The 241,743-nt window shown below is 43.1% G+C and overlaps 9 protein-coding genes, 1 long non-coding RNA gene and 1 pseudogene across 19 annotated transcripts; 8 read left to right on the forward strand and 3 right to left on the reverse strand.

Moving 5' to 3' along the window:
• The first annotated feature begins 25,690 nt into the window (after positions 1–25,690).
• On the forward strand, positions 25,691–28,392 carry LOC133132387 (uncharacterized). The gene is made up of 3 exons (XR_009709126.1): positions 25,691–25,775; positions 27,554–27,655; positions 28,280–28,392. It is a non-coding gene; the product is annotated as an uncharacterized LOC133132387 (long non-coding RNA).
• Positions 28,393–31,789: 3,397 nt separating this feature from the next.
• On the forward strand, positions 31,790–34,150 carry znhit3 (zinc finger, HIT-type containing 3). Its single transcript, XM_061249813.1, has 5 exons — positions 31,790–31,939; positions 32,200–32,231; positions 32,851–32,922; positions 33,003–33,083; positions 33,844–34,150. The coding sequence occupies exons 1-5, from the start codon at positions 31,872–31,874 to the stop codon at positions 34,035–34,037; spliced, it is 447 nt and encodes a 148-aa protein (XP_061105797.1). The 5' UTR covers positions 31,790–31,871; the 3' UTR covers positions 34,038–34,150.
• Positions 34,151–34,912: 762 nt separating this feature from the next.
• Positions 34,913–53,843, reverse strand: LOC133133704 (unconventional myosin-XIX). 3 transcript variants are annotated; one of them, XM_061249862.1, is made up of 26 exons: positions 53,537–53,843; positions 51,512–51,659; positions 51,181–51,329; positions 50,699–50,812; positions 50,485–50,617; positions 50,322–50,391; positions 50,085–50,187; positions 49,809–49,905; positions 49,516–49,592; positions 49,307–49,397; positions 48,350–48,518; positions 47,767–47,840; positions 47,540–47,661; positions 47,295–47,408; positions 45,832–46,008; positions 44,918–45,043; positions 44,634–44,741; positions 44,065–44,135; positions 43,778–43,857; positions 39,560–39,720; positions 38,788–38,917; positions 38,338–38,423; positions 37,917–38,234; positions 37,072–37,112; positions 36,618–36,730; positions 36,219–36,362 (listed from the first exon to the last, which is right to left on the reverse strand). In XM_061249862.1, exons 1-26 carry the CDS (start codon positions 53,657–53,659, stop codon positions 36,352–36,354), a joined length of 3,006 nt encoding a protein of 1,001 aa, XP_061105846.1. In that variant the 5' UTR covers positions 53,660–53,843; the 3' UTR covers positions 36,219–36,351. The 3 variants fall into 3 exon arrangements, with proteins under 3 accessions (XP_061105845.1, XP_061105847.1, XP_061105846.1); XM_061249861.1 differs by lacking the exon at positions 36,618–36,730 and having other exon boundaries at positions 34,913–36,362; XM_061249863.1 differs by lacking the exons at positions 36,618–36,730; positions 37,072–37,112 and having other exon boundaries at positions 34,913–36,362.
• A 111-nt stretch (positions 53,844–53,954) lies between these two features.
• pigw (phosphatidylinositol glycan anchor biosynthesis, class W) lies at positions 53,955–56,201 on the forward strand. The gene is made up of 2 exons (XM_061249849.1): positions 53,955–54,212; positions 54,446–56,201. Exon 2 carries the CDS (start codon positions 54,484–54,486, stop codon positions 55,975–55,977), a length of 1,494 nt encoding a protein of 497 aa, XP_061105833.1. The 5' UTR covers positions 53,955–54,212; positions 54,446–54,483; the 3' UTR covers positions 55,978–56,201.
• A 165-nt stretch (positions 56,202–56,366) lies between these two features.
• On the forward strand, positions 56,367–68,791 carry ggnbp2 (gametogenetin binding protein 2). Of its 7 annotated transcripts, none has more exons than XM_061249991.1 (14): positions 56,367–56,503; positions 57,919–58,051; positions 59,253–59,333; positions 60,196–60,449; positions 61,403–61,501; positions 61,993–62,106; positions 62,356–62,565; positions 62,914–63,088; positions 64,275–64,463; positions 65,135–65,282; positions 65,823–65,948; positions 66,290–66,444; positions 66,973–67,215; positions 68,108–68,791. In XM_061249991.1, exons 2-14 carry the CDS (start codon positions 57,959–57,961, stop codon positions 68,312–68,314), a joined length of 2,094 nt encoding a protein of 697 aa, XP_061105975.1. In that variant the 5' UTR covers positions 56,367–56,503; positions 57,919–57,958; the 3' UTR covers positions 68,315–68,791. The 7 variants fall into 7 exon arrangements, with proteins under 7 accessions (XP_061105975.1, XP_061105976.1, XP_061105974.1 ...); XM_061249992.1 differs by lacking the exon at positions 56,367–56,503 and adding an exon at positions 56,518–56,565; XM_061249990.1 differs by lacking the exon at positions 56,367–56,503 and adding an exon at positions 56,577–56,756.
• Positions 68,792–69,805: 1,014 nt separating this feature from the next.
• dhrs11a (dehydrogenase/reductase 11a) lies at positions 69,806–102,451 on the forward strand. Its single transcript, XM_061248573.1, has 7 exons — positions 69,806–70,082; positions 91,164–91,373; positions 97,428–97,522; positions 99,255–99,384; positions 100,689–100,781; positions 100,900–100,965; positions 101,459–102,451. The coding sequence occupies exons 1-7, from the start codon at positions 69,951–69,953 to the stop codon at positions 101,498–101,500; spliced, it is 768 nt and encodes a 255-aa protein (XP_061104557.1). The 5' UTR covers positions 69,806–69,950; the 3' UTR covers positions 101,501–102,451.
• A 1,918-nt stretch (positions 102,452–104,369) lies between these two features.
• On the reverse strand, positions 104,370–120,550 carry si:ch211-283g2.1 (sodium- and chloride-dependent GABA transporter ine). The gene is made up of 13 exons (XM_061249405.1): positions 120,424–120,550; positions 115,778–115,912; positions 115,434–115,638; positions 114,889–115,021; positions 114,552–114,686; positions 111,459–111,562; positions 110,976–111,100; positions 107,654–107,766; positions 106,375–106,515; positions 105,591–105,690; positions 105,399–105,499; positions 105,005–105,172; positions 104,370–104,524 (listed from the first exon to the last, which is right to left on the reverse strand). The coding sequence occupies exons 1-13, from the start codon at positions 120,548–120,550 to the stop codon at positions 104,375–104,377; spliced, it is 1,737 nt and encodes a 578-aa protein (XP_061105389.1). The 3' UTR covers positions 104,370–104,374.
• An 18,772-nt stretch (positions 120,551–139,322) lies between these two features.
• Positions 139,323–156,211, reverse strand: LOC133133299 (sodium- and chloride-dependent GABA transporter ine-like). The gene is made up of 13 exons (XM_061249406.1): positions 156,085–156,211; positions 151,504–151,638; positions 151,178–151,382; positions 150,270–150,402; positions 149,938–150,072; positions 149,143–149,246; positions 148,717–148,841; positions 142,954–143,066; positions 141,396–141,536; positions 140,453–140,552; positions 140,261–140,361; positions 139,720–139,887; positions 139,323–139,367 (listed from the first exon to the last, which is right to left on the reverse strand). The coding sequence occupies exons 1-13, from the start codon at positions 156,209–156,211 to the stop codon at positions 139,323–139,325; spliced, it is 1,632 nt and encodes a 543-aa protein (XP_061105390.1).
• An 8,838-nt stretch (positions 156,212–165,049) lies between these two features.
• flot2a (flotillin 2a) lies at positions 165,050–189,300 on the forward strand. Of its 2 annotated transcripts, none has more exons than XM_061247917.1 (11): positions 165,050–165,234; positions 172,705–172,786; positions 176,287–176,377; positions 180,245–180,368; positions 180,691–180,809; positions 181,380–181,493; positions 182,176–182,295; positions 182,586–182,800; positions 183,456–183,639; positions 184,266–184,415; positions 185,473–189,300. In XM_061247917.1, the coding sequence occupies exons 1-11, from the start codon at positions 165,186–165,188 to the stop codon at positions 185,509–185,511; spliced, it is 1,287 nt and encodes a 428-aa protein (XP_061103901.1). In that variant the 5' UTR covers positions 165,050–165,185; the 3' UTR covers positions 185,512–189,300. The 2 variants fall into 2 exon arrangements, with proteins under 2 accessions (XP_061103901.1, XP_061103900.1); XM_061247916.1 differs by lacking the exon at positions 176,287–176,377 and adding an exon at positions 176,950–177,040.
• A 5,083-nt stretch (positions 189,301–194,383) lies between these two features.
• On the forward strand, positions 194,384–199,072 carry LOC133133300 (uncharacterized). The gene is made up of 10 exons (XM_061249408.1): positions 194,384–194,895; positions 195,094–195,690; positions 195,804–195,884; positions 196,045–196,176; positions 196,594–196,717; positions 196,888–197,033; positions 197,305–197,404; positions 197,547–197,626; positions 198,703–198,757; positions 198,879–199,072. The coding sequence occupies exons 1-9, from the start codon at positions 194,384–194,386 to the stop codon at positions 198,749–198,751; spliced, it is 1,821 nt and encodes a 606-aa protein (XP_061105392.1). The 3' UTR covers positions 198,752–198,757; positions 198,879–199,072.
• A 3,471-nt stretch (positions 199,073–202,543) lies between these two features.
• LOC133133301 (flotillin-2a-like) lies at positions 202,544–206,801 on the forward strand (annotated as a pseudogene).
• Positions 206,802–241,743: the final 34,942 nt, after the last annotated feature.

The following is a 241,743-nucleotide window of genomic DNA, read 5'->3' on the forward strand; positions in this document are numbered from 1 at the left end:
ACACTCTAATGAGCAGTACAGGCAGATAGAGTAGGGGCTCTCACAATAGAAACTTGGAATAGCGTATGCTGGCTGGTTACATACATTATTTAATCAGGAAAATCAAGAAATAAGTTGAATGGGTTAAAACTAATATATTAGTAATATGAATGTTTAAAGAGAGACTGCTACTACTTTGAAACACAGGAAGCAGGTTAATAGCTAATCACATTAGCGGCCAAAGTCTAGTCATGTTGTGTGTTTTTAAATATTTGTTTTACTCAAAGTTTCCAAACTTTCCATACATTTTGGACAACTCCATATTTGCAATACCTCAGCACAACTACACATATAAGACAGGAGGGTGCTGATACCATTGGAAGATTCTCTAGCAACCTCTCCACTCATCATGGATGTGCTTACTGTGGCCGCTCTCCTCAGCCTCCTCTCTGTGAGCGCAGCTAAACCGCTAGGGTGCGAATATCTCGTTCAACCCTTGCCCCTGAACAAAACTCAGGTAAGTCATTGGCTGCATCCAAAATCGCATACTATCTTACTAGTCAAAATTATTATGTCCAAAATCATAGCTGTATGGAAACATGTGTTAAAGCTACCCGGATGACACACTACATTAGGTGAAATATCAAAGTGTACAAATACTGGACACTATTCTGTTACAGGTATGCCACGGTACATTGCACTAGGTCATGAAATCAATGGATATATTTAGATTTTAAATCATTATTTTGCTTTCATTACACAAAGTCACATCAACTAGATGCTGTCATCAACGCGTACTGTGTTTAAAATGTCAGGAAATCCATCTTACTGGTATAATAAAGCTGTCTTATGTACGCCCAATGATAGTACACAAGTATAGAGTGTAGTGTGTAATATTTGATTTTGAACACAGCCATTGTGTTTTGACATGAGACACAACGTGTTTGATGAAGACACATAGAGTCAAGAAATGTGTTTAGAATTTTAGATGAACAAAATAATCTTGCATTAACCATCTATGTGTCATTCAAAATAAGGCGTATTTGGGCATATAATACTGAGACAAATCGAGGATATTTTATACAAACCCATAGGGATATGATACATGTGTAATACAAACTAAGGCACAGCTCATAATTAGTAGAATCAGGTGTACCAAATTAGGGTTGAAATTAAAACCTGCAGGACAGTAGATCTCCATGAATAGGGAACAGGGAACCACTGACATATATAATACAAATTTGGGCTGTCTGGAGGCTCATGCTGCTAAATCAAATGTGACACTGCCTGTGAGCACAATAGAAAAGGTATCGGTCAGCAGATGAATCCTGAGATGTAGCCCTCCAGTCATATGGACTGCAGAGTAGAGGGAAGTGGTGACTGGAATTTCCAGTTCTGGAAGAGGAGCAAGCTAGACTGTGCTTTCCCGAGTTGACTCGAGATGGAATAGACCAGAAAAACAGCACAAATTCTTGGGGAAAAAAGACATAGAGGATACAAAATGGCTGTAAAACTTGGTAAAGTTATTTTTCAAGCAATATCATATTGATGCCTTCCCTGGCTTTATGTTCTTCTAGATATCAGGGAAATGGATCTTCATTGAAGGAACAGCAGATCACAAGAAATACAATGACTTACTGAAAACAGTGAACAGCTCCTTGATGGATATTGTGCTGTCATCGGATAATGGGACTTCAGTCATGAAACAGAAAAACATGATGTAAGCAGCTTTAGATCATTCACACAACTTTGGAGAAGGCAACCATCCTCATTACTTTTTACCATTACTAAAGTGGCTCATTTTCAATTGCAGGAATGGAAAGTGTCTTTATTCTGTTACTACTATAGCGTTTTCAAACAACACCTTGCATTTTTCACGTAAGTAATTATTTTGTTTTACTCTTTCTTGTAGCAGGTGGTAATTGGGCCTGCATTTAAGATGTATATGAACTCCTTGGCATACACTCATGCCAGCACAATTTCAATATATTTGGAAACTGAAGTTAAGTCAACAATGTTATCCAGTCATTTACTATAATACATATCATTCTGACTATAAAGCACATATAAAAAGCTTTTGAAAGACTTGAAACACTTAATGACTTTTAACTTTGCCCCCCTTGTGGTAATATAACCTCAAAACGGCCATGCCAGATTGATAAAAAAAAGTCTCTCCACTAGACAGAACAGCAGTTCAGTAAATTTTTATCAGCCTCTTATTTGCAAAGCAGGGCAATAAAACTCCAGCCTCCCCCTCGCCACGCTCAACCCTCACCTTGCCACAGACAATAAAAGGCATATTCTAACAATCCTTGATACCATTTCTTTACATTTACATTACATTTTCCAATATAAGAACAAAAATATACAATTCAGAAGTTGCATGAATAAACACATTGTTTTTATTGCTTCTTCGCTCACTTTTATTGCACGTCCGGCCAACATATTTCCAATTTGGAAATACATACACAGGTTGCCAAATGTATCACAGTAATGACTGAGCACATTTGTTTTATAATAGTATGCAGTTGAAAATCCTGCATAGTATGACTTTAAGTAGGCAAGCAATGTAGCAGTATATTTTAATTAAATGATGACATACATTAGAGATGCATTTTACATGGCTCTGTAAAACCTCATTCTCTTCCTCAGATGAAAATGGCACTGGGACTTGCACTGTCCTGCCTACCTGTCCTGACTGCCTTGTCCTGAGTGTCATCAGTGTGGATGCTGAGGACATCATTAAGTCACTCTATATCTTTGGTATGTCAATGCTGGAGGCACCCTGTGAACTTTGAGGTTCACTTTGAAGTCTCTATGTTATAATGTGATGGGAATGCTAACATAATACATAATGAATACACATTGCTGTATTTAGCACAATGAAATGAGAAGGAATTGGATTCTGGTGGGTGTTCCTTATAAAAGAACACCCATAAAAGAAATGGGATTTTTCAGAACAATTCAGAAGTAGTTCTGAATCAGTGTATCGAGTATCGAGTTAAAGGTGAAGTTTCCCAAACATTCACTTTTTACTCATATTCCATAGTCTCTTGCTACCTCTATAGACATTCATCCTGATATTACAAGGCTCTGTCCAAAAATGGTTTTACAGGGAGAACAAAGAAGTTAAGTCAGGCTGATTTGGAGATGTATCAGAAACAAGTGGAGTGCCTGGGGCTTCCAGAGCCAAGCTTCAAATATGATCAAAAGCAAGGTCAGTGACTGCTTCATCTCATGTGATTCTATCCAGCCACGTAATGACTAGATCAGACATTTGCTTAACAAGCACACAGACCATATACAGTAGGCCTGTGAATGCTACCACTGTGTTACTGTGTTGTACTTACAGTAGTTCATAGGATCTAGGTCACATAATGATCACCATCGTCTTCTTCTGTCTCTTCCTGTTTCTTTTCAGAGCCATAACTTGCCATTCTTCTTTTGTGATCATTGTATGTTTCTATTTTCCAGTTTACTTGATTTTCATTATTTTTTATTATTATAAAACAATATGATGAAATTAAATGGCCTTCTAAATTATACTTTATGTAATTGTATACACTGTTAGAAATGTATACTCGGAACTGTACTGTCCTCTCAGGTCTACTTTTGCACTTGTTCTTGTGATTGATTTGCACTTTGTTGTACGTCGCTCTGGATAAGAGCGTCTGCTAAATGCCACGTAATGTAATGTAATGTAATATACTATTTATTTATTTATTTATTTATTTATTTATTTATTTATTTATTTATTTATTTATTTATTTATTTATTTATTTATTTATTTATTTATTTATTTATTTATTTATTTATTTATTTATCAAAGTTTGCACATGACATAGCCAGTCAAAACAAAGTACTCTCACAGGCCCACAGATACATTTGTGTCTGAAACAGGAGGCAGAAGATCAACCTTTAACAAAATATACATTTCAGTTAACATAGTTACAGGTAACAAGAAAACAAACTGATATATTGGTTTGATGACCATCTATTCTCATTTGCAGATATCTGTCCTGATGAAGAGAAACCTGCAGAGGAGGTCAAAGCCACAAACAGTGAAAGTGCTTGATGAAAGTGTTATTGATATTTGGAAAAAAATTTTTACTTTTTCCATAGCATTCTGTTGTTTCTGTTACTTCATCATACATGATAAAGAAAGCATTGACATAAAGATCCATGACAAAGGGAGAAAAATGTTCAAAAGCAGCACACACACAAATGATTCTGCAATCTGCAACAAACTGTTAATGACAAGAACTCACATGGATACTTTGACTTTTTCTTCTTTTTTAAACATAAAACATAAAAATGTGCATATATAGATTTTTAAAGTATTTAAGTACATGAACACGCAAACACATATAACCTATGCACACAGACACACACACACACACACACACACAGCTCCATTATACAGATATTTTACAGACAATACTTTGAATTTTGTTTGGCTCATGAGTAACTTCAGTTATTGGGACACATTTTTTACGATACTTTAGAATATTTGTATTAATCAAGTCAGAACCATGGACCAATGTGGATGGTCATATAATCAAATCAACAAGTCAACAAATCAACTAACGATAGTTGGGATGTTTACATAACTAAAGCTTAGGCCTATGCTACTCATGTTTCAGTATCAGAGGAAAAGCACAACACTATACATTCACTAAATGTATTGTTCACTGTGTTCTTATGCCTAATTCACTGAACGCATAAACGAAAAAAAATACTATAAAAAAATATGAATTCATGTATGAAAATCAGTTTCTTAGCTTTTGTAATATCTTTCAACTTGTCAGAAAATAACACCAACACCAAATGAATTAGCCTGTCACAAGTCATTTCATTGAATAGTTTATACATTTAGCCTTTTTTCAGTATAATAGACACAGGGTATAAATTTAGCATGATCACATATTGTACAAAAATATTTAAATAACCATGACAGAGATGAGTTTCCTTATTTAAGGATATATAAACACACACCACTCTTAAACCAAATGTAGTTGTAGTTGTTATTTTCCCGGTGCATGGTTAAAATATTAGGACCTGACTACGGACGTACTGATATAAGACACGGAGAGACACGGGCCCTCTGCGGCTGCTCCCAAACCAGGGGCCCCAGTGCCACTACCTTGTACTGTGACAGTTTATGTTCTTGGCTATTACATTAGATACGTATTACATACGCTAATTCAGAAACATTTCTGTAGATTAGTGAAACGTAGCCTAGCCTGTAGAGCACTGACTGCATGCTCATTGCGAGCCGCGACGTCGGCGGTTCGCATCCAACCGTCCAACTGTCTTCCCCTCTCTCTCGCTCCCATTTTTCTTGTCTATACTATATACTGTCCAATAAAGCTGAAAAAGGCCTAAAAAAATATCTAAAAAAAAAAACGGCGGCGAGGAAAGAACGTGTTTAAATCATATTAAAATGCAGATCTGCAGCGTGTGCAGTGAACAGACACCAAAGTACAAATGTCCGGTCTGCAAAATAAGATAGTGAGTATTAGTAATGCTTTAATATATCCATTTTGTGCGCTTATGTACAGTGCCTAGATCTGGTAATGTAATTTTTGAAGTCGATCCCGGTATGTACGACCGGGCCCAGGCGCAAGGTATTGCTTATGACTAAATGTATGGCGTTCTGTTTAGCAGTCAAGCTGCCTCGGCAGTTAAAACGTGTAAAGCCACAGTGGAACCAGTGGCACCTTTTAGCTACTTAAGTTGCGATAGGTTGCTCATTGTTTTCTTTATTTCAGCTGCTCGGTCAGTTGCTACAAGAACCACAAAGGTATATACTTTTCCTAAGCGAATGTTAGCCACCGATATTCAAGCAATGTGTTGCGATTGCTTCACATTCAGTTGCGATCTTTTAGGACGTACGGCTTTACTGAAGATCCTCATGTTATAAGAAAATTTCAGTTTTCCAATGTTGTACATAGTGTCATAAACAACCTAGCATAAATTTGGCTTCAAAACTGACAGTTGTACACCAAGATGAGATACACAATTTAAGTGCCATCGCTGTCAAGGTATTCCGACTCAAAATCAACCTCAAAGCAGGTAGGTTTACACGTTTGCTGGTTTAGAATTCATTTTTCTACTTGGATGCATATATACGCACCAGCTGACATTCGGTGGAAAATGTCGGCGGCGGTACTGGAGCGGACAGCTTACCCGCTTGGATCCGGATTGCGGCCCGACTCTGAGCCTCCTGTTTCCTGCGCCGGTGCGTCCGCCAGCTGTGCTGGATGAAGAAGGCTCTCCGTGAGCGCATCCTGTGCCTCTGGCTCTCCAGGAGCTCCAGCTGAGAGGTAGAGTAATGGAAAGGCAGTTACAGGAGATTACCTTCCTGTAGGTTTTTTTGCCCCTGGGGGCAGCATGCAGCTTAGTGGCTAAGGTGCACGACTGGGACCCAGAGGGTTGGTGATTCAAGCCCGGGTGTAACCATGATAAGATCTGTGCAGTTGTTGGGCTCATGAGCAAGGCCATTAACCCCACATTCCCTGCTTAGTCAACTGTAAGTTGCTTTGGATAAAAGCAGCAGCTATGTAACTAAAGCAAAGCTTCAACCCTAATTTGGATTGTTGATGAATGAAACTTGAAACATGATTTTAAGACACTAATCTTTGATATATACCAATTTGGTGGTTCCCAACCCTGTTACTGGTAATCTACCATTCTGTAGGTTTTTACTGCAACCCTCAAAAACATACCTCATTCAACAGGTATCTAGATATCTAGAAGAACATAAAGCCAGGGAAGGCATCAATATGATATTGCCCCCCCCCCCCCCCACCACAACAAACCCGTCCTGGTGTTTTCACTGGAGGCACATGATAATTAACATGAAAGTCCTAATCAAGTCCTTATCCAGAACAAATCTGGATGGCGTCCTCAGGGCCGTAGACCTCCCAGTTTACCAAATATTGAAGGCTATGACCCCGACGGCGAACGTCCATGATCCTACGGACCATGTAGGCTTCTCCTCCATTGATGAGCCGGGGGGGGGGGTGGGGGGGGTTCAGGGGTGGGCCAGAGGAGGTGGGTAATAGCTGGTTTGGTTTTGGAAGGTGGGGTGAATCCGGTGCATGGTGGGAGGGAGTCTGAACCAATTAACATGCAGAAAGCCTTCGAAAAGGGTGCAGTGAATTGGGGACCTCTATCGGTGACAATGTCGGAAGGAATACCGTGTAGACAAATGGGTGAGTAAACTAGCTGTTTCCTTGGCCGACGGGGGTTTGGTGAGGCGAACAAAGTGCACGGCTTTAGAAAATCTATCAACTATGGGGAGTATGGTGGTAAAAGTGTTGGAAGGAGGTAACCCAGTGACAAAATCTAGTGCTATGTGTGACCAGAGACAGTGATGGATAGGGAGAGGTTGTAATACACTTGATGGGGGAGAGTGAGACGGTTTACCTCAAGCACAGACCGAGCAGGCAGCGATAAAGTCCAACACGTCTTTCTTCAAGCCCGACCACCAGAATTTCCTCTGGATGAAGGTGGTTGGGCATGAGACCCTGGGACGGCAGGAGAGGAGAGAAGAGTGTCCCCATTGTATGACCTTTGATCTGGCGCCCAGAGGCACGTAAAGACGATTGTTCGGGCAGTTACTGGGACTCGCCCTGCCATTCTGGGCATTGTGAACAATGTCCTCGATCTCTAGCCGAACAGCATTAACAAAGTAGTTGGAAGGTAGTGTCGTGAGCCACGGACCCCTTGCCGAGCTCAGACCTCACGTTCCCACGAGCAGTACCTCACCATGAGGTGTCTCGGGGACGAACTCAAGTACTCTGAACGTCCTGGAGCCCTGGTAAGTTCTACTGAACTTCCAGCCCAGTCTCGAAGTGAAGGGTGTGATGCAATTCTGGTATATGATGTCCTGTATTCAATGTATTCCTCTAAAAGAATCTTTATCACATATGACTATAGTAAGATATGCTTTATTATAATCAATCAAAAGAATAGAGTTATACAGATTACAGGATATATATCATCTTTCAGTTTGCTGATCACATGCAAGTTACATATACCCCTTTAGCTCTTTCTAATTTACCTTTCCACCATGATGTTAAAATTCAAGGTACACCCCTCAAATACCCATCATCCTCTTTGGCCTTTACCTTATCTTATGGCTCCCCCTTCACGGAGATAAAAGCTACTGAACTTCCATTAATACAATGGGTACGAACACCCCTAAAGTCTACTACTTATTTATATCGTATATAGTATCTTACTGAAAAATAAAAGACATAAAAATGAAAGGAAACTTATAACTTTTAAATCACCTAATAATGCTACCTTCTATAGTATCTTACTGAAAACGAAAATACATAAAAATGAAAGGAAACTTATAACGTTGAGCTTCTATGTACTACTTTTCCTACTTTTACAAGTAATATAGATTATAAGTACCACCCATGCCCTAAATATAGCCATCTCGTTTTCTGCGGGATTTGATCCCTCCTCCTTGCTGTTGATGAGCTCTTTGAACAGCTGCATTGGTTTGGGAATCTGGGGCAGGATCACTCCTTATATATCCTTAGCTCGTATAAAAGTGTACCTTTTTTTTTTTTTTTTGATAAGAAATGTCCCCAATATACCGAGTAGGAAGACATTTATCTCTTATGCAACTTTTTAATGACCATATTCATTACTTCTGTTTGTCTCACTGTCATTTTCTCATACCTCAAAGGAAATTTCCCCAATACTTTATCTCATGTGCCCCTCCGGTTGGGAGTTTCCACCATCTCAATATACGAGTGGAAAAACACTAGCTCTTATGTAATTTTTCAATGAACCTATTCATCACTGGTATTTGTCTCCCTGTCATAATCTCTCCTTGGACTCTCTCCAAACTTTGACTTCATACAAGCCAGAAGTTAGTGCCCTCCACCATCTCAACACACTCTCCAGGTGCCCCTCTCCGCGGCGCCTTAAGGGATCTACAAAGGACATCCAGCCAATAGCTGAGTGTAAATCATCCCCCAACTCCTCCACAGTCAGTCCTTTGAATCTATCCAATAAATTATCAGGTTATAATCAGGAAGGCCCTTAAAGCCTCTTAATATTCTTTCGGTATTGACATCCCTTCCGTTTTCCTTATCTTTTTGCTTTAGCCAGGCATTGTGCCCCTCCCCTGTAGGGTTGGGGCATTCCCCGACTGCTCGCTCAGCATGTTGAATCTCCTCCAAGATTATGCTGGAACTCATTCTATGCATGGCCTCAGTCAGAACTTTAACCTTGCTCCTTAGTACTCTATATCTAAGTCCCCCGACTTCAGACTCCTCTTCTGACAAGTAGGGCTGCTCATTATCTCTGAACCACATATTTTTCCTCTTACGGGCGTTCTTGCTACCACCTCGATGGCGTGTGTGAGGGGTTAACAATGCATTCCTTCCTAACCCATCTTCTGTCAATCTCTCATCAGGCGGGCCTAGGGCAGGGTCCTCGACAGTAGTATGGTGTCAGGAGTTTTGTCTCGGCTAGAGGGTTTTTTGTCTATGTTTTTGTGGTCTGTCCACACCAGAAATGGGACTTGAGCTCCCTCCAGCCAGTGTCTCCACTACTCTAGGGCCAACTTCACCACCAGGAGTTCCCGGTTGCCGATGTCGTAGTTTTCTTCTGTGGGAGACAGGCAGCGGGAGAAGAATGCACAGGGATGAATCTTGTTGTCTTTGATGGGGCATTGTGACAGGAGATCCCCTACCCCAATGTTAGATGTGTCCACCTCGACTAAACAACAGCCTGGTCCAGGTGGATGAGGATAGGGGCTGTAGTGAAGAGGTCCTTGAGTGAGAGGAATGCCTGGTTGGCCTTATCGTTTACAGAGGAAGACACTCTTGCTGGAGCTGAGGGCAGAGGCGATAGTGCTGTAGTTATGGATGAATTGGCGGTAAAAGTTTGCGAACCCCAAGAAGCGTTGTAGATCCTTGCGACTAGTAGGATGTGGCCACTCGACCACGGCAGTGACCTTACGGATGTTGCCCGCCGATATTATGTAACCAAGGAATTATGTGGTGGAACAGTGAAAGACACACTTCCCAGGCTTGACAAACAGACGATTCTCCAAAAGATGTTTAAGGACCTTGCGAACACGTGTGATGTGTTCCTCCCTGGTCTTAGAATGGATTAGAATGTCATCTAAGCAGACAAGAACAAATTTGTTTATCATGTCTCCCAGCACATCATTGATTAAAAATGGCTGGAGCATTAGTGAGCCTGAACGGCATCACCAGATATTCACAATGGCCAGTAGGGGGTGTTAAACGCCATTTTCCACTCATCCCCCTCACGGATATGCACCAGGTGGTAGGCATTGCATAAATCCAGTTTTGTGAAGATGGTAGCCTCCTGCAGTAATTCAAATGCTGAGGCCATGAGGGGGGAGAGGGTAACGATTCTTGACGGTGATGTCGTTGAAGGCTCAGTAGTCAATACATGGACGCAGGGTCTTTCTTGCCCACAAAGAAGAAGCCTGCTCCAGCAGGAGAAGATGAGGGACAAATGATCCCTGCAGCCAGGGACTCACCGTGGTATTTCTCCATTGTCCCGGTCTCGGGATGGGACAGGGAGAAGGAGGGGGTGGTTCCCGGAAGGAGGTTACTGGCACAGTCGTAGGGCCAGTGAGGAGGTAGGGAGGTAGCTCAGGACTTACAGAAGACCTCTTTCAGGTCCATGTACTTGGAAGGGATCTCTTTCAGATCCGGCACTTTCTTGGGATTACTTCTCTGAACAGGGGTGTGGGCTTGGCGAAAGCAATGAGCTAAACAGAATGGGCTCCAGCCCAAAATCTCATGCCTTTCCCAGTCCATTTCCAGGTTGTGCTTGACCAGCTATGGGTGACCCAGGATGATAGGGGAATGTGGAGAATCTATGATATGGAGCACCAGCTGCTCTTGATGGTTTCCAGAGGTTAGCAGTTTTAAGGGAATGCCTGTGTGGGTGATGTTAGCAAGTCTCTGTCCGCTGAGTGAATTGGCCACCAGGGAGTGTAGCATCTTGGTAAGTGGGACACCCCACCTGGCAGCCACACCGGCATCCAGAAAACCAGCTTCAGCTCTGGAATCGACCAGGGCGGATATCTTCCTCGTCTTTCCCTCCTAGGAGATGGTAGCGGGAAGACAGGTGCGGTGTTTGGGGAACACTTCAATTGGAGTCACGCCCACTAGTGCTCCCTCGCTGACTAGTGGGCGCTAGCTTTTCTCAGGCATGCGGAGACGAAGCGTCCAATCCATCGCCGGTCTCTCATCCTTCTCTCCCTCTCCTCCCTGGTCAGTCATGCATGATCCACCCTCATAGTCTCCGCCTCTGTGTTCTGGACTGGTCTGCTGGGTCCACGGTGGTCAGAACGTACTGTTATGTACAGTACTGAGGACCCAAAAGCAGACCAGAGGATATTCCAAAAACGTTGTCTTTTATTCAGTCCCAGTTCACAGTCAAGAGATCAAGTGACAACAGCCAAAACAAAAAGCAAAGAAACATTGAAAAACAAGCAGGAGACGATATCCAGGAAATCAGAAAACAGAGGTACAAAAGGGCTAAGGCAAAAATCAAAGTTGAAGTCGTAGCAAATAATCAAAGAACAAATAATCAGAAGGGCAGACAAAACAAGAGGGCAAAGCAAACTTGACAACAAGGCAAAGGGTTGTCATAATGAATCTCAATAAAACAGGCGTACAGGCATCTCGGCTCTGAATTATGATCAACGTTCTGACATGAAACACTGTGGAGACTAAGGTTTAAATACATGAGGGACGGTGACAACCTAAGCGGGGCTCGGGAGAAGGTGGGCTAAACAAATAGACAATAGGTGGGAAACATAAGAGGGTAATAATACAATAACAAGGTGTAAGACGGAAATTATTAATAATTAAATAATTATTATCTGGCATTATCACTCAGGGCTGGTCAGCTTGCTGGCTTCCTCTGGTATTGGGGAATATGTGGTTGTAAAGTAATTTAACCCAGGAGCATGCACCATTAACCCCCACTATCTCCGCACCCATACGGGCAGGAGCCTGTGGGGGAAGACTCAGGCCTCCAGCCGTAAAACTCGTTACGACGGGGCAACATTCTTTACGGCACAGAGAGGTTTGGAGGAAATACTTCCTGCTAGGCCCTGGCCTTCTCCTGAACCCCCCTTTATTACTCTCTCCCTATTTACTCAGTCACTAAATGATGTGTACTGCACTGGATGTTTCATGACAAAGTCAGTTTAGATAATATTCATGTTTGGTATTATTCTGATTGTTTCAGTGCGACTGGTGCAATGGTTTTATTTCTGCAACAGCAAACCCTGGACATCATAACCAACCAGGAGCCAGGGAAAAACTGTGTGGAGCTCTGCCCCAGTGAAAGCCATGTGCGTTTCCTGGGGAGGCGTGGCTCCAAATTACAGATGGGTGACCCATTTTTAGGGTTAACATCAAAGGCCAGATTTTGGATTTAAGGACAGTAAACTAAGCAATCTGGGAGAATGCAATCAGCCTCCCGTGCACTCCGTGCACGTAATTTCTACGTACAGGGTGTCTGTAGCCAGACTCCCGTATGTAGCTTTAATTACCAGGTATGACTTTTAAGACTCCATAATTTGGTTTCCGTTGTAATGTCTTTTGATTTGGAACTAGTATGTAATTATGTATGTAACCTGCCTGGTAAAATAAATTGTTAAAACTTGATCTGTTTGGTTTTCCTTACTGACACTTAATGTTATACAGGGAATGCTTGGTTTACCCCTTCAAACTGGTCTAGGGAGGATGATTATTTCCACTTACTGTATCACGGCGTATAGCACCCGTAGACCTATGTTGGTAAATCCCTCGCCTCCGCATGGTAGTTCATTCATGTCGAGCACAGCCGTAGCTATGTTGGTCTGCTTGGGTCCCTAGGCTGTAAACAGATATACCCGAGAGTAGCTATTCCTGCGACCTCTGTAATGACTACAGATAGCTAGTCAGTTTGTGAGACGTGCACATAACGCGCGATGTGACATGCGGTGGTACCAGCAGAGGATTGTTCAGAGAGTAAATCTCAGTACAGGATTCCTATAGCGATCAAGTCAAAATTATCAATAAGAAATCCACTAATGTGGATAACTAATCTAAATTATTTTTCTAAAATGGAGTCAGATAAACGAAGGTGAATCTATTGGCCCTATTGTGGAGATTCTTGGTCAGTAAAGAGCGGAAGGCAGATTGGTACTCCTGTCTTTGTATCATGGTTTATTTATTGGCTGATCTAGACTCTCCGCATAGGGGCCACTAATTTTTAACCCTATTAGTATTCTTTCAGCAACACCAGAAGCACGAGCACGCTGATACCTTCAGCCCTCGCTAAATTCTGTCGTTGGGTTAGTGTGGGGTTTTACAAAGGGGAGATGAAAATGCGGATTGAATGCACATAGACCCACATGTAAGACATACGGTTCTGGATTAGAGAGTGGACATTTGCATAGAGTCGGAGACATAGTGATAGTAAGAACCAGGTGCGAACACGAGCATAGGAAGGCATAGCTAGAGAACAGCATGAAGATGATGTTAGTGAGTTAGTTACGTGATTAAATCTAATCTACCGAAATTAAGTGACTGTTAGTTTCTAAGTGTATTAATATGATTAGTACTGTACAATATCTAAATTAGTAGTTGTTAGTAAGAATAGTGCTTTACAAGATTAACTAGCGAAAGAAGCCATGGATCCTATTGTTTAGGATACAATTCATGCTAATTCAGGCTAATGCCCCTTACAATCATTATTAAAATAGGATTGATTGCCCAGCTGGTGGCGCTATAGCATGTAATCAAATACTCAATATTACAATAGTCATAAGGTCATGCACCTCATTCATTCAACCTCTTTTACATGAGAACACTGCTACAAAACCGAGAGTTCACACATACATTTCTTGACACTTTACTTTTCCGATATTACATACCCCAACTTGTACTAGCACTCCAACAACTCCAACAGAAACATATGACAAAGCTACATCGCACATAGAAATACTTAAATTTTCACAAGCAGAGAAATACAGAAGAAATCCTCAAAAACATGCAAATACCATTTACTACACAATATCAACACATTATATTTTCACTACTTGCAAGTTTTACATTAAACAACAGTTTATCTTCTGAACAGTGTGCTAACATACATACTCTATTTACACACATTTTTTGTGGAATAAAAGGAAGTTCTTCCTTTATATTTATCTTTGACATATTAATGAGTGTCATTTATGTCAAAGAACAGAACACCTGTCAAGTAATATATCACTTTTCAGATAGAAATTTGTTAGACGCTGTCTGGGATTACCTTGATATCCAGAAGCAAGCAGCCAGAGGGAATCTGCCAAATCTGCAGAAGAACTGTGACAAATTCTCCAATAGGTACAACATACCAGATGATTTTCTTATTAAACTGCAGGACAGTGTACCTAAGAATTGATCCTGTTTAACTTCCTGATTGTTTCCCACACCTGATTGCTATTCCCTCTCATTACCTTATTTAAGCCCCTCAGTTTGTATGTCTTGTCGCCAGATTGTTATGTGTTTGTACCACACCTTCCAGCATTTCCGGATTGATACCTGTTTCGACCTGTTTCGACCTCCATTTATCGTGCTTATCTGATTTTGAACCGAACTGACCGACCTTTTATTCAGAAGAAATTCCTGTCTTGGTCTCACATCTGGATCCCCTGTTCTGAGTGCGTGATACCATCTACATGTACTTGGTCTCCTGTCCCAAGAGCGGTGCCTGGAGACAGTGATGCTTCTTTTTATATGGCATTGCATCCTGTTCCTGAAAATGTTCTGTTCATATTTCACTTTCTGTGAATGTTATATGACCTGAGATGGGCAGTTGTCGCTAATTTCTTTTTATTTCAGTCAATATGCGTGTAATTTATTGTACCACATGAAGTCTACTAGTTTCCAAAAAGGTGAAATAAATGGTTAATACATTGATGGGAAATCAATGTTTTGGTCTGTTTGAAAACAAATCATAGGATATGGCATATTCTAACAATAAAGCCCTCCAATTTGCCTGTGATTCATACATGTATTTTTGCATATGTGAAAACTGGATCCTGATGGGTGGAGTTTTTTTTTTTTAACAAACAACTATTAGAATGAATAGGATGCATAGAAAGCTAAGCTGGTTCTGCTTTAATATGCTTTGCAACATCCAACTTAACGTCAGTGTAATAAGATTCCTCAGTCAACCTGTGTGCAAATGGGTATCTTGTGTATGTGTGCTTTTTTAGTTTTCTTTGTCATTATGTTCTCTTCAGTGGAAACCAAAAGCTAATGCATGAGATATACAGCAAAAAATGTGATATTTGTAGTTAATAGTTTCTTAGGATTCATATAATTTCAGATTAATTATTTTCACGTGTGCTGCTTTTGAATGTTTTTCCTGTCCCTTTGTCATCAATCCTTATTTCATTGCTGCTTTATTGTGTGTGATGGAAATAGCATAAATGACAATGAGCCATGAGAAAATGTAATGTTTATTTCCAAATATTTCACTGCACTAATCACTTTAACTAAGAGCTTTCTCTTCAGCTGGACAAATATCTGTAAATGAGAATAAAAATTGTTATCAAAACAGTAAAATCCTTTGTTTCCCTGTTCATAGAGCTGTGTAAACTGAAATACTCATTATCTAACATGATGATCTTGCCTCCACTGGTTTAGACACAGATATGTCTATAGACCTGAAAGAGTACTGTGTTTTGATTGCCTATGTCATACTGATGATCTTTTTCACAATGCATACTGCTTATGTTTTAGATGTATCTGTGTATGGATATTTACAATGACTCGCAGTTGAAGTACACTATGACTACCTTAACATATAATTTGTATCAATGTATGACCATGTATATGATAACATAAAGCTTAGTATATAAGGCTATTTAATGTCAACATATTGTCTCAAAATAATAAATAGAAATCCGAATCAAACTGTCTTCTTTGAAAACAGTAGGGTACAACGATCACAAAAAAGTTAAGGCTCAGAACAGAAACAGGAAGGGACATAAAAAGAAGATGCTGACTATGATGTGGCCTAACTCCTATGAAATGAAATGCCTGCAAATGCAATTTACACAGTTTAAGATGACGGTCCTTAAAACTCACAAGTCTAATATATAACATGTAAGTTGTAATACAAGTAGAAATACATGAGATGAAGCAGTCACTGACCTTGCTTTTGATCATATTTGAAGATTGGCTGTGGAAACCCCAGGCACTCCACTTGTTTGTGATATATATCCAAATCAGCCTGACTTAACTGCTTTGTTCTCCCTGTAAAACCAAACCATTGGTAGACAGAGTCATGTAATATCAGGATGATTGCTTGCAGAGCTGGCAAGAGACTGTGGAATATGTGACAGAATAACTGACCTAGTTAAGAAATATGGATAGTAACTTTGCCTTATATCTACATGTACACTGATTCAGAACCCCCTTTGAATTGTTCTGATTTACAAATATGACATTTTAATCAAGGATCATGCATCAGCATGTGTCAAATATGGCAGTGTGTGTCCATAATGTATTATGTTACCATTCATATCACATTATGGCAGAAAGGGTAAGTTGATTGGCTGCCTCCAGAGTAGACATACCAAAGATATAGAGTGACTTGATGATTTCCTCGCAAACCACACTGGCCAAGCTCACGACGAGACAGTCAGGACTGGCGTGCAGGACCACAGAGCAAGTCCGAAGACCACTTTCATCTGAGAAAGAGAATGTGCTTTTACGGACCCAATGCCAATGTGTCTGCTTTGACCACACAAGGGCCGAAGCACCGAAAAATTATTGGGAGAACCCTAATAAATTTTAGTCATTTAATCCTTCCATCTAAGAAAGTTAATTAGATTGGCCTATGTATTAGGAATAACTTATTTTGACTAAAATAAGGTTAAACCTTAAAATTTAGAACTTGACTTCACAGCCACAGCTACCTTCATCTTCTCTGGAGAAACTAGAAAATCCTCCTCAATTTGTAATTCAATGTGTAAGGTGTCACAGGCCCAACTGCCATTTGCTACAAAAAAGAGGGACACAAAAATATTACTTACGTATCATATGACCGGTGTTGTTTGAAAAAGTCACATTCTGAACAGCATAATGACACTTTCCATTCCTGCAATTGAAAAGGAGCCATGTTAGTAATGGTAAAACTGAGTCAGGATGGTTGCCTGTGCATGATCTGAAGCCACTCACATCATGTTTCTTTCTTTTATGACAGCAGTGCTTTCATCTGATGACAGCACAGTATCTATCAAGGAGCTGTCCACTGTTTTCAGTATGTCAATGAATTTCTGGTGATCTGCTGTTCCTTCAATGACGATCCATTTCCCTGATACCTGAAAACAAAGATCAAGCCAGTTTAGGTGCTATTTTGCAGGCCTCTTCCATCCCGAGCCAACTAAGGAAAGCACAGTCCAGTTTTCCTCTACTCCCTCAGAATCTCCGGATTGATCTGACTCCACTAGTCAGTCCCTCATGCATTTGTATTCTATATGTATATGTATTACATGCTCATATTTGTATTATATATCCGTATGTGCTTCAGTTTATAATTTGCTATTTGGCTGTTATTTATTTAGCATGAAATACCCCCATTTCTGTATTATTACATTAAATTACATTACATTATTGGCATTTGGCAGACGCTCTTATCCAGAGTGATGTACAACAAAGTGCATACCCATAACCAGGGATAAGTTCGCTGAGTTGTTTTTTTTTTAACAAAGAAACAAACAAACAACAGAGCAAAAGTGACCAAAGTTAACTATCCAAACACTGCTTACCTAGCCAACTAAAAATACCGATACACAAAGCAAGTCACAGAGACAACAATTAAGGTTCACAGGGAGGTAGGGAGGGATGGGGAGAGGTGCTGCTTGAAGAGGTGTGTCTTCAGCTTGCGCTTGAAGGTGGGGAGAGATTCTGCAGTTCTGACCTCAACGGGGAGTTCGTTCCACCACCGTGGAGCCAGAACAGACAGTCGTCGTGAGCGTGAGGTGGAGGTTCGGAGAGGGGGAGGTGCCAAGCGGCCTGTGGAGGCTGAACGAAGAGGTCTGGCAGGGGTGTAGGGTCTGATGATTTTTTGTAGATAAGCTGGGGAAGACCCCTTAACTGCTTGGAAGGCTAGCACCAATGTTTTGAATTTGATGCGAGCCATGACAGGCAGCCAGTGGAGGGAAGTAAGCAGGGGGGTGACGTGTGAGTATTTGGGAAGGTTGAAGACCAGACGAGCTGCTGCATTCTGGATAAGTTGGAGGGGTCTGATGGCGGACGCTGGGAGGCCAGCCAAGAGGGAATTGCAGTAGTCCAGGCGGGACAGAACCATAGCTTGGACCAGGAGCTGGGTCGAGTATATGGCCACACTTGCCTTCTTTCCAATTACACATAAATTGTTAATACAATTGATTTTTCAACACATTCCTAGACTCAGTGGGCCTCAATTATCAATATTTTCGGAAATATGTGTGCAAATGTATGTGATCTGAAACGAACTAACAACGTTCTCCAGATTCATGAAAGACACATAGACACAGCTCTTTTTCATATCCATGTGTGTATGTTGATAAATACCAAGTAATCGTAAATCAAAGGCGCTTGCACAAAATTTGTGATGAGCATAAATTGACGCCCCTAAAACATCCATCCATCCATCCATTATCTTAACCCACTCATCCTGAACAGGGTCGCAAGTTGGGCTGGAGCCTATCCCAGCATACATTGGGCAAAAGGCAGGAATACACCCTGGACAGGTCACCAGTCCATCACAGGGCACACTTACCATTCACTCACACACTCATACCTATGGGCAATTTAGACTCTCCAATCAGCCTAACCTGCATGTCTTTGGACTGTGGGAGGAAACCGGAGTACCGGGAGGAAACCCACACAGACACGGGGAGAACATGCAAACTCCGCACAGAGAGGCCCCAGCTGACGAGGATTTGAACCCAGGTCCTCCTTGCTGTGAGGCGGCAGTGCTACCATCCGTGCCACCCCCCTAAAACATCATATATGGAATTTTGTTTTTTCAAAGAGATAGTCGAAAAAAGAAAAAAGCTTCTCTGAAGCAGAGATTTAGGTTAATGGAAGTACAACAAGCCGAGTTTGTTCAGGTCCTACGAAAAAACTGGCATCCAAAAACTTTGATAAATCCCACATTATTCGTGGAAGTGCATTTCCAGTGGATCTATGGTGAATTTCGTTTGGCTCACATTCGATAAATGAGACTCAATGTGTTTTCTTCACTATGATTTATCAAAAGGCAATGACTTACCTGAGTTTTGTTCAGGGGCAAGGGTTGAATGAGATCTTCACACCCCAGGGGTTTAGCTGCGCTCACAGAGAGGAGGCTGAGGAGAGCGGCCACAGTAAGCACATCCATGATGAGTGGAGAGGTTGCTAGAGAATCTTCCAATGGTATCAGCACCCTCCTGTCTTATATATGCAGTTGTGCTGACGTATTGCAAATAGAGTTTTCCTAGGTTTTGCAACATTTTAGAAAATGGGAATGGTTTGGAAACCCTTCCAGCAAACAGACTTTGATAGCTAATGTGATTAATTATTAACCTGCGTACTGTGTATCTAAATATGGTTGTCTGTAAAAACACAAACATGACATTGCGATTTGCCTTAAGACACTAATTATTATCCTGTAACCAACAACATTGGATAAAAGTAAAAATCTATGCAAAAAAATCTATGCCTACAAACATAACTATTTACTGTAATCCCAGAATCCTGATGTGTCCGATCTGAACACCTTGTCCTGTAACAGCTTATGTTCTGGGCTATTGTCAATTGCATCTCACATACGCTAATTCAGAAACATTTCAGTAGATTAGTGAAACATAGCCTAGCCTATGTGGTGCTGCATATGTGACTTATATCGTTTTCCAATGTTCACATTGAAAAACAAATATTTCCCACTGTACAACTTTAAGAAAAGTATTGGTAATAATTATGTCATGCGGAAACTGTTGAATAAATGCATCCATGCATGTTTACATAGGCTACTGAAATAATGGTAGCTTATTTACTCATGCTGTTTTTTTGTACAAACAAACTTATAAACCTGCTTCCTTGTAAATGGCACGGATGGTGCAGTGGGTAGCACTGCAGAAATGAAGGCGTGGGATAAACAACAGGAGGTTTAACAGAGGTTAAACTACACGTGCCCAACGTGTGCAGCGGTGGAGTCTGTGTAATTTTGGGGGAGCAGTGTTGTATTTACACTCCCAGCACTACGGGGGATGAAAAGATGCAGCAAGGAGCAGGGACCACTGATTGGCTAGGAGGCCTGGGACAGGTGGTTCTCTGGCTGGACTGGCATCCTGATCATCAGACTGACGATTGTCGGACTGTTTAAGACTCGAACAGTCCAAAAGAGAACCGGACTATGGTGATCAATATGATGATGTGAACTTAGCAGGATTGCCTAATATGTTTGCTGAAGAGTAGAGTCCACTATAAAAATTAACCCTTTTCAATTAAAATAGTGTAGAGTAATCATTAGGAGAGTTGTCATGATAAAAAGGAGGGAATGTGGGAAATTTTTTATTGGCTCACGAAATATAGCTCATATGGCATTAACTGTGTCATTTGTGCAAAGCATTAATATGTGCCCACTTCTACTTATGTGCAGAGAGAAGCTGTCTACCAGTGGAAATTTCCACTGAACTGTAGCAACGCAAGCAAATATGTGTCATAGGGCATGAATACCAGGAAGATAAGAGAATCAGAAACATTTGTTTCAAATATCATCACGAGCTTGCAGAAAAACAGGAGCCCACCTAACCACGAAGGAGGGTTCCACACTGGCACCCAGAGCTTAGAATTGTTTCTCTTGGTGCATGTGTTGGCTGCTGACTGGAGGGAGACAGGGACTGCCCAACTCTCCCCAGCAACAGAATGTGTATATAAGCTGGAACGAAGTATCAAGCATTGTTCTCCGCTTTGGAAGCGCTGGACCCGATATGCATATTGTATAAAGCTGTTGAACTCTCACTTGTGCAGAGCTGTTATTGTGTTGCAGATTTGTATCCAAACACCTATAAAACACCTTACACATTGAATTACAAATTGAGGAGGATTTTCTAGTTTCTCCAGAGAAGATGAAGGTAGCTGTGGCTGTGAAGTCAAGTTCTAAATTTGAAAGATGAACCTTATTTTAGTCAAAAGAAGTTATTCCTAATAATAAAGTTTTTGACAGAGTGGTGCTTCGGCCCTTGTGTGGTCAAAGCAGACACATTGGCATTGGGTCTGTAAGCACATTCTGTTTCTCAGATGAAAGTGGTCTTTGGACTTCCACTGCGGTCCTGCACGCCGGTCCTGACTGTCTCGTCGCGAGCTTAACCAGTGTGCTTGCTGAGGATATCATCAAGTCTACTCTGGAGGCAGCCAATTAACTTACCCTTTCTGCCATAATGTGATATGAATGGTAACATAATACATTATGAACACACACTGCCATATTTGACACATGCTGATGCATGATCCTTGATTAAAATTACATATTTGTAAATCAAAACAATGTTACTCTTACAGGTCCATAGACATATCTGTGTCTAAACCAGTGGAGGCAAGATCATCATTTAAGATAATGAGTATTTCAGTTTACACAGCTCTATGTACAGGGAAACTGTTTTTATAACAATCTTTATTCTCATTTACAGACATTTGTCCAGATGGAGAGAAAGCTCTTAGTTAAAGTGATTAGTGCGGTGACATATTTGGAAATAAACCTTACATTTTCTCATGGCTCATTGTCATTTATGTTATTTCATCACACACAATAAAGCAGCAATGAAATAAGGATTGATGACAAAGGGACAGGAAAAACATTCAATTTCACCTTTTTGGAAACTACTAGACTTCACGTGGTACAATAAATGACATGCACGCATATATTGACTATTCTTAAAAAAACTTTGCGACAGCTGCCCAATCCAGGTCATTTAACAGTCACAGAAAGTGGAATATGAACAGGACATTTTCTCAGCAACAGGATGCAATGCCATATAAAAAGAAGCATTACTGTCTCCAGGCACCGCTCTTGGGACAGGAGACCAAGTACATGTAGATGGAGCATCACCACATTAAACGGGCTAAAGTATGGTCCTCCCTTCAGTCCATGATTCTGCTGTACAAACATAAACAAAGTACAGTTACAATTTCTAATTATCAATCTTTTAATTACCTTTTAAAAACCTCTTAGTTAAAATGAACAGTATTTTTGGGAGAACATCTTATTGCATTTTACTTTTACTTTTAAAACCAGTTATTTCATAATGAAATACAATTTGGATGAATGTTTAAATAAAGATGATCCACATGAATCCCAGAATAACAATTTGATAATAATATGCTGAGAACAACTATACTTACTACTTACATGTTTACCATGTAAAATGTTTCTCTATTATTCTCTGCTTGAGGCAAAGCTTATGACAGTGATATTCAAGAAGCATTACATTTATCTGACAATTACCTTTTTCATATGTTCACTCAGTGAGCACTTTATTAGGTAGACCTGTATACCAGTTTGTTAATATAAATATTTAATCAGCCAATCATGTGGCAGCAACTAAATGCATAAAAGCATGCAGACAGGTCAAGTGGTTCAGCTGTTTTTCAGACCAACAGTCAGAATGGGGAAGAAATCAAGTGACGTTGGCCATGGAATGATTATTGGTGCCAGACAGGGTGGTTTGAGTATCTCACGAACTGCTGATCGCCTTGGATTTTCACACATAACAATCTCTACTGCATAATGGTGCAAAAAAAAAAAGAAATTCAGTGAACTGCTGTTATGCGGGCAAAAACGTGTTGTTCAAGGTACAATAGGTTAAAACATTGGAGCAAGACCATTGTAAATTCCTATCATTGAAAAAGACTCACTGACACATTGACTCACCCTCTGCCAAGCTCATTGGTTGAAAATTGGTTCTAATTGCCCCAGCCAATGACGATCAATGTCAGCGCATTCGCAGACAAGGGGCAGGGATAAAGTGTTGCAGTGTTTGTTTCTGAAATTCCCTTCTTGTTTACCTTACCTATCGTACCTTTAATGAGAGAGGTCAGAGGAGAAGGGCCAGACTGGTCAAAGCTGACAGGTTTGCAACCATTCCATGTTTTACACCTTTTTATTAATGCCCTTGCAGTGCTAAGCTAACTGTTTATGTATTTAATTGTACCCATTACATGACTTGTGATGGTCAATTACCATCTGTAATTTTATCAATAATTTTTGCATCTGTTGTTTTCAGAACAAATTAGATTACTAAGTTTAAAAAAAACATTGAAACATTTTCCATGTTATTTATAATCCAAACAGTAGCATGTAATACAAACTAAGGCACAAGCACAATACACTGCACTCCATAAGTATTTGGACAGTTGTACAATATCTGGTTCTGTACTCCAGAACTGAGATGGGTGCGTGGGGGGTTGGACCCAAAATGCACGACTCAGAAACAGGGGTGTAATAAAGTCCCGTCAGGGCTTTATTCAGGGAGTGTCCAGTGAGCGTAGTCAAAAAACAAGCAATGTTCATACACGTAAAATCCAGCCAAAACCAAAGTACAGTACCGAGGGAGAAGGCAGTCTCGTAATCGGTACACCAGGCAAAAAGTCTGGTAGCCAGGAAAGCTGTCAGCGGGGCAGAAGTACAGGCGGACGGTAGGCAGGCTCAGGGTCGATGACGGCGCAAGAGTCAAGACCGAAGTCTGCTCCGCGGGGCAAAGGCATAAAGACAGCAGGCAAAGTCGTGGTACAGGCAGGCAATGGTCAACAAAACAGAAGTCAATAATCTTTGGTCAATAAACAGGCTTGGATCGTAATGGGTAGCCAATGGCTTGACAAAACCGCTAAAGCGGTGCACTGACGAACAGGAGGCAACAATTTCGCAAAGACATTACATAAAACTGAGCTTTATATGCAGGTGTAGACAGGTGTAGACAATTAGCTTGAGAGCAGCATGAGAAAGGAAATCAGGTGTGGAGGATTGACAAGTGAACGAGGTAATTAGTAATTGTTAGTAATAAACCTATCCTGCCCTAGCGTTGGTAAATTGGCAAATGACATGCACAAGAAACGTAAGGTAACATGAACACACGGTTAGAATGTTAGTATTACCCAATCCTGATCTAAAGTTAGTAGATTAGTAAGAAGACAAGAGAACGGGAGAGAGAGAAAGCAGGAATGCAAGGTTTGCAGAAAGCCACAAAAAAGTGTATGCTAAACAATGAACAGAACCACATAACATGAAACAAACATAAATCATGACATAACAAGTTCGCGAAATTATGACAATAAACTATATAACATGACATGGCAAGACTAAGAAATAAATGGTAACAAGAACTAAACATGAAACATAACATGACAAAAAATGTAAAAACGTGGACTAACATAATACGTGACATGACAATAACATAACCAAGACAATAACTAAACATAAAACATGACGTGACAAACATGAAACGTGACGAGAACTTTGGATTTGAAATGAAATGCAGAAAATGAGGTGATCTGTCTCGGAATAATATCCCTGTTTTTACATAATTCCCCAATTTTAGGAGACCAAAAGTAATTGGACAGTTTGCTTCTCTTCTTTCGGTAGTCTTGGCTATTGGCTTTTGATAACGTAGAAGGACACCGCTTCACAATGGTTTCCAGAAAACCAGGATCTCCACGGGGGCAGTGACGTAGTCAACTTCAGCCAGGGGAATGCCCCTGACCGTGTTGGTCTGGAGAGCCATCGTCATCGAGAAGTGGGAATCTTCAACCAGCTGACCAAGGTAGGGCACATGAAGTCTAGAAGAACCCGTAGTTGCTGCTCTGCTCCCTTCCAGGAAACCAGTTCTGGAAGAGATGCAAGTTAGACTTGCTGTTGAGTTGACTCGGGAAGAAATAGGCCTGCAAAATAGCACAACTCTTGGAGAAAATATTGAAATAAATAATTCATAATGACGATAAAGCTTGGTAAAGTTATTTAGAAAATTATTCTTTCATGCCTTCCCACTCCTGATGTTTGTTTTCAGATATCAGGGAAATAGATCCTCATTGAAGCAACAACAGATCAGTGGAAATATTCTGACATATTGTGAACTTGATGGCTATTGCGCCGTTATCACATAAGGACACTGTCATGAAACAGATAAACATGATGTATGCTTTATTCACACAACTTTGGAGAAGGCAACCATCCTCACTCAGTTTAATTATAACTAATCTTTTTAATTGCAGGATTGCATATTTGAGATGCACATGAACACCTTCACACACATGAACAGGCTACTCATGAGTAGCCTACATACATGAGTGGAAACTCATGCCAGCACAATTTCATAATATTTGTAAGCTGAAGTTATGATGTTGTCATGTAAGAGTGTCATGTCTTTAAAACTGCTTCAATTCTTAGGTACACTGTCCTGCAGTTTTATCATGCAGACACAGGTTGCCAAATGTATCACAGTAATGACTGAGCACATTTGTTTTATAATAGTATGTAGTTGAAAATCCTGCATAGTATGACTTTAAGTAGGCAAGCAATGTAGCATATTTTAATTAAATGATGACATACATTAGAGATGCATTTTACATGGCTCTGTAAAACCTCATTCTCTTCCTCAGATGAAAATGGCACTGGGACTTGCACTGTCCTGCCTACCTGTCCTGACTGCCTTGTCCTGAGTGTCATCAGTGTGGATGCTGAGGACATCATTAAGTCACTCTATATCTTTGGTATGTCAATGCTGGAGGCACCCTGTGAACTTTGAGGTTCACTTTGAAGTCTCTATATTATAATGTGATGGGAATGCTAACATAATACATAATAAATACACATTGCTGTATTTAGCACAATGAAATGAGAAGGAATTGGATTCTGATGGGTGTTCCTTATAAAAGAACACCCATAAAAGAAATGGGATTTTTGTAAATCAGAACAATTCAGTAGTAGTTCTGAATCAGTGTATCGGTAGAGTTAAAGGTGAAGTTTCCCAAACATTCACTTTTTTACTCATATTCCATAGTCTCTTGCTACCTCTATAGCAGTGGAGGCTGGTGACTTCCAGAATTGAGGAGGCCATTTTTTTCCGCTTGCTCACTTCACTCGCGATGGAATGTTCCCTGTTCTCTTATCTGTCTTTGTGCTGGCCAAAGGCATACTATTTGGAGTGTAAGCTACAGTCAGAAAGTTCTGGCTGATGAAATTCATTGTGCAGAGCTTAGCCTTGTGCCTTCCTGAAGAAATGACATTGCTGTAAGTCTATGAGCCTGCCTGATAATTAAGCTGAGAAATGACATTTGGATGTAATATAAATGCCAAGTGAACATGTGTAAAAGGCAGGAATTTTAATTATGTAGTTAAAAACAATTTTGTTTAGCTTACATTTTTCATTCTTCTACAGCTTCAACAGGTAATCACCAATTTAATCAAGTTTAGCATATAAAAAAGATAAGATAACACTTTCTTTATCATATGTAGTTTTATTCAATATTTTTAATATAAAATATGTAAAAATATGGTTCCAGTTGGCTTTATCTAACGTTAACGTTATCCACTAGAGGGCAGCACTCTATTCGTATTTAGAGTGAATTTCCTCACAGAGCAACAATTCGGTAATTTGATATGGAAGATTATTAAATTGACTTGTAATAAAACGAAATGGACTACATTAAAAATAAAACTGTTCAATAAATCCCAAATGGTGTCTAACATGACCTATTGAATGTCATTCTCACTCCCTAGTATCTGGAATCTGCATATCTCCAGCCCAAGAGCTCAAATTGCGCTAGAATCTCGCCGACTTCCGAGGTAGTTTTAAGCAAAAGTGTTTGGCCAAATGAGCTATAAACTCCAGGGATGATAGCCAGGGGTGTTCGCTAAATTTCCTGAAAAGCACAAGTTGATAGGACACTCGTAGCCACTATGGCGAATGTTTGTTTGACTGAAGTGACTAGCGAATTCTCAAAATGGCTTCTGTGTTGAATAGGAAAGGAAAGGATAGTTGATTCCAAATGAACCAGTAGCATGTGATTGGACGAACAAAATGTCAATCTTTCAGCCCTGGACACAATGCATGGTGAGGCCAGGCCTCCGTTGCCCACCCATTTTCAGTGATCTGGCCAATCGCATATTGGCATGAAAAAAAATGCATTACATTGACTTCTATGAGAATCTCATTTCCTAGGGGAGGCCTGGCCTGGCCTGGCCTCCCTTAATACAAACTGATAGGGAAATCTGGCCTGTTGCTTTACAATTGCAATATTGGGTTTTAGCCATGGGAAAATTTAGATTTATGAACAAAACTAAAATAATATGAATATAAAAAATAAAAAATATGTTTTTTGTTGAAATAAATAAATAAAATAAATATATTTATTGTTTTTTTAAAATCTCTCTCTTCTCTCAAATTATTGGGGAGGCCAGGCCTCCTCCACCTCTATGGAGGAGCCTCCACTGCTCTATAGACATTCATCCTGATATTACAAGGCTCTGTCCAAAAATGGTTTTACAGGGAGAACAAAGAAGTTAAGTCAGGCTGATTTGGAGATGTATCAGAAACAAGTGGAGTGCCTGGGGCTTCCAGAGCCAAGCTTCAAATATGATCAAAAGCAAGGTCAGTGACTGCTTCATCTCATGTGATTCTATCCAGCCACGTAATGACTAGATCAGACATTTGCTTAACAAGCACACAGACCATATACAGTAGGCCTGTGAATGCTACCACTGTGTTACTCAGGTTATGTCTTGTACTTACAGTAGTTCATAGGATCCAGGTCACATAATGATCACCATCATCCTCTTCTGTCTCTCCCTGTTTCTTTTCAGAGCCATAACTTGCCATTCTTCTTTTGTGATCATTGTATGTTTCTATTTTCCAGTTTACTTGATTTTCATTATTTTTTATTATTATAAAACAATATGATGAAATTAAATGGCCTTCTAAATTATACTTTATGTAATTGTATACACTGTTAGAAATGTATACTATTTATTTATTTATTTATTTATTTATTTATTTATTTATTTATTTATTTATTTATTTATTAATTACCAAAGTTTGCACATGACATAGCCAGTCAAAACAAAATACTCTCACAGGCCCACAGATACATTTGTGTCTGAAACAAGAGGCAGAAGATCAACCTTTAACAAAATATACATTTCAGTTAACATAGTTACAGGTAACAAGAAAACAAACTGATATATTGGTTTGATGACCATCTATTCTCATTTGCAGATATCTGTCCTGATGAAGAGAAACCTGCAGAGGAGGTCAAAGCCACAAACAGTGAAAGTGCTTGATGAAAGTGTTATTGCTATTTGGAAATAAATTTTACATTTTCCATAGCATTCTGTTGTTTCTGTTACTTCATCATACATGATAAAGAAAGCATTGACATAAAGATCCATGACAAAGGGAGAAAAATGTTCAAAAGCAGCACACACACAAATGATTCTGCAATCAGCAACAAACTGTTAATGACAAGCACTCACATGGATACTTTGACTTTTTCTTCTTTTTTAAACATAAAACATAAAAATGTGCATATATAGATTTTTAAAGTATTTTAATTAAAAAAGGCAGCTAGTTTGGCTGGGCCCCGGTGCAAGATTTTTGTATAGGTCCTTCCTCTGACAAAAGCACAGGCGTACATGAACACGCAAACACATATAACCTATGCACACAGACACACACACACACACACACACACACACAGCTCCATTATACAGATATTTTACAGACAATACTTTGAATTTTGTTTGGCTCATGAGTAACTTTAGTTATTGGGACACATTTTTTACGATACTTTAGAATATTTGTATTAATCAAGTCAGAACCATGGACCAATGTGGATGGTCATATAATCAAATCAACAAGTCAACAAATCAACTAACGATAGTTGGGATGTTTACATAACTAAAGCTTAGGCCTATGCTACTCATGTTTCAGTATCAGAGGAAAAGCACAACACAATACATTCACTAAATGTATTGTTCACTGTGTTCTTATGCCTAATTCACTGAACGCATAAACGCAAAAAATACTATAAAATATGAATTCATGTATGAAAATCAGTTACTTTCTTAGCTTTTGTAATATCTTTCAACTTGTCAGAAAATAGCACCAACACCAAATGAATTAGCCTGCCACAAGTTTATAGTTTATACATTTAGCCTTTTTTCAGTATAATAGACACAGGGTATAAATTTAGCATGATCACATATTGTACAAACATATTTAAATAACCATGACAGAGATGAGTTTCCTTATTTAAGGATATATAAACACACACCACTCTTAAACCAAATGTAGTTGTAGTTGTTATTTTCCCGGTGCATGGTTAAAATATTAGGACCTGACTACGGACGTACTGATATAAGACACGGAGAGACACGGGCCCTCTGCGGCTGCTCCCAAACCAGGGGCCCCAGTGCCACTACCTTGTACTGTGACAGTTTATGTTCTTGGCTATTACATTAGATACGTATTACATACGCTAATTCAGAAACATTTCTGTAGATTAGTGAAACGTAGCCTAGCCTATGTGGCACTTCATACAGTCAGGTCCAGAATTATAGGCACCCTTAATGAGAATTAGCAAAAAAGACTGGAGAAAACAAATAATACCATTACTCAGATATATTGTAATTTAACAATATTTTACTTTATTAATTATTCAATGGAATCAAACAAAATTCCACATTTTTCAAATTATAAATTTCTTTCCAGCCTCCCCTGGCAAGGATAACGGCACTGAGCCCATTTCTATAATGTTTAATAAGGTTGGAGAACACATTTGGAGGGATCTTGGACCATTCCTCCATGCAGAACCTTTCAAGATCCTTCATATCCTTAGGTTTGTGCTTATGGACTGCCCTCTTCAATTCAGACCACATGTTTTTGATAGTGTTTAAGTCCGGAGACTGAGATGGCCATTGCAAAACATTGATTTTGTTTTCACGGAACCATTTCTGTGTTGATTTTGCAGTATGTTTGGGGTCATTGTCTTGTTGGAAGGTCCACCTACAGCCAAGTCTCAGCTGCCTGGCAGAGGCAACCAGGTTTTTGGCTGAAATGTCTTGGTACTTGGTGGAATCCATTATGCCATTGATCTTAACAAGAGCCCCTGGACCACTGGCAGCAAAACAGCCCCAAAGCATCAATGATCCACCATCATATTTAATGGTAATTATGAGGTGCTTTTCCTTGTATGCATCCCTTTTTTGATGCCAAACATGCCGACAGTGTACATGGCCAAAAAGTTCAATTTTGGCCTCATCTGACATAGTTCCAATGACATTTTGCAAACTTCAGATGCTTGAATTTGTTGGTTGCTCTCAGTAAGGGCTTTCTTTGTGCAACCCTTCCAAAGAGCTTGTTGGTATGGAGGTGGCGTCTTATGGTTGATTTTGTGACTTGCAAATGTCAGACACAACTAAAGTCTGCAGTTCTTGAACTGTGGTCCTTGGGTTCTTCTTTGCCTCCCTCACCATCTTCTTCACTGTGCGTGGGGGCAACATGCACTTGCATCCTCTTCCTGGTAAGTTTGCAACTGTTCCAGATATTTGAAACTTTTTGATTATTGCCCTAACAGTGGTTAGTGGTATGTTTAACCATTTATGTATTTTTTTGTACCCATTACCTGACTTGTGTAGGTCAACAACCATCTGTCTCTTTTGATTTGACAGTTTTTTTACTTTCCCCATGGTGATGGATGACAAAGGGATTTTACATGTGTGTTACCTCATTTTTATACCCTAGGGCAGTGGTGTCAAACTGAATCCCCAAGGGGTCGCAGTATCTGCTGGTTTTTGAGGTTTCCTTTCAATCAGCAGTCAATTAAGGCCTCCAGAACAAGGAGTGTCGATTCTTTAGCCAATCAATGACTTAAATGCACCACAGGTTCTGAGAACAACCCAAAAACCAGCAGACACGGTGGCCCTCCAGGACTGGAGTTTGACACCTGTGCCCTAGGGAAACAAGAAGTGATGGAAGGCCACAATACAGTTCCTTAAGACTGAGATTAACTTAAATTAATCTCAATCAATGCAGATTTAACTTTGTTTGGCTTTATTTAAAATAATATTTAAGGGCGCCAATCATTTAGACATTTTGTTTTCAGAAAAAAATTGTATTACTCAATAAAAAATAAAAAAAAATTAGAATAATTGTATTAGGATAAAAGTACATAGTTTTCCCAAATGTTTGGACATAAAATACAGCTAATTATTTGTGTTGTTTATTTTATACAGCCTTTTTTGCTCATTTTCATCAAGGGTGCCAATAATTCTGGACCTGACTGTATGTGACTCCTGTGTTCACATTGAAAAACAAATGTTTCCCATTGGTAACAAATGTATTGGTAATAATTATGTCCTGCAGAAACTGTTGAATAAATGCATTTATGAATGTTTTCATAGGCTACTGAAATAATGGTAGCTGCCGGGCTTATTTAGTCATGCTGTTTTTATGTACAAACAAATTTATAAACCGGCTACCTTGTAAACTGCCAAATTTGTTTGTAGGAGCTACACAAACGAACTGACATTTCACAATCTGGGTATGATGATATGAGTGATAATAATGACTCACACAGATTGCTAAATATTTTGCATAATAGGGGGAATTCAAGTTCCCTGCCATTTCAGCGTTCTGGATTTGGACAGTGCCAGATTTTGTGGGTTAGGTTTTCATAGTATTTTTGTAGCTATTGGGTGAGCTTTCCCTTTAAGCGATTGCAACCTACTTCCTGATATGTTGACGTCACTCAAGCAACACGACGCGCGTGTGAGACGGCGAGGAAAGAGCGTGTTTAAATCATATTAAAATGCAGATCTGCAGCGTGTGCAGTGAACAGACACCAAAGTACAAATGTCCGGTCTGCAAAATAAGATAGTGAGTATTAGTAATGCTTTAATATATCCATTTTGTGCGCTTATGTACAGTGCCTAGATCTGGTAATGTAATTTTTGAAGTCGATCCCGGTATGTACGACCGGGCCCAGGCCCGAGGTATTGCTTATGACTAAATGTATGGCGTTCTGTTTAGCAGTCAAGCTGCCTCGGCAGTTAAAACGTGTAAAGCCACCGTGGAACCACTGGCACCTTTTAGCTACTTAAGTTGCGATAGGTTGCTCATTGTTTTCTTCATTTCAGCTGCTCGGTCAGTTGCTACAAGAACCACAAAGGTATGTACTTTTCCTAAGCGAATGTTAGCCACCGATATTCAAGCAATGTGTTGCGATTGCTTCACATTCAGTTGCGATCTTTTAGGACGTACGGCTTTACTGAAGATCCGCATGTTATAAGAAAAATTCTGTTTTCCAATGTTGTACATAGTGTCATATACGAATACTTTTTGTATTATTTATTTATTTTTAAGTATTTTGCCGATAATGGATTCAATATCTCTTTTCTAAGGGAGACCTGGCCAAAATGGCAGCCAGGTTACATAGTAAACGCATAAAACATACAGTATTGTAGACGTTAGTAAATTAAGTGCAATAAAAGTGATGTCACCAACTACATCAGGAAAATATCTTGTACAAGACGGTAATCATTCTGTTTGACCTGATTTAGAGGAATAAAGTGGAGCTTTGACTGGAGATTCCAGGACCAGTGTGCAGTTTTTAAAAATGTTAAAATTATTTTTTATTACCAGAAACTGTTCTGATTCTGGGTATTGAAAGAATAATACAGGACTGAGCTTAAACTGTAGGCATTAGTGGATATTTGGAGGGTGGTCAAAATTGATTTGTAAATAAAAAATCTTATCTTCTTGTGGTTAATGTAACATTTTTAAAATAGATGAGTGCCTGCCTGTGAAACAGACGGCGTCTCCTGCATTGGCGCCAGATTTTAAGGCTACACATCACTGTGGTAAGGTCTGCTACACTGGTTAATACATTTATTTATCAAACTGAAACTTGATGTTTAAAAATGTAACTGTTATTCAACAGATGGAAACTGGTCTGTTGAGGATCTCTTGGATGAAGACGATCAGTCTGACAGAGTGCCATTACAGAGGCTAAAAGAATTGGGTATGATTTATTACATTATCCATCCATCCATTATCTTAAACCGCTTATCCTGAACAGGGTCACAGGGGGCTGGAGCCTATCCCAGCATACATTGGGCAAAAGGCAGGAATACACCCTGGACAGGTCGCCAGTCCATCGCAGGGCGCACACACACCATTCACTCACACACTCATGCCCACGGGCAATTTAGACTCTCCAATCAGCCTAACCTGCATGTCTTTGGACTGTGGGAGGAAACCCACGCAGACACGGGGAGAACATGCAAACTCCGCACAGAGAGGCCGACGGGGATTCGAACCCAGGACCTCCTTGCTGTGAGGCGGCAGTGCTACCCACTGCACCATCCGTGCCGCCCATTTATTACATTATTCACAATGGAAATCTGGAATGTGGCACTGGTATATAATGCAACATCCATCATATTACGGATCATAATCTCCCTAGGACAGTGGTTCCCAAGCTCGGTCCATGCTTTTCATGTTTAGAGGAATTATTTACCGTCTTAAACCATATTATATCATAAATTGTTTTGCATGCCGTGAAGACTAAAATTCTGATTCATATTCACACAGGGAAGCCCAAGTTCATGAGCCACTGCCCTAGTGCTTTCAATTTGTGGATGTGACATAGAAGTTTGTGTATTACTGGTATTTATCCGTACTGTTAAATTAAAATGATTGAATTAAATCATTCACAAAACATGAATGACAGTAAATTGTTTTGATGACAATACTGAACCCTCCTCTTTCGTTATCCTCAGGTGAATCAAAGGAATTGAAGGCACTGCTGTGCAATCCGCACCTCAGACAACTGCTTCTCACTGTAGACCAAGCTGACAATAAAGCGGACATCATGAAAGTTGCCATGCAGGAACCCCTGTTTGTGGAATTTGCCGACCAGTGCCTGAAAATTGTTGAGCCAATTACGGAAGAGAACATTTGTCCAATGATTTAGCCATCCATAAATCCATGCATCATACATTGGCCAGGTTGTACTGTAATACAGGTATATTGTTGTAAATATTATTTTATGGTTTGATTAAAATTTTGTAAACCTTTGGCATTAAATGAGGATTGTTTCATTCTGTATTTATGTGTTCTGACATTAATGCTGTTGCACCTAAAGGGCTTTTTCCACCATTAAAGTGACTGTAAAGGTATTACCTGTGAATGGACGCAAACTACATTGAATGGTGTTATGGTATGATGAAATTTGAGAAATCTAATCCATTGCAAATATCAACATTTATCAGTCTGAACATTTCCCTCTATTCTTATGTGGGTATTCAATTTGGAGTTCAATTCATTGCCGGACTGTGAGCTATTGGGTACTTGATGACATCAAGTATTCCCTGACTTAATGGCAAATAAATATTTTAGTCTCATTGCTCATCTGCTCCCATAGTTTTATGAGATTTGTATATAAGATTTTTTAAAGAAGAGACTTGTACTGGTGGTGCAGCAGATAACACTTGCCTCACAACAACAAAGTGCACAACAAAATATGACTAAGTCTATAAGATGGAAATATAAAGAATAAGACTGATTTATTCTTTGGGTTTTGCAGTGTGGACAACTAAACCTCTTCACCATGTCTGCAAGCTTTATATATTGAGCTGCAGCTGCATGATTCACTTTGGAGGAGCAGGCGGTTTGTGTTAAACATGTATACCTAATAAAGTGGCCACTAAGTGCATGTAAAACTGGTGCACTACTGTCAGTCACAACAGGTGGAGGTACCATTCAGTACCTTGCCAAAACAGACGGTTTGTCTTGATCTGTACATAATGGTTCATCTTTCTCCAGAGTACACAAATATATAATGAACACGACAGTAAAAAATATATTTATTGCAGGCTATAGAATCCCTTTGACCAATACTGAGCTGCATTTTTAGTTTGTACATTTATGCATACAACGGTCAAGGAAAAAGCAGATAATGGTGCTTACCTGTATGAGGTACTGGAATTAATCAGATCTAGAATCATATAAATCATAAATCCCTGCTTTGTACCCTGTTTAGTGAGTTCATACAGTGATGTAGTACATATTCATGCAATTCTCAAGGCAGTTGGCATCTTGTAACATGGCCCCACATGCAATATATGCCACATTCAATTTGGCAATAGTGTTCAGACATCAGAAGAATCAAATATTTTGATTTCTCCATAGATCAAATGTTATAGTACATGGGCCACTTCAAAAGTATAGCTGGACCACAGAACACTCAGCATTAATTTACCAGAGCCTGTTATTCCCTGCATCTGGTTTACAGATAATGTTTGTGCATAAATAAACATAATTACATTTAAACATACTGATGTAGTGTAATACTTGTACACTATTTGGTTTTCATATCTCTACTAAAATAATCACATCCTCATCATTTAGGAACATACAACAAAGCTATAGAATTAAACATGTACTGGGTACAATTTAAAAACAAAAACAACATTTACATACATAAATAAGATGGATCATACATTCTCCAGTTAAGACCTGATTGGTGAAGGCACTAAGTGTTTCTGAGTGAAATCAGCCCAAGACCAGAAGTATATACAGATTTATATAAAATCAAAACCAAAAAGCAGCTTAAAACTTTCCCATGGTTGGTTATGGATAAAATGTACTGTGATTTAAAGTGACTGTAGAGGTAAATCAAGGTAATATCAACCATCATGAAAAATAGAGAAATGCAATGAAATATTTATATCAGTCAATGGACATTTGTCAAGAGATCTGTAGTGTGAGCCATGTGGCAACGGAGTAGTACAGTGGATAACACCGTTGCCTCACAAAAACGTCCTGGGTTTGAAAACTTATCAGGACCTTTCAGTGTGGAGTCAGTATTTTGTTATTTTTCAGCTCTTCCCTCCCTCTACCAACCTTATCCCGCTCCCAGTCTCCCTCCTTCTCTAATATAATTTACTTGTGGGTAGTACATTTTGGGAGGAGTTGAGGAGGGAGGTGGGGCAGTCCAGACCACACCCACACAATCCTAACATTGTTCTCAATACAGAATTGAAATGTGTGCTTAGTTATTTACATTACTTTGAATAGATATTTGGTGAATGTGTAGTGGATACCTCACTATGTGATAATGTATGGTTATTTCAACTATTTCCAGCCCCTTTACAGTCACTTCTAGTGTTGAAAATGAACATCAGATGACGTCCTCCAGCAGAATCTGGTTGAAGCCAGTAACTCCATCTCCTTTCCTTCCTGGACAAATGTCAGCATAGAGGAGTGGAGATCTCTGGAGGTGCAGTTTAATGGACTCCTAAATGTAAAGAGGGGATAAAATAAAAATCAACCGGAAATGTTTTTGCAGCATTCAAGTAGATAAGAAATGTAAAATGTAAAACGCAACTACAAGCAATCATATTGTTATGTATATACAGTGGCTTCATGAAGTATTCAGGCCTCTTCACTTGATTGATTTAATTTGAAATTGATAAAATTGCCATTTTTGCCAAGTCTACTCTTCAAGGACCTCTCTGTATTTGGCTGCATCCATCCTTCCCTCAATTCTGACCTGCTGCTGAGAAGCACCACGATAGCGCAATGCTGCCACCATCATTCTTCAGGGGTGGTATTAGCCAGGTGATGAGCAGCACCTGGTGTTCACCAGACATAGTGCTGGGAGTTCTGCCAAAAGAGTTGAATTTTTATCTCATCAGACCAGAGAATATTTTTCCTGATGCTCTCAGTCGGGCTGTCATATGCCTTTTCTTAACACTCAAGATTTAGAATTAGTTTTATACCCTTGCCCTGACCAATGCCGCACCACAGTTTTATTGCAAAAGTCTACAAAGAATTCCTTGGACTTCATGGCTGGGTTTTAGTCCTGACATGCAGTGTGAATTGTGGAACCTTATATACACAGGTGTGTGCCTTTCTAAACTATGTCCAATCAATTCAATTTGCCACAGGTGGACTCCAATCATGTTCTAGACATATCAACGATAATTAAAGCAAAAAGGACGCACCTGACCAAAGTTTGGAGTGGCACAGCAAAGAGTCTGAATACCTAAATAAATGGGAGATTTCAGTTTATTTTTTATTTTTAATATATTCAATTTAAAATTAAATCTACAAAACGGAATACTTTCTGAAGCCACAGTCAGTAGAAATGCAATCAAATTATCAGCTTTTACAATTTCACTGCTAGGGATGCACCGATTTTAAGGTTTTTAATCCCCACCCATAACTGCCAATGCCAATTAAATAATTTTAGTACAAATTCAGACAGAAGAGCTAATGCTTTTCAGACACGCTTACACAAATAATCAAGTGATATCATGAATGTAAGAGCTAATGTAATCACAACACACTCAGTAATAAATGAAACAATCCTGTAATTCAAGGATTTTTCAAAGGTAATTAAAAACTTTTTTTTGTTCTTGTCCTGGTTATGTAGTGTCATCTCATTAAATTTGTTGCATTGAACGGTCTAATGGTGCTTCCTCCACAAGACATATGTGCACCACATGTTTTACAAACTTCCGTTTTGTGTTTCTTCTCCAACAGCTGAAAAATTCCACACTGCGGACATTTGAGGCTTTTGGCTGACGTGCACATCACAGCACTATCCAGAACTTTTTTTAGGTGGACAAAGGAGCGCCCACTCTTGGGAACGAAATAGTCAATTTAAACTCTTAAACCGTAAAACATTTAAACACTCCAATTAAAAGCATTTTAAAGCGATTCCGATTCTCTACCGATACATCGGCACATCCCCATTTACTGCAACCCATGAATCTTTCACTCCACCTGTGGAGTTGTTTTGAAAAAGTCCAATTCTGAACCTGTGACATCATGGGGTGAGGGTTACCTGGGGTTGAGCACGAATGGAGGCCACACCCTGCTCAAACTGGTTGGTCTCCACCTTGTAGTCCCCGCTCCTGAAGGACAGCTTTAGGCAGGCCATGAGGGACACCACCTTTTGGAAGCTGCTTGCGGTCATGGCGACGGTGATACTGGGAGCGGACGCCAGTGCCAGGCCGAGGGGCCACGCCCATACCGTCACAGGGTCCTGGCCTGTGGAGAGCTGCACTGCCCCGCTTTCCCAAACTGTGGGGTCGTAGACGGGTGCCTGGGTCACGTCCACAACATCATCCAGCTCCGTTTCGGCCAACACCTCCATGGCGGCCTACAAGCAGAACGGGGCATGACAGGATGCCAACGACAAGCCTCAGAACCAGTGTATGTGTGTGTTAATGTGTGTATACATGCGGACACACAGGTTTACTCACTCTCCACTGTCTCCAAGTCTTCTGGATGAGGGTGGCAGCCTTATGCCATTGCAAGACCACTCTTCTGATCAACCAAGCTCTGACAGCTTTAGGGAGCACAGAAACCAGACAAGCGAATTGTGTATTTGATGCAGATTACACAATCAATATAATACCAGTATTAATGACATTATGTTCCATTTTAAAATACGTCTCACCATATTCTAGAATTCATGCAGACATAACAACCTAGCATAAATTTGGCTTCAAAACTGACAGTCGTACACCAAGATGAGATACACAATTTAAGTGCCATCGCTGTCGAGGTATTCCGACTCAAAATAAACCTCAAAGCAGGTAGGTTTACACGTTTGCTGGTTTAGAATTCATTTTTCTACTTGGATGTGTATATACGCACCAGCTGACATTCGGTGGAAAATGTCGGCGGCGGTACTGGAGCGGACAGCTTACCCGCTTGGATCCGGATTGCGGCCCGACTCTGAGCCTCCTGTTTCCTGCGCCGGTGCGTCCGCCAGCTGTGCTGGATGAAGAAGGCTCTCCGTGAGCGCATCCTGTGCCTCTGGCTCTCCAGGAGCTCCAGCTGAGAGGTAGAGTAACGGAAAGGCAGTTACAGCGGTTCCTAAACGTGTTACCGGAGATTACCTTCCTGTAGGTTTTTTTGCCCCTGGGGGCAGCATGCAGTTTAGTGGCTAAGGTGCACGACTGGGACCCAGAGGGTTGGTGATTCAAGCCCGGGTGTAACCATGATAAGATCTGTGCAGTTGTTGGGCTCATGAGCAAGGCCATTAACCCCACATTCCCTGCTTAGTCTAATCAACTGTAAGTTGCTTGGGATAAAAGCGGCAGCTAAGTAACTAAAGCAAAATGTAATGTTTTCACTTCCACCCTAATTTGGATTGTTGATGAATGAAACTTGAAACATGATTAAGACACTAGTCTTTGATAGATTCCAATTTGGTGGTTCCCAACCCTGTTACTGGTAATCTACCATTCTGTAGGTTTTTACTGCAACCCTCAAAAACATACCTCATTCAACAGCTAGAGATCTCATTGAGCGGCAATGAAAACCTACAGGATTGTAGATCTCCAGGAACAGGGTTGGGCACCACCAAAGCAGAACACATGAAAGACTAAGCATCTTAAACATATTTCAAGTTCCATTAATAATCAACCCACAAAAAAGTGTGTAAAAGTAAACACTTGAAACAAAAGGCTTACGAACCATGTGATGCGTTAGGAACACTTTGGTTTTCCCGCAGTGCACCAAAGAGCTGCAGCTCTCAGTCTCAGAAACTTTGGGGGGATCCGGGGAACGACTTTGCAGGACCACATTGAGAACATCGGCAACCATGGGGCTCAAGATACTTTCATCCATCTCTGGTCCTGAAACAGGGAGAAGGGGAGAGACCTTGAACAACTATATACTACAGATAACTAAAGCATGCCACAAGGGACACTACAATGAACTCACCCACAGTGTATAAAATCATAACATGGGTTAGTCTGCACTCTATATTGACAAAAAGGGCCAAATGAATCATATCAAGCCTATTATTGCAACAGTGTGAATGGGAATTATTATTATTATTATTATTATTAGGTTCTATTGGCATTCTGAGTGCTTGTGCGATATTGAGCTTCAAAGATACCAAAGTGAGCAGGCTCCAAGCAGATACAATCTTTTAAATGTAGCATTTTTTTCATACACTTAAAACTTATTTGTGTGTAAAACTTCACAGATACAAGTACAAAATTGTTTCTCCTAAATATTTTTTCCATTGAGTTCAACAGGAAGATTGATTTTTGAACAGGAAGAAACAATGATTTTTGTATCAATTGCATCAATATCTGCCAGCAACACAGTGGTTTGAATCTCAATTGATACCTTGGACCCTTAATGATCCATTAAAATGCAAAGAGTTTTCGTATTTCTTGCAAGACAATGTGAAAAGAAGATATCCAAACTGATGATGTTGATAGGTCACAGATATCAGGAAGTCATGGCATGCAAAGGCTATGCAACAAAACTACTAAACATGAATACTTTCATTTACATAACATTGCTGTGTCCCAAATATTATGGTGCCCTGAAATGGGGGGGGGACTATGTATAAACACTGCTGTAATTTCTACGTGGTGAAACCAAAATGTATAAATTATTAAGATGATGTGCACTTTAACCACATGTGATTTTTTAAATTATCTCCATTGTGGAGTGTAGAGGCAAATAAATAAATTATGGGTCTTTGTCCCAAACATTATGGTGGCCAATGTAAATTTAGTGCGCTGTAAACAATACATTTATGACATGAACTAAAATGGTCCGCTATAGTGAGGTCAAGTCCGTAAAGCCCGACAGGAGACAAAACTCAGACAACCTGACATGCAAACTTCTTTCTGTTAAGATAGCCGCGGGGTGGCACGTGAAGCAGGGGCTGAACCACTGAACTCTGGAACCCCCAAGTAAAAGTCCCATAAAAGATATACAGTAGCTAGGCTTTGCATTCAAACATCAGGATTGTTTTTATTTATTTATTTTTAAATTTGCCATTTAATGGAGCAACTGCACTTCACGGGTGCGGAAATTGTGAAATCTCAAGCATGCTTTTACCTGCCAGTTCTGGTTTAAAACACCTTTTTTTGCATATACATGTTATTTGCAGTCCCCCTTTTAAGTTATTTCCTCAAAGCCACAGAGAAATTTGGTAGGGTGGAGTAGAGGGTGAAACTTTAGCTGGAGGAGTGACAGGAGAGAAGGAAAACAGAAGGGTCATCAGCAAGGAAATGAGAAGAGTGTGTTGACATTAACCCTTTAACCTTCAGACATTTTTTTGGAATGTTGTTTTTATTTTTATTTTTATTATTATAAGAACTCCATTGCTTCCATCATTATGCTACCATTATAATATGAACCTTCTAATGCTGATGTAATTGAAAGCAATGGGGTTTGAAAACACGGACTTAAACATTCCAAAAAATAGGCTACCCATTCATTGGCATTAATGTTGACAAACACCAATAACAGACTCCAACGGCAATCAACAGCCAACCATCAAGACTAGATACTGAAAGCTCTCTTATACCTGCACTAAGGAAGCACACTTTATTAACCAGAAATACTGTATCTGCATATCTGTGAAGCCACTTCCCACAAACATTATGGTTCCCTGAAATGGGGCTATGTAAACAAATTGCTGTGATTTCTACATGAAACCAAAATCTATACAATACCCTAATAAAAGCCAAATAACCACATGTGAATTGTTACATCTAGAATTATGGAATAGAGAACCAAATAAAAAATAAAAAATAGGTCTTTGTACTCAGCGTTATAGAGCTCACTGTATATATTAAACAATGCATGTTCTTAAAATACGGAAACTGTCAGAATCACAAGCTCTACGGCTTACTGGAAATATTACCAGAGATATAGCATGAGGAATTCTGGAAAGCATAACTTCTGGCTTGCCTCTCCAGCCTGAAGTACACTGTGTTCCAAATTATTATGCAAATTATATTTTTCTCTGATTTTCCTAAATAGTCGATGCAAATGACAGTCAGCATAATTTTCAAGTCATCAACTGTTAGGGTATAATTTGAATGTTATTGAACAAACCTCCCAATGATAACAGTATATTTTTTCAAAAATAAACTTGAAATGCACTGTTCCAAATTATTACGAGTTTGGTGATGAGTTTCAAAACATTTTATAGGTTGTAAAGAACTGAAAATGGTCATTTGTTGAATTTGCAGCATTAGGAGGTCATATTTACTGAAATCAAAAGCTATTTCAATCAAAAACATCTTAACAGGTCAAGTTACATTTTAACATAGGATTTGATAGCAGCTTCACAATTCTTGCATCCATTGAACTTGTGAGTTTTTGGAGAGTTTCTGCTTGAATTTCTTTGCAGGATGTCAGAATAGCCTCCCAGAGCTGCTGTTTGGATGTGAACTGCCTCCCACCCTCAAAGATCTTTTGCTTGAGGATGCTCCAAAGGTTCTCAATAGGGTTGAGGTCAGGGGAGGATGGAGGAGTTTCTCTCCTTTTATGCCCATAGCAGCCAATGATGCAGAGGTATTCCTTGCAGCATGAGATGGTGCATTGCCATGCATGAAGATGATTTTGTTACGGAAAGCACGGTTCTTCTTTTTGTACCATGGAAGAAAGTGGTCAGTCGGAAACTCCACATACTTTTCAGAGGTCATTTTCACACCTTCAGGGACCCCAAAGGCGCCGACCAGCTCTCTCCCCATGATTCCGGCCCAAAACATGACTCCACCACCTCCTTGCTGACGTCGCAGCCTTGTTGGGACATGGTGGCCATCCACCAACCATCCACTACTTCATCCATCTGGACCATCCAGGGTTGCACGGCACTCATCAGTGAACAAGACTGTTTGAAAATTAGTCTTCATGTATTTCTGGGCCCACTACAGCCGTTTCTGCTTGTGAGCATTGGTTAGGGGTGGCCGAATAGAAGGTTTATGCATGACTGCAAGCCTCTGGAGGATCCTACACCTTGATGTTTGCGGGACTCCAGAGGCACCAGCAGCTTCAAATACCCGTTTGCTGCTTTGTAACGGCATTTTAGCAGCTGCTCTCTTAATCCGATGTTTTTGTCTGGCAGAAACCTTCCTCATTGTGACTTTATCTGCACAAACCCGTGTGTGCTCTGAATCAGCCACAAATCTCTTAACAGTACGATGATCACGCTTAAGTTTTCGTGAAATATCTACGGTTTTCAAACAATTGAACTATTTCACGCTTTCCAGCAGCAGAGAGATCCTTTTTCTCCCATATTGCTTGAAAATGGTGGTCTGCTTAATAATGTGGAACGTCCTTCTTAAGTAGTTTTTCCTTTAATTGGGCTCACCTGGCAAACGAATTATCACAGGTGTCTGAGATTGATTTCAGTGATCCAAAGAGCCCTGAGACACAATACCATCCATGAGTTTAATTGAAAAACAAAAAATGTAATCTTTATGACACTTAAATACAATTTGCATAATAATTTGGAACGCGGTGTATACACCTAACCATGCATAAGCACATTTCTATGGTACTAACAAATCCTTTTCAAACAGAGTTAGTGGCTTGGAAAGCACTGCTCAATTTTCAAACGCTGATGCTAAGAATGAACAGTATAACATACCAGAATAACAGTTTCCCAGAAACCCTCAATGGGTTGTAGAAATGGGTCCTTCATGATGTCAACATTGTGTTACACTCCATTATAAAATTACAGTCGTGTTATACCACTTGCAGTGCTATGGTGAAAAAGCTTGACAAGCCAGAATAAACATAAACCCCCACCACAGCGCCTCTCCAGGCAATGAGCAGTTAAACAGATGTAGAGAGACCTCCCTTGTAGAAGAACACTATTTATGGCAATTACTCTCAGTTATAAAAATGTCAGCACAAATAAATCAGACCTACCATTTCCATTTATTGACGGCCTCCACATTCTGGAGTTCACAATCAGTCCATAACGTTGCAAAAAGCTTGGATAAGGAATTCTGTATATGGACAAGGCAATGAATTCAATGTCAGTTCAAAATGACAGACGAGTGACACATGCAATCCAAAATAGAGGAGCCATTTCATTACTTCAACTAGCTCATACAGCAAACTATAATATATACAGTGCTAATCAATAGTGAACATTAGCCATTTGGAGGAATTCAGAAGCCTTGAAGTGGTGTGCACTGACGTGCATTATGTACCTGATGGGGAAACCAGCTGCACTTATGTTGATCGTCTCCACGATGCCACAAGCCTGTAGCTGCACAATAACCTGGTGAGACACAGCATGCTCTGAAGTCAAAGGGCCATTGCGAAACTAGGAAATGATGTGCTTTTTACAATGATAACTAAATGCTGATTGTAACCTTTATGGAATGTATGCTTAACCAAGAAGACATGGACCAGGTCACATATTCTAAAACAGAAAACTCCTGCTTCTCCTCCAAGCTCATAGACACTGTGGCACACCTTATTTTAATGTCTGAACCATATCCAATCTATTTATTTTGAATTGTATTTATTTTTCAACATTTTATGTTCAGAAGGCATTTGTCTGCTTTCTCCTCTGGCTTGGATAACACACTGTGATTATCTGACGCACTTTTCAGTTGTTCCTGTCAAGGGCATCAGCTAAAGGGCATAACAATGGGAAACACTGTGCACAGCAGTGATTATGACACCAGCGAGGTGCGCTACCATTTAGTGGATATGAAATAGGCTCTCAAGAGACATTAAATACGGAACAGCACTTTGAACAGCAGTCACCAACCTCCTCTTTTTTAAAGGTCAACGGTTGGCACTCTGGGTTGGGTTTGATGCATCTGGTGTAGTGTGGAGTCGTGCTGTGCAAGATCTTCATTAAACTCTCTAGAGAATTCTGCAAAAAAAAACCCAAAAACTCTTTGTTAAATTTAGAACACAAAGAGAAACATAAAGGGAAAGGTTATTTAACTAATTCAATTAATTTACTTTATTAACAAATAACCGCATTCAAAAATAACATTACTGAAGGAGAGTGGCCCTATCTCAAAAGCAGTTGTTTTTTCCTCCAACCTTGAATTTGGAGACCACGTGTCCTCGACTGTTATTCACTTCGATGTCGTGGTCAACAAAGAGACTCTGAAGCAGAGGATCTTGGGATTTCTGGAGCATGTGAATGAGCTCTAGAGGCACAGGGTCCTGCAAAAAATATGCAACACATCCCACACCAGCAAGGAGTCTGCACATACACACAGTGACCACTTTCTTAGGCAGACCTGCACACCTGCTTGTTAATGCAAATGTCTGCAACAGCAATTCAACTGCATAAAAACAAGCAGACATGGTCAAGAAGTTCAGTTGTTGCTCAGACTAAGCATCCGAATAGGGAAGAAATGTGATCGAAGGGACTTGAATGATGGAATGCTGTGGAATGATTGTTGGTGCTAAATGGGGTGGTTTGAGTATCTCAGAAACCGCTGATCTCCTGGGATTCTCGTGCAGAACAGACTCTAGAGTTTACAGGGAATAGTGCAAAAAACTGAAAACACCCAGTGAGCAGCAGTTCTGAGGGTGAAAGGTCAGAGGAGGTCAGTGGAGAATGGCCAGACTGGTTCAAGCTGACAGGATGGTGACAGTAACCCAAATAACCATGCATTACAACAGTAGTACGCAGAAAACTAAGCATATCTGAACACAGCACATCAAACCTTTAAGTAGATGGGCTACAGCAGCAGAAGACCAAGAAGTGTAAAATAAATGAATAAATAAAGAAATAAAGTAAGTCTAATAAATATCTAATGTGGTCACTGAGTGTAAGTGTAGAGTACAGTAGGAAGGGTTGTATATGTCCAGCAGTACTGTTAATAGGGGAATTTGTACAATTAGAAAGACCGACAACACTGAAAAATAAAGAAAAGTAAATTGATAAAATGACACCGGAAGAGAGAAGGAAAGAATAGGAGACGAGCAGCCACCGGTTGCCTCACCTTGTTCTTTTCCATCATGCCCGTGATCTGGTAGCAAACCTTTCCCGCGTAGTGAGACACCGTGAAGTGAGGACGCTTGCTGAACCGGTCCCAGCTGATGCAGGCGTTGTTGGACAGCTCTTTCTCCAGCCGAGCTTTGAACTGCTTGGCATCTGAGGCGCGCTTGAGGCGGCACTCCTGAAAACAAACACGAGACCGAGATTTCAGAAGGAAAAATTCACCCAAATGTCAAGAATATATTTTTACCTGCAGACATGTTTCATATAAAGACCCAAAGCATCAGATGCATCCATAACCATTTTTAATTATCTTGAGACTATACAGCCCTTTCAATGCACTACAATGCCAAATAAGAATTGCAGCATTGTAAAGAGGTTTGATTTATAGGCATACTCTGCAGGATTTTCAACTTGAAAATATAATAAAACAAACATGCAGTCATTACTATGATGCAGTGACAACCAGTGTCTGTGTTCACTTCTGCCCAATACCGTGCTTGTCAACCTGTATTCATTATTCAAAAAATGGTTTGAGCTGCTGCCGGGTTAGTGAAAGAAAGGGTTGGTGGCTAAACAAATGGCTGGTCAGTATTCAGTAGCTGCCATTATTAGCCAACTCAACAGTTATGTTTGGTAAGGGGAGCTGGCTGGACATGATGGCCTAAGAATTTGCTGTGAGTAATAGTTTACAAAGTAAGAACTTATGGCTGGATCCCAAAGTAATAGCTACCATCCTGCGTAATGTAGTAGTTTTTCCTGATACAAGTGCAATTCAACTACTATAGGGTGAATGTGCATGCTTTTGTAAGCCTACTGCACCGATTTACTGGAGGGGCAGATGTGGTGGCAGAGCCATTTGCTGCAATAGACATAAAGCCAAAATATATCAAGCAAAAAATCATTCATCATTCATCAATCATTACATATAAAGAGATGATAAACTTGATGCTTTTGTGAGTATGCCTGCTCATCTTACATAATTTTGCTGTCTGTCAGATTGAAACGAGCTTCAGAGCTGTATTTCTGAAAGATGTGATCTGCAATACGGTGTTACAAAGCTACCGACAGCTAGCCAGAATAAAATATCTAGTTGTCTTATAGGGGGTTGAGCTTTGTCATCTTGGGGGTGTAGGTGGGGTTGTAAACACAGGAGGGAAGCAAGAAGAGATATCCTGCATAGTATGCCTTTAAATGAATCAAGTCATATTTAGTAAAGAATGCTACCACTGTAAACATATTCCAATATAAATATACCGATTGAACGTAATGTATGTTGTAGATATAATCTTAATAGATTGGATTCAAATAACTGCTAAAAGGCATACTAAAAATAAAATACAAAGTTTAGCCATGTGCAATAAGAAGCTAGATGAGCATAAATAAAGTAGTAGAGTTTTATGGACATGAATATTTTTGTTCGCTTTTTGATCTCAGTCTGTGTAAACCAGAATTAAATGAGCTCACCTCATTCAGCAGAGAAAAGATACAAGTAGGACTTCCCTCTATCAAATCTAAGCAGCCCTGATTGTCTTGGTATTTGATGAAGGACCACTCAAGTCCCTCAGAGACATACTCCTCCTGCAGAAAAGACACACTGGGTTACAGGACAAGCAGTCTCTCCAAACCTCCACAGGAGACACAGCCATCTCATTCTGGTTTGGTCATGACCTTTATCGTCATCATCTTCACACAACACAAAAACACATTACCTGCTGTGCTTTCAGATAATGGGCAACAAAGTGCTGCTGTAGCTTCTCATTGGCATAGTTGATACACAGTTGCTCCAGGTTGTTCAAGGCAAAGCACTCAAATCCATAGACATCCAGGACACCTTTCCAGAACATTCAAAAGATGGCTTTAGCTTTTCATATAGAGGGAAAATGATCAAACAGAATAAGATTGTGTACAATGCGTAATGAGTAGAGGAATTATGTACCTATAAAATTGCACCAACTGGATGGGTCTGCACAGACGCTGCCGTTGATAAATGCTACCAGCGAGTCAAACACACTATACAGAGAGGGAGAAAAAGTAAGAAGATAAACACTACATGCTGCGGATACCCTTTCCAAGGCTTGTACAGACAAGCCAAATATGTGATTGACGGACCATTGCCAATGCCAGTATTATGGCCAAATAGCAGAAAACCACCCTCATTTGCAGACAGGAACTTCAGTGTCAACATGGACAAATATTTTCCAACATGAGTGCCAATGACTCAGGGAATTAAACCAAACCAGTCATTACACAAAATTACATACAGCGCAAAACAAACAGATGTTCTGAGATTTTGTGAATGAGAAGCACGATGACGAATGAATGGAATGAAAAGCCAACCAATCACAACTATAGGCATTTCACAGCCATTTTATGATGGAGAAATTTTAACACCAAAATGGAAAGCCTACTTTGAGCTTCGGTCATAAATACTTCTGAAGCCTGGCCGGACCTGGCACGGCAGAAGCCTCAACAAATTCCAAGATTTCCTCTCGATGGAAAGTGGTATGTGGAGCACTCACTGGGCATAGATGACTTTGGCCAGGCAGTCCCTCCTCACAGTGCACTCGGCTAGAGAGCAAGGCTTGAAAACGACACTCTGCTTTCCTGCCGTCAGAGCCCTTAATCTAAGACAGGCTAGCAGCTGCTCCTGTGGAATCTGCAGCAGCTCAGCCGTGTTCTGCAGGAAGTCTGAAAAGGCCAAAAGCCACAGGCAATTACCGCTGCTGGCTCCATCCAATCAGAATGCTGTTCTCAGCACCAGTGGTTCATTTAATGTAGGCTAGCTCTGGGTAACATTAGATATATAGGAAACAACACGTTGGATAGTGATTGCACTATTAGGCTAAGTAAGTTAGAATGTTGGATGTAATACAATTATGAGCAGTAGTTACATATAATTATAGCCTATATTTTTCAATATGCCTACTTAGTACTTTTGCGTGCAACATTTATCCAATGATGCATTGCTTTAATTGTTTTTATATATACGGCATAGTGGAAAGCTACGTCCAGTTTGCCCAATAGTTAGAATTTCTGTGTCAATAACAAAACACTGAGTGCTCTGTGAACCTTAAGAACGCCATAAGTGAACCAACAGCTACAGATTAAAAAAACATAGATATTCTTTGATAATTATAATACTGCAGCCAAAATCTTTTTTTCAATTGTCCAACCAATTTGTGCATTTTGTCATTGGTGGTGAAAGCACATTTAAGTAAACTGGGCTTACGATTCAGCTTCAGGAAAAAAGATTCTGTTATCGGTTAGCAATTTTTGGTAAACGTGTACAACTCAGTTTCAGTTAACCGGTTAACCGTTGAAACATTTAACCCTTCTGACCCTTAGCTCGCACTCCAAAAAGGAAAGATGCAAAAACCTAAGAGGAATGAAATGTATACATGACACACTATTAGAATGCTCGCATTCATCAGTGTGGAAGCAATGCAGACACATGCCATAGCTAGCAGGAGGTCTACCTTTGGATTGCTCCTGGAGGTCACAAGGTTGTGATTCATCCATCGGGGGGGAGAAACTCACGTTTCCGAGGTGAAGGAGGCCTGCTAATATCTGGTAGCAATTCAAGCAGAGGAGGGAGAGACAGCAGTTTTTAGAGGAGGATTTCCTAAACATACTCATAGCTGCGAGAACCATGACAGACACCATGGTAAAACCTCATTTAACTTACTTGGAATATCTGTCCCTGCTTCGCCTTAGTAATGCCCATGTGTGTCATTGCATCTGTGGTTTCCTGAAAGCAGTCTTCTACAAAGGACATAAGTTTTAAAACTTTTAATTCCGGCTAAAGCCCCTGAAAAAAACCCATTTGCACTGTGTGCAGTAGAGAGATTAAATGGTCAAATTCAGGGTTTTACAGACATGCTCCATGATGCCAGGGTTAGTAAACAAAGTGACAAGAATTATGAAAACATTTAATTATCTTTTCACTGATAAAAACTAATGAACACAACGGTGGTTCACCCTCTAGTGTTTTGTCGGCATTCGGCAACCAGGTGAACCCTTGGTCACGTGACATCCTCCACTTATGCCTCTGCTCCTCTGTAGCACCCTTCATCATCTAAAAACAGACACATTCAATCAGACACAAGACTGCAGACAAAAACAGACATTCAATCAAACACAAGACTGCAGACAACAGTTCAGCCAAAACGTCAGGCAGCATTCAGGTGACCTAGCACAGAGGTAACACTTAAAAGCCAGATTCCTAAATTGATAAAACAAATAGTCTCAACTTGCCTGGTAAAATATGTGAAAATTTCTCTCATTAGCAGCTTGGAAAGCAACTCTGGTCTTCTCCAATAGGTATGTTTGAATAGAAGCCCCCACTAATATCTGCGATCTAAAAGATAAACACAAAGTGGGGGTCAAACAAGGCGCAAGTCAAGTGCCCACCATTGTTACAAACCAGTATCTGTAATAAGGTGGCAAAAGCATCACAAGTAAGCACATAGTGTATAAAGCGACTACACTGACCTGTTCAGCTGAAGCTGAATGTATTTCCCAAACCGGCTGCTGTTGTTGTTCCTTAAAGTGCAGGCGTTTCCTGGGAGAAAGCTCAGGTAAACCAACCAGACTCAAAAATAAACTGACCAACTATCATCGGTAGTTCAACCGACCCTAGGCCCTCACTACTCACCAAAGGCCTCCATTAACGGGTTCGAGTCAAGAACTCGCTTCTCTATCCTCTCCACGGTATCTTGACATTTTGGGGAAGACGACGAGGCAGCGACCGTGGCGTAGTACTTCATGAGGCAGCGAGACGTCCATGTCTGGGTGGGAATAAAGTGGGGATTATGCGTTTCCTTATATTTCCTGAAGTCATGCTGAAAGTGCAATACCATTTACCTTACCTTTCCTGCTCCACTTTCCCCACTGACAACCAGCGACTGGTCGTTCGGTTCCACTTGACCCTGTACGTTCCGGTAAGCTTCCTCAGCTGCTATGAATATGTGTGGTTTGAATTCCTGAACAATTAGCACAAACGCAGGATTATTTTAAGGCGGCAGGCATTAAACTAAGGTGTCAAACTCCAGTGCGGGAGGGCACCAGTGTCTGTTGGTTTTCGGTGTTTCAACTCAAAGTGATTAATTTAAGTCATTTATTGGATGAAGTCCACGCAACTTGTTCTCAATGCCTTAATTGGCTGCTGATTGAAAGGAACTATGGCCCTCCAGGACTGGAGTCTGGCACTAAACAGCCAAACCCAAACAATCCCCTAGAAATAAGCAATAAAAATAAGGGCCTAAATCTCTGAGAGCCCATGTACACTGCATGTACCTGCAGTGTTTCAAATTGCCTCGGGTGCAGTTGGTTTTCAGAGTCAGCTGGATACCTGTGGTTGTGGAGCGCAGTGGTACTCTCGCATTACATCCAGAGTGTACAGGTGTGGAATGGGCTGGAAAGGGTTGAGAGCCACCAGGGTGCAGCCAGCCTGTGTGTAAAACACCTTTGCTCGGTATCTTGCCTGCAGGCACCTCAGGACTGCAGAGCGAGAGAACAGGAAACGACATTACAGAAATACTCATAGAACAGAAATACATTCAACAACAAAGAAGCAACATGAGCCTTCCCATTTGTCAAGTGATGCAGCTGGGCAGAACAGGCCTGCTTGGCTGAGCCTTAATATGGCAGTTTCCACAGCAGCACAGTTATGGAAATATTACCTGTAGTGGGGGTCACGGGATTGACTTTGGTTAGGTCATCGTAGGTGTGGAGTGCGTCTTCGTCAATCAGGAAGGCTCGCAGTTCTCCGTCAAGTGAGTCATTGAGGGACTGGTGATGGGTCTGGGCCTTCCCTTTGAATCCATTGCCCTACAAAACACGCCACAGACTCAGTCCATTCACTGTAACTAAGTTGCAAGAAGTATAATGAAGGAGTCCTTTACCTTTTGAAAGCATAAGAAAAGCTACATGAATTGGGAGTGCTTATCTCTTCTTTAATGCACTATTATGACAACATGCTACGCTATGGCTTATCATTGTTTATACCTGTATACATTTCTGTATTTGGTCTCAGTCCCTTGTGCTGGGTACGGCAACAGGTTCTACCTGACTCTGGGGAAAAGCGTTATGGCCAAGCAGACACAGCTGACCTTGGATCAAGAATATCTGGCTCCTAACTCGAATGAATTCAATTCACATGATATGGGAATTATTCTTAAGAAATGACTCCTGCAAATGAATACCTAAAAACAAACTAACAAAAACAAAACAAAACATAGTTGGGGGAAACTTCTGTCAAAAACGAATACGTTTTTGAAGAGTGTCAGTGATAAATATACGCAATTAGTTTGAGTGTATTACAACAGTTGGGGAACGCAGTTTTTTTGAAGTGGAAAGAAATGCGGAAACATTCCCCAGCCCCGGGTGTGGCCTTCCTTCAGATGCATAGCAAGAGCCAGGAGAGGCGCTACATAGTGTCAGCTGCCTATACAATACCATTTAACATGACAGAAAGAAAATGCTTGGTCCATCGTTTCATACATTGCCTTTAACAATCATTCAGTGCATAGATCAAATCAAAAACACAAATATAGAACATGAATATTCAATTTTATTCAACAGAGCAAAATATTTTTTGCAAAATATAGGCTACTGTGAGAACCAGAAAGAATGGGTTTTAATGGGCAGCATACAAAGCTACTGCATCTCTTCTTTTTCAATACATAATTTCAGAATGTAATAACTGACGTATGCACAAATACAGGATTACCATTTATAATCCAACAACTCTGGCGGTGCACAGCTGTCTGTAATGACTGATGGTACAGAAACACTGATAACCTTAATTTCAATGTAAAGAAAACGTTATGCACAGCAGCAGCATTTAAAATCGGATTAGTATGAATGATCGCTCTCCAGATTATAATATCAATTCGGGCGACGAGTAGGCTACCTATGACGAAAGGCTTTGGTGGACAATTAACGGGTGTAGCAGATTAATCGGAAGGAAGTGTCCTTGTTTTGGTGATCATCTTAATCCCACACGTCCTCGACATGCGTGACAGCCACGAGAATTAAAACGCTATCTGCAGCAGGACAGACGCAAATGTTATATTATTATTAACGTACGAATTAATGTTAACGCGCTTGTTAAATGGCAACACGAACAACACTCATCAATTTCCACATTTTATCTCCAATTTAGACCACATACTTAGTCTGCTAGCAAAGATGTCTAATTTAAACAACTTCAACTGTCTCGCAACCATTTATCAAAAAAGTCGCTGTAGTAGTTAGTTATTGTTAAAATTATTGGTTAAACAGCATAATTTCGCTGGCTGGTTAGAGCTCATGACATACGTTAATTGAACATAAATTGGATGGAAACCTACTTTCCACATTATCCACGCACTAATTCAGTTATTCATAGCGGTTACTTAGCTACTACCGTTAGCTAGCAAAAAAAGAAAATTTATATTCTTAATTAAGTTAACGTAGCGAACGTACTTTTAACGCTAGCTAGATAACTGACTTTAGCTAGTTATTTTAGCTGGCTAGTTATTTTCACCGCCAATAATCCGGTATTTTTTTTTGATTTTACGTTAGCTAAAGGCCCCAGCAAACATTCACATTTAACTGAAAAATGTTAAGTTCGTTTATGTAAGGTACTAGTACATAAATTCACTTTGGAGACACGTGCGCAAAAACACACAAACATACTTGTTAATTCACGACCCAGTAAATACCTTCCGTAGATGTATTGTACGTTGACCCTTTTCAAAATTCAAAGAACTGGCACAGATCCCGTCATTTGATGATAATGTAACGTTACCGTTGTTTTCCCAAAGTTTCTTCTTAACACTTGCCATCTATCTAGCTACTAGACTAGCTAGAGCTAACTTTTGAAAAGTGGTACAGATAAATTCAACTTTATAAAAATGTCATCTAGGTGATTTGACCATTTCCATGTTTTACTTTCCAGCTAACGAGATAATCGCACACTCCTTTTCTTCGCTAACGTGAAATTCCAGTGGCGCAAGTCGCAAGGGCAAAACACCCAAACCCTCCCCGCCTACATTTATCCCGGCCATGGAAATTTGTGTGGATCGTAAAAACGGGATACGTACCACGAGTTGCAGACCACGCCCAGTGTGTGACATTCTACTCAGGAACGCCTAACTTGTGGACACGGAAGTACGAGAACATTTTGGCGAGTAGAATTTTTTTAAATCACGAATGGATAACGAACAATATATATCAAATCGTCAAAATTTAAGGACAGCTTCAAGGTAGCTCAAAAGACATAACCAGACAGACAACGTTTAAGTCGGTTACAAATTTCCCTTCTCCAGCGTGCCAAAATGAATGGCTGAATTAAAACAGAAGAAGGAATTTTTCCCTCCATAGAACGCAGTTCGCAAGGTAGGTTTATATATTGTTTTCTATGTTCTTGCTTCTTACTGTTTTGTGACAACGTGATTTGCGCACGATTGCATGTATTTTCATATTTTAATTGTGTATTTGTAAACAGTTGAAAATTCATTTAAGGTAGATTTGTTATCAAAACCAAAGAGGCTACATTGGAAAGCACTTATCTGACAATATACATTATATTGAAAATACATTCATTTATACTGTACTTTGTTTCTTTTCAGGCCATCATTATTTGGAGACCAATATAAATAAAACCAAAATGTCTCACAAAGAACTAAAGGAGGCGTTTGTCAGCAACCTGAATGGGACAAGCCTTGGTGAGGTCTCGCTGGGTTCTGTCCTTGCACCTCTATGTTTGATAAGCCGAGGACTGATTCTGGTTCTTTATTTCCTTGGTAAGGGTGTGCTTCCATTTACTTGGAAGATCCATCTTCTTTTTGACTTCACCATTTTGATACTGCCACTTGTCCTGTCTTGTACAATACTTAGTCACTCCCTCCATGTGGTAATTCTGAGCCTGGCAGCCATAAACACAATTTTACTGTTCAGTGTTTACCACAGAAAAAAGCACAGCACAGGCGCACACTTAAAGGATGTGTTTCAGAACTTTTTGCAGATGCACCTGGAAACCAAATGCATCCCCTTTGTAACTCTCTTCCGAGTGCTTGTCAATGTAAAGACCTCCATTAGCATTCTTGCTGTGGACTTCAGTGTGTTTCCAAGACGTTATGCAAAAGCTGAAACCTATGGTACCGGGGTTATGGACTTTGGTGTTGGAGCCTACATCTTGGCTAACGCACTAGTTTGTCCCGAAGCACGAAGAAAGGAATCATCTGTGTCCAAGATCAGCTATGTGACTAAGCAGCTGTTGTCTGTTTGGCCCCTAGTTTTACTTGGAATGGTAAGACTGATCAGTCTCAAATTAACAGGCTACCATGAGCATGTAACAGAATATGGGGTGCACTGGAATTTCTTTTTTACTCTGGCTATAGTCAGAGTGGTTTCTTCTGTATTTATGGCCTTGTTTCCTGTCAATTGGTCATGGGTTTTGGCTCTTATTATCAGTGGGCTTTACCAGACCACTCTTGAGATGACTGAACTCAAGTCGTTCATTATACATAATGGTGACAGAACGGGAGGATTTTTAAATGCCAACAAAGAAGGGGTGTTTTCAGTCATAGGCTACATAGCCATTTACATGGCTGGGGTCCAGGTGGGACTTTATGTTATGCAATCAAGAACACTGGTTAAAGACTGGATCAAAGCAATATGTAATCTATTGTTGGGGAGTTTTGGATTGTTTGCAATCTTGTATGTTTGCCAGAATTTTATAGAACCAGTTTCTCGCAGGATGGCAAACCTTTCCTTTTGTGTTTGGACTGTTGCCCAGTCTCTATTTTTCTTATCTTGCTTAGGCATTGCTGATGTTGTATTGGTCTTTTCCAAATCACTAGTCAACTGTACCCTGATATCTTCATCATGGAATCCTATTCAAAATGCCAAGCCTGAAACCTTATCAGCAGAGAAAATGAAAAACAAAATGGAGGGCTTCTGTCTCATCCAGGCTGTAAACAGAAATCAGCTATTGTTTTTTCTCTTGGCAAATATTTTGACTGGTTTGACTAATGTCATAGTTGACACGGTCAGTTGTGATGATTTACACTCTGTATGTGTGCTCTTGTGTTACATGTTTATGAATTGTTTTATCCTATTCATCTTGCATCTCAAAGAAATAACAGCAAAGTTCTGGTAATTCAGTACATGTTTACTAGATCAGAACATGAACAGAAGGCACGCTCAATTAGTTGCATGTTATTTAAACATCAAAATATTGGGAACCAGAAATAAAACAACAGTATCTAGCAATATTTAACAAGGTTCTGAAATGTTATTTTGGGGGATAAATATAATTTCGGTTGTACCATAAATGTTCCATGAAACTAAATATTGATAATAAATCATTTACTCAGAAAAAAAGTGTTGGGCTCTGTATTTGTACTTGAAGCACATTGTTATGTGGGGTACTAATAATATATATTGCTACTTCGTGTATACCACCTACAATATAGTTGTGTACATTTACTGAACACTCGCACATTGTACTGCTAAATAACAAATGTACTGTGCGTCCCTTCCAACAACGTCATCTGTTCCCCTTCACGAGCCCGGAACTACTTTTTGGTGTAGTCCCTCGGGTCAAAGGTTGCTGTGATCTAGTCGCCACATACGCCTGATTACGCTTGTTTGTTTTTGTATAAAATCGCACCTTTCAAAACCAGGTAAGTGTTTTTGAAACACGGACATGTCTTCGCATACCTGTACCACAAGTGCTCTAAGCAATGTGTGTGCAACTACTACTTCTAACGATTTCACGAAAGTTAAACTTGAAATAGCTAAATGTCTGATTATGACTCGTTAGCATTGATACGGGTCTGGAGATTCACGATCAGCTTGCTAACGTAGCCGTTTGTCACGTCCGTTTTTATTCGAATTTCTTATCAGACCACCCCATCTTACGAAGCTAAAATTACAGTGAGGCGGTGTTTTTCCATTTGTTTAATTTTGTGGTCACTGAAAATTGCCGTGATTCGTTGCTAGCTATTTTGCTAATCTGCGATGGTAACATTAGCCTGTTTGCGAGCGATGTTAGCTACTTAGGTAGCCATCGATGAGGTTAACGATAGCTGCTTGAGAGCTGTAATAGTTGTGTCGCGATAAGGTGGAGTGAAGCCCAGCAACATTTTTGAAATGTATGTGGCTAGTAGCTAGCTAGCAGGTTGACAAGTAGAGACTGCATAATTAATTGAGCTAATATTAGCTGTTTTACAGTTGTCTATTGTCGAGGTTGGTAAGCGATTAAGGGACGAAGAGCTGAGTTGCCGAGAAGACGTTTATAATATACTGCAAGCTAACGTTGCCCTAAATTCTAGCTGACGTTAACTAAGCTTGTTCACGTTACACGACAGCTAGCGTTAGCCAACCTTAGGCTAAGGTAAATTAGATGTCTAACTGACATTTGCTAGCTAGCTACGTAGCTAACGTAGTCCAGTGAACTTGGACATTAAAACTATAGTTTGTATATTTAACTAGCTTGCATACATAGATTTAAATTCGCTATTCCATCAAGAGGAAAACGAGTAATGTATCGGTTTTACCTAGGTACCAGTCCAAGTTCAATCGATGTCCAACTAATTTTAACGATCATTTATATGGCTGGTTATTTTTCTGGTGTCGTGCCTTTATGATCTTGATGTTGCAAGCTGATGTTGTAGCCATACAAGTTCATATAACTGCCAGAATGGACAGTTGGTCTAATAGTTCGTGTTAGTTATAGTTAACAAAATCCCAACTACTTTGTTTAACTTAGCTTACGTTAGCAAACGTCCATGTCATATAGCTAGCCATGTAAATATCTAAGTTATATGCTGTTGTATTGAGTATTGTCAGTAACGTTAATTTGCAAACGGAAGAACATGATTACTGGGAAATAACGTTAGCTAGTTAACGACACAAGTTACGTTTAGCTCCGAACTAGATGGTTGGTTAAGTTCTCCTGCGTTAAAGGAGGGGGGCATGCATAGCGTGTTGTTAAATTCGCAACATCAAAACTGGATCCAGTGATCCGTGATTAAAATGTTTCTGGTGGAACTGCGAATGTTATTGAAGTTACTCAGACTGTCCCCTCCGTATGCAGGCAGTACTACTAGCTAGCTACACAGAAGCTGGAAGAAGACATGGCGCGTCTGGTTGCTGTTTGCAGGGACGGGGAAGAAGATTTCCCTTTCCTCGCAAGGCAGATCCCCCTCTACATCGATGACACACTCACGGTAGGTCTTTGAATGGTGCTGCGAATACAGAGGGACGGTTGGTCGTTCTTTTCGGTTTTATTTTACAGTAATTCGTTTGGAAGTTACAATCAGGAAACTCAGGACAAATAAACTGGGAGGCCGAGTGCGAGAAAACTAGGCCTCTTTGGATATCTATGTTGTTAGCTAACTTGGCTTCCTAGGTAGCTAACGTTAGCTCTATTAGAGGCCGTTGTAATGTGTATTAAAATATACCCTAGAGGTAACTGCTTCAGACGGAAACAGGGGTGGTGTAACTGGATACATTAACATTGCCATTGCCAACTAGTTCTAAGTAGTCGATCATATTATATTTCTGTGTGCCGTGTAACTTATCTTGAGTACTAAGACTTTTGGTTTGTGCGTTGCTGGGTAGCTAACAGTTCGATTCTGTCGTCAGTTGTCTTGGCTAGGTAGCTAGCTAGTTAGTTTCCAGGCGACAGCTTGGTAGATACTGCCAGCCGGGCCCTGTTTTACATTATTTAGCATTATTCTGACCACCATTTAGCTGATAACTTGTCACTTTACTTATGTTTCAACGATTGTGTCATTTTAACCATTAACTAGCTACATGTTTTGGTGAGTCAAGTGATTTACGCAATACTGCTAGCTAACGTTAGCTAACTAACGCTAGCTAATTTATTTGCATGCTTAATCTATATTTTAACTTAGGAAATTACATTTACTTGTTTGCAGTTATGCCTGTATCATGGTTTACGTGACGTAGCAGGGCTAACTTGTATGTTACTAGCGAAGTTACTTTAACATGTAGCTGCTACAGACGGACTACCTTTTTCACGCTAACGTTAAAACCTATATTTCGGTTCCAAACATTTGCAGCAATTGCACAGAGCACATATGACTTAGAATTAAAATAGATTTAATTTAGATTGCTTTGTGTTAATAGCATGTTTGCAGTAAAGACATTTATCTGTGCCAAGTTGTTGTATTACATGCTTTTGTCTTTTGTTAGTTGTAGTTTTCATATTTCCCTTTCCTTTTGTGAATTTGTAGATAAACGATAAAAATGAAATATTTGACTGTTCCGTATACCAGTATTAATGTTTTAAACAGGGGAGATGTAATTGCTTTTATTTTGTTTACTTTAAATACTAAGAAAGGTATAATTGAGCAAAACACAGGCTTTTTGAATATCTGTGAAATTTGTTTTTGTCTCATTCAGATGGTGATGGAGTTTTCTGACAATATCCTGCACCTTGAAAACCATCAGATTAACAGTTCACAGATGAAACAGTTCATACAGGTATGTCTTGTGTTCATGTAAGGCTGTATTACTGAGTGGTAGGCAAATTGGTAAGCAGGTTACAGGGCTTCTTTCTTGTGCGCTTGTCTTTGTGTTAGACCTAGACTTGTGTTTTACTTCTGTAATAGTGGGGACAATGGCGCTTTTCAACTGGGAAGAGGACCCAGAGAAAGGAGTGCTGTTAGTGAGGTTAAAATGGTAAAGTTTAGTTCCGAGCTGCCTAAGGCAATTCCTGGAGCTCTACTGTAGGTTTTCGCTGTAACCCTAACAAAGCACTCCTCATTCATCGGCTAGAGATCTCGTTGAGCTGCTAATTGGTAGAATCAGACGTACCAAATTAGGGTTGAGTTGAAAACCTACTGCTTTCTGCATGGTAGATCTCCAGGAACAGGGTTTGGCAGCCCTGGTTTAATTAATCTGACCAAATGTTAGCCATTACATCGGAGACTATGATGTGCATAAGCATTATTTTATTAATGTAGATTAAAAAATACATAATTTTGCAAAGTGAGATGATTTTATTTTGTGTAAAATGTTGATGAATCAATGCAAGTGGTCTGTCAAAATACGATATGACTGCATGCTAGGTCAGAAATCAATACATTACAGATTCCTTGAGTATTACAGCTCCTTAGAGATTCCTTATGTCACTGGGTCTACTGGAATCCGCCTGTCATATGAAATGACATGCATCTGACGTGCGGATATACGCAGCAGTGTCTTGGTGTTGCAAAGGCTGTCAGAAGGCTTTCCTCATACATGAAAATTGATTGCGTCTGTGGATTTGAGGGTGCTTAGACACTGGTTAGACAGGAGTCAGCCGCGGTCCTAAACCCCGTTTCGGGCTGATTCCGCTTGGCAGAATCACGGCATGCTGAAGCAGCAGGACCTGAACATCGCCACCATGGTGACGTCGCGGGAGGTGTTCAGCGCCCTCTCCCAGCTGGTGCCGTGCGTGGGCTGCCGGCGCAGTGTGGAGCGGCTCTTCTCCCAGCTGGTGGAGTCGGGGAACCCCGCTCTGGAGCCCCTCACCGTGGGGTCCACGGGAGTGCTGTCCGTCACCCGGGCCTGCATGGCGGACGCCAAGAAGCTCTACATGCTCTTCTACGTGCATGGGTGAGGGACGCACAGCGCACTGGCGAGCCACATACACTGTGCTGTTTTATTTGTATTATAGGTCGCAGCCTATAGCCTCGGGCCTAAGGTACATAACTGGGATCTGCACAGCTGTTGAGCCCTTGAGCAAGGCCCTTAACCTTGCACTGCTCCAGGGGGTATTGTCCCCTGCTTAAGTCTAATCAACTAAGTCACTTTGGATAAAAACCATCAGCTGAATAACAAATTATATACTGTGCTCTCCATAATGTTTGAGACAGACATTTATTTATTTGCCTCTGTACTCCACAATTTGAGATTTGTAACAAAAAAAACAAAAAGAAATCACAACAATCTCTATAGGAATTGGGGGTGGGGCTAGATTTAGTTGTAAATTATGCTGATAAATTAATTAAATATTGCAATTTTCATTAACAAGCTGGTATACAGGTCTACCTAATAAAGTGCCCACCGTGTGTGTGTGTGTGTGTGTGTGTGTGTGTGTGTGTGTGTGTGTGTGTGTGTGTGTGTGTGTGTGTGTGTGTGTGTGTGTGTGTGATATTGCAGAGGTTTCAAGTGGAAAGGAGTTGATCACATGGGGAACTTAGTAATAAAGTAGACGTGTTGGTTCAAAGATCAAAATGGGCAATTCCATTGTAACAGACGTTGCAACTGCCGGATATTTACATGATAAAGTTCTATATAGCTACGTAAGAGACTGATATAAGATTCTATAACCATCAGGAGAAAATAACCCTGTTGGTCTCTTATGTTGCTTGATTGGACTTGCAGATATAATGCATTTGTAACGTCGGCCACCATTGCCCAAATACGGGCTCCAGGCAATGTAGTGATGACGGGAGTCATTCAGCAATGATTCCCAAATGCATCTCGCAGCTTTGGTTTGACCAAAGATGAATCCTTGAGGACAAGTGTCTTCAGTCAGCTAACGTGTTTGCTCTTGTATTTTTTAGGTCAAAGTTGAATGACATGATTGATGCCATTCCGAAAAGCAAAAAGAACAAGCGTTGCCAGTTGCACTCATTAGATACACACAAACCCAAGCCTTTGGGGTGAGTTGGTATTGCCCGAATCAATGCTATTTGAGAACTATAATGCATTTGATATGTTCTTGAGTCCTGTCAGTAGTGATATCTTTGTGAATTTCATTTAAATTTTCATTTAAAAAAATCCATACTGTTGGGTGTTTCTTTGTGAACCATAGTGAGGAAAGCACAGAAAAAGGTTTAGTTGTAGATAAAGACTGTGGAGGAGACGAGGAAGAAGTCAGATGTAGAATCGTTTTTCACTTTGGACCATTTCAGGCAAACAGCAGGTTGGTGCAAAGTGAGGCTTTACTGTAGTTCATTTTAAAAATGTTAACTGTACCTGCACTCTTGACAGTTTGCTGTGTTATATTCAGAATAACAAAGCATTTGAATCATATCAATGAGGGTTGTATTGTATTTTTTCTTGTGTTAAGCCACTGTACTACGGTGCATTAATTGGACAGACGGAGCCGTCGTACTTTCACTAGTGTTGATGGTGAAGCTTTGTCTTGCAGCAGCTGTTGGATGGATGTGTGGGAGCTCATGTCTCAGGACTGCAGGGACGAGGTTGTTCTGATTGACAGTGCCTGTCTTTTGGAAACTCTTGAAACGTACTTGCGCAAGCATCGGTAAGACATTGACCATATTTTATTTTTCATTTGCCTCCAGGATTCACTCCTGATTAGCCTAGTCAACTGTAAGTTGCTCAGGATAAAAGCGTCAGCTAAACGATACAATTATTATTAACAATGACATTTGAAATTGCTTGTGGTAATTCTCTTGTGGGTAATTGGCATTCTCTTGTGGGAGAGGTTTCCCAGCTCTCTTTGCGGTTCACGTTTTAACATTGAAACGTCAAACCCCCCTCCCCCCCCCAGGTTTTGCACTGACTGCAAGAACAAGGTACTGAGAGCTTACAACATTCTGGTGGGCGAGTTAGACTGCAGCAAGGAGAAGGGCTACTGCGCGGCTCTGTACGAGGGCCTGCGCTGCTGCCCCCAGGAGCGCCACATCCACGTGTGCTGCGAGACCGACTTCATCGCCCATCTGCTGGGCCGGGCGGAGCCCGAGTTTGCTGGAGGGTATGAGTACGTACCTTGCTAGAACGGGCTATCTAGCGCTTTCTTATTGCATTTTTGTACAATTCATTACAATTGTATATTTACATTGATTTATTTTGTATGATTTTCTGTCTATATATATATATATATATATATATATATATATATATGTGTGTGTGTGTATATGTGTATATATATATATATGTATCTTTAAAACGAAATGCATGTGGCTCGTTGCTGTTGGCTTTTGGCATGCTACATTGCATCCTTTGCATCCACGGCATGGCTATGTCTGAGGTTGGCACAATCCCCATTGCATTTAAAGAAAGTACAAGTTAGTTTTAGGTCGGCTTCAAGTTTTATTTTCTCCCCCAGACGCAGAGAAAGGCACGCCAAAACCATCGACATCGCCCAAGAGGAAGTGCTTACCTGCCTGGGAATCCACCTGTACGAGCGCCTGCACAGAATATGGCAGAAACTGCGAGCTGAGGAGCAGACCTGGCAGATGCTGTTCTATCTCGGCGTTGATGCGTTGCGCAAAAGCTTTGAGGTAAACTTACTGTTATTTAACGACCATGTGCAAATACTTAAAGAAATTAAAATTTATTTTATAAGCATTGAGCAAGTGTATAAATCGGTAAAAGGATGGGTTGATTGACTTACACCAAGTGCACGTATGGGGAAATTGCACAGGTCTTTAAATTAATATTGTGTGTGTGTAAATGTACACAGCTATATCCACATAATACATTGAAGTAAATGTGTCAAAAAAAGGATAATGTGTTCATGATTTTGAATAAGCCTTTCATACGCAGTTCACAAAAAAGTATTTAAATGCCTAGTGGTTTACGAGGCACATCAGTGTCCGCTTATAGTGTAGTGGCTAAGACCCCCCCGGTGTAGCCATGATAAAATCTGCAGAGCTGTCGGGCCCTTGAGCTAAGCCCTTAACCCCACATTGTTCCCTGGGTGCTGCACGGTGGCTGCCCACTGCTCCTAAGTAACTAGGATGGGTTAAATGACAAATTACCCCATGGGGTTCAATATATAGTCACTCACTAACTTATTTTTTAGTCTTCTACTGCTGCAGCCTATCCACTTGCAGTTATGATGCATTGTGTGTTCAGAGATGCTCTTCTGCATACCACTGTTTTAGTGTGTGGTTATTTGCTGTCACCTTCCTGTCAGCTTTGACCAGTCTGGCCATTCTCCTCTGACGTCTGTCATTAGCAAGGCATTTCTGTCTGCAGCAGTTTTTTGCACCATTCTTTGCGAACTCTAGACAGTAGTGCGTGTGAAAATCCCAGGAGATCAGCAGTTTCTGATATACTGTAACCTCCCTGTCTCATTCCACAGTCAAAGCCACTTAGAGTCCCCCCCCCCCCCCCATTCTGATGGTTGATGTAATTAATTGAAGCTCCTGAGTGCATCTACATGATTTTGTGCATTGCAATGCTGCCACACAATTGGCTGATTAAATAATCGCATGAATAAATGTTGTGTAATAAAGTAAAAATGTTCCTAATAAAGTGCTCGCTGAGTGTATATAATGGTAAATGGACTGCATTTATATAGCGCTTTTATCCAAAGCGCTTTGCAATTCATGCCTCTCATTCACCCGTTCACACATCAACGGCGACTGGCTGCCATGCAAGGTACCAGTCATCATATCTTCTGTATATCTCCTAATACGCGTGCCCACACGTGTTGAAGTCCAGTGCCTTGCCTTGTGCTAGATGGCCATAGAGAAGGTGCAGGGGATCAGCCGTCTGGAACAGCTGTGCGAGGAGCTGTCTGAGGAGGAGCGGGTCCGGGAGCTGAAGCAGGAGAAGAAGCGTCTGAAGCGCAAGAACCGACGCAAGAACAAGTGCGGCTTCGACGTGCCCGGGCAGGAGGCGGAGGACAAGGAAAAGAGCCTTGACGAGGTAATCTCTGTGAGCTACAGGCATCAGCGCCACTGATGCATGCCTGTGTGGGGCTGTCATGCAACACCCTTTTACAGTGGAGAAAATCTCCACGCATTTCAATACAATGTACCTTAGCCGCTACGGGCAGCCTGTAGCGTAGCAGCTAAGGTACATGGCTGGGACCCGGAAAGTTGGTGGTGAAGCCGTGATAAAATCTACACCGCTTTTGAGCCATTGAGCAAGGCCCTTAACCTCAGATTGCTCCCTGGCGCCGCACGATGGCTGCCCACTGCTCCTCAGTAACTAGGATGGGTTAAATGCAAAGGAGAGATTAACCCGCGGGCTTCAATAAAGTAGATGATCATCTTGTTTATTGTTTTTTTGTTTTGTGTCAGCCACTAGATTTGCTTTCCAAAGACTGGCTTGTCTGTGTGTGGGTGTAGGCACGCAAATCACTGCAGGTAAACAAGTCACTCAGAAGGCCTTGGAATGAACTATTGCAATGGCTCCTATTCCCAACTGAACAGGTTTTCCTCAGGAGTGTCATTGTGTGCCAACACCTCATAGTCCAAGGACTGAGATGTGAATGTGGGCTGGAATCGTACTTGAGTTGTATGTATGCTGGTGGTAGGATGCGTACAAATCAACACTTTGACCGCGTTGAACCGTGCGGCCATCTTGTGTGTCAGGGTTCTTTGGAGTCCGTGGAGGACGGGTGCAAGGCCTGCGGCACTCCAGAGGAGTTAAACGGCCGAGTGGAAGTCATCGTCACCAACGAGAGCACCACCTGCAGCTGTCCTGACAGTGCAATACTGGGATCGCCAAATGTCAAGAAAGGTACAAGCGCTCGTACAGTGGCGACAACACGGAACTGTCCCGCAAAGAGATGGCTGGTGGTGTGTGCTGTGGAGAACGGAAGGCTTTGGAGGTTCATGGTTTTAACCCTTTAAGGTGTGAGATCGAGAATGTGGTCAGAATGTTCTTGACTGTACATTTTAATGCTGAGGTAACTATCACTACTGCGAACTGAAATTGAGTTGGAGTGAACACTGACTTAAAATTTTCACATGCAAAAAAAAAAAGAAAAAAAAAAAAAAATCTCTTCAAAGGGTTAACGCTGGGGTATTGCAACACAGCAGGTTGAACCAGCAGACGCGATCGAACGAAAGTTGGCTTCAGTCCAAAACCTTTTTAAGCATTTTCCGTTGTCACGTGCTGCGTTTTTGTGGTAAATTGAGAAATTACAACATGGGGGCGGATTCTTGACGCTCATAACATTTGCGCCCGTAACTGCTCGTTGTAGCAGAAATTGTAATGCACAATTTCGGAAATGTACAGTGGACAACACTGTTGTCCTCCTCTTGCGTCACCCTCCAGGCCTGTCAGCCCATAGCAATGGCAGCGACTGTGGCTACTCCTCCAGCATGGAAGGCAGTGAGACTGGTTCCCGGGAGGGCTCCGACGTGGCTTGCACTGAAGGCATCTGCAACCACGACGAAACGGGTTTGTCCAGCCTTAAACCTGATTCACACCTCATTGCGGTGAGGGTTCTATCGTCTATGGTAGCGAGCTGTCAAACTGACAGTTTGTTTGTTTACCTTAAAAAAAAAAAACAACGGCTTTCGGTGTTCCGTCTGGCCGACCCTGTCCAATATACACTGCGTGACAAAGTATGACGTTGTCCGTGACGACGAAATTCCACGGGTGCCCAAAGAGTGGTGCGGCGCTTGTCACAGGGATTACGCAACGAAGTATGAACGGGTTCCAACCCATCGTTTCCATTCTGCCAATGGAGAGCGCCTCTTTAGGAAATGCCTGACCTGGGTGTGTGTTCCCGCCTTTAGGGGAATACGCCTGCAGCCATCGCTGCGGCGGGGAGAAGGAGGAGGATGGAGTCGACAGCTGCGTGGAGTGCTGGGCCAACGCCGAGGAGAACACCAAGGGGAAGAATAAGAAGAAGAAGAAGAAAAACAAAGGTTTAGCGTGCGGCGAGGAGCAGGTGAATGCGACCGACGTGCTTTTCTCCACTAGCGTCCAGACCTCTCCAGGGTATTCATAATACTGAATTAATAAGGCTGTTCCCAATTTAGCGCAGTCATACACGTGTGCCTGTATCTTGCAGATAAGTGCTGGAGGTCGTTCTCTTGATTGTCAGGCTTTATTGCTGTCACCTGTCCCCACTGTACAGAGTTTGGCGAAAGGGCTTTCATGTATCCTGCTTATTCTGCCAGGAATGATTTGAAACTTTTTTACCTGTTCTCTCTTGGTGTCTTTAAATCTATGGTTAAGGATCTATAGGCGGTCTCATTGCCATGTCCAGGTTATGGCTACATTTGTTGCTGTGTGCTATATTTATAGTAGCTTAGTTTGTTGAATTGAGATGTCTGTCTGAAACTAATTGATTTGTTGCTGCCTGTCTCATCCAGGTCGCTCTTGAATTTCTTTTACATTTATTATAATTTTTTTTCCAAGCCTATCCTTAAATACCGATGAAACTTAAATAATAAATGTCCTCCGGACTCCTCAGAATCAGAAAGCCGAGGGCTGCGTTGCCGGGGGAAACCGAACGGGGGCTGCTGGGAAGGTGCACGGCGCGGCGGGCGCTTGCAGAGCCACAGCGACGTGTTCACAGCCGTGCTGCGAGACCCTCGCTCGCATCGCGCTGCCCTGGGCCGAGCATCGGAGAACCACGCACTGTTCCGCCGGGCCGCTCCCAGCCGGCCCCTGCACACACCGGGACTGCTGCACAAAGAGCCTCGTGGATCTCCTCGTAAGTACCTGTGCTGTAGACTGCTGTGGTTCCCAAAGGGATGGCCTGTAGCCTAGCGGTTAAGGTACATGACTGGGACATGCACGGTCGGCGGTTCGATCCCCGGTGTAGCCACCATAAGATCCGCTCAGCCGTTGGGCCCTTGAGCAAGGCCCTTAACCCTGCAATGCTCCAGGGGAGGATTGTCTCCTGCTTAGTCTAATCAACTGTTCATCACTCTGGATAAGAGCGTCTGCCAAATGCCAATAATGTAATGTATTGTAATGTAAATGGACTGCATTTTATCTAGGGCTTTTTTCCAAATTGCTTTACAATTAACGGCTCTCGTTCACCCATTCGCACACGCACTCGCACACCAACGGCGATAAGCTATCATGCAAAGGCACTGGCTAATGGGAGCAATTTGGGGGTTGGGTGCCTTGCTCAGAGACACTTTGACACATCCGGCAACTTTCCGACTGCATGACGACCACTCTTGCCTCCTGAGCTAATTTTCGAGTCTCAGCCATAAGGTCGCAGGTTCATTTCCAAGGATTGGACCACTTTGTCCTTGGAGAGGCATCCAACGTCAGGACTAAGTTTGCCATTTAAGTGGATATATTATAAAATGGAGCTGCTGTGTTCAGGAGAAAATGTGAAATACCCAAGAGGTTTATGCAGCCAGCCCACAATATTAAAAAGAGCGGTCGAATGATGAGGGTGGGGAATGCCTGAAGTTCCTTTTGTTTCCCCATGTTCTTCAGGAACGGTAATTATAGGAGCAAGGAAAGCATCAGCTTGTGTAATTTGCATAATATTACAGTCGTTCTTTGCTCTGTGTTTATTTTCGAGGGGAGAATTTAAGACCCATCTGTTGAGTTTGGCTCAGCCTTCTGTTTTTTTCGCCCAACAGCATGAATCTGAAGTCACTTCGGACGAGGAGAACTGTCTGACACAAGACGAAATCCAGTCCTTCGTGGAAAACAACAAGTCTTTCTACAACAACCGGGATCAGTACCGACAGCACCTGAAAGATAGATTCACCAAGTACTGCCGCTCAAACGAGCAGGAGAAACCAATCTGCAGCGGGGAGTGGCTGCCCACCGCCAGCGTCAAGTAGTGATCCACACACCAGACGAGCCCCACTCCTCCTGTCTTTTTAGGGAAATGCTCTAAACGACCACTGCGCCGCCTTTCAACATTTCTGAAGTACTTTTGGTGTCTTGTTGAATGATTTTTTTGTCAGAAGTGAATGTGATTTTTCTTTTGTACTGACCCCCAGCCTCTGACCACCCCGTTGTTTCTTTCTGTCATTGCTCGTAGGGATGCTGGTGGAATCACCGCTGATTTGATTGCTCAAGCTTTGCAGGCCGTGACATTAGAGTAGATGTGGTAGTCTCTCTTATGTTTCTCTTCCATTCTACATTTATTGTTTCTCTGACTTCATTTTAGTGGCAAATGTTGTACCAATAAATGTGTACAGAAATGAAATTATCTGAATATAAAGATTTTACAGAAGACGTCCATTTATAAAGAGGTTTGGATGTCAATGTTGAGTGCAATGTGCAAAATTTACTAAATAAAGAATATTTATTAATATGCATCAGAAATCGTTTCTTTTGTGTGCGTGCAGTGAAATGCAATGGCTTGGAGCGTTGGTTGGAATTTTTTTTATTTTTATTTTTTAACACTGACCTGCCATGTATAAAGGCAGTAAAGTATGCTGATTTAATGCCAAAATGTAGTTTGTGTTTTATTCCTCTAATTCATAAAAGGTGCGTAGGGGCAGCCCTGTGATTGTAACAATGATGCGTGCATCTCAAGGAATATATTGGAAGGACTTCTAGTTATCTCGAACGTTTACTTTAATGTATTTCGCACAAGATAATTGTCTGCAACAGCTTGATTTGACGAAAAATGCAAGCGAATGGTTAACCAAGGCACCTGTTGTACGGGGCCCGAGTTCCATGTCGCCACTAGGTGGCGAAAGTGTACCGAGAATAGTCAAGTAGGTACTCCATGCCTTGATAGACCAATAGATTGGTTATTATTGCCCGTAATTTCTTTTAATTCATGTTTTGGAAATGTATGGAAAGTATAAATACTGGGAGTATGTGCTTTAATTGTCCCAATTCCTAATCGCGTGGGTAGACTTTTGAAATGTAATAAGCCACTAACTGAAAGAATTCCTTAAACGAAAGTGACACCATATTTTAAAATAAATGTTTGTTAACGTTTTAAACAAATTATACAATATTGAGGTAATTTCAAAATGTGAAATGACTTAGTTATTTTAAGAAATGTCCCAATATAATAGTCAATTTCCGGTAAGAACAGTAAATATGAACAATTCGTGTTATTTAACCTTGGGTGTAGGCCTGCACGGGCCATTTTAAAACGTGACATTTAATAATAGCTATAAGCAAATCTATTTAAAATCCGCAATATATCTATCATTAGGCTAAAGTTAGGGAATTTCTTTATGTTTCGACTAAAAGAAGCGGGAGGCGATGTCAACCAAAGACATTGCGTATTCTTTGCCATTTAATATTTAATCCAGAGTGCAGGGATTGGAGCTTCCTCATCAATGCCTTTTCCTGGATGCTGAGAGAGCAGGATTGGGGAGGGCTGGACAGTACTAGTGCCCGCCCTATTGCACGAGTGATTGGTTTTTATTTTTATCATAGAGATAGAGATCCGCGAAATTCTCTTCATTCGACGGTTTCTTTAAGTTAATTTTGTTGTATTCTGTAGAAATGGAGCGCTGGAAAGGTAGAGTAGCTCTCGTGACTGGAGCCTCGGTGGGGATTGGAGCCGCTGTAGCACGGGCTCTTGTCCAACACGGCATGAAGGTGGTCGGCTGTGCCAGGAATGTTGACAAAATAGAGGTGAGTATTTTTTTTTTTTAATGGTCAACTATCTTAATTGTGCGAAATGTTGCAGCCACTCATAAATTAGTTGGGCCTATGTAGTTTTTAATTCAGCTAGCTCTTATGTACGATACCTTACTAGCGTACCCGTTTACAAGCAAAGTAGCAGTTTAGCTACGTTACGTTAACTAAACGATCCTAAATCGTGAACTTGTGCATGTAGTTCGCTACATGAAAAATACAGTTTGACACGCACCCTGAAAATGGGAAACACGTTAGTCTCATTATTCAAATGTATGAACTCTAGAGGTGATCGCTGGTACCAAGCTAACGATTAAAGGAGCTCCGTGATTAATTTGTAAATTGCATAACTAGCTGTAGCCTATCTTTTAATTCAGAATACAAATCCGTCAATTGTATTTGCCAATCAGAAAGCTGAAACAGGCACTGATTAAGATTTCCTTGTTGGTATTTTATCGGGATGCAGTCGATTGGGACAGGAGGCGTTCTTGGCACAGCTTCGTAGCCTGCTAAACGGGGGAAAAGAGTTCCCATAAGCTATTGCATAAGCTATTGTAGCTGAACTATTTTTGAACAGCGCAAACGAAAATACTAATTTGTACATGATAATACTCTTAACTCGTGAGCTATATGTTACTTAATTCCAGAGATTGCACACTAGAATCGATATCTACTGCGGGGATAGTTGTAATATCAGGCAACCTGATAAATCCTTTGCGAATTACGTCATGATTGCCTTTAAAGCCAGTTTTTTTCTTAACGTCATTGACGAGCTCTCTCTGTGCCAAAATAGCTGTTGCAGATTCTAGTGTGGAGCAATTCAATTATTAAAAATGCACACTAATACAGCTCTCTCTCTCTCTCTCTCTCTCTCTCTCTCTCTCTCTCTCTCTCTCTCTCTCTCTCTCTCTCTCTCTCTCTCTCTCTCTCTCTCTCTCTCTCTCTCTCTCTCTCTCTCTCTCTCTCTCTCTCTCTCTCTCTCTCTCTCTCTCTCTCTCTCTCTCTCTCTCTCTCTCTCTCTCTCTCTCTCTCTCTCTCTCTCTCTCTCTCTCTCTCTCTCTCTCTCTCTCTCTCTCTCTCTCTCTCTCTCTCAGACACACACAAATGTCCAGGCATCATTTAGTTTTTTTAAACAAGGTAAAGAATGAAGTGTCATGAGCAATGTGGATTTTGTAAGGCATCAGTTCTCCTGCTGTAAGTTGCCAATCACGGAGTTTAGTCAAATATTAACCCAGCAAATTCAGTGCCAGAACCCCTGCCCTTGAAAAGGTAGATCCTACTGTTTTATGGCATGTATGCCATTGGGAGTGTGATGTGAAAAGTTCAACTTAAACTGTGGGCCACTAAGCCAAAAAGCTATACCTCCGTCATAAAACATTTTGTGTGTTCATTGGGTAAGTGCCTAGCCTTGGTCTGTGACCACTTCAATAAATGACAGCTGTTGTGCTGGTGTTTAGTAGATTTTGTGTTGTCGCTGTGTGTTTTTGGCACAGAGTGATTTATTTTATGGCCGGTGGTGCAGGGCAGGTCACCCCTCAACAGTGGAGTCCTTATGTAGGACCTTATTCATATGGGTTGTCAAGGAAATATGAATATAACAAGTTATCTGTACTTATTTGAAGTTTATATGGGTGTATTAGTCTTTTAGAGCGAGGGGTGCAGGTCTCTAATGCGTGAGCTCCAGGTTTCCCTGAATTATGCCATTGATTAGATTAGATTACCCACCCACATAAAAAATTACTCATATTTTCTGTAAAGGTAATTTGGGTCAGATTTATTATTGCACCAAACAGTCCATATTGTGTTGTGATTTAAAGTGTCATGGCACGCTTATTAGGAATACATCAGGCCAAATGAGACTCTCTAAGTTCAGGAATGAAATAAGGGATTTGAATTTCACCTGGATGGTGACCTTAACAGTTACAAGGGCGACACGTCCCAGCTTTCAAGAAAATCTGCGGCGAAAGCCTTTCACACAATGCACTTTTGCCCACTTGGAGGTGAAGGCTCTTTCAAGGGGCCACTGGCAAATTGCTGGCCAGGGGGAAGTGAAGAGCATAGGATCCTGCGAGTCCGAGCCTCCCCTCTTGTGGGCTTTTGTCTCTTGTGCGGCTTGTGAGAGCTGTCTGTGTGTCAGCCAGTTTGCACCCACAAAGGTGCCATTGTGCCCCCTCCGTTTGAGATCGCAGCGCCACTGTAATCGAGCATGAAATAAAGGCCCTGAAAGAGAACTGTGTCTTCCTTTTGTAGGTGTCCGGTGGCGTCCGATTGTTTCACAAGGGTTCCCGTTGTTTTCTGGGGCTGTTGTACGAACGGCACGTGTTCGGTACACAGCTGTAGTGTAGTGTACACAGCTGCTCTCCTGGGGGAGGAGAGGAGATGTGGGCAAATTAATAGCGTAGCCTATATTGATAATAAGTTCCTACTACCCACTCCCCAATTCATATGGGTTATTTTTGGTTACATACAGCTTGTATCTAGTCAAGATGACGAATAGTCTCGGCAATACAAACTATAATTTTATTGAGTAAAAGTAACACTTTGAAGCAGGGTACATTTTTAGACTTTTACCATTTTTTTGCATTTTAATGAAAAAAAAATACAACCAAATGTAAATTTAGAACTTCTAGATTAGATTAGATAGATGCATAAAACACTATAGTACACTGTTCCCATGTGTGCATTCTGGTATCTGTTAAAGCACTGATCCAGAATATGGACAGGTTTCTCCTGAAATCTTTGCACCAAGATTGCACCAATGAGGGAATAGTGCAGGGAATTACAAACTGGAAGAAAAAGGGGGGAAACCAAGAAGGTATGTAGCGTAGTGGTTAAGGTACATAACTGGGACCTGCAAGGCCGGTGGTTCGATCCCTGGTGTAGCCACAATAAGATCCGCACAGCGGTTGGGCCCTTGAGCAAGGCCCTTAACCCTGCATTGCTTCAGGGGAGGATTGTCTCCTTCTTAGTCTAATCGACTGTACGTCGCTCTGGATAATAGCGTCGTCCAAATGCCAATAATGTAATGGAATGTAAATGTAAAACGGACATGGCTCCGACCTCATTCGAGGGTCACAATGGTCTCAGCTGAGACTCATGGTGAGGTACATGTATGAATGAACTCATTTCCATTCATACATGTACCTCATTTCATTCATTCATTTTCACTTGCTTTATCTCTAGCAGAAAAAATACATTAATATAAAACATGTTTTTTATATTTTGTCTGAACATAATGAATGAAAATAGCATTATTCAAATCGTTCCATTTAATTAATCCCAGGCATTCCTTGTAAGTATTCAATTTCCCTGTCTATGAAATTTCCTGGACTTCTCATGACTACCGTCACAGTAATGCAACATTTGTGATGTAGAGCGGCTTCTGAGAAATTGCTGCCAAGTCTTTTGGTTTTATTTTTTACAATCACAAAGGACTGACTAAAAAAAACTTAACTGAAGTGTCTTTATATGGCATTATTTTTAGTTGCACTTTAGTTGCACTTGCACATTTTAAACTGCGTGACAAAGACGAAGTGAATTCAACTGGACATTTAATTTTATCTGCATATCAGAGTCAGGGTGAATAGCATTGAGGAGGAAAAGAGACTGGCAGCCATTTATGTCTGAGCTTCTGCATAGGGGCTTCAACAAAAAAAGTGCAATGGTGACGAACGTGTGGTCGCCATGGTGTGGCTACAGGAATGGGGGTGCCTCAGATCTGTGGGGCCAGACATGGGCTCAGTGCAACTCTTGGTTATTTTTTTCAATGGGGGTGTTCCTGCAGTTGCTGTTGAGATTTGCTATAGTTGCTATGTATGCGGGAAACTCAGTCTAAGCTAGTTGAATCTAAGTATTGCTTTGTTCATCATTGGTAAAATCCAGACTAATCAAACTGATTCTAAACAGGGTTTGTTTAACACTAAGATGTGAGATCACAAATACACTCAGTGACCAATTTAATCCACCAATCATGTGGCAGCAACTAAATGCATAAAAGCATGCAGATATGGTCAAGAGGTTCAGCTGTTTTTCAGACCAAATATCAGAATGGGGAATAAATGTGAACTAAGTGACTTTGACCATGGATTGGTGGTTGTTCTGAGATACTCACACCAGACAGGGTGGTTTGTGTATCTCAGAAACTGCTGATCTCCTGGGAGTTTCATGCACAATGGTCTCTAGAGTTTTCAGAGAAACAAAAAACATCCAGTGAGCAGCAGTTCTGTGGGCAAAAATGCACACAGAGAGGTCAGAGGAGAAGGCCAGACTGGTTGAAGCTGACAGTAACGCAAATAACCACACATTACAACAGTGGTATGCAGAAGAGCATCTGAGAACACACAACGTGGATAGGCTACGGCAGCAGAAGACCAACATGTCTAAAATAATATGTTAAATACCTAATAAAGTGCTCACTGAGTCTATGTGATTGAAATCTTCTTAACTGAACAGTCTAATTCTGAGGTAACAAGCACAACTGGTAATTAAAAGCAGTGACTTACACACTGACTTACCATTAAAAATAAATAAATAAAAATTAACCTGCTCTTCAAAGGGTTAACACCTGCTGCACTGCCCCACATGTATGAGTGTGCAATACTCTTTCCTAATAGACTATCCTATGTGAGCTGTTTAGTAAATTCAGCCCAGCTTAGAGTGACTTCTCTAATTTATAAAGCCACACCTGTTAAGGACTGATCACCAGCTTGAAATAGACATACCATCACCTTCAGTGCTGTGTAAGGTTCTTAAATGGCCTCTTTGATATTTTGATATTTTTGCCCTTGTAAAAGGATGAGTAAACAGATTACAAACAGGATCTGTTTTTGTCAATGTAAGAAGGCAAGGAAACCATGTGGGCAAGTTACACAAGTTTTTTGAGCAGGACTGTTGAAAGGTTAATGATTCATTTATATGCCTACAATGCAATTTGTATGCAGCAATGGGTGGTTTTAATGGCGCGGTAAAATCCTGATTGATGTTGAGCGGCGACACTGAATGGCAGGAAATGAAATCTGGTGCCACTGAAGGTCAGGTCTCCTGGGAAGATTTTATTGTGTATTGTTGACACTAGTATGACAAATGCAAACTACAGGTGTGTTCTTCACTGTCCGAATTACATTTCTAAGGACCATCAGATGGAGAGAAGGGCCCCAATACAGAAACCCAAGTTCGCCATGCGTGCATTCAGGGGCCAGTTTAAGATTAGGGAAAGTGTACATCTCGAAGCCCCCTAAAATGCCTGTGGCTCCGAACCCCCTATACACTCACAAGCACTTTATTAGGAACATTTTTACTTCACTACACCTATTCATTCATGCAATTATCTAATCGGCCAATTGTGTGGCAGCAGTGCAATACATACAGTCATGTATCACCTTGGCTAGTGGCTAAGGCACTTGACTGGGACCTAGGAGGTTGGTGGTTTAAGCCCCAGTGTAGCCACGATAAGATCAATGCAGCTATTGGCCCTTGAGCAAGGCCCTTAACCCCGCATTATTTCAAGGGGGATTGTCCTCTGCTTAGTCAAATCAACTGTAAGTCACTTGGGATAAAAGTATCAGCTACATTATTATTATTATTTTATTATTATTATCGTGTAGATAAGGGTCAGGTGCTTCAGTTAATGTTCACATCAACCATCAGAATGTGATCTAAGTGACTTTGACCGTGGAATGATTGTTGGTGGCAGACAGGGTGGTTTGAGTATCTCAGAAACTGCTGATCTCCTGGGATTTTCACACACATTAGTCTCTAGAGGTATTTATTAAACTGATTTTACTAATTATGATAAAAGCATGAAATGTGTTTTCCTGTTGCAAGAAATATTGCAACCTGGTTACCAATAGAACTGTACACTACAAGTGGTTCAGCTATAAGAATTGGACATACTCCAAATGCTACACAGCTGTCAACATTGTTGGGTAAAATACCCAGCAATGGCCGTTGATATTCTGTTGGACTGTTCATCAGTTCATCAATATTGCTTTTGGTGTGTCTGGCTGTTCCAAAGAAAGTTCTGTAAAGTTTCACTGTAACTGTTAAATGCCTGTTCCAGTTACACAAGTCATCAGTTCATGCTTGCATGTTGCAATGACTGCCATAAGTGCTGGTTATTTCTTCTTCTGTTTCACTGACAACAAACAAGAAGAAATATTATGAAAGCACAGTATTTCACAGAATTTCTATTCATGTTACTTGAGGGTGTGGTGCCTGTTGGCTATATCTGTTCATCTTCCACAGTGAAACAAATATGTAAAGAATGCTTGTAAAACCACATGTTGTTGTTTTGCTTGGGTGCACGCTATATATTATTCTGTTTGGCAGTTACCATGTGCCACTGGTATACAAAACATGCTTTTTAAAAAGCTAGTTTAATTTTGTTTTATTGTCTTATTGAAATAATTGCCCAGTTAACGGTTAGGTCAAGAGCCTGGCTAGAAGTTGCTGGGTGCTCTGTACTCCAGCTGCACATGCGGCTTTGGAAGGCTTGCTTTGGGAGATAGGAATGAGATCTGGGAGTGCCCACGTTAAGATCAGACCGTTCGTAGAAAATGTACGAGTGGTACATGGCACAATGCTGGGATATGGGAAGGCTCAGGGTTTGAGCTGTGGATGAAGCACAGAGTCCATACAGCCATGTTCCTCTGACCTTGATGGGGAAGGGTCGGGTGGGGCCATCACCCTTGTTGCTGGTTTCCAGCTGTGACGGACAGGCCCATGTGCCACCTCTTGAGGTTGATTATCTCTTCTTCTGCTCAGTACCAACACAACAGCCCCCCCACCACCACTGCCATGAAATTGATGGATGTGATGGTAGGTGAATCGACATTAACTGAGTGAGGCAGTAATCTGATATGTAGTTCCTTAACTTTTAAAAATGGCTGATGCCCATTCTCAAACCTGATATGTCGTAACTCTACCAAGAGTTTCTACACCCCATTGAACATAGTTCTCTGAAGTGCTTTTTTGGCTTATGGGAATCTGTTTCTTTCGCGGTCATTGGGAGTGGTGGTTTGCCCATTCTCTTGCATTAACGGCTTACCCCAGCTCTTTAGCCATGGAACTTCAAAAATTGAGCTTGTAAATGCGACCTCTAAGCTTGTACCTGTGATATCTTGAAGCATATATATTTTTTGTGAATTGCAAGCAACAATTTAGTTTAAGGCAGTCTTGTATCACCTTTGTAAACCAAGCCCCTGTCTTCTTGAAAGGCTGTGCTGCACATTGCAGGGATAAAATTCTTGACGGATGGGCAGCTCGATGGCGTGGAGTGAATCCCTTTTGCCATTCTGAGGGAAGCCTACCAGCTTTCCCCCCTGGAGACCCCCTCCGCAGGCCTGCAAGCTGTAAATAAAACTTTGGAATCGCTCGGCCGAAGCCACATCTTGATTTAAAACCTTTGCAGGTTCTATTCACTAAAATGTGACGTTCTGAAACACCGTTAATGTGGGCTTTTCAATTGGTCTGTAGTGGGTATGCAGAACAACAGTTGAACCATTTTGAAGCTGCAAATCTCATACGGAATGGTCTCTTGTGGTCAGCCGGAATATGGCAGTTGAAAAATCATAGTGCTGCAGGGGCCTTGCCGTGTGGATGGTTTACAACCATAGGAGAAAACTACTCCCTTCTGACTGTCTCTCAGGGGTCACTCAAAAAATGCCAATGAGGTTTAAGTGATGATCGGTAGATCATCTTGACTGAATGTGGAGATCTGTCAGCCCTGGGATCATAGTTCAGCTGTGCCCGGTACAAACATGTCAGGGGCAGATTTACGGCTCATCGCGATGCTCAAAAAGTCTTCAATCATGTATAAATAGTGCCGTGGGGGGCGGTTCGTTTGGCTTTCCCCTCTATTCCTGTGGGCTCTGGATGGAGCCAGTCACTAATGAATTCCGTTGGTCGCTGCCACTCATTGTGTCCATGTGAGACTAAAAGCTCCGGTTGGTGCCAATCGAGTGACTGGCTATCTCATTCTTCAATGGGTCTGGGCTGACAGCCAGTTGCAGCTTGTTTATGGTGAGTAGTCTAAGCAATGGCTCTGAAGTGGGTCAGGCCTGAGAAGTGACCTCAGCGATGCTGTCAGCCTACAAACCCCCCCCCCCCCCCCCCCCCCCCCACGCCCAATCTCCCCCCATGATTTACTCAATGAATAGGCCTATACATTACTGTTAGACTGATCTGCAAATGTGGCTGTTCAATTACACTACTTTTGTGAGTAGGGTCAAGTGAAGATGGTTTGGATGTGATTCCGTTTGCTGACTCAAATGTTCCTCCCCTATTATTTGTAAGCCATTTGTAAACCAGAGTTTGTAAGGTCATTGACATTTCAGACCCATCCTGGTGAATTCGCATCAAACAAGAGTTGTTTCAGGAGAACCAGAGATGCACTGTGTAATTTAGCCAGTGTTTGGCAATTATGCTGTTGACAAAGAGTACTGCTTAGCCAGGCTAGTGAAATAATGAAGTTGTTTGCTGTGGCACCATACTGCTGTGTCTTAAGGCTCTACTCGCAGTGAAAGCTCTGAAATGGAAGGTCATGCAGAGTACCGTGGGATTGCCTCTGAAAGATGTTGCTGGAGATCTCCCAGGTAATCATAGTAAGCAGAATATCATGTAGGGTCACGTCCTGATTGCAGTGTCGACTGTCATTTTCCGACACTCAGTTTGTTACCCCTATCTTTAAGAAATGCTGATTACCAAAGTGACTGTTATGGTAATTTAAGTGAAATACTTTCTCAGCTAATTTCTTTACCCATAACTTTTTTTTGTCACACACATTTCCACAGTGTCCTTCACAGTTTGCTGACAGGTTTCCATTTTATAGTTTGTATCTCTCATGTTCAGCATTTAGCATGATGCTATTTCAGCACTCAATGTTCACCTTAACAAAAGTTAAGTGTATATTTTGGGGAAAAAGAAGAAAAAAGTTGTTTTACAATTCAAATCAGGACCCATATACATAGGTTTATGGGAAGATTTCCCAACTGACTTCACAATCAGACTTTAATGTACTCTCAGTTTGTTTAAAGCCCATAAGTTCCAGTATTGAAGATTAAGTCTATTCAGATAACAAATGTAAATATGATCATTGGATAATTGGTCTTGTGTACAGTGGTGGCTGTATGGCAGGCCTCTATGGTTAATTTATTTCATTGCCGGAATCTTCTGCATGCCCCAGCAGCCATAGTCTCAGCCAAATGCTTTCCTACATCACCTGTACCATGATGTCATAAATACCAGCATCTCCACAGTTTTGGATGAACTTAGATTTAGAACCACTTTGCAGGGTCCAATATTTTATTCCTTGGGTGCGAATGGATCCATGACTTCTTTTTGATGGTGGCCTATGATGGTTTATGATGGTTGTAGATTTCATAATGACAGGTAAGGTTAATATTGCTTGGGAGGACACTGTCGCTTGCCAGCTGAGTACTGCTCTGGATTTGTGTGTATGACAGGGGTTAGGAGCAACCCCAGGCAGGAAGCTGCCCAGTCATATCCAGATTTTCTAAAATTGATATGAAAAGGTCAGTGTTTTCACTGATCGGCTTGGACAGCTTGTGTGTGCCCTCACCCACCTCCCTGTCTTACCTGGGGCTGTCATTACTGCTAAATTATTTTCTGACATAAAAATTATGGATTTCCTGCAGGTTGCCAGTACAATGCATTTTTTAAAATTAAATTCTTCATGTGCCTGGACCAGAAGCACTGATTATTTTTACTTTTTGGTCTTCTGCTGCTTTTTTGTTTTTTTGTTTTTCGCACCATTATTCTCTGAGAGAGAGAGAATAGAGAGAGTGTTGTGTGTAAAAATCCCAGGAGATCAACATTTTCTGCAATTCTCAAACCATCTGGCATCAACAATCATACTATGGTCAAAGTCACTTCCCCATTCTGACATTTGGTCTGAAAAACACTGCTTGACCCTGTCTGCATGCTTTTATGCATGTAGTTGCTGCCACATGATTGGTTGATTGAATATGTGCATTAGCAAGCTGGTGTACTGGTGTACCTAATAAAGTGGTACTGAGTACTGGTACTGAGTGTACGTAATTGTAATGTAATGTAATAGAGATTAGGTTTCTGGAATGATTTCTCCAAATTCTAAGTCAGCATTCTCTGTTCTAGAATTATTAACTCTGTTCCATTAAGAACTATTACTGTACATAATTTGTAATCTTACACCATAAAGGGTAAAACAACCTACAGTAAGCAGCACTTCCGCTGAGGAGAGTGAAGATTGACTCAAGCTTTTTAGGCTGTGGGCAGTGTTGGATGCCACACAGACCACGCAGAGTATCTAACGAGCGGACTAATGCCTTCAGGAAGGTTGTGCTGCATCCGGGGTGTTTCATCGTGGGATGTGACTCAATATGCTTGATGCTGCTGCTTCAGAGGGGGTGTAAGAGCTGAGCCCACAGAGCAGTGGGAGAGGAACTAACGGAGGGACCTGCATCATCAAACCATGGACAAAAAAACAAAAACCGGACGTAGACACAGCCCTCCCACCCACAACTTTTGGAAAACATCAAATGGCCCACCCCATTATTAGCATGTTTCATTGGGTTACACTGTTAGTGCCCCGCCCCCCCAACCCACAAAGAAAATAAATTAGCTTCAAGAAAATTTCCTGTTTGTTGTCTCTCTCCCCAAGCAGCCAAAGTTGAAATAAGATCTACCTCCAGGCAACAAGATACGTTTGAGCTCTAATGGGCTCCAAATCACAATGTATCTAGTGTCCTGGAGCAACTCCTAATGCTGGGAACATATTTTTTTTAAAAATACTGTATATATATATATATATATATATATATATAAATGAATGTTTCTAAAGGGTTTACGTGGTAATCCAGGATAATTCCTGCCACAGTCCCTTGCCACAGAAGAAATGGTATAATCCATTAGCTGTAAGAACATTTGGGTAATGGGAATATGTTGTCATCCCTATTATTGAAAATGGCAGGCGTGCTATTTTAACAACAACCGCGGCTGTGCTACCATGCCACTTGGAAACAGATGTCACGTCTGCGACTTTCGAAAGCTGGGGCGGTCGCGCGGGGATTCTGAGCGGAGAGGCGCGTTACTGTACATGTAACCGCCGCTGCTAATGCGTGTGCCTCCCGCTGTTTCCTGCCCGTTGTGTGCGTCTGGCACAACCTTATATTTCACGAGGCCGGACTTGTGTGACTCGGGGGGGAGGCGGGGCACCTGTCGTGTCCCAGCATTCCCGGCGGCCCCTGGGTGCCGACCCTGTGTCGGGCGCTTTGAACGGCGCTGAAATGGATGGGATGCCTCTCCAACACCGCAGCAGTCAGGCATTTAAATAACGTGTTGCGCCAAGTGCAGGTCATTCTGGTCCATTTGGACTGGCTTCAACCCCCCTCCCTGCTATGGGAAACTGGAAGAGCCTGCCTTTGAGAACAGGCCTCTACCACCACCCCCCTGTTCCCAGTCGTAGCGTGTTTTGAGGTTTGCGCCGCACGTGACCGGTGCCGTGCTGCCGGTGGCCCACGGAGAGCCGGGAAGCCCAGATGAGCGTTCCCCGCTTCCCGCTGCTCCGCGGTCGGAGGCCGTCTGTCCTCGGAGCTTTGTTCTGTCCCGAGAGGCAGCGCCAGGCCACGGGGGTCCTAATTATGACATTCCTCCTGCTTGAGATTCACGATAGGAACAGACAGTGTACATGCTACCTATGTGACGTGCTCCTGTTCATTGTTCAGATTTCTTTCTTGTCTTAGCGTGGCCTTGTGTGTTTTTTGTTTTGTTTTGTTTTTGTTGCCCTGGCAAGACTAAAAGACGTGACACGCAAGTTCCTCTCTTGTACCCGTGTATGTAATTATCGATACACCTGTTAACATCCCATTTCCTCTTTCTAAACTTTCTTCATTTAGTTCTTTTAGGTAGAGGCAGTTCACTGTTTTACAGTGACACCAGGTAAGAGCATGTGGCATTATGTTTGACCATTACATATCCAAGAGTTTTTAATGAGATGATGGCCAAATAATAGGAATCACGGTTTGTTTCAGTTCTGAGCTTCATGTTAGGCAGTTGATGTTTTTAAATAAAATACATTTTCTTGGATTGCATGCCACTAGCTAAATTAAATTTTTAGGCTCTCTCAATGTTATTTTTAAAAATAAGCCTCATTTAGGCGGCACGGATGGTGCAGTGGGTAACACTGCCACCTCACAGCAAGGAGGTCCTGGGTTCAAATCCCCGTCGGCCGGGGCCTCTCTGTGCGGAGTTTGCATGTTCTCCCTGTGTCTGCGAGGGTTTCCTCCCACAGTCCAAAGACATGCAGGTTAGGCTGATTGGAGAGTTTAAATTGCCCGTGGGCATGAGTGTGTGAGTGAATGGTGTGTGTGCCCTGTGATGGACTGGCGACCTGTCCAGGGTGTATTCCTGCCTTTCGCTCAATGTATGCTGGGATAGGCTCCAGCCCCCTGTGACCCTGTTCAGGATAAGCAGGTTAGGATAATGAATGGATGAATGAATGAATGAAGCCGCATTTACTAAATGACACAAGCCAAATATTGGCATTGTTTTATTTGGAGAATGGGGAATTTGGGCCAATATTGACTATAAAATAAGATAACTGTAAGATTTCAAAATTGTACACATACGGACAACATCCAGACACATTTTGTAATAAGTATACAATAATTACCATAATTGGATATTTAACTCTTTTAAGAATAGGGTTTTTGTAATGTTTTTTTTTCTTCAAAATTCTTAGTCAATGTTCAGTTGCTTTCAGTTACCAGTTGTGATTGTTTCAGCCACATTACAATGCTCAGCTCAGAACTCTCTAATTACATATTTGTAATCATAACACATAATAGGGTTAAATATCTGCAGTATAGACTCATTCTAAATCAGGTGATATAAATATGTGTGTATGTGTGTGTTTGTGTGTGTGTGATTCTGCTCATAGCCGCAGTGGTGCTACATACACCAGAAAGTCCAAGTAAAAGATTGAGCAACAAAGCCTGTTTTACCGCATTGCTTGCGTTATGATAATAGAAGAAAACATGTACACACAGTGGCTTTCACCAAGTCCCTGTCTGTGTCCACCCATTTCTGACCTGTTTTACAGGCAGTGCAAACAAGTGCTAGAGAGACATTATTTGAATTTGTTGTTAATTTAGCCGAACATGAGCTGTGCAATTAACTTTTTTGGAACTGTGTTTCCCTGCAGTTGCATTCATATTATCCGTTGCTTGAGAAATGAGCCGCTTTGGGACAAAGGTTTGTTAGCCTTTTACTCAATGTGTTGGTGACAAAGAAGACCGGAGTCCTGTGTTTATAGTATACCTTGGAACAAGATCCTGCTTTACTGGTTTCCCGGCTATTGAGCATATCTTCCCAGATTTCATTGTCCTCACTATCATCCTCAGTGTAATAAAACATTTTTACCCAACACATGATTTTTCTAACAACTTAAAACTTTTTGCCTTTTGATATGTACATTTTCAGATTAATAACATACACACAGTATGTTGAACCAGTGAGCATGTCGTGCTAGAGCAACACAACTGCATTTTCCAACAACAGTGACCCATGGGAGGTTAATTACACATAAAGGCTGGAGAGACCCCAGATTCCGGTGTAGTGAAGTTTGTAGAGTTTTCCGTGGATGTCGGTAGATGGTTTTACCATCAGGTCATATCTGTTTACTGGGACCTGATCCCTGTCTGGGGGCTGGGGAGAGAATCCTAGGTGCCCCCCATCCTCCATTGTATACATTTATTTACCCATTGGCTGGTTGCCTTGAATAAACTCATCCATTTTACCTTCAGACAGCTCAAGTTTGATAGGCCACTAATCAGTCTAGTCAAGGCATGCATCTCCTTTGTGACCAAGAGTTAATATTTCACAATATTCAGCAAGCAGGCCCAAAGGCAGGGCATGGGAGATAAGTTAATTGGTATCCCTTTGAAAGATAAAAAGAACTTCCACTGATTACTCACCAGCCAGTCGCCATTGGTGTGTCAGCGTCTGTATGAGCAGGTGAATGAGAAGCTTCAATTGTACAGCGCTTTGAAGGTGCGATATAAATGCCTAACATTTACCATTTGAAGGTAAAGAATGCCTATTAAAATTTTGGTAACACTTTACTTGACCCCCTCGCCCTGAGGTTTAGATGGCACAACACGACTGCATAACAGATGATGTCAGTTGATGTCAAATGACTTAAGACTGTCATACTTTTATCGGTAAATGTTATGACAGATGTTACTGAACTGATTTGCACATTTTGGTCCCATTTCGTTTTTTTAACCATGTTTTTAAAAAGTGTTTTTACTCTGTATCCATTGTTGAAGAGGCTATAACATAGCTGTCACAACACCAGGGTAGAGCACAATTATATGGATAAATATTAGGATTGGATTAACTGTTTGCCTCATTATTCTTCCTTCTAATATAGCATTTGTACTCTGTGAAAAGGAATCTATTTGCTTGTTTAATTGATCACTTAAAGACATACACGAAGAACTAGAAACTACTGCATACATTAAAAACTAATGAGAATAACACAATAAAACAGAAAATTCCCCATTGTCAACATTCCCATCGTGGTCCTCTATTGGCAACATGACCGGGCATGCTCAGTATGCATAGTATTTGATGGAAAGAATACATTGGGCTTGGATAACATACAGTTGTCCTGTATGGTGGATACAATAAGTTTCTTGTTTGGAGAGTGAAATTTTATTTAGCCACTTGTCTGTGGTGAAACTGGGCTAATGTTACTGTAACCCTGTGGCCAATGAGAACAGAGAAGGGTTAAGGTCCTGCTCTGTCCTCAATCCCTTTACCTCCTTATTCAAACTTTCACTCATACATGCTCTCCGTTTGGTCCTTCACCTTGTTCCCTTCTTGTCTTTCTTTACCTCGCTATACCTAATTCTTTCCTATTCACCTAATTACCTCCCATTCTTCCTCTCTCCCTCTCTTTCTCTCTTTCTTTTTTCTTTCCCTCTCAGCTCAGCACTACTGCTCTGGTAATGAGGATAGAAATCCGATGTGACAAGCTGAATTGCGTTGCGCGTTACAGGTGCTTAAGAGAGAAAGGGCAGAACCGAAATAGACCGCTCTCATGAAGGGCCTTTTTAACTGTACTGTTGGATCCTGCGTTGTGTAGCCTGCTTTCAGAAGGCAAGACCAAAACTGTGACCATATTATTGGCCCCCAATTTAGTTCCTCAGTTGTCCTAGATCTGGAGTTTAAGGATAGCATTTCATGAACAGGGTTCCTTAAGATACCCCGCCCATTATTAAATAGCTTAATGTCTTTAGTTTGAGAAAGGGGAACAAAAATGACCATTGATGACATTAATACATCTTTCAATATTCTTGCTTTAGTGGCCAGGGCAGGGTCATATGCAGGGCTGCCTAGCTTACGTAAGAGGCCAGGCTGGATTAGTGTGATCTCTCTCTCTCTCTCTCTCTCTCTCTCTCTCTCTCTCTCTCTCTCTCTCTCTCTCTCTCTCTCTCTCTCTCTCTCTCTCTCTCTCTCTCTCTCTCTCTCTCTCCTCTCTCTCTCTCTCTCTCTCTCTCTCTCTCTCTCTCTCTCTCTCTCTCTCTCTCTCTCTCTCTCTCTCTCTCTCTCTCTCTCTCTCTCTCTCCTCTCCCTCCCCCTTACTGCCACTGGCTGTAAAGATGGAGTGTGTGGCGTAGCCTGCAAGCTGGCCCACTGATTAAGACCCAGACCCAGTCCAAAGTAGAATTTTACTTATATTAGTGCAAAGAAAGTGCGTGTGTGCGTGCCTGCGAGCATGTGTGTGTGCGTGACAGAGAAAGAGTGTGTCCTGTTGAACTGTGACCGATGCCTTCACAGTGGCGCCCCTGTGGGAACGCAAACAGACAGGCCTCGGAGCAAGGGTTCCAGATCGCACGCTGTGTGATTGACGCTCCTCCCCAGCCAAAATTCTGCCCCATAGCCCCCACCCAACCCCAACCCCAACCCTCCATGTCCCCAAAGAAAAAGAAAAAAAGCGGACCAATAACGCTTGGCACCGGGGACCAAGCCAGCCCCCTCCCTCGTTTGAATCTGGTTCACTTTGGAGCCGCCACTCGGGTGGCTGGCAGAACGGCGGGTTCACAGAGGAAGCCGCCATTGTTCAGACTGCGGGACAGAGACCAGCCTGTGCAGTAATGCAGGGGCCAGATGGAGCTCTCGGCCTCTACACGCTGGGTTTTACCATTCACGGCTTTCCAGATTTCAGAATGGGGAATTACACATCGTCCTCTACAATGTAGTGTTTTTAAGCCACTCTACCTTCTGAAACTGGCTGCTTTAATATAATATCTGTACATGCAATTCAGCTGGATCTTGAGTTTTTTTACGTTTTTTTTTCTTTTTTTCTCTTCCGTGTTTCTTGAATGTTGAATGACGTGCATTAAGCTTGTGTTGAGACTCACGCAGTGCAAACAAGTTTAAGTTGCGCTTAAAGCCTGTGTTAAATTGTGTAGATTCAGAGATTAAATGTCCAACAGGCTGGCCGACCTCTTAAATCCCAGATCTTTAATTCAGGTAATGCCCCAGCAGAAGATAATCTCACTAAACTGCTTGGGGGAGATCGTAGCTGTCCCTGATCCAGAAACCCTTGGGTTCTGCCATTCACACTTTTTCTTTAAGGGAATGCTCTCCTTTAAGGGATCACTCATCTTTAAAGACAAACTGAAATCAAAGTTACAATTTTCCTCAATTCTTCATAACCTTATGAACACGTTTGAAAGTATGTTTTTGAATTGTAATACTTGTGTATTTTCTCACCATCCTGAGGGATCCCTCACCTTTTTGGGATTATTCTCCTTTAAGGGGTCTTTCTCCTTTCAGAAATACACTCAGTGAGCACTTCATTAGGCATTTATTAGACTTACTTTTACTGCTGTAGCCTATCCACTTAGAGTTATGATGCATTGTGTGTTCAGAGATGCTTTTCTGCATACTAGCTTTGACCAGTCTGGCCATTCTCCTCTGACGTCTCTCATGAACAAGTTCTGTCTGCAGAACTGCTGCTCACTGGATTTTTTGTTTTTTGCACCTTTCTTTGCAAACTCTAGTGACTAGTGTGAGTGAAAATCCCAGGAGATCAGCAGTTTGAGATCTTTTCCCCCCATTCTGACAGTTGATGTGAACATTAACTGAAGCTCCTGACCCATATCTACATGATTGTATGCATTGCATACATTTGGCTGATTAGATAATTGCATGAATAAGTAAATGTATTAAAGTGTTCGGTGAGTGTATATCTCCTTTAAGGGATTGTTCTTCTTTAAGGGAACGCTCTTGCAGGCACTTGGAGTCAGTCTGCTGTTCTCTGGGTTGTTTTACCTCCCAGCCCTGTGCACCATGTTTGTTGTCTAATGGTGCTGCAGGCCCAAGAACCATTCAAAGGACTGTCTGCGCAGTTCTGGTTCAAGATTATTTTTGCTCTTCACATAACCGCTCACCTCATTTATGTCTGTGTGTGCAGAGGGACTTGAGGCATTGGGATGTCCCAGACATAACTGCCCATTTGTGAGTGGCCAAAGAAGTAAAGAGTGCTACATAGTCCTTGCCCCTCTAGTTTTCTGTCTGAGTGCTTCCCAGACCTAGACATCATGTGACCACTTTGTCTGTGCCCAGGGACATGTCAGATCCCATCAGGTCCAGCAGAGGAGATTCGGAGTGCTGATGCAGTCCTGTCTGAGGCCACAATGCTGAACTCTCTCCTCTCTACGTTCCAGCCATAAGCAAAAAACAGCAAAAGGGCTTTTTGGTTACTGCTGTCCAGACAGTGTTGGTAGTGAAGGACCTACCACCTTTTGAACTTCTGACTTGTGCATTGTTGGTTCGGTTCACATAGCAACTTACCCATACCTTGACTCCTGCCGTATTTGTAATCAAAATCCATGGAAAACTCCAGGCTAACACACTTCCCTCATTAGTATGTGAAATTCATTCCAAGGTGTATTATCTGATATTTGTCATATATTAGCTAGGATTCTTCCCGTTGTTTCCCAATGTTTTATTTTCCTACGTTGCCCAGAACTGCGTTCGTCAGCACGCTTTGCAATAAGGGGCGCAGCGTACACAACCTGCTATAACATTACATTAGCATTACATAACATTAATGTTAACATTAGCTAGCTAGCTGCTAGTACTTAACTAAAAGACTAAAAGCAAAGTGGCCATATTCCTAATTCCCTACAAAGCCATGCTGGACTATTGAAGCTGCTAATACAGCAGAGATTGGTTTATCCTCTTGATGAATGATTGATTTATCTTCGTAGGAGTATTGCAGAAAGTTGATTGGCGGAGATTCAAGGCAAAACCCCTGACCTGTCCTTAATTGGCTGAAATGAATATCTGATACAGTTGGTGCTGCAGAAAGATGAAGACAAACTCACCTATAAAACTCTGTTGTGTCTGATGTGGGAAATAGGAGCTGGTTTGCATTGTACATCTCCAAAAAGTAAATTCTAACAAAGTCAAAGTGTTTTAGGCTGGACTTTTCCTTTAAGTGAATACATAAGATGCACTTACCCAGGTGATTCTCACAGTTTGGCATCTACAGAGCGAAGGCTTACATGAAGCTAATGTTATTACAGTGTCTCTGTCTGCCTCTCAATTTCAAATTAGCGGTGGTCAGGTTGAGAACTGGAGGTACGCTTGACTAAGACTGCGGAGAACCTCTGGAGCCGGCTGTTTGATCCAGGTACTAGGAGGCTAGTATATCTCTAATTCGATAATGCGCACTTAAAGGCGGTGTGCTGTGCTGTGAAAGGGAAGTCTACATGTCTGATCATGTCACCCAAGTACTGCTTTCCCTCGCTCCTAATTCTGCACATTTCTCAGTCAGTTTCAGCTTGTCAGCTTCAGCACATTCAGAAACGTCGGCAAATGATCCAATGCAAAGAATACTCAAGTCACGTTTAGTAATTTTACGTCACTGAGAAATGGTCTACCATGTGGCCATTGACTGGAGATTGTGGTGGTTTGAGATCTGCCTCTAGACTAATCCTTAAAGATGTACAGTAGAGGCCAATTCTTCAGAACTTCTGTACAGTCAGTTTAATAGTGTACAACACAATGTTTTTGCTTCGTCAGTGGAAGAAATATACAGGTAATCTAATATGTATAATCTCTCCTGTGAAGGAACTGGTGTCTCGCTTGATACCAGACAGACCAGAGATGAAAAAGGTGTAATTTAGCTTTGATTGCAGTGAGCATTCGTCATCAGATTTGACCTGGTCTGACCCCACGCCACAGCAGGCCGAATGTAGTGAGAGAATACACTTTTCAACGACATTCCTGCATTTTACTCCAACATTTCTAACCCCACAAATCCCTTACTTGCTATCTTGATTTCTTATTTTTTTTTGAGAATGGAAAATGGACGGAGGATGGGTTACTTTGTTTGTAGTACAAGCCTTGTTCACACAACACGTTCTATTTCTGGTATGTAGTGCTCAAATTACATTCAGGTATGTTATCCCTTTACAAGCTGTTCTTTTTTGATTTCAGCAACTTTACATAAACAGCAGGCATACGTGCAACAGTACCGGTCACAAAGCCTGCATATCCTTTTCCCTTTTAAGAAATATAAATGTAATAACAAACCACTCTCAATTCTGCATCTTCAATTAATTACAATTTTTACTTCAAAAGTTTGATTTGTTGTGTTTTTATTACATAATTTATATTTTTGACCTATAGGTTGACTTGATGGGGGAGTAGTGCAATTTTGTTACTGTGAACCTGACTAATTAACACGTGCAAGTACTTAATACATATATTGTAATTATCTCTCAAGTATATATGCTTAATATACAATGTAAAACATTAACTGAGTAAATATAATAATAGTCTTAGTAATGGATAGATAAGTATTGGGACATAGTTATAAATTATAAGAGAACTTTGAAGAGAAATGTATTGGTTTTTAAAAAGGTGCACCATATTGAAATAGAAAATGTCAGCACTTGCTTGTTTTCATACTTTTGTTAAGGTATAGGTTGTGTAGGGTTTTACGCTGGCTTTGAGAACCAGAATTCACAGTACACTTCTTGGAGTTATCACTGAATTATAATACTGCAGAGAGTCCTAATGTCTGGAAGATAGGGCTGAGCACATTGTGCTGTGAGTCACCTTCACCTACGTGACTAAGTGTCTGTGCCTCTCTGTTCTGACCTGTGTGCTGAGGAGAGCTGATACAAGCTGCACTATGGCCTTTGGCTCTTTTGTTTTTGAGACTCCCCCGCCTAGTTTATAGGCTGATTTGTGATAGCACTTTGCCTAATTAAACACGGCCTTCTCATCAAGGCTGCCATAAAAAGTGATGTTGCCCAAGCCCATGGTCGAGTGTTTGTCCAGCACAGCTCAAGACCTGTTTGTTTCTCATGGTTGGCATGATTATATGGGGGAGGCATGTGCGTTTTGAAACGGATCAATGTTCCTGTATCAGTATTGGGCATATGCGTTCCTAGTAATAAAGATCTATCAGAATAAATTGGCCATCTGTAGACATCTGTTGCTAAATGGAAAGCTTATGATTTGGCTCCAGCCATTCATTTGAATGTTGCAGTCCTGCTCCCATTGTGGTTACGGCTGAAATAGCCAGCACCTCTTTCTCTGCTAATTACTCGGCAGTAAAAGCCAATTAATCTTGTGCAACTGGTTCTAATTAGATGATGCAGGAGTGGCTGCCAGATGAGCTTAAAAACAAGCTGAAACGAAAGTTGGAGCTTTGTGATATGACATATACGAGAGTGAAACTGATCTTTCTGGGGAATGTTTTGAATGGGACGCAATTTCAGTAATGTCAAATGAGGATGCGTGCCACTGTGGAAAGGATACAGATTGGAGGGGAACGGAAAATTGACTAATATTTGATCAACATGACGTCAAATCTCTTAATCTCGTTTTCAAGGAAGTGGATAGAAAAAAGCTTTGGTATGAAAATACACAAATATTACAATTTAATATTTTAAAATATATCTACTTTAAGAATTGTTCGTATGAAGAATTGAGGAAAAATAATTGTTATTTCTGTTGTCTGTAACTGTTTTTCCCCCTGCTGTGTTTCAGAAGCTTGCGGCCGAATGCCAGAGTGCTGGATACAGCGGCACCCTGATCCCGTACAAGTGCGACCTGTCCAACGAGGAGGAGATCCTCTCCATGTTCTCGGCCATCAGGACGCTGCACCAGGGCGTGGACGTGTGCATCAACAACGCCGGCCTGGCCCACGCCGAGTCCCTGCTGGCCGGCCGGACAGACGGCTGGAGGAACATGATTGAAGTGAGCTCCTCCCCCCCTCTCAGCCCCAGCACAAAGACCACCTTGCAACACATGATCCATCCCCCAGCACAAACTCCACCCCCACCACACAAGCTCCACCCCCCAGCACAAACCCCTCTCCCACCACACAAGCTCCACCCCCCAGCACAAACCCCTCTCCCACCACACAAGCTCCACCCCACAGCACAAACCCCTCTCCCACCACACAAGCTCCACCCCACAGCACAAACCCCTCTCCCACCACACAAGCTCCACCCCCCAGCACAAACCCCTCTCCCACCACACAAGCTCCACCCCCCAGCACAAACCCCTCTCCCACCACACAAGCTCCACCCCACAGCACAAACCCCTCTCCCACCACACAAGCTCCACCCCCCAGCACAAACTTCTCTCCCACCACACAAGCTCCACCCCACAGCACAAACCCCTCTCCCACCACACAAGCTCCACCCCCCAGCACAAACTCCTCTCCCACCACACAAGCTCCACCCCAGCACAAACTCCACCCCCACCACACAAGCTCCACCCCAGCACAAACTCCACCCCCGCCACACAAGCTCCACCCCCAGCACAAACTCCACCCCGACCACACAAGCTCCACCCCCAGCACAAACTCCACCCCCACCACACAAGCTCCACCCCCAGCACAAACCCCACCCCCACCACACAAGCTCCACCCCACCACACAAGCTCCACCCCCAGCACAAACTCCACCCCACCACACAAGCTCCACCCCAGCACAAACTCCACCCCCACCACACTAGCTCCACCCCCAGCACAAACTCCACCCCACCACACAAGCTCCACCCCAGCACAAACCCCACCCCCACCACACTAGCTCCACCCCCAGCACAAACTCCACCCCCACCATGCAAGCTCCACCCCCAGCACAAACTCCACCCCCACCAGACAAGCTCCACTCCACCAGACAAGCTCCACCCCACCAGACAAGCTCCACCCCACCACACAAGCTCCACCCCCCAGCACAAACTCCACCCCCACCACACAAGCTTCACTCTCAGCACAAACCCCTCTCCCACCACACAAGCCCCACCCCCAGCACAAACCCCACCCCTCCACACAAGCTCCACCCCCAGCACAAACTCCACCCCCACCACTTAAACTCCACCCTGCAACACAATCCCCACCCCCAGAACAAACACCACCCCCACTGTACAAGCTCTACTCCCCAGAACAAACTCCACCCCCCAGAACAAACTCCACCCCACAGCACAAACTCCACCCCAGAGTGAGAAAGGCGCACCCATCCCACGCTTTTCAACGCTTTTCAACTTGACTGTAGTGTTAAAAAGATGATAGCCTTTGCAGATGAAGCAATGTTTTCCTCTTCAATTTCCCATCCGTCCCCCATGATCTCTCAGACGTGCAAATCAAAATCAGATATGCACCCGAAAATCCTCCAGACTGGCTGTCTGCATGCTAGTGTCTGATATTTTAGGCAGTATCTAGGACATTGGTGCAGGTCGGACAAGATAAAGGAATTACAGTAGAAGGTATTAAAAGGACCAATATCTTCAGCCTCTTAGTTTAGGCAGCTGGAAACCGACACAGGAGCACCACCCAGTTTTACTGCTGTTGGCAAATCTTCCCCTCCTGCAGTCGAATAATATCGCCATTTCCGCATGGCCTCCAGGAGTAACACGTATGTAAGGATACTTCATCCTCAAAAGCCCCCAAAACCTGCTGAGAGACAATGTAAAGTCAATGGTACAATTGCGGTCAAAGTCAATCATTTTTCACACAAGAAAATGTAGTCGATATCCGTATTTTTTTTGTCGTCTAATGCCGCTCCATATGCTGATTTTATTGTGTTATTGAAGTTATTGTGTTATTAGGACAGTACAGCAATGTGGAGGAGCCGCTTCAGCTTCCCTACTGCACAGTCTCTGGCTCAATTATACAACATGGCGGCGCCGGTAAACTTGACTTCCTGGTCTTCAAACGGCTTTCCACAGGCCCATGGATAGTCAGTGGGTGACAGAACAGGCACTTGTTCCATATTTTTCTACAGTCTATGGGCCGGACTCACTCATGCGATAACCCCGCCTGCATGTTCTGTAGCACGGCAAGGGCAGAGGATGAGGATTAGAGCACCCCCCGCCCAACGGCCTTTGGCTCTCCCCCACCCCCCCGCTTTCCCATCTGCCACTGCTCCGGTGAGCGTGGGCGTCAGAGTGCTCCTCGCACCCGGTGTCCACCGTAAAGCCCTGCCCCCCCGGGGAGCTGCGGAACCTGCCGTCCTCCCCCAGCTGCGACACCCACTGGACACCGCCGCCCTTTAAGCGGCTCGACTTCACGGGCCGTGACTGTTATTGTTCTTCACACGTTGTTCACACGTCGACACTGCTCCAGGCAGAGGAGCGGATGTCTGAACACAATGGTGGCGAGAGAGCAAAAGGAACGGACGGTCCCGACTGGCCAAGGTCAGGAAGCCTTCAGAAGAAGGGCTGCCGATGGAAGGAAGCTGGGATATCTCAGTGTAAAATCTTACAGCGACTTCACACTGCAAAACAAACGCCTGTCTTCAGGGCTTTGGTCTTCCAGATGTCAGTATCTTTCTTTTTTCTCTCGAATATTAGCTTGTTTTAAGTTACTGTTTGCTTGACAAGTGAAGTTTTCTTACCACATTTCTCAAAATAAGTCAAACTATCTCACCTCATTGGCAGTATTTTTTGTCTTGTTTAGCAGAAATACTCCGGTACACATTTTACTTAAAATACTTGAATAATATCATCTTTCTCATTTTTGTTGTGGGAGCCAAATTATTTTTGTGACTGGTTGCCTTGACTGATTGACTGGTTTTCCTAGAAAATATCCCCTAATTTAAAGCTATTTAACTGAATCTGAATCAGAATCTGGAGAATGTTTGAATCTGCTTTTATCATTTTACTATTTAATTTTCTTCCTCATTTTAGGGCAGTTTTATTTCTTTTACCTCGTCCAGTATATTTGAGTAACACTCCTCACCCAGAACAGATGCTTCAAAAGAACTCGGTATTGGCAAGTAACACCATTATAAATCAGATCAGAGAAGCTAAGGTACTGAGGTGCATGAATGTGAAGTTTTTCTTTCTTTCTGTGAGATGGATGGATCCAGTGAGTGCCACAGGTGCACGATTCCACACACAACATGCATACACATATGAACCCAGCTACACACTAACCTGCTTCAGCAAAGTGTAATGTTCTTGGTGATTAAAAAAGAATCCCTCCCCACCTATCCCATGGCTTGCCTTAGCAACCCAACCTCTAGCTCATTATAAAAGCGCATATGGAGAGATGCAGAGCTAATTAGGAGGTTAGTGCTCCATATATACACTCAGTGAGCACTTTATTAGGTATTCATTAGACTTTTAGATTTAAGTCTTCTACTGCTGTAGCATATCCACTTTTGATGTGCTGTGTGTTCAGAGATGCTCTGCTGCATACCACTGTTGTAATGTGTGGCTATTTCCGTTACTGTCACCCTCCTGTCAGGTTCGACCAGTCTGGCCAGTCTCCTCTGACAGAACTGCTGCTCACTGGATGTTTTTTGTTTTTCGCACCATTCTCAGCAAACTCTAGAGACTGTTGTGCGTGGAAATGCTAAGACATCTGCAGTTTTGGAGATACTCAATCCACCCTGTCTGGCACCAACAATCATTCCAAGTACCAATGTCACATTTATTCCCCATTCTGACATTTGGTCTGAAAACCAGCTACAGCTCTTGACCACATCTACATGCTTTTATACATTTAGCTGCTGCCACATGATTAGCTGATTAAATATTTGCATTAACAAGCTGGTGTACGTAATAAAGTGAAAACTGAGTGTATACGGTGTCAAACCTTCTGGAAACTTGGCACCAGTCCCACATTCCTACTTTTTCTAAAATCCACAGAAATATTTAAATGAAAAGTTTGAATTTTTTGTACATTTTCAAAATTACAAATATGTAGTGTACGGACTGTGAGAAATAGCACCTGTAAAGACCTGTCCCGAGAGTTGGAGGGCTGATTCAGAATCAGCTTTCCTTTGTCCAAATTCTAACCTTATTCATTATGAGCTAAAAGGCTAAACTGATCCCAGATCAGCATGTCTACTCTGACACACTGTGAATATGAGCCCTGGTGCAGCCCTGGGGAATGAGCTCCTACTTGCCTACCTTGGAGAGAGGGAGTGAGACACACACACACACAGAGCAAGCTGCTTCATTGGCTATGAGAGGGGGCCTGGCTCCTCACAGAAGAGCACTTGTACGGCCTTCCTTGTTTGTCGTCCAGAGGCTGTGTGTGATTCATTGAGCTTGTGCCATTCAGGTCCTCAAATGAGCCGTTGATGGGCTCAAAAGCACATCACCTTGGCGCTGCGTTGCTTCTGCCCATCCATCTGTTGCCATGGCGTCCAAGACAAATGTGTACCGGAGTATTTTTAGCAGGCCTAATCTGCATACTGACCTTGTTTTTCCTCTTGTTACGCTAGTTTGGCATTAACCCGGCGTCTCGTGATTGTTCGTCGCACCTCCGGGGCAGTAGTGGTGGAGGTGACGGTCTGTGATTTGTAGCTCCGTGTTTTCCCTCTTGCTCCATTGTTATTAATGGCTGTAGCAGATTAAAATGAGGGAAGCGGGAGTTCACCAAGGCTTACCTCTCGCACCCTGCGCTGCGGCTGTATTTTTGTAGTTCTTAAGTTTTTTTCTGAAGCACTTCCTGTATTAGCCTTCCTGGTTGAGCGTATTGATACGTTCCTGTTATTGTGTTTTTTTCCTCTCTCATTGTTGGCCTGTCCTTTGGCATTGTTATGCACTCGGGTGTCAGTTCACATCCTGGGACACAGACAGCTGTGAACGGCTGAGGCGCAGGGTAGCGATCCTGGGCAGCTTGTAGTCTAGTGGCTAAGTTACATGCCTGGGACCCGGAAGGTTGGTGGTTCAAGCCCCGCTGTAGCCACACTAAAATCTGCACAGTTGTTGTCTCGAGCAGGGACCTTAACCCCACATTACTCCAGGTGGGATTATCCCCTGCTTAGTCTAATTAACTGTAAATCACTCTGGATGAATCACAGCTAAATAACAAATTATAGTTATAAATGGGCGCCTACAATGTTGGGCACAGCCCTACCAAAACCGGGAGGCTCTTACCGCAGACAAAAAGGACTGCTAGAAAGCCTAATACACTCACATTTTACAGCTTTTACAGCTCATCTAGTCTCAGACAAAGGGGGTTTGATTCTGTTTTGCAGAATAAAAATCTTCTTCTGGGATGAAACGATAGTATTCATTATTTGTGTGTAATTGTATTTATGCATATTTTTGTTTCTTCTGCTGCATAAGCCTGTTGAAATGTCTTTGTTGTTGCTGTTGGAACTAGCCGACAAGGGCTCTTTAATTACACAACATACTCTTGAGCAAAGAAATAGGCTGATCCATTCAGAAAGAAGAAAACCCCTTTTAGGACAAGGTGCATGTATTGAGGATTTCTCTTTGTCAGGTATCTGTAGTGTACGCCGTCGTCTGTTACGAGGATGCACGTTGAAATTAAGTGTCTGTCGTACCAGATCTCAGCTCCACAGCGATCGGCCCATCTACTGGGAGGCGGAGGGTGCCAGGGCTCATTAGCCTGGAAGCTTAGGAAAAGGCAGCCATGGCGGCTCCAGGAAAGCGCCGCATGGGAGAGTGGTTTCAGAGCCCAGCAGGGGAGGAGGACACCCTCTAATGGGGTTGGGGAATTGTTTCTCTTGCTGTTGAACATGCAGCACCGCACACACCCAAGGGCAAATGCTGTTCCAAGGCTGTGAGTGGCAAGCACTCACTGAATTCAGTTTTGGTCTTTGAAAAGCAATATAATATATTCATACTCGGGTTTTCCTTCTCTTTTCTTTTTTTAAATTCGGCTTCTATGGGAAACAGCAGGCTTGGAAACTACAGTACAATGATAAATGGATTATGGGTCAACGGTTACTCTGGGTTACTTTTCATTATTTTTTGAGGTGTCATGTTTAGCTGGGCCGTGACTATGTGAGGCCTGTCGACCTTTGTGCCTTTGTCTCCACAGGTGAATGTCCTGGCGTTGTCTATCTGTACGCGCGAGGCCTACCAGTCGATGAAGGAGCGGCATGTAGACGACGGACATATTATCAACATAAACAGGTACGGTGCCATTCTCACACAGTGCCACTGTTTTTAGTGAGGTTTCCATCCAACAGGTTTTTATCGCAAAACAGTTATTACACTGTGGTGGAAAAGCTGCCACTCTTTATTATGTAATTATGTAATTCCCTATAACAAGGAATGTCAGTGTGTAATTCCTAGTTGTAACCATAATCTTGGAGCGTCTTCCGAATATTCACATAACAGTACCTGATGGAAACACACTGTGATTCACATTTTCTTTTGCCGACTTTTTGGAAAGTTGCTTGATATTTGCGAAACATTTGGATGGAAACTTTTGAGAGCTTGTCCAAGTCCATGGAGACTACACCATCAGACTGACATCCTATATCCAATTATCTGTTTATTTTGTGTCTTCCCTCCATTTTGAAAGGAGGGAAGACACTGATTGGATGGCCGGAAAAGCATGGCAAGACAAAAGTTTGTACCAGAAATACACTCATCTACAACTGATTAGGCCTGCTCCTATGCAAGACAGACAGATTACAGCAGGGCTGTCCATTCCTGTTCCTGGAGATCTACCATCTTGTAGGTTTTCATTTCAACCCTAATTTGGTACACCTGATTATACGAATTAGCAGCTGAATGACATCTCTTGATGTTGAATGATGGGTGCTTTGTTAGGGTTGGAGTGCAAAACCTACAGGACGGATTACAGTGAATCAGGAACACAATCAGGCATTTGTGTCTGATTGATGCACATCACTCCCAATCCATCGTTCAGCTGCTAAGCTTCAACGTGTTAACTGTGTGTGGTCCTGAATATTAAATATGTGTATGAATAAAAGTCTTTGTTTCAGTCTTTCCAATGTGCCACGGGCATATCAGATGGGAGTATGTAATTTGTCTAAATTGTGTTTGCTCTCCTCTCATTTCTGACCTGACAACCATGTTACTTGTATTCAGCATGGATGTTCAAATGTTGATTTAGTTACGACATATTCTGAAGCCCAATAAATGTAAATGGATGAAGCCCATGTCAGAAAACATCTGTGAATATTTATTTTCCATCTCCATGTCTCAGCAGGTGCTTGTCATTAAAAACTGTTTAGAAATGTCTGTGGTCAGGAACAGTCATGTTTTCTGGAAATTCACGTATTCCTCCCCTCTCTGAACATGGGTCAAATACGTAATTGTTTTGGATTCAGCTTGTCTGTCTGGTGCATGATGAAATACTTTGAGAAAGTGCAGAACCTGCCTTCTTGTCCTCATGGTTGGCTCAACTTTACCAGGCAAGAGCAATCGAGCACAGAAAAGTATTTGAATCCAAAACAATTACATTAGGGGTGTTATAAAAAATCTTAAATTGCAGAATTGTATCATAAAATATTAGCAATTCACATCATGGACCCAAGTTTTGAATCACAATTCATTCAGGTAGGAGTATCATGGCGAGTTTCGGCTATAAACAGTTTGTGAATGCATGTTACAAATAAAGACCACTGTTATTACAGCATTGTGTTATTTATTATTTTCCCACTTTAATAGTATCGCAATACCAATGGTATTGTGAGCTTCGTATTGGGGTACGAATTGTATCGTGAGTTGAGCCTGTTGCTACATTCCTCAATTATGTATCTGGCCCAGGTCTGTCTCTGAACGAGATGGGACTGAGATGGAAATGGCAGGGCTCATTTGGTACACAGTCTCAGCACGGGTGCAGAGTTTCCCCCGAGGGTCTGATCACCTCCGCCCCACTCTCCTTCTGCAGCATGGGTGGACACAGGGTGGTGCCCAGCGCTGACGAGCACTTCTACTGTGCCACCAAATACGCCGTGACCGCATTGACCGAGGGACTTCGGCACGAGCTGCGGGAAGCCAAGAGCCACATACGCGCTACGGTAAGAGCTTTTACACCAATCTTTTTACGCCAAGTCACACACACCATAGTAAGTGCTTCTACACACCAACCTGAGCCACATACACCACAGTAAGAGCTCCTACACACCAAGCTGAGTCACACACACCACAGTAAGAGCTTCTACACCAACCTGAGTCACACACCACAGTAAGAGCTTCTACACACCAACCTGAGTCACACACCACAGTAAGAGCTTCTACACCAACCTGAGTCACACACACCACAGTAAGAGCTTCTACACCAACCTGAGTCACACACCACAGTAAGAGCTTCTACACCAACCTGAGTCACACACAACACAGTAAGAGCTTCTACACCAACCTGAGTCACACACACCACAGTAAGAGCTTCTACACCAACCTGAGTCATATACACACCACAGTAAGAGCTTCTACACCAACCTGAGTCACATACACACCACAGTAAGAGCTTCTACACCAACCTGAGTAACACACCACAGTAAGAACTTCTACACCAACCTGAGTCACATACACACCACAGTAAGAGCTTCTATACCAACCTGAGTCACGTACACACCACAGTAAGAGCTTCTACACCAACCTGAGTCTCACACACACCACAGTAAGACCTTATACACCAACCTGAGTCTCACACACACCATAGTAAGAGCTTCTACACCAACCTGAGTCACATACACCACAGTAAGAGCTTCTACACCAACCTGAGTCTCACACACACCACAGTAAGAGTTTATACACCAACCTGGGTCACACACACCACAGTAAGAGCTTCTACGCCAACCTGAGTCACATACACACCACAGTAAGAGCTTCTACGCCAACCTGAGTCACATACACACCACAGTAAGAGCTTCTACACCAACCTGAGTCACATACACACCACAGTAAGAGCTTCTAGACACCATCCTGAGTCACACACAACACAGTAAGAGCTTCTACACCAATCTGAGTCACACAACACAGTAAGAGCTTCTCCACCAACCTGAGTCACACACAACACAGTAAGAGCTTCTACACCAACCTGAGTCACACACACCACAGTAAGAGCTTCTGCACACCAACCTGAGTCACACGCACCACAGTAAGAGCTTCTACACCCAACCTGAGTCACACACACACACACCACAGTAAGAGCTTTCACACACCTCCATTCCCTGAAACTCTGTTTACATCCCAATGGATAGAGGGTGGGATCCAAAATTGTCTAAAGTGTTATTTATTTTCGACTTTGCTTTCATGTTAATGGGTATAAATTGGTATCTTTCAAGAAGAACGGTATTTTCACACTTTACTTTTCCCACAGAGTATATCCCCAGGAATAGTGGAAACTGAGTTTGCATTCCGGCATCATAACAGTGACCCAGAGAAGGCAGCTGCTACGTATGAGAGTATAAAGGTGAGGGCGGGGGCTGATTGGATCGGACATTGACTTCACATAATGAGGCTTTGGACTTCCTAAGCTATTGGCACATTTTGTATACCAAAATACAGTGTGTATATTTTTTCCCCTTCAGTGTTTGAAAGCAGAAGACATAGCCAGTGCTGTCACGTATGTCCTTAGTGCCCCTCCACATGTTCAGGTAAGCCATGCACCTGGGTTTCACACAGTCTTCTTTTAGGCTCTTATTCGTAGCCAAAGTCATTTCTGTCTAAGTCTCTTATATTGACCAATGATTTTGTTACCTGGGTCCAGGGAGATATTTGTGTAACCTTTCATCACATTTCTTCAGTAGTATGAAAGCTCAGCCCATCTCTAAAGATGATAAGCTTTGCTTTTGTATGTCCTTGTATTTGCTAGAACATGTATTCCTCTCATTTTGGCAGTTCCTTTCCTTTGAGCTGAAAGTGCAGTGTGTTACTTTTGTGACAGACTGGTGCGTACCAGTTAAAGTGTACTTTCAGACAGGAAATGGTGACCCAATCCTTTTCTTACGAACATCCACTGGAGGAAAGGAATATTCCAAATGAAATTCCATTCAAAGACAAGTATTTTTCAAAGAAATCGGCCCCAGAGCAGTCTTTGAAAAATGTTGTTCTTCTGTTTTTTAAAACATCTTTTTCCCTCGTGCCCAGATTGGAGACGTGCAGATGAGGCCAGTAGAGCAGGTGTCATAGCAACCGAGCAGGAAGCAGCTGGTGCCGCAGATAGAGCCAGCAGCCTTGGTGACTCCCTAGCGACCTCTGCTGGGCAAAACTAGTTTTAACCTGGATCAGAAGGATCAGATTTGGAGTTTGGGTGGTACAAAAAAGCCTCATTCAGCACAGTTGGGAGTCTGTGGTTGGTCTCTTGTATGACGTTGGGGTCACTTATTTGAACTACAGAGTAATTTGGAGTGCTGCAGGAATAGATCATGACAGATTATTGGTGGGCTTCTTTTTTTTTTTTTTTCTTAAGCCTTTCTTTAAAAAGTTAAATAAATGCCTGCGTAAGGAGTACGAAACTGGTGTGCAGCACTCCTGAGCTATGCGGTCACATGCACACCCATTATTACAGTGGGAAAGTTTGCCATCGGTTGCACATATATTTTGTTCTTTTTTGTTTCGCTTGTTTTCTTGTCGTATTACATACATGTTTAAAAATATAAATAAAAGTAAACATTGCTGTTAATGATTACTATTATTTTATTATTTTTTATAAATATATTAGCTCTTTATATTTAGATCTTTGATTGTAGTTTGATGTGGTTTTATACCATAACCATAGGGAAAGGATCCATTTTCATTCCAAAGTCTGTTTTTGTGCAGGGCGTTCAATTAGTCTTTCATGACCATGCACTGGTCTCACACATCCCATGGAATTCCTCTGTCAGTCTGTTAGCCATGGTTTAGGCGAAGGTTTGAGAGCATTTCTGAACTCCCTTTGCCTTCTTATGGTCCACGCCCCCCTCCACTCCATACCAACCATATAACAGAAATCAGTTTGCACTTTGGAACCTGCTGAAAAACCACTAATGTCTTTAGACAATGTTTCTAACTGAGAAGTGGGCACGTGTATAATTAAAAGTACTACTCATGAGTGTGTACTGTAATCATAGGTATTCTCAATAAAAGTACATTTTATTGCTGCTTTGCCGCAGGCAGTTTCTTGCTTTCGGAGTCCTTCCTTAATGTCCAAGCTGTCAAGGAGAAGAACGGCGCTTTATGAACAGCGTACGTACTCTCCAAAGGCAAGCAGCCGTTAGCTTTGTGTGGAGTGTACTATCTCAGGTTGAAGACTGCATTGCGTACAATTCATCTGGCCCATCTCTGGATGGACAGATTCTTACACTGGGCACAAGGCCCAGTCCAGTGTGTATACATATCTTTGCTGCCACCAGTTACCCAATCAGCTAATTAGCCATAGGCACCATGACCAATTCACTTGTAAATGAGACCACAATAAAAGACATTTATCACCTGCTATTTCTATCACAGAATGTGAAAAAATTTCAGATTATGTAAATGATTGTGGTAATTAGATAGTTTATAGCAGAAGTTGGTTTGAAATCCAGAAACAGATATGGCCCACCTTGCCCATCTCTGTTCTATGTGATTCCACCTCTAAGCCTGTCAACCATTGATAATAAAAGGACACATTTCTTATGAGCATATGACCCAACATGTGAGGACGACTTTAAATAGCACCCATATTGTTCTCAGTATCACTGGCTAAGGGACTGCAACACGTGATGATAAAACACTTTACGACAAAACCTTACTGGCAATGCTTGCAGCTCCATGCTTCAAGAGTGGTAGGTCATGTTTCATAATAAATAAGATTGGGCATCTCCTTTTAATTATGTTTGCACACGCAACAATGGTGGTAAAGAATCCAGGCAGTTAGCTATACTCGGACAGACAACCCACTGCATGTACATACAAAGTATAACTGCTATATTATGAACATATCTGTATTGTATAACTGCACGGCCGTATTGTGTAAAGGTTTCTTTGAAATGACCAATAACAAAACAAATAACAAATATCACTCATTCCTCATTTTATAAAAGGGTCATTTGATCCAAACCGAACTCAAAGATTAGTATTTGAATTGTATTTAAAATATGAAATGTATTTCATATTTATTAACAGGATAAGTCCCTTGTTTCGAGGCAGTCCTATGTAGTTACATTTGAATAGGCAGGACAATTAACCACATGGGTGGTTTCAGGGTTTGGCTGCATCTGAAGTACAGACCAGTCCATATGAACCAGGTTAACCCCATATTATGTTAAGAGGCTGACAGGCTTCAGTCCGTTACAGTTGCACACCGTAGACCGGGGTTCGATTCCCAGTCCTGTCAAAGCCGAGTTTGGCTTGTACTTGTGGAACAGCCGAGAGAGCGATTCGGCAGGGGTTAGTAGGATTGCAGCGCACAATAGTGATACGGATTGAAGAACATGTCGTTCTCAAGATCGCTAGATACATCTGGGCCGCCGAGGAATGGGGTCGTTAACGGTGTATCCTCAGATAACATCGATAATTGGAATAGATAGGGTACAATTACTACCAAATTGGGAAGACACAAAATAACTAAATAAGTAAATGCAATAGAAATATTTTGACACTTTGTGTCTCTCCTCCTTATCTCCTCTCAAATTACTAGCCAAATTACTATCCAAAAATAGGAAAAATCTGTGCAAAACATGTAATTTTAAGGTACAGTAAGTGAAAGTTACTGCACGGGGAGGTGCCAACACAAAAATCCACAAAGAAACCTGAGACAAAAATAACAATGGTTGTATATTTTCTTACATTTTATACAGTTACAAAGGTTACAAATAGCCCCACACAACACACAGTTGGTACATGACTTTTGAAAACAAACATTATTGCATATCTACTATTTAATTCCACCAAATGAGAACCACACAGTATCAAGATGGAAAAAAAGTTTAACCAGTTTTTAAACACAATGGGGTCAAATTGATACCAAATATAATATGGTAAAAGTGGTGTCCATAGAAGAGGTTCTTGTGTAGACACAGATTCCATCAAGGTGTGATGATTTCAGAGATAGGTCTGAACTGGACACTTCTCTGATAGTGGCACAGTGGTCACAACTGTATTGTCCAAGTATATGTTGTTCATCCCTTCAAAATTATCAGGGTGTTTTGAAGTCTTATCAAGTGCAAATGGGGAGATGGATTTATGTAGTTTCTGCAAAGTGAAAAGAAAATCAGCACACTTATTACCAGCATATGCAAGAAAAAGCAAGTGTCAAAAAATGTATTCCTCCCCCCACCAATCACATGGTAAATGGTTGGGATTTATATAGAGCCTTTATCCAAAGCGCTGTACAATTGATGCTTCTCATTCACCCATTCATACACACACTCACACACTGACACACTGACAGCGATTGGCTGCCATGCAAGGTACCAACCAGCTCGTCAGGAGCATTTAGGGGTTAGGTGTCTTGCTCAGGGACACTTCGACACAGCCCGGGTGGGGGATCGAACCGGCAACCCTCCGACTGCCAGACGACTGCTCTTACTGCCTGAGCCATGCATTAATATGCACATGATTATCTATTTTCCTTGCCTACTTAATGGTAATACATGCAGTCTTCATCAGGCATGAAGACTGAATAAACCACTGCAGATTTAAGGTCCAGGTTTTTGGAAAAGAGAAAGGTACCTCTGTGAAGGAACCAGGCAGGACCCACAGCGTGTGAATGGCCGCAAGAGGGATCCAGATGATGGATGCCATGGCAATAAACCAACCAATCCCTTGAGCCCATGTAGGGTAGACATAGCTCCCATAGGTGGCTGGTCTGAACTGAATGACGGAGAACACTAGGATTACCTGTGGATGACAGACCAAGCCCACGATTAACACCCTGCTGTCTGCCAGTCCCACTGTGCTCCAAAAAGAGTGTGCTCCCTGCTCAACCTGGGTCAAATGCATAATTGTTTTAGATTCAAACATATTTCCGTGCTCAACTGATCATGCCTGCTGCAACTGAGCCAACCAAGAAGACTAGAAGGCAGGGCTTCCACTCGTTTTGAGTAATACTAGGCTACGAGCTCACCAAGACTAATACAGGAGAGATCACCATCCAGCACGCTGTGAAGAAGATGCTTGGCTTCTTTCCTGTCATCTCCTCAATGTTTTGAGAGAGTCGTTTTACTCCTGCAGGGGGTAAAAACCCTGGCTGGTCATAGGTCATCCGGAAATGTGACATCTCTCTTGTCAGTTCTGTGGGGTTGTGCTCTTTACTTACCATATATCCAACAAATAGCCACCACTTCAAAAAAGGCAAGAAACAATATGGACACGATGGCTGTGTAGTGATCCATAAGCTGGAACACGTAGATCCCCACCTGGTCACAGAAAGTACAGCTAACCAACAGTATTCAATGTACACGATATGTAAACAAAGAGAACAGGTGCCTGCCATGTACTGAAAAGTTTTACGCAGTCTCAGAAATAAAGTGGCAGTGGAGCTACATTTTTGTTCTTCAAATTTCCCCAAATGTACCCTGGTTGTACAGCAATGTTCTCTTTGGGTACATTTTGCGAGCAAACAATGTACAGGTTAGTTATACATTGCTGGCTAGGCGTACAATGTTATGCACTTATAGATTACCGCCCCAGTGACAAGCATTTGTACCTTTCTGATGTTTTCCACAAACTATAATAGATTTCAAACTCCAGTTCAATATGCCCATGTTCTCTATAAGTAAATGTAGGGTGTTCAAGATAGCAGTAGGTGGAATATTTGCCACATCAGTAGAAGGAAATGAGACCACTCTCAAAACTGCTGTGTCAAAACACACAAGGCATTCTTTATCACACCTCCATATCTAGTAAAAGATACAACACATGTTGTGTTCCTTTCAACACACTCTGTTAAAAAAGTCTCCATTTGTAAGACATAAATCATATATTTGCAACACAAAAGTAGTAACTCGAAAGTGTGTTCAATATCAAGACATCTTTTTTGAGAGTGTTTGATTTAATTCAACTTCAATTACTTATTTGATCACTCTGGCTCTGTTTCTTACCTGCATCACATGAGGGATTCCAAGGAGCAAAGCTGCACAGCAGACAGCCAGGACGACAAATTCTTTGTGCTTCAGATACCTTAGGATAGCACCTCCAGAGGCATCCATGAAACTGGTCACCATCACCTCCACCATGGCAAACTGCAGGATGGTGTAAGGACTGAAAACTATGCATCCTTCCATGTATAGCCGCCAGTCATGTTCCTAAAGGGGAACTGCACCCTACATTGCTGATGGGAAATTGATCTGATATTAGATCCGATAATAAAAAATATGGCTCAATATGGTTCAATAAATGGTGAGTCCAACCTACAATGCAGTCCGCAAGTATTTGGACAGTGACATTTTTTTTTTTTTTCGCTCTGTATTCCAGCAAATAAACAATAACTATATATGGTTAAAGTACAGACTTTCATCCTACATCTCAAAGCTGAAAGTTTGCAGTTTTATTTACCTGTTTGAAGCACAGAGCGAGAACAACAAAAACTGTCCAAATACTTGCTGTATCTTTTTGCTCACACATTTAGCATCAATGGGGCAGCCACAATCAATCTAGTAGAAATGCATTGCTGAGTACATCATTTTTCTGAAGGGCACAACTAATAAGAACATACAAAAATGAGACAATGGCATTGTTTAACCTGTCAGCAGTTGAGGGATCAATAAAACACAAAAACAGTTGAGGGATCAATAAAACACAAAAACAGTTGAGGGATCAATAAAACACAAACACATAGCAGACACAAACACAAACACATTGGATTTGAAATGAAACAATAGACCCCCCCCCTCCTTTTTAGGGGACCAAAAGTAATTGGATGGTTGGCTTATCAGCTGCATCTGAATATTCAGGTGTATTCAATCGCTTCCTTAGAGCATGGATAAGAGCTTTCTTAAACCTGCACTGAGGAAGCAATTGAATACACTTGATTATTCAGAAGCAGCTGAGAAGCCAACCGTCCAATTACTCTTTTCCCCTAAAATGGAGTGGGGGGGGGGGCTATTGTTGCCTTGTGATGCTTCTTCTAACACCGCAACCACAAGCCTTGCACAGGCAGAGCAGGAGCAGAGGAGAGGAGACCCAATCATACACTTGCACAGAGAGCAAGCCCTGGGCACTCAAAGCAATGAATACTGCTATCTCCCAGTTGTGCACTGCCTCGGAGGGGCTGCCAGCCACAGTAAGCACTGGCACGGATTGGATTCAAGACCGTGGTGCTCGCTCATGTGCCTTGTGATTCTTGACCACCATCAAAGTCAGGCATAGGATGAAAGCTACCTGACTATCCAGACCCAGACAGAGGAGCATGAAGAAGAAGAGAAACGCCCAGAGGGGAGCCACCGGCATTGTCGCAAGGGCTTGTGGGTAAACCACAAACACGAGGCCTGGACCTGCACAAGAAATAAATTGTTCAGTGTAGATGCAAATTGCCTAAAATGTAAAAAACAAAAAGAATATAATGAATTAAAGGTTATTCAAAATGATGATAATAGTGATAGTATGATAGTAGTGTTATAAAGTAGTGTTAATTAGTTCAGGACAATACATTCATGGAATAACCTGCAGTACTATAGTATGTCAAAAAGAAATTGTTGCGGAATAATTATCAAACATTTATTGTATGTTTATACACTATACACTAAATGCAGTGTTTCCATAATTTGTGACAGTACTGTATCAGAGTTACATACAGTCCACTCCAAAGGTTTTGGAACAGCAAGGCCAATTCCTTTGTTTTTGTAATACACGGAATACATTTGTGGTTGAGATAAAAATATGAACAACGAGACAACAGAATTCAGCTTTCTTTGCAAGATTAGTTTGGACGTATTTCCCTGTAAGTGAGCAGACAGAATATTTTTGTGGACTTCTGAATTCATCCTACTGCTACCATCATGACTTACATCATCAGTAAAGATTAGTGAGCCCACTCCAGAAGCCGCCATGCAAGCCCAAGCTATGACACTTCCTCCACTGTGCTTCACAGATGAGTTTGTATGTTTTGAATCGTGAGCAGATCCATCACTTTGGTAGAAGTTAATGGTGGTCTCATCAGTCGATAACACTTTTTCGTAGCTCATTTCTGTACTTCCTTCCGAATTTTAATCTTGCCTTCCGATTACTACTGATAAGTGGTTTGCATCTTGTGGTATAGTCTCTATATTTCTGCTCTCAAAGTCTTCTTTAAATGGTTTGATTGAGATACCTTCTCCCCTGCACTGTTGAGGTTGTTTGTGATGTCACTAACTGATGTTTTGGCATTTTTCTTCACAGCTCTCACAATGTTTCTGTCATCAACTGTTGTTGTTTTCCTCAGTCGACCTGTTCAATGTCTGTTGCTCAGTACGCCAGTTCTTTCTTTTTCAGATCATTCCAAGTTGTAGTACAAGCAAGGCGCAAGAACCCAGGTTTTAGTTCCATTAAGAGAATCAAAACAGATTTTTTACTAACAGCAGTTTGTCTACTGACATGCTTACTAAATGAATGTATGTTCTCATAAAGAGGCCTGTTATTCAGCAGTTTCATGGTACAAAGGTTGTTGGGAAGGTGGCTGAATATAGAGCAGAGGGCATTGGGGAAGTAAACCTCTCCAAATCAGTGACGCACACACTATCACACAAAATCACAAAGTATATGTTGTAATATGTATATTGTAATGTAACTTTTTGTTTTCCAAGAATATTACTCTGGAGAGAACTACTGTTTACTGTATGTGGCTTATATGTTTATTCACGTTTGTATTTTTCAAAAATCAGTTCAGGACAGTGGCAGACTTAAATCCCATAAAAAACACCTGTGGTTTGCACTGAAGAGAGGGTCTATAAGCACAAACCCAAGGCTATCAGTGATCTTGAAAAGGTCAACATAGAACAAGAATCCCTCCAAATGTGTTCTCTAACCTTATCGCAAATTAAAGGAAAAGACTCACAGCTATCTTCTTTGCCAGGGGTGGTTGCACAATGTATTGAACCAGAGGTGCCAATAATGGGAAAAATGTAAGACTGGCTGATTTCATTGAATCATGAATAAAGCACACTACTTAAAATGGAATGTTGGAAAATTAAGTTTTTCAATAATGGTATTATTTTACTAATTTTAAAATACTGTACAGTATTTTGTGCATATTTATCAAGGGAGCCAATAATTCTGGGCATGACTGTATTGACATGATTTCCAATTTTCGCTTAACCTTTGTGTTGGTTTTCAGTGTTCATGTGAGTCTGTATACAAATGTTACATTAATGTGAAAACATACGCTCGACATGTGACAACATAACTTACCGTAAATCCTCAAATTGTGTCCGGGATTCTATTTGAAGCCGGGCCTCGGATAATAGCCGGGGACGTGGTCGATTCGGACAAATAAAGGCCGGCCCCCAAATACAAGCCGGGGTAATATTGCCTACCAGTAGGGCTATCAGTCCATGAGCACTAGAAGACATTGTTTCAATTTAACTCAATGAAATAAATGAGCTCTTCTTAATATTTTATATTGTTGGTTGGTTTAATACTGTTGCCAATGAAAAGTCGTTGTCCTACACCATGGGTCTCCAACACGTTGCTCTCAAGCTACCAGTCGCTTGCCACCCCCTTCTGAGTAGCTTGCCAAAAGCAGAAGCAGTATACATTTAAACACAATTGTTGCCGCGAGGCATTCCAGCCTACGAATTTAAGAAAAAGTAAATCAGGCAAAATTAAAAATTAACTCAATTTAGGCTACTTGGCTACGCAATAAGGTTTCCATGTATTTACAGCACAGCGCACGTTCAATGAATGAATGAAAGCGGCTGCCTTGACTCGCAATAAACAGACGAGTGGAAATCCCAACACTCTTTCAACTACATAAAACTTAACAGTGAACCATCAAATACCCCCCAGATTTCAGTGCCCATCAGTCCCAACATTTAGCAATAGAATCAAACAGTCCAAAAGTAAATTAAATCCCAACCAAAGCGAAAATCTTTTGATAGCCTACCGGTATGCTGCTCCAAACGAAACGCAGGTCTCACAATAAAACGCACTTTAGGAAAAAAAGATGTTATCTACACTAATTTGTTATTGTTCATGAAGGCGTGTCTGGCAAGTTGTTATTTTATGAAGACGCATCGGTTTTGGCTTTCATTAATGGTTTAGCTACTCAAGTTGCGTTTCTGAACGGTTACAGGAAGTGTTGAACAGTGTTGGCCCACTTTAAGAGTAGCCTTTTACTTTATTTCTAAGAATAAAATTCTACAACAGAAGCCTAATAAGAAATAAAGGCCTGCCTCAAATACAAGCCTGCCCCAAATAAAGGCCTGTGCTTTGTGCAGCCTAAGTAAATAAAAGACCCCAGCCACAATTTGAGGATTTACGGTAATGTAAAATAACATGTGTAACACCGAAAATGAACATGCATGCTCCACATGAGACAACGCAAAAAAATGACTACGTGATACAACATGGTACACATTTGGTACACGTGTGAACCACATGTAATCACATGGAAATGTATTTTCTGTAAGGGCTATTCAGTCATCTCTGTAACCCACTTGGAAATGAACAGTGTCACTGACTGTCATTTCCTGTTGGAAGTTTGAATAAATCACAGGCAGTAACTTACCATCCACAGCAATGTCACTAACTGGAATGCTCTGTAGGTATGACATATAGCCAAATGCTGAGAAGACGACGAAGCCAGCCAAGATGCTGGTCAGTGAATTGACAATGCAGATGGTCAGAGTATCTCTGCAAGAGTAAGAGCAGAATCAATTGAGGAATTACCATGACGATTCTGTTCACCATGTAAAGGGTGTAAAGATGTAAAGTTGTTTACAAAAATGAGACAATGGCATTGTTTAATCTGTCAGCAGTTGAGGGATCAATAAAACAAATTTTAAGGACCATGGAGATATTTAGCAGGAAAGGTATTTACAGTGATTCATTTCAAGCTTTGCAGGGTATAAGAATCATACTCCAACGGTATTAGTACACCTCATCCCACACACACATTTGTGGATCATTGGCACTATGTATTGCAGTTATCTCCAATGGGAAAACCCTCTGGGCAAGACAGATTAAGAGAGTAAACATGTAATAAGCTCACTTTAGGATATTATTGTTGAAGGCATTGTAGCTGGACATGGCCACCAGCGAGCCAAAGCCAATGCTAAGGGAGTTGAAGATCTGAGCTGCAGCATTGACCCATACCTGAATGTTGAAGGCAGAGATACAAAATGTCCAGAAAATCGCTTAATTCATCTGATGTTTCTTTGCTAAGTGGATGCTTATCCAGGGTGACTTATCCAGCTTTCACTAAGGACCAGTGGTTCTTAACTCAAAAGTACCATGGAGGGCTATGTGTATGCTAACATTTGCTCCTGCCTCAGAGCTTGATTATATAATTGGGGGCCAAGCAGCGAAGCTGCATAGGCACACAGTATGTTTCTACCTTTTCTTATTACTATTCATCATCATCCTTTTCTTCTGGCTAGTATGTCTATGGCAGCCCCGAGAAAGTTTGGTACACTGATTGGAGTCCCCTCACCATGTCAGGTTCTGTGTTTTTCATTGTCTAGGTTTTGTCTAAGTTGTTAGCGTTTCCGTGTATTATTACCCTCTGTGCTTTCTGTAGTCTGTCTGTCTGTCATTCATTCCCATTCATTTGTTTCACCTGTTTTCACTTCCTTGTTATCATGCACACCTGATTGCTATTTCCCCTCATCATCCCTGTATATAAACCTGTCTGTTTTGTTAAGTCTCTGCCAGATTGTTATGTGTTCATTCCATACTCTCCAGCATTTATTTCTGACCGGTTTTGTTTTCGACCTCCGTCTCTGAATTTGGATCAAGCTGAGTTCAACGCACTGAGTGACGTCAATTTCCGCCATATTGGATATTATAAACTTGAGGCTCACAAGTCGTTCCGACCATAGATTGTATAAAAATGGTTCTGATTGGCCAGACACCTCCTTCTGAGTTTGTGCAACACATTGGAGCCAGAACTCATAATATCCATACACCGTTTACCTGTTCCACAGTATGTGGAACAAATTTTACAATAACAGCAGTATCTTCCCAGGCTTTTATCTTCCCTGACATTCCACTGCTTACCCCGATTTTACTCTGCAGTGTGTAGTTATACACCACATTTTACACATTTGTTTTTATTCCAGTCCTATGTGGCGCATAGTCTACGCAGTTTATGTAGCCTATATAAAAGTAGGCTTAGTTACAAATTATGTTTAGGTGTTAGTTTGGCACATTATTTTGGCACATCTCTTCATGTTTATCCACCAGAACAATCAGCTTTATTCTGTATCCAACAGGATGCTAGGATACATACCCAAGAGAATTTAGTATATTGAGTAAATCTAAGGAAGTTATACTCACCTTATACAATACTCTTGTTAGACCACATTTGGAGTACTGTGTGCAGTTCTGGGGACCGCACTATAAGACATATATAGAGATGCTAGAAAAGGTTCAGAGAAGGGCAACCAGATTGATTGCATGTATAAAATATAAGAGTAATGAGGATAGACTTAATATGTTAATCTCTTCATGCTTAGAAAAAGGAGACTTTTATTGTTGAGGCTTTTAAATTCATTAAAGGGATTAACAAAGTGAACTATATATGGTTCTTCAAGGTGAATTTGTTTAGCAGAACGAGAGGGCACAAATTCCACACAGATATTAGGAAGGTTCCGAACTTCTTCCATTTATGGATGATGGAGGCCACTGTGCTCATTGGGACCTTCAAAGCAGCAGAAATTTTTCTGTACCCTTCCCCAGATTTGTGCCTTGAGACAATCCTGTCTCAGAGGTCTACAGACAATTCCTTTGACTTCATGCTTGGCTTGTGCTCTGTCAACTGTGGGACCTTATATAGACAGGTGTGTGCCTTTCCAAATCATGTCCAATCAACTGAATTTACCACAGGTGGACTCCAATTAAGCTGTAGAAACATCTCAAGGTTGATCAGTGGAAACAGGATGCACCTGAGCTCAATTTTGAGCTTCATGGCAAAGGCTGTGAATACTTATGTACATGTGATTTCTTAGTTTTTTATTTTTAATAAATTTGCAAAAAAAAAAAAAAAAACTTCTTTCATGTTGTCATTATGGGGTGTTGTGTGTAGAATTTTGAGGAAAAAAATGAATTTATTCCATTTTGGTATAAGGCTGTAACATAACAAAATGTGGGAAAAGTGAAGCGCTGTGAATACTTTCGGGATTCACTGTATATTATGTTATGTTATGTTATAGTGTGTGGAACTTGAGAAAGAGTCTACAACAGGAAGGCTATATCTTGCCAGGCTTTAGTCTTCCCCACCTCTGATAATTAATTCACTGTTTACACGACAGAATAAAATGTGTTTTTGGCTTCTAATTCCATTAACAGAAGTTCAATCTCTGCTTCAGAGAAGCTTTTTTTCTTGAATCTATCTCTTTAATTAGCTCACATTCCAAGCTCCTCATATGGTATTTTAGGGACGTCAGTTTATGCAAATCACAAATTCTGAAGTATGATTACTTGGTATTTATCAACATAAACACGTGGATATGAAAGAATGCTGTATCTACGCGTTTGATAAATCTGGCGGAATTTCTTAGCTCGGTTCAGATCACACAAATTTGCACAGATTTCCGTAAATAATGATAAATGAGGCCCAAAGTATATAATGTGAAATGTATTATTTATGTTGTCTATATTCTTTGCTGCAATGGAGTTACATGCATATGGCTCAATGAGTAATTAGAATAAATTAAGGCAGCTTTAATTGTTTGCATTAGAAACTGGCATACACACAGCCCTCCGTGGCAATGAGTTTGAGGACCTCACTCTGGTCCTGGAGAGCTGCAGGGAGTGCTGGGCGCAGGGCACTTTAAGATCAGCAACCAATTCAGATCCAAGAAACCAGGTGTGGTGTGTTATCTGATCAATTAAAGCAGTTACTTACTAGATTAAGTGCTGATTAACAACAAAAGTCAGCAGACCCTGCAGCTCTCCAGGATGAGAAGTGAGGAACACTGCTTTAGACCCTATGCATACATACAGCTGGATGCACTGAGATCAATTTTGCTTAAACACCTTGTTCTAGCATGGGAATTCAGCATAGGTCTGGCAACAAGTGTACCTTACTAAACCTCGATACTACTGTACACAACACTCTGCTCCGCCCTTCTAATGCACCCACCTCCACCAACTTCAGTTTCTCCCAGTCAGGGATTATGAAGTATTGAACCCCAGTCATGGCTCCAGGCAGCTGCATGTTGTTAATCAGCAAGGCCACCAAGATGACGTATGGGAAGAGAGCTGTGAAATAAACAGCCTATACACGCACATGCACATGCATGCATGCACACAAGCATGGTAAAGAGACTGGTACCAAGATTACTTGTCCAAAGGTTTTGAAAAGGAAATTACTGAATATACTTCATTATATTCTACTGCACAGGTTACACATTATTTGCAGGGAACAAAAGAGTGCAACATTAGTCACTGACATATGGGCCGTGACATTTTCAGATCACCTTCCCAGTCGATTTGACTCCCTTGAAGACGCAGAGGTAGGCGAGGATCCAGGCCACCAGTAGCAGAAGACAGAGCTCCCAGCGCAAGGTCCCAGCCACCTCCACTCCACTTGTCTGGTCCAGCACTTTGTAGCTGCAAAACATTACCAGACCACTTCTCATCAGATCAGAATCCATCCAACTTTCTTTCTCCCCACCATAATGTGACAGCATGAGATAACCACTGTGTATACCACAGGTGTGCTATTTTGTGAATAAATGAAACCAAAGACGCTGTTGTGCTCAACACTAAAAGGCCTTTTACTTAGTGAATGGTAAAAGGCTGATTGTTAACTTTAAAATCTTCTTCAGCACAGTTTGGACTTTTGAGATTTTGAGGTTCGGTATATTGAGATTAGAGTTTCAATTGGACACTAGCATGAGCCCAGTGCACCCACATTTTCACATCGTGACTTCAGCTCCCTCTTCTCACAAGGAGTCTTGTGCTGTATGCCCAGTGCTTGTGTTATGGTCAGGGCCTGCAGGTACATTGCAGCACCACATACCTGAAGAACTGCTGGCTGGCAGTGCTGGAGTAGGAGCTGTTGGTTATGTGGTCAGTGCAGTTGGGCCTGTTCCAGGTGTTGTTGCAATTTTCCCAGGGCAACAGGCTCTGGAATGAGCTGAACAGGTAATACAGGGCCCAAGTGATGATGACATTGTAGTAAGTGCACATTATGAAGGAAATTGCCATCATGGCCAGGCCAACCCCTGAGGAGAAATCACAATGGCTCACAATACAATACTACAAACAAAAGTGGATTTCAACTACTTTTTCTGTTTTGAATTGTTTAGTTGATGTTAACAGGTAAACAACATTTGAAACTGTTTGCATGTAATGGTGAACTACCTTTTAGTAGAGGGCAAGCTTTAGCTAGTGCCTGAACAGGCCCTCTTCTGAGATACTGTCCCAGTGCCAGCTCCATATGCAGTAGTGGAATTCCCAAGACCAGCAACATGAGGAGGTATGGAACTAGGAATGCACCTAAGATAACAGAAGTGTTATATATAAATACAGATGGCACTCCACACTAAATTTACAGTTCATGGCTCTTCAAATGTCATACATTCACAGAGGAAGATGCACATCCATTGTATTGGCGCATGCCAGTAAAAAGATCTAAAACCAGAACATAAGACCAAGAGATATTAGATATTATGCTACGAAGAGATTTATACAAGTTCACCTGTGAGAATGCTCATAGGTAAAAACGAAATACACAAATAAATACTAGGTTACTTGGAATGCAATGGCAATGTGCGGGTATTCATTCCTTATTGTGGATTCTTCTCATATGATTCTTCATGACTGGCCACATCACTACATATTTATTACACAATTTATATTTTGGTCAAAGAAAAATTGATCCTAAGAAATAATTCCCAAATAATTTTTGCCCATCTTATAAGATAACAAGTTATAAGATGACAAGTCTGAACAATTAACTCAGTCATTAGTGGTGGATTGGACTTAATAAAGTGGGCACAACTTCTACAGTAAGCTACCTACCGAAATATCTGATGTCCTAATTTATATATTAATGCAAATTTCACTGAAAGATTGATTGTGTGGCGAATTGTCAAGGCCAAAGTACAGTACTTTAAGAGCATGTCCATGCACTACAATTATTGGACTTTCTTGTCAAACGTGATTCATTGTCAATGTTATTAAAACTTGAAAAACAGGAAAAAACTGGTTTGTTAAATTCATTTTGTTGCCGAAAAAACGGACGAGGTGCAGGAATGTAGGATGCGTTAGAGACTGAGGACGGCCATGATTATCTCATAACAACAGTGCACGTCATGGTCTGGGATATATTAGACAGTAAAGGAAACATTGGTTCTCGTAGTTCATGTGTTGAAATTAGGGTTGCTACACGTTCTGGTTTCCCCGGGATTATTCTCTTTTTTGAGCGACTACCCCGGAAAATGACTATTCATTCCCGGGACACGAATTATCCCGAGTTCCAAATAAAACCGGATTCTTCTACTGCTATTCTGTTTTTTCCTCTTTACGTGTAGACATCCAATCCCGTGTCTGTAAACAGGTAAAAATGAGTAAAACACAGCGACGATTGGCCATATGCCTATACTTCTTTTTAATTGGTGGTAGAAATACGAAAGTTTACCTTATCACCCAGCAACTGCTGCACGGGCTGTCACTCAGGCGCGTGCATTCACTTCAACGACGTCACCGTGGGGAAGTTCAGATAGCTGATAGCCTAGAGGTAATCGCCTAATACTTCCGAATTTTTATTTATTTATCTTGTCGGTTTTATAAAATGGGGGGAGAGACGGACGAGGAGGACGAGAGAACAAAATCAGACAAGCAACCAGCAGCAAAGAAAACACTAAAAAAAGCAATATACAACATACAACTCAGACTGGGCAAAAAGAGAGCACTTTTCGGAATGGATAAGGCCAACCCAACTGTTAACAGTAGTATATTTGCAAATATGGTTTAACGGCCCGCTTCGCGCGTCAAATGTCCCGGTTTTTCGCAAATGTGGCAACCCGAGTTGAAATGGGCAGGTGTAAAGACCTGAATGACTTTGACAAGGATCAAATGTTATAGCCAGATGACTGGGTCTAAGTGTTCTTGCTGCGAATGGGGCTGAGTAGCAGCAGACTGGTCAGAGTGCCCATGCTATTCCCTGTCCATCGTTGAACGTGGTGGTAGGGTGCCTGGTCTGATGAGTCCCGTTTTCTTTTACATCAAGTGGGCATCTGGATATGTGTATCAGGTACACCCCTTAATGGCAACAGTATTCCCTGATGGCAGTGGCCTCTTTTTGCAGGATATGTGCCCTGCCACACCGCAGAAATTTGTCATGAATGGTTTGAGTTCAAGGTATTCCCCTGGTCTCCAAATTCCCCAGATCTCAATCCGATCAAGCATCTTTGGGATGTGCTGAAGCAAAAAGTCTGATCTATGGCGGCGGCTCCTTGCAACTTGCAAAACTTACAGGATCTGCTGCTAACAACTTACTGCCAGATACCACAGAGCACATTCAGAGATTTTGTAGATTCCATGCCTCGGTGGGTCAGAGCTGTTTTGGTGGCAGAGGACCAACAGCATATTAGGCGGGTGGTCATAATGTTTTATGTTTCAGTGTATACTTATGGGGCTGAACATGGGGTGGAAGATGCAACCTCCACATTGTTGAATATGGAAGTAAAAAATATGCATGCCAGACCACTCTTTATAGATGTGTCATCTGCTTTTAATAATAAAGCCTCATATTTTAGCTAGTAAACTCATTCAGAACTTTTAAAGTGACTGTAAATCTGTGAATGGCTGCAAACTATATTGAATGACATTATTATGGTATGTTTTAAGCATCAGCAAAATTTGAGAAATCTAATAAATTGTAATATCACATATCAATCTAAACATTTCCATCTATTCCTATGCAGGGATTAAATGGGTGGATTCAATTTATTATCAGACAGATTATCAGAATAGCTCAGAGTCCATGATGACATCAATAATTCCCTGACCTATAGGCCAATATATGTTTTAGTCTCATTACTTATCTCCTCCCATAGTTTCATGAGATTTGAGTATAGAGATTTGTTGGCCAACAATAATATCCAGGGTCCAAATCCCAGTTGAGGGGCCTTTCTAAGTGGAGTTTGCATCTTGCCATCTTAATCCCTCTACTGACTTTACCCCTCTCGAAGTCTACCTCCTTCTTCAATAATTTACTTTTGGGTAGTACATTTGTGGGGGGAGGTAGGGCGGGGAGTCAGTCCAGGCTGTACAATCCTAACATTGTTTCAACACAGAAGTTTGGTCTAACTTGAAATTTGTGTTATTATACTTATTTACACTACTTTGAATAGATATTTGGTGGATGTGTATTGGTTACATCCCGATGTGATAATTTATGGTTATTTCAGAATTTTCCACTTTACAGTCACTTTAACAGTGTCAATGACAAAGCCATATAAATACAGCGATAACACAGATTCATTATGGTTAATTTCTGTGCAGTTTATGGTTGCTCAAATTGAGCTGATCGGGAGATAAACAAGTCAAGGGTGTGCTTAGTCATTGCTCCTACTTTACATTATCACAAAACCACGACAATTCTTCACGCATGCGGTCCAGTCAAGGTTAAGTAACCTAAGCTAGCTGCTCTCAGAAATCCTATTCAAACTGTTTATATCTTTGATTATTTTTCATTCTTTTCTCTAGTTCTTATAAGTTATATTATTAATCTTGTATAGTTTTCATTTCAGTTTGCATGTTTTGCAACTTAATTTTTTTAATTAAGCTTTAAATTTAAACTTAAAAAAGTTACCAGCTCAGTGGCCATTGGTTTAGTGATTAGCCAGCTAGCCAGCTCCAGGCTAACTATACCTGATTTGTTGCTAGTAAGTGGAGTTGGCTTGTTGGGTATACAATCATTTTACAGAAAGCTAACACGATTAATTTTATTTAGCAAGCTAGGTAAATCTTTCAGCGTGGATAGGTGGTTCATTAAAAAACAGGCACCCTCACCAATGAGGCTGTCTTTTAATTTGGTTTGATTACACCATACTTTATCCTAGCTAACTATCAATTGCATTCTAGGATTTCTACATTCCCTTACACACACACACACAAACACACACACACACACACACACACAAATAGTAAATGGTAAAAAATATATTAAAATTAAAAATAATAATAAAAATGTGTCATTGCATCTGCTAATCATTGGGCCTAGACATTATTCTATTTTAGGCAGAACTATCATAGTTCATCATACAAATGTTAATCATACAGGCACTGCTGCCTGTTCATTCTAATCTGTTGTAGCCTCTCTGAAGATCCAAACCAAAATTTTCTCATAAATTTACATACTAATGCTCATCATAAAATCTAAATCTAAATATTACAGTGTCATTTTTTGTTCATTTTTTTTTCACAGGGTAATGGTCCCGGACCCCCTTACAAAAATTAAAATTGTGTCCCTTTTGTCCCCCCATTATCAAAATGTAACTACGCCCTTGTTTACATACCCTATATAGGAAAAGCTACATTTTTGTTGTTGTCCACCCAAATAATCCAAATGCCCACCCAAAGATGACATCCTAGTAGCATCTCTGTTTTATACTCTTAGCATCAAGAACAAGGCTTCAAATGGCATTGTCAGCCAGTGTGTGGACGTAAATGGAGTCAAACAGAGAAGTTTGTCTAATCTGTGTGAAAGAGTAGTCCTGCAGAAAGCTCAGGTCATCATCTCAAACTCTAGCAATCCGTTGCATTCAGTTAATTCCTTCTTGTTCACATTAGGTTAAAGTGCAATCAATACAAACACTCATTTAGTCAAACTGCAATCTAATTAACAGAGATCTTTGAGACCTTTGGGGAACACTTCATCTCTCTGCATGCCTGCCTTTGTGTTATCTTCTGTGTCATGGGTTTATAGACAAGGATAGTGTTGAAATGAAAACTGACAAAAAGTGCCGGTATAAATAAAAAAGATTAAATTATTGTCTTACCTCCACCACTCCTGTAGCACAGATATGGGAATCTCCACACATTTCCCAGACCAACAACATTGCCAATTGCAGCCAAAGTAAACTCTATCTGCCTGCTCCAAGTTGGCCTGTTCACTTCTTGCTCCATGTTTTAGATGTTCTGTGTCAAGCCCTGAGCACACAATGGAGGTGGCTTCTCTAGTGACGTAAAAGTAAATCTGTTAATCTTTTCTACGGCCAATAATGATTAGCAGAGATGAGGATAATGAGGCCCACAAAAGAGGCAATGCTTATATTGCAAAAGGCCAAAGTTCAAATCCATATTCCTTTAAGATAAAAAAAAAGTTGAGAAAAGAGATGGCATTTCTTGTAGAATGCTGTTGCAGTTGATGAGCAGGAAACAAATTCTGTTTGTTTTAGCTGATAACCCTATTCTTTTTGGATACGAATATAATTATTGAAAACACTGAAAGCTTGGTTGAATGATTGCTGCCATTCAGGAATGAGTGGCCCGCGTTGGAGTTTGTGTGTCGGTGACGAGAAGACGGCTGAGTTGTATGAACCGGGAGGTAATTTTTGCTCATGCTAAAAATACCTTTGAATTGCATACCATATCTCCCTCAAGGTTACAAACCAATAATGTGCTTTAAAAAATAATAATAATAATAGTTTGGCAGTAGAGCAAATGACTGACATATTAATGTTGTAAGAGGCGGGTGAATAAAAAAAAGTTGCTTCTATTATCTGTATATTCCTCTGTTTGTAATTGTGCTTTGCAAAGGTTTCTGACAAACAATTTGTTTTTGACGATCTATGACATTGGCCTGCTTTGAACTAGGTTTGATCTATCACATTCAATGTTGTGATTACCTTACTGTACGTCAGCTGAAGGTAGCTAGAAAGCACAAGTGATGCACAAAAAAGTAAAAAGGAGGAACTGTTAAACTCGGCAAAACTACCAAAGGTTTTTTTTAACTAGCAACTGCATTTGGCAATGTGGGGACTGCCTTGAGTCTCAATTTCACCCTACTAGTGACTGCCGCTACAGCCAAATGCTCGTTCTCAGCACTAAAAACTTATCAAGAACTGCATTTGGAGCAGAATGGGACAACAGATACTAAGTGGGTTATCAATACTTTCAATTGAAAATGACAGAGCCAGGAATTTGGACCTGTAGAGCTTGGTGGATGATTTTGCGGGGCGCTGGATGTCTTTTTAAATGAGTGCACTGGATATCTTATTAAATGAGAGAACTGGATTTTTTGCTTTTGACCGTTAAGCCATTATTAGTCAAAAAGAGTTATGTAATATTGTGATGTTGTCTCCTGTCTGTTAGTAACATTACTGCTGTAGTGGCCAAAATGTCTACTGAGGTCTTAAACTTTCTTTCATATGTTCTGCATTCATTAACCGCTTCAATACAGGAAAAACGAGTCTACGCGTGTATGCAGTTTACGACGGTTTAAACTATTTGTTGCTCCTGTCTTTATTGCAGAACGGACTGCCCAGGGAAAGTTACAATGCACATCTTTTACTGACCTACGGAAGCCTAAATAACTAAAAGGCAAACAATAAACAGTCTACTGCCTGAAAGTCTATAATTCTAATTCAATTATTATAATCTATGCACTGTAATCTGTATAATATTAATAATATTAACAGGTAAGTAAATTAAATATGTACATACATTTGCAAAAATAAAACAACTATTCGAATACATTTAAATTTAATCCACAACAGGGAAAATGGCACTAACAACTGCTATCTGTTCAGAGGTGGTTCTGAATGGCTGGTACATGTGCGCTGCATGTGTATGTGTGGGTAATGCTATTGAAGGGGGGCCTGGAGTATAATTTGCACCGGGGCCTGATGGGTCCTCTATGGTCCTTCTAATAAAGACATCTGTTCTGGGTTGCGATTGGTTTTTCTGTCATCGTGCCTGAATTGGACCCAGCAATCCTGATGACCACCCATGAAGCTCTCTGGTTCCAGGGTCTGAAATTGGCCCAACACGAGTCTGACATTCAAGTCATCGGCCAGACCATCCAGTCTCTGTCTGACCAAATGTCAAAATGTTCAAAAGTCACCTATGTGATTACATTGTTGGCTGTAAAGGAAGATGAGTGGGGAACAGGCTTTTGGGACTCTGGGGATCCTGAATGTGAAGACTTCCATTCACCCAAATGAAGAAAGTCTTTGACCAGTCAGCTGTGGGTGGATTCCTGGGTGGATTCCCGGTTGTGAGCATGACGGACCTTGAGCCAGTCTTCACCCCTCACTCAGGTGAACAGCCCCTGGTCACTCCGTCAGCACTAGAACCGATGCAAGTCAACCACACCTGTTTGTCTACACGGGAGAGACAAAGAAGAAATTCTGAGCAACTGTGTCTTTACTGCGCTGGACCTGTCACGTTTCAGGTCTGTTTTGCCATGTTTTATGTTTATTCATTTTGTCTTAGTCTCGTAATTGTCTTATCATGTATTATGTTAGTCTAGGTTCATCATGTTGTTTAGTTTGTTTCTTGTTACAATTTATTTTCTCGTCATGTCTAGTTATGTTTCGTTACGATTATATTACCTTGTTATGTTGAGTGGTTATTGTCTTAGTTTCGTTTTGTGTTATGTTTTATGTTTATTGTTACGTAGACTGGTTACTGTTTAAACATACACTTTTACATGTCTTGCCGCAAATCTTGTGTTCCGCCTTTCTCTCTCTCTCTTTCTGTCATTCACACCCTAATTGTTTCTATTTGTCGATTTACTAAAACTACTAACGCTAGATCAGGATTGGGTAGAACTAACAAACTAATCATGTGTTCATGTTACCTTACGTTTCTCGTGCATGTCATTTACTAATTTACTAATGCTAGGGCAGGATAGGTTTATTACTAACGATTACTAATTACCTTGTTAGAATTGTCATCCATCGCACCTGTTTTCTATTTCCTTGCTGCACTCAAACTAATTGTCTACACCTGTCTACACCTGCATTTATATCCCAGTCGCGCTACTGTTTGTTGCGAAATTGTCTGCCTCTTGTTTTCAACGCAACTCTTGAGCATTATTACTGATTGATTCACGTTACGATCCAAGCCTGTTTTACCGACCATTGTTTATTGATTTCTGTTTCATTGACCATCGTTTGTTTTTTGACCACGTCTTCGCCTACCGTTTTTGTACCTTTGCCTCGCTAATTGTTTCATGGTTTCGACTTCCGCATCGCCCTCGACTATGACTCTGCCTGCCGTCCGCCTGTACTTCTGCCCCGCTGACAGCTCTCCTGCTACCGGACCTTCCTGCACGTCTACCGACTACGAGTTTGCCTCTTCCCTCGGCACTGTGCTTTTTGTTTGTTTATTGTTTGTTTGGCTGGATCTACGTGTATGGACTTTGCTTGTTTTGACTACGCTCCTGGGATTCGTCCCGAATAAAGCCCTGACGGGACTTTATCTAACCATTGTTTCTGAGTCGTGCATTTTGGGTCCAACCCCCACGCACCCATCTCAGGACCAGGACATTACTTTGCTGACTGTCCACTAAAAGGAAACGCCCATCAGTAAGTGACGAGGTTCTGACGGCCACCTCCTTAGATTCAACCTCCTCTACCTCTTGCTCAATCCTGCATGCTGTGGTGTCCTGGAAGGGAGCCCAGCAGCAGGTACAGTTTCTAATCAACTCTGGAGCTGATGCCAACTTCATGTGCCCTACCTTGATCAGCTAGTTGAAGAATCCCACTTCTCGTCTGGCGATGGCTCCCAGGAGACTGCACCTGAAACTATGGCCATGGAAAAATACAGTGGTGAGTCTCTAGCTTCCATTCTGAATCGCTCCTTGTCTTCCTCCACCGGAAAAGAAGGACAAGTCCCTTCGACCCTGCATCGATTATCAAGGCCTTAACGACATCAAGGTCAAGAACCGCTACCCACTGTCACTCATCTCCTCTGTATTCTCCACTCTCCAGAAAAGCAAGGTTTACCAACTGGTGCGAATCAGAGAAGGGGACAAGTGGAAGACAGCATTCAACACCCCCAGCGGTCACTAGAAATACCTGGTCATGCCATTTGGGGTGACCAATGCTCCCACCGTCTTCCAGTCCATGGTGAAGGACAATCTGCAGGATAGTCTCCAAATTTGTTCTCAATGACATCTTCTTTCCTTCCCTTGCGGAACAAGCTCACCACATTTGACAAGTTTAAATGTTCATCAAAGCAGTTCTCCAGTCTACTGTTCAATTTCTGGGTTTTGAGGTCTCCAGGGGGCAGCTGAAATGGATTCAGCGTTCCATGAACTTAAGAGACGTTTCACTTCTGCCCCCGTGCTTACTCTGCCTGACCCTGAAAAACAGTTCCCCTTGGAGAGAAACTACAAACTACATCAGCAACTGAGAGCTCCTAGCTGTGAAACTGGCATTTGAGAAATAGCATCACTGGCTCAAGGGCTCCTCCATTCCATTCACTATCTGGACTGACCATCAGAATTTGGAGTAACTACACTATGCTAAGAGACTTAACCCTTGCCAAGCCCACTGGTCATTATTGTTCAACCACTATATTTTCACCCTCACCTACCATCCACTCACCTGCCAATCCCAAATAAGGTCCAGTCTCCATCCTTCCTCATACTAGAAATCATCAGTACAGATGAAACAACCCCCTCCCAATGACATTCCTCTCAATCGTCTCTTTGTTCCTGACTCTGTTCAACCCCAAGTACTTACTTGGGCTCATGCTTCTCCTCTTGCCTGTCACCTGGGACTCTCTGGAACTTTGGCCCTCCTGTCTCAACGTTTCTGATGGACCACTATGAAGCAAGACACCGCCAAAGTTTGTTGCTGCCTGTCCTGCTTTTGCTCGAGGGAAGACTAGCAACCAACGTCCTCACAGCCTGCTGCAACCCCTCTCCATTCTGCGCCATCCTTGGTCGCACATGGCTCGGGACTTTGTCACCAACCTTCCTGTCTCGCAAGGCATTACTGTAATTCTATGCATTGTAGACCGCTTCTTCAAGTTTGTCCACTTTGTGGCCCTTCCCAAGCTTCGCTCGTCCAAGGAAACAGCAGAACTCCTATTCCTGCAAAAACTATTTTTTTTGCCTCCACAGTCTCCCTCTGTAAGTTACGTCTGACAGGAGACCCCAGTTTTCCAGCTGATTCTGGACAGCATTCTATTCCCCAATTGAAGCCAAGGCCCTTCGATGCCTAGTTGAGAACTCCCCTACCTCCTGGTCAACACGCTCCCTTGGGCTGAATACGCCCACAGCTCCCTTCCAGTCTCCTCCACTGGTCTGTCTCCATTTGCACGCTGTCTCGGCTACCAAGCACTGCTTTTCTGTTGAGGTTCCTGCCACCCAGCTCCTGGCCCATTGCAGTCACCAGGCTTGGAGGAGAGCTCATGCCACTCTACTTCGTCACAAGACAGAGTTGAAGAGACATTTATTTATTTATTTGTTTGTTTATTTATTTACCAGGAACAGTGCACATTAATCCACATTTCAGTTTCCACGTCAATGTAAATGTGCCTTAGCTTATGAGCTCATTTACATCTGTAGTTCCTGGGCAGGTTGTTACAAATTAGTGGCCTAATGTTATCAATACAATGCTTTAGCAAGCAGTACAATTCAACACAATACAATACAATAAAATACAATACAATACATAAATACATTACAAAAGTAACAGATGTACTGTACATACAAACAATGAGAATATGTAGAGGCAGTGCCAGAGATGAGGTAGTATGATTATTCATGATTGCAAGTTTGGTTTGCTTTAAGCCATCTCATCAGTTTATGTTTAAAGGTTAAGTAATTAGTGCTCTCTCTTAATTCAACTATTCCAGTAGTGCGTGGCTCTGACTGAGAAGACTGTTTGTCCACAGTGAGAATAATTTGAAGAACACTCTTCCAGCTTGTCAAAATTTCCCCAAGGGCACAGCAACAACTTATCCAGGAATTCACAAATCATCCCACAAGAACATTCAAAGAACTAAAGGGCTCTCTAGCCTCAGTTAAGTGTGTGTGTTAAGTATTGTGTTTATGACAACACAATAACAAATGCATTTGGAAAAAAATGCAATTCAAGGGAGAGTAGCACTGCTCTGTATGTAAACAAGGACCTGGATGCACACACCTTTCGGGACAAAGTTCTATGGACAGACAAGGCACAAGTGGAACCTTCTGTATGATGCAGGTCACATTGTGTCTGGTGTAAAGCAAAAACAGGTAACCCAGGTTCTATCAATGAAGGTCAACACGCCACCATATGGGTCTAGCCTCACCAAGGTTGAGCTGTTAGGAGACAAAATAACTCCGCGGTGTGAGTCCGCTGGCTTATTCTCTATTTTGCCGACTGGCACCATGCAGTTCCCCAAGTGACCACACCGTGTGGCATGTTAACCTTCATTCATAGAACCTGGGTTACCTACATAACCCTTCATTTTATTTTATATTGTTCAACACGCCACCATATGGGTCAAGTTCCAAATTAGTTAGGAGGGAAACCCAAGGGAGTCCAGGACTACCATTTCTCAGGAAACAAATAAGTCCCACCCTGATTTGAGGCTGAAATCCTTCAAATGAAGGGTAAAATACCAAACATAGCCATTGAGCAAGAAAATGTTAATGAGGACTAATAAAGGGGGCTCTGCTACTTACATAGATGATCCAACATTCAGCTGCTGCACAAACTACCTCTAAGGAAGCACCACTGAACTGGGGCTGCACAATATAGCTTATTGTGTTTTTTTTGCGCAATAAGAATCTCTTGCAGGTAACGGACGGTTTTGTTCATTCTTTTCATCTGGAATGATACTTGATACGGTAAAACATCTCCAAACTTCAGCGAAATGCTTCCGGGGGAGAAAAAACTTCACTATTCAATGTTGGTTAACTTACCTATTAGTTTTGAAAAACACATTGCTTACATTTCCGCTGTTTATTCTTGTAGTCATGTTTTTATCTACCAAAAGGAAACAGCATGATCCTATTACTGTCATATCAACATTGGAAAGAAACAAGTGACGTTTTTTTCCACCCAGAAGCATTTCACTTTGCCTCAGTAAATGTGTGCTACAACATCAGGTATGATTAAATAAAAAAAGACTGGAGAGAGTTGTTCCTGCACTCACAAAAAGATGGCTATATCACCCTACTCTGACATCTTCTTGAAGGCCCTGGGCCCACTAAATTATGACTGGCCGGCAATCTGGGCCCAGTGAGAGAAGCTGCTTGCCATTCTCCAAGGGGCTCGCCCTGTGCCAGGCAAACCACTGCTACTATAGCCGCATGTGGAGCAGCCCCAAAGGGACAACCTAGGTGGCTGCTGTCAACAGCCCAAGCAGCCACCAGTCAAACTTCACTTGGTCTGACTTAGAGCCTGTAGTCTAATACCAGGGTTCTTAGCACCCAAGGAGACTGGGTAAACTGGCACCAATTAACAGGTATAGAGGTGAGAAACGTAGAGCCGGATATGTGTCAGGGGCCTGAAGGGACCGGGGCCGGTGCACCACATCACCAATAGCATTGACTGGTTCACTTAGATAAGAGAGAGGTGTAATATGATGCGACTGCAGAAGCAGAGTAGACGACAACAACAGTGCACACTAATGGTATAGTAATACGTGGGGACTGATGCACACATTTCTTAGCTTTCAGCTTTATATGTAGCACAACAAGCTCAGTGCATAGCACAAATGTAGCCTGTACCAGGTATACACGGTGGAATGATGGAACTAGTAAACAGCCTAGGCTGTCTCGCTGGGAATACAACACACACCCACACATGTTGTCACACCGCTATTATATGGTGTTCGGAGAATGGGCGAAATCACACACACAAATGTTTATTAGCTAGGCAAGCCTTGCTACCATTGCAGAGGCATATAGCCTTTACTCAGCCGATTAGCAGCTGTCCTACAATGCTTGATGGGGTGACTCAGAACATTATCTGCTTCTGCCATTGCTTCCGGCAGGATAGCAAAAAGTGGGACCAACCTAAGGAGCTGTTGCGAACCCATAGGCTTGAGGGGGCAACTGTGAACTCCATGCTGCCCGAGTAATTGCCGCCTTGACAGAAGGTTCCAGAAAAATGGAATCAGAGATTTGGGAGGCATCATCCCCAAAGTCATGCTCTGAAGTCTCATCCAGGTCTGACCACTGGGGACCTCGTCTGTCATCAAAAGCACCTGAAGCCGCCACTGACAGCTCATCAGGGTGGCGATAAAAGCGTGCGTTTAGCTGCTGCTGCATCTGTGCATGCTGACATAAGTGTGAATGCTTCCGGCTGCCAGGCCTTTGCATGGGCTTGTGCCCACTTCCCAATTCACCATCAGGCTGCTACGTTGCTTGGGCTGATATGATCATCATTGGCTCAGGAAAAGCTGTCTGGCAATTGGAGGCATTTTTATGGGGGCACTTGAAGACTAACAAAAGCCAACCTCAGAGTGGGCTCACTGATCTTTATTGATAATGGAACTCATGATGGTAGCAACAGGATGAATTCTGAAGTCTACAAAAACATTCCATCTGCCAACTTACGGAGAAATGTGTGCAAACTAATTGGGAGGAACATCATCATGCAGCAAGACAATGACCCAAAACACACTGCCAACACAACAAAGGGAGCAGTGTAAAGTGCAAGGTGTAAGGTTTTAGACTGGCCAAGTCAATAACCAGACTTTAACCCAATTGAGCATGCATTCCACCACCTGAAGAGGAGATTTAAGGGACCCCAATGCATAAATGTTATTTACTTTCATTTACTTAAATACTCTCTGTTCCAATACTTTTGCTCACCCAAAAATTGGGCGGTCTAATACCAAAGGTGCTATGTTCTAAGAAGTCTAACACATCTAGGCATAAATACCACAAAATAAAAGATGAAATTCTGAACTCTGAAATGTATTCAGTGTATTGCAAAAGCAAACGAATTGGCTTTGCAGTACCAATACTTTTGGAGGGGACTGTAATTTAAAACCCTTCTCCTGACATTAAAATGTACTTATGGCAATTCTCGCCCCTACCTCAGGGAGCTGCTCACACCCCTAAACCCCACTCACTGCCTCAGTGACACCCCCGGGACCAAGTTCCATTCAATGGGGAATACACTCAGTGAGCACTTTTTTAGGTATTTACTGTACTTATTTTTTTCACTAATTAAATCTTCTGCTGCTGTAGCCTGTCTACTTAGAAGTTTTGACGCATTGTGTGTGTCCCCATTCTGACATTTGCTCTGAAAAGCACATTAACCTCTTGACCATGTCTGCATGCTTTTATACATTTAGTTGCTGCCACATGATTGGGTGATATTTGAATTAACAAGCTGGTGTACAGGTCTACCTAATAAAGTGATCACTGAGTGGATATTCCATCTGTGTAATATACTCCCTGACCACATGTGGGCACCCCAGCCACTGAGCTGTTTTAAAACAGGCCTAAAAAGATACCTTTATAGGAAAGCCTTGAGATTTCATTTTACATGAAAGGTGCATATTAAATTCAATGTATTATTATTATTATTATAATTATTATTATTATTATTCCAATGACATCTGGCAAACGGCAGATGCTTGGTTTTGTTTATTGTGCTCAGGAAGGGCTGTCTTTGTGCCACCATTTTCTTGGAACGGAGGTGCCATTTTATGGTTCTTTTTGAGAACCCAAGATGCAAGCAATCTCTGCAATTCTTGAACCATGATCATTGGGTTTCTTATGGCCTCCCTCACCATCTTCATCACCATCAATGTGCACTTGTATGGTGGCATATCAATGTAAAAAATTGCAAGAAAAAAAACAAATCTACTCACACAGAATTTGAGGAACCATGTGTGTAGCCCAAAACTCAAGCACTACAAAAGCCCAACTTTGTTTTTCAAGTGTAAGAAAAAAAGAATGCAGCAAACTTAGAATCAGTGCCCATTTTTTAATGTATTTATTAGACTTAATTTTTAGGCATACTGCTGCTGTAGCCCATCCAGTCCAAGGCTTACCATGCGTTCAGAGATACTCCTCTGCATGCCACTGTTATAACACATGGTTATTTGACCATTCTCGCCTGACCTGTCTCATTATCAAGGCATTTTCGCCCACATAACTGCTGCTCACTTTCTGGCCTTTGCACCATTCTGAACTGTTGAGCTCAGCAGTTTCTGAGATGCTCTACCCACCCCGTATGGCACCGAAATCATCCAACAGTCAAAGTCACTTTTTTTCAGTTTCAGTTTCAGCATTCCTGTTGTCCTGATAGGTCTGTGGCCAGCAAGTACTATTCCAATAAAAAAATAGTATTTGCTAGCAGTTGCATATTATGTAGAACCATCAGGCAACCGTCCTATTGGAATTGAAAATGAATAAGATTACCTTCTGATGAGCTCCTTACACACTTAGTGTCTATACAATGATTACATGTTTTACAGCCCAATATAAACACATGCAAAGCTTGCATGAATTGTAACAGACCAATCCAACAGTTTTTATACTTATGAGTGAGAGTGGCACTCATAACCCACCCAATTCCATATACTGTCTATTTTATTCTGCACAAAGTTCAGTCTAGCGTACATATTGACCTGAGGATAAAGCATTTTCATTAGTTTCAGGAAAGAAGCCAGAAAATGTTGTAAAAGCCAAAATGAATACCACCAAACCTAGTAGACCTTGGCATACATCATGAGCTTACATAGAGAGAAATTAATCTGTGCAAAATTTCTGGGCAGAGCTTGTGTGACCCATGAACAGAAGATAATATACTGTAAATCCTCAAATTGTGGCCAGGGTCATTTATTTACTTAGGCTGCACAAAGCACAGGCCTTTATTTGGGGCAGGCTTGTATTTGGGGGCCGGCCTTTATTTGTCCGAATCGACCACGCCCCCGGCTATTATCCGAGGCCCGGTTTCAAATAGAATCCTGGACACAATTTGAGGATTTACTGTAGTGCATTATATTTTTATTAACACTGCACACACTCTCCAAAAGCAAACAATTGTTAGCTTTGTGTTGAGCGTTCTTTATGAATCTCAGGTTGAAGATTGCATTGTGTTCAATTCATCCTGGATGGACAGATTCTTACACTAGGCACAGAAGGCGCAACTCCAGTCCTGGTGGGCCGGTGTGTATGCACGATTTTGCTGACACCAGTTACCCTGGCTCAATATTACAAGACGAGAACAGTTATCAGCTGCTGTTTATATCACAGAATGTGGCTAAAAATGTAAATGTAAATGATTGTGCTAATTAAATAGCTATGTGCAGAAGTTGGTCTGAAATCCAGAAACAGATACGGCCCACCTAGCCCATCTCTGTTCTATGTGATTCCACCTCTAAGCCTGTGAACCATTGATAATAAAAGGACACATTTCTTATGAGCATATGACCCAACACGTGAGGACGACTTTAAATAGCACCCATATTGTTCTCAGTATCGCTGGCTAAGGGACTGCAACACGTGTGTCACGTTTCAGGTCTGTCTCGCCATGTTTTGAGCCAACTCTTGAGCATTATTTTCTGAGAGATTCACGTTTAGATCCAAGCCTGTTTACCGACTATTGTTTATTGATTTCTGTTTCGTTGACCATCGTTTGTTTTTGACCACGTCCTCGCCTACCGTCTTTGTACTTTTGCCTCGCTGATTGTTTTATGGTTTCGACTTCCGCATCGCCCTCGACTACGACTCTGCCTGCCGTCCGCCTGTACATCTGCCCCGCTGACAGCTCTCCTGCTACCGGACCTTCCTGCACGTCTACCGACTACGAGTTTGCCTCTCGAGTTTGCCTCCCTGACGGGACTTTATCTAACCATTGTTTCTGAGTCGTGCATTTTGGGTCCAACCCCCACGCACCCGTCTCAGAACAATTTCGCCAAGATGGACCCTGCTGACTCAACCGCCATGTTCTACGCACTCCAGGAACAAGGCGCCATTGTCCAGCAACACTCCCAAGGAATCTCCGAACTTCGTCTGGAGATTCGGGAGCTGTGTGCGGAGATGAGGAGACTCGCCATCGCGCTTCAGCCACACCCACTGGAGGAACCTGCCAAGCCGCCTGCACCCCCACCTTCCAACCCCATGGGAACCTGGCAATTCCGGGAGCCACAACAATCCCCCCAGGAGAGGTTCGGTGGAGAACCGGAGAGATGCAAGGCGTTCCTGCTCCAGTGCGACTTTGTGTTCCGGCAGCAACCTCAGACCTACAACAGCGATGACCGCCGGATCGGCTACGTGATGGGATTACTTAAGGGGAGAGCCTTGGACTAGGCGACAGCTGTGTGGTCCGGGGGTTCATTCCCTCCCCGGTACCCGGAGTTCGCCGAGGAGATCCGCAAGGTCTTCCAGCACGCATCCAGCGACCAAGAGTCTTCCCAGTGCCTGATCGTCCTTCGCCAAGGCAGGAAGACTGCGGCGGACCATTCCATTGGCTTCCGCACCCTCGCGGCAGCCACCAACTGGAATGATGCGGCTCTGGCAAACCTGTTCCTGGCCAGCCTGAGTGAGGCACTCCAGGACGAGTTGGCGCGTCTTGAACCCATCACTCAGTTCGACCCACTCGTCCGTGCCACCATCCGTTTGGACAACCGTGCCAGACAACGCCAGACTGAGAGACAGGCCCCACCCTGCCAGCCGTACCCCAGGCGAGGGTCAAGTCCCCGACCAGAGGAGAAGCAAGCAGATGGACTGGAACCCATGGACCTTTCCCGTGCTGGTATGAAGATCTCAACTGAGGAACGGACACGTCGGAGAGCAACCGGTTCCTGCTTCTATTGTGGGACGCTGGGACACACCCAAGTTCGGTGCACCCTCCGGTCCAAGAGATCTGCCTCATCTGTTGAGGTAAGAGTGCTCAACAGATATGAGGGGTCTACCAGGAACGACCATCGCCCCACGCTTACTGCCATGTTGATGCTTCCTGACAGAGCAATCCAGATTAACGCGTTGGTGGATTCCGGAGCGGATGCGAACCTCATAGAAGAGGTGATGGTCATGGAACTGAACATTCCCACCCTCCCACTACCCCACCCCGAGAATGCTCGGTCATTGGACGGAAAGACGTTCTGCTGCATGACCCACATCACCAAACCCATCAGCTGATCATTTCTGGGAACCACCATGAGATGATTCAGTTCCGTGTCATCCGGTCCCCTAACGACCAGCTCATTTTGGGATTACCCTGGCTCCAGAGACACAACCCCACCATTGACTGGAGTTCATGCCAGATTCAAGCCTGGAGTCATGAGTGTCACCAATCCTGTCTTCGATCCGCTCCTGCACCAGCAGAGGGTGCACCCAACCCACCACAAACCCCCAAGCCCTCCCTGGAGAAGGTGCCCACCCCTTACCATGACCTTGGCACGGTCTTCTCCAAGACACAGGCACAGACGCTTCCCCCTCATTGACCTTACGACTGCGCCATCGAGCTGCTACCCGGTTCCACACTCCCCTCAAGCCGTCTATACAATGTCTCCAGACCCGAAAGGGAGTCCATGGAGAAATACATCTGGGACTGCCTAGCCAATGGACTGATTCGCCCATCCTCCTCACCTGTGGGCGCCGGATTCTTCTTCGTACAAAAGAAGGATGGCTCCTTGCGTTTCTGCATTGACTACAGAGAGCTAAACAACATCTACGGTAAAGAACAAATACCCTCTGCCCTTGATGGACTCCGCCTTTCATCCCCTACATGATGCCACCATCTTCACCAAGTTGGACCTATGCAATGCCTACCACCTGGTTCGTATCCGAGAGGGTGATGAGTGGAAGACCGCCTTCAATACCTCCCTCGGACACTTTGAGTACCTAGTCATGCCATTCGGCCTCACCAATGCACCTGCCATTTTCCAGGCACTAGTGAATGATGTTCTTCGGGACTTACTGGGCCGCTATGTATTTGTTTACCTGGACGACATCCTTATCTACTCCACCAATGCCAAGGAACATGAAACACACGTCAGGCAAGTTCTCCAGAGACTGTTGGAGAACAAACTGTTCATTAAAGCGGAGAAGTGTGTCTTCCACACAGACACGGTCGAGTTCCTGGGCTTCATCCTGGAGAAGGGACAGATCAGGGCGGATCCCAAGAAAATTCAGGCGGTCACTGACTGGCCTACGCCTTCCACTCGGAAACAACTTCAACGCTTCTTGGGATTCGCTAACTTTTACCGCAGATTCATTAGATCCTACAGTCAAGTGGTCTCCCCCCTCACCAAGCTCACATCTACGGCCATGCCTTTCCGTTGGGGTCCCGAAGCGGAGGGGGCATTCGTCAAGATTAAGAGACTCTTCTCCTCCGCTCCTATCCTGGTGCACCCCGATCCCACTCGCCAGTTTGTGGTGGAGACTGACGCTTCCAACACTGGGGTGGGAGCCGTGCTTTCGCAAGTTTCTTCCTCTGACAATCGGCTGCACCCTTGCGCCTTCCTCTCCAAGAAGCTCTCACCAGCAGAGAGGAATTACGACGTGGGGAACCGAGAACTTCTAGCAGTCAAATTGGCTCTGGAGGAGTGGAGGCACTGGCTGGAGGGATCTGAGAAGCCTTTTATCGTCTGGACCGACCATAAGAACTTGGCATACCTCCAGACGGCCAAGAGACTGAACTGTTCTTCGGAAGGTTCAACTTTACCCTCACGTACCGCCCGGGGTCTAAGAATGTCAAACCAGATGCCCTGTCCCGACAATTCGACACCTGTTCTGAGCGTGAGGCGCCTGAGAACATCCTCCCGGGTTCCTGCATCGTTGCTTCCGTAACCTGGAAGATTGAGGCGGTGATCCAGAGGGCTCTACGGGAGGAACCCGATCCCTGGTCCAACCCGGGAACACGTCTCTACGTCCCATCTGCTGCCCGGACACCGGTGATTCAATGGGCTCACTCGTCCCTCTTGTCTTGCCATCCCGGCTTTACCCGCACCTTGGCAGTGCTTAAACGAAAGTTTTGGTGGAGCTCCATGATCCCTGACACCAGGCGCTTCATCAAGGCTTGCACTACCTGCGCCAGAAGCAAGGCCTCCCACCAGGCCCCTGCTGGTCTACTCCAACCGCTGCCCGTACCCGGCCGACCCTGGAGCCACATTGGGGTGGACTTTGTTACCGGACCGGACTTGTTACCTTCCAAAGGTAACACCACCATCCTCACCGTGGTGGATCGTTTTAGCAAGGCAGCCCACTTCATCCCCCTACCTGGATTACCCACCTCCCAAGAGACCGCGGACGTACTGATAAAGGAAGTGTTCCGCATCCACGGAATCCCCTCAGACATTGTATCCGACTGGGGTCCACAATTCATTTCCCAAGCGTGGAAAGCTTTCTGCCTGGCCCTCGGTGCCACGGCCAGCCTCTCATCCGGCTCTCACCCCCAGTCCAATGGGCAAACCGAGAGGGCCAACCAAGATTTGGGAGCCGCACTCCATTGCATCTCAAACCAGAATCTGGCTTCATGGAGCAAGATGCTCACCTGGGTGGAGTATGCGCACAACACCCTGCCCTGCGCCGCTACCGGAAAATCTCCCTTCGAGATCTCTCTTGGCTACCAACCTCCACTGTTTCCTGACCAGGAAGCCGAGATCGCCGTTCCCTCCCTCGCCATCCACATGAAGCGCTGCGCTAAAATCTGGAGGGATGCCAAGGCCGCGCTTTTACGCACGGCAGACCATAATCGGCGCTTCGCTGATCGACACCGCACACCAGCTCCTGCCTACAAACCAGGTGACTCCGTTTGGCTGTCCACTAAGGACATTCCCCTCCAAGCCACCTCTCACAAACTGCAACCCCACTTCATTGGTCCCTTTAAGGTCCACAGCATTATTAACCCATCCTCTGTTAAACTGTCACTTCCTGCTTCACTTAAAATTCACCCCACATTCCACGTTTCATGTATCAAGCCTATATCCTCTCACCCCATTTGTCCCCCCGATCCCCCACCCCCTCCCCCCCGCATCATTGATAACCACCCTGCTTTCACTGTGAAAAAGCTTTTGAACATTCGTAAGAGGGGCCGTGGTGTGCAATATCTGGTTGACTGGGAGGGCTATGGTCCTGAGGAGCGTTCCTGGGTAGCTCCCAGTCTCATCCTAGATAAAACTTTGATCAAGGACTTCCATCGTGACCACCCTGACAAATTCAAAGGACCGCCAGGAGTCGGACGTTAAGGTTGGCATTTTTATAGCGCCTTTATCCAAAGCGCTGTACAATTGATGCTTCTCATTCACCCATCCATACACACACTCACACACCGACGGCGATAGGCTGCCATGCAAGACACCGACCAGCTCGTCAGGAGCATTTGAGGGTTAGGTGTCTTGCTCAGGGACACTTTGACACAGCCCGGGCGGGGGATCGAACCGGCAACCCTCCGACTGCCAGACGACTGTTCTTACTGCCTGAGCCATGTCGCTAAGGGGGGGGTCCTGTCACGTTTCAGGTCTGTCTCGCCATGTTTTATGTTTATTCATTTTGTCTTAGTCACGTATTGTCTTATCATGTATTATGTATTAAGTCTAGGTTCGTCATGTTGTTTAGTTTATTTCTTGTTACGATTTATTTTCTCGTCATGTCTAGTTATGTTTCGTTACGATTATATTACCTTGTTATGTTGAATGGTTATCGTCTTAGTTTCGTTTTGTGTTATGTTTTGATTTATGTTTATTGTTACGTAGACTGGTTACTGTTTAAACATACACTTTTACATGTCTTTCCGCAAACCTTGCGTTCCGCCTTTTCTCTCTCTCTCTTTCTGTCATTCACTCCCTAATTGTTTCCATTTGTCTATTTACTAAAACTACTAACGCTAGATCAGGATTGGGTAGAAACTAACAAACTAATCATGTGTTCATGTTACCTTACGTTTCTCGTGCATGTCATTTACTAATTTACTAATGCTAGGGCAGGATAGGTTTATTACTAACGATTACTAATCACCTTGTTAAACTTGTCATCCATCGCACCTGTTTTCCATTTCCTTGCTACGCTCTAACTAATTGTCTACACCTGTCTACACCTGCATTTATAACCCAGTCGCGCTACTGTTCACTGCGAAATTATCTGCCTCTAGTTTACTACGCAACTCTTGAGCATTATTTTCTGATTGATTCACGTTTAGATCCAAGCCTGTTTACTGACTATTGTTTATTGATTTCTGTTTCGTTGACTATCGTTTGTTTTTGACCACGTCCTCGCCTACCGTCTTTGTACTTTTGCCTCGCTGATTGTTTTATGGTTTCGACTTCCGCATCGCCCTCGACTACGACTCTGCCTGCCGTCCGCCTGTACATCTGCCCCGCTGACAGCTCTCCTGCTACCGGACCTTCCTGCACGTCTACCGACTACGAGTTTGCCTCTTCCCTCGGCACCGTGCTTTTTTTTTGTTTGTTTAATATTTGTTTGGCTGGATCTACGTGTATGGACATTGCTTGTTTTGACTACTCTCCTGGGATTCGTCCCGAATAAAGCCCTGACGGGACTTTATCTAACCATTGTTTCTGAGTCGTGCATTTTGGGTCCAACCCCCAAGCACCCGTCTCAACGTGATGATAAAACACTTTATGACAAAACCTTACTGCCGATGCTTGCAGCTCCATGCTCCAAGAGTGGTAGGTCATGTTTCAGAATAAATAAGAAGTTTCAGATAAATAAGAATAATTATGTTTGCACACGCAAAAAGGGTGGTAAAGAATTCAGGCATGTAGCTATACACACACACACACACACACACAAACACACTATGTATGTACATACAGTAGGTTAACTGCTGTTATGATCTGTACTGTATAACTGCATGGACGTATTGTGTAAAAATTAGGTTTCTTTGAAATGAAAAGGGGTCAGACAGGGATATCTATTAAAAAGAGTTTCCTATGCTCATAGGCCGAGTAAAGAAATTATTTTTTATGCAAATAACTCATATATTATCTCCCAACAATATCAACAATATACTGAGATAATGGCTGCCATTTATCCCTGCTAGATCACATTTAACAATGAAAGTGTTATTCATTTGTGATAAAGGAGTGATATTATATCAAAGTTCTTCACACGGATGATTATTGATATTTGTTTTGATTTGACTCAATTGTTTTCCATCTTTATCTTATTATATTCAAAGAAACCATATATGCAAGACATAAAGCAAATATGGATTATGAACAACAAATTGAAACACAAAATAAATACCAAATGGTATACACTGGTTCAGTCACTTAATCCTCATTTTGTAAAAGTTTGAAACGGGTCATTTGACCCAAACCGAACTCAAAGATAAGTATTTGAAATGTATTTATTAGCAGGATAAGCCCCTTGTTTTGAGGCAGTCCTATGATACCAGGTAGTTACATTTCAATAGGCAGGACAATTAATTGCACAGAAGGAACACGGGTGGTTTCAGGGTTTGGCTGCATCTGCAGTACAGACCAGTCCATATGAACCAGGTTAACCCCATATTATGTTAAGATTTTATGACTGCTTTTATGTTCAAATTGACCCCAAGAGTTGAAATAACTGCAAACGTATTGCAATAGAATTATTTCAACACTATGTCCCTCCTCCTTATCATCTCCCAAATGACTATAATGCCTTTTACGCAAAATGTGTGCAAAGCATCTCATTTTAAGCCTAAGGTACAGGAAGTAAAAGTTTGCCATCTGCAAGTGTCAGCACAAGAATCCACAAATAAATCTGAAAGGGTTGTATATTTTCTTACATTGTATACAGTTACAAATAGCCCCACACAACACATATAAAGTTGGTACATGACTTGTAAAAACAAACAAACAGTATAGCATGTCTACTATTTAATCCCACCAAAGTAGAAAATGAGAAAATCATACAGTATCCAGATGAAAAAAAGTTCAACTGGTTTTTAAACAAATTGATTGGTCAAATTGACACCAAACATAAAAGGTTAAAGTTGGGTCCATAGAAGAGGTTCTTGTGTAGACACAGATTCCATCAAGGTGTGATGATTTCAGAGACGGGTCTGAACTGGACACTTCTCTGATAGTGGCACAGTGGTCACAACTGCAATGTCCAAGTACATCTTGCTCATTCCTTCAAAATGATCAGGGTGTTCTGAAGTCTTAGCAAGTGCAAATGGGGAGACCGATTTATGTAGTTTCTGGAAAGTGAAAATAAAATAAGCAAGCTCATTACCAGCATATGGAAGAGCAGGAGCAAAATGTTCCCCTCCCCCCACCAATCACATTGCACTGATGTGCACATGATGATCTATTTTCCTTGCCTACTTAATAGTAATGCATCAGGGATGAAGACTGAATAAACCACTGCAGAATCAAGGTGCCTTACTATACCCACACATGGTCCAGGTTTTTGGAAAAGAGAAAAGTACCTCTGCGAAGGAACCAGGCAGGACCCACAGCGTGTGAATGGCCGCAAGAGGGATCCAGATGATGGATGCCATGGCGATAAACCAACCAATCCCTTGAGCCCATGTAGGATAGACATAGCTCCCATAGGTGGCTGGTGTGAACTGAATGACGGAGAACACAAGGATTACCTGTGGATGACAGACAAAGCTGACGATTAACACCCTGCTGTCCCACTGTGCTCCAAAAAGAGGGTGCTCCCTGCTCAACCTGGGTCAAATGTATAACTGTTTTCAATTCAAATACATTTCCTGGTGCAACTAAGCCAACCAAGAAGACCCCACCAGTTTGCACTTTTTGGCTGTGTTGAAAATTGCGTACTATCCGCACTTGAACACAACTATCACGTAAAAAATGAGTATGCAGTGTGTTTACACTGCATAGTTTGTTTTGAGTATACTAGCCTATGTTACAAATTGCATACAACCCATATAGAGAAGTATTTGAATCTAAAACAATTACGTATTTGACCCTGCACTCAGCACAGCTAGAATACGAGCTCACCAAGACTAATACAGGAGAGATCACCATCCAGCACACAGTGAAGAAGATGCTTGGCTTCTTTCCTGTCATCTCCTCGATGTTTTGAGAGAGTCGTTTTACTCCTGCAGAGGGAAAAAGCCCTGGCTGGTCATAGGTTATCAGGAAATGTGACATCTCGGTCGTCAGTTCTGTGGGGTTGTGCTCTGTACTTACCATATATCCAACAAATAGCCACCACTTCAAAAAAGGCAAGAAACAAGATGGACACGATGGCTATGTAGTGATCCATTAGCTGGAACACGTAGATCCCCACCTGGTCACAGAAAGTATAGCTAACCAACAGTATTCAATGTAAACAAAATGTAACTGGTGCCTGCCATGTATTGAAAAGCAGCTGGGAAGATTCTAAAATAAGTTTTACACTCTCAAAAATGAAGTGACAGTGGAGCTACATTTTTGTTCTTCAAATGTCCCAAATGTACCCTGGAAGTACAGGAATGTTCTATTTGGGTACAAGTGAGCACATCTTTCAAGCAAAGAAGAAACAGATTAGTTATACATTGCTGGCTAGAGTCCAAGAATCTTCTCTTTGGGTACAAATGAGCACATATTTCAAGCAAAGAAGATACAGATTAGTTATACATTGCTGGCAAGGTGTACAATTGTATGCACTTATAGGGTACCACCCCCCAGCCACAAGCATTTGTATCCTTTCAAGCTAAATTTCAGTTTCCCTGGGGTTCATTTTTTCATACTTTCTGATGTTTTTGATAAACTATAATAGATTTCAAACTCCAGTTTGATATGCCCAGGTTACTGTAAGGTATTAAAGATGGCAGTAGCTTGAATATTTGCAACATCAGTAGAAGGAAAGAAGGCCATTCTCAAAATGGACTCAAAATGATTAATTCTTTATCACACCTCCATATCTAGTTAAGGACCATACATTTTGTGCTACATTCAACATGCTCTGTTAATAAAGTCTCCCTTTGTAAAACATGTATGTTTATAACACAGGAGTAGTTTTTTGAGAGTGTTTTCATTTTTAATTAAAGTTATGCTTACTTCAATTAATTATTTGATTGCTTTGACTCTCAGAGCAGTCAAATAATTATTCTGACAAATATCAGCCATTCAAGGCAGTTGAGTCTCTTACCTGCATCACGTGAGGGATTCCAAGGAGCAAAGCTGCACAGCAGACAACCAGGACAACAAATTCTTTGTGCTTCAGATATCTTAGGATAGCACCCCCAGAGGCATCCAGGAGACTGGTCACCATCACCTCCACCATGGCGAACTGCAGGACGGTGTAAGCTGCATCATTCATTCACAGCTTCATCATTCCATGCATAGCTGTCAGTCAGGCTCCTAACGGGGAGCTGCACACTAAATTACTGATGGGAAATTGATCTGATATTAGATCCGATAATAAAAATATGGCTCAATATGGTTCAATAAATGGTGAGTCCAACCTACAATGCAGTTTGCAAGTACTTGGACAGTGACACATGTTTTCGTTCTGTACTCCAGCAAACGTTCTTATACCTGCACTAATGAAGACAATGAATACACCTGATTATTCAGAAGCAGCCGAGAAGCCAACCGTCCAATTACTTTTGGTCTAAATGGGGGAGGGCTATTTAAAAAAAGGGATGTGATTTCTACACGCATCACCCGATATGGATGAAAATTAAAGGAGATATTTAAAGACATTATTGCATTTTAACCTCACATTTGTTTCATTTCAAATCCAATGTGCTGGACGACAGAGCCAAAAGAAAAGAAACATGCTCATTTATGGTGAGAACATGCTAATCTCTGAAATCTGTACAGTATTTGTGATTTTTATTTCTCCGATTCCACCCAAATTTGGAATGTCCAATTCGGTGAACAGTATATATGAAGCCAAATGCTTCTTTTAACACCGCACCCACAAGCTTTGCATGGGCAGAGTGGGGGCAGAAGAGATCCAATCATACCCTTGCACAGACAGCAAACCCCAGGCACTCAAAGCAATGAGTACTGCTATTATCAGGTGCCAGGACTGAAAAACTGAAACCTAGAACAAATGTCTTTATTAAATGACAAGCAGATCAAGCAGGCAGGGGTCAAATGCTGGCAAACAGGTGTAATAGAGATAACCAAGTTTGATGTCACAGGCAAAAGTCCAAATACAGAAAGGCTGTCCAAACAGGCAATGGTACAGAGCACAATGCAAAAGTCAAAATCTAATAAGGTAACCAAAGTATGATAAGAGGAAATCCAAAACAGAACAGAAGGCAGATCCAAAAAGCAGAAGTCGGGGCACACAAAGGGGGTGAAACACAAGGCAGGCCAGCAGAAATACATTGAAAATTATGGCCAAGACACATAACAATCTGGCAAAGATTCAGGGCAAACAGGCAGGTATAAATGCACTGACAAATTGACAGAAATGATGAACAGGCAAAAGTGCAGGGAAACAGGTAACAAGACACAGGTGAGTGAATGACTACGGAAAATGAACAAGAACAAGAGACAGGCAGGAAACAGAAAACGCCAGGACAAGGGAGCACAGAATGTGACAGCTATCCCCGAGTTGCGCACTGCCCCTGAGGGGCTGCCAGCCACAGTAAGCACTGGCACGGATTGGATTCAATCCAAGACCGTGGTGCTCACTCATGCGCCTTGTCATGTTTGACAACCATCAAAGTCAGGGATAGGATGAAAGCTACCTGACTATCCAGACCCAGACAGAGGAGCATGACGAAGAAGAGAACCGCCCAGAGTGGAGCCACCGGCATTGTCGCAAGGGCTTGTGGGTAAACCACAAACACAAGGCCTGGACCTGCACAAGAAATAATCGTTCAATGTTGATGCAAATTGCCATTATCTGGTGATACCATTGTCTATGTAAATTTAAATAACTGACCCAACAACCCCCACTGACCCCATAACTGACAACATGTGCACAACTTCCCCTTAGTCACCAATACACAACTTTTAGTGCAAAAAACAAATAAACATCAAATTTCCACCCAATATACTGTACTGTGCAAACGTTTTAGGCAGGTGTGAAAGTAAGAATGCTTTCAAAAATAGAAATGTGAATAGTTTTTTATCAATTTATCAATTTTATCATTTTTATCAATTAACAAAATGCAAAGTGAGTGAAGTGATTAGGTGTGTGATTAACCAATTATACCAAATAGGAGCTAATTATCATCAATTTACATTACATTACATTACATTAATGGCAATTGGCAGACGCTCTTATCCAGAGCGACCTACAACAAAGTGCATACCCATAACCAGGGATAAGTGCGCTGAAAGACCCTAGAGGGAAGTACAATTTCAACTGCTACCTGCAGAACAAAGATAAGGACCAGGGCCTATTTGAATTATTATAATTATTATTATTATCCATCCATCCATTATCTGAACCCGCTTATCCTGATCAGGGTCGCAGGGGGCTGGAGCCTATCCCAGCATTCATTGGGCGAAAGGCAGGAATACACCCTGGACAGGTCGCCAGTCCATCGCAGGGCACACGCACCATTCACTCACACACTCATGCCTACGGGCAATTTAGACTCTCCAATCGGCCTAACCTGCATGTCTTTGGACTGTTGGAGGAAACCGGAGTACCCGGAGGAAACCCACGCAGACACGGGGAGAACATGCAAACTCCGCACAGAGAGGCCCCGGCCGACGGGGATTCGAACCCAGGACCTCCTTGCTGTGAGGCGGCAGTGCTACCCACTGCACCATCCGTGCCGCCCATTATTATTATTATTATTATTATTATTATTATTATTATTATTATTATTTTAAACAAACAAACAACAAACAAAGCAAAAGTATGACCAAACCCCTTAACTAGCCAAACACTGCTTACCTAGCCAAACTAAAAATAAAAAAAAAGTAAATCACAGAAAGACAACAATTAAGGTTCACAGGGAGGTAGGGAGAGACAGGGAGAGGTGCTGCTTGAAGAGGTGCGTCTTCAGTTTGCGCTTGAAGGTGGGAAGAGATTCTACAGTTCTGACCTCAACGGGATCGACTATAGACTATGTGCAGAGATAACAGGGCCAAGGGAACAAGTGTAAAGAGAAAAAAGAAGTGGGCCTAGGACTGAGCCCTGGGGAACTCCTGTGGCAAGGGGCCGAGGTGTCGAGACCGTACCAGCCCAGGCAACCTGGAAGGAGCGACCAGAGAGGTAGGACTCAATCCAGTCCAGGGCTGTACCACAGATCCCCGTTGCTGACAGGGCGGACAGGAGGATGGAGTGATCCACAGTGTCGAAGGCAGCAGAGAGATCTAGAAGAATGAGGACAGAGGAGAGGGAGGCTACTTTTGCGGCATGGAGTGATTAGCTACGGAGAGGAGCATAGTCTCTGTCGAGTGGCCAGATCTGAAGCCAGACTGATGGGGGTCTACCAGGTTGTTGTTAGAAAAGAAAGAAGAAAGATGACTAGAAGCGGCTCGTTCTATGGTTTTAGATAGAAAAGGAGAAGAGATACCGGATGATGGATGATGGAGGGATCCAGAGTAGGCTTTTTTAGCAGCGGGGTGATGTGGGCCCTCTTGGAGGACGCTGGAAAACAGTCAGAAGACAGAGAGGTGACAAATGGGAGCATGTCAGGTGTGATAGTCTGGAGAAGAGGGGATAGGGTCAAGGGCACATGTTGTAGGGCGGTGGGAGAGCAGGAGTTGAGAAACATCAGAGTCTGTAAGGGGGGAGAAAGTGGAAAAGGAAGGGGTGGTCCTAGAGGGGGGGAGGGATCCAGAGTAGGGATCCAGAGTATGGCTTTTTTAGCAGCGGGGTGATGTGGGCCCTCTTGGAGGATGCTGGAAAACAGCCAGAAGACAGGGAGGAGTTAACAAGGGAGGTGACGAATGGGAGCATGTCAGGTGTGATAGTCTGGAGAAGAGAAGAGGGGATAGGGTCAAGGGCACAGGTTGTAGGGCGGTGGGAGAGCAGGAGTTGAGAAACATCAGAGTCTGTAAGGGGGGAGAAAGTGGAAAAGGAAGGGGTGAGCCTAGAGGGGGGGAAGGGCACAGAGAGGGGGGTGGTGGTTGTAAAGGATTTGTGGATGTCTGTGACCTTCTCATTGAAAAAATCTGCAAAGTCATCAGCAGCGAAGGGAGCAGCGGTAGAGGTGGCGGTGCGTTGAGGAGAGAGGAGAAAATGGAGAACAGTTTCCGGGGGTTAGAAGTGGAGTTCTGAATTTGTGTTTGATAGTATTTTACTTTGGCCGCAGTGACAGCGGAAGAGAATGCCACCAGGAGAGACTGGTAAGTTGTGAGGTCTGAAGGGTCTCTGGATTTTCCCCACTTCCCCTCCGCTGCGCGGAGGCTGGCCCTGGAGGTACGGAGGGTGTCAGATATCCAAGGACTGGGAGGGGATGTGCGAGGTGGCTTTGAGACAAGGGGACAGAGACAGTCAAAGGCGGAGAAGAGAGATGAAAGGAGGGTGGCAGATGCAGAGTCAGTGGGGAGTTTGGAGAGGGTTTTGAGAGGGGGGAGTGAGGCGGAGACAGTGGTGGCAAAGGAAGAGGGTGAGAGGGAGCGGAGGTTACGGCGGGCTGAGGAAGTGTGGGTGGGAGGAGGGGGAGGAAGAGGGAGGGAGAATGAGATGAAGTGGAGATCAGATGTATGCAGAGGGGTAACCGTGAAATCGGAGCATGAGCAGTTCCTCACAAAGACAAGGTCTAGGACATTGCCTGCCTTGTGGGTTGGAGGAGAGTGTTGCAGGGAGAGGTCAAAGGAGTGGAGTAGTGGTAGGAAGGCAGCAGCCTGGGAGGCTTCAAGGTGGATGTTGAAGTCTCTGAGGAGAATCAGTGGGGTGCCATCCTCAGGCAAGGAGCTAAGAAGGGTGTCTAGCTCATCAAGGAAGCTTCCCAGGGGCCCTGGAGGACGATAGCTAACTGTAATAAAAAGGTTAGTAGGGTAGGATACTGCAACAGAATGGAATTCAAAAGTGGATATGGACAGGTCAGAGAGGGGAAGAACAGAGAATTTGAAACACAATCATTAACTGAAACAGAAACAGCTGGGTAGGAAGGTTAAAACTGGAAACAGCCAAACTCTGCTTCCAAAGTGGCGTTGCTGAAGACAGTTTAATGTCAGAAGTCATACACCATGGCAAGACTGAGCACAGCAATAAGACACAAGGTAGTTATACTGCATCAGCAAGGTCTCTCCCAGGCAGAAATTTCAAGGCAGACAGGGGTTTTCCAGATATGTTGATATGCTGCTCTGTTGAAGAAGCACAAAGAAACTGGAAATGTTGAGGACCGTAGACGCAGTGGTCGGCCAAGGAAACTTAGTGCAGCAGATGAAAGACATATCATGCTTACTTCCCTTCGCAATCGGAAGATGTCCAGCAGTGCCATCAGTTCAGAATTGGCAGAAACCAGTGGGACCCAGGTACGCCCATCTACTGTGCGGAGAAGTCTGGTCAGAAGTGGTCTTCATGGAAGAATTGTGGCCAAAAAGGCATACCTCACCGACATGGAAACAAGGCCAAACGACTCAACTATGCACGAAAACATAGGAACTGGGGTGTAGAAAAATGGCAGCAGGTTCTCTGGACTGATGAGTCCATTTGAAATATTTGGCTGTAGCAGATGAATGAGTGTCTGCAGGCAACAGTGAAGCATGGTGGAGGTTCCTTGCAAGTTTGGAGCTCGGGATTTGTTCAGAATTAATGGTCTCCTCAATGCTGAGAAGTACAGGCAGATGCTTATCCATCATGCAATACCATCAGGGGGGCATCTAATTGGCCCCAAATTTATTCTGCAGCAGGACAACGACCCCAAACATACAGCCAATGTTATTAAGTACCTTGAAGAATTGATGCTGTTTTGAAGGCAAAGAGTGGTCACACCAAATATTAATTTGATTTAGATTTTTCTTATGTTCATTCACTTCTTCTGTTCATACATTTTGTTAATTGATACAAATAAACTATTCACATTTCTTTTTTGAAAGCATTTTTATTTTACAGCATTTTTTTTACACCTGCCTAAAACTTTTGCACAGTACTGTATGCTCTGTGATTATGAAAGGCTACATAAATGCAAGTACAGGGGAATAAAAAAATTGTGCTTTTTTCACTTGCCTGTGAAAAGAGGCAAGTGTCATTAAACAAGTCATTTTAATGCATGTAATTCATCAACTTTTTGTGCTGTTAATTACAAACATACCTTGTTAAGTAATACATACCTTGTAATTACATTCTGCTACTGTATTATATGTCATTTGTAACCTCAATCAGTCCTGTTCTGAAGGTGAATGTTATTGGTACTGAGATCAGAGTACGGAAGGAAATGAAGTGACTGTACTGGGAGTGCCTCCTTTCTCATTTTCCAGATTAGATCTGATCTGCCACTTCCTTCTATTATTAGACTGCTTCACAATAAATTGGATAACCTTCACGACAATGTTTTTTTTATATTTTTCCTCAATGACGTCTTATCAATTAATTGTTCATTTAATTTCCTGAATAGCACAGTCAGAAATGCATTCTAGTGTTTCCGGTTAAGTTATTTATATAAGTTCTACGACATTTGTGTATGGAATGGATGTGTCCTTGCTTGAATGTCTTCAGTAATATTCTTCATTTCTATCTGTAATTGTATTTTGTAATGTCATTTTTGCAAATTGTTTTTTTAATTACTTGTATGCCAGCTACTTCATCAGACGTTCCCCCAGGGAAAAATAAAGTTATTCTATTCTCCCTAATAGAAAAAACCCATGAATTCCACATGTGGAAAATTCCATGTGATTCCCTGTGAAAAGAACCACATGCCATGGTCACATTTCCCATGGTAAAACCACATGAGTTGGGAAGAAAATCTGACACTTTTTCCAGTGAAATAATAACTTGAAAAATCCACTAGAATCTACATTGGCTTTTCTGCTTCCCATGTTTGCTTTTTGGAGTAGACACAGTATGGAATCAGCAAGGCATTACAGATTTTTTAAATGTATTGGAGAAAATTTGGAAGCATGATTTGGAAACTCATATTGGAAATAGCGTCAATCTGTCAATTCTGGGTAAAGCTAAGATGTCAGCTTAATGAAGGTAGCTAATCGTAACTCTGTATAGAGACATAATGAACTTGTAAAGAAAAACCCGCTCACTGTCACAAATTGTGGATTACATTTTGTGGAGGACACTAGTTAGCTCTGCAATTGGTAGGATGAAACTACCATACCATTACCGCATGTTTCTAGCCTAGGTTGACCCGTTGCTGTGAACAACATAAATTCATGCAAAATAACATGTGCAACACATATTCATAACATGTTCATTACTACATGTGATACAACATGGTACACATTTGGTACACATGTAAACCACATGTAATCACATGGAAATGTCTTTTTTGTAAGGGCTATTCAGTATTCACAAATTGATCTATGTAACTCACTTGGAAATCAACAGTCTCACGGATTGAAGCTTGAATGAATCACAGGCAGTAACTTACCATCCACAGCAATGTCACTGACTGGAATGCTCTGTAGGTATGACATATAGCCAAATGCCGCGAAGATGACGAAACCAGCCAAGATGCTGGTCAGTGAATTGACAATGCAGATGGTTAGAGTATCTCTGCAAGAGTAAGAGCAGAATCAATTGAGGAATTACTATGACGATTCTGTTCACCATGTAAAGGGTGTAAAGATGTAAAGTTGTGGTGTTACCAGTACAAATATTAAGGAACATGGAGATATACAGGAGGAAAGATAATTATAGTGATTAATTTCAAGCTTTGCAGGGCATAAGAATCATACTCCAAAGGTATTAGTACACCTCATACCACACACACATTTGTGGATCATTGGCACTATGTATTGCAGTTATCTCCAATGAGACAAGACAGATTAAGAGAGTAAACATGTAATACGCTCACTTTAGGATATTATTGTTGAAGGCATTGTAGCTGGACATGGCCACCAGCGAGCCATAGCCAATGCTAAGGGAGTTGAAGATCTGAGCTGCAGCATTGACCCATACCTGAATGTTGAAGACAGAGAGACAAAATGTCCAGAAACTCCCTTCATTCATCTGATGTTTCTTTGTTAAGTGGATGCTTATCGAGGGTGATTTATCCAGCTTTTATGTTGTGATCTGTATTTTCCGTTTTCTAGTATAAGTCCCTAGCATTTCGTATTTTGTTACCCTCTGTGACCACCGTAGTCTGTTTTCTGTTTCATTCATTCTCATTCATTTGTTCCTCCTGTGTCTCACTTCCTGGTTGTCGTGCACACCTTATTCTCGTTTCCCCTTGTTATCTGTCTATTTAAACCTGTCTGTTTAATTTGTTCAGTACCAGATTGTAACGTGCTCCTGCCGTTTTCGCTGTCCAATCTGTCCGTGTTCTGACCCATTTTGTTTTCGACCACCGCCTTTTGGATTCTCCTTCTGTTGGTGTTTGACCTGCAGTGCTTGGACTTTGCTTGGATTATTGGTTTGTGATTTCGGATTTCTTTTGTTTTTCTGCCTGTTTGGACTGCCTTCTGGTTATGGACCTTCTGTCTGTGACCATCACTATGTTTTGGATTTCCTTTGCTGTATCTGTTTGCTTTGTTACCGAACCCTTGCATTTACAAACTTTCTAGTCTACTACACACCTGTTTGCCAGCAATCAACCTGCCTGCTTGACCTGGTGACAAAACACTCTGCTCAGCTCTTCTAATGCACGCACCTCCACCGACTTCAGTTTCTCCCAGTCAGGGATTATGAAGTAATGCACCCCAGTCATGGCTCCAGGCAGCTGCATGTTGTTAATCAGCAAGGCCACCAAGATGACGTATGGGAAGAGAGCTGTGAAATAAACAGCCTATACATGCACATGCACATGCATGCATGCACACAAGCATGGTAAAGAGCCTGGTACCAAGACATCTTGTCTAAAGGTTTTGAAAAGGAAATGACTGAATAGACCTAAATAAAATTTCAATGCACAGGTTATTTGCAGTGAACAAAAATAATGCAACATCAGTCACTGACATATGGGCCCTGACATTTTCAGATCACCTTCCCAGTCGATTTGACTCCCTTGAAGATGCAGAGGTAGGTGAGGATCCAGGCCACCACAAGCAGAAGACAGAGCTCCCAGCGCAAGGTCCCTGCCTCCTCCACTCCACTTGTCTGGTCCAGCACTTTGTAGCTGCAAAACATTGCCAGACCACTTCTCATCAGAGCAGAATCCATGGCCCAATACAGCTTTCTTTCTGCCCCCCATGATATGACAGCATAAGATAATCACTGTGTCCATGACGATGTAATATACCACAGGTGTGCTATTTTGTAAATCAATGAAACCCAAGACTGTACTGATTGTGCTCAACACTAAAAGGCCTTTTACTTAGGCTGATTGTTTAATGTAAAATCTTCTTTTTTTTTGGTATATTGAGGTTTGGTATATTGAGATTTCGACAGCACTGCCGCCTCACAGCAAGGAGGTCTTGGGTTCGAATCCTGGTCCGGGACCTCTCTGTGTGGATTTTGCATGTTCTCCCTGTGTTCGCATGGGTTTCCTCCGAGTACAGTTTCTTCCCACAGTCCAAAGACATGCAGGTTAGGCTGATTGGAGAGTCTAAATTGCTTGTGGATATGTGTGTGTGAGTGACTGGTGTGTGTGTGCCCTGCGATGGACTGGCGACCTGTCCAGGATTGTATTCTGGCCTTTCGTCCATGTATGCTGGGATAGGCTCCAGCCCCCCTGCGACCCTGTTCAGGATAAGTGGGTTAAAGATAATGGATGGATGGATGGATATTGAGATTTCAGTTTCAATTGGACACTCCCTTGGTTAGCATTAGCCCAGTGCACCCACATTTTCACACCGTGACTTCAGCCCCCTCTTCTCACAAGGAGTCTTGTGCTGTATGCCCAGTGCTTGTGTTATGGTCAGGGCCTGCAGGTACATTGCAGCACCACATACCTGAAGAACTGCTGGCTAGCACTGCTGGAGAAGGATCTGTTGGTTATGTGGTCAGTGCAGTTGGGCCTGTTCCAGGTGTTGTTGCAATTTTCCCAGGGCAACGGGCTCTGGAATGAGCTGAACAGGTAATACAGGGCCCAAGCAATGATGACATTGTAGTAAGTCGACAATATGAAAGTAATTGCCATCATGGCCAGGCCAACCCCTGAGGAGAAATCACAATGGCTCACGATACAATACATTCATTTTTCTGTCTTGAATTGTTTAGTTGATGTTAACAGGTAAATCTAAACATTTAAAACTGCTTGCATGTAACGGTGAACTACCTTTTAGTAGAGGGCAAGCTTTAGCTAGTGCCTGAACTGGCCCCCTTCTGAGATACTGTCCCAGTGACAGCTCCATATGCAGCAGTGGAATTCCCAAGACCAGCAACATGAGGAGGTATGGAACTAGGAAAGCACCTTAGATGAACAGAAGTGTTGAAGGCATATAAATACAGACCGCACTGCCCACTGAATTCACAGTTCATAGCTCTTCAAATATCATAGTTTCACAGAGGAAGATGTACATCCATTGTATAGGTGCATGCCAATAAAATCTAAAAACAGAAAGGAAGACCAAGGGGCAAATCCATCAAAATGTAGGCCAAAGAAAAAAAATATATAGTAGAAAATATTTAACTGGTGTACATTATTAGACCTAAATTATAGATTTAGGCTTCTCATGTTTTAGTGGGTCCCACAAATAAGTGCCACCAAAATGTCATCACAAACAATGACATATACAACATATATTTGTTTTCTTTTGGATTACAGTAAGTTGATTACTTTACCATAATTCCATCTGTCAAGAGAAACTTTCCAGTAAATGGCCCCAAAGATTGGTCTAGTCCAACATGAGTCACAAAAAACATCAATTTATTTTATTGCGTAGCCTTCCATAATTTTTTTGTGCCTTTTATAATTCTCTTACTAGAGGTTATGAATAACTTATCCATCACAAAAAAACCCCAGGTCAACTATTTGTGCTGACGGGTGTCTCGGTGGCGCAGCCTGTAGAGCACTGACCGCATGCTCATTGTGAGCCGCGACGTCGGCGGTTCGAATGTCTTTCCCTCTCTCGCTCCCATTCTTCCTGTCTCTCTATACTATATACTGTCCAATAAAGTTGAAAAAGGCCGAAAAAATATCTTTAAAAAAAAACTATTTGTGCTGACAGGGCTGGGGTTGAAAAATGTTATGTCAGTCACATGCAATGTCAGTCATGTTTTGTAACGTCAGTCACACAATTTATTTGAAGTTATTAAAAAGAATCAGAATTTAATTAAATCTCTATATACAAACACAAATTGTATTTTACCTAAATCAATAGATATGATCTCATCTTGACATTAGTTGAAATGGTTCCAATAGTGACATAGATAACTTAGATACATTTCTGTCATATTCATACTGCTTGTTGCCTGCTATTCATAATTATTATGTGTTCTACTCCAACATACATAATTTTTAGTTCTAAGTATTTTGTCATTAAAGGATTAACATGGTGGTTGGTTTTTATATGCACAAGAGGGTATTGAAGGAACACAATGAAAGTATTAAACATGTCCATTCTTTTATTTGACTAAAGTTAGGTTCACTTAGAGTCCCTTTTAAGGAGTATTAGACTATTTCTGTTTATTCATTTAGCTAGCGTCAGCTAGCTAGCTAATTTCCTTCCATAAGGTGACTTAATCGATAACGTTAGCTAGCTAGTTTGCTTCATAAGGTTGTTATAGTTGTGCTTTTATCTTAAATTAACTTACCATTATACCATCATTTTCTATTACACAATTTACATTTTGTAGGATGCGTTAGAGACTGAGGATAGCCTTACTGGCAGTTATTTTGTTCAATGTCCAGTGCCTTCAGAATGTACATTAGCATCATGCTTACAAAGACACTGGGATTTTGCCTGATGAAAAGTGATGCTTTTTAGTTTCGGTGCACCCATAAAAGTCTGAATGATTTCAGACCAGTCACATTGACAGCTTTGGTCATTAAATGTTTTGAGAAGTTAGTGAAGCAAGAGCTGTTGCAAAGAACCCATTTTGGGCCTAGTACAATATAATATATACACTGATGAGCCCAATTATTATGACCACTCACAGATGTGGTGAATAACATTGATTATCTCATAACAACTGTGCATGTCAAGGTCTGGGATATATTGGACAGTAAGGGAACCATTGGTTCTCGTATTCGATGTGTTGGATCCTGGAGAGCCACACTGCACAAAGGTCTGAGTTCAAGGTGTTGCCCTGGCCTCCAAATTCCACAGATCTGAATTCAACCCATCCATGTGCTGGAACAAGTCTGTTCCACGGCAGCTCCACCTCACAACTTACTGGACGGAAATTATCTGCTGCTAACGTCTTGGTGCTAGATACCACAGAGCACCTTCAGAGGTCTTGTAGAGTCGATGCATTGGTGGGTCAGAGCTGTTTTGGCTGCACAAGGAGGATCAACAGCATATTAGGCAGGTGGTCATAATGTTTTGGCTCATCAGTGTACACTTATGGGGCTAAACAAGGGGTGGAAGATCCAACCTAAAGCACCTGGAAGGAAAGAATATCCATGCCACACTTTTCATAGACTTCTCATCTGCTTTTAATACTATTGGGCGGCCTGTAGCGTAGTGGTTAAGGTAAATGACTAGGACAGGCAAGGTCGGTGGTTCTAATTCCAGTGCAGCCACAATAAGATCCGCACAGCCGTTGGCCCCTTGAGCAAGGCCCTTAACCCTGCATTGCCCCAGGGGAGGATTGTCTCCTGCTGAGTCTAATAAACTGTACATCACTCTGGATAAGAGCGTCAGCCAAATGCCAATAATGTAATGTAATACTATTCAGCCTTATATTTTAGCTCGTAAACGCATTCAAAAAGTATAAAGTGACTGTAAATCTGTGAATGGCTGCAAACTACATTGAATGACGTTATAATTCAATGGATTAAACATCAGCAAAATTAGAGAAATCAAATGCATTGTAATATCACATATCAGTCTAAACATTTCCATCTATTCCTATGTTGGGATTAAATGGGTGGAGTTTTATCAGACTAAGCTATTGGGTCAGGGTCCTTGATGACATCAAGAATTCCCTGAACTATAGGCCATTAAATGTTTTAGTCTCATTACATATCTCCTCTCATGAGATTTGAGTATAGAGATTTGTCGCCAGACAACAATTTCCATGGTTCAAATCCCAGCTGAGGGGCCTTTCTGAATGGAGTTTGCATCTTGCCATTTCTCAGATCTTAATCCGGTTACCAACCTTACCCCTCTCGCAGTCTACCTCCTTCACCAATAATTTACAATTGGGTAATACATTTCAGGATGAGTTGTGGAGGGACATGGGGTGGTAAGAAAGTTCAGACCATACAATCCTAACATTGTTTCAACACATAAGTTAAGTCTGACTTGAAATGTGTTATTACTTTGAATAGATATTTGGTGGATGTGTATTGGATGCATCCCTCTGTGATCATTTATGTTTATTTCAAAATTTTCCTACCTAGTCACTTTAACATTGTAAGATTAATGTGTTAAAAACTAAGGACACCGTTTGGGATGCAGGGCAGAGGAACCAAGTGCAGACTCAGGGGTAACGAAAATGGCAGGTTTAATTGTGAAGGTAAATAAAGGGGCAAAAGTTAAAAACCAAGTCAAAACAGAAAACCAGAAATAAAAAATACAAAAACCAGAACAGAACATAAACTGACATAAAACAGAGGCTAGAATGGGACAGAGACAAACCTTACACCGGGGGAAACAGCACTGACGAACTAGCAACAAGAGAACAAAAGAGGCAGGGTTAAATGGACTAACAAATTAACTAAACAATAAACAGGTGTGGGAGCTGGGGAACAGAAAATGAGGAACGGGTGAGAGGAATTGATAAATGACGGGAAGGAAGTCAAAATAGGGAGTGAAGGGTAGAGACATGTAATAAAGAGAGAGAAAGGGAAAAGAAGGACTAAAGCGAGAATACCAAGAACATGGAAAATGGAAAAATAACAGGAAATGGGGCACGGACTTGACAGAGACAGTCATTGATTTTAGCACCCAACCACAAACTCCTCAACCCACCTATATCCAAGGACAGTCAGTGGAATGTGTGGGCAGTTACAAATACCTGGCCACAATCACTGACTATAAGTTTCATTCTGTTGTAAATGCAGTGGCACAGCAGCACCTTTAACGTTTATCCCTTGTGTTGTCTTAAGGGTCAAAAATGACCCACGACTATGTTTAACAGCAGAGAAATTTGAAACTTGAAATTTGATGACAAAGTTTGTGATTAGTGACAGGTTGTTTCTTAATGCAAAATAGATTTAAAAAATAGAAATTCAATTAAGCTGCTTTATTTTAGGGGTTTAGTGAAGTGTTATTTTTTTACCCTTAAGAAGAGTATAAGGACAAGGGAAGTATACAGAATATTAAGACTACACAAGGGTTAAGGAAGCTAAGATCTTTCAATATTGATAGCGGTCTCATGGAAATGTTTTTAAATTCATACTTTGAGTCAGTTTTATGGTTCTCTATGATTTGTTGTTTTTAATACTCTTAGCATCAAAAGCAAGAAGGCTTCAAATGGCATTTTCAGCCAGTGTGTGAAGGTAAGTCAGACTGTCTAATCTGTGAGAGTCCTGTAGAAAGCTCAGGTCATCATCTCAAATTCTAGCCATCCATGCTTCTCATTTACATTAGGTTAAAGTGCAATCGATACAAGCACTCATTCAGTCCAACTGCAATCTAATTAACAGAGATCTTTGAGACCTTTGGGAAACACTCCATCTCTCTACAGAAATGTTCAATTTTCTGCGTGTCTGTCTTTGTGTTGCTTGTATGCTGTGTCATGGTCTTACCTCCACCACTCCTGTAGCACAGATATGGGAATCTCCACACATTTCCTAGGCCAACAACATTGCCAATCGCAGCCAAAGTAAAGTCTACCTGCCTGCTCCAAGTTGGCCTGTTCACTTCTTGCTCCATGTTTAAGGTGTTATGTGTATCAAGCCCTGAGCCCTGGGCTTCTCTAGTGACTTAAAGTAAAGGTAAATCTGTTAATCTTTTCTACGGCCAATAACGATTAACAGAGATGAGGATAATGAGGCCAACAAAAGAGGCAATGCTCATATTGCAAAAGGCCAAAGTTCAAATTGATAAGATAAAAAAGATACAAAATATATAAGATGGAAATAGAGATTACATTCTGTTATCATATTTCAGTAGATGATCAGGAAACAGGTTTTTAGCTGATAATCCTTTTCTTTATGGATATCAATATTATTTATTGTTATCAGCTGTTATAACTATGCCAAACACTTCTACTTTTTAAGCCATACAATGACACTAACCGCTAAAGTTTCTATATCAGTTTTCTAAGTCCCCAGGGTTTCGCCTTTTGTTTTTGCCCTACCAAGTATTGAGTTCTGTATTATAAATCCTTTTTTTGATTGGTCTTATGTAATATTGTAATATTTTGAGATACTGGATTTTTTTCATGAGCTGTAAGCCATAATCATCAAGATTAAAACAAAAAAAGGCTTGAAATATTTCACTTTGTGTAATGAATTTAGAATATATGAAAGTTTTTTTTTATTAAATTACAGAAAAACTTTTTCACGATACTCTAATTGTTTGAGATGCAAAAGCTGACCATCCATTTCATGGGGGCTTGGTCTGAATTGAAGCCTGTATGCCAGGGTGCTGAGCACCCAAGGAGGCACACTGGCACCAATGAATATGCGTAGAGGTGTGACATGCAAAGCCGGATGCTGACAACAGTCAGTGATGGCCTTTGCATTAGGAAGGCTGCACTGTGACAGAGCCACCATGCCGACCTCAGCAAAGGAGACCCTGATCAGCCTTGCCCAAACCCAGTCAGGGTCCAAAGGCAGAGGCGTACCGGGGGCCTGAAGGTGTACCACATCGTGGCCCCAGCCACGCCTCATCGAAGTCCAGGCTGTAGGCACAGCCAGTGCCCACTGCTCTGAGAGCATCAGCTCTATTGTCTTGCAAGACTGCTCCAAAGTGTTGCCTCACTGGAAGCAGTGGAGGACAAATACACCAGCAAGAGGGAGTTGTTTCCTCTTCTTTCATCAATATTATAGTGAGCATCGTAGCATTATGTTTGCGTTGGTTGGCACTTCCATTGAAAACAGCACATTTTGAACCTCAATATCTCACTGCAATTTCGCAGGTACTACAATGGCAACGGGCTCACCAACTACCGATTTTGGCATTGATACATTCTGCCATTTCTGTGTTATGGATGCCCGGTAAAAAATATGCATAAAACATCACATTTCTTTTGCACAAAAATAACTCAATTTAAATAAAACAGATCGCAGGGGGGCTGGAGCCAATCCCAGCATACATTGGGCGAAAGGCAGGAATACACCCTGGACAGGTCGCCAGTCCATCACAGGGCACACACATTCACATTCACATTCACTCACACACTCATACCTACGGGCAATTTAGACTCTCCAATCAGCCTAACCTGCATGTCTTTGGACTGTGGGAGGAAACTGGAGTACCCGGAGGAAACCCACGCAGACACGGGGAGAACATGCAAACTCCCCAGAGAGGCCCCGGCCAACGGGGATATGAACCCAGGACCTCCTTGCTATGAGGCAGCAGTGCTACCCACTGCACCATCCGTGCCGCCTAGGATACACATGCTAACACAAATTAGGCTAATTGAACATTCAATTATTAAATGGACATGAGAATCGGTTTCGTGAGCAGGCAGTAAATGACACCGATAGTAGGTTAGTACTGTCCACTTTAGACGGTCTCACAGACCGTAGCTCTAAGTTAACGCAATTTAGCTGTAATGTTAGCTAGTTATATTGGGTGTGATCTGGGGAGACTACGATTATATTTTCAGCAGGACCTTCCTGGCCAACTGATGTTTTATTAGAATAGATAACTAGCTATACTGTGATATGGCCAGCACCAATGGTGAAGCTTAACATAGTCTAATAAATGTCCCATTTCATTATTAGTTTCTGTTATCCAAATTGTGTTGGTAGCTAACACTATGATAAATTGGTCGGTCTTGTTCAACTAGGCAAACTAGTCTAGCAAATACCAATCTGCTTCATTAATTTTTCCTACAAGTGTAGCTAGCTAGTAAGTAACGGTTAGACCTAACAGCAGTCATTTTACATTCTAAGTTAGCTAACTAGCTTCCCCAATTGCTAGCTGCCAGCAAAACGGTCGACTAGTCACGTGTACCTGGCCAGCTACTCTATAAAACATAATTTGATCTTTTAAAATATATATTCAATGCCATCTGTAATTATAAAATCAGTAGCCTAATAATATTGTCCGCTGCCAACTGCATTGTCACATGTGCTAGCTTCATGTATCATTTAATTTATGTGCTCTCTTGAGAGAGAAGAAAGCACTTGCTGCCACTCTCTTCGCTGACAGCTCTTTTCTCTGCAAATGCGATGCAAGTTAACTTAGTCACCTAATCACAATCAGCGGTTTGTTGCATCTTCTGAAGGCTATGTCACCTATTAGCTAGCTAGTTAATACATTCAGTTCTGTCAGTGCTTACCCGGTTAGCAAACTACCCTCAACAGTAAAATAGTTGTAACAGTTACAACGATTGAGCCAAACGTAGACCACAGTTCAGTAAAGCACTCCTCACCGGAGTTGTTTATTGGTAGGACACAAAAGTAGAGCTGGAGGTCAGAACCCCCAGGCTGGCAGGCAGGGCTGGCAAGAACCAAAACTAGCAGGGAACAGAAAGGCAAGCAGGCAGCTAAGGCTAGCAGGAGACATGGCTGTGTATGGCAACAAACTGTACCACTCATAAGAACAGCCAGGAACCAGCTCCCAACTTGAAGAAACTGCACAGTCGGGCAGGGAAGGAAGAATAAATAGTGAAAAGGACAGGTGTAGGGAATCTAACTAATAGCTAACTGTGTGGAAGTGAATGGTCTCCATGTGCCAGTGCTAATTGTATGATTGATGGACTGTGGTGAGCACTGTAAGGCAACAGAAATCTGTGCTAATGGAATAACTGAGGTGATGTCAAAGCAGGTGAAACTGATCAGGAAGTGAGGCGGGGTAATGAGGCGAGTGGAGTTACTGTGTGGGATGGAAAACCAGGACCGGAAGAAAAACACGATCTGCACCCAACCAGTGTTATAAAAACCCCTTTGTTTGTCTAGTTCAGGGGTGTCAAACTCCAGTCCTGGAGGGCCGCAGTGTCTACAGGTGTTTGTGCTTTCCTTTCAATCAGCAGCCAATTAAGGCCTTGAGAACAAGGTGTGTGTGCCAATGAAATAAATGTATCTCTCGTGCTGAAACACCAAAAACAAGCAGACACTGCGGCCCTCCAGAACTGAGGTTTGACACCCGTGGTCTAGTTTGTTGCCAGATTGTTATGTGTCCCAACCATACTCTCCAGCGTTATATTCTGATTGATACGTGTTATGATCTGTTTTGTTTTCGACTTCCGCATTTAGCTTTTCCCATCTGTCTAGTTTTGAACCGCTGTTTATTGACCTGCATGGTCGGGCAGGGAATTTTAATTTTGACATTAAAATTCCTACATAAAAATTTTTTTTAAGGCGCATAATAAATTCTATGTATTATTATTATTGCTATTATTATTATTATTATTATTATTATTCCAATGACTAATATTAGAATTCCTATGATGAATAAAAATAAACTGCAGACGCTTGGTTTTGTTTATTGTGCTCAGTAAGGATTGTCTTCAAAATATTCAAAATAGTTTGTTGGTATGGAGATGCCATTTTATGGTTCTTTTTGACCACAAAATGCAACCAATCTCTGCAATTCTTAAACTGTGATCCTTGGGTTTCTTATGGCCTCCCTCACCATCTTCATCACTATCCATGAGGACTATGTGCACTTTTATGGTGGAAAATCGATGACAAAAATCACAAGACAAAATCAAATCTATTCACACAGAATTTGAGGAACCATGTGGGCAGCTCAAAACTCCATGCATGAAAATTGTACACTAGGAAAGCTCATTTTTTGGTACAATATTTTAGCTTTTGTACCACTCTGAACTGTTGTGCATGAAAATGACAGGAGGTAAGCAGTTTCTGAGATACTGTGTTGTTAGACACCTGTCTGGTACCAACAATCATCCAACAGTCAAAGTTACTTAGATCACATTTCTTTTTCAGTACATGTCTGTAATTAAAACAGCATTCCAGGTGTCCTGATGAAGGTCTGTGACCAAAAGGTACTATTCTAATAAAATATTATTTGTTAGCATTTTATATTATGTAGAAACATCAGGCAACCGTGCCCTAGGAATAGAAAATGAATAAGATTACCGTGTCCGACAGTGTCTATACAATGACTGCATAATGTTTTACAGCCCAATATTAACACATGCAAAGCTTGCATACATTTTAACAGACCAATCCTACAGTATTTATTTGAGTGAGCGTGACACTCATAACCCACCCAATTCCTCATACTATCTACTTTATTCTGCACAAAGTTCAGTCAAGAGTACATATTGACCTGAGGCTAAAGCATTTTCGTTAGTTTCAGGAAAGAAGCCAGAAGATTGTTGTAAAAGCCAAAATGAGTGACACCAGACCAAGTGGTCCTTGGCATACGTCATGCACTTACATTGAGAGAAATTAATCTTTGCTAAATTTCCGGGCAGAGCTTGTGACCCATGAACAGAAAATAATATAGTTTATTGCCCCCAATTCTTACAGAAGGAACTGTGGTCAAATGATTCTGGTTATACAAGTAAAGATTGTGAATTCCCTGCCATTTAGCTACATGCTATTTAGCAGGAGGTATACTTTAATGGTAGGAAAAGGCAAGTATTGCTGGGCTGAATGGCCTGTTCTCTATGTTGTTATTTCCTAATGTCCAAAATGGACAGGCTGTTGTGTCTTGATCAGTATTGAGCATATAATCCATAATGTAAATATACAGTGAGCTCCAGAATTATTGGCATTCTTGATAAAAAATGAAGACAAAAAGGCTGCATATAATAAACAACACCGATAACTACACTCAGTGAGCACATTATTAGGTATTTATTAGACTTATTTTTTAGACTTATTGGTCTTCACTTAAGAGGTTTGACGTTCAGTGTTCAGAGATGCTCTTCAGCATAGCACCATTCTCTGCAAACTCTAGAGACTGTTGTGCATGAAAATCCCAGGAGATCAGCAGTTTCTGAGATACTCGAACAACCCTGTCTGCCACCAATAATCATGCCACAGTCAAAGTCACTTAGATCACATTTCTTCCTCATTCTGATATTTGGTCAGAAAACAGCTGAACCTCTTGACCATTTCTGCATGCTTTTATGCCACATGATTACTGCCACATGATTGGCTGATTAAATATTTGCATTGACAAACTGGTGTACGGCTCTACCTAATAAAGTGCTCAGTGAGTGTATATGTTATCTGTGGCACAGCCCTGGACTGGATTGAGTCTTACCTCTCTGGTCGCTCCTTCCAGGTTGCCTCGGCTGGTACATTATCGACACCTCGGCCCCTTGCCACTGGAGTTCCCCAGGGCTCAGTCCTAGGCCCGCTTCTGTTCTCTCTTTACACTTGTTCCCTTGGCCCTGTTATCATTGCACATGGTCTATCCTACCACTGCTATGTGGATGATACCCAACTCTTCATCTCATTCCCACCATCTGATACACAGGTTTCAGCCCGTATCTCTGCTTGCCTGAGTGACATCCAGAGCTGGATGGACAACCACCATCTAAAGCTCAACCCAGGTAAGACTGAAATGATATTCATCCCTGCCATTACTTCTCCCCATCTGGATCTCTCCATTTCCCTAGGGGATACCACACTGACGCCATCACCCTGTGCAAGGAACCTTGGCGTGGTGATGGACAGCAGACTGTCCCTCTCCGAGAACATTGCAGCGGTGACCCGGTCATGCAGGTTCTTCCTATAAAACATACAGAGAATCCACCCCTTTCTCACCCCCTACTTGACCCAGCTCCTGGTCCAAGTGATGGTTTTGTCCCGCCTGGACTACTGCAACTCCTTGGCTGGCCTCCCAGCATCCGCCATCAGACCCCTCCAACTTATCCAGAATGCAGCAGCTCGTCTGGTCTTCAACCTTCCCAAACACTCATATGCACTTGTAAGTTGCTTTGGATTAAAAGCGTCTGCCAAATGACTAAAATGTAAATGTAAAAATGTCACCCCCCTGCTTACTTCCCTCCACTGGCTGCCTGTCATGGCTCGCATCAAATTCAAAACATTGGTGCTAGCCTTCCAAGCAGTTGAGGGGTCTGCCCCAGCTTACCTCCAAAAAATCATCAGATCCTACACCCCTGCCAGACCTCTTCATTTGGCCTCCACAGGGCGCTTGGCACCTCCCCCTCTCCGAACTTCCACCTCACACTCACGACTACTGTCTGTTCTGGCTCCACAGTGGTGGAACGAACTCCCCGTTGAGGTCAGAACAGTGCATCTTCAAGCGCAAACTGAAGACGCACCTCTTCAACCTGCACCTCTCCCTGTCCCTCCCTACCTCCCTGTAAACCTTAATTGTTGTCTTTCTGTGATTTACTTGTGTATTAGGATGTTTAGTTTGGCTAAGTAAGCAGTGTTTGGCTAGGTAAGCAGTTTGTTCATACATTTTCATGTTGAGGTATTACGAAAAAAAAAAGAAAAAAAGATGATTAAATAGGCCCTGGTCCTTATCTTTGTTGTACAGGTAGCAGTTGATTGGTTGTACGTGGATTTTCCAGCAGGACACTCCAAACATACTTCAAAATACACACAGAAATGGTTAATGAAAGCAATGTTCTGCATTGGCCATCTCAGTCTCCAGATTAAAATCCCATCCAAAACCTGTGTTCTGAACTAAAATGAACAGTCCAGTGCAAACCCAATACTATGAATTATCTTGAAATGTTCTGCATGGAGCAATGGTCAAAAATACCTCCAAATGTGTTCTCTAACCTTATCACAAATCATAGGAAGAGACTCACAGATGTCATCTTTACCAGTGGTGGTTAAACAAAGTATTAAACCAATAATTGTGAAACTTGTTTGTTGGGGAAATTATTTTTTTATTTGAAAAACATAAGACTTTGATTGAATCACACTAACTTACACATGTTGGAAAATAACATTTACATCAATATTGGTATTATTTTTTCGTTTGCAGTATTTTTTGTGCATGTTCTCAAAGGGCCAATAATTGTGGACCTGGATGTTTTTATTATTTACGTATTAACCTTCATTTAACCAGGAATGTCCCATTGAGATTAAAAATATTTTTCAAGAGAGACCTGGCCAAGACAGGCAGCAGCACAGATAATTTACAAGCAAAAAAATGAATGATAAATATAATCCTATGTAAACACAAAACTTACATTTGTCATTATTTATTAATTTGTCAATGACTAAATTACGTTAATCGGTTAATTTAGTCACTAAGGAGACAATTCCTTTTTCACATCCGTGATATGGGTGTTTGATAACTTTTTTCATTAAATAAATTGAATAATACTTTTTAAAACTTGTTTTGCGTTAACTTTGCTTTCTTTTGTCCAATATTACACTTTGAAACCATTTAGTGTGACAAATATGCAATAATAGAGAAAATCAGGAAGGGGGCAAATATTTTTTCACGGCACTGTAAACAAGATTTAATTCCGTCAGAAACCGGACAGGCGTCAAATGTCCACACTGCATACAAGTATTTTTTTCCCCCTAGTTTTTCTAGTAGCCACTAGATGGCAAGCCAACATTTAAACACTCAAAAGGCATCTGCGCGCAAGCGACACACCCGACCCCTGCATATTCATGGTAAACATTAACTATAAACCATTCCAGCACGAAAGGAACACAATTTTATGCAGCAAGATGGACAAGTGTTTCTCAAACCTGGTGCTGTTTGCTTACTTTAACTAGTTAACCAATTAGTCAGTCGTTGCACTATATTGTATAATTAATCAATTTGATACTATAATTTTGTGATGTAATTGTGCTACTGGAGATTGTCTGGTTTGATATATAGACTACCTACTGGGAAAAGAATTGTTGGACTCCAATGAACATATTTAATATATTTCTAAACCCATGCAGAGTAATGACAAATGATTCATCAATATCTTTTACATTCCTACATCTGCTTTCATTTATCACGCATTGTATTATGTATAGCCTACTGAAGAGTCACTAAACGTCTTTGCAGTAGTTTTAAATGTCCAAAATATCCATGATGCACTCAACACTTTTTGCGTGATAAATGATTTTCGATTTTCACGATTTTCGCACTCAACAGATTTTTTTACAGATTTTTTAGAGGCCAGGATTTGTAATTCGATTAATTGGCACGGGCCCCACCCAGCCCCTGTTGTATGTCCTGTCAGTGTTTACAACTCCATGGCAGATGAGAGTGATACACTAGAGGTTTTCACAGCCATGACGATATTTCGATATTATTCTGTGAGCAATTTATACCTTCCTGCTGAATGGCGGGAGGGATAACAAACAAATACGCCAACACAGAACTGAATAGTTAGTAAACCGTCATGGCGGGTCTTGGATGTGCGCAGGGTTGCCAGACTGGAAGTGTACATGTAAATGCGGGTTAGTTTTCAGCAAAAAAATGTATATATGGAAGTCAGGGACAGATGTGGATTTTAAAAGGACGTACGTGGACTGTAGAAATTTGTGTGGGAGTCAATCAGGAGTCAATTAGGATAGGATGTTTTGGGGAGTTTAAGGGGGATTTATTCAGTCATCTGGCAACACTGGATGTGCGTAGCACTGTTGTGAAACGTTTCGTCACTCGGGTTGTTAGGGTGGAGGCAGTGAAGCTAAAGAGCCATGAGTATATTGGAAAAGCTAACGCAATTACATACTAGCTACAGCAACCACTGATCGGTCGAGGAAGACACGAAGGGGGAAAACCTGCAAATTGTGTACAAGACAAATATTGAATAATGGGTAACTGCCATACAGTTGGACCAAACGAAGCCCTTGTGGTCTCAGGTAACGTTTGAAACATTGTAGTTTTCCTATCCGCAAGTTAGTTTGTTTTCGCTTTTTAAAGAAAACATGGCGCCCCGGTAATGGCCAAACGTAAAACGTGGAAAACCTCTAGAATCATGGGGTTTTTTGCTGCATGGTTCGTTTATTTGGCCGATTTATGAATTATATTAGACTAGTTATAACTAGCTATGTTGAAAAGGCATGTTTATATGCATCAATATACTTACAATCATGACCATCGTTTGAGCTAGCTAGCTAACTACTAAACTAGCTTGACTCAATGGCAAGTAACGTAGCACAAACATTAACGTTAGCTACCATTGCACAATCAAAGAGCTTGGCACAACTTTACGCATTTTACAATGATCTAAGCCTAAGTGACCACCGCGTAAATTGAGGTTAGATTGTTTTCAATGAGGAATTATTAGCCTAACCTAGTTAAAATTGGTAGTCAAATGTAATTAGGTTATTCGCCTAACCTAGTTAAAATTGGTAGCCAAATGGCTTATGCTAACGTTAACTTGGGTAACGGTTGTTCCGTTAACGTAAGTCATCTAAGGTAGCACAGTTGGCTAACTGGTATCAGAATGGCTTGCGAGACCTGCCCCCTGCCCCCTTACGTTAGCTCGCTAGTTACCTATCCAAAGCTCGTCCTAATGCAATGTTGGAAAATCCAATATGACATCAGCAAACGTTAGAGCTAAATGCGATGGCTAAAGTTAGCTAGCTAGTGAAATTCCAGGTTTATACGTTATCTAGGTCGATCAGACGCCCTATTTTTCTGATTGTGGGACCGAAAATCCGTCCATGCGGAATTTCAAAATGTCTAAAAAATGTCTGGTTAGGTTTTGCTCGTTCCATAGACCATAACTAGGTAGGCTAGTTATAAACAAGCAAATATCTTAGAGAGTATCATGTTTATAACGGCCGGCCGCCCGCCCATGTCCTCTTTTTTTATTCCAATTTATGGTCACCCTAATCACGTTATCGAATCGGTCCCACCCAGATGCTGTTGCTGGTATCACACGCTCGGCACAGGAATTGAAGGCTGCAAACGTTCGCGGCGAACTAGCTATGCTTACACTAACAGTGACTGTTGAACGATTTTAAATAGTTTCCGAATGTTCATTTAAAATAGCTCCGATAATACAAGTAAGACTAAGAGATTTCTGGGAAATGAATGTTGTTGGAGTGTACTTTGGGGAAACGTTGCCATATGTAACTACCACAAAAAAGTATTTAATAGAAATGATCAATTTCTCTTCTAATTATATTCATATCTCAGTATATGTATACACATTAAGTATAAAATAAAAAAAATCCCAATTAAACTTATTATGTCCCAAACAGTCGATTGTCACCATTTTGAAATTAGATAAAATGGAGGCTAACAACAGGGAAATGCTTACAAATTGATTTATTAGTCCCATTACCACTGAAATCAATGCTATTTGGTGGCCATGTTGAAAACAGTCAAAACCATTTCCGACGGGTTTCTCTGTCAAACCTCCAGATGATAACAAATGTGTTATGGTAAAATTTGATTGGGAAAGAGATCGTCAAACAATGTGCATTTCAGACTTGTCGCGTCCATAACGCTGTTAAAGGCGATGATATACATATTTTCAAGATAGCTATTTTTATATTCAGCCAAGCCTCTTTTACGTTACATGGATATAAAACTTTATGCATTTTTACCATGTAACATGTTTTATCGTGGAAGAACAGTAATTATTCTGAGGGATTTTGTTTGTCATTTTGTGTCCAAATGTCACATCCATAACGCTGGAAAAAAACTTAATTGTCATTTAACCCTTAATAAAACATGGATGTGTCCATTTTTCTGAACAGAAGAAATATAAATCGTAATGGTGTTATTTATGCATAAACACAAGTATATTCCTATAAACGCTTCCAAATGAATAGATAACTGCAATAAAAGAAATGATGCCACTTTATTTATAAATCCCAATATCAATTACTGCAATTTCATTGTTACAGATTTTCTATATGGTAACATACCTGCATGTGCTGCATGGATTAAAAGGTAGTCAAAAAGGTGCTCTTTGGAAGGAGGAGGAAATACAAATATCAAAAAGGCAGGATGTTTTGGCAGTCAAAAAATTCAGCTCATGTTGAATCCGAGGAAGTTATATGATAGGGCATATTAAGAGTAAACTTACCAGTGACAAAGTGATCCGAACAAACTCTTATATATATATAAACATTTGGGTGTAAGATCTTGCCTACTTATTTTGAAAATCCACCTTGCTCTTCTTTCTCTTCTCCTTTTCTTTTCCCTGGTTTAGCGAACAAAAAATTACTTGTCTCTCCCGATCAGCTCGATTTGAGCAAACATATTTTGCACAGAAAGTAACCTAAATTAATCTGTGTTATTGCTGTATTTATACGCTTTGTAGTTAACCTGAGATTTAAATATATATATAAAATATATAAGGCTTTACTACAAAAAAAGTATAATGTGATGACTGCATCTGAATAGAAGACTCTGCATTTCAAGGTTTTTTTTATTGTAATTTTTTTTTTTAATAAAAAAAAAAAAAAGTTTTTATTTTTAAACAATCTTCTGGACCTGCTGCTGCCAGATAGGAAGAGCAGGTGGGAGAGGTAGGGGAAAGGTGACAGAGGAGTGAGAACATTTTTTTCTGGATAAAAAGGCACAACCCATAATTTCATTTAGTTTCCATGTATCCTTTTTGAGTCTCCAAATGTCCTTTTTGGAAACCTGCCTAGACATAGCTTATTTTATTTTTATTTTTTTCTCTCTCTGTAGTTCCATTGTTTCCACAGACACAGGCACGAGTATCTGTATCCACACAAATACAATATTTTCATTGATAAAAAAAAACTCCACTGTGTTTGAGCATCTGTAAATTTGTTGCTTAATGTCACGTACTTGTTGAACTTAAGTTTGATGGCCAGCTCTTGTGGAGCGGCATAATTGGCTCGCTGCTCCAGAGGGAGGGACTTGGCAGGGTTAGCGAATTGCCACGCACAACAACACCTGGGCGCCTCGGAATCACGGTTACGAGCATGAGACGAGACGGCTTGCAGATGGCTCTCCTTCAGGCCACCGAGCGACGGCGTGTGGCCGGTGTATCCCCCAGCTAACACTAATTGGATTAGATGGGGTACAATTGGCTACCAAATTGGGAGAAAAGGGAAAAATCAGAAGAAAAAAAAACAAGTTCCAGTCCCGACCCAGGAGGGATTGAGAATTGCATATCAAAGATGCATCCCAGTATATTGCACTTAAAGTGATTTCTGGAAACTGATTTGTGTACTGAGCAGAAGCCTGCATTTGTGGGAGAATTGTATCTATAAAGAAAAGTACCAAGCCTGCAGTTTCCTTTAATGTCTGGGTATAAAACATTGATTTATTGAGTGATGGGAAGCTCTGAAGCTGTGAAACGCCCACAATTTATGCAGTGTACACTAGTAAAAGCATTTAATTTATTATACCTACGGATTCCATAATACATGTGTGGATTACCAGCGAAAGTCCACTGTCCAAAACAATCCGCTAATTTGGAATATTTTGTGAATGTAATTTTAGTTTTTACCATTTGCTGATAAGCTCTAATGTTTGTGTACAGTGCTTGTTATTGTGTAGCCCTATGTGTTTCCGGATGTATTGCTGTGTATTAATGCCAGTTTGGAATTGTCACAGGGAAAAAACACTTTGGATGCTGGTTCAGATCCCTTACTTCCCCCTTATGTATGGGGAATGGGCATTGATCTTTGAGAGTCCCTACTTTGTCTCTGAGGTTATTAATGTCCTGGCCACATTTTGATGCATGGCATTGTTATGGTAGATTTCCATCATATGACTTGCAATGTGTCTTGCATATAACTTGCGTTGTTTTATCATTCCCCAGAGATGATTAACAGGAAGGTGAATTGCGTAGAAGTGGACAAGGATTTCATGTCTTTTTATAAACGTACTGTGTATGTATTGCGCAAGATTCCTCTAGTTTGTTGGCAAACACAGGTAATGAAATCAAACTTCCATCAACATTTACAGAACTGTATAGAATCCTATATTGTTACTTGTTTACTTTTAGTCTGCACCTGAACCATGTCTGTCTATGGGATAACATTTTAGCCCTATCTATGGCACTTAGAATAATGAAGTGATCATGGTCTGCAACCAAAACTTTGATGAGTCAGATATCTTGGTGCTGGGATATTAAAATGTCAGTTAGATTACATTTAATTTTATTTGGCAGACATTTCCATCCAAAGCGGCATACAATAAGTGCATACTGAAGGTCGTTCAATCAACTACAGAACACATGTCAGATAAGGTACAGTTCTCATAAAGTATGAATTATCCATAGCCGTGAACATCAAGGCTGGTTTGCATAGTAGCTAAGGTAGTAAAATTAGGTCAAGTCATAATCTGGAAATAAGACATGATTACAAAAGATATAATAGAGCGACATCAATATGAAAATATTGAAGAAGATGCTGGATGAAGATACAAGTGCAACATGAACATGATAGCAGATCAAGATAGAAAGATAGATAGATAGATATGATACATATCTATATAGAAAGATAGAAATGATACATAGTTGTTTATCACAACACAGATGAGCGCAGAGTGCAACTGGGCTTCTTATTTTGTCTAGGCAATGAGATTATAAGTTCATACCCTGAGATTCAAATGAATTGTGAGAATAATTTTTATATTTGTACTGTCGCATCAATGATGGTGAAAATGGCTGTCACTGGTATGACCTGAATACATAATTATACCTGAGAGTGAGAGTTCCTCTTAATTTTCTTTACATCCATTAGCCTTAGGTCCCTGAGCCAAAGATAAAAAGGAAAAATGTGTCGGGCCAACATGACTTCATGGCTCATTTTCAGTCTTCAGCATTTCTTTCATTGTTTTTAAAAAACGAATGTTTTCGAGTCCTTGTTCAGCTCATCGCCATGGAAACAGGTACAATATTGAAAAGAGTAGTTGGACAACGCTTTGACGAATAAACCAAGCCTGACTACCTCAGACATACTTGACATTGCCACAGTAGCCTTATGCGAACTGCAACAATAATGAAGGCTCGGTATTATAGAGTTCAGTGAGCTACAGACCCTGTGCAGGACGTTATAAACTATACTTTGTTGCAATCACGTAATTTTGTCAAAAAGCATCTGAAAGTTTTTGTGGAAATTGTCGAGTGGGCCTTTAATGAGAACTGCTGATTGGAATTGCCAATCGTTTCCATTGTTACAGTCCTTGTATTGTGAGAGTATGCATTCCTGAAACATTAAATCCTGTTTCCAGGTCATTAAGAACACTTTCTATGGGCTTTGTGTGTGGATTTATTTCGACTGGTATTTTTTTCCTCCTGATTTGTGGGAACCCTGCTGGAAAAACAGGCCAAGCTAGGTTTTGAAACATTTGAAACATTTCAGACCAGCTCCATACTCAACGTGGTTTGACCAGCTCAAGCTATGTTTTGTAACGGCTGGTAATTTCAAGCTGCCCATAGCTGTGGAAGTACTTTCAGAAATCTTTCCTTTTTTAAGTTTCCATATTTATATAAATGCATTGAAGGAAAGACAGTGAAAGAAATCAAACCCGTTCTTTTTAAATTTACATTCTGCTTACAGCGTGAAAAGTAAGTTTGTATGCAGTTGTGTGTGCACACTGCTTGCCTCTTTCTATAGGCTACCAGAGCAACATCTTAGCCTCCTCATGCTCTGGAAAATTTCATGCAAATCTGAAACTTGTGGTGATCCAGAGCTAAATAAACAACTTCGATTTTGGCTGCAATTCTGGTGACCTAGTTTTTGATTGTGTGAAACTGGATTAAGGGGATTTTTTTTGCTTTTTGCTGTGGCTTTACAGACAAAGACAAAACAGAGGGTCTTTCTTCTGTCTTAAAAACCACACAGTTAGTTGTAGGTGTTCAATGTAATGTAGTGTTCAAGCTGAAAGATGTCTAACGTTATTAAACAGACTCCAAAAGTTTAACTTCGGCCTTGTCCTTCCAAAATTTATCGTTTTACCTGTACCACACCATTCGTTATACAGTGAAGAAGTGTATTATTTATGGCTAGGTGTTACATTTAAGCCCCTTTCACACATGCCTCTTAACCCGTCAATGTTCCGGCATTTTCCATTGTCAGTATCCTGTGTGAACAGGAGAACAAGTGAATTTTCCATGTAAGATGTTCCTCCAATTTTCCGGTTCAGGACAGAGTAAGATTTATTGACTTCTTCCGCTATGGCTCGAGTGTGAACCAGAAGCAGCAACATTCCTCGGTAAATCATGCGAAAGGTTAGCATGTTCCAGTTCCAACTTGCGCGGGATAGCTAATGTAATCAAAACTGACTGGTGCTAATGGTAAAATGAGGGTAGGCTGCTGTTTAAATGTTTGATCGGTTAGATCATTGTTCATCTTTACTTCTGATGCAAATGCGGGACTGGCCTGTGGGGAAACCTGAAATGCGTGTGAGACCTAGCTTCTGGATTAGCTTGTGTAGGAGGTGGTGAATAGTATGTCAATAGCGTTAAGATTTTCCCAAATATGTCATCTTGATTGGTCATATGCTTATGAAAAGATAACTGCTGGACCTGGTTTGTGTGTGGCCCCTAGATGAATTGGGATAGGATAGGATTTTAAAGGTGTGTGATACAGTGAAACGGCAATATTGTTGGTGTATGTTATCATATTGCCGAAATCTCTTATCGTCCCATACCTGGTTTGCAAATCAGTTGCATGTGCAAGTTTTCTTCCAGTAGCAATGTGTAGGTTTCACGAGGGTTCTCGGGTTTACTGAAATTCTTGGAACTGGGTTACAGCTTATTTTTGCCTCACCTGATTCACTGATGTCCGTGCCAGAGTCTTCTTCACACGTACCATTAAGCCAGTCATCCACCACTCACGTGTTCACCACTAGTCACGGATGCACTGGGGTGGTGAACAACAAGAAACTCCCATAACACTCCTTGAAACGACTGACCGAAGACATTATATTTTACAACTTCTCTTAAAACCAAATGAATGCATGCAAATGAGTGCAACCAGATGCATGTGTAAATATGAACAATATGGCAAAAGATTAATGTTCTGCTGATGGTGTAGAGGACAAAAAGATGCTTTGCAAGATAATAGAGGACAAAGCTCTGCTCATTCGTTTCAATGTATGTATTCTGAATTTCTGAGCCATTGGACCCATTTTAAGTATGGCTGGGGAAAAAACATCTAGCAGTGGTGCTGGAAATTCAGCCATGCCACTGCTCTGCAGCTGCCTCTATGTAGCAGAAACACTAGAAGGAGCACACTGTTTTCAAGTATCTCTCACACCCTCTGGCCCTTCTGTTTCACCAGAGGCTTTCACCTACTGCTTTGGAACCACCGCACAAAGTACCGTGGTGCCCGTGGTGCCCGTCCTCTGGTTTTAACCCCCAGCTTTCGTCTCTCCTCCCGCAGGTGGCTGCTGCGGCTCAGACCAGAAGACCTATATGGTGGGAGGCTGGGCTTGGGCCTGGTGGCTGATCTCAGACATTCAAAAGTAAGGCCTCAATTTTTGCCTCCCGTGCAGCCGGACCCCCTGCCCCACAGTTCCCATCACACTGCTTGTGCCCCCAGGTCCCTCCGGTGCACCCTTAATCAGTGTCTGCTGCAGAGCCGTGCTTGCTGGTCGGTCAAAGACACTCAATGCAGCCCCATTTCTGACTGAACAAAACCAGTCACTTCATAGTTTGTCAGGGAGTCTAGGAGGGCACTTTTTTGGGGGGCTCAAACCAAAGTTATTTTCTTGACCATATTTTGTTGACGAGGCAGGATTTTAGGACAAGGTTGCTGTTTATTTAATTCATGCAAACTTGTTTGTAAAAATGTGAAACGAGCAGTTGGCAGGGAAGACACACTTACCTGGGTTTTCCCTGAGTAACTATCAATGTTAACAAGTTATTATTTTACATGTTTTGCTGTGAACTGAAAATAGAATTAAGGAAGGCGTTGATCAGTGTTTGGAAATGTAAATCCCAAGGACGGTGCTTTGTTCTGCATACCCCACACATCTTGGAGCTGAATTGGAGAAGTTTTGTACATCCAGCTGAACAAGGCGCCTTCCCTTGTCCTTCCTGTTTGTTAGCAATGTCCTTGTGCAGTTTAAGTAAGTTAAGGGAAGGCCCAAAGAAATATGAAATCCTGACCGTGCCAGGAGTCTGCACTTAGCTGATGGAAAGTGGAATAAGAACCTCATCTTATTCGGTGGGCAGTATTCACTTCAGAGTACATGCAGCAGGGTATCGTCTTGAAATAAAAGGGGATTGTGCACCAGTTACCTACAAATACAATTGTGCTCGTCAAACAGGGTTGTGTGAGGATAAACAAGAATTATTTTAAATCTGAAGCTTTCAACTGCCTTTGCACCCAAATCACAACGAACATCCTGTTAGGAAGGTTCAGCTTCCCTAGCTACACACTGAAAAGAAAAGTGTGTAGTCATATAGTCTCTTGGGTTGCTGTTGTCCCCACAAAGAGAGCAGCCCTCTGCATTGAGATCATTGACCCACCAAGCAGCTGCTGGAGACAGCAGTTTACAGTGTATTGTATGGTGATGGTAATCTGTAACATTGTCATTGTTTCATCTGTCTCCATTTTCAAAATTGAATTAAATGTCACTGATGTTTAGTCCTGTGGACCATGCAGTATTGCAGTAATAGACTTGTGCTTTGGTTCATACTGCTTTATGTTTTGGTTTTTTGTTTCTCTCTTTCTCTGCCATGCTAACCTTCCTTGCTTGCCTCGTCTTGAACTCACATCTTGTCACCTTGCTGGGCTTGGATCTCGGCTTCATGCCTTGAACCGGTGGAGGTCTTTGTCCAGTGCTTCAGTACTTTGTTAGTTTTATGTATTGGCAAAGCATTTTAGCTACTATAAATGGATGGTTCAAATAATTCCTGTCAATGGAGTAGAATGTGTTTTCCTTTTTAAAACAAGAAATACACACACAGAATATTTAGACATTATGTAAGCACTCTTATATCCTCTGTAGTTTAGCAACCAGGTATGATGAATAGCAATCAAAACCTGAAACCAGATCTCTTATTCAATTCCAAATTCATAATGGTGATTTATCTATCTATGGCGCATATGTGCCACAAACCATGTGAACAGATCTAGAGATTTGAGCTTCGTTTGGAAAATGCCGTTAACTGGCACTTGGCACATTCTACGGATATCAGTTTGACAACTGCCAATGTTGTTGAAGTACTTTTTAATGTGCTCCTGTAATGTTAACATTACCTATCAATTATTAACTGAACAACCAGATAAGATTATTTTTCCATTCATTGAAGGATTATTTGAGCCTTTCATATGTACGCTTGTAACTAATACTAGACAAGAGGACTTGGCCACCAAAGATTGCAGTAAGCTTCTTACCCACTGAGATCTGGGAGTTACGGTCCTCCCTCGTTCCGACCTCAATAATCATATTAAAGACCCAGCAGCATAGAACATCTGACCTAATTCTCTGGGAAGGAGGGCATCAGCTTATATACTCAATATCAAACTTAGAGGAATGAAATTGGTTGGACAGATGCACCTTTTAAAATAGTTTTAATAGTTTAATTAAATCAAAAGAATCTCAAAGGCGTTCTTACCCATGTACTCCTACATTTGGGGAGCCCGCTGATAGAATGAGGCCTGTAAAGAATTGTGGCATCAAGCAGATTTATAATTTCAATTAGAATTTATAATTTGTTAAGCATCGGATGTTTCTCTGAAGTCAGGCAGTTTATTTATCTTTTTTTAATATGGCAAAATGCTACTTGGATCTTGTTTTGTTTAATTTCCTCAAGTCGTAGCATATGTGATAGTGCTGCTTGTAAAACCGAATAAATTTTTGGCCTTTATTTTCATAGATCATAAATAGCTGTCTTTAACACAGAGATACTGCAAAGTTAGGAGAGGCAGAACTTACCAAAGTTTACGTCCATATATGATGGAGACCCCATCGAGACAAGAAATTGAGTGTTCTTTTTATTTTGCTTTGTTCCTTTCGAGTGCCTCAAAGAACACAATTTCTATTTCCTTCTTTTATTACCTAAACTTTAAAATGATGTACATTTCGCTCTAAATAGTGGAGAAAAAAAAAAAGTACATTTTTGGCGGCTAAGTTGTTTAGGAGTCAGTTTCCAGTAAAAAGGAACAAACAATGTGCTACACGCTTGAATGAGGATTTCTCCTGCTGGTCAGTAAGTTTCCTTTTAAGACTACAGTTCATGGGAAAGACCAGATAATGGCTAATTGGTAATCCTGTACAAAATCACGATCATTTGCAATTTCCACATTTGCGCTTTTTATCCTTTGCATTCTGATTGAATGGTCATTTTTCAGTGATTTACTATTTTCCTCCAGTGCGATTGTTTTCAAATTGAGACCTGGGAAAGGAAAGCCATCCCTTCTGTATTTTAAACCCAAGCGGTGCTTTCCCCTCGATGGCGAATGCTGTAGTCCTGGTGAGGCCTAATCAGTATTAGTGTCTTAATTCCATTAGCGTGACATTGCTATGCATCTCGGGAACACAATTTATATTGCATGCTATTATCTTTGTGTTTTTTCTTGCCATACGCATTATGGTTTGAAATGACCTAATCCAAAATGGCGTGACCAGAGATAATGTTGACATACTCAGCTGTCTTATCCCTTTGATGTCGGGTGAAGAAGCCAGGGCCCCGCCCCAAATGGCTTAGAATAGTGAGTCATTCACTTTCCCGGTTTTGCTCCGGTCAGCTCAGCTATGGCTGCAGTGATGGGCTTTGGCTGTGCAGTAAATCGTCGGGTCTGTCGGCGACTTGCGTTTTTGAAGAGCCCGTTGAGTGTTCGAGAGCTAATTGGCCGTTGGACGAGAAATCCTGCAGTTGAGCGATTTTCCTTTTAAGGCACGTCGCATTTTTGTTCCTTTTTAGTGTCAGCAGGCGCCTTCCTCGATGTCTCTGATATAACGGCTTCTGTATATTTGCTGTCCTGCCTCTCCTATTCCAACCCTCTGCTGCATAGACTGAGTCTGGAGGTTATGACCATCCTCTGTCGCTGCGAGAATATCGAAACCTCGGAGGGTGTCCCCTTGGACGTGACAGGGGTCGCTCAGGTAATGAACCGCAAAAAGAAAAAAAAAAAAGACGAGCCCTGCGAGGGTGGGAGGAGAAACGCAACAAACACGACTTTTAACTTTGTGCTTCTCTGTTTTTCCTGCCCGACTCCCTTCTGCAGCAAGGGATGGAGCTGACACTAACCTCTTCAGCCTTCTCAACACAGCTCTCACTTTGTTGGCATCACCCAAGTGCGTTGGCAACAGGTCCTGTAATGATTGCTGAAGAAATCCATGGCAACCTAGTACCCGCTTACCCCCTCCCTCAAAGGGAAAAATCTGACATGGCAGTAAAATCTTGTGGATTGAGAAGTTCCTTTGCTGGTAGCTGTGTTGCCAATTGAAAATCTGACCAAATTTGCAAAAGCTTTTCATTGCATTGACCTTGTTGTGAATACACTGGGGCCTTCACTGAGTTCTGGGGTGAAGTTTCTTTGTTTTCTTCGTTGTGTTTTTTTTGTTTGTTTGTTTTAGTTTTTTTTTTTTTTTAAAGGCATTCTACAGTTTTATTTTTGCTTTTCCCTTTCCTTTTCCTTTACCTGGAACATGCCGATTTCTTACGTTCTCTACAGGATTACCCTTGAGATAATGACCCTGCAGCCCAAGTGTGAGGATGTAGAGACAGCGGAGGGTGTAGCTATTACTGTCACTGGTGTGGCACAGGTAAATCACCTTCTGGGAATGCCTTGTTCAGCTCAGTTGGGCCCAGTCTCCCCCAGACCTCCAAGGACGCATTTACACGTAGCCGAGCCAGCTGTGCACTCCACACAGACCAGACCTGGGTTTGCATAGTATCTTTTGGATTCAAATGATTTTCTGCACTCTTTTGGTCTTGCCTGGTGCATTTGAGCTTGCAAGTAGGAGCAGATGGGCGGCGTATATACTTTTGGCATCATTTCATTTGTTCCAATACACCAGGCAAGCTTAGTCAAATGCTGAAAAGTATTTGAAACCTAAGGAATTATTATTTGAACCCAGGTCTGACACAGACCCAATCACACCTCAACACTAAAGGTCAATCATTCTGTAAATATATGTAATAGATTCCCAAATATACCTTTACCTCTCGCATGCTTGAAACAGAATTATCTGCAAAATACATATACTAGATACACTGCATTTCTCACACCACACATAAATAACATGTCAAATATGGTATGCCCTCGTTACCTTGAGTGTCAGCAAATTGTTAATCCATGTTCAACAGTGCATTCATTAATAATTTTTAAATCCTGTTGCAAATTCTGTGTGCCCCTGACACCAAGTAGAAGAGGCACATTTCAGTTACACTCTATATAAAACTCAAATTATTGTTCCATTAAGTGTGAACATCAAAGTACAGTTTGGTTTGTTTGGAGAGGGAAAAAATATTTTAAAATGTTCTTCACAGCTATAAAATAAAAACAGGATGTCGCAAATATCCATGTTTGCCAACAGTCATTGACTTTACTGCCATTTCACTCAGTTACTGTGCATTGTTTAAGTTCATACAAGTTAACGCTTGGAGGCGGGTGGGAGAGAAGAGGGACCTGGAAGGCCTGAAATGTTTATTTGCATCCGAATCCACTGTTTATTTGTGTATGCTTTGTTTTTGCCCTTATGTGTGTTGTTTCTGTTCAAAGATTCACAGTGTGTTGAAGAAGACATTATATCTTCAGAGAAAACTCCACTTTTCCATTTGAATTGCTGTGTGAACAGTTGGCTGTTAAAAAGTAAAGCCTCATGTACAAAGACATGTACTGTGGTCCGATCATGTTGTTGTTCTGAAATGTTATCTATACAAATTAAAAATTAATTGCTAGATAAATTCAGTCCTATGCATATGTTTATTGTTATGTGTATTATATTTATTGTAGTTCATTTTATGCAATAAGGGGAATTTTGTTTTCTATTTTGTTAATGATGTCCCATAAGATTCTGCTGCATGGTATTTACTTAAAATACAAATTCTACATTTTGGTATGACTGCATCTTAGAAAAGTCTTGGGGATTCACTTAACGTTCATGCCATGCATTATACAGTGTTCCCTGAAGCAAGTTTAGTAAATAACATTCTATTTCAGGTTTAGCCGATTTCTCAGTTTTCTCAACAGTTCTTCTCAAATGTTTTTTTCCTGATAGTTGTGGTGTCCCATAATGCTTTGCTCTTCCATAGTTTTCTGCTTCTAAGCAGTCTAGGCTTGATTGCGAAACAGAGCCTTGTGCAATACTAAAAATTGGACTGGGCACATTTGTCTCACCGGATGTGGCTGTAAACCAGTTTATTGTGGGAAAGTAACTTCCTTGCATCTGAAGAGCAAACGTGCATATCATTTTTTTTTTTTAAATGCATTTCAAAAAGTGAGATGTGGAGTTCTTCATGGAGCACAATTTAAAATGTGAAGAAGAAGCTATGTGTGAGCTCTGACATTAAACAGACCCACAATTCACACAAGACTAAGTGCATTCACGACTGATCTTGAAATAATTTCTGCAAGCTGAGGAATAAAGAATAAGCAGAATGACTGCAGCCAAGAGACGCACTGAAGTCTTTTTTTTTCTTTTTTTTTGTATGTGTGTTTGTATGAATTCCTTTGATTTTTTCCAAATTTTTCATCTTGTGTGGAACTTCTCAGAGCATGCTGTACAAACTGTTGCGTGTGAATGGGCAGGTTTTGTTGCCGTGGAAAAGCAGGGGGTGGTCAGGAATGAGCTGCCGTCCATCTTGCTTGCTTGCATTCCCACCGCTGATGGAGATGAGCTGTGTTTGTTTATTTTTCTTTTTATTTATTTATTTTTTCGTTTCCCCCTTTAATGAAAAAAGAGCCACATCCTTGATAAGTGGCTCCCCCCATGAGTGCATGCCTTGTGTTCCAGTGGTGAACTCTGCTCAACCTCAAAGATCTCACTGTCCCGGTCTCACTACGGAGACCAGACCCCCCCCCCCCCCCCCCGCGCGCTGTACCTGCTCCCTGAGGCTTTCCATTACGTTTGTTGGGGGGTCAAAGCAACACGTCTCTAATCTGATGGGGGCCACTAGTTCTACATGGCCCCTGTGATTGTTATAGGGGAATACAGGCTTTTGAGGGGGTCGAGAATTAGTTCTGGTTTGAATTTGTTAGAGGAAGCCCTTCAAATTGCTTGTAATTATTTCTGTTCATTGCAGAACAGAAGTTCTGTAAAGTGGGATTTAAGCGTTGATAATCCCCTTTAAGTGACTTTTGGATTCATACTGTATGATGTTTTCAGAAGCTGCCATCCAAAACTAGTAAATGTAGTGATTGTTCCTTATAAGATCCATACATCTTATTTTCTGTTGTAGGTAGAATATGGCGGAGGCTGTAAACCCTTTTAATGTGCAGCTTGAGTGTTTCCGGAGTTGGGTCACATTGATGTGTGCAATAGCTTTCAGTAGTAACATTCCAGCCTACAAGATCACTGTGAAGTATGCATATATAAAGTTTCCATCGTAATTGACTGCTGTAATGGAATGACATTTCTGTGGTCAGGGCTTTTTTTTTTTTGCCTTTTTTTTTCTACATTTTTTAAATCCTGAATGTTAAAAAAAGAAGATTGGATTAGAAAAATGGCCTACTGCTGCCAGTGGATATTATGGAGGAGTTTGCCCATGACACTGGGTTCATAGTAAACCAGTGATCTGCGACATTGATTATTCTGGAAAAATATTAACTTTGGGGCAACATATTATTCACAGGTCATCTAATCGTCTACAGAATTGTAGTTGCACATTCTATTGAATGATTTAAAGAATCTGAGACCACAGTAGCAGCATTCCAGTTTGAGAGGTATGTTTCCTGAGATTTAGCAGACCCCTTCACTGCACCACGCTTCAGTTTCCTCACTAACTGCAAAATTTAATTCCGCCAGGTCAAAGTTATGACCGACAACGATCTTCTTGGAGTTGCCTGTGAGCAGTTCCTGGGGAAATCCGTGATGGAAATCAAAAGCGTCGTCCTGCAAACCTTGGAGGGACATCTTCGTTCCATCCTTGGTGATTAGACTTATTTTCCGCATTCATGAAATCCTTCTCTGAAGCATATCATCTAGAACACAGCTGCCCGAACTAGAGATCTACCATCCTGTAGATGTTCATTTCGACCCAAATTTGGCTCATCTCATTCTGTAATTTGACAGCTAGACGTGATCTTTAGCTGTTGAATGCGGTGTGCTTTGTTAGGGTTGGAGTGAAAACCCACAGGATGGTCGATCTCCAGGAAGCTGCTAGAACCTGATCTGGAACTTGCCACTGAAGCCATGTAGAAATGGGATGGGCCCCTTGGTGACCCTTTGACCCTTGAACCGATTGTGTCCAGGTACCCTGACGGTCGAGCAGATCTACCAGGACAGGGACCAGTTTGCCAGGCTGGTGCGGGAGGTAGCAGCTCCAGACGTGGGTCGAATGGGAATCGAGATCCTGAGCTTTACCATCAAGGTACGTGGGGTCCCCAGACACACAGTGGGCTGCCAGGAATTGTGTGTAGTGTGGTTTCCAACTGTGGTTCTGGGGAGCTACAGGTTCTGGTGTCTTTCATTGTTACTGCACTGCACAATCAACAAGGTAAGGCGAGAACAAAATCCTGCAGGCCCTACTGCCCTCCAGGAACAGTGTTTGGGACCTCCGGTTCTATATTTTTTGCCCTCACCGCATTTTCGTAGATTTTTACTGAATAAACTAGTGACAAATTCACTTGTGGTGCTATCTTTGTAGTGTATTTGGTTAAACTCACTTTGGGAGCATTAAATCTGTGATACAGACTGCAATTATTGAACCAACAAACATTCAATAACAGAAAAACATAGATTATGGAATTTTGGCACTTGGGATTGCTTTAAAATGTCCATCTGTTAATGTTTATAATTTTAACTTTTAACGGTTTTCCATATTGCACTTCAAGTATCCAGATTGGGCTGATATTTACATTGGAACAGGGAACTGGCACTTGCTAAAATGTGTGCGGTTGCTGGCACATGCTGAAATAGGGTTTGGTTGTTCTCTCGGCAGGACGTCTACGATAAGGTGGAGTACCTGAGCTCTCTGGGAAAGACTCAGACAGCGGCGGTCCAGAGGGACGCAGACATCGGAGTGGCGGAAGCAGAGAGGGATGCAGGAATCCGGGTGAGGGATATTATTCAACTGGGAATGGAAGCTTGTGAGAGAAATCACAATGAAGCCATTGCTTCAGTGATTTGTCAGGGTTGTAGAGTTCTCTTGTATTTACTGTGGCTTGTCAGAGAGGAAGGTCACAACAGCCGTGGGGCAAATCACCGAGAGAATTGTTCCAACTGCTTATTCTTTCCCAGCTGATTATAGAATTCCTTTATCTTAGAACCCCCCCCCCCCCCCCCCCCCCACCTAACCCTGTTCCATGGGACACACTGTGTGGCTTTGTGTTTGAGCTGAGCTCTTATTCAGTGATGCTTGTGCATAATTAAGCTACCAATGGCTCTTCCTCTTCCCAACTTATTTTGTTTATGAGATGCATAGAGGCATCCTATCCACCTCCCCTCACCAAAAGGTTTAGAAAAGCCAGCATACCTACATTTTATGTGTGCGTGACTGACTGCTCATTCAGTTCAGTGCCCTACTTTGCAGTTAGTTGGTGCACATTTGTTCCATGTTTTGCTATAATTCACCAAGGCACTGTGCTAATTATAGTCCTGGGTGAGGTTAGTAATGAAGGTCTATTTGTGTTCAGTTCAATATTACTGCTATGCGACTCTGTCTTTGCATCATTGTTCAATGGTGACTGGCCGTTGGTCCCGTATGAAGGATGTTCTTCCCCTGTTTCTCAATGCAGGAAGCTGAGTGTAAGAAAGAGATGATGGACATCAAGTTTCAGGCTGACACCAAGATGGCCGACTCTAAGCGAGAGCTGGAGATGCAGAAAGCTGCCTTCAACCAGGAAGTGAACACCAAGGTACCTGAAGTGTTGAAACATTAAATTTGTTTTATTTTTTGTCACTTCTAAATAGGGTTTCTCATTGCTCCCTTAAAAAATAGTTTGCATCTTTTTAAGTATAATATGAAAATACACCAATCTGTATTTTTAGCATGTGCCAATTGGCATTTTTGACGTGTGCCTCATCAGATATTAAACAAAAACATTAAACATATTTCTGAATATGGGCCATAACTTTCTTTTCCCCATGATGAAGAGGCAGTAGGCCCCGAGGTGCAAGTTTGACGATGTTTTCTCTGCTGCTCTAGAAAGCGGAGGCCCAGCTGGCCTACGAGCTGCAGGCAGCTAAGGAGCAGCAGAAGATCCGGCTGGAAGAGATTGAGATCGAGGTGGTGCAGAGGAAGAAGCAGATCACCATCGAGGAGAAGGAGATCCTTAGGACCGACAAGGAGCTGATAGCCACGGTCAAGAGGCCCGCTGAAGCTGAGGCCTACAAAATGCAGCAGCTGGCCGAGGGACAGAAGTAGGTTTCCACATCCTCGCAGAATGCCTTGCAGAGGCCTATCACAAGATCACTAGCGCTGCTTTTGGAGTTATTCTTGATTCACCTCCGACCCATTTAGCGGTTGCCTTGTCATGTGATGGCAATTTTATTGAGGAAGTACACACAATACGATCTCAGGAATGCAAGAAATCTGTGGGGGTGTTTGTGGGTTGAAGTTGAATTTTGTTTATTGGAGTGTAAAATGAAAACAATGCCAGGCACCTTTTAGTGTCTTGTGACGAGCAGCACTTTCGGATGGCAGGTAGGAATGTGAGGAAGGCCCTTGCCCTTGCATTTAGGAGTGCAGGTTGTGCAGGCCAGTGACAACGGCATGTCAGATAGTTTGGTGGCTTGCCATACATAAGTATGCAGCTCTCTGCCCAGTCACATAGGGAATTAATGAATTAATTAATGAATGGGCCTGCCCAGTCACATAGGGAATGAATGAATGAATGGGCCTGCCCAGTCACATAGGGAATGAATGAGTCTGCCTAGTCACATAGAGATTGAATGAATGAGCCTGCCCAGTCACATAGGGAATGAATAAGCCTGCCCAGTCACATAGGGAATGAATGTATGGGTATGAGCCTTTAGAAGCTCTGTATTGACCTGAGTGCTGCCCTCTCCCCACCAGGATCAAGACTGTGCTGACGGCCCAGGCCGAAGCGGAGAAGATCCGGCGGATAGGCGAGGCGGAGGCCGGCTCCATCGAGGTGGTGGGGAAGGCGGAGGCCGAGAAGATGAGGCTGAAGGCCGAGGCCTACCAGCAGTATGGAGACGCGGCCAAGACCGCCCTGGTCCTGGAGGCCCTGCCTAAGGTGCGTGGGTCCCAAATCCTGACACCTGGGGGTTACCGTCCCAGTCAGGTTCTGCATCTGGGGAAGCTGCAAGAGTTTTAATGCTGCGGTGACTGTTGCACACATACCTGTTGAAGGGGATTCAGGCTTACCCTGTGACGTGCTAAGGCAGCACGACTTTGTAGCCATAATTTACTGAAGTGATTTGACTAAGCAGGGGACAATCCCCTCTGGAGCAATATGGGGTTAAGGACCTTGCTCAAGGGCCCAACAGCTTCACGTCTTATCTCTACACTGGGGTTTGAAATACCTTCCTCTAGGCTACATGCATGCTACATGCCCCCATGTAGTTGCATTGCTATTATTAGGTCATGCTGAGAGGACCGCGTCCCTGAACGAATGATGGAAGCAGCCACTTCACTCAGCTGGGCTAGCAAATAAAGTGCATGTCACCTCATATAGAAACATAACTACTTATTTTCGTTTTAAACCCGTCAGGAGGCTGAACTGCCCCCGTAGCTGAAAGTATTTGAATAGCATTGTGAATTCCGGGAGCTTAACCCGGAAGCAGCGGAACCGGCAGGGCGGTATGCCCCGTAGTCTTTTCTCTCCGCGCCGTTGTCGGATAACCGCTGTGCCCCACCCAGATCGCAGGCAAGGTGGCTGCTCCCCTGGCCCGGACCAGTGAGATCGTCATCCTGAGCGGGGAAGGCAGCCGCGTGACTGGGGAAGTGACCCGTCTGCTGGCGGAGCTGCCGGTCTCTGTCAATGCCCTCACCGGAGTGGACCTGACAAAGGTGAGACGCGCCTGGGGGTCCCACCATCTTGTACACGGATAACCCAGGGGAAGCCAGCATGAATTTAGGGGAGTAGGTATGTTTAAAAAAAACAAGGGTAACAACAAATATAAAAAATTGATTATATATCTGTGAAAGGGGTTAACTTGTGGAATATTTGTGACAAGGAATTAAAAATGTGTACTACACTTTGTAAATAAGGTGTTAAACAAATGTAAAGCTGAGGTGTGATATTATTGTGTACTTTAGTTTTTGTTTCTATTATGTTTTGTTTTTTTGTATAGCCTAAGCCTAGTAGTGAAAGGGTTGAATATGTGAATATGTTATGTAAAAAGGTGTAATAAGCTAAAGCTTCAGCCTTTTCGGTCAATATTTTTATTCATTATTTCTATGTGCATTCATTCTGTAAGAATTGTTAATAAGGACTGAAATAAATTACTACTACTACTACAACTACTACTAGGAAAAACACGGGTGCATGGCAAGGGCCGATCAGCTTGAGCATTTTGTGCTCTTAATTATTGAACTGGCTAAAGAATGTCTGGAGCAGATGTTTACATATGGGCCAGCTGCAGGCTGCTAGTGTATTTTAAAGATTTCACTGTGCTCAAGTACAGGAGTGAAGCAATATAATTCATCAAGTTGTCAGAAAAACAAATTAAGGTGATTGTTTGAACAAAAAACAGCCCGTAGACTTGCCCTCCAGGACCGTAGTTGTGCACCCCTGAGATAACACAAACACACCACATATGTATTCAATGAAATTAACTTTTGTGTACAGGACTCGCACACGCACACGTGTATAGACACACATACACACGCATGTACACAGACCCGCACAGACGCTATTATATTGGGAAATTCTGCTGTAATCGTTATTGTATGGTTTGGTGCTTATTTGTGGCAGGTTATCTGGATGTGTTTCTTTTGTCTTCGTGCATTTCTAATAGCCCTACTTCTTTGAATTCAACATGAATTGATCACATTAACATCCATCTCTGTAACCTTGTAAAGGCTAATCCTTTTTTATTTTTTATTTATTTATTTCCTCCAACAGATTCCTTTGCTGCAGAAGATGACCAATCCTCAAGCATGAAAAGAATCAACCCCTTTTACTCAACTGCGTCTGTTATGCACTCACGTCGACTGCCTTCAAGAAAAACACTTGAAAATGGATTTTTTTCTACAGACAAGTGGATTTTTTTTAGACCTCTGGTGCCTTAGTTCGATAGGACCAGAAAATCTGCATGAACCACTGCTCCCTTCATCTTTCAGTTTTGTTTCTTAAACGATTTGACTTCACTTCAGAAAAGAAATGTGTATCTACAGCAGTCCCAGAGAGGCCTGAGCAAAAGTGGGGCTGCCCACTTTGATTTTAAGTATTTATGATTGGTTTGTGATGTGAATCCTGTAGTTCAGGCGTGTCTATGTAGCATAATCTGCAACTGGGCAGTCTGCTCCAGAGGAGTGTCCTCTGTATTAGCCTGAGTGTGGAGTCCCCATGCGACATTAGTTTGGAGTATCTTTGGCAGTAACGTCCTTTTTCAGATTTTATAAATAATAGTTTTTTTCACCATTGTTTTAGTTTTAATTCGAACACAGCCACGGAGATTGTGATAAAAACGTCCTTTGTCTCAACCCCCTGTGGCATGGTCAGAAAGGGTAGTCTCCCATCGCCTACTCGACGGGGTAGCCAAAAAACCTAGTGCTGGGTCGACAAAGTGCTAAATTACTACAAGACCTGCGTCTGCCCCTCTCTGCGCCCCAGCTTTGATTATCGTCTCGTGTTCTGTCTGTATGACCGCACTCAAGGTGTGGATTGCACTGCCACTGTTTGGCCTAGCCTCCCGAGCCTCCCCCCACACACACACACACACACACACACACACACACACACACACACACACAGGGCAATCTCGCCTCTCCTAACTGACTGACATCAAAAAGTGACAGCTTGTGTGCTGCTGTTTCGGCCCCAGATGGAAAAGGGGGGGAAGCCCTGTGTCCACAGGTCACTCAGCCTACCTCATTCACTTTAGACACAGTGTCCTGGAAGTAGAGTAATAGTGACTATGAGATTTTACTATGTCACTTCCTGTCGGTCCCTGCCCTCACACAAATGTATTCACATCGTCTAATTATTTTATAAGTGTAAGTGCAGCCAAGCCTTTAATCCCCATAGAGTCAATTGGGGACTGAATAATAACATAAAGGGGGACTTATATAAGGAGACGGTCACAGGATGCAGACTGCAAGTGTACCTTGCACACTCAGTTCTTGTGTAGTTTCCATATTTTGGTGCCTCCCCAGCTAATTATCTGCCTTCTGACTCCTCACTCCATAGAAACAAACAGAAATGGGCCTTTCCATTTACATGCCTGTCCACAAAATTAAATCTCCAAACTGGGTTACAGCAGTAGCCTGGTCAACTGGCCGGCTGACGTACACTAAAACTACACCGCGGCCAGTCGATCACCAAAACCACAGTCCTGTCACAAGCCGTCCGTTTAGTCGGGAGATTTTCTACTTTCAATCCGTATTACCTCGGGTTTTGTGGTTCTCCCACATTCCACCCCCTCCCCTCTCTGACACGTCTTATGTTTTCTGCTGTCGGTTGCCTTGCCTCGCGGATAGCCTGTGTGAATGTGGAAGTGATGCGCCCTGTCTGAACGAGCGTTCTCTGCGGGGCCTTGGGTTCTGTGTGAGGTTCTGTGACGACAACCACGGCAGTGGTTCTGAATTCGGGGATAAGCATGGGAGAGTGCATTAGCCATCAAAGCCATCACACACCAGTCATTGTTCTAAAATAGCAGGTCAGTGCATATTTAAAGAAGTGGATATGCATGTGTATGCCTAATGTATACAAATGTGTGCATTTGTATTTATGTGTGTATATATGTATTTATATTTAATCTATAAAAATACATATATGCACAGACGAACACACACATGTACACATATGCATACCATGCAAGCCATATCATAATAAATAGCCTTAATAGGAACCCAAGATAGATTGTCTGGCTCTCTGCATCCCAGACTCTATATTCACCTTGCTATTCGCAAGACCTTAGCTTTAATACCTTGGAGATTCTGTTGTAGTTGTGGTATATATTTTTATGCCTGTTACATGTTGTGTCAAGAAAAGAAAATCTGTTGCTCCTTTACTACTGTAAGTTATTGCTCTGTTTAGTGTGACACCATGATAGTGTGAATTAAGAATCTGTTATTAAATCACTATTGTGTTTCAGCTAGGTTTTCCTAGTTGTGTTTTGGCTGTGAATTATTGAAGAGATACAGAAGGGATTATATAGTTCTTTCCCATTTATGTTTTTTTAGTTCCTAGTGTTCCGCAACGGATTTCTTTTCAGGGTTTTTCTTTCACAATGAACGTGATTCTGCGTGTAGTTACAGAGCATTCTTTTTTAAACATGCATCAAAAGCAAGTTTCTAATTTCAGCAGTCCGTTTGTGTTTTTATCATATCCCTTGCCCAAATAATATTTCTTGTCATTTCAGTTGTTCAGTAAAGTAGCAGATGTTGTTTTGTATGTGTATTTTGGTTTTTTTACTTACAACCACCAACCTTACAAGGTTGTTTTTAACCAGTGACCTATTGGTCAAGCTCTAAAAAAGTTATTTGTATTTCTTTTTTGAATTGTCTTTTTACCATTCATAGTTTGTATAGTTTTGCAGACTATATAGAGGTCTACAACAGTTGAATTCTGTACTTGCCAAACCAAATTGGAAGAATTCTTACAATGATTCTTTTTACATATGCAGCTTTGTCTAGGAGTTCAGTACAACTGTTAAAATTCCCAACAAGCTTTATAGTTATTTCAGTGGCACTTGTTATCCTGCTGAGATTAAATATTAAAGCATTTTGAGACCATACGTGACCGTGGCAAAGTCATAATCATCAGTCATATCTGATATCATCTGATTCTTTATTTTATTTCATTTTTTTTATGAATCCTCAAATACTCATGATAAATGGCCTAACCTCCATGAACTATGGAAGATCTGTACATACTATCGTGTACTTTATTGGCTGCTTAAAAAGTGTATGAAAAGAGCGTTTTGTTTTTACAAACAGGGATTTACCAGTACTTGGCCTTTGTTTTTTATTTCTTTGGTTTTTTTGTAATCTGTTACTGGGAAACCAGTGATGTATGAGTCCTGTGTCTCCTTGATGCAAAGGGTACTGTAGGTTTTAAGGGGGTTTTTCCGTCCATTTTCAGATGTATTTTACCTTACTCTAAGGTCGTTGTTTGGAAAATTCAAGTTTATTCTGAAAAAATAACCAGAAACTGATCTCCATTTTTATTTTATAGTTGATAGCTGATTCAGTTCCTAATGTTTTTCTCAATACTTAAGTATATTTGTTTTTTTTTATCAATAGCAAAATAATTGTTATATTGCTGTGTACACTCTAGTTCAAACATTTGTGTAGACTTTTCACAATATTCCCCCATTGAATATTTTTGAATGCCAACGCCAGTCAAGAATGAGACACTTTGGCATGATATAATTTTCAATAGTGAAACTGTTGAAGAGTTGTGTGTTAAGCATAGAATCCCTTTACTTTGTTAAAGAGATCAAAATTGGCGAGACTTGAGTTTTAGAATCCTCTTTAGACATGTATTCATTCATTTTACATGCATATATGAATATATATCTATATATTTGTGTGTGATGTTGAAAAGTTTGTCTACTTAGACCTGAGTTATCACTAAATGTCAGACTTTTCCTGAAGAAGACTTATGTACTGGAATCCAAAAGACCCGCATGGGAATATGACAATACCTGCATGTGATCTTCATCCATATGATCCCAACTTGTTGAAATGTTATCCACATCCATGTAATAAATGTTGAGTCACTATACTCGTTCTCTAGCTGTTTTTGTCAATAATCAAGTGATCTAGGAATTTGATGGACAAAGTGATATTAACATTAGCACACACAGACAGACGCGCACACGTAATTCGAGGACTGTTTCTTCTCCCTTCCCTACTATCCGTGGGTATACCACTGGGGGGTTCAGCTAAACTGGGAGTATATACAGGTGCATCTCAAAAAATTAGAATATTGTGGAGATGTTCATTTTTTGACGTAATTTAATTCAAAAAGTGAAACTTTAATATATTCTGGATTCATGACACATAAAGTGAAATATTTCAAGCTCTTGATGATTACGGATTACAAAAATCCAGTATCTCAAAAATATTAGAACATAACATGAGACCAATCAAAGAAAGGACTTGACGGGGATTTGTTTATTTTTACATGGCGACATTGTTGTTGGTTACAAACTGATATTATTAGTTAGCGAACGTTTCTAAAGGGCTATACGCCCTTACATTCCGGAACCAGAATGTTTTGAAACAATATCAGAGTAGCGTTCTACGAGTTTGACATCGTTCAGAAACGATATCCTTTAATGATGAGTTTTAACGCAACAATTTTGATTTGTTTATCAGTTTTAGCTTTTCAGCACACTGGTCATAACACCATTTACGACGAATAGAACCGTACAAGCTAGGAGTAATTCGGTATCGCCGTCTATTAATGATACTTGTTTGTTTACACACTAGTAACCTGACGTATCGAATATTTCTAGGCAACCCAATGCAAAAATAACCCACGTCACAGTAAAATAACAATAAATGTAAGTTTTAAATTTGTATACAGATAATTCGCTACCAATCCATCAAAACATCATATCCAGATAACTGAACAGGACTGCAAGTAATTTCCAAAATGAAGTTCAAGTATTCTTTGTTGTGCTGTTGTCCGGTAAGTAGGCTACAAAGTCTTTCTTTATGTTTTTATTATTCCCTTCATGTAGCCTACATTCGTATCAATTGGTTTAATCTTATAAGGTATTTTCAGGGAAATATATTATAAAATACTGTTTAAACTGGTATAAATAATCAAATGCAAACTTGTATAATATTCTGTTTTGTCTGATTTATCTTATGTTTTATCTTAGAATTATTTGGAATATATTTTGGGAATGTATATGTCAATATTGAATCATCATCGAATAAAAATATGAAATATTGCATTAAATGTAAAATATTTCCACATAATTGTTAGTATTCTGAACTGGCAGTAAAACATTATCATGTACAATATCATATTCTGGTGATTAAAACTCAGGAAAACCGATATCCAGATATTATTTGTAATATTTGTGTGGGCCCAGGTAGTGGATGATGATGAGGAGAAGACAAAGAAAACCAAGAAGAAAGGGAAAAAAGGGAAGAAAGGACGAAAGACCCAGTCAGCATCTGCAGACCAGCTGGCCCTGAATAACACCTGCGCAGAGGAGCCAGTGACCACCATCGGCTGCTCAGAGGAGCCAGACACCATCATCGGCTGCTCAGAGGAGCAAGTTCTCATCATCGGCTGCACAGACGAGCCAGTTCCCACCATCCGCTGTGTAAACAAGCTTGACACCATCATCGCCTGCGCAGACAAGCCAGTTCCCACCATCAGCTGTGCAAACAAGCCAGACACCATCATCAGCCGCTCAGAGGAGTCAGACACCATCATCGGCTCCTCAGAGGAGCCAGACACCACCAACGGCTGCTCAGAGGAGCCAGACACCATCATCGGCTGCTCAGAGGAGCTAGATACTGTCATCAGCTGCTCAGAGGAGCTAGACACCACCATCGGCTGCTCAGAGGAGCCAGACACCACCATCGGCTGCTCAGAGGAGCCAGACACCATTATCGGCTGCTCAGAGGAGCCAGACACCATCATCAGCTGCCCAGACAAGCCAGTTCCCACCATCAGCTGTGTAAACAAGCCAGACACCATCATCAGCCGCTCAGAGGAGTCAGACACCATCATTGGCTCCTCAGAGGAGCCAGACACCACCATCGGCTGCTCAGAAGAGCCAGACACCATCATCGGCTGCTCAGAGGAGCTAGATACTGTCATCAGCTGCTCAGAGGAGCTAGACACCACCATCGGCTGCTCAGAGGAGCCAGACACCACCATCGGCTGCTCAGAGGAGCCAGACACCATCATCGGCTGCTCAGAGGAGCCAGACACCATCATCAGCTGCCCAGACAAGCCAGTTCCCACCATCAGCTGTGTAAACAAGCCAGACACCATCATCAGCCGCTCAGAGGAGTCAGACACCATCATCGGCTCCTCAGAGGAGCCAGACACCACCATCGGCTGCTCAGAAGAGCCAGACACCATCATCGGCTGCTCAGAGGAGCTAGATACTGTCATCAGCTGCTCAGAGGAGCTAGACACCACCATCAGCTGCTCAGAGGAGCCAGACACCATCATCGGCTGCTCAGAGGAGCCAGACACCATCATCGGCTGCTCAGAGGAGCCAGACACCATCATCGGCTGCGCAGACAAGCCAGTTCCCACCATCACCTGTGTAAACAAATCAGATACCATCATCGGCTGCGCAGACAAGCCAGTTCCCACCATCAGCTGTGCAAACAAGCCAGACACCATCATCAGCCGCTCAGAGGAGTCAGACACCATCATCGGCTCCTCAGAGGAGCCAGACACCACCATCGGCTGCTCAGAAGAGCCAGACACCATCATCGGCTGCTCAGAGGAGCTAGATACTGTCATCAGCTGCTCAGAGGAGCTAGACACCACCATCAGCTGCTCAGAGGAGCCAGACACCATCATCGGCTGCTCAGAGGAGCCAGACACCATCATCGGCTGCTCAGAGGAGCCAGACACCATCATCGGCTGCGCAGACAAGCCAGTTCCCACCATCACCTGTGTAAACAAATCAGATACCATCATCGGCTGCGCAGACAAGCCAGTTCCCACCATCAGCTGTGCAAACAAGCCAGACACCATCATCAGCCGCTCAGAGGAGTCAGACACCATCATCGGCTCCTCAGAGGAGCCAGACACCTCCATCGGCTGCTCAGAGGAGCTAGATACTGTCATCGGCTGCTCAGAGGAGCCATATACTACCATCAGCTGCTCAGAGGAGCGAGACACCATCATCGGCTGCTCAGAGGAGCCAGACACCGTCATCGGCTCCTCAGAGGAGCCAGACACCATCATTGGCTGCTCAGAAGAGCAAGACACCATCATCAGCTGCTCAGAGGAGCCATATACTACCATCAGCTGCTCAGAGGACCCAGACACCATCATCGGCTGCTCAGAGGAGCCAGACACCATCATCAGCTGCGCAGACAAGCATGTTCCCACCATCAGCTGTGCAAACAAGCCAGATCTCATCATCAGCTGCTTAGAGGATCCAGACACCATCATCGGCTGCTCAGACAAGCCAGACACCGTCATCGGCTCCTCAGAGGAGCCAGACACCATCATTGGCTGCTCAGAAGAGCAAGACACCATCATCAGCTGCTCAGAGGAGCCATATGCTACCATCAGCTGCTCAGAGGAGCCAGACACCATCATCGGCTGCTCAGTGGAGCCAGACACCATCATCAGCTGCGCAGACAAGCATGTTCCCACCATCAGCTGTGCAAACAAGCCAGATACCATCATCGGCTGCGCAGACAAGCCAGTTCCCACCATCAGCTGTGCAAACAAGCCAGACACCATCATCAGCTGTGTAAACAAGCCAGACACCATCATCGGCTGCGCAGACAAGCCAGTTCCCACCATCAGCTCTGCAAACAAGCCAGACACCATCATCAGCCGCTCAGAGGAGTCAGACACCATCATCGGCTCCTCAGAGGAGCCATACACCTCCATTGGCTGCTCAGAGGAGCTAGATACTGTCATCGGCTGCTCAGACAAGCCAGACACCGTCATCGGCTCCTCAGAGGAGCCAGACACCATCATTGGCTGCTCAGAAGAGCAAGACACCATCATCAGCTACTCAGAGGAGCCATATACTACCATCAGCTGCTCAGAGGAGCCAGACACCATCATCGGCTGCTCAGAGGAGCCAGACACCATCATCAGCTGCGCAGACAAGCCAGATCCCATCATCAGCTGCTTAGAGGATCCAGACACCATCATCGGCTGCTCAGACAAGCCAGTTCCCACCATCAGCTGTGCAAACAAGCCAGATCCCATCATCAGCTGCTTAGAGGATCCAGACACCATCATCGGCTGCTCAGACAAGCCAGTTCCCACCATCAGCTGTGTAAACAAGCCAGACACCATCATCGGCTGCGCAGACAAGCCAGTTCCCACCATCAGCTCTGCAAACAAGCCAGACACCATCATCAGCCGCTCAGAGGAGTCAGACACCATCATCGGCTCCTCAGAGGAGCCAGACACCTCCATCGGCTGCTCAGAGGAGCCAGACACCATCATCGGCTCCTCAGAGGAGCCAGACACCTCCATCGGCTGCTCAGAGGAGCTAGATACTGTCATCGGCTGCTCAGAGCAGCTGGATACCATCATCAGCTGCTCAGAGGAGCCAGACACCATCATCGGCTGCTCAGAGGAGCTAGACACCATCATCGGCTGCGCAGACAAGCCAGGTCCCACCAACAGCTGTGTAAACAAGTCAGACACCATCATCAGCCGCTCAGAGGAGTCAGACACCATCATCGGCTCCTCAGAGGAGCCAGACACCTCCATCGGCTGCTCAGAGGAGCTAGATACTGTCATCGGCTGCTCAGAGCAGCTAGATACCATCATCAGCTGCTCAGAGGAGCCAGACACCACCATCAGCTGCTCAGAGGAGCCAGACACCATCATCGGCTGCTCAGAGGAGCCAGACCCCATCATCGGCTGCGCAGACAAGCCAGTTCCCACCAACAGCTGTGTAAACAAATCAGATACCATCATCGGCTGCTCAGAGGAGCCATATACTACCATCTGCTGCTCAGAGGAGCCAGACACCATCATCGGCTGCTCAGAGGAGCCATGTATTACCATCAGCTGCTCAGAGGAGTCACACACCATCATCGGCTCCTCAGAAGAGCAAGATACCATCATCTGCTGCCCAGAGGATGTAGATACCATCATCGACTGTGTAGAAGAGCAAATGAAAGACCAAAAGAAGAAAAAGAAGAAGAAATGGTCTGTTAAGAAAGGAAAGAAGGGGACAAAGGTAACGCCAGTGTCCCTCACTATCCTCTGTTCAGAAGAGCCAGTCTCGACCATCAGCCACTCCGAGCAGGCATCGGCTCATGACATCGGCCGCCCAGAGCAGGCATCGGCCCTGAACATCGGGTGCCCAGAGCAGACATCGGCCCTGAACATCGCCCGCCCAGGGCAGAAATTGGCCCTGAACATCGGCCACCCAGAGCAGGCATCGGCCCTAAACATCGCCCACCAAGTCCAGGCATTGGCCCTGAATATCGGCCTCACAGAGGAGCCAGCTCTTCCTATTGGCTGCTTGGAGAGGTCTGCTCTGGCCATTGGCTGCTCAGAAGAGCAAGACCCCATCATCGGCTGCCCAAAGAAGCTAGACACCGCCATCGGCTGCTCAGAGGAGCCAGACACCATCATTGGCTGCTCAGAAGAGCAAGACACCATCATTGGCTGCTCAGAGCAGTTAGATACCATCATCAGCTGCTCAGAGGAGGCAGACACCACCATCAGCTGCTCAGAGGAGCCAGACACCATCATTGGCTGCTCAGAGGAGCTAGATACTATCATCAGCTGCTCAGAGGAGCTAGACACCACCATCGGCTGCTCAGAGGAGCCAGACACCATCATCGGCTGCGCAGACAAGCCAGTTCCCACCAACAGCTGTGTAAACAAATCAGATACCATCATCGGCTGCTCAGAGGAGCCATATACTACCATCAGCTGCTCAGAGGAGTCAGACACCATCATCGGCTCCTCAGAAGAGCAAGATACCATCATCTGCTGCTCAGAGGAGCTAGATACCATCATCGACTGTGTAGAAAAGCAAATGAAAGACCAAAAGAAGAAAAAGAAGAAGAAATGGTCTTTTAAGAAAGGAAAGAAGGGGACAAAGGTAACCCCAGTGTCCCTCACTATCCTCTTTTCAGAAGAGCCAGTCTCGACCATCAGCCACTCAGAGCAGGTATCGACCCTGAACATCGGCCGCCAAGAGCAGGCATCGGCCCTGAACATCGGGCGCCCTGAGCAGACATCGGCCCTGAATATCGGCCACCCAGAGCAGACATTGGCCCTGAACATCGGCCGCCCAGAGCAGAAATCAGCCCTTAACATCGGCCACCCAGAGCAGGCATCAGCCCTAAACATTGGCCGCCAAGACCAGGCATCGGCCCTGAATATCGGCCTCGCAAAGGAACCAGCTCTTCCTATTGGCTGCTTGGAGAGGTCTGCTCTGGCCATTGACTGCTCAGAACAACAAAGGTAGTTTCTTTACTTCATTTAATTTAATTTAATTTGGCATGTTTGCGGTTTGGATGCTCAATTTCTCTGAATAAATTAACCATGTTTTTCCTTTACTTGTTTCCATTCCACAGGAGGCTGGAATTCCAAAGCTGTTGGAAGGTTGAGGAGGAACATGTCATACAGAGGACCACGATCAATCATACTGTCCTTGGGTAAGAGTAACAGTTCATTCAGGCTGTATAATGGGAAGTTCTTGAATGCTGCTTCAAATTGAAGATTTAGAATCAAGCCAATTTACTGGGCATGAATGACCCGTTACTATCTGACTTCCATGCAGTAACGAGTAGGGATGTGTTCATATCTCTGCCACAGGTTCTCGAACCTAGGGAATACGTGCTACATGAACGCCACTGTCCAGAGTCTATTCAGCCTCACCATCTTCACCCATGACATCAGGGACAAGGAAGGCTGCTGGAGGTCAAATTTGCCCACAAGTTTACTGAAGTATGTATATTATCTATTGTTATTGGCATCTGTTGATATTAGTCCTGTTATAGAGATCACTTATGGCTGTATTTTTTTTTTGTCATGGCTGGCGATCAATGGCAGAAAAGGAAGGAATTGTGGATTTTATGGGAAGTTGTGAAGCTGTGTTTATTGAAAAGCTTGCAAATGAAAGCAGAAAACGGTTCTTGTGTCCCTATATGTTTTGTTTTACTCATGAGCCCATTTCTTCCATTAAAGAAGGATATTGCTACAACTGCAATGTGAACTGTTTTACTCATAGGTCTAATTTATGGGTTCCCAGACCTGGTCCTCGGGCCCCAGTGTATTTGCTTGCTGGGTTTCGTCCCAGCCATAATTACTCAAATCTCATGTGACGTCTTTCTGACTGCCTGCTGCTTCTGTTGCCCCCTGCAGGTGTCTCACAGATCTGCACTCAGCCAGGGCCAGCCCCAGCCATCAGAGAAAGATCAGCCTGCTGAAGACCCTGAAACAGACCATCACTGCGAACTTCAGCGACTTCTGTGGGGATGAGCAGCAGGTGAGACACATAAGGCACACATACATACACACAAATGCCTATCTTCTTGGATAGACTGAGGGTGTAGTGCTGTAAGTAGCAAATCATATTAGATGCATAATGTAGCATAGATAATTGCTCTAAAGGCTAACACCTTGAAGCCAAACACCTTCTTTTTCCCCCACCTGTAGGATGCTCATGAGTTCCTCAGTGTTCTCCTGTCCCAGCTTAAAGACGAGGGGCTTTCCACGAGGACAAGGGTGGGGCTGCACCCTGACGCAAGTACCATTGTGGAAAACTTTGAGTTTGAGCTCCTGTCCACCAGGACGTGCCTCAGGTGAGCCTCCTGTGTGCAGTTTCTCCCACGCACACAGTTAAACTGAACAGCCATCTCCATTTTGGCTCGGTTTGGAGATTTCCAACGAACACTATACAACTGACGGGTGGACCCAAAGCAAAGATGCATAAAACGGTGGCTGACGAGTTCCATTTGAATTTGGCCAATTTGTGAAAGTCATCAAATAAAAACAGCAGGATTCATGAGTAAAATTTATTTCCATCCTCAGCCCTGCCTGTGAGTGTTAATTTTGGTGGTTCCTTCTCCATAGGTGTGGGGAGATGGTGTGTCGAACGGAGCCTTCCAACTGTCTGTCCGTGGATTTAGTCCATCAGGGCTCCATAGAAGATAGTTTGGCACTCTACTTCAAGGTAAGTATCCACCTGGGAGACTTGAAATTAAGTGTTGAATGTGTTGCTATGCTTTGTGGTGTGCGAGGTCTGTCTTGAGTGTCTTACTGTGCTTAGTGGTCTGTGAGCTCTGTGTTGAGTGTGCTACTCTGCTTTGTTGCAGGGCTTTGAGGTAGAGTGTAAGTGCCAGGGGTGCTCTGGGCAGTTGGCCTCAGTGGATCAGAGGTTCCAGTCACTGCCTCGGTAAGTGCAGGCAGCCTGCCCCCCTCCCTTTCAATCTTTCCCTCTTTCATATTGCATATCTGGCCTGGCTAAATTACTAACTTACCTTGACAAATGAAGCATTCCTCTGTGCGTCTGTGCAGCGTGCTGGTCGTGCAGCTGAAACGCTTCAGTATGAACCACCGAGGAAGCCTGGTGAAGCTGCACGACCGGCTCCGCATCTCCCCGCTGCTCAGCCTGCGGGCACACAGCCGGGCCAATGTTAGATTGCCAGGGATGCCCAAGCCTCACCTGACCCATGGGGATTGCTTTGAGACCTCCTCCCAACCAGAGGGTGCTGTTCTCGGTAATTTATGCATGAGACAGGACCAGACTGTCAGTCTCCAGTCCTGGGGTGCCAGGGTCTCCTGGTTTTTGGTGTGTTTCTGCACTTAAGCCCTTACTTAGTTATTGTTCTGCCAAAAAGGTCCACACACCTTGGTACCCTGGTCTATATTGGATGCTAGTAAAGAGGAAACCACAGAAATCTGCTGGCACAGTAACCCTGCAGAACCCGTAACTCAGCGTCAATAATCCAGTGCTGAGGCATAAGTGTGTATAGTCTGTGGTAGTGAAGATGAGGCAAGAGGTCTGATGGTGTTTTTGGATTTGTTTGGTTTCCCCTGAAGCTGAAAAGAAGAGATCGGCGGAGGGAAGTACACCCAGCATGATAGAGCAGGACAGCTATGCTATGGTGAGGAGAGAGAGGGAGAGATGAACAGGAGAATGAGGAGGTCTAGTGAATGAGTAGAACAGTAGTATTAAGTCTGCTCCTTCCTGGGACTGCCCCACTACTTCTTCTTAATAATCAGTCATCAACAGGGATCTGAAACTGCCATCCTGCAGTGTTTGGGTGACCTGCTGGTCTTTACTGTATGCCACATATTGCTTAAGGAATCTGAACACATTGTTTTCCAAAGCCTAAATCAGCCTAAGCAATATTGTTAGCTCTGAGGCATAATAATGGTGGTCTGGGATTGGGTGAAATGGGGTGGGGGGGGGTTAGGGTTTGGGTGTGTACCTCTTCTGACGCCAGATCTCTACCTTCTCTCTCCTAGAATGAGTATAGAATCACCAGCGTGCTCTCCCACATTGGATCGAATATGAGACACGGTGAGAAACCGAATATGAGATACACTGGCCCTATATCCTCAATCTGATCCAGAAATTATCAGTATATTAATTATCCCCTATTAAAGGCACATTGAGCAGAAAAATCTGTGTATTTCTGCAGGCCATTACATCAGTGACAGCAGCGACTGCAATGGACGCTGGCTGTCATTCGATGACGAGCGAGTGACCCCGACGGACCAGAAGTCTGTGCTGAAGCGGAGGTCAAACTCAGCCTACATGCTGTTTTATGAAATGGTTAAAATTCAGCAGATTACAAAATAGAAAAGGCAACTTGGGGCAGTCTGTCTTGCATTAAACAGCTCAATGTAATTCTAGCTTTTGTGGTCAATTATCATTTATATCAATTTTGAGTTATCCTTGAAAATATTTTTATCTGTGGGTCCATTATGTCTGTGAGTGTCTGTTTTGTATGTTTTTGTTTCTTTATGAGATTCACCATTAGTATTCGCTGTATGTCTTTTTGTCTTTTTTCTTTGTATATAATAACATAAATATAAATAATTTAGAATGCTAGTTCAAAACAATAAATATCCATAATCTACCAAACCTTGTTTCGTTTAACTTTTTCCTCAGATAAACCTGAGTTATGCCACCAGTGCTTTCATTCCAGTGGATTTATACACTCACCAAGCACTTTATTAGCTCATAGGGATTGAATGAATGGGCCTGCCCAGTCACATAGGGAATGAATGAGCCTGCCCAGTCACATAGGGAATGAATGAATTAGTCTGCCCAGTCACATAGGGATTGAATGAATGAGCCTGCCCAGTCACATAGGGAATTAATGAATGAATGAGCCTGCCCAGTCACATAGGGAATGAATGAGCCTGCCCTGTCACATAGGGAATGAATGAATTAGTCTGCCCAGTCACATAGTGATTGAATGAATGAGCCTGCCCAGTCACATAGGGAATTAATGAATGAATGAGCCCGCCCAGTCACTTAGGGAATGAATTAGCCTGCCCAGTCACATAGGGAATGAATGAATGACTCTGCCCCGTCACATAGGGAATGAATGAGCCTGCCCAGTCACATAGGGATTGAATTAATGGGCCTGCCCAGTCACATAGGGAATGAATGAATGAGCCTGCCCAGTCACATAGGGAATGAATGAAAAACTGACAGCTTGTGTGCTGCTGTTTCCGCCCCCAGTGGAAAAACGGAGGAAGCCCTGTGGTCCACAGATCACTCAGCCTACCTCATTCACTTTAGACACAGTGTCCTGAAAGTAGTGTAATAGTGACATATTTTATTATGTCACTTCCTGTCGGTCCCTGTCCTCACCCAAATGTATTCACATCGTCTAATTCTTTCATAAGTGCAAGTGCAGCCAAGCCTTTAATCCCCACAGAGGCAATTGGGGACTGAATAATAAGATTTATATAAGAAGATGGTTTATATAAGATGGTATATATAAGAGGATGGTTTATATAAGATGGTATATATAAGAGGATGGTTTATATAAGAAGATGGTTTATTTAAGAGGATGCAGACTGCAGGTGTACCTTCTTCCTTGCACACTCAGTTCTTGTGTCGTTTCTGTATTTTGGTTCTTTCTGTGCTAGAGAGGAAAAATTGGACCTCGAAAAGAATTATGAAAAAAAACAAAAAAACAATATGTAGCATAGATTGAACATTGGTATATGAGCAGAAATATTTTTTATTTGCTGTCAAACATGAATGGAGTCCAATGGGACTAACACTTAGGGGTGACATCATATCAACTGGCAAAACTAATAGCTCTAAGGCTGGCCCCTTGCTGTTAAGGGAAGGGAAATGGAGGCAGTCACGTTGTTTCAAAAAGTGGATTCCTGTTCAAATTCTAAGCTTTGCATAGTGAACAGGAAGCGGTACTTGTTGTGTGTGCGCAAATGGAAGTCCTTGAGGGTTATCCTACTAGTTTGCGAAAAGTCTGGTGGTCGTGCATACGCAGTATTCATCTTTGAATTGTGTGGATGGCCATGACCATGAGTTCACACGCTTGACAAGCTGCCCTATAAGGATGCACATATGCGTATCATACAATGTTGCAACTGAAGAGAATTATACTGCAGTCGACATGCCACACGATTGAGCCCTCAAGGCAACTGCCGAGTAAAGGATGTGGTGAGTACACAACTTTTCTGTGCCCGCTGACCGCCAGTTGTGTTTGCATTTGAAATGACAGCCGAGCATTTTACCCACTGGCACCATTTTGGACAGGAGTTTATAATAAAGCTCTTCTCACAGCCACAACCCTGGGGGGGCTGTGTTACCAAGGAAGTACTACAAAGAGGTTTCTTTCTATAACCTCAGTAGGACATGCTAAGAATCATTAGATTATATATTTTATACTTTGGATATATTTATACTGTGTATGTTTTCTCTAAGGATAAAAAAAACCTCCATAAAGTCAATGCTTACAATTAATGCTACTGGAGTACTGAAACCTTTTATAAACCTCCATTAACACCTTTCTCATCAGGCAAAGGGATACGCCTTGAGCTGTAACAAACTCAAAGAGCAAAGGCAGGGAAATCTGGTATATACACCTTAAAGTTTCCAATTTACCAAAAAAAAAGAAAAAGGAAAGAAACAGCACAATTGTACTATCAGTCTGCTGGGGCTGTCTCAGTTGAGCCCCGGGTCTCTAAGCACAAAAGCATGTCTCTCTGATACGTCTGTGGTCCTCATTTCCTGGTGAAGTCATTCATGTAGAAGTCGAGCAGGGGCATTTTGTAGGGGTAGTCCGCGGGCAACAGCGGCACTCGGGCGTCTGCGGTGCCGCTGCCCGCCTGCGCACCGGCCGCCGTGCCACTCGGGTATCCCAGCATGCCCTGCAACACCAGGGGCTCGCCGCTGTGGTCGAACGGCGACTGGTACGACTGTGCCGAGGCCTCCTTGCCCAGGAGAAGGGGCGGCCAGGTGGCCTGAGCCGGCGGGAGTTTCCCCGGACTGCCCTCTCGCCTCCCCCGAATCCTGTTGATGATGTCCGCGAGGGGGCGGGGACTGCTGGGGACGCACGGAGCGGTCATCTCCAGGCTCCTCAGGGTGCTTTCGGGGAGGTGGATCCTGCTGACTTTGGGGGGGTACGGGAGAGAGAAGTCAAACCCCGGCTGCCTCTGGAGCTCCCCCTTCTCCGCCGTGCCGGCCTCCAAGATGGCGGGAGGATGGTTGCCGGGGCGCTGCGGCTGGTTGTCAGCTCTGCTGCTCTCAGAATGCAGAGCCTGGGGCGGGTGGGGCGGGTGGAGGAGGTGGGGGAGGCCCCCGCAGCCCAGGCTCTCTGAGCACAGGCCCTGAGGAGGAGGTCGGGAGAGGCCGATGACGTCATTTGGCAGGCAGGAAGGGTGGGTTTTGTAGCAGCTAGAGCTGAAAGAACAAAGAGCAAGGCTACAGACTGATAGGCTGAAAGTGCACCCTTGGCCATTATGAAACCTAAACAGACACCAAAGCTTAAACACTGCAGCGAAGGGCGACATGCTAGTACTTATGGAAACAATTTATTTTACTAGCTAAACTCATTTTACTTGATATATTCCAAGCCAGCTATGAGCAGCTTGAAATTACCAGCTTCAAGCTTGCCCTCCAGGAACAGTGCTTGGGACCTCCTGTTCTATATTTTTTGCCCTCACCGCATTTTCGTAGATTTTTACTGAATAAACTAGTGACACATTCACTTGTGGTGCTATCTTTGTAGTGTACTTGGTTAAACTCACTTTGGGAGCATTAAATCTGTGATACAGACTGCAATTATTGAACCTATTCAATAACAGAAAAACATAGATTATGGAATTTTGGCACTTGGGATTGCTTTAAAATGTCCATCTGTTAATGTTTATAATTTTAACTTTTAACGGTTTTCCATATTGCACTTCAAGTATCCAGATTGGGCTGATATTTACATTGGAACAGGGAACTGGCACTTGCTAAAATGTGTGCGGTTGCTGGCACGTGCTGAAATAGGGTTTGGTTGTTCTCTCGGCAGGACGTCTACGATAAGGTGGAGTACCTGAGCTCTCTGGGAAAGACTCAGACAGCGGCGGTCCAGAGGGACGCAGACATCGGAGTGGCGGAAGCAGAGAGGGATGCAGGAATCCAGGTGAGGGATATTATTCAACTGGGAATGGAAACTTGTGAGAGAAATCACAATGAAGCCATTGCTTCATCATTGCTTAAATCACCGAGAGAACTGTTCCAACTGCTTATTCTTTCACAGCTGATTATAGAATTCCTTTATCTTAGAATCCCCCCCCCCCCACCTAACCCTGTTCCATGGGACACACTGTGTGGCTTTGTGTTTGAGCTGAGCTCTTATTCAGTGATGCTTGTGCATAATTAAGCTACCAATGGCTCTTCCTCTTCCCAACTTATTTTGTTTATGAGATGCACAGTATAGGGGCATCCTATCCACCTCTCCTCACCAATAAGTTTAGAAAAGCCAGCATACCTACATTTTGTGTGTGCGTGACTGACTGCTCATTCAGTTCAGTGCCCTACTGCACATTTGTTCCATGTTTTGCTATAATTCACCAAGGCACTGTGCTAATTATAGTCCTGGGTGAGGTTAGTAATGAAGGTCTATTTGTGTTCAGTTCAATATTACTGCTATGCGACTCTGTCTTTGCATCATTGTTCAATGATGACTGGCCGTTGGTCCCGTATGTTTCTCAATGCAGGAAGCTGAGTGTAAGAAAGAGATGATGGACATCAAGTTTCAGGCTGACACCAAGATGGCCGACTCTAAGCGAGAGCTGGAGATGCAGAAAGCTGCCTTCAACCAGGAAGTGAACACCAAGGTACCTGAAGTGTTGAAACATTAAATTTGTTTTATTTTTTGTCACTTCTAAATAGGGTTTCTCATCGCTCCCTTAAAAAATAGTTTGCATCTTTTTAAGTATAATATGAAAATACACCAATCTGTATTTTTAGCATGTGCCAATTGGCATTTTTGACGTGTGCCTCATCAGATATTAAACAAACACATTAAACATATTTCTGAATATGGGCCATAACTTTCTTTTCCCCATGATGAAGAGGCAGTAGGCCCCGAGGTGCAAGTTTGACGATGTGTTCTCTGCTGCTCTAGAAAGCGGAGGCCCAGCTGGGCAGCAGAAGATCTGGCTAGAAGAGATCGAGATCGAGGTGGTGCAGAGGAAGAAGCAGATCACCATCGAGGAGAAGGAGATCCTTAGGACCGACAAGGAGCTGAAAGCCACGGTCAAGAGGCCCGCTGAAGCTGAGGCCTACAAAATGCAGCAGCTGGCCGAGGGACAGAAGTAGGTTTCCACATCCTCCCAGAATGCCTTGCAGAGTCCTATCACAAGATCACTAGCGCTGCTTTTGGAGTTATTCTTGATTCACCTCCGACCCATTTAGCGGTTGCCTTGTCATGTGATGGCAATTTTATTGAGGAAGTACACACAATACGATCTCAGGAATGCAAGAAATCTGTAGGGGTGGGGTGTTTGTGGGTTGAAGTGGAATTTTGTTTATTGGAGTGTAAAATGAAAACAATGCCAGGCACCTTTTAGTGTCTTGTGACACTAAAAGGCAGCACTTTCGGATGGCAGGTAGGAATGTGAGGAAGGCCCCTGCCCTTGCATTTAGGAGTGCAGGTTGTGCAGGCCAGTGACAACGGCATGTCAGATAGTTTGGTGGCTTGCCATACATAAGTATGCAGCTCTCTGCCCAGTCACATAGGGAATTAATTAATTAATTAATTAATGGGCCTGCCCAGTCACATAGGGAATTAATGAATGAATGGGCCTGCCCAGTCACATAGGGAATGAATGAATGAGCCTGCCCAGTCACATAGGGAATGAATGAATGAGCCTGCCCAGTCATATAGGGAATGAATGAGCCTGCCCAGTCACATAGGGAATGAATAAGCCTGCCCAGTCACATAGGGAATGAATGTATGGGTATGAGCCTTTAGAAGCTCTGTATTGACCTGAGTGCTGCCCTCTCCCCACCAGGATCAAGACTGTGCTGACGGCCCAGGCCGAAGCGGAGAAGATCCGGCGGATAGGCGAGGCGGAGGCCGGCTCCATCGAGGTGGTGGGGAAGGCGGAGGCCGAGAAGATGAGGCTGAAGGCCGAGGCCTACCAGCAGTATGGAGACGCGGCCAAGACCGCCCTGGTCCTGGAGGCCCTGCCTAAGGTGCGTGGGTCCCAAATCCTGACACCTGGGGGTTACCGTCCCAGTCAGGTTCTGCATCTGGGGAAGCTGTAAGAGTTTTAATGCTGCGGTGACTGTTGCACACATACCTGTTAAAGGGGATTCAGGCTTACCCTGTGATGGGATAAGGCAGCACGACTTTGGAGCCATAATTTACTGAAGTGATTTGACTAAGCAGGGGACAATCCCCTCTGGAGCAATATGGGGTTAAGGACCTTGCTCAAGGGCCCAACAGCTTCACGTCTTATCTCTACACTGGGGTTTGAAATACCTTCCTCTAGGCTACATGCATGCTACATGCCCCCATGTAGTTGCATTGCCATTATTAGGTCATGCTGAGAGGACCGCGTCCCTGAACGAATGACGAAAGCAGCCACTTCACTCAGCTGGGCTAGCAAATAAAGTGCATGTCACCTCATATAGAAACATAACTACTTATTTTCGTTTTAAACCCGTCAGGAGGCTGAACTGCCCCTGTAGCTGAAAGTATTTGAATAGCATTGTGAATTCCGGGAGCTTAACCCGGAAGCAGCGGAACCGGCAGGGCGGTATGCCCCGTAGTCTTTTCTCTCCGCGCCGTTGTCGGATAACCGCTGTGCCCCACCCAGATCGCAGGCAAGGTGGCTGCTCCCCTGGCCCGGACCAGTGAGATCGTCATCCTGAGCGGGGAAGGCAGCCGCGTGACTGGGGAAGTGACCCGTCTGCTGGCGGAGCTGCCGGTCTCTGTCAATGCCCTCACCGGAGTGGACCTGACAAAGGTGAGACGCGCCTGGGGGTCCCACCATCTTGTACACGGATAACCCAGGGGTAGCCAGCATGAATTTAGGGGAGTAGGTATGTTAAAAAAAAACAAGGGTAACAACAAATATAAAAAATTGATTATATATCTGTGAAAGGGGTTAACTTGTGGAATATTTGTGACAAGGAATTAAAAATGTGTACTACACTTTGTAAATAAGGTGTTAAACAAATGTAAAGCTGAGGTGTGATATTATTGTGTACTTTAGTTTTTGTTTCTATTATGTTTTGTTTTTTTGTATAGCCTAAACCTAGTAGTGAAAGGGTTGAATATGTGAATATGTTATGTAAAAAGGTGTAATAAGCTAAAGTTCAGCCTACACCTTTTCGGTCAATATTTTTATTCATTATTTCTATGTGCATTCATTCTGTAAGAATTGTTAATAAGGACTGAAATAAATTACTACTACTACTACAACTACTACTAGGAAAAACACGGGTGCATGGCAAGGGCCGATCAGCTTGAGCATTTTGTGCTCTTAATTATTGAACTGGCGAAAGAATGTCTGGAGCAGATGTTTACATATGGGCCAGCTGCAGGCTGCTAGTGTATTTGAAAGATTTCACTGTGCTCAAGTACAGGAGTGAACCAATATAACTCATCAAGTTGTCAGAAAAATAAATTAAGGTGATTGTTAGAACAAAAAACAGCCCGTAGACTTGCCCTCCAGGACCGTAGTTGTGCACCCCTGAGATAACACAAACGCACCACATATGTATTCAATGAAATTAACTTTTGTGTAGACACACATACACACGCATGTACACAGACCTGCACAGACGCTATTATATTGGGAAATTCTGCTGTAATTGTTATTGTATGGTTTGGTGCTTATTTGTGGCAGGTTATCTGGATGTGTTTCTTTTGTCTTCGTGCATTTCTAATAGCCCTACTTCTTTTAATTCACCATGAATTGATCACATTAACATCCATCTCTGTAACCTTGTAAAGGCTAATCCTTTTTTATTTTTTATTTATTTCCTCCAACAGATTCCTTTGCTGCAGAAGATGACCAATCCTCAAGCATGAAAAGAATCAACCCCTTTTACTCAACTGCGTCTGTTATACACTCACGTCGACTGCCTTCAAGAAAAACACTTTAAATTTTTTTCTACAGACAAGTGGATTTTTTTTAGACCTCTGGTGCCTTAGTTCGATAGGACCAGAAAATCTGCATGAACCACTGCTCCCTTCATCTTTCAGTTTTGTTTCTTAAACGATTTGACTTCACTTCAGAAAAGAAATGTGTATCTACAGCAGTCCCAGAGAGGCCTGAGCAAAAGTGGGGCTGCCCACTTTGATTTTAAGTATTTATGATTGGTTTGTGATGTGAATCCTGTAGTTCAGGCGTGTCTATGTAGCATAATCTGCAACTGGGCAGTCTGCTCCAGAGGAGTGTCCTCTGTATTAGCCTGAGTGTGGAGTCCCCATGCGACATTAGTTTGGAGTATCTTTGGCAGTAACGTCCTTTTTCAGATTTTATAAATAATAGTTTTTTTCACCATTGTTTTAGTTTTAATTCGAACACAGCCACGGAGATTGTGTTAAAAACTTCCTTTGTCTCAACCCCCTGTGGCATGGTCAGAAAGGGTAGTCTCCCATCGCCTACTCGACGGGGTAGCCAAAAAACCTAGTGCTGTGTCGACAAAGTGCTAAATTACTACAAAACCTGCGTCTGCCCCTCTCTGCGCCCCAGCTTTGATTATCGTCTCGTGTTCTGTCTGTATGACCGCACTCAAGGTGTGGATTGCACTGCCACTGTTTGGCCTAGCCTCCCGAGCCTCCCCCCCCCCACACACACACACACACACACACACACACACACAGGGCAATCTCGCCTCTCCAAACTGACTGACATCAAAAAGTGACAACTTGTGTGCTGCTGTTTCGGCCCCAGATGGAAAAGGGGGGGAAGCCCTGTGTCCACAGGTCACTCAGCCTACCTCATTCACTTTAGACACAGTGTCCTGGAAGTAGAGTAATAGTGACTATGAGATTTTACTATGTCACTTCCTGTCGGTCCCTGCCCTCACACCAATGTATTCACATCGTCTAATTATTTTATAAGTGTAAGTGCAGCCAAGCCTTTAATCCCCATAGAGTCAATTGGGGACTGAATAATAACATAAAGGGGGACTTGTATAAGGAGACGGTCACAGGATGCAGACTGCAAGTGTACCTTCTTCCTTGCACACTCAGTTCTTGTGTAGTTTCCATATTTTGGTGCCTCCCCAGCTAGTTATCTGCCTTCTGACTCCTCACTCCATAGAAACAAACAGAAATGGGCCTTTCCATTTACATGCCTGTCCACAAAATTTAATCTCCAAACTGGGTTACAGCAGTAGCCTGGTCAACTGGCCGGCTGACGTACACTAAAACTACACCGCGGCCAGTCGATCACCAAAACCACAGTCCTGTCACAAGCCGTCCGTTTAGTCGGGAGATTTTCTACTTTCAATCCGTATTACCTCGGGTTTTGTGGTTCTCCCACATTCCACCCCCTCCCCTCTCTGACACGTCTTATGTTTTCTGCTGTCGGTTGCCTTGCCTCTCGGATAGCCTGTGTGAATGTGGAAGTGATGCGCCCTGTCTGAACGAGCGTTCTCTGCGGGGCCTTGGGTTCTGTGTGAGGTTCTGTGACGACAACCACGGCAGTGGTTCTGAATTCGGGGATAAGCATGGGAGAGTGCATTAGCCATCAAAGCCATCACACACCAGTCATTGTTCTAAAATAGCAGGTCAGTGCATATTTAAAGAAATGGATATGCATGTGTATGCCTAATGTATACAAATGTGTGCATTTGTATTTATGTGTGTATATATGTATTTATATTTAATCTATAAAAATACATATATGCACAGACGAACACACACATGTACACATATGCATACCATGCAAGCCATATCATAATAAATAGCCTTAATAGGAACCCAAGATAGATTGTCTGGCTCTCTGCATCCCAGACTCTATATTCACCTTGCTATTCGCAAGACCTTAGCTTTAATACCTTGGAGATTCTGTTGTAGTTGTGGTATATATTTTTATGCCTATTACATGTTCTGTCAAGAAAAGAAAATCTGTTGCTCCTTTACTACTGTAAGTTATTGCTCTGTTTAGTGTGACACCATGATAGTGTGAATTAAGAATCTGTTATTAAATCACTATTGTGTTTCAGCTAGGTTTTCCTAGTTGTGTTTTGGCTGTGAATTATTGAAGAGATACAGAAGGGATTATATAGTTCTTTCCCATTTATGTTTTTTTAGTTCCTAGTGTTCCGCAACGGATTTCTTTTCAGGGTTTTTCTTTCACAATGAACGTGATTCTGCGTGTAGTTACAGAGCATTCTTTTTTAAACATGCATCAAAAGCAAGTTTCCAATTTCAGCAGTCCGTTTGTGTTTTTATCATATCCCTTGCCCAAATAATATTTCTTGTCATTTCAGTTGTTCAGTAAAGTAGCAGATGTTGTTTTGTATGTGTATTTTGGTTTTTTTACTTACAACCACCAACCTTACAAGGTTGTTTTTAACCAGTGACCTATTGGTCAAGCTCTAAAAAAGTTATTTGTATTTCTTTTTTGAATTGTCTTTTTACCATTCATAGTTTGTATAGTTTTGCAGACTATATAGAGGTCTACAACAGTTGAATTCTGTACTTGCCAAACCAAATTGGAAGAATTCTTACAATGATTCTTTTTACATATGCAGCTTTGTCTAGGAGTTCAGTACAACTGTTAAAATTCCCAACAAGCTTTATAGTTATTTCAGTGGCACTTGTTATCCTGCTGAGATTAAATATTAAAGCATTTTGAGACCATACGTGACCGTGGCAAAGTCATAATCATCAGTCATATCTGATATCATCTGATTCTTTATTTTATTTCATTTTTTTTATGAATCCTCAAATACTCATGATAAATGGCCTAACCTCCATGAACTATGGAAGATCTGTACATACTATCGTGTACTTTATTGGCTGCTTAAAAAGTGTATGAAAAGAGCGTTTTGTTTTTACAAACAGGGATTTACCAGTACTTGGCCTTTGTTTTTTATTTCTTTGGTTTTTTTGTAATCTGTTACTGGGAAACCAGTGATGTATGAGTCCTGTGTCTCCTTGATGCAAAGGGTACTGTAGGTTTTAAGGGGGTTTTTCCGTCCATTTTCAGATGTATTTTACCTTACTCTAAGGTCGTTGTTTGGAAAATTCAAGTTTATTCTGAAAAAATAACCAGAAACTGATCTCCATTTTTATTTTATAGTTGATAGCTGATTCAGTTCCTAATGTTTTTCTCAATACTTAAGTATATTTGTTTTTTTTTATCAATAGCAAAATAATTGTTATATTGCTGTGTACACTCTAGTTCAAACATTTGTGTAGACTTTTCACAATATTCCCCCATTGAATATTTTTGAATGCCAACGCCAGTCAAGAATGAGACACTTTGGCATGATATAATTTTCAATAGTGAAACTGTTGAAGAGTTGTGTGTTAAGCATAGAATCCCTTTACTTTGTTAAAGAGATCAAAATTGGCGAGACTTGAGTTTTAGAATCCTCTTTAGACATGTATTCATTCATTTTACATGCATATATGAATATATATCTATATATTTGTGTGTGATGTTGAAAAGTTTGTCTACTTAGACCTGAGTTATCACTAAATGTCAGACTTTTCCTGAAGAAGACTTATGTACTGGAATCCAAAAGACCCGCATGGGAATATGACAATACCTGCATGTGATCTTCATCCATATGATCCCAACTTGTTGAAATGTTATCCACATCCATGTAATAAATGTTGAGTCACTATACTCGTTCTCTAGCTGTTTTTGTCAATAATCAAGTGATCTAGGAATTTGATGGACAAAGTGATATTAACATTAGCACACACAGACAGACGCGCACACGTAATTCGAGGACTGTTTCTTCTCCCTTCCCTACTATCCGTGGGTATACCACTGGGGGGTTCAGCTAAACTGGGAGTATATACAGGTGCATCTCAAAAAATTAGAATATTGTGGAGATGTTCATTTTTTGACGTAATTTAATTCAAAAAGTGAAACTTTAATATATTCTGGATTCATGACACATAAAGTGAAATATTTCAAGCTCTTGATGATTACGGATTACAAAAATCCAGTATCTCAAAAATATTAGAACATAACATGAGACCAATCAAAGAAAGGACTTGACGGGGATTTGTTTATTTTTACATGGCGACATTGTTGTTGGTTACAAACTGATATTATTAGTTAGCGAACGTTTCTAAAGGGCTATACGCCCTTACATTCCGGAACCAGAATGTTTTGAAACAATATCAGAGTAGCGTTCTACGAGTTTGACATCGTTCAGAAACGATATCCTTTAATGATGAGTTTTAACGCAACAATTTTGATTTGTTTATCAGTTTTAGCTTTTCAGCACACTGGTCATAACACCATTTACGACGAATAGAACCGTACAAGCTAGGAGTAATTCGGTATCGCCGTCTATTAATGATACTTGTTTGTTTACACACTAGTAACCTGACGTATCGAATATTTCTAGGCAACCCAATGCAAAAATAACCCACGTCACAGTAAAATAACAATAAATGTAAGTTTTAAATTTGTATACAGATAATTCGCTACCAATCCATCAAAACATCATATCCAGATAACTGAACAGGACTGCAAGTAATTTCCAAAATGAAGTTCAAGTATTCTTTGTTGTGCTGTTGTCCGGTAAGTAGGCTACAAAGTCTTTCTTTATGTTTTTATTATTCCCTTCATGTAGCCTACATTCGTATCAATTGGTTTAATCTTATAAGGTATTTTCAGGGAAATATATTATAAAATACTGTTTAAACTGGTATAAATAATCAAATGCAAACTTGTATAATATTCTGTTTTGTCTGATTTATCTTATGTTTTATCTTAGAATTATTTGGAATATATTTTGGGAATGTATATGTCAATATTGAATCATCATCGAATAAAAATATGAAATATTGCATTAAATGTAAAATATTTCCACATAATTGTTAGTATTCTGAACTGGCAGTAAAACATTATCATGTACAATATCATATTCTGGTGATTAAAACTCAGGAAAACAGATATCCAGATATTATTTGTAATATTTGTGTGGGCCCAGGTAGTGGATGATGATGAGGAGAAGACAAAGAAAACCAAGAAGAAAGGGAAAAAAGGGAAGAAAGGACGAAAGACCCAGTCAGCATCTGCAGACCAGCTGGCCCTGAATAACACCTGCGCAGAGGAGCCAGTGACCACCATCGGCTGCTCAGAGGAGCCAGACACCATCATCGGCTGCTCAGAGGAGCAAGTTCTCATCATCGGCTGCACAGACGAGCCAGTTCCCACCATCCGCTGTGTAAACAAGCTTGACACCATCATCGCCTGCGCAGACAAGCCAGTTCCCACCATCAGCTGTGCAAACAAGCCAGACACCATCATCAGCCGCTCAGAGGAGTCAGACACCATCATCGGCTCCTCAGAGGAGCCAGACACCACCAACGGCTGCTCAGAGGAGCCAGACACCATCATCGGCTGCTCAGAGGAGCTAGATACTGTCATCAGCTGCTCAGAGGAGCTAGACACCACCATCGGCTGCTCAGAGGAGCCAGACACCACCATCGGCTGCTCAGAGGAGCCAGACACCATTATCGGCTGCTCAGAGGAGCCAGACACCATCATCAGCTGCCCAGACAAGCCAGTTCCCACCATCAGCTGTGTAAACAAGCCAGACACCATCATCAGCCGCTCAGAGGAGTCAGACACCATCATTGGCTCCTCAGAGGAGCCAGACACCACCATCGGCTGCTCAGAAGAGCCAGACACCATCATCGGCTGCTCAGAGGAGCTAGATACTGTCATCAGCTGCTCAGAGGAGCTAGACACCACCATCGGCTGCTCAGAGGAGCCAGACACCACCATCGGCTGCTCAGAGGAGCCAGACACCATCATCGGCTGCTCAGAGGAGCCAGACACCATCATCAGCTGCCCAGACAAGCCAGTTCCCACCATCAGCTGTGTAAACAAGCCAGACACCATCATCAGCCGCTCAGAGGAGTCAGACACCATCATCGGCTCCTCAGAGGAGCCAGACACCACCATCGGCTGCTCAGAAGAGCCAGACACCATCATCGGCTGCTCAGAGGAGCTAGATACTGTCATCAGCTGCTCAGAGGAGCTAGACACCACCATCAGCTGCTCAGAGGAGCCAGACACCATCATCGGCTGCTCAGAGGAGCCAGACACCATCATCGGCTGCTCAGAGGAGCCAGACACCATCATCGGCTGCGCAGACAAGCCAGTTCCCACCATCACCTGTGTAAACAAATCAGATACCATCATCGGCTGCGCAGACAAGCCAGTTCCCACCATCAGCTGTGCAAACAAGCCAGACACCATCATCAGCCGCTCAGAGGAGTCAGACACCATCATCGGCTCCTCAGAGGAGCCAGACACCACCATCGGCTGCTCAGAAGAGCCAGACACCATCATCGGCTGCTCAGAGGAGCTAGATACTGTCATCAGCTGCTCAGAGGAGCTAGACACCACCATCAGCTGCTCAGAGGAGCCAGACACCATCATCGGCTGCTCAGAGGAGCCAGACACCATCATCGGCTGCTCAGAGGAGCCAGACACCATCATCGGCTGCGCAGACAAGCCAGTTCCCACCATCACCTGTGTAAACAAATCAGATACCATCATCGGCTGCGCAGACAAGCCAGTTCCCACCATCAGCTGTGCAAACAAGCCAGACACCATCATCAGCCGCTCAGAGGAGTCAGACACCATCATCGGCTCCTCAGAGGAGCCAGACACCTCCATCGGCTGCTCAGAGGAGCTAGATACTGTCATCGGCTGCTCAGAGGAGCCATATACTACCATCAGCTGCTCAGAGGAGCGAGACACCATCATCGGCTGCTCAGAGGAGCCAGACACCGTCATCGGCTCCTCAGAGGAGCCAGACACCATCATTGGCTGCTCAGAAGAGCAAGACACCATCATCAGCTGCTCAGAGGAGCCAGATACTACCATCAGCTGCTCAGAGGACCCAGACACCATCATCGGCTGCTCAGAGGAGCCAGACACCATCATCAGCTGCGCAGACAAGCATGTTCCCACCATCAGCTGTGCAAACAAGCCAGATCTCATCATCAGCTGCTTAGAGGATCCAGACACCATCATCGGCTGCTCAGACAAGCCAGACACCGTCATCGGCTCCTCAGAGGAGCCAGACACCATCATTGGCTGCTCAGAAGAGCAAGACACCATCATCAGCTGCTCAGAGGAGCCATATGCTACCATCAGCTGCTCAGAGGAGCCAGACACCATCATCGGCTGCTCAGTGGAGCCAGACACCATCATCAGCTGCGCAGACAAGCATGTTCCCACCATCAGCTGTGCAAACAAGCCAGATACCATCATCGGCTGCGCAGACAAGCCAGTTCCCACCATCAGCTGTGCAAACAAGCCAGACACCATCATCAGCTGTGTAAACAAGCCAGACACCATCATCGGCTGCGCAGACAAGCCAGTTCCCACCATCAGCTCTGCAAACAAGCCAGACACCATCATCAGCCGCTCAGAGGAGTCAGACACCATCATCGGCTCCTCAGAGGAGCCATACACCTCCATTGGCTGCTCAGAGGAGCTAGATACTGTCATCGGCTGCTCAGACAAGCCAGACACCGTCATCGGCTCCTCAGAGGAGCCAGACACCATCATTGGCTGCTCAGAAGAGCAAGACACCATCATCAGCTACTCAGAGGAGCCATATACTACCATCAGCTGCTCAGAGGAGCCAGACACCATCATCGGCTGCTCAGAGGAGCCAGACACCATCATCAGCTGCGCAGACAAGCCAGATCCCATCATCAGCTGCTTAGAGGATCCAGACACCATCATCGGCTGCTCAGACAAGCCAGTTCCCACCATCAGCTGTGCAAACAAGCCAGATCCCATCATCAGCTGCTTAGAGGATCCAGACACCATCATCGGCTGCTCAGACAAGCCAGTTCCCACCATCAGCTGTGTAAACAAGCCAGACACCATCATCGGCTGCGCAGACAAGCCAGTTCCCACCATCAGCTCTGCAAACAAGCCAGACACCATCATCAGCCGCTCAGAGGAGTCAGACACCATCATCGGCTCCTCAGAGGAGCCAGACACCTCCATCGGCTGCTCAGAGGAGCTAGATACTGTCAACGGCTGCTCAGAGCAGCTAGATACCATCATCAGCTGCTCAGAGGAGCCAGACACCATCATCGGCTCCTCAGAGGAGCCAGACACCTCCATCGGCTGCTCAGAGGAGCTAGATACTGTCATCGGCTGCTCAGAGCAGCTGGATACCATCATCAGCTGCTCAGAGGAGCCAGACACCATCATCGGCTGCTCAGAGGAGCTAGACACCATCATCGGCTGCGCAGACAAGCCAGGTCCCACCAACAGCTGTGTAAACAAGTCAGACACCATCATCAGCCGCTCAGAGGAGTCAGACACCATCATCGGCTCCTCAGAGGAGCCAGACACCTCCATCGGCTGCTCAGAGGAGCTAGATACTGTCATCGGCTGCTCAGAGCAGCTGGATACCATCATCAGCTGCTCAGAGGAGCCAGACACCATCATCGGCTGCTCAGAGGAGCTAGACACCATCATCGGCTGCGCAGACAAGCCAGGTCCCACCAACAGCTGTGTAAACAAGCCAGACACCATCATCAGCCGCTCAGAGGAGTCAGACACCATCATCGGCTCCTCAGAGGAGCCAGACACCTCCATCGGCTGCTCAGAGGAGCTAGATACTGTCATCGGCTGCTCAGAGCAGCTAGATACCATCATCAGCTGCTCAGAGGAGCCAGACACCACCATCAGCTGCTCAGAGGAGCCAGACACCATCATCGGCTGCTCAGAGGAGCCAGACCCCATCATCGGCTGCGCAGACAAGCCAGTTCCCACCAACAGCTGTGTAAACAAATCAGATACCATCATCGGCTGCTCAGAGGAGCCATATACTACCATCTGCTGCTCAGAGGAGCCAGACACCATCATCGGCTGCTCAGAGGAGCCATGTATTACCATCAGCTGCTCAGAGGAGTCACACACCATCATCGGCTCCTCAGAAGAGCAAGATACCATCATCTGCTGCCCAGAGGATGTAGATACCATCATCGACTGTGTAGAAGAGCAAATGAAAGACCAAAAGAAGAAAAAGAAGAAGAAATGGTCTGTTAAGAAAGGAAAGAAGGGGACAAAGGTAACGCCAGTGTCCCTCACTATCCTCTGTTCAGAAGAGCCAGTCTCGACCATCAGCCACTCCGAGCAGGCATCGGCTCATGACATCGGCCGCCCAGAGCAGGCATCGGCCCTGAACATCGGGTGCCCAGAGCAGACATCGGCCCTGAACATCGCCCGCCCAGGGCAGAAATTGGCCCTGAACATCGGCCACCCAGAGCAGGCATCGGCCCTAAACATCGCCCACCAAGTCCAGGCATTGGCCCTGAATATCGGCCTCACAGAGGAGCCAGCTCTTCCTATTGGCTGCTTGGAGAGGTCTGCTCTGGCCATTGGCTGCTCAGAAGAGCAAGACCCCATCATCGGCTGCCCAAAGAAGCTAGACACCGCCATCGGCTGCTCAGAGGAGCCAGACACCATCATTGGCTGCTCAGAAGAGCAAGACACCATCATTGGCTGCTCAGAGCAGTTAGATACCATCATCAGCTGCTCAGAGGAGGCAGACACCACCATCAGCTGCTCAGAGGAGCCAGACACCATCATTGGCTGCTCAGAGGAGCTAGATACTATCATCAGCTGCTCAGAGGAGCTAGACACCACCATCGGCTGCTCAGAGGAGCCAGACACCATCATCGGCTGCGCAGACAAGCCAGTTCCCACCAACAGCTGTGTAAACAAATCAGATACCATCATCGGCTGCTCAGAGGAGCCATATACTACCATCAGCTGCTCAGAGGAGTCAGACACCATCATCGGCTCCTCAGAAGAGCAAGATACCATCATCTGCTGCTCAGAGGAGCTAGATACCATCATCGACTGTGTAGAAAAGCAAATGAAAGACCAAAAGAAGAAAAAGAAGAAGAAATGGTCTTTTAAGAAAGGAAAGAAGGGGACAAAGGTAACCCCAGTGTCCCTCACTATCCTCTTTTCAGAAGAGCCAGTCTCGACCATCAGCCACTCAGAGCAGGTATCGACCCTGAACATCGGCCGCCAAGAGCAGGCATCGGCCCTGAACATCGGGCGCCCTGAGCAGACATCGGCCCTGAATATCGGCCACCCAGAGCAGACATTGGCCCTGAACATCGGCCGCCCAGAGCAGAAATCAGCCCTTAACATCGGCCACCCAGAGCAGGCATCAGCCCTAAACATTGGCCGCCAAGACCAGGCATCGGCCCTGAATATCGGCCTCGCAAAGGAACCAGCTCTTCCTATTGGCTGCTTGGAGAGGTCTGCTCTGGCCATTGACTGCTCAGAACAACAAAGGTAGTTTCTTTACTTCATTTAATTTAATTTAATTTGGCATGTTTGCGGTTTGGATGCTCAATTTCTCTGAATAAATTAACCATGTTTTCCTTTACTTGTTTCCATTCCACAGGAGGCTGGAATTCCAAAGCTGTTGGAAGGTTGAGGAGGAACATGTCATACAGAGGACCACGATCAATCATACTGTCCTTGGGTAAGAGTAACAGTTCATTCAGGCTGTATAATGGGAAGTTCTTGAATGCTGCTTCAAATTGTCACGTGTCAAAGAAAAACTAATCAGTTGTACTCACATGACTATTTTTTGCATTACTTTTCTCAAGTGGGCTTACATTTAATCTTAAATGTTCTACAGAAAATATTATTGGTCAGTGCTCTTGTACGGTATATGGTATAATACTATTTTGGGGGAATACAAATACAGATGGAGGTCTATGTTGAATAGAATTGGTGTGCAATCTGGACTGCTTAATTTTCATGTTCTGACATCCTATATCACTTGATTGCATTATTTCTTCATCTCCCCTGGCTCTGAAACCCACTCTCTGTTTGGAAAATTTGGTCAGTTGAAGATTTAGAATTAAGCCAATTTACTGGGCATGAATGACCCATTACTATCTGACTTCCATACAGTAACGAGTAGGGATGTGTTCATATCTCTGCCATAGGTTCTCGAACCTAGGGAATACGTGCTACATGAACGCCGTTCTCCAGAGTCTATTCAGCCTCACCATCTTCACCCATGACATCAGGGACAAGGAAGGCTGCTGGAGGTCAAATTTGCCCACAAGTTTATTGAAGTATGTATATTATCTATTGTTATTGGCATCTGTTGATATCAGTCCTGTTATAGACATCACTTATGGCTGTGTTTTTTTTTTGTCATGGCTGGCGATCAATGGCAGAAAAGGAAGGAATTGTGGATTTTATGGGAAGTTGGAAGCTGTGTTTATTGAAAAGCTTGCAAATGACAGCTGAAAACAGTTCTTGTGTCCCTATATGTTTTGTTTTACTCATGAGCCCATTTCTTCCATTAAAGAATGATATTGCTACAACTGCAATGTGAACTGTTTTACTCATAGGTCTAATTTATGGGTTCCAGACCTGGTCCTTGGGCCCCAGTGTGTATGCTTGCTGGGTTTCGTCCCAGCCATAATTACTCAAATCTCATGTGACGTCTTTCTGACTGCCTGCTGCTTCTGTTGCCCCCTGAAGGTGTCTCACAGATCTGCACTCAGCCAGGGCCAGCCCCAGCCATCAGAGAAAGATCAGCCTGCTGAAAACCCTGAAACAGACCATCACTGCGAACTTCAGCGACTTCTGTGGGGATGAACAGCAGGTGAGACACATAACACACACATACATACACACAAATGCCTGTCTTCTTGGATAGACTGAGGGTGTAGTGCTGTAAGTAGCAAATCAAATTAGATAATTGCTCTAAAGGCTAACACCTTGAAGCCTTCTTCCCCCACCTGTAGGATGCTCATGAGTTCCTCAGTGTTCTCCTGTCCCAGCTTAAAGACGAGGGGCTTTCCACGAGGACAAGGGTGGGGCTGCACCCTGACGCAAGTACCATTGTGGAAAACTTTGAGTTTGAGCTCCTGTCCACCAGGACGTGCCTCAGGTGAGCCTCCCCTGTGTAGTTTCTCCCACGCACTCAGTTAAACTGAACAGCCATGTCCATTTTGGCTCGGTTTGGAGATTTCCAACGAACACTATACAACTGACGGGTGGACCCAAAGCAAAGATGCGTAAAACGGTGGCTGACGAGTTCCATTTGAATTTGGCCAATTTGTGAAAGTCATCAAATAAAGACAGCAGGATTCATGAGTTAAATTTATTTCCATCCTCAGCCCTGCCTGTGAGTGTTAATTTTGGTGGTTCCTTCTCCATAGGTGTGGGGAGATGGTGTGTCAAACGGAGCCTTCCAACTGTCTGTCCGTGGACTTAGTCCATCAGGGCTCCATAGAAGATAGTTTGGCACTCTACTTCAAGGTAAGTATCCACCTGGGAGACTTGAAATTAAGTGTTGAATGTGTTGCTATGCTTTGTGGTGTGCGAGGTCTGTCTTGAGTGTCTTACTGTGCTTAGTGGTCTGTGAGCTCTGTGTTGAATGTGCTACTCTCCTTTGTTGCAGGGCTTTGAGGTAGAGTGTAAGTGCCAGGGGTGCTCTGGGCAGTTGGCCTCAGTGGATCAGAGGTTCCAGTCACTGCCTCGGTAAATGCAGGCAGCCTGCCCCCCTCCCTTTCAATCTTTCCCTCTTTCATATTGCATATCTGGCCTGGTTAAATTACTAACGTACCTTGACAAATGAAGCATTCCTCTGTGCGTCTGTGCAGCGTGCTGGTCGTGCAGCTGAAACGCTTCAGTATGAACCACCGAGGAAGCCTGGTGAAGCTGCACGACCGGCTCCGCATCTCCCCGCTGCTCAGCCTGCGGGCACACAGCCGGGCCAATGTTAGATTGCCAGGGATGCCCAAGTCTCACCTGACCCATGGGGATTGCTTTGAGACCTCCTCCCCACCAGAGGGTGCTGTTCTCGGTAATTTATGCATGAGACAGGACCAGACTGTCAGTCTCCAGTCCTGGGGTGCCAGGGTCTGCTGATTTTTGGTGTGTTTCTGCACTTAAGTCCTTACTTAGTTATTGTTCTGCCAAAAAGGTCCACACACCTTGGTACCCTGGTCTATATTGGATGCTAGTAAAGAGGAAACCACAGAAATCTGCTGGCACAGTAACCCTGCAGAACCCCTAACTCAGCGTCAATAATCCAATGCTGAGGCATAAGTGTTTATAGTCTGTGGTAGTGAAGATGAGGCAAGAGGTCTGATGGTGTTTTTGGATTTGTTTGGTTTCCCCTGAAGCTGAAAAGAAGAGATCGGCGGAGGGAAGTACACCCAGCATGATAGAGCAGGACAGCTATGCTATGGTGAGGAGAGAGAGAGGGAGAGATGAACAGGAGAACGAGGAGGTGTAGTGAATGAGTAGAACAGTAGTATTAAGCAAAGTCTGCTCCTTCCTGGGACTGCCCCACTAATTCTTCTTAATAATCAGTCATCAACAGGGATCTGAAACTGCCATCCTGCAGTGTTTGGGTGACCTGCTGGTCTTTTCTGTATGCCACATATTGCTTAAGGAATCTGAACACATTGTTTTCCAAAGCCTAAATCAATATTGTTAGCTCTGAGGCATAATAATGGTGGTCTGGGATTGGGTGAAATGGGGTGGGGGGGGTTAGGGTTTGGGTGTGTACCTCTTCTGACGCCAGATCTCTACCTTCTCTCTCCTAGAATGAGTATAGAATCACCAGCGTGCTCTCCCACATTGGATCGAATATGAGACACGGTGAGAAACCGAATATGAGATACACTGGCCCTATATCCTCAATCTGATCAAGAAATTATCAGTATATTATTAATCCCCTATTAAAGGCACATTGAGCATTGAGCAGTGTAATTCTGCAGGCCATTACATCAGTGACAGCAGCGACTGCAATGGACGCTGGCTGTCATTCGATGACGAGCGAGTGACCCCGACGGACCAGAAGTCTGTGCTGAAGCTGAAACTCAGCCTACATGCTGTTTTACGAAATGGTTAAAATTCAGCAGATTACAAAATAGAAAAGGCAACTTGGGGCAGTCTGTCTTGCATTAAACAGCTCAATGTAATTCTAGCTTTTATCAATTTTGAGTTATCCTTGAAAATATTTTTATCTGTGGGTCCATTATTTCTGTGAGTGTCTGTTTTGTATGTTTTTGTTTCTATATGAGGTTCACCATTAGTATTCGCTGTATGTCTTTTTGTCTTTGTTCTTTGTATATAATAACATAGATATAAATAATTTAGAATGCTAGTTCAACTTATAACAATGTGCAGTAAGAAATGTCTCCTTTTTATTTATTTATTTTTTATTTTACTTACTCTTGTCTTATATAGGATTGTATTGTATTGTTTTGTTTTGTATGTACATCTGCACTGTTTTTACTTGCACTAGCCTCACCTTTATTATTTATGTGTATTTTTTACTTGCCTGACTGGAAGAGAACACACAAGAATTCCAATGTACCTGTACTGTATTGTACCTGTGCAAATGGCAATAAAACTCTATTCTATTCAACTTGATAATTTACACTTTTCACTTGATAACGTGTAATCAATGACAGTAATGCTCAAGAGTTGCTTTGACGTACAAGAGGCAGACAATTTCACCAAGAACAGAAGTGCGACTGGGCTATAAATGCAGGTGTAGACAGGTGTAGACAATTAGTTAGAGAGCAGCAAGGGAATGGAAAACAGGTGCGATGGATGACAAGTTTAACAAGCTAATTAGTAATCGTTAGTAATAAACCTATCCTGCCCTAGCATTAGTAAATTAGTAAATGACATGCACGAGAACCGTAAGGTAACATGAACACATGATTAGTTTGTTAGTTTTACCCAATCCTGATCTAGCGTTAGTAGTTTTAGTAAATAGACAAATAGAAACAATTAGGGTGTGAATGACAGAAAGAGAGAGAGAGAAAGCCGGAACGCAAGGTTTGCGGAAAGACATGTAAAAGTGTAGGTTTAAACAATGACCAGTCTGCGTAACAATAAACATAAATCAAAACATAACACTAAACGAACTAAGACCATAACCACTCAACATAACAAGGTAAAATAATCGTAACGAAACATAACTAGACATGACAAGAAAATAAATCGTAACAAGAAACAAACTAAACAACATGACGAACCTAGACTAACATAATACATGATAAGACAATATGTGACTAAGACAAAATGATAAAACATAAAACAGGGCAAGACAGACCTGAAACGTGACAATTTGTATCACAATGAGGTGTAGCCATTGGCCTCCGGTGCTTTGTTTGCCTTAAGTATAGTTATAAAAGCATTCAGTCTCTCAGTGGTAATATTTTCTATTAAACTCCTGTTCTGTCCCTCAGTTTTTGTGCTTAAGCTTTCAGTTGAGAAAATCCTCTGCCTGGCTATTATTGTCCTTAAATGGTGGTTGAGCCCTCCAAATGTATAGGCATTTAAAACTGAGATTGTTATCAAAAGATGAATATGACACAAAAGTACAGATATTCATTTTTTATCATGGTATTTCATATTTCATGGTATTTGCATGCGTATATGTTTTACCATTTTACAGAAACAGCTGTTTTTGTGTTGAGTACCCCTATTTCAGGTGTACATAACTAAGTAAAAATAAGGAAATCAAGTCAATAAATTCTAACATTTGGTTGCAGAGCCCTTAAATGCAATAACTAAATCTATGACCCACTGGCATCACCAAACATTTGGTATGTTTGGAATTGCTTATCTGCAGTCTCGTCTGACTTAGCCCGTCCCAAACTTCTAACTTTCTTTCATCGATGAATGCTGTGGTTGCTTAGGCAGTGTGTTTGAGGTCATTGTCTTGCTGCAATTTGAAGCGCCAGCTGATGAGGTTGGAGGGCTTTCTTTGGACATATCCAGACAAAATCTGTCCGTACACTTATGGGTTCATCCTACTGTTGCCATTTTCCGTTACATCAACAATAAATATGATCTTAGCCTGTTCCAGAAGCAGCCATATGTACCCAAGCTATGACACTACCTCCTCCATATTTCACAGATGATGCTTTGGTGGTACGCATTGGATCATGGGCTGTTCCTTCCCTTCTCCAAACTTTGGGCTTTCCATTGTTTTGCTCTGGTTTGTCTCTATTTCTCTGATGAATTCTAATCTGGTCTTTTTTTATTCTTGCTGCTTATGAGAGGTTAGCATCTTGCCGTGTCACCTCTATAATTCTAATGTCTATGAAATGTTTTCTTTTTAATAGACATCGGCTGCGCAGACAAGCCAGTTCCCACCATCAGCTGAGTAAACAGACTATATAGAGGTCTACAACAGTTGAATTCTGTACTTCCATCCATACATCCATTATCTGAACCCGCTTATCCTGCTCAGGGTCGCAGGGGGGCTGGAGCCTATCCCAGCATACATTGGGCGAAAGGCAGGAATACACCCTGGACAGGTCGCCAGTCTATCTCAGGGCACACACACCATTCACTCACACACTCATACCTACGGGCAATTTAGACTCTCCAATCAGCCTAACGTGCATGTCTTTGGACTGTGGGAGGAAACCGGAGTACCCGGAGGAAACCCACGCAGACACGGGGAGAACATGCAAACTCCGCACAGAGAGGCCCTGGCCGACGGGGATTTGAACCCAGGACCTCCTTGCTGTGAGGCGGCAGTGCTACCCACTGCACCATCCGTGCCGCCCCTGAATTCTGTACTTGCCAAACCAAATTGGAAGAATTCTTACAATGATTCTTTTTACATATGCAGCTTTGTCTAGGAGTTCAGTACAACTGTTAAAATTCCCAATAAGCTTTATCGTTATTTCAGTGGCACTTGTTATCCTGCTGAGATTAAATATTAAAGCATTTTGAGACTATACGTGACTGTGGCAAAGTCATAATCATCAGTCATAATCTGATTCTTTATTTTATTTCATTTTTTTATGAATCCTCAAATACTCATGATAATTGGCCTAACCTCCATGAACTATGGAAGATCTGTACATACTATCGTGTACTTTATTGGCTGCTTAAAAAGTGTATGAAAAGAGCGTTTTGTTTTTTGTGGAATATTAACATTTTGTATCTGTTACTGGGGAACCAGTGATGTATGAGTCCTGTGTCTCCCTGATGCAAAGGGTACTGTAGGTCTTAGGGGGGGGGGGTTTTCCGTCCATTTTCAGATGTATTTTACCTTACTCTAAGGTTGTTGTTTGGAAAATTCAAGTTTATTATTAAAAAATAACCAGAAACTGATCTCCATTTTTATTTTATAGTTGATAGCTGATTCAGTTCCTAATGTTTTTCTCAATACTTAAGTATATTTGTATTTTTTAATCAATAGCAAAATAATTGTTATATTGCTGTGTACACTAGTTCAAAATTTTTGGACTTTTCACAATATTCCCCCACTGAATATTTTTGAATGCCAAGGCCAGTCAAGATTGAGACACTTTGGCATGATATAATTTTCAGGAGTGAAACTGTTGAAGAGTTGTGTGTTAAGCATATGTGACCGTATGGTAAGGAAGTAAAATGTCACAAGGCTAAACGTGACTACGCCACCCCTGATTATAATGGGTAGGGGAGCCCAGCTAGGTACAGCATGAGAAGCCACACTTAATATAAAAGATGAAGCTTTTATTTTCAGTTATCCATAAAAAGTAGCTGGTTTGGGCATCACACTCCAGCACAGGCCCTTGGTGTTACAGGTAGTCTTCCCACCAAATAGTTAGTTAATTAATAAATACACAAAAGAAAAATACAACAATGCAGAGATATATGCACCCCTTGATGCTCTGTCCCAGATGGGCCCCGGTACATGCTTTTACCATGTGGCTAGGCTAGGCCCTTAGGGGTTGAGTCACACCAAACCATTCAGAGTCGGATACAATAGGCCTTAACCCATGTGATGCACAGCACAATCCATGATCACTACACACTGTTCACAAAGAAATACACAATTTCAACAGCAAACAATAGTCACTGCACCGCACCCAAAAGCTACTCTGCAATAATAGGGGTGGAATTAGTAGCCCGAGGGCCAATCTACCAGCCACAATGGTCTAAGTTCTCCAGGGCCCAAAAACCCGGGCACAACAGTAGATGCCTGATATGGGAATGCGCCTAAAAGGACAATAAACCAAATAAAGAAAATACACACTTAAATCACAATACACCAAATGTAAACCAAGGCCAGCAAAAGGTGAGAAATCAATAAACAACCACTATGGTGGCACAACTCATTTCTAAACTAATATTGGAGGGAAATCCAAGCGAATTGGCCTACAGAGCAAAATAACAATAAATGGCAAACAATTTAAAAGTACGTCGTCATTACATGAATGGTACCGTCCGTATACAAAAAAGGACAATAAATACCAAACATTACAAATATACAACAATAAGTTAATCATACAGTCAGTATACAGAACTAACACTCAGGCACTGGAGAAAACCTTAGACAAAACTACGTTTACAAAACACAATAGAGAATCTATTGTAAAACGTACCCTTTCCTGATTCAGCAGCGGAACTTGATTATTGCCGATAGTTGCGTCTTAACTTAGGCCCGACAATAAACACACACTGGGACAAAAGGTGTTCAGATTAAAACAGCGTATAGTTTAAAATATAGAAGTACGTGAATTAATTTAGCATACCGATTTAAATCCTTTAGACTCTAAGGGGTAATAATAATAATAATCATCCTCGTGGTTGGGCTGTAGGAGCCCAGCCACGAGGATGCAAAGAAAGAGACAAGAAAGAGGCGGGTGTACCTGTCCAATATTCAATGCTCTACGCACCTGTTAGACAGCGCACCCTCCCTAACTCTATCAGTGGCGCTGATGGATGTCAATCACTTCCTGGCGAACAGGTAAATATTTGACTGAGTAGACAACGGGAGCGAGAAAAGAGATGACACCCAAGTGCGCCTTGTGCACGAAAGATTATAAATATTTGCGTGATCATTATTATGCGCACTGGAGGGGAATATAAATATTTGCGTGATCGTTAATAGACGCACCTCACTACACATAGAATACCTTTACTTTGTTAAAGAGATCAAAATTGGCGAGACTTGAGTTTTAGAATCCTCTTTAGACATGTATTCATTCATTTTACATGCATAAATAAATATATATCTATATATTTGTGTGTAATGTTGAAAAGTTTGTCTACTTAGACCTGAGTTATCACTAAATGTCAGACTTTTCCTGAAGAAGACTTATGTACTGGAATCCAAAAGACCCGCATGGGAATATGACAATACCTGCATGTGATCTTCATCCATATGATCCCAACTTGTTGAAATGTTATCCACATCCATGTAATAAATGTTGAGTCACTATACTCGTTCTCTAGCTGTTTTTGTCAATAATCAAGTGATCTGGGAATTTGATGGACAAAGTGATATTAGCATTAGCACACACAGACAGACGCGCACATGTAATTCGAGGACTATTTCTTCTCCCTTCCCTGCTATCCGTGGGTATGCCACTGGGGGGTTCAGATAAACTGGGAGTATATACAGGTGCATCTCAAAAAATTAGAATATTGTGGAGAAGTTCATTTTTTGACGTAATTTAATTCAAAAAGTGAAACTTTAATATATTCTGGATTCATGACACATAAAGTGAAATATTTCAAGCTCTTAATGATTACGGATTACAAAAATCCAGTATCTCAAAAATATTAGAACATAACATGAGACCAATCAAAGAAAGGACTTGACGGGGATTTGTTTATTTTTACATGGCGACATTTTTGTTGGTTACAAACTGATATTATTAGTTAGCGAACGCTTCTAAAGGGCTATACGCCCTTACATTCCGGAACCAGAATGTTTTGAAACAATATCAGAGTAGCGTTCTACGAGTTTGACATCGTTCAGAAACGATATCCTTTAATGATGAGTTTTAACGCAACAATTTTGATTTGTTTATCAGTTTTAGCTTTTCAGCATACTGGTCATAACACCATTTACGACGAATAGAACCGTACAAGCTAGGAGTAATTCGGTATCGCCGTCTATTAATGATACTTGTTTGTTTACACACTAGTAACCTGACGTATCGAATATTTCTAGGCAACCCAATGCAAAAATAACCCACGTCACAGTAAAATAACAATAAATGTAAGTTTGAAATTTGTATACAGATAATTCGCTACCAATCCATCAAAACATCATATCCAGATAACTGAACAGGACTGCAAGTAATTTCCAAAATGAAGTTCAAGTATTCATTGTTGTGCTGTTGTCCGGTAAGTAGGCTACAAAGTCTTTCTTTATGTTTTTATTATTCCCTTCATGTAGCCTACATTCATATCAATTGGTTTAATCTTATAAGCTATTTTCAGGGAACAGACCTGGGATAAATATATTATAAAATACTGTTTAAACTGTTATAAATAATCAAATGCAAACTTGTATAATATTCTGTTTTGTCTGATTTATCTTATGTTTTATCTTAGAATTATTTGGAATATATTTTGGGAATATATATGTCAATAGTTAATCATCATCGAATAAAAATATGAAATATTGCATGAAATATAAAATATTTCCACATAATTGTTAGTATTCTGAACTGGCAGTAAAACATTATCATGTACTATATCATATTCTGGTGATATTATTTGTAACATTTGTGTGGGCCCAGGTAGTGGATGATGATGAGGAGAAGACAAAGAAAACCAAGAAGAAAGGGAAAAAAGGGAAGAAAGGACGAAAGACCCAGTCAGCATCTGCAGACCAGCTGGCCCTGAATAACACCTGCGCAGAGGAGCCAGTGACCACCATCGGCTGCTCAGAGGAGCCAGACGCCATCATCGGCTGCTCAGAAGAGCAAGACACCATCATCGGCTGCTCAGAGGAGCAAGTTCTCATCATCGGCTGCACAGACGAGCCAGTTCCCACCATCCGCTGTGCAAACAAGCCAGTTACCATCACCGGCTGCGCAGAGGAGACAGAAACTATCATAGGCTGCTCAGAAGAGCAAGACCCCATCATCGGCTGCTCAGAGGAGCAAGACCCCATCATCGGCTGCTCAGAGGAGCTAGATACTATCATCAGCTGCTCAGAGGAGCTAGACACCACCATCGGCTGCAAAGAGGAGCCAGACACCATCATCGGCAGCTCAGAGGAGCCAGACACCATCATCGTCTGCGCAGACAAGCCAGTTCCCACCATCAGCTGTGTAAACAAGCCAGACACCATCATCGGCTGCGCAGACAAGCCAGTTCCCACCATCAGCTGTGCAAACAAGCCAAACACCATCATCAGCCGCTCAGAGGAGTCAGACACCATCATCGGCTCCTCAGAGGAGCCAGACACCACCATCGGCTGCTCAGAGGAGCCAGACACCATCATCGGCTGCTCAGAGGAGCTAGATACTGTCATCAGCTGCTCAGAGGAGCTAGACACCACCATCGGCTGCTCAGAGGAGCCAGACACCATCATCGGCTGCTCAGAGGAGCCAGACACCATCATCGGCTGCTCAGAGGAGCCAGACACCATCATCGGCTGCTCAGAGGAGCCAGACACCATCATCAGCTGCTCAGAGGAGCCAGACACCATCATCGGCTGCGCAGACAAGCCAGTTCCCACCATCAGCTGTGCAAACAAGCCAGACACCATCATCAGCTGTGTAAACAAGCCAGACACCATCATCGGCTGCGCAGACAAGCCAGTTCCCACCATTAGCTATGCAAACAAGCCAGACACCATCATCGGCTGCTCAGAGGAGCCAGACACCATCATCGGCTGCGCAGACAAGCCAGTTCCCACCATCAGCTGTGTAAACAAGCCAGACACAATCATCGGCTGCGCAGACAAGCCAGTTCCCACCATCAGCTGTGCAAACAAGCCAGACACCATCATCAGCCGCTCAGAGGAGTCAGACACCATCATCGGCTCCTCAGAGGAGCAAGTTCTCATCATCGGCTGCACAGACGAGCCAGTTCCCACCATCCGCTGTGCAAACAAGCCAGTTACCATCACCGGCTGTGCAGAGGAGCCAGAAACTATCATAGGCTGCTCAGAAGAGCAAGACCCCATCATCGGCTGCTCAGAGGAGCAAGACCCCATCATCGGCTGCTCAGAGGAGCTAGATACTATCATCAGCTGCTCAGAGGAGCTAGACACCACCATCGGCTGCAAAGAGGAGCCAGACACCATCATCGGTAGCTCAGAGGAGCCAGACACCATCATCGTCTGCGCAGACAAGCCAGTTCCCACCATTAGCTATGCAAACAAGCCAGACACCATCATCAGCCGCTCAGAGGAGTCAGACACCATCATCGGCTGCTCAGAGGAGCCAGACACCACCATCAGCTGCTCAGAGGAGCCAGACACCATCATCGGCTGCTCAGAGGAGCCAGACACCATCATCGGCTGTGCAGACAAGCCAGTTCCCACCACCAGCTGTGCAAACAAGCCAGACACCATCATCAGCCGCTCAGAGGAGCCAGACACCATCATCGGCTGCTCAGAGGAGCCAGACACCATCATCGGCAGCTCAGAGGAGCCAGACACCATCATCGTCTGCGCAGACAAGCCAGTTCCCACCATCAGCTGTGTAAACAAGCCAGACACCATCATCGGCTGCTCAGAGGAGCCAGACACCACCATCAGCTGCTCAGAGGAGCCAGACACCAGCATCGGCTGCTCAGAGGAGCCAGACACCATCATCGGCTGTGCAGACAAGCCAGTTCCCACCACCAGCTGTGCAAACAAGCCAGACACCATCATCAGCCGCTCAGAGGAGTCAGACGCCATCATCGGCTCCTCAGAGGAGCCAGACACCACCATCGGCTGCTCAGAGGAGCCAGACACCATCATCGGCTGCTCAGAGGAGCTAGATACTGTCATCAGCTGCTCAGAGGAGCCAGACACCATCATCGGCTGCTCAGAGGAGCCAGACACCATCATCGGCTGCTCAGAAGAGCCAGACACCATCATCGGCTGCTCAGAGGAGCCAGACACCATCATCGGCAGCTCAGAGGAGCCAGACACCATCATCGTCTGCGCAGACAAGCCAGTTCCCACCATCAGCTGTGTAAACAAGCCAGACACCATCATCGGCTGCGCAGACAAGCCAGTTCCCACCATCAGCTGTGCAAACAAGCCAAACACCATGATCAGCCGCTCAGAGGAGTCAGACACCATCATCGGCTCCTCAGAGGAGCCAGACACCACCATCGGCTGCTCAGAGGAGCCAGACACCATCATCGGCTGCTCAGAGGAGCTAGATACTGTCATCAGCTGCTCAGAGGAGCTAGACACCACCATCGGCTGCTCAGAGGAGCCAGACACCATCATCAGCTGCTCAGAGGAGCCAGACACCATCATCGGCTGCTCAGAAGAGCCAGACACCATCATCGGCTGCTCAGAGGAGCCAGACACCATCATCGGCAGCTCAGAGGAGCCAGACACCATCATCGTCTGCGCAGACAAGCCAGTTCCCACCATCAGCTGTGTAAACAAGCCAGACACCATCATCGGCTGCGCAGACAAGCCAGTTCCCACCATCAGCTGTGCAAACAAGCCAAACACCATGATCAGCCGCTCAGAGGAGTCAGACACCATCATCGGCTCCTCAGAGGAGCTAGACACCACCATCGGCTGCTCAGAGGAGCCAGACACCATCATCGGCTGCTCAGAGGAGCTAGATACTGTGATCAGCTGCTCAGAGGAGCTAGACACCACCATCGGCTGCTCAGAGGAGCCAGACACCATCATCGGCTGCTCAGAGGAGCCAGACACCATCATCGGCTGCTCAGAGGAGCCAGACACCATCATCGGCTGCGCAGACAAGCCAGTTCCCACCATTAGCTATGCAAACAAGCCAGACACCATCATCAGCCGCTCAGAGGAGCCAGACACCATCATCGGCTGCTCAGAGGAGCCAGACACCATCATCGGCTGCGCAGACAAGCCAGTTCCCACCATCAGCTGTGTAAACAAGCCAGACACCATCATCGGCTGCGCAGACAAGCCAGTTCCCACCATCAGCTGTGCAAACAAGCCAGACACCATCATCAGCCGCTCAGAGGAGTCAGACACCATCATCGGCTCCTCAGAGGAGCAAGTTCTCATCATCGGCTGCACAGACGAGCCAGTTCCCACCATCCGCTGTGCAAACAAGCCAGTTACCATCACCGGCTGTGCAGAGGAGCCAGAAACTATCATAGGCTGCTCAGAAGAGCAAGACCCCATCATCGGCTGCTCAGGGGAGCAAGACCCCATCATCGGCTGCTCAGAGGAGCTAGATACTATCAGCAGCTGCTCAGAGGAGCTAGACACCACCATCGGCTGCAAAGAGGAGCCAGACACCATCATCGGTAGCTCAGAGGAACCAGACACCATCATCGTCTGCGCAGACAAGCCAGTTCCCACCATCAGCTGTGTAAACAAGCCAGACACCATCATCGGCTGCGCAGACAAGGCAGTTCCCACCATCAGCTGTGCAAACAAGCCAAACACCATCATCAGCTCCTCAGAGGAGCCAGACACCACCATCGGCTGCTCAGAGGAGCCAGACACCATCATCGGCTGCTCAGAGGAGCCAGACACCATCATCGGCTGCTCAGAAGAGCCAGACACCATCATCGGCTGCTCAGAGGAGCCAGACACCATCATCGGCAGCTCAGAGGAGCCAGACACCATCATCGTCTGCGCAGACAAGCCAGTTCCCACCATCAGCTGTGTAAACAAGCCTGACACCATCATCGGCTGCGCAGACAAGCCAGTTCCCACCATCAGCTGTGCAAACAAGCCAAACACCATGATCAGCCGCTCAGAGGAGTCAGACACCATCATCGGCTCCTCAGAGGAGCCAGACACCACCATCGGCTGCTCAGAGGAGCCAGACACCATCATCGGCTGCTCAGAGGAGCTAGATACTGTCATCAGCTGCTCAGAGGAGCTAGACACCACCATCGGCTGCTCAGAGGAGCCAGACACCATCATCGGCTGCTCAGAGGAGCCAGACACCATCATCGGCTGCTCAGAGGAGCCAGACACCATCATCGGCTGCGCAGACAAGCCAGTTCCCACCATTAGCTATGCAAACAAGCCAGACACCATCATCAGCCGCTCAGAGGAGTCAGACACCATCATCGGCTGCTCAGAGGAGCCAGACACCATCATCGGCTGCTCAGAGGAGCCAGACACCATCATCGGCTGCGCAGACAAGCCAGTTTCCACCATCAGCTGTGTAAACAAGCCAGACACCATCATCGGCTGCGCAGACAAGCCAGTTCCCACCATCAGCTATGCAAACAAGCCAGACACCATCATCAGCCGCTCAGAGGAGTCAGACACCATCATCGGCTCCTCAGAGGAGCAAGTTCTCATCATCGGCTGCACAGACGAGCCAGTTCCCACCATCCGCTGTGCAAACAAGCCAGTTACCATCACCGGCTGTGCAGAGGAGCCAGAAACTATCATAGGCTGCTCAGAAGAGCAAGACCTCATCATCGGCTGCTCAGGGGAGCAAGACCCCATCATCGGCTGCTCAGAGGAGCTAGATACTATCAGCAGCTGCTCAGAGGAGCTAGACACCACCATCGGCTGCAAAGAGGAGCCAGACACCATCATCGGTAGCTCAGAGGAGCCAGACACCATCATCGTCTGCGCAGACAAGCCAGTTCCCACCATCAGCTGTGTAAACAAGCCAGACACCATCATCGGCTGCGCAGACAAGCCAGTTCCCACCATCAGCTGTGCAAACAAGCCAAACACCATCATCAGCCGCTCAGAGGAGTCAGACACCATCATCGGCTCCTCAGAGGAGCCAGACACCACCATCGGCTGCTCAGAGGAGCCAGACACCATCATCGGCTGCTCAGAGGAGCCAGACACCATCATCGGCTGCTCAGAAGAGCCAGACACCATCATCGGCTGCTCAGAGGAGCCAGACACCATCATCGGCAGCTCAGAGGAGCCAGACACCATCATCGTCTGCGCAGACAAGCCAGTTCCCACCATCAGCTGTGTAAACAAGCCTGACACCATCATCGGCTGCGCAGACAAGCCAGTTCCCACCATCAGCTGTGCAAACAAGCCAAACACCATGATCAGCCGCTCAGAGGAGTCAGACACCATCATCGGCTCCTCAGAGGAGCCAGACACCACCATCGGCTGCTCAGAGGAGCCAGACACCATCATCGGCTGCTCAGAGGAGCTAGATACTGTCATCAGCTGCTCAGAGGAGCTAGACACCACCATCGGCTGCTCAGAGGAGCCAGACACCATCATCGGCTGCTCAGAGGAGCCAGACACCATCATCGGCTGCTCAGAGGAGCCAGACACCATCATCGGCTGCGCAGACAAGCCAGTTCCCACCATTAGCTATGCAAACAAGCCAGACACCATCATCAGCCGCTCAGAGGAGTCAGACACCATCATCGGCTGCTCAGAGGAGCCAGACACCATCATCGGCTGCTCAGAGGAGCCAGACACCATCATCGGCTGCGCAGACAAGCCAGTTTCCACCATCAGCTGTGTAAACAAGCCAGACACCATCATCGGCTGCGCAGACAAGCCAGTTCCCACCATCAGCTATGCAAACAAGCCAGACACCATCATCAGCCGCTCAGAGGAGTCAGACACCATCATCGGCTCCTCAGAGGAGCAAGTTCTCATCATCGGCTGCACAGACGAGCCAGTTCCCACCATCCGCTGTGCAAACAAGCCAGTTACCATCACCGGCTGTGCAGAGGAGCCAGAAACTATCATAGGCTGCTCAGAAGAGCAAGACCTCATCATCGGCTGCTCAGGGGAGCAAGACCCCATCATCGGCTGCTCAGAGGAGCTAGATACTATCAGCAGCTGCTCAGAGGAGCTAGACACCACCATCGGCTGCAAAGAGGAGCCAGACACCATCATCGGTAGCTCAGAGGAGCCAGACACCATCATCGTCTGCGCAGACAAGCCAGTTCCCACCATCAGCTGTGTAAACAAGCCAGACACCATCATTGGCTGCGCAGACAAGCCAGTTCCCACCATCAGCTGTGCAAACAAGCCAAACACCATCATCAGCCGCTCAGAGGAGTCAGACACCATCATCGGCTCCTCAGAGGAGCCAGACACCACCATCGGCTGCTCAGAGGAGCCAGACACCATCATTGGCTGCTCAGAAGGGCAAGACACCATCATTGGCTGCTCGGAGCAGCTAGATACCATCATCAGCTGCTCAGAGGAGCCAGACACCACCATCAGCTGCTCAGAGGAGCCAGACACCATCATCGGCTGTGCAGACAAGCCAGTTCCCACCACCAGCTGTGCAAACAAGCCAGACACCATCATCAGCCGCTCAGAGGAGCCAGACACCATCATCGGCTGCTCAGAGGAGCCAGACACCATCATCGGCAGCTCAGAGGAGCCAGACACCATCATCGTCTGCGCAGACAAGCCAGTTCCCACCATCAGCTGTGTAAACAAGCCAGACACCATCATCGGCTGCGCAGACAAGCCAGTTCCCACCATCAGCTGTGCAAACAAGCCAGACACCATCATCAGCCGCTCAGAGGAGTCAGACACCATCATCGGCTCCTCAGAGGAGCCAGACACCACCATCGGCTGCTCAGAGGAGCCAGACACCATCATCGGCTGCTCAGAGGAGCCAGACACCATCATCGGCTGCTCAGAGGAGCCAGACACCATCATCGGCTGCTCAGAGGAGCCAGACACCATCATCAGCTGCTCAGAGGAGCCAGACACCATCATCGGCTGCGCAGACAAGCCAGTTCCCACCATTAGCTATGCAAACAAGCCAGACACCATCATCAGCCGCTCAGAGGAGTCAGACACCATCATCGGCTGCTCAGAGGAGCCAGACACCATCATTGGCTGCTCAGAAGGGCAAGACACCATCATTGGCTGCTCGGAGCAGCTAGATACCATCATCAGCTGCTCAGAGGAGCCAGACACCACCATCAGCTGCTCAGAGGAGCCAGACACCATCATCGGCTGCTCAGAGGAGCCAGACACCATCATCGGCTGCGCAGACAAGCCAGTTCCCACCATCAGCTGTGTAAACAAGCCAGACACCATCATCGGCTGTGCAGACAAGCCAGTTCCCACCACCAGCTGTGCAAACAAGCCAGACACCATCATCAGCCGCTCAGAGGAGCCAGACACCATCATCGGCTGCTCAGAGGAGCCAGACACCATCATCGGCAGCTCAGAGGAGCCAGACACCATCATCGTCTGCGCAGACAAGCCAGTTCCCACCATCAGCTGTGTAAACAAGCCAGACACCATCATCGGCTGCGCAGACAAGCCAGTTCCCACCATCAGCTGTGCAAACAAGCCAAACACCATCATCAGCCGCTCAGAGGAGCCAGACACCACCATCGGCTGCTCAGAGGAGCCAGACACCATCATCGGCTGCTCAGAGGAGCTAGATACTGTCATCAGCTGCTCAGAGGAGCTAGACACCACCATCGGCTGCTCAGAGGAGCCAGACACCATCATCGGCTGCTCAGAGGAGCCAGACACCATCATCGGCTGCTCAGAGGAGCCAGACACCATCATCGGCTGCTCAGAGGAGCCAGACACCATCATTGGCTGCTCAGAAGGGCAAGACACCATCATTGGCTGCTCGGAGCAGCTAGATACCATCATCAGCTGCTCAGAGGAGCCAGACACCACCATCAGCTGCTCAGAGGAGCCAGACACCATCATCGGCTGTGCAGACAAGCCAGTTCCCACCACCAGCTGTGCAAACAAGCCAGACACCATCATCAGCCGCTCAGAGGAGCCAGACACCATCATCGGCTGCTCAGAGGAGCCAGACACCATCATCGGCAGCTCAGAGGAGCCAGACACCATCATCGTCTGCGCAGACAAGCCAGTTCCCACCATCAGCTGTGTAAACAAGCCAGACACCATCATCGGCTGCGCAGACAAGCCAGTTCCCACCATCAGCTGTGCAAACAAGCCAGACACCATCATCAGCCGCTCAGAGGAGTCAGACACCATCATCGGCTCCTCAGAGGAGCCAGACACCACCATCGGCTGCTCAGAGGAGCCAGACACCATCATCGGCTGCTCAGAGGAGCCAGACACCATCATCGGCTGCTCAGAGGAGCCAGACACCATCATCGGCTGCTCAGAGGAGCCAGACACCATCATCAGCTGCTCAGAGGAGCCAGACACCATCATCGGCTGCGCAGACAAGCCAGTTCCCACCATTAGCTATGCAAACAAGCCAGACACCATCATCAGCCGCTCAGAGGAGTCAGACACCATCATCGGCTGCTCAGAGGAGCCAGACACCATCATTGGCTGCTCAGAAGGGCAAGACACCATCATTGGCTGCTCGGAGCAGCTAGATACCATCATCAGCTGCTCAGAGGAGCCAGACACCACCATCAGCTGCTCAGAGGAGCCAGACACCATCATCGGCTGCTCAGAGGAGCCAGACACCATCATCGGCTGCGCAGACAAGCCAGTTCCCACCATCAGCTGTGTAAACAAGCCAGACACCATCATCGGCTGTGCAGACAAGCCAGTTCCCACCACCAGCTGTGCAAACAAGCCAGACACCATCATCAGCCGCTCAGAGGAGCCAGACACCATCATCGGCTGCTCAGAGGAGCCAGACACCATCATCGGCAGCTCAGAGGAGCCAGACACCATCATCGTCTGCGCAGACAAGCCAGTTCCCACCATCAGCTGTGTAAACAAGCCAGACACCATCATCGGCTGCGCAGACAAGCCAGTTCCCACCATCAGCTGTGCAAACAAGCCAAACACCAAACACCATCATCAGCCGCTCAGAGGAGCCAGACACCACCATCGGCTGCTCAGAGGAGCCAGACACCATCATCGGCTGCTCAGAGGAGCTAGATACTGTCATCAGCTGCTCAGAGGAGCTAGACACCACCATCGGCTGCTCAGAGGAGCCAGACACCATCATCGGCTGCTCAGAGGAGCCAGACACCATCATCGGCTGCTCAGAGGAGCCAGACACCATCATCGGCTGCTCAGAGGAGCCAGACACCATCATCAGCTGCTCAGAGGAGCCAGACACCATCATCGGCTGCGCAGACAAGCCAGTTCCCACCATTAGCTATGCAAACAAGCCAGACACCATCATCAGCCGCTCAGAGGAGTCAGACACCATCATCGGCTGCTCAGAGGAGCCAGACACCATCATTGGCTGCTCAGAAGGGCAAGACACCATCATTGGCTGCTCGGAGCAGCTAGATACCATCATCAGCTGCTCAGAGGAGCCAGACACCACCATCAGCTGCTCAGAGGAGCCAGACACCATCATCGGCTGTGCAGACAAGCCAGTTCCCACCACCAGCTGTGCAAACAAGTCAGACACCATCATCAGCCGCTCAGAGGAGCCAGACACCATCATCGGCTGCTCAGAGGAGCCAGACACCATCATCGGCAGCTCAGAGGAGCCAGACACCATCATCGTCTGCGCAGACAAGCCAGTTCCCACCATCAGCTGTGTAAACAAGCCAGACACCATCATCGGCTGCGCAGACAAGCCAGTTCCCACCATCAGCTGTGCAAACAAGCCAGACACCATCATCAGCCGCTCAGAGGAGTCAGACACCATCATCGGCTCCTCAGAGGAGCCAGACACCACCATCGGCTGCTCAGAGGAGCCAGACACCATCATCGGCTGCTCAGAGGAGCCAGACACCATCATCGGCTGCTCAGAGGAGCCAGACACCATCATCGGCTGCTCAGAGGAGCCAGACACCATCATCAGCTGCTCAGAGGAGCCAGACACCATCATCGGCTGCGCAGACAAGCCAGTTCCCACCATTAGCTATGCAAACAAGCCAGACACCATCATCAGCCGCTCAGAGGAGTCAGACACCATCATCGGCTGCTCAGAGGAGCCAGACACCATCATTGGCTGCTCAGAAGGGCAAGACACCATCATTGGCTGCTCGGAGCAGCTAGATACCATCATCAGCTGCTCAGAGGAGCCAGACACCACCATCAGCTGCTCAGAGGAGCCAGACACCATCATCGGCTGCTCAGAGGAGCCAGACACCATCATCGGCTGCGCAGACAAGCCAGTTCCCACCATCAGCTGTGTAAACAAGCCAGACACCATCATCGGCTGTGCAGACAAGCCAGTTCCCACCACCAGCTGTGCAAACAAGCCAGACACCATCATCAGCCGCTCAGAGGAGCCAGACACCATCATCGGCTGCTCAGAGGAGCCAGACACCATCATCGGCAGCTCAGAGGAGCCAGACACCATCATCGTCTGCGCAGACAAGCCAGTTCCCACCATCAGCTGTGTAAACAAGCCAGACACCATCATCGGCTGCGCAGACAAGCCAGTTCCCACCATCAGCTGTGCAAACAAGCCAAACACCATCATCAGCCGCTCAGAGGAGCCAGACACCACCATCGGCTGCTCAGAGGAGCCAGACACCATCATCGGCTGCTCAGAGGAGCTAGATACTGTCATCAGCTGCTCAGAGGAGCTAGACACCACCATCGGCTGCTCAGAGGAGCCAGACACCATCATCGGCTGCTCAGAGGAGCCAGACACCATCATCGGCTGCTCAGAGGAGCCAGACACCATCATCGGCTGCTCAGAGGAGCCAGACACCATCATCAGCTGCTCAGAGGAGCCAGACACCATCATCGGCTGCGCAGACAAGCCAGTTCCCACCATTAGCTATGCAAACAAGCCAGACACCATCATCAGCCGCTCAGAGGAGTCAGACACCATCATCGGCTGCTCAGAGGAGTCAGACACCATCATCGGCTGCTCAGAGAAGCCAGACACCATCATCGGCTGCGCAGACAAGCCAGTTCCCACCATCAGCTGTGTAAACAAGCCAGACACCATCATCGGCTGCGCAGACAAGCCAGTTCCCACCATCAGCTATGCAAACAAGCCAGACACCATCATCAGCCGCTCAGAGGAGTCAGACACCATCATCGGCTCCTCAGAGGAGCAAGTTCTCATCATCGGCTGCACAGACGAGCCAGTTCCCACCATCCGCTGTGCAAACAAGCCAGTTACCATCACCGGCTGTGCAGAGGAGCCAGAAACTATCATAGGCTGCTCAGAAGAGCAAGACCCCATCATCGGCTGCTCAGAGGAGCCAGACACCATCATCGGCTGCTCAGAGGAGCCAGACACCATCATCAGCTGCTCAGAGGAGCCAGACACCATCATCGGTAGCTCAGAGGAGCCAGACACCATCATCGGCTGCGCAGACAAGCCAGTTCCCACCATCAGCTGTGCAAACAAGCCAAACACCATCATCAGCCGCTCAGAGGAGTCAGACACCATCATCGGCTCCTCAGAGGAGCCAGACACCACCATCGGCTGCTCAGAGGAGCCAGACACCATCATTGGCTGCTCAGAAGAGCAAGACACCATCATTGGCTGCTCGGAGCAGCTAGATACCATCATCAGCTGCTCAGAGGAGCCAGACACCACCATCAGCTGCTCAGAGGAGCCAGACACCATCATCGGCTGCTCAGAGGAGCCAGACACCATCATCGGCTGCGCAGACAAGCCAGTTCCCACCATCATCTGTGTAAACAAGCCAGACACCATCATCGGCTGTGCAGACAAGCCAGTTCCCACCACCAGCTGTGCAAACAAGCCAGACACCATCATCAGCCGCTCAGAGGAGTCAGACACCATCATCGGCTCCTCAGAGGAGCCAGACACCACCATCGGCTGCTCAGAGGAGCCAGACACCATCATCGGCTGCGCAGACAAGCCAGTTCACACCATCAGCTGTGTAAACAAGCCAGACACCATTATCGGCTGTGCAGACAAGCCAGTTCCCACCACCAGCTGTGCAAACAAATCAGATACCATCATCGGCTGCTCCGAGCAGCCATATACTACCATCAGCTTCTCAGAAGAGCCAGACACCATCATCGGCTGCTCAGAGGAGCAAGATACCATCATGTGCTGCTCAGAGGAGCTAGATACCATCATCGACTGTGTAGAAGAGCAAATGAAAGACCAAAAGAAGAAAAAGAAGAAGAAATGGTCTTTTAAGAAAGGAAAGAAGGGGTCAAAGGTAACGCCAGTGTCCCTCACTATCCTCTGTTCAGAAGAGCCAGTCTCGACCATCAGCCACCCCGAGCAGGCGTCGGCTCATGACATCGGCCGCCCAGAGCAGGTATCGGCCCTGAACATCGGCCGCCAAGACCAGGCATTGGCCCTGAATATCGGCCTCACAGAGGAGCCAGCTCTTCCTATTGGCTGCTTGGAGAGGTCTGCTCTGGCCATTGACTGCTCAGAAGAGCAAGACCCCATCATCGGCTGCTCAGAGGAGCTAGACACCATCATTGGCTGCTCAGAAGAGCAAGACACCATCATTGGCTGCTCAGAGCAGCTAGATACTATCGTCAGCTGCTCAGAGGAGCCAGACACCATCATCGGCTGCGCAGACAAGCCAGTTCCCACCATCAGCTGTGTAAACAAATCAGATACCATCATCGGCTGCTCAGAGCAGCCATATACTACCATCAGCTGCTCAGAAGAGCCAGACACCATCATCGGCTGCTCAGAGGAGCCCTGTACTACCATCAGCTGCTCAGAGGCGTCAGACACCATCATCGGCTCCTCAGAAGAGCAAGATACCATCATGTGCTGCTCAGAGGAGCTAGATACCATCATCGACTGTGTAGAAAAGGAAATGAAAGACCAAAAGAAGAAAAAGAAGAAGAAATGGTCTTATAAAATAGGAAAGAAGGGGACAAAGATAACGCCAGTGTCCCTCACTATGCTCTGTTCAGAAGAGCCAGTCTCGACCATCAGCCACTCAGTGCAGGTGTCGGCTCATGACATCGGCCGCCCAGAGCAGGTATCGATCCTGAACATCGGTCGCCAAGAGCAGGCATCGGCCCTGAACATCGGCCACCCAGAGCAGGTATCGGCCCTGAACATCGGCCGCCCAGAGCAGAAATCAGCCCTTAACATCGGCCACCCAGAGCAGGCATCGGCCCTAAACATTGGCCGCCAAGACCAGGCATCGGCCCTGAATATCGGCCTCACAACGGAACCAGCTCTTCCTATTGGCTGCTTGGAGAGGTCTGCTCTGGCCATTCACTGCTCAGAACAACAAAGGTAGTTTCTTTACTTAATTTAATTTAATTTAATTTGGCATGTTTGCGGTTTGGATGCTAAAGTTCTCTGAATAAATTAACCATGTTTTTCATTTACTTGTTTCCATTCCGCAGAAGGCTGGAATTCCAAAGCTGTTGGAAGGTCGAGGAGGAACATGTCATCCAGAGGACCACGGTCAATCATACTGTCCTTGGGTAAGAATTACAGTTCATTCAGGCTGTATAATGGGAAGTTCTTGAATGCTGCTTCAAATTGAAGATTTAGAATCAAGCCAATTTACCCGTTACTATCTGACTTCCATGCAGTAACGAGTAGGGATGTGTTCATATCTCTGCCACAGGTTCTCGAACCTAGGGAATACGTGCTACATGAACGCCGCTCTCCAGAGTCTATTCAGCCTCACCATCTTTACCCATGACATCAGGGACAAGGAAGGCTGCTGGAGATCAAATTTGCCCACAAGTTTACTGAAGTATGTATATTATCTATTGTTATTGGCATCTGTTGATATCAGTCCTGTTATAGACATCACTTATGGCTGTGTTTTTTTTTTGTCATGGCTGGCGATCAATGGCAGAAAAGGAAGGAATTGTGGATTTTATGGGAAGTTGGAAGCTGTGTTTATTGAAAAGCTTGCAAATGACAGCTGGTTCTTGTGTCCCTATATGTTTTGTTTTACTCATGAGCCCATTTCTTCCATTAAACATGGATATTGCTACAACTACAATGTGAACTGTTTTACTCATAGGTCTAATTTATGGGTTCCCAGACCTGGTCCTCGGGCCCCAGTGTGTATGCTTGCTGGGTTTCGTCCCAGCCATAATTACTCAAATCT

The sequence above is a fragment of the Conger conger genome, chromosome 7 (assembly GCF_963514075.1).
Source record: "Conger conger chromosome 7, fConCon1.1, whole genome shotgun sequence".
In the NCBI taxonomy this organism is placed as follows: domain Eukaryota; kingdom Metazoa; phylum Chordata; class Actinopteri; order Anguilliformes; family Congridae; genus Conger; species Conger conger.

Excerpts from the sequence above, each read along its gene's own strand:
- si:ch211-283g2.1 (XM_061249405.1), bottom strand. The coding sequence starts at position 120,550 with ATGGAGCAAGAAGTGAACAGGCCAACTTGGAGCAGGCAGATAGAGTTT. Across the intron at positions 115,022-115,433 it reads GCCAGCCAGCAGTTCTTCAG|CTACAAAGTGCTGGACCAGA; the intron begins GTATGTGGTGCT and ends AATGTTTTGCAG. Across the intron at positions 107,767-110,975 it reads TAGTGACATTGCTGTGGATG|GTCCAGGCCTCGTGTTTGTG; the intron begins GTAAGTTACTGC and ends TTTCTTGTGCAG.
- ggnbp2 (XM_061249991.1), top strand. The coding sequence starts at position 57,959 with ATGGCGCGTCTGGTTGCTGTTTGCAGGGACGGGGAAGAAGATTTCCCT. Across the intron at positions 60,450-61,402 it reads ATGCTCTTCTACGTGCATGG|GTCAAAGTTGAATGACATGA; the intron begins GTGAGGGACGCA and ends TGTATTTTTTAG. Across the intron at positions 65,949-66,289 it reads CTGCAACCACGACGAAACGG|GGGAATACGCCTGCAGCCAT; the intron begins GTTTGTCCAGCC and ends TCCCGCCTTTAG.
- znhit3 (XM_061249813.1), top strand. The coding sequence starts at position 31,872 with ATGCAGATCTGCAGCGTGTGCAGTGAACAGACACCAAAGTACAAATGT. Across the intron at positions 31,940-32,199 it reads CCGGTCTGCAAAATAAGATA|CTGCTCGGTCAGTTGCTACA; the intron begins GTGAGTATTAGT and ends TCTTCATTTCAG. Across the intron at positions 33,084-33,843 it reads ACAGAGGCTAAAAGAATTGG|GTGAATCAAAGGAATTGAAG; the intron begins GTATGATTTATT and ends CGTTATCCTCAG.
- LOC133133704 (XM_061249861.1), bottom strand. The coding sequence starts at position 53,659 with ATGGCAAGTGTTAAGAAGAAACTTTGGGAAAACAACGGTAACGTTACA. Across the intron at positions 51,660-53,536 it reads GTACAATACATCTACGGAAG|GGCAATGGATTCAAAGGGAA; the intron begins GTATTTACTGGG and ends CGTGTTTTGTAG. Across the intron at positions 51,330-51,511 it reads TCCCGTGACCCCCACTACAG|TCCTGAGGTGCCTGCAGGCA; the intron begins GTAATATTTCCA and ends CTCGCTCTGCAG.
- LOC133133299 (XM_061249406.1), bottom strand. The coding sequence starts at position 156,211 with ATGGAGCAAGAAGTGAACAGGCCAACTTGGAGCAGGCAGGTAGACTTT. Across the intron at positions 151,639-156,084 it reads GTGCTACAGGAGTGGTGGAG|GTGCTTTCCTAGTTCCATAC; the intron begins GTAAGACCATGA and ends TGTTCATCTAAG. Across the intron at positions 139,368-139,719 it reads TGCCTGGTTCCTTCGCAGAG|AGAAGTGTCCAGTTCAGACC; the intron begins GTACTTTTCTCT and ends TGCCACTATCAG.
- LOC133133300 (XM_061249408.1), top strand. The coding sequence starts at position 194,384 with ATGAAAGACCAAAAGAAGAAAAAGAAGAAGAAATGGTCTGTTAAGAAA. Across the intron at positions 194,896-195,093 it reads ATCATTGGCTGCTCAGAGCA|CTGTGTAAACAAATCAGATA; the intron begins GTTAGATACCAT and ends TCCCACCAACAG. Across the intron at positions 196,718-196,887 it reads TCTGTGGGGATGAGCAGCAG|GATGCTCATGAGTTCCTCAG; the intron begins GTGAGACACATA and ends CCCCACCTGTAG.
- flot2a (XM_061247917.1), top strand. The coding sequence starts at position 165,186 with ATGGGTAACTGCCATACAGTTGGACCAAACGAAGCCCTTGTGGTCTCA. Across the intron at positions 176,378-180,244 it reads ACGTGACAGGGGTCGCTCAG|GTCAAAGTTATGACCGACAA; the intron begins GTAATGAACCGC and ends TAATTCCGCCAG. Across the intron at positions 180,369-180,690 it reads ACATCTTCGTTCCATCCTTG|GTACCCTGACGGTCGAGCAG; the intron begins GTGATTAGACTT and ends GATTGTGTCCAG.
- dhrs11a (XM_061248573.1), top strand. The coding sequence starts at position 69,951 with ATGGAGCGCTGGAAAGGTAGAGTAGCTCTCGTGACTGGAGCCTCGGTG. Across the intron at positions 99,385-100,688 it reads AGAGCCACATACGCGCTACG|AGTATATCCCCAGGAATAGT; the intron begins GTAAGAGCTTTT and ends CTTTTCCCACAG. Across the intron at positions 100,782-100,899 it reads CTACGTATGAGAGTATAAAG|TGTTTGAAAGCAGAAGACAT; the intron begins GTGAGGGCGGGG and ends TTTCCCCTTCAG.
- pigw (XM_061249849.1), top strand. The coding sequence starts at position 54,484 with ATGTCTCACAAAGAACTAAAGGAGGCGTTTGTCAGCAACCTGAATGGG.